This window comes from Pongo pygmaeus, chromosome 12 (genome assembly GCF_028885625.2).
Source record: "Pongo pygmaeus isolate AG05252 chromosome 12, NHGRI_mPonPyg2-v2.0_pri, whole genome shotgun sequence".
NCBI lineage: Eukaryota > Metazoa > Chordata > Mammalia > Primates > Hominidae > Pongo > Pongo pygmaeus.
The window spans coordinates 115,566,585-115,854,942 of NC_072385.2; positions in this window are offsets into that span (position 1 = coordinate 115,566,585).

The window sequence follows — 288,358 nt, forward strand, 5'->3', positions numbered from 1 at the left end:
GGGATGAGCTGCACTGAGGTTCTTCTCTCCATCTGGGTGTCCACAGGGTCCACAATTGTTTAGAAGAGGAGAGGATGAGCACTTAAAGGAGTGCCTGCAGCAGGCACCATCCCATGTGCAGCCTCAATCATTTCTCATGACCGTCTTATGCGAATGATAGTATTATTGCTATCTTATAAATGAAAGACTGAGATGAGAAAAAAATAATACATCCCATGGTTGCAGAACTTAAAAGTATTGAGCAGGGATTTCAATGCAATTTTGTTAGATGTAAGGCCCATTCTCTTTATACCATACCACTCTTACATTCTCTAAAGCTAAAAAATCTCAATTAAAAAATGAATTCCAAAGAAAAGAGATACAAAATTTCCTTCGACCAAGCAATTGTGAGAAAAATAAGTTATGTATTTCCATGTAAAGTATAGTGTAGGTGGAAGTATGCTTTAATATGCAAAGAGTTTTTCCTTAGTAGGTAATTTAGAGAAACAACAAAACATTTAAATTAAAAAAAACACCAAAATTCTGATCAAATTATTTAATTTTAAAACAGATTCTTAGCTTTATAGCATACTCAGGTTTTCTTTAAATAACCAAATCTGTTAGTGTGTTGAAAACACTATTGTTGGCACAACTTTAATTAGTGAATTTTTAATGAACACCCTTTACATATGCATCCTTGTGCATAAAATCACTTTATTAACTTGAAGAGTGCAAACTAATAGGCAATTTTAAATGCCATTTATGATCAATTGTAAAAACAGATAAGAAAATGAAAATTCAGAGTTTAGGGAGGTTTTTCAGTCACACAGTTAATAAGTACTGGGCTTGGATTAGAAGCCAAATTAATCCAATACCAGAGCCCTTTAGCTTTACCATAGTGCGTTTCCCAAACACAACAGCATCATCATTATTTTTATAATATTCTCAATGATAGAACAAGAGTATCACCATCTTAACGAGACTGCACCATCTTAAAGTATCAAGTTTCCATTTCTCAGAACTGTTTGTTGACACTTGGCCAAACTGCAAATGTCAACCCTGACCATAGCTTCAACAGAACATAAGGGCCCTAACTGTAACAGAACAGCCAGCACTTTCCCAACCCCTCCCTAACAGAATCTTGCTTCAAAGCACACTTCTCCACCCGGCCCTTTAAAAAAGGCTCAGGCTGTAAGAAAAGTTTGCTCCTGACCCTGCCGGCCAGAAGCCCTTCTCAGATTTACTGTCAATAAACCTGTCTCAACTGTAGATCTGCCTTCTTGCCTCTTCTTTCCTTAATCTTTCTATTCCAACATGCAACATACTTATTTCCACTGCCCCCTTTTAGTAATGGTGCCAGCAATAAACCCTCTGTCTTCATACTCTGGCTGAAGCCAATCTCCTCAAAGCACCCCCTGTTTCTACCACTCTTCACCAAGGCTCGTCTTTCCTTTACATCCTGCCTCCTCCACAGAACCTTCCTTGAATACATTAAACTACAAGAAATTCTTATCTCTGGACTGCCTTGGTTTTATTTTACCCAAAATTTAATTTGTCATTCAAATTATTGCTTATATTAGTCATTATCCTAATTTTTTCCACTTTGTATTCTTAACGTGGATTGTATATTTAAATGTGTACAGGGCTGGACACTGTATGAAATGTTCTACGTCTTCTACAAGGAAGCATATAACACGGGGGTGCCAAGAGGGACTGTATTTACTCAGGTGCTCAATAAACAAATGTTGAATGAATATCATCTAATTATTGGTGAATATTCTGGGTTATGAAATCATTAAGGGCACAGCAGTCAATGCATACAGCATTCATTTAGTCACTGGTTCATAACAATAATTGAATTCCAGGGATGTGCCAGCCATTAAGCATAGATGCTGCTATGTATAAGTCATAAAAGGTTTGGAGAATTCCAGGCAGTTATACAAGCTAGGCAAAACACAATGTAGGCCTGAACTAAGGCAGGGTGCAGGAGGGTGGAAAAGAAAGCATAAACATGAAGAATTTCCTAGGCCTAATGACTGATCAGATAGTCAGAGTACAGGGCAGAAAACAGCTTAGGAAAACCCCCAAGTTTGTAGTCTGGGTCTCTAGACTAAACTAAACTGATGATGAAGTACAGGTAAAAAGTAGGGCTAATGGGATTGACCATTAGTTTAATTTAGGAAATACTAAGGATAGGACCCAAGGAATATCCAAATAGACTAGATAGTCTTGATAATTGTAGAGCTGAACTTCTTTGGAGTGGCAAGCCTGAAATAAAGGTTTGAAGTCATCAATATATAGTTAGCAGTTAAAATTGTACAGGTGGATGAGATTGTGCAGAACGAGTATGAAGGACCAAAGAAAAGTGAGTCTGGTAACGGACCCAAGAGAACACCAATACTTAAGGAACAGGTAAAGAAAGAATTGTCAGAGAAAGAAACTAAGTAGGAACTTTAAAAACAAATAGTGGCAGAAGCAGGAAAAAGATGTCTTCCTCGACGTTCATCTTTCTTATTCCACTCAACGGATGTTTAAAATTGTTTGCATTCTTCTCAACAGGGACACTACATTTGTACACCTCTAGGCGGTGCCATTTACATAGGATGCAATGTAAACGGCCCCTTCAGGGAGCTGGCAGCTCTATGACAGTATGTATTCCCCAACCCCTTTACCATTCGACTTAATGCTCATGAACAAGCATTTGTCTTAATTTATACACATTAAGAACAAGCTTTCTGCTCCCACTTCCCTCCCACTATCACCTCAATCTCTTCATCCACTTTAAAGAGGTTTCTTTAGGTCCTCTGCACATCATGGAAGCCAACTACTCTATTAATGCTTTCCTGATGATGCATCCCAGTTCTGCATACAGTTTGTACAGAAATGCTATATTTATGGAAACAGTTGAAAAATGAAATGTCAATATACCCCTAATAGTCATTTCTACAAAGGTGCTTTGTCAGTTCATTTGGGACTTGCCACGATTGTGGTGTATTTCTTCTACTGTAATGATAAAATGTTCAAAAGTATCATCAGATAGAGAACTCAGTACGTGCTCTATATGAAAAGATGTTCCCTTAAAGATGCTGTTCTTAATGTGCAGTGTAAAATGCTTGCAGCTTTTATTATGTCTTAGATGGGAAACATGTTTTACTGCATACCAGAGTAGCAGACGTCAACTCACTTTTCAAATTGAGAACAGCTTTTCATTTTGTTCTGTTCAACAATTTCTGGGTCCTAATTCAACCCTTCCCTCCCTCCATCCTACCTCCCACTACCATGAATTTGTACTAGCAAAACAATGTCACAAGCTGCTTCTTCTAACAGCAAGGACAATATGTGCGAGGTGACAGGAGGAAGATTTTGGAGACAGGAATCTACCATGCTCTCTCTCCTTTTATATACTAAGAATAAAAAAGGGGAACTGGAAGGTGAAATATTTATTACCTCAACATTGCTGATTGAACACAATCCACAGGAAACCCAGATGTCCAGAGAAGTAGATCAGAGAGGGAATATCATGGGCCTGTAGAGCCAAATTTTGATTTCTAGCCTCCTGTGTAAGTAAAAAAAAAAAAAAAAAAAAAAAATGACCATCTGTGAGGCTATTAAAACCCAATATGGGAGCATCTCTCACAATCCTCTTCCAAATGCTACTTCCTTGTTTTCTGATGACTACTAAAACAAGTTTATTCCTTATAAACTTTACATATCACTGAAAGTTTCAATTTGATTTATATAAAATTTTGATGTATTAAAATAAATTCGTGACTTTGTACTTCTTAGAGAAAAAAATTCAGATCTCATTTCATTTTGTAATTGAACACAAACTTTGAACCAAATACTATTAATATATCTTAAACACAAAGTTGATGGAGACTAAACAGGGTGTAACACAGACATTCTCTTTATAAATGTTCTCTGCTGGTGAAAGAGACTTTTGGTTTTGTTTTCAAAGAGAAGAGAGCCCACACTCTAAATGTAATCCTCAAAATTAGGAGGCCTGAGTTCTAATCCCAATCCCGAATCTGGATGAGTCTGTAACTTTCTGTACCCCATGCAATTCCCCAAATGCAAAATAGGAAAGATATATTAAGTTTGCTCCAAAAAGCCATTACAAGCAGAGGTGAAGTAATTGGTGTGAATGTACATTGGCTTCCTCAAAGAATGGTGAAGAAATGCAAGACAATGAATTTTTTTTTGCAACAATGGATAATTATTTTCCTTCAGCTTTTTTAGATAGCCAAGTTTAAAGTCAGTGATGCCCATTTAAGAAGCAAAATCACAGAAACATGCAGAAAAATTTGGAATCAATTTATTTAAAGACATGTTCTTTGCAGCTGTTGTTCATTAGGATACTTTTATTGACGTGTCCAGAAATCTTTCCTAGTAGTTTAGGCATGCGGGGGCTTTGAGCCCTATGAAGTATAGCAAATTGCAGATGAATTGGTCCAGAAGTATAGGTTTGCTTTAAAAAAATGCTTTGTAAAATAGAATATTCTCAAGGGAGTGATTGGTTTGGGGGAGGGAAGTATGTACTGACACTTAAAAGATCCTTGACCTTCTGGAATGCACATCTAAACTTCTGCAACAGTAGCCCAAAAGGACTGAAACTCAGTGTTCAAAAACCACTTTTAATAAAGCCAGGTTTCTCCAAGGATCCCAAACCAAATGATCCAGGGATAATTAGTTTATAATAAGGCAATATTTTTTTAAGAGACCTTTTTTTTTTTTTGAGCAGGCTTTGTTTTGGTGTACCACAAATTTTTCGGGTCTCAAGAAGTACAGGAGTTTGCCAGGTGAACTTGGAAAAAGGTGGAGAAGGGAAAAGAGCAATTTATTAGATGGACTAGCATATTCAAAGACACGGAGGCTCTGAACACAGAGCTATTTTGGAAGAACTATAATCATTAATTAATTTATTTATTTGTTCACTTATTCTTTATTCTTCATGCATATATTGAGCTCCTACTACATGCTGGGTACCACACCAGGTAACTGATACAATACATAACTGGCATCAAGCAATTGTTAATACAGTGGAAGAGATGGACATACAAATAATTTGAATATAGTGGGTTAAGATTTAGATGGAGAAAAGAATTAGTCCTTTTCTCAGTGGTGGAGAAAAGAGAAAGGAGAGGGGGAAAGGGGTGGTATCAGCAAGAAAAGACTTCCCAGGAAAATGTAGCACCTGAACTGTGTCCTGAAGTACAAAGAAAATGTAGCTATGTGGAAATTGGGAGGAAAGGGTCTTCCAGGTAGAGGATCAACATAAGGAAATGACCCAAAGCTAGAGAAAATTGGTGGGATGCAGAAATTACAAGTAGTCCTGGTTGGAGGTTGAAGTATGTGGGAAGGGGTGATGGTGGGGGCAATAGATGAGAGAAAAGGTGTGAAGATAAAGTAAATAGAAGAGACAGATGGGAAGGGGTGAAATCCCATACAGGGCCTTGAATGTCATAATCAGTTAAAGAATTTGGGTTTGAAATTGTATTGGAAGGTCTTTGGCAGAGGAGTATGCTGATTGAATTAGCTTTCAGGAAAGCCTCTCCCTAAAGGGTGGGGTAAGAACATCAGTGGGGAAGACCAGGGAAGGTTGGTGCTGAGCCTCTACATATGGGCTACAAAGTTAGCAGAAAGTTAGTGAGGCCCAAGCATCCATAGGACTTGGAGCTTAGCAGTATTTTCCTCTGGCCACTCCCACTGACGCTCCCTGAAGGCTCTGTCCACCATTCCTGGAGCTCATTATGATGATAGCACACAGGTCTGCCTGTTTATTTAAATTGAGCTATTTGAAAGGAGGAACTGTGTTGTAGTTGCTGCTTTGTTTCTGGAGCTTAGAGTCTTCAAGAGTAATTAGCGATAGGAGAAGTGGAAGTCACAGGAGGAAAAGAGGTAGGCTGTGCACATAATAGGTGTTTGGAAACGCCTGCTGAAGTGAATTGATAACTCTCACCAGCATTCTCACTTGATAATGAGGCTTCAGAAAAGCAGGGACCTTGAAAAGAGACAAGATCTGGCTGTTATTTGATCCTGCTGAAGTGAAGGTAACATCTTCCTTTTTGGATTGTGACTGGACAATTAGATGTAATATATGAAAACGACAAGGCAGGTTTTTAGATCCTGAATACACTGTTGATTTTATTTGTAAATAAACAATGAGAAGAGATGATCAATCCCTTTCATCTCCCAGTTTCTGAAATAGGCTCTCCTCGACTGTCTTCCTCTGGTAGCCCTGCTTTCCCATCTACTTCTCCACAGCTAATGACTTGTTTCCTGATTTACTAAAATATGAAAGTTATTACAGCAGAACTCATTTATCTTCCCACAACCCAAACCACCCCATCTCCTATATCAGTGCCCATACTCCCTGTCTTCATCCCGTCACCTGGGATGAAGTGTGCTTGTCTCTGTCTGAGGGCAACACCCTGACTTGTGCACTAGATCTCATCTGCACTGACTACTTGAGAGTCCTGTAATTAATCTTTTTCCTGCACCATCAACTTTTCTTTCTCTACAGCATCATTTCCATCATCCTACAATCACACTATAATATCTCCATCTTCAAAAACAAAAAAAAACTGTCTTTTGTCTTCAAATCCCCATGGGGCTAACACCTCATATCTGCTGTCATTCTTGAAAGATTTTCTTAACTTCTTTCTCCTCATTCCTTCTCACCTCACTTTCTGTCCTTCATCTCTTCTAACTGGGATCCTGTCTTGCCATACCACTGAAGCTGCATTTTTTAATCACCAATGCCCTCTGAGCTGTCAAATCAAACAGCTTCTTTAGTTTTTGCCTTGACCTCTCAGAAGCATTCAGAATAAATAAATTTTTGAAACTCTTTTTTCTGTTCTTACTTTCGTAAAGCTACTCTTTGCTGATTTTGCCCCCACCCCATACCTTGCTCCTTGTCAGTGACCTTTGCTGAATTATTCTCCTCTACCAAATCTTTAAATGAAATAATACCCAATGCTATCTGACTGGTTCTCTTCTCTATTTGAGTTTTGGTGATTATATAGAGCCTATAGTTGTATTTAAATTCTAGGTAATCTCATCCAGTCAATAGTTTGCAAAACTATCCCTTTGCTGATGGCTTCTACACTTACCTCTCCAGCAATGAAATCTCTCAATTGCCTACTTGACTTTTGTACTTAGAGGTGTAATGGATATCTCAAAATTTGCATGTTAAAAAAGAAAGAACTCTTTATTCATTATCTTAAACCCAGTCCTTATTATCTCAGTAAATGACTCCTCCATATCTAGTTGGTATCCTTGACCATTCTTTTATTCATCTGTGCAAACATTCTATGAGCAGGTTCCATATTTGTTCATTATTTTCTCCATCCAAAGATGCCATTCTAATTCATTTCCCTCCATCTCTCTCCTGGACCACTGTAATAACATCCTAAATAGCATCCCCATCTACTTCCACTTCCTCATAATCCATACTCCATACAATTCCAAGAGTGATATTTTTAAAACTTAAATAAACTATGTCTGTCCCAACCATAAAGTTCTTTAGAGACATTCAATAGCACTTAGGATCAATCTCGTACCCTGGTGTAAATATCCTACTTCATCTGGCCCTGGACCAACTTCTTTCCTCCTTTAGGACTACTTGTAACCTTACCTCATACTCTAAGTCTCTTTCATTTCATGAAACACACAAAGCTCAGTGTTCTTCGTGGTTTTTCTGCATGCCTGGACCTTGACAGGGCTACCTCTTAGCCAAATGTCACTCAAAGACAGCCCATTGTGTTGATCACACCATCCTCTAACAGTTCTCTACATGGCAGCCTCATGTTATTTGCCTGTATTTATGTTTATCTGACCACCCAACTCTCACCTAGGTTTTTTGTCCATCTTTTTACAACTATGTACCTTCAACACATAGAACAGTTCTGAGCACATAGTGGGGACTCAGAAATAAGTATTGAATGAGCCAACTGACCTTCTTTTTGTGCGAGAATGTACCTCTGAGATCAGCTCAGCCCCATAACCTCATTTTACAGATGAGGAAACTGAGGCCTAAAGAGGAATAGTTGTTTACTCAGAATCACTTGTTGGCAGTATGAAGGCTCTTTCCAGTTGATGCCATTAGAATCCTCTTTATTTGAAATAATACCAGAGCCCTCCATGTAAAACAGCAATACATACAAACCCTATTCCATTTTCTGTGGAAGTATCTCATGGGACAGGTCAGGTCTACATCCTGGTCTCAGCAATGAACTCTGATAGGAGGCATGTCTCCTAATAGGTAATCTCTAAAATTCCAAAAAGGCCTAAACAATAAAAAGCTAGGCTTCTGGAAGCCCTGGGCAACCATAGGTCTCAAAATGGGTAGATTCCACATTTATGTCAAGAGAGGACAAATGCTGAACTTTGTCAGAGTCATCGAAAACACATGTGTTGTCTTGCTTCATGTCCCAAGGAAGTTGGCTAAGACTTAGCTTTTAGTTTCCATTTCTTCCACCTTAAAAGACCAAACATGTGCACCCTGGCTGCATCCCAGACATTTGAGCAATGTAAGGCTGGAGAGTTAGGGTCAAAAAGAAAAGCTTTGAATGTCAATAGAAGGTGTTTGGCATTTTGAATTTCTTTTCTGTGAAGTCAGCAGTCTGCCATTTAAAATTTAAAGCAGAAGAGATGTGACCAGGTCTATATTTCAAAAGGATTACTCTGCCTATATTTGTGGAGGATGAAATGGAGGGAGATAAGATTGACAATGAGGGGGCCAACTAGAAAGTAGTTCTACTGATCTAAGCAAGAGATAAGAGGGCGTGAAGGGAGAAATGGCATTAGAAATAGAGGTAAGTGGACAGATTTGAGGTATAACCATACTCAGTACATATGATTAATAGGACTTGATAATTTTTCCTTGTTTCCAGATGCAGCCATGAATTAATTTCAGGCCAGTGAAAAGAAAGCAGAAACAACGTGTACAACTTTCAAATCATCTTCTCAAGGATTTCTATCCTGGGTTCTCTAGCCCTTTCTACTATCTACAATTTTGTAGCAGTTAGGGCAATCTTAGAAGCCACATTTACAGAATGGCAATGGCTCCATTTTATTTTAAGGTTTTTACATGAAAAGGAAACATCCTTCTATTTAAATCCCTGTAGTTTTAAATTTTCTAATAACTTTTTCTTGAAACTTTGTGTTCCTTGTCTGTATCCTAACTTATCCTCTCATCCATCCAACCCAGGCATAGGAGAAAGAGCATCTGCAAATCCTGAAGGGACAGTAGTAAGAGGGGTTCCTGCAAGGACCTTAAAGAGCCAATCAACACAGGAACCAGCAATTAAAGGCTCTCCATGAAAACCTTGTTTTATAATTTCTTCAAGGAAAGTTGGAGACGATGTTGTGAATTTTTGAAAGCTTAATAACATTCATATCCTTTGCTACACTTGTATTATTTAAGCCCAAATAATAAACCAGAGGTGTACACAAAGAGTACATAAAAGGGCATTTATTACACACTTGTTTTTATTAGCAAAAAAAACCCTGAAATCAACATATACACCTAACAACGTGCAATGACATGATTAAATAAATGTGATATATTTTTAAAGTGCGATACTCAACACTCATTAGAATCATAATTCAGAAGAATACAAAATACTGTATTAGTCCATTCTCACATTGCTATAAGGAACTACCTGAGACTGCATAATTTATAAAGTAAAGAGGTTTAATTGACTCACAGTTACACAGGCTGTACCGGAAGCACGGCTGGGGGACCTCAGGAAACTTACAATCATGGCAGAAGGTGAAGAGGAAGCAGACACGTCCTACATGGCTGGAGAAGGAGGAAGAGGGTGAAGAGGAAGGTGTTACACACTTTTAAACAACCAGGTCTCATGAGAACTCTCTCATTATCATGAGAACACCCTGCAGGGTAGGGCTCTTAGCCAGAGCCTCTAGGAATCAATGTAATGGTACAATCACCACATTAAATATATAAATCATCATTAACCATGATTCTCAGGGGATGGTTTGCCTTCTGGAAAATTAATTTACTTTCTTCATTCACTCAGTAAATGTGTATGGAATGCCAGCTATATACCAGGCATGTTATAAGTGAGACAGAACAGTGATAAAAATGGCCAAAACCTCTGTCCTCATGGAGCTCACATTCTTGGAGTCTGGAGCAGACAATAGAAAGGTGAACACATAAAATATTCAGAATATAAGAAAATGATAAGTGCTATGGAGAAAAATGGAGGAGGGCAGATCAGGAAGGGAACCAAGAAATGCCATGTTGAGAGGCAGGAGTTAGGAGTATAGGAGGGCTGTGTTATTTAAATAGCACAGTCATAGAAGGCCTCACTGATAAGGTGATAATTACACAGACATCTGGAAGAGGCAATTCTTATTGGAGCCTCAGTTTAAAAACAAAAGTCTTTCAGAAGTCCAGGTGTTATAGAAAACAAGGTATTACTTACACTAATTTGCAATTTCACTAGTTTGCTGGGGACTGTACGCATTCTCTGATAGTTTCCCCATCTTCGCATAAATGTTTGGACTAGATGATGTCTGAGGACACTTCTGGCTCTTAAAGTTTCCGGTTTAAGCACAGGGGTGGAGAGGGGGGATCATTCTGTGTTCCAAATATTAGACTCATACATTCATCCAACAAACATTAAGTGAGAGCCAAATGTATGCTGGGCTTGTAGGCAGTACCGTTAACAAGGTTAGGAAGCTGATTCCACCTTCCAGAAGCTCCCAGTGGAATGAGGCAAACATGTTCATTGTGACTTGGAGGCTGTGCCTGCATTTCTCTGCTCCTGGCTGAGAAGCGAAGACTCTCTGCCCTCCGCTCCTCCAGCCATTCTGCACACTCATCTAGGGAAGCCCAGGACCATCCATCACCCAGAGGCTAGGGCTGGGCACCATAGCCTCCCCAGGGCCCAGCCTCTCCCTTCAAGAGAAATGTTTCCTGGACGGGGGAACTGTCTCCGAGGCTGATGATGATGATGGATGGGCCAAGGAAAGCATTTTTCATCCTCAAGCAGCACACGTGTGCATTTTCATTCTGGGGCCAGGTTCTGGCTGGGATGCCTGCAGTTCTACGTTTTCTTAGCTGTTGTCACCTTCCCTCTTTCCTGACAAATGGACCCATTTCACAGCCTTAGTGACTCATGACTGCTTTAGGAAGTCTAGATTAACCTAGTGTGGCATAGGAGGAAAATGAAGACTATTATTTTTAACTTGACATCTTAAACCTCCATCTTCATCTTACCATGCCCCTGTGAAAAAATCTACAATGATTCTTTCTTGTGCTTGGGATATGATCTAATATTCACTTCCATCTGGCTTAGACAATTCCAGCCTTCTCTCCCACTACTAAACTGTGCAAGCAGAACTCTATCTCCCAAACATGCCATGGATTTTTCTACGTTCACACCATATTTAAATGGTTTATTCCTACCAATCCCTTGCCCAACTATGAGACCTTCTCTGGGAAGCTATCTCTGACCGCCCCAGGCCACTGTGATGTGTCCTTTGAGGGGTCACCCTGCACCAGCTGCACAAAGCCTGGGGTGCAGAGTGCTTTTTTCCACAGATGAAAGTCTTAAATTATCTGTGACTTCTGGGTCAGAGGAACCGTATCCTATCCATCCCCTCCCGGCCAACCGCACCAGGCCGGGTGCCCAGCACATGGAAGTTGTTGTATAAAATCTCATTAGCTGATTGATTCTTTCAGTGGTTCTAATTCCATCAGCAAGCTGGCAGAGGACCAGGTTTCATAGTTTAAGCCTTGATCAGCCTAAGATGAGACTATGTTTTACCAGCCCCAAGAACGTGATATAGGAACACCTGAGTCTGAACTCCTAGTTCAATGCTGATCAATAACTCCCTGAGTCAGGTATTTCTGATGCAGAAAGAGCAACTTTCTAAACCAAAAACATCTCAAATTACTGGCTTTGCCACCAATTCTATTTTGCCTGTATAGATCTGCCTTAAATAATAGATGCGTCTTTTTTTATGTCTGTAACTCTGCAAGCATTGTTTAAAAAACTGTACCTATAAGTATATAATTTTAAAAAGTTAAAGAATTTTCAGCATTTCTTCACAACAGTGGCTTTCTAACTCCAGGGTGAATCTGAATCACCTGGAGACTTGTTAAAGCACTGGTGTGCACCCGCCACTCCAGTTTTGGACTCAGTATTTCTGTGATGGGGCCTGATAATTTGTATTTCTAATGAGTCTCCAGGCAATGAGGATGCTGCTGCTTACACTTTGAAAATCACTGCCCTATCCTAACACTTTTACTTCAAAATTTTTTTCCCAAGCATTTGTCTGCATGTTATTTTCCATAGTTATTATCCTAGTATATGAAATTTGTGCATTTTAATTATTTTTCTGAATTATAAAGAATCTACCTCCGTCACCAAATAAAAGGACCTGTTGGAGTTTGGGGATAAGATGTCCCAAGAGGCACAATAAGAATTACTTAACTCTTCTACAAGGTGGAGCATTATTAAGAAGATTTTTTTTAACTTTTAGGTTCAGGGAGAGGTACATGTACAGGTTTTGTTATACAGGTAAACTTGTGTAATGGAGGTTTGATGTACAGATTATTTTGTCACCCAAACACTAAGCCTAGTATCTAATATTATTTTTTCTTCTCCTTTCTCTCCTCCCACCCTTCATCTTCTGGTAGGCACCAGTGTCTGTTGTTCCCCTCTATGTGTCCATGTGTCCTCATCATTTAGCTCCCACTTATGCGAACATGCAGTATTTGGTTTTCTGTTCCTGCGTTAGTTTGCTAAGAATAATGGCCTCTAGCTCCAACCACGTTTCTGCAAAGGACATGATCTCATTCTTTTTTATGACTGCATCGTATTCCATAGTATACGTGAATCATGCTTGCTTTATCCAATCTGTCACTAATGGGCATTTAGGTTGATCCCATATCTTTGCTATTGTGAATAGTGCCGCAATGAACATATGCGTGCATGCATCTTTATAGTAGAATGTGTTATATTCCTCTGGGTATATACCCAGTAATGAGAATGCTGAGTTGAATGATAGTTCTGTTTTTAGCTCTTTAAGGAATCAAAACACTGCTTTCCAGAATGGTTGAACTAATTTGCAATTCCACCAACAGTGTGTAAGTGTTCTGTTTTCTCCACAACCTCTCCAGCTTCTGTTATTTTTTGACTTTTTAATAATAATCATTCTGACTGATGTGAGATGATATCTCATTGTGGTTTTGATTTGAATTTCTCTAACGATCAGTGATGTTGAGCCTCTATTCATATGATTTTTGGCCACATATGTCTTCTTTTGAGAAGTGTCTGTTCATGTCCTTTGCCCACTTTTTGATGGCATTGTTATTTCCCTTGTAAATTTGTTTAATTTCCTTATAGATACTGGATACTAGACCTTTGTCAGACTCATAGTTTGTGAAATTTTTCTCCCATTCTGTAGGTTTTCTGTTTACTCTTTTGTTAGCTTCTTTTGCTGTGTAGAAACTCTTTAGTTTAATTAGATCTCCATTTGTCAATTTTTGCTTTTGTTGCAATTGCTTTTGGCATCTTCGCCATGAAATCTTTGCTAGGTCCTATGTCCAGAATGATATTGCCTAGTCTTCCAGGGTTTTCATAGCTTTTGGTTTTACGTTTAAGTCTTTAATTCTTCCTGAGTTGATGTTGTATATGGTGTAAGGAAGAGGTCCAGTTTCAATCTTCTGCACATGGCTAGCCAGTTAACCCAGCACCATTTATTCAATGGGGAGTCCTTTCGCCATTGCTTGTTTTTGTCAGTTTCGTCTAAGATCAGATTGGTGTAGTTGTGTGGCTTTATTTTTGGGATCTCTATTCTGTTCCATTGGTTCATGTGTTTGTTTTTGTACCAGTACCATGCTGCTTTGGTTACTGTAGCCCTGTAGTATAGTTTGAAATTGGGTAGCATAATGCCTCCTGCTTTGTTCTTTTTGCTTAGGATTGCCTGGGTTATTTGGGCTCTTTTTTGTTTCATATGAATTTTGAAGTAGCTTTTTTCTAATTCTGTGAAGAATATCATTGGTAGTTTGATGGGAATAGCATTGAATCTATAAGTTGCTTTGGGCAGTATGGCCATTTTAACAATATTGATTTGTCCTATCTATAAGCATGGAATGTTTTTCCATTTGTGTTTGTGTCATCTCTGGTTTCTTTGAGCAGTGGTTTGTAATTCTCATTGTAGAGATCTTTCACCTCCCTAGTTAGCTGTATTCCTAGGTATTTTATTCTTTTTGTGGCAATTGTAAATGGGTTTGTGTTCCTAATTTGGCTCTCAGCTTGGCAGTTGTTGGTATATAGGAATGGTGGTGACTTTCGTATGTTAATTTTGTATCCTGAAACCTTGCTGAAGTTGCTTATCTGCTTAAGGAGCTTTGGGGCTGAGGCTATAGTATTTTCTAGATACAGAATCATGTTATCTGCAAACAGAGGCAGTTTGACTTCCTCTGTTCCTATTTGGATGCATTTTATTTCTTTCCCTATCCTGATTGATCTGGCCAGGATTTCCAATACTATGTGGAATAGGAGTGGTAAGAGATGGCATCTTTGTCTTGTGCTGATTTTCAAGGGGAATGTTTCCAGCTTTTGCCCATTCCGTATGGTTTTGGCTGTGGATTTGTCATAAATAGTTCTTATTATTTTGAGGTTTGTTCCTTCAACACTAGTTTGTTGAGAGTTTTTAACATGAAGAGATTGAATTTTATCGAAATCCTTTTTTGTATCTATTGAGATGATCATGTGGATTTTGTCTTTAGTTCTGTTATGTGATGAATCACGTTTATTGATCTGCATAGTAAGAAGATATTTAGCCCAAAATGATTCAGTCAGGAAATCAAGTTGATCTGGTGTTAAACTTCTCTGGTTTTTTTCCATTGGTGTATCTCCAGCTCCTGGAAAAGTGGCTGTCACCAGAAGGTATTCATTAAATATTTTTTGACTAAATTAATGAATTAAACAAACATTTTCTTCATATACTCTAGGTAACTTAGAGGTCTCTAGGAGGGGTGTTAAGTGCAGGCAATTGGGGCAGATTTCTGCAGCACTTGATGAATACTTTGCTTCAAAACAAGCCACTTCACAAAGAAGAATCATTAACAAGCTGCGGTTGGTTTTCATGTACTGCAAAGGATTTTTGTCTGTGATGGGCAAGCAAGAGGCCCATGTTCAACTCTCTCCTTTTCATAGTTATATAAGCAACCTGTGTCCACAGAGATGCTCTCTGTGGTTTGTGTGTTCACTCATACTCTGTTACACATGGTTTATTATTAAGTTAGAAACACTTGCGTGCATAGATCAGTTCAAAATCAGAAATTAAATGCAACATGGGAAGCACTGGTGGGGACCCAGCTTCTAAACACGTATTACATGAAAATAGTAAGACTTTTCTTTAATGTCAGTTTAATTAAAGCAAATAAATTATGCAATGTTATTGGCTTATTCCACTGCCCTTTTACCAAAACAGAGTTCTCTGCGCACATAGTTTTTTTTTTTAACATTTAATCAATAAACTAGAGTGATCTGAGCATCTGGCTCCCTTAATAAGAGGATTGTGGAAACCCTGGGCAGTAAATTAGATTTAAGAAAATTTCTAAAATGAGAGAAAATTACATTATAAATATGACAGTAACATTCCAAGGCACCAGAACCTTCTTGAGACTGCAGAGTCCCTGAGCTAGGTAGGGATCTATACAGAGCACAGCAAATACTTAGATCACTCTTAAGATGTGGACGGTCAAACCTGTCAGGAATAGTAGCTTCATGCCAAATCTGCAGGAGCCCTTTCCCTTCTTGACCACTGGGCAGCTTCTTTGACAAACACCTTTTAGGGATTCTGAGAACATTTCACCCCCTGCCATCTTTTGGCAAAGAACAGCTGAATGCTAAAGGCATATTTTCTCAAAGTGCTTGTTAATGACTCGACTGTGGAATTACTTGCTGGGCTGCTGCTCTGGAGCGGTCATTACAATATTTCATTCTTCTTGCTTAATTTCAGACTGTGCTTCCTCCATACATAAATACATCAAGCTATATAAAAACCAGAACTTTTATCTGCATACAGGGGTTTAGAGAGTTCGTTTCTCCTGCTCTGTAGGACAAGAAAAATCATTGTTTCCCGCTTTGATTTAGAGATTTGATTTATGCAGGTTTGCCTTTCAAGCTTCTGTTTCAGATGTGCTAACTCTCAGGTTTATGTGGATTTACTGACATGAGTTTAATTCCTGATTTACAACCCGCAGGCTTCAGATGAAGAATGAATTTTGATTTAGGGTAACACATTCTATATGGCTTCTATTTTCCACTCAGATTCAACTATTAGTTGGTTTTAGCACAAACTGAGTTATGGCTTTTCCTAAAAGGCCCTTTTTTGATGAAATTAAGATGGATTGAAAACCGAATCTTTCCCATATAACTACATGAAATAAAGTCCCTTCCTACAAGTCTGACTGACATAAAGTGGGGCCTCTAGAGAGAAGCTCCCCTGCTTCTGCACCATTCTGCTGATTCGTGGCTGAGTATTGAAATCTTCTGGTTCTTCTCTCATGATCATAGGTTTGTTTCTTCATTTATCCATTTTCAAAACCCTTTGCAAAGATCTTTTACAGTTGTGTGTCACAGGATAAGCAGAAAATGTTCTACGCCTTTTAATGTGTTGATGAACATCCAGTGTTCTGAATCACCCCAAACACACAAGACAAGTAAAACGACAACAAAAGAAACCCAGCAACACTTGTAAGTCTTAATGTGCATATAATTTAGTATATTCTTCTATTTGGATCTTTGAGATATGCTCCTTAAAAGTTGGACAGCTCTTGATGTGTAATTAATAAAAGTGGTCTTTTCTCCAATCTCACTTGGGTAACAGTTTCCTGAACTGATCAACCTTCAATCTGCCAAGGATATCCATTTGCCTCAAAGATATTTATAACCATTATAGCAAAAATGTGAAGTGAAAGGAAAAGGTAACTTCTGATTCTATCTCAAAACTACAATTTAATGGCAAACCCCATCTTTAACATGGCCTGGATGACTTAAATATAGAGTTTTTTGTTTGTTTTGTTTTGTTTTTTGTTTTTGTTGTTTTTAAGACAGGGTCTCACTTTGTCATGCAGGTAGTAGTGCAGTGGCCCAATCTTGGCTCATTGCAACCTCCGCCTCTGGGTTCAAGCAATAGTCCTGCCTCAGCCTCCCGAGTAGCTGGGACTACAGGTGCATGCAACCACATCTGGTTAGTTTTGTATTTTTAGTAGAGACAGGGTTTCGCTGTGTTGGCCACGCTGGTCTCAAACGCCTGATCCTCAAGTGATCTGCCCACCTTGGCCTCCCAAAGTGCTGGGATTATAGGTGTGAGCCACCGCATCCAACCAATGTAGGGTTTTACATAAGGAAGACTGATCGGCCTAGAAGAAGAAGAGGTGAGAACCTGCCCTTTGTGGCGTTTATTGGGCAAAAAAGGGAGAAAGGAGAGCAAAGTGATCAAGCACTGGATGTTCTGAAGAAGGAACATAGACACATCAAGAAAGGGCTGGTGTACCAGCAAAGGTATGGGATCAGAGCAAAGGCCAGGGTCAGGCCTTTGAGGCTTGAGCCAAGCAGTGTGGACCCAGACTCCAGCCGAGCAACTACTTTACAATCAGGAAGAGCAGAGGGTCAATATCACACCTCACAGATATCCTGCTCCCATAGCCATCAACACAAAATCACAAAGACAGTCCTCTGCCATAAACTCAGCTACCAGCTTGGAGAAAAACAGAGGAAGAAAGAAAACACCCAAAAGCTGAGAGTTTATTTGGATTATTGACCAGAAAGAGAGTTATTTGAAGAGGCAGCTTTAATTATGCAAATGAACAGAATTGACCAGAGAGGGGCATATACAAAAGATGCAATCAGTTATCAAAGAACAGTAGATATATATTTTATTTGAATTTATTTATTTAATTACAACTCTAAATATGTTTGCGGCTTGTTATGATTATTGAAATGCACTAATCATTGTAGCTATGTATTAAATGACTTATTAAAATTACCTAGGGCTGGTACAGCTTACTGCAGATCCTCAGGAATATTTTAATATATTGATTGGTGTATATATTATTTATGTAATGCACTATTTGATCACTTGGTTTCTTTTAATGGTTATTTTTATGCTAACCTTTTTATTTATTGGATGTGATACTAGCTTTCCAGTTATAAAAATGATATAAAGTTTCCTTTTAAAATTAAGTTTTTTAAAAAAGAGTTGATTTTAAAAAATATTTAACAAATAATAGTGCAAATGGATAGCAGACATAGCAACAATTATAAAGTTGGTATCAAAATGTCTGAAGTTTGAGAGGTAATACTCTAATGAAAATTATGGGATCTTCATCCACAAGGAAACTTGAAATGTGCACAAGCACCTAATAATCCTTTCAATAACTGGAAGCAACAGCACCAGGCTGGGCCCGTTAAGGGAAGGCTGATTGGTTAAGAAAATCATTCAAAGAATGAAGGGTACTCACATTGGAGCTCTTTTTATGTGCTGATGCTTTACATATATGGTTCTAATTTAACCTTCACAGCAGCTCTGTGATTATATTTTAAATGAGTACACCGAAGGCCTGAGAGTTAAGAGATGTATCCAAGTTCATGTAGCTAGTAAATAGCAAAGCTGAAATATGAACCCTACTCCCTAAGAGCCAAGATATGGACTAAATCGAAGAGTTGAAGTTTGTCATTGAGATTCATTAAACAGCTATCCAAAACAAACAAACAACAAAAAGCAAACAAACAAAAACAGCTGTCCCAACAGTAGTTGGGCCTATGTCTGTCTCCTTTCAGATTTCTCAAACAGCAACTGGATGTTGCTGCCCCAAGGGATGAAAAGGAGGAAGACAGTCCCTTAGCCAATAAGTAAAGAAGACGAAGACGGCTCGGAGACCTTGACCTCTGAGACTGTGCTCGGGATGCACCTCAAATCACCAGGGTGTGACCACTCATGGGCAAATAGCATGCGAGGGTTGTCTGCTGTGGTCATCCTGCAGCTAAACTAGAATCCTAGCCTGGAGAGAGTCAGCAGTAGTGTCTCTTAGTTTATAATTCGTTAGAAAATTTCAATCCCCACTTCTTGGGATAGTTCAAGGGTATGGTGACAGGAAATCTGAGTCGGCTACTGGTCGGTTAGGTCGTTGGTTTCACAAGCAAATGCTTCCCCCTAGTGGCTATAGCTGGTCATTGCATGTACCTCCTCTCAGGACTCACTTCTGGAAAACTCTAAGGCGACTGTGCAATGTGGGTCACAAGCAATTCTCCCTCACCTCCTACCACCAGTAACTGCCCCACCCTATTATTCCTCAACATTCCCTCTGTGCTTGCTGGACTGCCTTTGCGCCTCCTGCCCACCCTTCCCAAGGTATACTGGCTGCTTTCCAGACTTCCGGGTCCCCTCACCCAGGACACTGGTTCTTCTCTCCTGTGCCTGGACCAGGCTGACAGCTCTTTCTGAGCATCTGCAGACCCTGAAGCTTTGGGTACAGCGCCCTCTCCTGCTCACTTCAGTTTCACTCATGCAACTGACTCGCCCCAAAACCGGATTGGAAAGTCTTCTCCAGACTTTCTATTGCTTAACGCAACCAGCCTAGAGGACTAGGCCTGTGGGTTAGAGGGATTTTCTTAAATGCTGAACTCTTTTAGGAAGATGACTGAATCAGTCAAGGTTTTTCAGAGAGCTAGAACCAATAAGCTAGAAAGAGACAGAGAGAGAGGAGAAATGATTTATTAAGGGAATTGGCTCACTTTGTAAGGCAGGCTGAGAGGTGTCATGACAGGCCCGACTGCAAGCTGGAGAACCAGGAAAGGCAGTTGCATGGCTCAGTATGGATATGAAGGCCTCAGAACCAAGGAAGCCGATGGTGTAACTCTCAGTCTGAGGCCAAAGGCCTGAAAGCCGGTGGGTGGTGGAGGTGGCAGGGACAGGGAATGCTGGTGTGAGTCCTACAGTCCAAAAGCCAGAGAAACTGGAATTCTGACCTCCAAGAGCAGAAGGAGAAGGGCATCCAAGCTCTGGAAGAGAGAGAGAACAAATTCACCATTACTTTGCCTTTTTTTTTTTTTTTTTTTTTCCATCAGAGCCCTCAGTGGACTGAATGGTGCCCCCACATTAGGTGAGGATGGCTCTCCCTTATTCAGTCCATTGATGCAAATGCCAGTCTCTCCTAGAAACATCCTCAGAGACACACTCAGAAATAAGCTCTACCAGCTAGCTAGGTGTCCCTGAATACAGTCAAGCTGACACCTACAATCAACTATCACAATGACTAAGAAAGTACCTTGATTTCAGTAAGTCATCTTCTCAGACTCCTTTTGCAGCCATACCCTGGGATCCTACAGGAAATAGAAGAGGAGAATTGTGTTTCTCTGAAACTCATCGCCTCTGCAGTATGACCCTGGGCTACACTTCCAGATAAATCTTCCCAAAACTATCAGCACTTACTCCAAGAACTCCAGCCCAAAGGGGCCAATCACTGCTTCCCACTTCACTGACACCCACCACCCTGTCTACTTGAACCCTGTTAATTTCCCAAACTTCTAGTCATTCATCAAAGTTCAACTAAAATGCTTCCTGGTCCACAAAACTGTCATTATTCTCTAAGGCTTCGGCCTGAGATATTTCCCTCCTCCCATCTCCCTGTTTGTTCTGAGACTTTCTTTAGAACAATTGTCACTTTATTACCACCACTGCTGCTATTGTTGCTATGGCTAATTCTACTCTTTACTCTTATTTCTTTTTAAATTTTATTTTAGGTTCAAGGGGTGCACATGCAGGTTACCTGGGTATATTGTATGATGCTGAGATTTGAGGTATGAATTCCTGTCACCCAGGTACTTAGTACCCAATAGGTTTTTGACCTTTGCCCCCTCCTTCCCACTCCCTCCAGTTCCTACTGTTGCTATCTTTATTCCATGAGTACTCAGTGGCTAGCTCCCAGTTATAAGTGAAAACATGTGGTATTTGGTTTACTGTTCCTTCATTCATTCGCTTACTATAGTCGCCTCCAGCTGCATCCATGTGGCTGCAATGGACATTATTTCATTCTTTTTTTATGGCTGCATAGTATTCCATGGTACATATGTATCACGTTTTCTTTTCCAACCTAAGCAAAGTCTACTCTTTGTGGCTTTCCAGTGGTTGGTTGGAGGAAATAGGAAGACTATGAAAGAGTCAACAGTTCTGAGTGGGGACTAACCCTAACATAAAATTCGGGAAAACACTGGGCAGAATATGATTAATATCAGGAAAAAGAACATTGCCATAATAAGAATATATTCGTGCTTATTGTGTGCCAAGTGTTAAGCAAAACATGGCTTATTTAATGGCTTCTTAAATATATTCCCCCAAACCCAATAGAACACGCATAGAACACCCACTTTATAGTTAAGAAAGCTGAGGCTCCTAGAGATAAAGTAGCTATCATCTAATTGTGGCCACAACAATGTGGGATAACAGCCACAGAACTTTACTGGCCTACAATGATCCGCCTTTATTTACTCATGGGACACAAGGCTGGGGCTGGGCTGATCTCAGCTGGGTTTGGGTGTTAGTTTGCTAGGGTTGCCATAACACAACACCACAGGTTGGGTGGCTTAAACAACAGAAGTTGATTTTCTCACAATTCTGGAGTCTGAGGGTTTAAGATTAAGGCCTGGCTGCCGGCTTGCTGTTTCCTCACCTGGTCCTTTTTCTGTGTGTCCAAATGTCCTCTTACAAGGACACCAGGCATATGGGATTAGGGATTCTATTGGCCTCATTTTCACTGAATCATCTTGTTAAAGGCTCTATGTACAAATATAGTCACATTCTGAGGTACCGCATTAGGGCCACAGATGAAGTTGGTGGGGGCGGATGTAATTCAATCATCACAGTTGTTTGTGCGTTTGTGGAGAAGCTGATCCTTCATCCATCTGTGAATCAGCTGGAGGCTCTGCACCTACTTATTCATTAATTCATTCAACACATACTGAGGCCAATTGTGTGGAAGGAGCTCATGAGGTACAGGAGATATAATCGTAAATTACACAAGCTTTCTATACTCTTATAGTCTCATGGGGGATACAGACAATTGCAAAAGGTTATCTTTTTGTTAATAGAGTAATAAACACAAGCAGTTGGTATTAGAGTCTTAGATTTGGCTTCCTGCAGGAAGTGACACATTGGAGCTGGAGCCTCGCTCCCCACATAGAGAATAGAACAGAACACAACACACCTTCCTAGTATAAGGTAATGTGCTTGGGAAAATGTCTCATTCATGCTTACACCAGTATGATGTTTAGCATATGGACTAACACATAATAAGCAGTACTCAAAAAATATTGCCTAAAAAGACCGCAGAATCAGTTTGGGAGGGATCAAGGACCCGGTTTTTAAGTTGTTTTTTTTTTTTTTTTCTCTCTCCTGTTTATCTAGGTATCAAAGAAGAGGTAAGCACAAAAAAGAAGTCAACAAGAAAAATTGGGCCTTTTATCTACCACACTGAGATTAAGTAAATGAAACTGATTTGAAAAATAACTGAAAGTTATCAGATGAAAGTAGACACATAAAAATAAATACTATAACACTATCGACACATATGGGAGACAGGCCTGATTTTTGTCCAAGAATCTGGCATTTTTCAAAAGTGACTCAAAATTAGGAAAACCAGAATCATAAATAAAAAGGCTGATAAACTTGTCTACATATTTTTTAAACTTTTGCATGGTAGCATGCACACATACATACACACACACACCTGTGAGGTTGACATTTAAATAATAATTTTTAAAAAAATAATTGCAGCATATATGAAAAAAGAGTTACGTCCCTCATCAAAGACCTTTCAGAAAATAACACCCAAAAGAAAAGTAGACGACTCAGTCTATACTAAAAAGAATTATGATAAAAAGTAAATGTATGATACATATAATAAAAAAGTTAAGTCTCACTATGAATCCAAGATATGTAATTAAACACAAAAGACATAATTTATCATCTGCTGGGGAAAATTTAAAACATTGGAAATTGCCTCTTCCAATAGGTGTTGGTGGGAGTGTAAGTTGGTACAGCTTTCTAGAGGAGCATTTGATAATATATATCAATATGTGCAATGTTAATCACCTTGACAATTCTAGAATGTTCAGAGATAACTTGCCAAACTGCACAGATGTTGCACAAAAAGATTCATTGAATATTTATTGCAAAAACTGAAACAATAAAATATTTATCTGCAGGAGAACATTTATAGATTAAGTTTTTTAATAGGTATAAAGTGAATCAAATTTTCTATTTATCCTTATACCAGTTTCTAAAATGTGTATCATTTAAGGAATTCGTCAAATTCATCTAAGTTGGCAAATTTGTTTGTGACACAATATATTTGCTCATACTATTGTCTGGTTATCTGAGTAATCTCTTTAGGGTCTGTAGTCATGCTCTTTTATTCCTAATATTGGTAATTTCTATCTTCTCTCTTTTTTCCTGATCAGCCCAGGTTTTGGTTTCATTTTTTCTCTATTAAATTTCTGTACTCGATTGCATTGATTTTCCTATAATCTGTATCATTTATTTCTTTCTGATTATTTTGGGTTTAATTTACTCATCTGTTACTGGCTTCTTAAGGTAGAAGTTTAGATCAATGATTATAGACCTTTCTTTTTTTCTAATGTGAGTATTTAATGGTACAAATTTCCTCTAGACACCATTTTTTCTATCCCACAAATTTTGATATGTGTGTTTTCATTAGTATTCAAAAGTTTCTAGTTTCCCTTATAATTTTCATTTTGACTCATAGATTGTTTAAAAGTATATTGTGTTTTTTAAAATAATATTTGGGGATTTTCTAGATATCTTGTTACTGGTTTCTAATTAGGTTCCATTGAAGTCATAGAAAATACTCCCTTTAACTATTTAAAATTTATAGTTACTCGCATATGATCGTTCTCATAATCGTTTTATATGTTTTCAAAAAGAACTTGTATCTTATTGTTGGTTTATCACCCTCTGAATGTTGATAAAGACTGTTTGATACTGATCTTCAGGTGTTTGAGAATCTCATCAATTTTGTGTCTACTTGTTCTATCAGTTACTGAGAGGTGGCACCTTGAACATTTCCCAGCAGTTCTGTGTGGAGTAATTTACTCAGCTTACAACCTGGTATTCCTTCTTTTCCTAGCCTCATGGAGTGTGACCCTATGTGTTTATAGCTTAATGTTTAGCAAAAACTCAAGGAAGCCCCTTTGCAGATATCTGGACCTCTTTCTCTGCATAGCTTCCTTCTGTCCTGTGTTCTGCCCTGGAAATTAACACCAGCTCAGCCTCCCAGATTTCAAATACCTGTCTCGTCATCTCAGCAAGTCCACCGTGCTCCTGTAATCATTCTCACCTTGTGCTGCTGCCCAGAAAGTGCCTCCGTACAGAAAGGCGGCGCCATCAGGGCTTACTTTGCTGATTTCCCTTGTCTCTGTGGTCCCAGTTTTATTCTGTCAGTTGTCTAATGTGTGAATGTAGTTATTTTATATATTTAAAAGCTCAGTTGTCTGGTTGTTTGCAGTGGAGGGAAAGTCTGGAACCAGGCACTCCCTCATAGCCAAAAGCTGAAGTTCCCAGTTGCCTGATATTAATATAGGATCACCAGTTTTACTTAGGTTAATATTATTTAGTATATTTGTTTTTCTAAATTTTTAATTTAAACCTTTCTCTGTCCTTATATTTCAGGGGTATTTTATTTAAACAGCACATAGTTGAGGTTTTAAAAATACAGGCTGAAAGTCATTTTCTTTTAACGAAAGTAAGATCTATTTACATTTGTGGTAATTAATATTGTTCTTTGACATTTTCAGTTTTGTTTGGAAAGGGTTTTTTTTTCCTTCTTTTGTATTTAATTTGTGCTTTTTCTAATTATACTTTTACTCCCTAAGCTAATTTGGTAGTTATGTTTTTGTAGCTATTTTTAGATAATTTCATATGCATACTTAACAAACTCTTAATTAATTAGCTGACCTTCCTCCTGAGTAAAACCAGTTTACTAGTTTTTTCTTTGACTAGCCTTTGACTAATCTTCTGGTTTAATTAATCTATTATATTTTAAGTTTCATTTATATTTTTTCTAGATGTTCTATTTGGTTATTTTACAAATTTGCTTTAATATTCTCTTGTTTCTTGCTCATATTTTCAAGTCTCCTTTTTATTACAAAAACATATTAAATATACTTATTTTACATCCTGCATTGGATATTCCAATTCAATTTCACAATCCCTTATGTGAGATTCTTCCATTAAAATGTTCTGAAAATACAATTTCATTTTCATCCGGAGGGTAGACAATATTTGTTCATGAGCAAAATTCTAGCTGCATTGCCATAGGCTGTTTAGAGGCTCTGTTTCTAACCACTTTTTATATTCTGCTCTGATGTTTTTCATTATGTAGTATTGCTACAGACCCCATGCAGGCTCTTTTGGAACCTACCATAAATAAACTCTATTACATTTCTGGAATCCCAAAAAGATTTGAATTTTGAACCATATCTAGTTCCAAATATTTTTGTTAAACCAATGTAAACAGGCTTCTGGAATTCTTGTGGATCTAACACTATTATCTGTGGCTGCTGGCTCTTATTCATGGTAAATTATTTTATTTTCACCATGAGTTCACATTCTTTATAACTTAATCTTTGGGAATACTTTAAGGCTGGGGTTGAAGTTGCATTTTTCCAGAGAGAATTTGTGTTTGTTTCTTCCAGTTTCCTGGAACACTGTCAATCAAGGCTAACTTTAATGCAAATTATCTGCTTGTGAGAAATGGTTTATGATTATAAATTCTTAGGTCAAACCTTTTTTCCTGCAATGCTAACACTGAAATATGTGTGTTTTCTTGCCATCTTCTTCGGTGCTGTAGGTTTGTTTTTGTTTACCACAAAAAAATGTGTTTCTTTGGGGTCTCAACTTCATGTGGGCAATTCCTAGTTGACTAACCACACTGAACAGGCTTTGGGTTTATTTCCTATTTTATAAACCACATGCAACCATAAAAATGGAAGTTTAAAGGCAACAGGGCTTGACAGATTCCCTGAAATAAAAGCTAGGATCAGCATTCACTTATCTCACTTCTTTTTGGGTTTCTAAGGAATCGTTACTTTCTTGCAGAATGAGCTAAAGGAAGAGATCTTTGTTTCCAACATATTACATGGATTTTTAAAAGTCATTTTTTTCTTGGGGTGATGCCTTCGAGACACCTAGTGCATAATATTGCAGGAAACAGAATCCACCCCCCACCTCCCACCTGCCCCACATGATTCCTTTTTCTCTTTCCGCTCTATTGGTCCTATGTTTGGCTTTTACCTGCATGATTTTTAGGTGGCTGCTATACCTCTAACAGTCTTTTGGGCATTGCAGGCAGGAAGGCATGGAAACGACAATGGAAAGAAAAATCGTGTGTTATTTTAGTATCTTCTTTTTTTGTCAGGAAAATATTAGCTTTTCTAGAAGACTTCGACTGACAGTTCATTCACCAGAACTGTGCAACGTGACCACCCTTGGTGCAAGAAAACTGAGAAATGAGCCAGACATGCTGCATTATGAAAAATGGGCTCTGTTAATAAGGAAGAATTAGGGCATAGATATTGCAGTAGGAACCTGGAAATGTCTTCTATTCCCTGGAATCATCAGAATAATAATTATAGTTTTTTTTTTGTTTTTTTTTTTTTGTTTTTTTTTTACTGTGGGTTATACACAGTGACGAATGAGCTATGATATAAAACAGCGGTCCCCACCCTTTTCGGCACCAGGGACTGGTTTTGTGGAAGACAGTTTTTCCACAGTTTGGGGGCTGAGTGGTTTCAGGATGAAACTGTTCCACCTCAGATCATCAGGCATGATTAGTTAGATTCTCATAAGGAGCACGTAACCTAGATCCCTAGCATGTGCGGTTTGCAATAGGGTTCGCGCTCCTATGAGAAACTAATGCCTCCACTGATCTGACAGGAGGCGGAGCTCTAGGTGGTCATGTGAACGATGGGGAGTGGCTGTAAATACAGATTATGCTTCCCTCCCTCGCCTGCAGCTTACCTCCTGCTGTGCAGCCTGGTTCCTAACAGGCCACGAACTGGTACTGTTCATGACTTGGGGGTTACAGACTCCTGATGTGAAAAATAGACAGCTGATATAGAGATAGATCAGAATCTCTCAACATTAGCACTACTGACATTTTGGGTCAGGTCATTTTTTTTCTTGACAGGGACTGTCCTGTCAAGACCATAGGGTATTTAGCAGCATCCCCTGTGGTCTCCACCCACTAGATGCCAGCAACACTCCCAGTCCACGACAACCAAATATGTCTGAAGACATCGCCAAATATCTCCATGGAAGAAAAATCACTCCCAACTGAAAACCACTGATATATAGATACAGATGGACATTACATAGATGTAGATATGCATATGTAAATATGTGCACATATAACATGCACAGGTGCGCACGTGCCTGCACACAAACACACACACACACACAAACACAGTAAGATTTACTTGCTGTTCATCCCTAACACTAAGGTCGTAGCCTTTGGGGTTCCAGCTTTATGTAGGTCTCGAGTTTTCACTGAAACTGTCTGAGGAAGGTACTACTATTATTCCCTGTTGACACTGATGAGCAAACTGAAGCTCTCAGAGATTGAGTAACTTGCCTAATACCACACAGCTAGTCATACTGTGGTGAGATGAGGTGGTGGTCTCTAGTCAGCTATGAACAATCTCTAAAACTTATTTTATATCTTCGATTTGGCTGAATCTTACCAACCTTACACCTTCCTGTTCCTCTTCACAATAGTTACCTGTTTGTTCAGACTATTGCTGTTGCAGAGACTTCTGTAATGTTCTTCCTCTAACCCTTTATGTCATTTACATCATATGTCTGACTTTCTCTAATGCATCCTCTTGTGCAAAGACTTCCATTTCTCCAAGCTCAGCTCAAGTAACACCAAATGAAACCTAACACTGGGATGCAGACACCCTTCAACTAGAGATTTCATTAATTTTTAGATTCCACAGTTTCCTAACAAGACTCACTGAATAGATAACTGTGTTACACAGTCCAGATCCCCACTTCAGGGCCAACATACCCTGGTCTCAGCATCTGGAAATATCAGCTGCTAATTTATAATGTGACCCTGACAGAAAATTGCACTTGACTTTAGGGAACTGGTTTGTCCAAGGTTATACACCTCACAGGAGCTCGCCCATGGCCAACAATTGGCCAATGCAGGGACACAAAGGCCCAGTCTCCCTTAATTTGGGACAATTCCAAAAGGCCATCTCAGCTCCAGAGCTCCCCATGAGACTGGCTGAGGCAGCAGTTCTAACTTCGTTGTTGGTCGGCTTCTCTTTCTGCACAATTCTGCCTGTGTAACTTCTTCATAGGTGCATCTTCTGAGAGTAATCACCCATGAACCATCTATATGCTACTCTTTGTTTCATAACGATCTCCAGATAATCCAATCAATCCAGTTGATGTCAGCGGTGGATCTAAGATGTGGACCAAAGAGAAATGGATGGAGCATCTGGTAGTTTGTGATACAGAAAAAACACAACTATCAATAAGCATACTGGTATTACATATTTTAAAATCATGTTGCACTTTCTAGTTGGAAATATATTCTTTTGCAAAATTTCCTATCAAACATCCATAAAGTCCTTGAAAGTTTGCAGAAATTCCTCCTAATTCCATGGAAGAGATATGCATGGCTGTATCACCTATGCCAGTGTCCAGAATAAGAGCCATTCTCCTCCTGACTTCTCATCCTTGGCCTTTGCCTCCCTTTGAGGGTCTCCTGGCTCCACAGTCTTCTTCGGTGAAGAGTTACCCCTATCCAACAGCAGAGGGCAGCAAAGCCTATATTCTGACAACAGAGATTTCTTTACCAGGGATTTTCAGTCTCAGGGCAAATAATTTCAAAGAACTTTGTTACTGAAGACTAAAGTTAATTAAATTATCACTCTGGAGTGAAGATTACACAGAATTAGTAAAAAACAAAATTTGCATATATTAAGTATACTGACTCCTGGAATAAACCCGAAAGCACAAGGGCAAATCAAACCCAAGATATCCAGTAACCTCAGGGCCTCATCTGAAATCTCTGGACCCAGGAGTGAAAGGAATTTGAGGTGAGGCTGTGGCTCCATGAGCTTTCCATCGCCCTCCCATTCAGTCCATTTGTGCTCCTCCCCAACTGATTGGACAAACGCCACTAGGAAGCAAATATGACAAATCACAGTCATGGCTCCAAATGACCTCAGGAAAGAAGGAAAGTGTTCCTATTCATAAACATATGTCTCCCAATTTATTTAGCATTTTTTTAAAAGTATTTGAAAAATATTTTATAACTTTTCCATACATGCTTTGCACAGATTTGCACAGATTTGAATATCTTGTATTTCCTTACTTCACTTGCAAACTGTATTTTGTTGAAACTGCATGTTTTAAAACTATGGCTGGTGTATAAAATACAATTGTCTTTTATTAATATTAGAAAAATAATAATATAAATTATAAATTTAAACAATTTTTATAGGTGTTTTTGGCTTTTCTGTGAAAACAATTATATTACTTGAAATTAATGATAGTTTACTTTCTCCTTTCCAAACCTCATACTCCTGCTTTGTCTTATACTAGTTTATTGGCTAGAATAACCAGTAAATGGTTAAAATAAGAGTGGATAGCTGGTATCCTTGTCTTTCCTCATATCTTTGGGGGAATACTCTTAGTATTTTATCATTGAGCATGATATTTTCTGATGGAATTCTTTAAAATACATCATTTATCCATTCATAAGAGATATTAATAATGATAAAATGTTTAATGTCTTCAAATATTACTTTAAAATTCATTGTGATGATTCCACAGTTTTCTTCCCTCTGTCTGTTAGTATGATGCAGTAGGCACATCATCCATGATCTCATCCCTGGCACCTGTGAGTTTGTTAGCCCACATGGCAAAAGGAACTCTGCAGAAGGGATCAAGTTTAAAGATGTTGAGGTGGGGATATCATCCTGGGTGATAGAGGTGAGCCCTGTCTAATTACATGATCCTTAAAAATGGAAGAGGAGGGGGAAGAGTGGGTCAGAGAGATGCAGTATTGGACCAACCCACCATTCTTGGCTGGGAAGAAGGAGAAAGGAAACCATGAGCCAAGGAATGCCATGGCCTCCCAAAGCTGGAATCAGCACACAGTTTATGGCCAGTAAGAGAACAAAGACCTCGGTGCTCCAACCACAGGGTACTGGATTTTGCCAACAATCCGAATGACCAAGGAAACGAATTGTCCACTGCAGCCTCCAGAAAAGAATTCAGCCTCGTCGGCACCCTCATTTTAGTGCAGTGAGGCCTCCATCTGACTTCTGAGCTTCAGAACTATAATATAAATTTTGAGGATTTATTACATCAGTAATGGAAAACTAATACACATGGCAAATCACATGAAAAGATTTTCTATTTTGAATCAACCTTACATTCTTGGAATAAAGACAGCTTATCATAAAGTATTAATTATCAATTTGTTATACATTGTCCAATTCAGTTTTCCAAGAGTTTGTTTTGGATTTTCCTCTATCATTAGAAGTGGCCTGGCACTTTCTTTCCTTATACTGTTCTTTTCAGACGTTCCTATCAAAGCTATCCTGATCTCATAGCGTTAGGGAGTGCTCTGTGTTACACATCCTAAAATTGTTGCTGTGGGACTGCAATTCTTTCTTCTATCAAAGCTTTGTAGAATTAACCTGCTTATTCATTTGTACCCTGTTTGATCCTTGTGGGAAGACCTTAAGCATTGATTTAATTTTTTAATAGTTATAAAACCCTGCAGTTTTTCTATATATTCATAAGCCAGTTTTTATTATTTTTATTAGTATTCATTTTATTTGGCTGTATATGACAAAACAAAACAACTTTAAAAAACAGGCCCCTGCTCTTCAATGTATGTAGTTTCACTTATGCATGATAAATAAATTCTAGAGCTCTGCTCACAATATTGTGCCTACAATTAACAACATGGCATTGTGCACATAAACATTTGTTAATAGAGTAAATCTCATGTTAAATGTTCTTGTCATGTTCAAAAAAATAAGGCTTAAATAAAATAGAAATTAATTTCTCCTTCACATAAACATAAACTCTCCAGGACTGGTATAGTAGCTTTGTGATGGGTAGAGCCCTAAGTTGTTTCTTCCATGTTTGCCCTAGAGTTTCCAGGATACACTCACAACCAATCTTAGTCCATTACAAGCATCACTATAGCACTTCCTGGGTAGTGCCAGTGCCTGTAAAAGAGTATTCTCAGTGTCTCTCTTTCATCCCCAATACCCTTGCTGTCATTTTTCTCATGTATTCATATGCTATAATGATCCAACACATTGCTAGCTATTAATACTCTAAGGAATTATCTGTTACATTAATTAGGAATAAGGAAAATACAATATTTTATTTTACCTTCACTTATTCCTTCTCTGATTTTTTTATTCTTTGTGTGGACCCAGGTTTCTAACTTCCATAATTTCCCTTCTTTCTGAAGAACTTATTTTAACATTCCTTTCAAGGCAAGTCTATTGCTCACAAATTCTCTCAGTTGCTGTTTGTCTGAGAAAGTCTTTATTTTCCTTTACTTTTGAAGGATAATTTCTATGGATAATAATTGTAGCTTGGTGGGTTATTGTCACACTTTAAATATTTCACTCCAGGCTGGGCGCGGTGGCTCACGCCTGTAATCCCAGCACTTTGGGAGGCCGAGGTGGGCAGATCAGAAGGTCAGGAGATCGAGACCATCCTGGCTAACACAGTGAAACCCTGTCTCTACTAAAAAATACAAAAAAATGAGCCAGGCATGGTGGCGGACGCCTGTAGTCCCAGCTACTCGGGAGGCTGAGGCAGGAGAATGGTGTGAACCCAGGAGGCAAAAGTTGCAGTGAGCCGAGATCGTGCCACCGCACTCCAACCTGGGCAACAGTGCAAGACTCTGTCTCAAAAAAAAAAAATTTCACTCCACATTTTTCGTCCTTGAATGCTTCTTGAATAGAAGTTTTATGCAATTTGTATCCTTGTTTCTTTTAAATAAGGTGTTTTTATTTTATGGCCACTTTCACGATTTTCTTGTCTTTGGTGTTCTCTGATTTGTATATGGTATACCTAGCTATAGATCTTTCAGCATTTATCTTGCTTGGTGGTCTGTGAACTTTCTAGATTAGGGTTTGGGTGTCTGTCATTAATTTTGGAAAATTCTTGGGCATTATTAACTCAAATATTTCTTCTGCTTCTTTTTCTCTTTCTGGTATTTCCATTATATTCATGTGATATCTTTTGTAATTATCCCACAGTTATTGGATATTCTGTTCCATTTTTCATTTCTTTTTTCTCTTTGCATTTCAGTTTGACATATTTTCAAGCTCACTGACTTTCTTCAGCCATGTCTAGCCTACTGATGAGACTATCAAATAAATTCTTAAAAGTTTTCTGTTACAGTGTTTATTTCTAGCATTTCCTTCTGATTCTTTCTTAAAGTGTCAATCTTGCTTCTTAGATTAACCATCTGTTCTTGCATATTGTCTGCTTTTCCATTAAAGCCCTTAGCATATGAGGGGACTTCAAAAGTTTATGGAAAATTTGAATTCAACAATAAAAGTAAAAAATATAAACTTTGTTTTCTAACATAAACTCCATCAAGGTCCAGACACTTTTGTAAGCAATGATACCAGCCATTTAGTCTATCACTAAAAAACTAAGGGCCCTGGGAATTTAACCATGCCAATGTAGTCTATTTACTTTTTTAATTGAAGAGAAATGGGTGCCCTTTATAGGTATTTTAAGATTAGGAAGCAAAAATATGTCAGAAGGAGCCAAATAGAACTATAAGCTGGGTGCCTAAAAATTTCCCATCAAAACCCTTGCACAATTGCCCTTGTTTGATGAGAGGAATGAGCATTGTCATTGTGGAGTAGCACTGTGGACAGTAGCATTGTCATGGTGGAGAAGAACTCTCTGGTAAAGCTTTCCCAAACTTTTTTTTATTTTTATTTTTTTCTTAAAGCTTCGGCTTTCTCAAAACATTCTCATAAGTAGATGTTATCATTATTTGGCCCTCCAGAAAGTAAGCAAGCAAAATGCCTTTAGTATCTCAAAAAATTGTTGCCACGACCTCTGCTCTTGACTGGCCCACTTTTGTTTTGACTGGACCATTTCCACCTCTTGGTAGTTATTGCTTTGATAGTCCTTGGTCTTCAAGATCATACTGGTAAAGCCATGTTTCTTCTCCTATTACAGTTCCTCAAAAAATGCTTCAGGATCTTGATCTCATTTTAAAAAATCCATTGAATGCTCTGCCCTTATCTGCAGCTAATTTGGGTGCAGTGGTTTTGGCAACCATCAAATAGAAACTTTGCACAACTTTAATTTTTCAATCCCAATTGTGTAAGCTGAACCAATTGAGATGTCTATGGTGTCAGCTATTGTTTCTCCTGTTAATTGTCGGTCCTCTTCAATTAGGGTATGAATAAGATTGTTTCCTCTCAAATTGATGTGGATGATCTGCTGTGGGCTTCGTCTTCAACATTGTCTCATCCCTTTTTAAAATGAGTTGTCCATTTGTAAACTGTTTTCTTTGGAGTGTTGTCCCCATAAACTTTTTGTAAAGCACTAGTGACTTCACCATTCTTCCACCAAAGCTTCACCATAGATTTGATGTTTATTCTTGCTTCAATTTTAGTAGAATTCATGTTGCTCTGATAAGGGCTCTTTTCAAACTGATTCTTGTCCTTCTTCGAGTGCCTCAGGCTAGATCCTGTTCTGACATGTTGTAAAAAGCCATTACAAGTTTATTTTGGTACAGACAATTTTTGGAATCCATGCATAGTTTTCTCATAATATGCATTTTTTGTGAGCTTTTTGAAGTCCCCTCATATTAAACATAGTTATCATAATTTCCCTATATAATGATTCCAAAAGCTGTCTCATCTCTAAGTCTGCTGCTTGCTTTCCCTCTTCTTGTGTTTTTCCTTGTCTTTCAGCATGCCTTGCAATTTTTAATTGAAAGTGGGCATGACATATTGGGTAATAGGAAATGAGGTTAATTAGGCTTTCAGTGTAAGGTTTTATGTTAATTTGGCAAGGAAATGCAATGTGTTTATTTGTTGTAGTTTCAGGCTCCAGAGATTTTGGTATCCTCCAGCTTCCTTGTATATTTTAGTTTTTTTCTCCTCTGTTGTTTGGGTTTCCCTAAGAACTTCTTCATAAATATAGTCCATGGCTTGCTGTTCTCTGTCGTAATTCATTTTTATTATACTGGAGTCCTGTTTATGTTATGGTAAGCTGCTGAGAAAGAGAAGCATTGTATATTCTTATGATTAAATCTCAGTTTTTTAGTGGGCCTGAGTTTCCGGGCTGTGAGCTTTAGAAGCATTTCTTGGGCTTTTTTTGCCCTCCCTTGCATGAGACAAGAAGGCTAGAGAGGTCCGAAAATGTCTAATTGCCTTTCCCCAAGGTGTGAAGCAGTATATTGCCCTAGAGGACAGGCTATTGCTACAGAATTCTCTGATAATATTTCAAAATGGTTTCTTTTTTGTTGGATATATTTCAGGATGTATTTCAGAATGTATTTTTACCCACTCCTCCTGCCTGCAACATAGGAGATATTTCTCTGATCCTCACTTTGAGAACCTGGTGGGTGTTCTGGTGGCAAACCAACCACCCAACCACCTGTTAGGTGTTGGGGACCACCTAACACTGGGTTCTTTAGGAGCGTTTAAGTATCAAGCTAGTATACTCTCTACCTTTAGCAATTCACAAAAATTATCGTTTAGGTGGTCCTACCAGTTACTGAGTGCAGTTCCTTCTGCTCTTGGGCTAATCTTGGCTGTGGTTCTTTGTATGTGCCAGTGTCTCCAAATGTCAGGGTAGTAGTTTGCCCCGTGATCTTAATCCTCTGATGGATCACAGAAATGACATGGATTTTTAGTTTGCTTGGCTTTTCTTCTTCTTGTGATGACTAGAGTGATGACTTCCAAACTGTTTACATGCTGAAGTTGAAATCAGAGGTCATACTTTTCCTATTTAATCTGACAATCTCTGTCATTTAATTGGAGTGTTCAGACCATTTATATTTAATGTGCTTATCAATGTGGTTGGGTTTAAATCTATCATATATAAATTTTTAAAATTTAAACCATGTCTTCTTTTCTCCTGTTTCCCCTTTTCTGACTTCTTTTGAATAAATTACTTTTGTAATCAATTGTATCTCTGTCTTGATTTATTAACTATATCTTATTGTTTATTAACTATATCTTATTGTTTATTATTTAGTGGTTGCTCTAGGGATTACAGTATTGATATAAAATTTATCACATGCTACCTTATAATATTTTACCACTTCACTTACCATGTAAGAGCATTACCACAATATAGTTCTATTTTCCCTTTTCTTTATCTTCTGTGCTATTATTGTCATTTAGTTTACTTTTGCATATATTTTAAACCCTGTAATACACTGTTATTATTTTTACTTTAAGCAATTATCTTTGAAATAATTTTAAATGAGAAAAATATTTCTTATATTTATCAGTCTACTCAATATCTCTAGCACTCTTTATTCTTTTATATAAATTAGAGTTCCCTTTGATATCATATTTATTCTTCCTAAAAATTTTCTTATATATTTCTGTAGTGTATATCTGCTAAAGTTGAATTTGCTAACCTTTTCCTTTCCTGAAAACAATTTTTCACCATTATTTTTGAAGAATATTATTCACTAGGTATTGAATTCTATGTTGAAATTTTTTTTTCTTTCAGCAGAAATATGTTATTCTATTGTCTTCTAGATTTTACAGTTTCTGGTGAGAAGACTGTGACTATTTTCAGTTTTGTTCCTCTTTATGTGTCTTTCTTCTAGTAACTTTTAATATTTTCTCCTTATTGCTACCTGTTTTTAGCAGTTTGACTACAGAAGCTCTTTGACTCACAATGGGGTTATGTCCTGATAAGCCCATCAAAAGTTGAAAATATTATAAATTGAAAATTCATTTAATATACAGTCATTCCTCAGTATCTGTAGAGATTTGATTCTGGGATTTCCTGCAAATATCAAAATCCACCAATACCCAAGTCCCTTATATAAAATGGGGCAGCATTTGTCTACAACCTATGTTCATCCTCCTGTATACTTCAACTCATCCCTAAGTGACTTACAATACCTAATACAATATAAAGGCTGTTAAAATAGTTGTTATAAGATATTGTTTTATTTGTATTATTTTTTGTTCCTGTTGTTTTTATTCTTTTTATTTTTTCCCTAGTATTTTGAATCCGTGGTTGGTTCGATCTGTGGATACAAATAATCAGTTTAGCTTGGCCTTCCTAAAACATGCTCAGAAAACATACATCAGCTTACAGTTGAGCAAAATCAGATGGAAAGACAGTACACTGCAGAGCAGGGGTCATTTGCCCTCATGATCACATGGCTGACTGGGAGTTGTTGCTGCCTGCCACTGCCCTACATCATGAGAGGCTGTCATATTGCATATATCTAGCCCGGAAAAGATCAAAATTCAAAAAATACAGTTTTCATTGACTGCATATCACTTTTGCACTATCGTAAAGTTGAAAAATAATCATAAACGGAACCATCAAAAGTCAATGACTAGCTCAATTTTCAAAATGTGTTGTTTATGGCAGAAGGTACATCTGTTCCCAGTTAGTGCATTACTGCATGGCATTATTGTCCCTTTCTAAATACATACTGATGTGTTTTTGCTCAATTATCTTTGACTGCAGCAGTTACCACCCAGCCTGTTATTTTCCCTAAAATAGAATAGGGTGAATACTCTTAACATTCCTCCCTATTTAATCAAGAGGTCATTAGTGGCTCCTGCATTAGACACTGGGTAAAAAGCTGGATATTCACTATTCTTTTATTTCTCTGAGGCCATTCATTTAAGCTGAGGGGAGATTACTGGTGTATGGAAAATGTCGAACCAGGGAATTCTGTTACTGAGTTTCCCTGTAAATAAAAGAACATCTTTACTGTTTTCAGAACATAGCTTATTCTTTCAAGAATGAGAATCCCCTAGGTTTTTGGATTTCATCCCATAGCCATGAATCAGTTGCCGAGTTTGTTGAGAAGTGGGGGCAGCAATGCATCATCACCTCTTCTCTCTGATGAATAGACGTCTAGTTTACCCTGGATGGGCCCATTGCTGGGAAGTTGACTCATGTCTTTATTTCCTCAGTCCTGTTTGGAAGTTGGAGCAGAGAAAACAACAGTAAAGAATGGCCATTTAATCTCTTCTCTCACTGACCATCTCTGCTCATCTACAGAAGTTGAAATGCACTCCATATTATTATTTTTTGTCTTTTTCCCCTGCCCTTTATGTGGTCTATTTAAGCTCTAGGCTTGTTACCTCCAAGCATAGGAACATAGAGATATTAGTAGTAGCCTGCAGAAATATTTTTTCTTCACACTTACTTCAATTTTGAATTTAAGGAGAGTTGTTCATTGTTAGCTTCAGGTCAGTCTCAATTTGATGATAAAAATAAAGTAAGACTTCATCTGACAGATATTTTTCAGAACTTGTAGTATGAGACTAGAGACCTTTCCTAGTTTCAGCATAGCTGAGGTTTTCTTTCAATTTCATGTCTGTGTGCTGGACAGTGGAATCTTTTGTAAATGTATGATTACTTTGTCACATTTGCTGGACAAAAAGTAAAGCCTTCCTAAATTCTTTTAAAAAAGAAATCAAATTCTTCAATTTCCTTATTTTCCTCTCCCATCAATGTAGCAAAGTTGGACACAGGACACTTCTTGTCCCTCTCAAATCTGTAGCTCTGAGTTCCTTTGGGGTAATTTGCCTTTTTCTGTAATTAAGTCAACATGATTACCCACCAGCAGCCTTTTCAAGGTTATCACTGCTGTAACATTGATATTTCCAAAGAGACTGAAATGTGAGAAAAAAAAATGGTCTTTAAGCAGACTCAAGAGAGATTTAATTGAGATTCATTGTGCACATTAAAATGCAAATGTTTGTGAAATTCATTGTAAAAAAAATATACACTTCTATGTAATGCAATATTTAACACAACCAGTAGCAATGCCCTCAGCACAGAGCAATTAAGAGCACATTCCAGAGGAATAGGTTCTTACTTTCCACAAGTATAGAAACTTACTGATTAGATATGGAGGGTGAAATGAACTCAGTTTAGTGTGGTCAATTATAATGCATTCTTAAAAAACAATTTGTTGAGGTATGATTAACATACAAAAAGCTGTACCTATTTAAGTATACAACTTGATGAGTTTGGAGATAAGTATACACCATGAAACCATCTTCACAAGCTATGCTGTAAACATATCTATCACTTCCAAAAGTTTTCTTCTGCCCCCCTTAACAAATACTTTCTTATAATTGGTTCATTATGGTAAATTAAAGCTAAGAGAAAAATTTCCCTGAGTGATCTGAAAATTTATTCCCTTCCTGTTAAACAACACGGATAGGGTAGTAAAATATGATTCTTCTAACTGCAATTCCATGGGGTCCTTGGACCCTATGGTCCTACTTATCACATTGCTGCATTGAATTTATGGTCCTTTAGATACATAGAGAGAGATAGAGATAGAGATAGAGATAGAGATAGAGAGAGATAGCTTTAGCTTTACCACTAATATCCAGAATATGCTGAGTGTTCTTCCATCATCATTTAAAATCTAATCTGTGAAAAAAAGAAAGATAATTTAGAAATGGGTATGCTTATTTCACCTTAGTTTGAAAGTTAAGCAGATCTTGAACAAAGGCAGCAATACCTAGTGTCACTGATCAACCACTCTGGAGTCTTTCAGCTCCTTCTCTTCAGTTGGCCTGCACTCTGGAAATCCATTCTGGGAAAGCAGCTGGCGAAAACAGGTGCCAAATCTGACTCATTTCTGAAGCTATAGATGTCAGGTGTGCATGAGGTTTCTTGTTGGTTTTGATGATTCCAGGGGAACTGGTCATCTGTGAGAACTACTTATCTATATTGTTTGCCTTCTAAATTTTCTGATTCAAATTGAAGTTTAATTTTTTAGGACCTTATATTAGTAAGAATCATTTTATGTATCTCAACTAACAACTCCTTTGGGACAGAAAATATATCTTATGCAGTTTTATATTTCTAGTGCCCAGAAATAAATTCAGACTATTGTGGAGCCTTTTCTGCCTATGTAATTAATCAATTAATTTATCTACGTTTTGGCCTCCTTAAATCTCATTGTAAAGATGGAAAGCTAGCCACTAAGAAGCACAGGCCCATTATTTGTGGAAAAAGCCAAAGTTGGAGAAATATGCTGCTTTAGGAGTAGATTTTTCTAAGTTAGGCATGCTAAACAAACACAGAAACAGTTTGCCATAGAGGCAGATTGAGAAGGCAGACAATATTCTCTATAACAGAATTAATGCAATTCTAAAGTAGAATTGACAGATCACAGATCCTTACTGCTGCAGCAAGTCTCTGAGGTCATTGAGTCCATGAGGATTCATTAATTTATCAATAAGATGTTAACCTGTGCCAGGCATCTTGCAAGAATCAGAGATATTGGGATGAAGCAGAAATTATCCCTACCTTCAATGATCAGGGCAGTGTTATGGAAGGAGCAATGCATGGATCTAACCTATATAATGCTGCACACTGATGGCCAATGATGTGGCCAAAGGATCTGGCCTAAATTCCATCAACAGCAAACTATGAATTCTTAGACTTGTCTTATAATTCCTTTGAAACATATTTACTTATTTGAAGAAGAAAAAATTTTAAAGAGGCTACAGAGATAACTTAAGGTCAAAGACCAGGCATGTGAGTGTGCCTCCTTTTTCCTGAGATCCCACTGAAATAAAAAAAAATAAGTAAAATAAAAGAACAAAAAGGAATAAAACAATGGTGATGAAGAGAAAGCACTGGAGGATAGAAATGTCATTTATATATAGTTATAAGTATTCTAAAGAAAATTGGATATAAAATGAGGTGACAAATAAAATGGAAGGAGAATGTCCAGCAGATAATATACAATGAGAGCCGCCAGGGCAGCAGAAGCCCACCTGTCCAAAGGACCTCAGAAAAGCACTGCGTTCAGAGTCAGCTTATGTGTTGCTTGGGGAAGGACAGAGGCAGGAATTAAAAGTTGAGTAGAAGACAGAACGGGCAATCGAAAGTCAGTATATTGGACAGTTGAACAAAATGTGATGTGGCTTTTCCTGCCCCACCCCTCCACAACCCACACCCCCTCCAGCCCACAGAAAACAGGCAGCAAATATCTAGCAAAAGGTAATACATGAGGTGGATATTTCTAACAAAATCAAATGGAATTCTTTGAATAATCTAATTCTTCTACCATAACTATACAGAACCTAGACTAAAACCTTTTACTTTCTGATGTAGAATGGCCAGATTTCAGCCCTCTCAACCCATGGTTAGCATAATCATTAACATGTTCTACCTTGAGATGCTAGTTGTAACTCCAATCCAGGTGAGAGCCCTAGCCAGGGAACTAACTTCAACGATGCTTAAAGAAAACCATCTCACAGAAGCAAAATAAATATGACATCAGATTTCATGTTGGAAAAAATGCAAATTAGAGGACAGTTGAACAACATCATTAAAATTCTAAAAAGAAAAACCTAGAATCCTTTACCCGATGAAAATACTTTTAAAAATGGAGGCAAAAAAAGCCTTCAAAAACACAAAGGCCGAAAGAACTAATCACCAGCATATATATAATATAATAAATATTAAACTAAGTCTTTCAAGCAGAAGGAAAATAATATCAAATGGAAATTTGGTTCTGCACAAAGGAGTAAAAAGTACCAGAAATAACTACATGAATAAATATAAATACTATTTTTCTTATTACTTAAAAATATTCAAAAGATAATTGACCACTTAAAGCATACAGAATAACAGTAATTTGGAATTTTTACTTGATGGATGTATAAGTAAAACATATGACACTAATAGCATAAAAAAGCAAGAAGGGAGAAATGGAGGCATGATGTCATAGGTTTTATACTAAAAGGTAAGTGGTATACTACCACCGGAAGGCAGCTGTAAATTAAAGATAGCGCATTAGCCCATTCATGGTGCTATAACAAAAACACCAGAGACTGGGTGTCTTAACAATAGTAGAAATTTATTGCTCACAGCTCTAGAGTCTGGGAAATCCTAGATCAAAGTGTTAGCAGATTCGATGTCTGATGAGGGCCTACTTCCTGGTTCATAGCTGGACATCTTTTCACTGCATCCTCACATGGCGGAAGGCATGACCAAGCTCTCCAGGGTCTTTTGTTATAATATAAGGGCACTCATTCCATTCATGAGGGCTCTGTCTTCATGACTTAACCTTCTCCTAAAAGCCACACCCCCGAACACAATTACACTAGGGGTTAAAATTTCAACAAAAGGATTTCAAGTGGGCACCAACATTCAGTTCATAACACACATCTAATAGATCTGCTCATGAATGCTTCACACGTCCTCCTCCTGCTCTGGCCTTTACTTTGGGAGCATGAGTTATTGACTTTCCCCAGAACCACAGACAGGAGAGCAGCAATTCATCTGCCCTGCTGGCAGCTTGCACTGAAGGCAATGGCTGCCTCCACATTCTCTAGGTGACAGGCTATCACACATGGCTTTCATCTGATTCTCCTGCAAGATTTGGGCTGTGGAGAAATAGAATCTTTTATCCAGATATTTTAGTGCATAGAATTGTGTGTGATTAAATCATTTATCCAGAGCTTGTACCTAAAGCAGGCCCTGATGTGAACCTAAACCTGTATTCTAAGCCTCCCCGCATTCATCACATCGGGGTCTGATACTCCCACCACAGGGGGACTACTTTCTTTTTTATCATGCCTGTGAGTTATTTGAAATCAAAAGTGGAATGTTAGCCCTGGCTGGGGCTTTAGAGATCTAGTGTTACCCCTTATTTTTGTACTGCAACATAATATTTGTACATACTGATGGGGTACCTGTGATATGGAAGGGGGGCAGGGAAGTGCTGAGTAGAGAAAGGTGCCGTCCCTGGCTAGGGTTCCACCCCCGGGCCTGTGCCCATGGACCTAGGTTTGGACAGGCACTCCTGTTTTTGTGCCCAAATGTTGCATTTTCTAAGACCACACTGGCCTCCCACACCCCCATCCTGTGCCTATAAAAATCCTGAGGCCCTAGCAGGCACAGAAATGAGCAGCTGGACATCAAGAGGAACAGACCAGTGGAAGAACACATAAGTGGTTGGATGTCGAGAGAAGCAGAGGGGCAGAAGAACACACTGGCAAACACCAGGAGACACTGGCAGACACCAGCAGATGCCGGCAGGCCACCTATGGTGGGACAATGCAAAGTTTGGATGAAGACAGTCGGAGAAGAGCCACTGCTGAGCATCCCAACTCCAGGGGAAGACCACCCCACCTCTGGCTCCCATCCATCGTCTGAGAGCTACTTCCACCACTCAATAAAAGCTTGAACTCATTCACCAAGCCCACGTGTGATCCGATTTTTCCAGTGCACTAAGGCAAGAACCCAGGGATACAGACAGCCCTCTGTCCTTGTGATAACGCAGAGGGTCTAAACTGAGCTGATTAACAAAGCTGCCCACAGACAGCAAAACTAAAAGGGCACATGCCCCGGGAGCTGTAAGCATTCACTTCTAGATGCTGCCATGAGGTCGGAGCCCACATGCCTCACAACCTGCCCATCTGCATGCTCCTCTTAGAGGTTTGAGCAGCGGGGGCACCAAAGAAGTGAGCCACACCCCCATCACACGCCCTGTGAGGGGGATAAGGGAACTTTTCCTGTTTCACATATAATATTTTGTTACATGCATAGAATGTGTAGTGACCAAGTCAGGGTATTTAGGCTATCTATCACTGAGTGCATTTATCATTTCCGTGTGTTCGGAACATTTTAAGTTCCAAACATTTGAGCTATTTTGAAATATAAAATACATTGTTGTTAACTATAGTCACCCAACTCTGCTACCAAAAATTAGGTCTTATTCCTTCTATCTAACTGTATATTTGTAACCATTAACCAGCCTCTCTCATCCTCCAAACACACCCTTCTTCACTTCATTTTACAAATGGAATTAGAGGAATAACAGGGTTAGGGACCTTGCTGAATGCACCTGAAGGTGAATGAATGTCAGCCTAGAACCACTGATCCCTGATCTGTGGGCTGGTGCTATGTCCGCTCTCCCTGACATTTACAGGACCACATGACCGTGAACTCAGGACTATGAACCTCATCCAGGGACTCTCCCAATAGGCCCCGACCCAATAGGAATGACCCCCTTTCATTCAGCTTCTTCTAGTTCAAAGTACTTCTTGAGATTCCTTAGGATTTCTGTGAGCTGAGATGTGTCATGGCTGCAAATTTTAACTGTAGCAGACATAGTTCTCACTATGGTAAAAAGCAAACAGACATTTCCTATTATTGGTCTTTGTAACCTTTCAAGAATCCAGACTGATAAATGTCCCTGGCTGTGGGAGCCGACTGACAGGCAGGAGCCTGGCAGCGCGTTGTCATAGGATGAATGACAGCTGAGGGCCTGTAACCTTTTCCCATCATAATAGGGAGACAGAAATGAAAATGATCTGTGTGGAGCATATCAGATTGTCTGTGATTCAGAGCAGGGAGGTCAGGACTAGGAGTCTATGGACTTGCAGAGGGAGATGAATAAAGATGGGTGCACGCACAGGGCAGCAATTTTAGGCCCACCACATGCTGGGCATCATAAGGGGGATGAGACGGGAAGACGTGCATTTCCATGAAAAGCTGATTGTCCCAGAAAAGTGGCATCAGCATCTCTATAGACTCAGCCATGGCACTGGTTGTTCATACATTTGTCATGTGATTTCCTTTAGGATAGGGACTATCTATCGTTCATGTAAAATTGATCTTGAACTCTGTAAGGAATGTGGATGATGTCATCTGTTATATCATAACTCATTACAAAATGTTAGTTTCAGGCTTTGTGTTAAGTGTGAGGGAGCAACAATGGTTGAGATAGATTCAAATATGTTCTTCACTCTCATAAAATTTACTTAGATAAGCAAGTATGAGTATGTGCATATGTGTGTGTACACTCATACATATATGTTTACATGCACAAATGTGAGCTTAGTAAGTGCATAGCTTTCAACCAAATGATGTGTTGGGAGACCAGCCCAAAGATTTCAGCCAAGCAACATAATACACTGCGATGGAATGACCAAGGGCTTTGAAATGTGAGCCTTGCCACTAACTGTTCACATCATTAGCGGGATTATTTAACTTTTTAGATTTCTCCTGCCCCGTCCAACTTCCACACTTATCTGTCCTATTGCAGGGCTATTGTGAAGGCAATGGGTGGGGTGTACCTTGCAGAGGGACCTTTCAAGCAATAGTCATGGAACAGTGATGATTCTGTGGCTCCTCAAGACGTCCATGAAACTAAGACAACGTAGAGAGTTTGTGCCATAGACACCGGCATGTGGCAAACCCCAAGAGCTTGGGAATGAGAAAATTATGATTACCTCTGGGACTTACACTGCAAAACCAATATACAATAGGCCATGCACAGTCATGCAGGGCCACCTTAAGAAAATAGAATACCTCCCAGTTGTAAAAGCTTCCAAAGGTACCAACATTTTATCGGAAGGTGCTGGTAAGCCTCCAAAGCATAACAAAAGTAAGGTCACCCAGGGACTACCGTTAGGAGAAGGGACTTGAGATGGCTAACATGGTTGTGGCCATCTCCACTCTGCCAGGGAGGAAAACCCCCAACACAGAGGTGGCCACTTCAGAGCTTGATGCTATTGCATTTCCCGATAATTTGCCTGAGTTTCCATGTTATGAGTTCACTTATCTGATCTTTTATCAGTTCTGCCTTCTACCTTCCTCAAATGTATCCACTTCTGCCTTCCCCTTTGCCCCCACCATTCACGTCACCAGTGTTTCTCACCGCATCAGCTTCCTCACTTTTGTCTGTACTTCCAGGCCCACCCTGCCCCCACCTCCCTTCCAATAATTCTATGCACCGCAGCCAGAGACATCGTTCTAAATCATGAATTTCTTGTTACTTTCCTGCTAAATCCCTTCAGATAGGTTTCCTATTATGTTCAGTATGCAATCTGAATACCCTGACATGGTTCTAGGGCTTAATAGGCTGGCTCTGCCACACTCTGCAGTATCTGTTCCAACCTGCTTTCCCCTCCGGATATAATCTCCTTCCACACTGCACAAAGGCCTGCCTCCTTTATGGTGTACTCACCTTCCCTGCTTCTCAGGTGATCTGTTACACTGTCCTCAATTTTTCCTGTGAGTATCGCTTTCCTGGGCTGGGTGCCCCTTCTATGTGCTCTCAGCTCCAGCACCTGCCTTCACGTCTGCCTTTTGCACATCAGATGGGACTGCTTGCTTGCTTTTGTGACTCATTGGCAAGGGGACTGTAATCCTTGTAAATGAAGAAACTGTGGCTTCCCCCTCTATGCTCCAGGTTCCCCATCTGAGAACTAGGAATGAGGATAGCAGTGAGTTCACAGAGCTGTGATGAGAATCAAAAAAGCTAATGATCACAAAACACTTAGTTTCTGACAGAGAATAACTATCTGAGTGCTTCTTTATATATGACATAAGAAATCACGTACATAGAATATAAAGTCATACTTTTGCATATAGTTACTATTACACTTCTTTTCCTGCTACAACTTTAGAATACTGTACAGTGCATGGCAAAAAGAAGTCTCAATAAATATTTGTTAAATAAGAAAATTAGTTTCATACATTCCATGCAACCATCTGATTTTTATTTGATTTCTTATGTCTCTTGATTACTAGGGGCAATTTAACCTTGCCAGGACCAAAAGCAAAACAAAACAAAACAAATAAACAAAACAAAAAGAAAATCATCTTGTACAACTAACAACCATACTTTTCTAAACGTCACTAAATGGTCATTTTTGCTTTCGTATATTAGTATCTTATAAGATCTGTTAGGGAGTCAGTCTCTCCAAGCCAGTCCAACTCTGGGAGTATTGAACTTGAAGGGCTGAGGATGCAATCATGTGTGCTGGCGAAATCACTAAAGGTAACACTGATTTTTAAAGTTTTGGTTTTCTGAACTCTCAAGTCACTCATCTTCCCAAATATCCCATTGTAAACCTTCCTCAAACTTATTCCACAAGTACCTCCACATTCTCTCTCGCTCCCCTGTAAAAAGGGGGAAGGATGGAGAAAAATAAAAAACAGATAACAGCTTCACTTTCTATACTACTCATTAGCTGAGATAGTTTGGAAGATATGGGAGTGCAGCGTTTGCGCAGCGAGAGGTGCAGGCCACGTGGTGGATCTCAGGAAGTCTGGCAGGAAGGTGCATGGCTGTTGGCCAGTGCAAGTGAATCCCAAATCCCAAACGAACTGGCCTTGGGCACTGGGCAATGATAATAGCCAACTTTATTGATCATTTCTCATCCTCTCGTGCAGTGTTAAAAACACTAAGCAGGGAAGTGGGGAGCTAATTTTTTTTATTGTACTTATTTTTCTTCAAATAAATTTTATTGTGTATATTTGAGAATTACAGCATGACGTTATGGGATACATGTAGGTATACAGACACTAAACATAAAAAGTAACTGAGGCATTGAGAGCTTAATCACTATTCCAGAAATCAAAGAGCCAGTAAGAAGCAGAGCTGGGATTCAAAGCCAGGCAGTTTGACTATAGGGCTTGTACTCTTTACCCACAGTCTCTCAGTTTTCCTCTATCAAAAATGGGCCCATTACCCACATGCTATAGGACTTTTGTGATCATTACAGAAGATGAATATGGCAGGCACATAATAAACAGTGGCTACATCGACCACCAACTCTGGGATCTCTAGCAATTTCCTTTGCTTCTGTGGTCTTCAGGTTTCCCAAGTACTTAATGAAAAGGATAGAGAAGTAACTCAGAATTCTGAGGTTACAGCTTACATCTGCCCAAGAGCAATATGTTTCCCTCTTACTGAGATGTCAGTCTACTGCCCTCATCCTTCGAGGCATTTAAGCCTAAAGGCCAAACCTCCCCCACAGCCACCTATATCTCAAATTATAGCTTGTGAACTTAAATAGAGCCACTGCACACACATTATTTTGATGGTGGCTTGCTAAGCTGTCTTTTAAGGTATGAAAAACTCAGAGTATAGAAAGAGGAATGAAAAAAGAATTACAAGATAGAGAGATGGACAACAGTCTCCAGCCACAGATTGATTAATGGTCCAACTTAAACTTGGAATTAGACAACCCACTGCGTGGGCAAGAGAACTCATCTCCGAAGAATGTTCTAGCAAATCTGTCTAATTAAGGAACACCAATGACAAGCCAAGCCACATAGATTTCATGGCCCTGACCCATGCTTGAGACTTCAGAAATGTCCTAACGTCACTGGATACAAACATCACACAATTTCTTGTATGAATTTCTCTGCGGGTAGTATTGAATCTGGGAAAAAAGCATTCCAGAGTAGAACATTGTCCCAACCACCTGGTAACCTGGGTTGGCCCTGTCTCAGAGAAGACAAGGGAGATGGAGTTTGGGGCAAGATGCCATTTATCTGTTGTATTCTCAACCTCACCTCATCACCCACCCACCCACCTAGGAGCGCCCTTGAATGGTTTCAACCCAAGTAAGACTGATTAAACTTTCTTCCCACAGCAAAGACAACCATATCTTCCAGACAGGAATATTCTCACTTTGTAGTTACGAGGTTTTTTCCTAGAAAAGAAGGATTCCTTCTAATTTTTGTGATTTTATGAATTTTTATGCTTCGGAGCTAAGGATCATTTCACTGTGACTTTCAGCAATATAATTTAATGATTTGGGGAATAATTGTTGCAGTTACTGGCAAAGAGTATAAGCCTTTTTTGCCTTATTGATGGATAATAAAGTTCTTCCCAATGTATGTATTTTCTTCTTTTTGGATACTTTGAATAAATCTCAAGGAAAGAATCCAGGTTATAGCAGTAATTTCTCAGGTTTGCACAAAATTTCACCATATCCTATTTTATCTTTTTCCTCAGTAAAACAACACTAACTATGGGATGTGTTAGGTGAATGCAAGATGTACATATCTTAAAGTAATGAAGACAATTAATGTCGACTGCATGTTGGCTGGGTGTGATGGCTCACACCTGTAATCCCAGCACTTTGGGAGGCCGAGGCAGGTGGATCACCTGAGGTCAGGAATTTGGGACCAGCCCGACCAATATGGTGAAATTCCATCTTTACTAAAAATACAAAAACTAGCTGAGCGTGGTGGCATGCACCTGTAGTCTCAGCTACTTGGGAGGCTGAGACAGGATAATTGCTTGAACCTGGGAGACAAAGGTTGCAGTGAGCCGAGATCATGCCACTGCACTCCAGCCTGGGCCACAGGGTGAGACTGTGTCTCCAAAAAAAAAAATATATATATATATATATATATATATATATATATATATATATATATAGACTGCATGTCTACACATGTTGGGGCATCAATGAAGCCTCATCTAATCTTTATAATAATCATGTAGAAGTGGAAAAAACTGCTACCTCCTTTTTGTAGATAGGAGAACGGAGGCTCAGAGAAGTGAGTTAACTTGTCCAAGGCCTCACCCGCACAAGTTTGGGGCAAATTCAGGCTTGGAAGCAAGGTCTGTCACTTGGAAAGACCTTGCCCTTTTCCTTGCCCCAGTGAATGAATGGATACCTTGGTGCTGCATCTCCAAACGCACGTCTTGTGGGAGGCAGAGCAGGAAGATAAGATATGCATTCTGAGGCCTAGGGAAATCATTGAGATTATGCCTCAGTGGAAAAAATAAAGGCTTGCATATGGTGGGTTGGTACTTGGTGAGGGAAATGAAGGTAAATGGACCACTAGGATGAAGGATACAGGGACAGTTGCAGCAGGTTATACAATGATAAATAAATGTGAACATGTCCCTCAAGAACTTGACAGTTATGATCCTAGGGAAAGGCTGGTGACTGAGGTCAGATTCCTCCAGTGTTTTGTGGTTTTGTTTTGTTTTTGTTTAACATCAAGGATTCTATAAGAGTTAGAGAAAGTAGCTTTACTTCTCTTTACCACACATTTCCCTGAAGGTCTCCAATTTAGGCTTGGTTTGGTGGCCCCTGAAAGGAAAGTACTTAGGAAGGTGTTGGGAGGGGCGTGAAGTTCTGGAAACAGGTGAATTTTATCTAATACGATGAGCCCTGTAATTCCATTGTTTTCTAAACTTGCTAAATTGACAAGGAGACTTACCCTCTCCACAGAGGCAGAAATAATTTATAACATCAATTTTACTATCTGGATGGCTCTACATATCTTTATATAATGGCTCATATTGTCTTTGTAGATTTTTTTTTCCTAGGGAACATTTTAATCTAGCTAGAGTAAATAATATCAATCACATTGCTCATATAATCATTATTGGCTTGGGTCTTTTCTTTGATTAATTTCCAAATATTATTTTTACACTGGAGGCAGCATAGAGGAGTAGAAATAACATTGGCCTAAAAATAGATTTAAGGTTAGAAGTCTGATTTCCTCAACAATAGACTCCAAACTTTCCATTTACTACCACACCTTAGGGTCAGCACTCTGCATAAAGTGCTTTACTCTCAGAAAAGGCAGAACAGAGACATGAAATAAAGTGTGGCCCTGGGGCAGCCATCAGTGTTAGAAGTCTCCATCACCACTTCCTAGGTCTGTGACCTTGAGCACATTAGGGAACCTCTCCTTGCCTCTGTTCCTTAATCTGCAAAATGCTAACTGTAATGAAGCATATCTTCCTGGTTTATTGTAAGGATGTAATCAGAGAATTCATCAAAAAGTACTTTGGAGAGTACCTGCACCATGGTAGTGCTGTAAAATGCTAACATTTATCATAATTACATTCTCCTTTCCATTCAAAAATGTTCCTCATGCACACTTAGCAAACTCCTGCAAATATTTCTAGTCTCAGCTAAATGCCACTTCCTCTAAAAACCCTTTCACAACCACCCCCTGCTTCTTCCCCAAAAGAAGTCATGCTTTCCTCTCTCTGATCCCTCCAATGGTAGTTTACTTATCCTTTCAGTCAGGAAATATTAACATAGCTGAGTGTGCGCAAGCACTGCTGCCATAGAGTTGTCAATGAGGAAGGCACAGTCTCCACGGACCTCACAGCCTGGGAAGACATCACAGGCACAAAGGTTCCTTGCTAAGAGATGGGTCATTTCTCAAGCTGTATAAAATCCAGGGGCAGTCTCTGAGACCACATTAGCCATGTTTAGTTTTTCCTGTCTTTTTTTTCTTCATTCTGTTTCCTTTTCCCACTTTTCATTTTACTTTCTAGTTTTCCCTCCTCTCTTTTCTTCTCTTACCATTCTTTATTTTTCTCTTGTTTATTGTGGTTTTTTCCCCTCTCTTTCTCTCTCTCCCTTTCTCTCTTTCAATATGTGCTGTATGTGGGAGTAGAACACTCAGGGAAGGCTTCCTAGAATGGACAGTGTCTAAGCCAAGTCTTTGAGGCAGGGTGGGATTTAGATAATAAGTGGAGGAGTGGGTGGGATAGAAATGGAAAGAAACAGTCAGATGGAACATCAAATGTGAGGCCCCTGAGAAGAAAGAATGAGAGGGAAAGTGTATGCATGCATGGCAAAACGTACCAAGTTTAGTAAGGTTGTCAACACCCTAAAGGTGTAGTGGGATTGGCAGGAGAGGTAGATTGTGAAACCCAGGTCACGGGAATTCAGGCTTTCTACGCTATGGTTGGATTCTCTTCTTGATGGAATGAGTTCTAAATTGGGGTTTTAAGGAATAAGGTGAACATGACAAGATTTGCATGTTAGAAAGATCACTATTTCAGGGTGTAGGATGGGATTCAGGAGGCCAGATGGACATAAGGTGTTAAGGTATGCTACTAAAACAGTCCAAGCAAAAGATATTGATGCTTCAAGGATGCAGGCAGGATGGAACAGTGGATAGACATGTAAGCGCCACTAAATCACTGGGTTCTAATTCTGGTGCAGCCATTCACAGATGCCAAAAGAAAGGGCAACTGCCAATGTTCTACACTTTTAGCCAAATATCTTAGCATTCAAAAAAGGCTTTTGGTCCAGGTGGCCAACTCTTTAAAATAAAGATAAAAAGAATCCAAGATCTGCACAACACTCTATCGTCAGATTTCGTAGGTAAGAAACACAAGGCCTGCATATTTATTCATTTGTTGTTTCAATATTGTACTGAAACCCAACTATTTGGCAGGCACTAGAAAAAAAAAAAAAACAAGGTAATTTAAGGGGATAGAGCCTGATCAGGGTACATGTTTATATAGAATGGATAGAGAAGTTCCCTATAAATATAATAAATTTGATATAGATGGAAGTGAAGGAGACAGCAAGGCTAATGCTTGAGAGAAAAGTGCTCCCGGCTGAAGGAACAGCAAGTGCAAAAGACCTGAGACAGGAGTACTTGTGGTTCTTTAAGCATCAGCAAGGAGGCCAGCATGAGCTGTAGAGAGTAGCAGAATATGACTCAATGAAAGAGACAACAGGTTGTGAAGGGCATTACAGGCCAGTGGCTTGGATTTATTTTCTACATGTGATGGGAAGCCATTATAGCAAAAAAAAAAAAAATCATATAATTTGATGTATGTTAATGAATTGCTTTGCCTGCTGTATGGAAAACAGACCATAGCAGAGCAGAATGGAAAAAGGGAACTCACAGAGATTATTATAGTGGCCAAAGGAGAAATTATGTTAGATTGACACAAACTATATTTATGTGTGGAAATAGTGAGAAGTGGTAGAAATCCAGATCCATGTTGAAGCTGGAACTGACAAAATAGGCTAATAGCATTGACATGGAATAGGGAAAAAAAGATAGAGGATTCAAGGATGATTCTAAGGTTGATCCTGAGCAACTAGGTAAAATTGCTCTAAGTTGGGTAGGGTTCAGCTTACTTTTGGACATGATAAATAATTGACAGTGTTGAGTAGGTAGATGGGTGTGTGAATCGGGGGCTCAACGAAGAGGCTGAGAAAGCAGATGCAAATTTGGGAGTTATCAGCACATATCAAACCCCAGAACCCCATGTGAACAAAGATGAAGAAAAATTCCAAGGACTGAATCCTGGACTATCACAGCAGTTAGAGGTTAGAAAAATACATAAAATCTATCAAAAGTGACTGAGAAGCAGCAGCCAATAGCAAGTGAAGACACGGAAGAGAGGGAAGAAAGTGTGTTAGGAAGGGAGTAGGTTTGGAAAATGTTGGTGTAAAATCAGCCTTTTCCCTTACCTTCCATACATCACATAAAATAAAAAATGGAGAATGAAAAGAAAGCCATAAAGCACATATTTAATGGAACTAGCATATAGTTATAACCACAAAATAGGCAAAATTGTGCCAAAAGCAATCGAGTATTGAACGGGGCTATGGGAGAAAGCAGAAAGGTGAAACCCTTGATAGCATATCTTGGAAAGACCCATCACAGGACAGTTTGCTGGGATGCATAGCCTGGTCCCCAGGTGCAAATCCAGCAATGGGAGTGCTGCTGGTGCTGCTTCATCAAGAAACAGGTGGTATAACTAAATGAGAAATCACACAAGAGGCACAAGGTAAAAGAGGAACTTTACATTTTGAACAGTTCTACAGATGCCTGTCTCTAATGAGTGGAAAGAAATAAAAGCTAAAAGAACTCACAAACAATGGGCCCTAAGAAAATTTTGGTTAACCTGGAGTACTTCTCTGTTTCTTCACCATAAGCAGGTTGTCCAAGTAGCTGATCCAGGAAAGAGTCAACTGTTTAAGATACATATGGAATCACAATAAGTGCCATATAGAAATAAAACAACAAAGAGATGAAAGAAACAGAGAAAGCACATGATATATAGAAAACATCCATCAGAAAAATATAGCCACAGAGATAAAAGTTGTGATCAAACGTTTTATTAGAATGTGGCTGATATCATAAATTGGCTAAATCAATATTCACTCTCATTCCCTTCTAGCCTTTCTAGCTGGCTGAGAAACCACACAGTATAATTTCTCAGACTTGTAGCTCAAGTTTTGCCTATGACAAAGATCCACTGAGGAAAATCACCACCTGAGATTTGGAAAAGAAAGCAACAATGGAATCCACATATGAAGCACTGGTCTTCTGGCAAGCACATGGACGGAGGGCACTGGTTCTGGGGCACCGGAGTGGAGATTCTAGTTCATAGTGTTCAGTGCCCTGGGTGCTGAGTATGGGTGATAGCAGCAAACAGTTTCTGCTAGGACACTGGGGGTGTGTATTTGGGCATTGTCCCAGGCAATGTGTAGTGTTCAAGCCTAGTGCACTAGCTCCTTAGGAGAGCTGGTGAGTTACCAAATACTCTTTAACAACCCCTTTTGCTTTAATCATCTAGTATAAATTATTTTCTGTAGTTAAAGACACTGATCAATATTCACAAATTTTAAAAAAGAAAATTTAATGAAGCTATTTTAAAAATGCACAAAACAAAGTACACATTGGGGAATAGATAATGATACAACAAAAAGAGATAAAACATTAGCTGCACACATCAAGAAGGAGGAGTGAAAAACATAAATGAAGGAAAAATTTAATATAAATTTAAATATATAAGTATATATATATATATATTTATATATATATTTCTTGGTGTTGACTATTGAGTCAGTCTTTCCTTGGACTTGTACATCTTTTAAATCTCTAGACATTGACATGTTTTGAACTGTAATTTTAAAAACCTGTTCTGCTTATTCATTTGAGTTTTCTTCTTAAGAGGCTCTAGTTACGTGTTGTAAAGTCCTAACCTGTATAACCATGTAGGGAAATATATCTAGTTACGCATTGTAAAGTCCTAACATGTATAACCATGTAGGGTCTATGTTGAAGCCTTATTGCCTGTTTTTTATGGCTGTTTTGTTCTTTTATCTTTCTCTCTCTCTTTAGTGATATAGATCAGTTTCTCTTTAAAATATTAGTCATCATTCATCACTAGAAGAAGCAGTACATTTAAACTATTCAAAAAAAAGATGTACAACATAAAAATGTTATATCCAGCCAAACTCTATTCAAGTATAAAAGCAAAATACAAATGTTTTTGTTTTTGTTTTTGTTTTTTGAGACAGAGTTTCACTGTGTCTCCTAGGCTGGAGGGCAGTGGCGCGATCTCGGCTCTCTGCAACCTCCGCCTCCTGGGTTCAAGTGATTCTCCTGCCTCAGCCTCCTGAGTAGCTGGGACTAAAGGCGCGTGCCACCACACACAGCTAATTTTTGTATTTTTAGTAGAGACAGGGTTTCACCATGTTGGCCAGGCTGATCTCAAACTCCTGACCTCAAGTGATTCACCTGCCTCGGCCTCCCAAACTGTTGGTATTACAGGCACAAGCCACTGCGCCCTGCCCCACACAACTGTTTTTAAACATGAAACACATCAGAGAATTATTTCCATTAGTCCTCAAAGAAATTTAACTAATAGATGAATAGGAAAAAATATAAAAATAGAATGTAAGCCAAGAATCAAGCAATCGGAGTCTAAGTATAGCTAATAGTATAAAAGTGAACACTGGTGTGATAATATACTCAAATTGTGGGGTGGAAGAGAGAAGGCAGAAAGTCAGAAACAAGGGATGTTTATTACTATTTAATTCGTTCACTATTATTTAACATTGTCCTAGGGGTTTTACCCAACATGATCAGACAAGATAGATACATTAAAAATATAAAAATTGAAGAGGAGGTGGTAAAATTATTCTCATTTACAGATATCATGATTAGGTATCTGAAAACCCTGAGAGAATCAATTGAAAACTACTACAAACAAAATAATTCAGTAATTGACCAGATACAAAATTAATATAGAGGAATTGGCAACCTTTTATATAAACAGCAAAACAGAAAATATCAGAAAAGATCCCAGTTTTTTCTGTTGGTTGCAAAAATTAAAATATTTAGAAATAGATTCAAGAATAATGTGTAAAACACATCAGGAAAAATACCTAATGTAGACGACGGGTTGATGGGTGCAGCAAACCACCATGGCACATATATACCTATGTAACAAACCTGCACATTCTGTACCTATATCCCAGAACTTAAAGTATAATTTAAAAAAATTATTAAGCAGTTAAAAAAAAATATATATATATATATATATATATATATATATATATATTAGCAAAAGAAAGCTTAGATGCTCCCAAGAAACCTGGCCTACCTAGAGAGCTTCATTCTCACTATGTGCTGCACCATTCCTTTCACCTCATCTGGACTCCACAAACACGTTTTAAAAACCAATTATTCTGAGTCATTTAAGCCTCATAGAGGTCTCTCCTCTCTCACCCCTTCATCTGGAATAATGTCTATTTCCCCTTCAGATCTTGAGACAGACACTCTATCATATTGAAAGCTATGCCTAGCCAATCAAGACTGTTTTAGGTATCCTGACATACAATGTATTTAAATTGCATGTTTAACTATTTGTCTCTCATAATAGACTTTGAGCTCATCAAGGCGAGATCAAGTATGTTCAGCTGTGGCACCCTGGTGCCCAGCACAGAGCTAGTGCTCAATAAAATAATGAAGGATAGAATAATATAGACATGGAGAAAGAACACTGACTGAAAGAGGACATGGAAACGTGAAAATCATTTAATTTTATGAGATTGGGGTTGTAATGAGTTTTTTCTCTCTTTTGTTTCCAATAAATATTAATATATTTGCCCACTACAAGCAAATGAAAAGCATGGGGAAAAACATTAATGCATATATGCACACACAAATCTATTCCAAAACCAGTTTATCTCCCAATGGGACCCAAAACATATGTGATGTAAGTACTTTTACAGGTCATCAGGAGGAAACAGGAAAACATATGCAATAAAGACTAAGAAGAGACAGTAGGGTGAAGAGCAGTCAGTAATGAATAAAGAAAGTGTGGTACATTTATACCATAGAATACTATGCAGCCATAAAAAAGAACATGATCATGTCGTTTGCAGGAAAATGGATGGAGCCGGAGGCTACTAACCTTAGCAAACTAACCCAGGAACAGAAAACCAAATACCACATGTTCTTACTTATAAATAGGAGCTAAATGATGAGAACACATGAACCCATAGAGGGGAACTCCACACACAGGGGACTTTCAGAGGGTGGATGATGGGAGGAGGGAGAGGATCAGGAAAAATAACTAATGGGTACTAAGCTTAATACCTGGGTGAGGAAATAATCTGTACAATTCCCAAGACACAAGTTTACCTATGTAACAAACCCACACTTTTACCCCTGAACTTAAAAGTTAAAAAGAAAAACAGTCAGTAAAAGACAAAGCTAATATTTATAAAATAGAAGTAACTAGCAGAAGACATCTTTTCAGAGCACATTGGAGTGAATAAAAGCCTCCTTTAAAAACAGTTGACAGGGAGCATTTATCTAACACATTAACTTCGGGCTATTACAGATGAAGGATTAAAGTTTTTAAAAATCAGTAATAATGTCCCTCATGCAATCAGGAAACAACTTAATATAGAATGATGCAAAACAAAAACAGCATGAGGAAGATTAGCAGATACCAGATGACACTAGAAATAAACCTTAGTTAGATTATAGCAGTCACACACAGCAAGATTCTTTTATTAAAAATTATTTTTCCATAGGTTATTGGGGTACATATGGTGTTCAGTGACATGAGTAGGTTCTTTAGTGATGATTTGTGAGATTTTGGTGCACCCATCACCCGAGCAGCATAAAGGTCTTGAGCTAAGATGGACTGAAAATTAACATCAGAGTTCTACCATATACCAACAGTTTGTATGGCATATAGTTACATTTTTGTGAACTGTAGTTTCTTTTCCAAAGCAGGACTCTAAAAAACCCTGTGTTGCATCCAAATGTCCCAAGTCAAATAATCCATTTAAATAACCTAATTGGATCCACTTACCTATGAATGGCCCCCATTGACTCTATCAAGACTGGTACCCAGACAGAGTAGAAGAGTGAAGACTCCAGTCCTGCATCACAACCTAGCTAGACTTCCTGTTTGAATGTCCTGTTTGGTGTGCTCAGATTTGGAGCAAAATTTTAATTCATCCACTTACCATCTTTGACAAGTAACTCAACAACTCTGAAATCTCAAATTTTTCATCTGTAAAATCAACATAATAATAGCTACCTCATAGGTGGTTTTGAGATTTAATTATGGTGCTATGTAGAGTGTCTAACATACAGAGAAAACCGGATAAATGATAGCTACTATTCAGACCCAATCATCCAATAATTGCATAGTCTCTGTTAATATATCTTTATTAGACTTTGCATTTCAACATGGTCAGTGCCTGACAAGTGGTATTTATACTGATGACTCTGAGGCTAGCCTGTTTGAATGTACTGCTAGTTCCGTGAGGAAAGGAATTTGTGTTTGTGTTATTCACTGCTGTATCTGCATCATTTAGAATGGTGCCTGGCACGAAGTAGATTTCAAATATCACTGACTGAACAGTGATTCTCTGAATGAAGGCTTATGAGATATCTGTACATTCTCTGTGACACTCTTTCTCTGTCCCAACAAATCTGGCAATTTTATCAATGCTATCTGTCATCCCGTGTTCATTTACATTATATACACCCAGGAGGATGGCAGTCTCCTTAAAAGCTCACGTACTTAAATGTAACAGTGTTCCTATTTCTCCACATCCTCTCCAGCACCTGTTGTTTCCTGACTTTTGAATGATTGCCATTCTAACTGGTGTGAGATGGTATCTCATTGTGGTTTTGATTTGCATTTCTCTGATGCTGTTGGTGGGACTGTAAACTAATTCAACCCTTGTGGAAGTCAGTGTGGCGATTCCTCAGGGATCTAGAACTAGAAATTCCATTCGACCCAGCCATCCCATTACTGGGTATATACCCAAAGGACTATGAATCATGCTGCTATAAAGACACATGCACACGTATGTTTATTGCGGCATTATTCACAATAGCAAAGACTTGGAACCAACCCAAATGTCCAACAATGATAGACTGGATTAAGAAAATGTGGCACATATACACCATGGAATACTATGCAGCCATAAAAAATGATGAGTTCACGTCCTTTGTAGGGACATGGATGAAATTGGAAATCATCATTCTCAGTAAACTATCGCAAGAACAAAAAACCAAACACCGCATATTCTCACTCATAGGTGGGAATTGAACAATGAGAACACATGGACACAGGAAGGGGAACATCACACTCTGGGGACTGTTGTGGGGTGGGGGGAGGGGGGAGGGATAGCACTGGGAGATATACCTAATGCTAGATGACGAGTTGGTGGGTGCAGCGCACCAGCATGGCACATGTATACATATGTAACTTACCTGCACATTGCGCACATGTACCATAAAACCTAAAGTTTAATAATAATAAATAATAATAAAAGAAAAAAAATAAAAAATAAAAAAATTAAAAAAAAAAACATTCCTAATCAGTTTAATTCTGAAAACTTCAAATGATTCCAGAGTTACAAGAGTGATTTATATTTCAATAGCCTAACTTGTTAATTTTTAAATCACCTATCTCTACAACTTTTGCAAATGAAGAAAGATATGCCATGAAAATATTAATCAAAAGAAAGCTGGTATAATTCTATTAATTTCAAAAAACATAGAATCCAGAATAAGAAATATTAGAGATAAAAAAACTCATTACATAACCACAAACGTGTCAATTCTCCAAGAAGACATAATCCTAAATGTGTATACTTCTAACAGCTGAACTTCAAAAACTGATTTTAAGAAGAAGCATAGATCTCTAAAATTAGAGTTCAAACTTGCTCTCTCAATAATTTATAGAACAAGTAGAAATAAAGTAAGGTTATAGACAAACTATCAATCAATTTGACCTAATTGATATTTATAGAACACTCCAATCCAACAATAGTAGAATATACATTATTCTCAAGTGTGCATGGAATCTTCTCCAAGAAAGACTTAATCTGAATCATAAAGCAATTTAACAAGTGTAAAAGAATAGAGACTATATATTTTCTTGAGTCACAATGCAATTAAACTGGAAATAAAAACAGAAACATAGCTGGGAAATTCCAAAATATTTAGAAATTAAATAAGACAATTCTAAATAATTCACAGGTTCAAAAAGAAGTTAACAGGGAAATTTTTAAATATTATAAATGAAATTTAAAAACATATCAAAATTTGTGGCATGCAACTAAAGCAGTTCTTAGAGGGATATTTTTATCATTAAATGTTTATTTTAAAACATTTACATGACTCAAAACTAAAAATTATACAAAAAGGTGCATGCATTGAGATGTCCTTTTTTCAAACCTAACCTCTCCATCCATTTTTTTTCCCATACCACCACTACCATCACCACTTTGCTCATAAAAGTAATGGTTTTTATTGGTTTCTGGCTTATTTTTTCCAGTGTTTCTTTTGCAAAATAATCAAATACATATAACTATACTTACATTTTATCATTCCTTATATAAAATGTAGCATCTTGTATACCCTTTTCTATACAAGAAGATAGTTTTTAATATTCAGTCTTCCTAGGAAAAGATTTATTTAAATAACTTTAAGAAATCTGTGACTGTGGTATATTACTTCATTGAACTCTCTGTGTTTTTTGGGATTAACCATGTTTAATTTAAATATAAGAAAAGTACATAGTTAAGGTTATGGTAAATATTAAAAGAAATAATTGCATATAGAAGCATAATTCTAAACTATGAAATACTATTGAAATATACAACAGTGGCATAAGAATAACTGATTTTTTAAAAGAATGCACATTTAAAATGAAAAAAAGTAATTATCTGTTTTGAACTAGTTTAAGGAATAAAAGAGCATTTATCTACTCATGTAATTGTCTGATAGGTCAATGCTAGAAACTTTCTCCAGGATAACAGGAGCTGCGGACTTAAACCGTCTCCCCATACATCATATTAATAAATTTAGGACCTGTCCCTAGTACAGATAATATGTTGGAGAGAAAAGTTAAGGTCGAGTGTTCATGAAGAATTTGGACGTAGTGAAAAATTTACAACATTTTAAGGTGCTGTTTGTTCTTCTTGATTTCTAACTTGGTAGATCAGTTAATTTAAAATTCAACCTTTGATATATAGACCAATAACACATTCTTGATTTAAGGACAATAACCACTGCAGTTGTGAAAATAAACACCACTACTTAGGCTGCCTGGCAGGGTCTGCATTGTAAAACAAGCCTGAGTTGTGTTTATATTGCATTTGGATTGATGGGGAATGTGGCTTTCATCTTCCAGGGGTCACTTCAGGCTTCCATGGTGGAAATATAATTTAAAAAATTAAAAAATTAAATTAAATTAAAAAGGCCCTGCAGTTATTAGCTAGTACTGCTTTATACTCAGGAATTCAGGAATTGAGTATTATAGGGTAAGGGGTGCTTTAAACACAATCTTAGGATTCTGCAGGCAAATGACAGAGGAAGAGACATGGGCCATGGAATAATCAGATGTGGAGCAGAATCTTAATTCATCCACTTATCACTATGCATCTTTGACAAGTAACTCACAACTCTGAAATCTCAAATTTCTCATCTGTAAAATCAGTATAATGATATCTATCTCATTGAGTGGTTTCGAGGTTTAATTAAGGTGCTATGTAAAGTGTCTAACATACAAAGAAAGCCAGATAAACGATAGCTACTATTCAGACTCAGTCATCCAATAATTGCATAGTCTATGTTAATATATCTTTATTTGACTGTGCATTTCAACATGGCCAGTGCCTGACAAGTGATATTCATATTGATGACTCTGAGGCTAGCCTGTTAAGACCCTAAGGGAGTTTTAATCCACAAATAATAAATGGTGATCAAAAAGGTTTTAGTGCTAATGTATTTAATCAGTTTTTATTAGCATCACATTGATAAATTCAATGGGAACATCTCACAGTCTTATTTTACTGGCCTTCTCTGCAGCTTTTGACACTGTTCAAACTCTTTCTTGAATATTAGGGTTTTAAAATTTTAGTATGAATAACACATTTTCCCCAACCTCCCTAACTGGTCTTTCCAAATATTTTTGTGGACAACACCTGCATTTTATATTAATTCTTAAATATTGGTTTTCCTTAGGCATCTTTCAGAAGACATCCCTTCTCACCTCACTACTCTTTAGACAATGTATTTCATTCTTATGACTTCACTTGTCATTTAAGTCATGGCCACTGAGTAAGGCTGTGCAGTCTGTACACTGCCCAAAAGTGCTAGGACAAGAGAGAGTGAGCGCTGGCAGAGATTCAGTCTGTGTTCTGCTTGCCAGGATGTGTATTCCAGGGCCAGTATTTACCTAGAGGAGGGCTTTTTCTAATTTATACAAAATCATTCCATATGTGAGCAACTGCCCTTTTCTAAATGACACTTACAAATTCATGCATGCACACACACACACACACACACACATATGCACAGTGCAAATCTTTATACTTATATCAAGCTTTACAAATTTAACTGCCAGTGTGAATCTCCATCTGTACGAATCAAACTCCACATGACCTAAACTGAGCCAGTTCCTTCTTCACCCAACTTAACAGTTTCATCCATGTCCCCTATCTCCCTGGATAGAATTAACATCCACCAAATGTCTCAGCCAGAAACTTAAAGCTACATTTCACCACTCCCACTCCCTTACTCTCAATATTGAATAACAGCAAACACTCTGCTGTCTGTACTGCCCAGATTGCCCTTCAGGACTTAAGCGCATATTTCTCCAAGTGGTAAGAATGCTGCCGGCTGAGAGCTTGCAGCCATCTGCCCTCTCCGGGATTTCCCCAACCCTAGAGCACTACCTCATCGAAGAGTACAGCACATCCCCAGTGACTAGTTCTTGGAGAATTTAAAGGCCCAACTCTAGACAACTCTATGGGACCGTCCTAGTTCCAGAGCTCCCAGTGAATGCCTTACAACTTCATTACAGCCCCATTTCTCCCTCTCCATAGTTCTGCTTCCTTCTCTTTCCCCCCAGATATTGATCCCAAGAGCACTTTCAAATGACATTCTGCACACTCATGGTCTACGCCATCAACCATCCTCCAAGTATCAGTGGGATATATTCATTCTCTCCATCCTTGCTATTACTTCCATATTTATGTCATCCTAATCCTTCACCTGGATGATAGCTGCTGCCTTTATCTTCTCATCTGTAATATTCTCTGCTTGTAGTCCACTGTCTACACTGTCAGAGTAATGATTTGATCATACACACACTACTTAAATCCTTAATTCTTTTCTGAAAGAGTGAAGTCTAAACTTCTTAACATAGCTTGGAAGATCCCTTCTGTTCTGGTCTCCACTATTTACCAACCTCATCTTTCATTACTTACTTCATTTTATTCCTATCTCTGACCATGCTGAACCATTTCTGGTATTTACCTACTTGTTTAATGTATCAAAATTTCTTTTGCCTTTCAGACTTTGTCCTTAAACTTGGTGCCTTTTGCTTCCCACATCTCCCTCCATCTCTATTCCTTAAGCCATCTTTTTGCCTCCAGTGCAACCTGAGAACCTAAAGCCCAGCTAAATCTTATTAAAATCCTTTAAGTCTCAGAATTAATACTACTTTTTCTAGAAAATATTTTCTAAATCTTAGGAGACTAGATACATCCTGTTCTCTCTGTGCTTCCATAATATCCTGTACTTAGTCCTAAGAAGAACTATTGATATTGTATTGCGATAGACTTTTATATCTCTTAAATAATTTATATTTTATCTCTCAATTCATTAAACTGGTCAATTATATTTACATTAATAGTGTGTCTAATGATAAAGCTTTCTAGTACTCATAGGATAAATACGAATAAATCATAAGATATATTTCAATGTGCTGTTGAATGTTAATTTTTTTTCAAATTTTTATGTTGGTACTCTTTAAGCAACATTGCCTATTATTTTCTTTCCTTATACATTCTCTGGTTTTAAAATCAAGATCGTATCAGTCATTTTAAATAAGATAGAAGCTATTCCATCTATCCCTATTTTCTACAATTGTACAAGGCAAGGTAAGTATTTTGTGTCCCTCGAATGTTTGATATAATTCTCTTATCTGAATATAGAAATGTTTGTGTATTTTTAATAGTGAGTTCAATTTACCTTAATATACACAGGCTTATTCATATTTTCAATTTTGCTTTGAATTCGTTTTAAGTTACAGTTTTCTGAAAAAATTGTTTCACCTATGATTTGAAATTTTAATAGCACTACATGTTTACCTATGTAACAAATCTGCCTATCCTGCATATATGCCCCCGAACTTAAAATAAAAGTTGGAAATTAAATTAAGAAAATGTGGCACATATACACCATGGAATACTATGCAGTCATGAAAAGAGATGAGTTCATGTCCTTCGTAGGGACATGGATGAAGCTGGAAACCATCATTCTCAGCAAACTATCGCGAGGACAAAAAACCAAACACTGCATGTTCTCACTTATAGGCGGGAATTGAACAATGAGAACACTTGGACACAGGAAGGGGAATATCACACACCGGGTCCTGTCATGGGGTGGGGGGAGCAGGGAGGGTTAGCATTAGGAGATATACCTAATGTAAATGACGAGTTAATGGGTGCAGCACACCAACATGGCGCATGTATACATATGTAACAAACCTGCACGTTGTGCACATGTACCCTAGAACTTAAAGTATAATAATAATATAAAAAATTGGAAATTATAAAAGAAATTTAATGGCATTAAGTTGTTAATAATCTCTAATTTTTCAAAAGTAAATCTTTGTTCTATCCAAGGTTATATTCTCGTTTTTAATTCCAATTTTGTTCATTTGTGCTTTCTGTTTCATAACCAATCTTGCCAGCATTTTGCCTATTATTTGTCTTTTTAAAACATATTTTTTTGTTGTTGTTCCATCATTTTTTGTTTTCTATTAATTTTTGTACCTTTATGTTCTATTTTTTTGTTTTTAGGTTTTCTCTACTTTTATTATTCAAAATTTTAAATTGAATATTTATTACTTTTCAGCCATTCTTTTCTTACATCAGCATTTATAAGTTTTCACCTAAATACTACTTTAGTTGTATCCTACAAGCTATTTAGTATTTTCATTTTCATTGTCTTAAGCATTTTCTAATTGCTATTATGATTTCTTATTTGACCTACATATAATTTCAGAGTCTGTTTTGATGTTTATGTTTGTAATTTTTAATATTAATAATTGTTGGTTGAATATTTAAAATTTAATGTGATTGCATTTGTTACAAGTAAGGAGTCCAGTCCAGACCCCAAGAGAGGATTCTTGGATCTTATGTAAGAAAGAATTCAGGGCAAGTCCCTAGAGTAAAGTGAAAGCAAGTTTATTAAGAAAGTAAAGGAATAAGAGAATGGCTACTCCATAGACCAGCCCTGAGGGCTGCTGGTTGCCCTTTTTTATGGTTATTTCTTGACGACACGGTAAACAAGGGGTGAATTTTTCATGCCTCCCCTTTTTAGACCATAAAGGGTAAGTTCTCGACATTGCCATGGCATTTGTAAACTGTCATGGCGCTGATGGGAGTATAGCAGTGAGGACAACCAGAGGTCACTCTCATCGCCATCTTGGTTTTGGCGGGTTTTAACCAGCTTCTTTACTGCAACCTGTTTTATCAGCCAGGCCTTTGCGACCTGTATCTCACGCTAACCTCCTATCTCATCCTGTGACTTAGAATGACTTCACTGTCTGGGAATGAAGCCCAGCAGGTCTGAGCCTCGTTTTACCCAGCTCGTATTTAAGATGGAGTTGCTCTGGTTCACATGCCTCTGATGCATTCAGAGAATATGGTAATAGATCTTAATTTGTATTAATTTGCTGCATTTTTCTTAGAGAATGAAAATCTGGTCAATTTTTGTTAATCCTCATGTGGACATGGGAAGAATGTATGTTCTACAAATTGTAGAATACAGATTTTGATAACTCTGTTGAATACGGCTTATTAATCTTGTGGTTTAAATTTGGTTTGTATCCTTCCTATTTTTCTGTTTGTTTTATTAGATAGAAGTGTTAAAAATCTCCCACGATGGTAGTTAATTTGTCAAATTTCTTTAGATATAGTGACATGCTTTGCAGGTTTAAAATTTAAATTTTTTGTGAATTGTTCCTTTTAACATTAAGCTGGGATCATCTAGAGTCATGTGTTACTTAACAATGAGGATAGATTCTGAGAAGTGTGTCCTTAGGAGATTTTATTGTGTAAATATCATAGAGTGCATTTACACAAGCCAACGTTGTATAGCCCACTATACACCCAAACTATATGCTATAGCCTATTGCTCCTAGGTTACAAACTTATACAGCATATTACTGTACTGAATACTGTAGGCAATTGTAACATGATGATATTTGTGTGTCTAAATATATCTAACCTAGAAAAGATATAGTACAAATATGGCATAAAAGATAAAACTGCTACATCTGTAGGGCACTTACCATGAATGGAGCGGGCAGGGCTGGTGGTTGGAAGTTGCTCTGGGTAAAGTCAGTGAGTCAGTAGTGAGTAAATGTGAAGACCTAGGACATTACCGTACACTACTGTGGACTTTGTAAATACTGCACACTTACTTAAAGCTACACTAAATTTGTTTAGAAACAATTCTTCATTAATAAATTAACTTTAGCTGATGGTGACATTTTTACTTTATAAATTTTTAATTTTTTTAGCTTTTTGAGCCTTGTAATAACACAGCTTAAAACACACATTGTAAAGCTGCAAAAATACTTTTGTTTATATTCTTATTATATAAGCTTTTTCATACTTTAAATTTTTTATTTTTTTTAAACTTTTTTGTGAAAATTTAGAACATCAACGTATACATTGGCCTAAGCCTTCACAGGGTCAGAATAATCAATTTCAGTGTATTCTACCTCCACATCAGCTCCATTATAATTTTATGAACTACCATTATATATGTGGTTTATCACTGACTGAAATGGCATTATAGGTTTCATGACCATATAGCCCTAATTAAAACTTTTACCATTTCCATCTATTATATGCCATTAATAGTGAAATTGTATGGGTAGGGTTTGGTTGGGTTAGTATTGTCCTAGTATATATTTTTATTAGTTTATTCATTCTTACAACATTCTTTTTACATTCTCTGTTTTTATGTTTTATATGTGTCTCTTTTAAACAACATATAGGTAATTCTTTTATTACTAATTGGCAATCACTGTCTTTTAACCAGTTAAGTATAGTCCGTTTATCTTTATTGTGATAACATATATTCCATCTTATTCTGTACAATTTATTCTGTTTTTCCTTCGCTTCTCCATTTCTTTAATTTTCTTAAATTGTCTTTTAGTACCTCCTAGTTAGGCATACACCTATAAATAAAGCAATACTTTTAAAAATAGCCAATGAACAGAACAAAAAGTCTACTAAGTTATTCCTTTGCTAGCATTATCTAGAAGTACAACAGTAAGGAAAATAACTTTTTAAAGAAAACATAGAAAACTTTTAAATATGTGTGTTTAATTAGATAATCTAGGTTATACTATACTAACAAATGAATTCTTCAATATTATTGACTTAGAACTTGCTCATGCAAGTCCACTGTGCATCAATAAGGACTCTCCTTCATCAAAGATAGTGATAAAGGCTTTTCCATTCCTGTGACATGCTATCTCAATACCTGTATATGGACATTGTTACATAGGTGAAGACTGAGTTGGAGACAACTCAGTTGAAGAACATGCACCAGCTTTTAATTGCCTTGGCTTGGACACACATCACCTCCACTCTCAGCCTACTGGCCATAACTAGTCGTGAGCCACTCACCAAATTATGAAGGAAGTTGAGAATGTAGGGGAGCATATGGAATATTTGCAAGGCCTAAGTGTCTCTGTCATAAATACAGCATGAGTGGCTGAGATCACGGGGGGATGTTTTTGTCATTATAACTTTTGTATATCTTTAGCTTCTAGAATAATGCTTGATAGGTAGAAGGCCCCCAATTTATGCATATAAATAAGTAAGTGATTGATAGAATGAATAAATAATGAATGATTGCTACATCAGTAAGAGCCCAACCTTAGAATGTGGAGATCTGATCTCAAGTTCCATCTCCATCCCCACTGGATCCCTCTGGGCAGATTATTTGACTTTTGCTCTTTTCTTGCCTATCAGATAAGAGAAGTTATGATACTTTTATTTTACTCAAAAGGCTATGATAAAAATTCATTTATTGATTCATACACTCATTCATTCAACAAATATGCCTTAAGTTCCAATTGTTGGCCACACTTTGGAGAAGGAAATAGAGTCTACAACAATGTGCATTGAGGATAACAGCATTTGGTAGATTTGCTGTACGAATTTAATGAGAAAATAAAAAAAATCTTAGCATTGTTTTTTAAGAAGACTAAATAAATGTTCACTGTTTCATTGTTCTCTAAGCTTCCAGAAATTTCTGCCATCTGACAATAGTAGGAGATTATGGGTAAACTACAGAATCAATTTATGCTTCCTCCATATCAGAAAGTCAGATGAATCTCAAGAAATAACTAAACAATTGTGGCCAACAAGCAATGTGATGTTTTTTCATATTCTTAAAATAAATTGAGTGATTCAAAAATTAAACATCATCATTTTCTGGGGTCATCATTGACCACGAAATTTTAGTTTGATCCTTGAAAGGAACCACCATATGTTCCATTTGAAGTCTGAGAAAACTGAATCCGTTCAGCATTGTCATAAATTGAGAATCAGGGGAGGTGCTATGTCAGAAATTGAGAACACTGAGTCAAATTTTCCTCCTAAACAGCTTCCAATGTTTTAGTTAATTAGCCAAGTTCGAATTTAGGATAATTCTTCTTAATTGAAGAACGTGGGTATTCACAAACTCTGCTTCAGTAATTGCAAGAAGAATGAATTGCCATAAAAATGTAAGAAAAGTGTTTCTCTCATTTTGTATGAATCTTATGTCTACCTCAATATATCAGTAAATTCAATATGAAATTTAAACTTGAAACCAAGTTTCTCAGAGAACTTTACTACTTCGAAAAAACTAAATTAAATTTCTACTGTAGAATATTCTCTGATTTCCCACAATAATACCACTTTTCCAAAATCATAATAAAGACACATTCCCATGGCTTTTTAAAATGTCTTTGTGAGTTATATGGAAGGCCTGCACATTTAGCTTATGCTTTGGATAATTCAAAATGAGTCATACAAAAAGAAGTCTTTTTCTCCATGAAGATAAGAGTTTTGCTTGTAAATATTTCCATTACTTTTTTCTCCAGTAATATCTGGAAACACTTGGACAGGATGTTAAAGAGATCTCTCGGCCTCTTTCTATACTTTGTCTTAAAATACAGAAAATGCCAAAGGAATTGTCTTCCTCTTAGAGGAAAACTAAAGTTTTAAACTGTTATTACAAAAAGAATACACTTTGTTATTTTTAAAAATCAAGTGGTACAGGATGGTATAAAACAAACCAAGTAATTTCCTGCCTCTAGTGTCGCTAGAGGCAGCCACTGTCCTCCCACTTTGTATAAAATAACAAAATATAAACATGTTTTCATGCATTTCATGATTTGCTTTTTTCACTTAATAATACATGCTCAACTTTTACAAGTCAGCATTTATAGGTTTATGGCAATCTTTTAATTGGTTTAAATTATTCTGCTTAACAGTAATATTGTAACTTATTTAATTAATTTAGGTGAACATTTGGATAGTTTCCAGATATTGTTATTACTACAGTGAATGCTGACCCCATATTTTGATTTTAACAAATTATGGCTAATTGTGCTGCACAAGTAGGCAAGGAAACACAAAGTCTAATATCTGCTCTTGTTTATTTGTTTATAACCAGTTCTGATATCTCAAGCAATCACTGAATGATCAAAAATTTTTTCATTAACTTTGCACAAACATTTATTACATAATTGTTTGCCTTGATTTTGTGAAAGTTTGTCACATATCTCATGGAAGTTTTCATCTGTACTCTCTTACAAAAAATAAAAATAAAATCAAGACAGTTAATGTACATGGCCAGCCTCGAAGTTCCCAGTTATTGAGATTATCAGAATGAAAATAAATGTGTTCTTTATCTTTTCTCACATTGTTTTGTAAAATGAAGTGGTTAAAGTAATCAGTTTCTGGAGTGTAAAACATTGCATTAAGCCATGGTTCTGCTGTTAACTGGCTATGCGGTTTAAAAAAATTACTTAATATTCTGAAACCTTGTTTTCTTCATTTCAAAATGTGGATGATTATAAAAATTAGTTTTATATGGACATAGGGATAGTGATAGATTACAGAAGATATGCAAGTAAATCTTCTAGCAGAGTTTAGCACCTAGTAAGTGAATACTGAATCTTAGCTATCATCACCATCATCATTGTTGTCATCATCATCATCATGTTTTTTTAATATATAAGATTCTTATTCTGATCACCCTAAAATTTACTCTTCACCATCTACAAGATAAATTAGCCTTCATGCCTCTTACTCTTAGCCTGACCTATCTTGTCTTTAATAACACATTTCCACTGTGTACCTCTAGCTTCATTTTCTACATATCACTGTCATTTCCTGAATACAAACCATTCTCCCTCATATACATACTTCTATTTTACCCAAACTGTCCTCTTTTTCTTATGGCAAATTCATACTCAGCCTTGCAGTTTTCTCTCAATAATGTATTTGTTCTATTACTATGTGGGACAGTAGAGATGTAAAGTGAAGAAGGAGAAGGCAGATATGTAAATTGGTGAGTACAGTAAAGTGTACAAGTGATGCATTGGAAGTCTTCTCTTGGAGCAATGGATTCACCAAAGTTGGAGTGGTCATTGGACTTGGTGAGGTGGGCAAAAAGCCAGAAAAAGTCTTCATGGGAAAGATGCATTTTGGATAGCAATAGTTATTATCATAAACATAATATTTCTTTTGTAAAGATTTCCACAGACATATCTTAGAAAGGATTTTGTGGGTCAAGGATAAGGGATGGAAAATATTCCAAGCAGAGAGATCTAAGTCAGCAAAATTATAAAAGCACAAACATTAGGTGCATGAAACAATCTCAATAGACGATGTGAGCAGTTGATGAGGGGGAAAGCACGGCCCAGATCTCAAGGGACTATGTTTAAGTCATAAATTTTTACTGTGGACAATGAAAAATAAGTGATAAACTTTATGTAAGAAAGTAACTATTCAATGCTTAGGATTCTAATCACTCATCTCTCCCCATCTTCTACCTATTGGGCAAAAATCAGTTGAATAGACACAACTAAATGAAGACCAAAGTAAATTATCAGGTTTACCCACGGAACTATGGTAATGACTAACTAAGGGAAGGCTTTGGGCCTCCTCCCTCTATCCCCACATGTGGGACGTGAAATATGGGATGTGCACTGCTCAGTCCTCCACTGTTAAGAACACTTACCCAGTCATCAACCTGGAACATGGAAAGCCTGCTTCTTGACCCCAGTTGCCACCAGAACGAAACCTACAGGAAAACAGCAGGCTTCTGTTCTGCTTTTGACTTCAGGCCCTGAACTCTGGCCCAGGGGTGCTCACTGCATGGGGGCAGGAAACAGAAGATAGCCCAATGCCCTATTGCAATAACCCATGAATCATCAAGAGGCATGTTTCAGCCTGTTTCCTTTGCATTTGAAGCAAAGCTGTCCTGCCTATAAGCAAGCATGTTTCAGTATGTGTCAGGCATTTACCATGTAACCAGTAAGAATAAGAGGCTTCTACCATTGGGAAGCATCAGTAAGTTGGGAAAGGAGTGATGTATTAGTCCTCAGATCTTCCCTGATGGAACTGTCATCTCTGTGAAGTTCTCCTCTCTATGGACTGAAGAGAGGACAGGGATGGGACAGGTGACTGCTCCCTCCATGAAGTGGCACAGATAGATTTGCTCCCCTTCCTTTCTGATGCCTTCCCTGACTCACCCAGAATGTTTCAAGGTCCCTTTCCTCTCTGCACAAAGGACATCTTGTACATACCACCTTTTAAGAACTTATCATAGGATCCCTTCGTTTTTTTATTTGCATTGTCTGTATTATCTTAGACCAACAGTTCTTAATCCTTGGCAGGGAGGGGAGGAAGGGGTTGAGGATTTCTTTTATATGTAATAAAAGAAGCCAAATTCCTCTTGTTCTCTCTTCCCTTTAGAGCCCATCCCCTAAAAAGCATACAAAAGCACTTTAGAAAGTTCACTGATAACTCTGAAACACCTCCTTACATTCATGTTAACCACATCCAAACTAGGCTGTGAGCTTTAAAAAGAAAATATAGAATTAACTTTTTAAACTCTAATCATCTACTACCATGTTTGACTCAGAGTAAGAGTTAAAGTAATATCCTTCAAACAAATAGTGCACAAGCAAAACAAAGTGCAAGTAATTCACTAGCTTCTATTGCCTGACACATTTCAATTTGAGGAACATTGTTTGAACTTCTGGTACTACCCAATGCTGTTCAAGTCTCACCCCGTGCTCCACTCTATTTCCTCCAAAATAAATCGATAAAAAATGAAATGCAATCAGAGTAAAGATCTCCTACCCTAACCCTTTTATAAAAAGCAAGAATTGAGTTTAGAATGTGCTCTCCAGGGTTTTCAACATAAGCCATATGATAAACAAACCAATAGAAGGAAGAGATTAGTACAAAATTGGGCAACTATTTCAAAGTGTCTACATTTTCTGAGATTTAAAAGAGCAAAATCTTACTAAGTGCTATTGTGACAAAATACTGCCATCGTGACGATACTACGGAGTTAAAATAGATTTCAAAATGTGCATGTCACTTTATTATGCCAATATTATTTTAAAAGATATCAGTCTATGCTATGTAATCACAACATGAGTACATGAAGGGAATTTTAATTACAAACCCAAGGTCTTCAATTAGAAGAGATGAAAGGCAAGGGAGCCTGGGAGTTGGTTTTAGTGCTCAGCGCAGTGCAACTGAGAGGCAGTGAATAGGGAGACTGAGACGCAGTCAGTGTCAGCCAGGGAGCAATACAAGAAGGCTTGTATTTGTCAGTTATTTTCTGTAGCTTCCTTGTGCCAAAAGAGGCAAACCAGTTTTGCTGGACATCCAACATCCCATTGATCCAAACAAATATCCAAGCCCAGTAAGCATCAAAGAGAGAAGAGATACTACTGGCAGCGAGGGTATAAGGAAACAAATAAAAGATATCATAGAACCCAAATAAGGAGGATTTACAGAAGAACCCAGATGTAAGAGAGGTAGCACATGCACCCCATGTTTGACTGCAAAGCTGCTCTGAGAAGTAAGCCCTACCCAGCAAGTCCTTCTACAGAAGCTACAGAAAACTGACAAATACAAGGCTTCTTGTGCATGAGTAGCTTTTGGGAGGTGTGGAATTACATCAAAAATCTTTTTATCCTTCATCTTTATTTCTTGCATATCAGAAAATACTTTAATAATGACCTACTATGTGCTAAGCACTGTGGTGCACAAAACCCAGACTTGTACTCTCATGGAGCTTGCAGTTAAGTCGAGAAGACAGTTATTAACCAGATAGTCCCATGAATGAATCTATTGTTCCAAATTAAGATTAAACAAAACAATTCCTTGAGTGTATAAGTAAAGAAATACGACTTAGACTAGGTGCTCTGAAAAGTTACCCTCTAGAAGTAACACTTAATCTGAGAGCTGAAGGAGGAATAGGAGTAACCAGGAGAAGAGGGAGACAGGTTTTTCAGACAGAGAAAACAGCTTGTGTGAGAGCTATGTGTTGAGAGATGAGGTGAACAGTTCTAGGAGTTAAAGCCCTGGTAGCCAGCCCTGCCACAGCACAAAATGAAGGCAAAATGTGTATTAAAAATTAAATAGAATCACTACAACTCATCAGTATAGCCAATGACACTAATACTCATAATGATGATCATACTGATAATAATAAATAGTACTATCAATTTTGTATACCTACTATATGCTAGACCTTATGTTAGGCAATGGAAATACATGCCATTTATTGCACAAACTTAACTGAAAAACAACATGTAGTTTAAGTATTGCCTTATACCCATCCCATCCTTCAAATAAAATGACAAAAAGAAAAACCCGAGTTATAGTTTCTGCCTTTTATCCCAATAATAAAACATTGGTTAAGAATATGCTTTCTAGGATGTTAACTATGTGTCATTCAATTTATTAAATAGGTCAGTAGTATGGTTGAATCTTTATGAATTTTAAAAACAAAAAAACATTGAAACTCTTGTATTTCTCATGCTGAAGAGTTAATTAGATAAAGAAAACTACTGACAGAAGAAAGTTGAAAAGAATAACTTATCTAAGAGCCATTTTCTTATCATTAAAACAATTTTGCATAAAGGCTATTAAGTTTGTTATTGATTTTAGTACAGTAAAATAATAATGTTTATTCATTAATTACAAAAAATGTAAAATGTTCTGTAGCTATAAAGATCTGCCTTGAGGGTGAATGGCCAAAGCGTCAGTAACTAAATTCCTAGTAGTCTAGGATTTGAACTAACCTGAATTTTCATTTCATTGTACTCTACTTTTAAGAGAAAGATGCTATGGATACACAAAGAAGCTGTGACACTATTTTAGTTTACACTTTTTAAGCAAATTTCAATTACTCTACAAATATTTAGCATATGCAAGGTACTTTACTACATATGGTGGAGGACATAGATAATGAAAGACCTGTTCCCTACATTCAGGAACTTTATGATTGAGAACTACTACTTCTGATTAAGATGGATACACATGGGCTGGATTCACATTCTTGCCTGAACCAATCTGAAAACCAAAATCACATGTGAACCAATGGATTTCTGAACATTGGTCCTAAACTAATGAAGGACACTGATTTTTTGGAAAATAGGGGAAGTAATCCCTACCACTTCCTCAGCACACTGTGTTGGGATAGTTTCCAGGCCACACTGCAGGGAGTGAGGAACAAAGCAGAGTCCATTAGACTCCTTGAGTAGAGAGAATAAAACTAAGATCCAGGGGAGACCAAGTCAACTAGAATTGCAGGACACAGGACCAGACAAATAGAGCTTCACAAAGAGACAAATCCAGAAATCTGCATTTTTCTTGGCTTCATCAAAATGAAAAACTTCTGCTCTTGCAAGGAGGCTGTTAAGAATATTATAGACAAGCCACAAGTTGGGAGAAAACATTTGCAAATAGTTTATCTGATGAAAGACTTCTATTCAAAAAAGAACTTTGAAAATTCACTAATAATAAAGCAAACAACTCAGTTTTAAAAATACGCAAATATTCCTTATAGATTCTGAATATTTCACCATTGTCAGATGCACAGTTTGTGAAGATTTTCCCCCATTCTGTAGGCTGTCTGTTCACTCTGTTGATAGTTCATTTTGCTTCACAGAAGCTCTTGAGTTTAATTAGGTCCCACTTACCAATTTTTGTTTTTGTTGCAATTGCTTTTGGAGATTTAGCCAAAAATTCTTTGCCAAGGTCAATGTCAAGAAGGGTATTGCCTAACTTTTCTTCTAGGATTTTTACAGTTTGAGGTCTTACATTTAAGTCTTTAAGCCATCTTGAGTTAATTTTTGTATGTTGAAAGGAAGGGACTCAGTTTCATTCTTCTGCATATGGCTAGCCAGTTATCCCAGCACTATTTACTGAAGAGAATCCTTTCCCCACTGCTGGCTTTTGTCATTTTTGTCAAAGATCATATGATTGTAGGTGTGTGGCTCTGTTTCTGGGTTCTCTATTCTGTTCCATTAATCTATGTGTCTGTTTTTGTACCAGTACTGTGGCAGCTGTGCACTGTCTCAAGAGGCTGCTGCCATCACACTGGCTGCTGCAGGGAGGGCTTGAGGAGGAGGCACACAGCCCCCTGGGGCCACTGCAATGGGGACAGGCCAGGTCACCTGCTGGTAGGGGAGCAGCCCGGCAGGACAGCAATGTGGTTGGGCAGAGAGGGGCCCTGAGGTGGAGCTGGGCCCCAGGCAGGGCTGCACTTGCACACAGAGCACAGGGCCCAGACCCAGGGCTTGGAGCTGGGGTCATGCTTTGAGGAGCTGTACCCACTTCAGGAAACCAGCCAGCAGTGTGGGCAGGAGCCCTGACCACCCCCCCCAGGCTAGGATGTGCCTGCTCCCACTGACTGGCCTCTCCTAACTTCCAGCACCTGCTCCCATCTCCGAGTGAGGCTGGGGCCAAGCTCAGGTGCTGTCACAGCCTGGCTGGGTGTGTGCAAGCTTGGGCCCTGCTGCCACAGCCCCCTCCAGACTTTGGGCACCAACAAATGCGAGGGTGTGGGAAGCCAAGGAGGGGGATGAGGGCAGCTTGGCCCTGGCCTGAAGGTGTCCCTTGGTATGAGCAGCCTGGGCACTATGAATGATGGCAGAAGGCAGATGGGCTCCTAGGTGGAAGGGGACAGGTCCCCTCTGAGGCCCCAATTCAAGCCAGGGAGGGCCTGAAGGATGGAAGCTGGGCTGCCAGTCCCATGGGCCAGACTGGGGACTTGTGGTGCCTTTTCCGGCCTGCCCATGGCCACCCATGGACAAATTGGCATGCACTTCCTCCCCTCTGAGGCCCACAGAAGTCCTGGGCTCAGCCAGAGCAGAGCAGAGGATGGAGAGATGATGGGATGACCAGCTGTAGAGAGGAGCCAAACACTCTAGGGCCTCTTCTCTGCTGAGAGCTGCAGAGATGATAGAATGACCTGCCTGCAGAGAGGAGCCAACCACTCTAGGGCCTCCTCTCTGCTGAGAGCTGTAGATGATAGGACAACTAGCTGGAGAGAGGAGCTCTCTCTGCTGAGAACTGAACACTTGTTGGGAGGACCTGCCTGCAGAGAGGAACTACCCTCTCTGCTAGGAGCTGAACACTCATTGGGACACCCTGGCTATGGAGAGGAGCTGCCCACTGCTGGTCTTCTCTGAGCTGCTCTATTGCTCAATAAAGCTCCTCTTCATCTGAGTCCTTGTCCTGTGACCAGGAAGAATAAGGTATGCAAACAAGTGAAGGGTGAGCAAGATGAAGAGGAGCTTTATTGCCACACTAGGTTAATCTAGACTAAAAAAGCTACTGTAACACAAACAGGGCTGAAACATGCCGCCTGCTCACCACATTGCAGGCAAAGAGGAGGAGAGAAGAGCTGTGGCCCTAGCAGCTGGGCATGGTGGCTTACGCCTGTAATCTTAGCACTTTGGCACCCTGAGGTGGGAGGGTCACTTGAGGTCAGAAGTTCGAGACCAGACTAGGCAACATAGCAAGACCCTTGTCTTTACAAAACATTTAAAAATTAGCCAGGTGTGGTGGCATGCTACTGTAGTCCCTACTACTTAGGAGGCTGAGGTGGGAGGATTGCTTGAGTACAACAGTTTGAGGTTACAGTGAGCCATGTTTACATCACCGCACTCCAGCCTGGGTGACAGAGAAAGACCTTGTCTCTAATAAATAAATGAGAAATCCCTCATAGCTATAGATCCAGACTCATCATTTACAAACTCTGCTTCTGTCTAACTGCAGGAGTCAATTTTGCTATGCTTCTGTCACTACATAACAAGTATACTTCTTTCTCCAGTTTCCAATAACTTGTTCCTCATTTCTTTCTGAGTCCTCATCAGCAGTGTCCTCCAAATCTAGATTTCTACTAACAGTCTGTTCAAAACGCTTTAATCTTTTTCATATTCCTCAATATGTCTTATTTTTATGTATTTGTTACAGCAGTATTTCACTTTCAGCTACCAGAATCTACATTCATTTTCTATTGCTGTGTAATATATTGCCATAAACTGAATAGCTTAAAACATACATTAATTGTCACACTTTCCATGCATCTGGACTCTGGGCATGACTTAACTAGGTCCCACCACAAAGTTGTAATCAAGACATTCATCAGGATGCATTCTCATCTAGAAGCTTGACTGAGGAAGTATCTGCTTCCCAAATCATTTAAGGGTTTGGCAGAATTCAGTTCCCTGTAACTCTCTGACTAAGGGTCCTGGCTTTTTGCTGACTGGAGGGTAGAGGCCACCCTTAAGTCCTAGAGGCTACCCTTAAGTCCTAGAGGCTGTCTACAGTTCTTTGCCATGTGTGCCTCTCCAACATGACCAATTACTTCATCAAGATTGGAAGGGGAGTCTCTAGCTCTAGCCTGCTACATACAGACTCACACAACATAATGCAATCACAAGAGTGACATCCCATCCCATCCTAATATTTCCTCTGTCATTTTCTACTGGTTAGAAACAAATCACAGGTACATTCAGCACTCAAGAAAGGATTATGGGAAGGCATGAACACCATGAGGTAGAGATTACTGGGAGTCATTTTAGGATCTGTTTGCTACTGATAGAGTTCCTATCTTGGCTCCAACACTTTCCTTCTGTGTGACCTTGAAAAAATTCTTAATTATACTGTGACTCAGTTTCCTCACTAATCAAATGAGAAAAATATATATACATATATATGATAATTAAATGTGTACTCATGTAAACAGTATGGAAAATATTTGGTGCAAACCTTCAATAGATTATAGCTATTATTATTATTGTAACTGACAAATAAGTAATAGAAAATCATCAACAGATTTAGAGTAAGGGGTGATATGATCAAAAATGAGATTTAGGAAGGTAGAAAGACAGCATAGTTGCCATGCATTTGAGATAAGATGTGACAAAGCTTCTGGTTAGGAATAGAGTCCCTGTGTTGGGCATCTCCAGGAAACGCTATTCATACAGAATACAAAGTGAACATTGTTCCTTGTGGTTAAGCAATAGAGACGCCCTGACAGGAGGCTCTATCAATAGCCAAGGTAAGGGTTAAAAAAATGGAAAATCAACGAATGAATGAATCTTTATAAATGTGCTATATCCATACAATTCATCCACAAAAAGGAAAGAAGTACTGCTACAAGCTACTATATGGATGAACCTTGAAAATAGCATGCTAAGTGAAAGAAGCCAAACACACAAATCACAGATTGTATTAGTCCATTTATATGAAATATCTGTAATAAATAAACCCACAGAGACAGAAAGTAGATTAGTTGTTACCTGGGGCTGTGGGAAAGAAGGTAAGGGGAGTGGCTGCTTAATAGGTATGGAGCTTCCTTTTGGGATGACCATGTTTTTAAGTAGATAGAGATGATAACTATACAACATTGTGAATGTACTGAATGCCACTGAATTGTATACTTTTAAGTGGATTAAGTTATATAAATTTTACCCCCTTTTTCAAAAAGAAACCAACAACAATGAAAAAAAGAAGAAGCAATGAAGGCTTGAACTTGGGTATTAGCCATAGGAACAGGTGGAGGAAATGCATAAAATATATAGGGTAGGGGTAGAAACAAGAAAATGTTCAAGAAGTTGTTTTACAGAGGGACAGAAGCAGGCAAGACAGAGATGCTAGAGTTGACTTTGGGGCTTGGAGCTAGCTATGTAACTCAGAACATGGATCAATGTCTCAGCCTTTAACAAGGCCTCAGGTCAGAGTTTTTGGGTTGAAAAAAAGAAATCTTTAAGGCTTCAACCCACCGTTATCTGATATTTAAAATCAATGCCAAGTAGTCATCTAATTTATACCAAGGAATATGATTTTTTTAAAAAGTTGGGCTGAGGCCAAATGCAACATAACAATAAGAAATGTGATGGAAGAAAAATGTAAGGATAACTGTTAATCGTATATCTATTTATAAGGCAGCTACTTGATACAGCAGTTTGTATGCATCATCTCCTGGAAACCTTACAGCAACTTGTAAGTCATGTGAGGTAGACACCTGCTCTTTTTCTGCTCCTATTTTTCACTTGCTATTGAGGATCTGCTAGCCATTTTAATTCCATTTTTAACTCCATGTGATTTAAGTGGGACTAAGTCTTCCCACAACCCACTTTCAGACCTAGAAACCCATATCAGGCAAGAGTACCCAATCCCCACTGATCATGGCCATAGTAACAGATTCATGAATGATCAGAGCATCCAGCCAGAATGAAGTTTTTTATGGGTGTTGTGCTTGCCTGGTGAGTAGAAGGTATGCACTATTCCTCTAGGATGAATAGCTAAAAAGATAAAACTACATAGGCCAATGGCCATCTTTCCTGCTATGTCTGGAAAGTCTACCTAAGAGTAAAATCAACCCACAGGAAAGTTTAGCCGAAAGATAAAAGGTCTCTACAGAACACTTATGACATTTGTTCATCCTCTAGACCCACCACCTGAAGCCAGACTATGCCTTGACTCTTCAGTTATAAAAGCAAACACATCAATTCTCTCTCCCCTATTAATTTTGCTTGAGCTCTATTTTCGTCACTTGCTGATCTGGTCTGAAAAGCTGGAGTTCTGGCCAGGTCTTTGAGGTAGAAACGTAGCAAGAGCAAAAAGACACAGCTTCTCCTCCTGGCCAGAACTCCACTAAACTCGTTCTTTTTAGCTATTCCCACTATTCCTACCACTTCCTATTACAAATGCTATAACTATTACTACTAAAATACTACTGTTATCACTACAACTATTACTACTAAAATTATATAACTATTATTACTAATAACACTTCTACTTCAACTAATCATAGAGTTCTTGATTGAAAGTGGAGAACATTGTGCTATTCACTTACATCTGCAATCCTTACAAAAGCCCTGAGATACTGTCACTAGACTACTTACAGATGAGGAAAACTGGACTCAGTAGGCCAAATTCACAATGGTATTTCAAACCTGTGTTGAATGGCTCAGTGTGCTTCTTGTTGCTGACAACATATTGGTCTTTCTAAGGGAACTGGCCACCCACCTCCCTGCCAAGTGACAGAGATGGACGGAATCACCATGGCTGGTATCACAAGACCTTCATTCCATCATCCAACCATGATTGAATCAAGGATGGATACCTGATTCAAGGATGAAAAGTTAGCAACTATGTAGAAACTTGCAGCCTTGTACAAAAATATAACAGGGCCTTTATCAGAAATTTACAGAAGCAAATAGCTGAAAAGTATTTAGCTATTGGTAGCGTCGGAAGCAGAAAGGATGCCCAGAGGTAAAGTTAAGACTAAGGCAAGCCTCCCTTGCAGGGAGGAATTATAAGGAAGCAAAAAATATGAATAACTAGAGGACACTCACTAGTCAACAGAGAGTAGAGAATGAAATAGGTTCACAGACACCAGAAATGTCATTACAAACAGAAAGCAGGCGGCCCTGAGGGAGCACAGAAGAATAGCTGGCTGCTGAAGTTGCTGTGGTTTCTGATGACTGTTGGTTTTGAATAATTCACATTTGTTTTTACAATTTGAGGTATTTGAAGGAGATCACTGTTTCTTACAACTAAACAAACTTGGTTAGAATTCCCAGCGATGAGATGGAACATTGGGCACAGGAAAAGCAAATCATAGTGACATTAATAAAGATTTCACCTCAATGTTAGCTGGAACTCTGCCCGCCCCCATCCACCAGTAGCTGTCACAGGGAATAGTATTAGTAGCAGAGCCTTCTGTGGGCCTAGTATGCAGGTATGAAGTAGGGGGTCTTAAAGCAGCCAGGAAAGAGAGCCAAGCAAGTGACTTGTGAGCTTCCACAACTGTCCAAATACTGCCTTCAGTTTTTCTATGTAATAAGATGTCCTTGATGTTCATAAAAAATTCTACCAGATCTTAACCTGGGAAATGTATACCAGACTCTCTACAAAGCAGAAAATGGACATTTAAAAAATTCAATAATCAGGGTCTGGAGGATATTATCCCATGAGTCATTCAAAAACACCAAACATCCTGAATGTCCATAGAACTTCAAATTCCACTTTTCAGTGGAGTTTTCATGGATGCACGTTAAGCTTGAGCCTGTGCCGAAAGAACAAACTGAAATCATTCAGAGGGTGATATTGTGGAAGGGCAGGAGCAGACTTATTCCAAACGGACTCTAACTCCAAAAGGCACCAATGCCTTAGGTTATTAACTTCAGCTGAATCATTTATATGCCACGTTTCTTACTCTAAGTTCTGTAAGGGGAAACCTTAGTACTCAACATGTCCTTTACCTCTTTTGCCTTTCCATTTACAGACACTCATCCCAGGAAAGAGTTATTTGGAAATGTCCTTGCTCCCCAGGCATATGCAGGGAAAATATGTAGGGTGGGGAGTATTCAACAGCTGAGTGCTCTGCTGTAACACAAAGGCTGTCTGGGTGAAACAGAGATTGGTTTTCTTGAGATTGGATCATTCCCTAAACAGAATTTCACTATATGAAAAGAGCAATGCATTCTCCTGTGACAGTCTGGACTAGGCAATAATATACTCTGTTGCCATGGTTTCAAAGATACTAGTGAAAGAAAGGAATAAGTATTTTGTGATGGATACAACACCTGCATATCAAACAAATATCTCAAAATTATTTGTGCAACTTGAGCATCAAGTTATAATAAGAGGAAAAATAACAAATCAAAAAGGATTCTCTTCCCATAATTAATTTCTTATAATTTTTTTCAACAAAATGTCATTGTATGGTATGTTTTTATCTATCGCTTTTTTATGTGCATCTCTTTTAAATAGTTCTAAGTACTTAAATATGTACACTCTAAAATAAAGCAATAAGATCCACGAAATTGCATTATCATATTCTCCAAAAGAGTTGAGGTAAAGTTGAATTAAAATGAGTTACAAGCACTGAATATGTTGCTTTTCATGGCAAAGTTATTTTGATATACACCTAAGTTTCAAATACACAGAGGAAAAGCAATCCAGTAATAGATTCCAGAGAACATATCCTGGTCAGAAACAGAACATTGCAAAGTCTCATTCCCAGCGAGGGCTGAGGGTAAGATGGGAGAGCAGTACTTAAACTTCTGCTTAAGGGAAGCTTCATGCACTAGAAAACATCGTCTTCATCAAGAAGTGAAGTAGCAAGGCCCAAATATGTCAGTGACTCAAATCAGAGAGGGGAAAAATCCTTCTTTAGGAGGAAGCAAATTAAAGGCTTTTAATTAGCCAATTTATTTGACGCTGACATAACACACCAAGGCTTAAAGTATTAGGGAATGGAGAAAATATGAGAACAACATCAGTGGAAATATTTGTTTTATGGTTCTCCTCCACTTATGCCTCCCTAATTTCTGCTATCCTATTAAAAGTTCTTTAAGAAGGATGACTAAATGAAGGGGGCAAACCTTCAATATGTTGTTGGCATACCAATAATTATACTAACAACAATAATAACAGTAAATTTATTCACTGAACTGCTGAGCACCAAGGTAAGTGTTTACATTTCAGGGTCATTCATACCTCTGAAATATTCTACAAGGTGGAAATAATTATACCTGCTTTAAAGTTTTCAGTCTCATTGTGACTACACTAAAACTGTAAAGAATACATAAAACTACTCACATCATCCCTGATCTCAAAGAATATAATATATAATAAGGTAAAGATGATACGTGTACATAGGATATCTAAAAAGTACAATCAATAAGAAAATTCTGGACCATAAACATAATAGTAGGACAATAACTATGAATATTTTGTAGATCTTTGTTTGCTCTTTAGTCAGCAAAACTCCAGCTCAGACCTATCCACCAAACAAGTGTCTGCACTCTGTTCAGTAATGCTGACCAACTCATTCTTCCTCTCCACATCTCATTAAAGGTGGCTAATAAATCAGAATACCCTTCTCAGCATCTTGGATCATTTCTTTCAGAAGCATACATGATCTACATTTCATTTCACATCCATCAGATGGACAGGTTTTTTTTTCAATATAGTTGATGACCTCAGATTCACTCTTGAAAGGTCATTATGTTTTCTCTTGCCATTAAATAGATAATCAAAGGAAAGAGAGTTGGTTTTATGTGATGTTCTGTCTCTTATTTGGGTTTAATGTACTTAGCTGATGCTCACAATACCTCATGAGTTTCATTTGAACAACTTTCAAATGTTCCATCTTATATGTTAAGAACCTTGTAGATTTTCTAGCCCCAGGTTTATATTTTATACATTGTGAAACTGATGAGTGCCTAATAAAGTCCTAGGTCGTGAACCTAGGTGTCATAAATTACTGTTCATCCACAATTCATCCAATATTTACTCAGGACCTATTATATGCTGGGTACTTGCTAAGGGCTGAGAATACAGTGGCAGACAACACAGCTTTGACTCTGTGTCCAGGTGCTTACAGCCTAGTATGAAATAGGAACAATTTGAATTGTATTTGAATACTATTTATCTGTACACATTATATATATATTTAAAGCTACTATGTTGATAACAAGAAGGTAATAGTCCTAATATAAGGTCTGTTACTTAAAGCATGTATCAATGTGTCAGATTCTGTGATGTTATGTTTATTATCTTGTCTAATTCTTATAATAGTCATGTAAGACATTTACCACTTCTCCCATTTTATATATGAAGAACTTGAGACTTAGGTGGATCAAGCAACATGCTCATAGTCAAATAGATAATGACTGGACAAATGCATGTCTTATTCCAAAGTCTAAATATTTCCACTGCACTTTGCTTCTGAGATCTCTTTTCTTAATGCTATATTTCTAATCTTCCCATGGATATTGATAAATAAAAGACATAGACTATGCATATGGTCAAAAAATAGTGACACCAGGGCTGGGCGTGGTGGCTCACCCCTGTAATCCCAGCACTTTGGGAGGCTGAGGCACGTGGATCACGAAGTCAAGAGTTCAAGACCAGCCTGGCCAACATGGTGAAACCCCGTCTCTACTAAGAACACAAAAATTAGCCAGGCATGGTGGCACATGCCTGTAATCCCAGCTACTCGGGAGGCTGAGGCAGAAGAATCGCTTGAACCTGGGAGGCAGAGGTTGCAGTGAGCCGAGATCACGCCACTGCACTCCAGCCTGAGCGACGGAGCAACACTGTGTCTTGGGAAAAAAAATAATAATAATGACACCAATGCTTTAGCACTTTAAAAATCACAACAATTAAAAAATGCATTTTGAGATGTTTGGGTCACTTGGCCAAGTTTTGAAAGCACAAGCACTCTAGAGCTGGGGTGAAGCAGTGAACTTGCAGGGTACCTTAGTTCTTCCTAAAAGTGAATGGCAGGATTATGTAATGGAGGGAACCACAGACTTGGTTTTAAATCTCAACTTTTTCCTTCTCTCATTACATAGTTTTGGCCATGCTTCTTGCAAACTCATAGATTCAGTTTTCTCAGATATAAAAATGCAGCTTATGCCCCTTCTCTTAAAAGATTGTGGTGGATATTGAATGAGATCAGAAATGCATCATGCCTAATGTAATGCCAGGTATAGTGGACATTTAATAAGCGTTCATTCCCTAAACTGGGTCAATTTATAAAATCAGAAGGCTATTAAAGATGGCTTGCACCAGAAGAAATGCTGTCACAGATGCTGGGAGACATGTCTTCTGAATGATGACCTTATTCCTTTGAAGAACAATGGGCATAAAAAGGAGAAGTTGGAGTAGAATTTAAATTTTTCGTTGGATGAAATTATTTACATCCTTGCTTCTAACTAAGAAAGAAAAGCCCTGCTCTCCCTTTTAAAGGTAACAAGGCAATATTAAAGGTGACAGGCAGAGGAGATAGGATAGTGTTAACGGTGACAGAGGACCTTTACCAGCACTCTTGACTTCACTATTTACCTATACATCTCATCTCTACCTCATCGCAAAAGTAAGACTGGTCTTCTGATCAGAGTGTGCAAACAGCATGTGCAATGTCCAGTCCAGTTAGGGGCTGGTGAGGGGCCAGAGCAACATCCGTGTCCCAGAATATCTCTGCACAGAATCTACTCTTGAAAGGGAAGGTGAGTCCACTTTAGTAGTACAGAGTGCAGTTATCTCACTCATTGTTCACAGGCAAATCGGCCTCTTCCTCTTTCAGAATCCCCAAATATCTGTACTTTAAGAACTGAGATGGCTACAGAGCTGTCCTCTTACATACATAATGGGCATTTAGACATTCAAACAAGGACATGAAATAGATGAAGGATAAACTGAGGTTCCCTTCAGTCCACACAGCATCTCCTTATTTGGGGGCTCTCATTCTCAGGAGAAATTGACTTTTTCAAGTGTGACACTTTACCAAGGAACTTGTATAAGCCAAACATGTATTATCTCTGAGCCACACACCAACTCTGCAGAGTAAACCTTATTTTAGATGAGGAAATGGAATCTCAAAGAAGTTAAGTAACTACTCAAGTCACAAATAAATAATAAATGGGAGAGCTGAATTTGGAACCCAAGCCTGTTTGAAGCCCATGCCAGGTCAACCTGGATCCCTCATCTGACTGGAAGCAAAGATACTTGATAGATCCTATCCACTGATAGATCTTCAGAGCCCAATATACTCCAAGTGAATTACTGCAGACTAATTTTATCGCTTGAGAGAACGGCAAATGCCAGACAACGGAGGTGGGTTGAGCCAAAGCACGAAGCTGAAACATGATTTTACTGAATGTTAAATATCAAGGCATTTGTATCCTTCTGTGTCCAACCCAGTAGTAACAGAGCCTCCTCATGAGCACATCAAAGCAGGACTCATTTGTACCTTTTATTAAATTCAAAAGCAAAACTAGAAGCTGAAAAATGCATTTCCCATGTTGAAAAATGCATTTTCTTTACAACAGCCTGTTAATAAAACTGCACATTGTCTCCAAAGCCCCTGTGTAGACCTACCCAGTATGATTAAAAGAAATTTGGAGAACACAGGCAACATCTTTAAATATTTAAATGATTAAAATAAAAATTAAAAATGGATTTCCTTTCAATGAAAGGTTTTAAATTGAATCCATAAGCCATGTTTGATTTCTAAAGCTAGCAGGAATGCATGTTAACTATTAAAGATGTTTAACGTGAAAATGCGTATTCAATAAAAAATAGATAACTCATTTTTATATGTGGTTTTCAATTTGTTTTGTTGGAACCAATCTCCTATTGGAAATGCAAGCAAACTCCCTTAAGTTTTCAAAATCAATGAGTAATAGTAAGTTCTATCAATTTTAAAAGAGAAAGGAATCTGTTTCAATGTTATCTCCCTGGGTACAATAACTTTTAAGAATCAGCAAATAAATATTTTTTAGCAGTTACTCTGCATTTAGTTCCTTGCCAGGTGTTGGACATACTGCAGGAAAAAAAAGGATAATATGGATCCCTGCAGGAGCCTGCGCTGTAAATGAGAAGATGCAGGCCAAGATCTGAATCCTGAGTATAGTAAACACTACTTTAGGAGCCCAAAAAACGGTCTATAATGAGAGATGATCTTGTTAAAGAAGATCCTGTGATATAAGAAGGTCTTGGATAAAGAAGCCAGATTGAGAGGTGATGGCTTCAGAAGGGTCATTTTTGTGCCACCTGGTCCTCCTGGGTAGAGACAGTTTATGTGGAAAAGATCTTTAATCCTCTGTAAACCACAAGAGACAGAGCAGAAGCTCTGAGACATGTAAACACTGCTCAAAGAAGTTTGTCGTCCTCACAAAGAGCCTTCAGCAGTATGATGTGCCCACTTTGGTGTAGTAAGGATATGCCACTCCTCAACCTAAGACAATTTTGCACTGTGAGAGAACACAAAAGAAGTATGGTTTAAACCTTAGATGCATAAAATTGTTTCCCTTTGGAAGGATTAGAAGAAAACTTGGAATAATTTATATTTCATGACTCACTCGTATGTAAACATATGTGTGCATGCACACACACACACACACAAACATACACACACAATTTACAGATACACATCCAAAATCTAAAACTTTCTAAATAGTGATTTCCAAAACTGCTCCATGACCTGCGCCAATCTGCAATATAAATATCACTGGGGAAATATATAGTATATTCCTGAATATTCCTGGTCCAAATGCTGTAGAACTGTAGAGTGGTGCTTTGGAGTTTTTGTTTTTTATCGACGGTCCTGAGGTTGCTTGGATTTAGCAAAGTTTAGGAGTCACTGCTCTATCTCTTCTTGAGTAGATAAGCCTCCGCCTTTGTTTAAGCAATTCTATTAATGGAGTGTTCACTATGACACAAGGTATTAGTGCTGACCATTTCAAATACATCAAAGAGTTTTCTATATACACCACCAAATCTTGCAACTTTTACCTAGCGGCTTCATTTTAGGTCTGTGAAATAAGCCTGTCATTTACTTCATGAAAGTATTCATACATTTCTTATAATCAGTCAGATATTTTTATAATCACTTGATTCTTCTCTTCTTAAGCTGAACAGCCTCAGCCATTTTTAAATTTCCTGTGATAAGTAGTTTCCAGGGACTTCATCATCCTAGACACCTGACTGTAGGTAGCTGTGGTTTATTGGTATTTTTCTTCTCACTCACTCTGTACTCTCTCCCAGGGTGATTTCATGCATATGACTTATTTATCACTAACTATGACTCACAAATATTTATGTCTACCATAGCTCTCTCATACCCCAAAGGCCTACTAGAAATCCTTTCAGATGTATTTAATTCATCATGTCTAAAACTGAACTCATCGTTTTTCCCCAAACTCACTCCTCCCCCTCCTCTTCCTCGTCTTCTTCCTGCTCCACCACCTCCCCATGCTTCTGCTTCTTCTCACCTCCTCCTCTTGTTCTTTTTCTGTTTCCTATCCAGAAACTAGAATCACCATCCACCTTGTTGCATATCGGGCCCTGGGAGACCTCTGGGTCATTTCCTTCTCTCTCACCTCTTATGAAATAGGTGATCAAGTCCCATTTATTCTACCAACTAAATATTCTGAGTCATTATCCTTCATCCCCATCATTCCTGCTTAACTTTAGGCCTCAAAGAGAGCAATATCTTAAATGTCCTTCCTAGCCCATCATGGTCACTCTATAATCAATTTCCCACACCGATACCAGAGATATTCCTGAAATGCAATGCAATCATGGCACTCTTCTGTTTACAACTGATTGAGAGATCTCAGTTACCAGACAAAGCCTAAGCTTCCTGGCATGGCAAATAAGGTCCTCATTCTCTGACCTCATCTTTCCTCAGTCTGCACATACTCCAGGCTTTAGAAACAGCTTTTCTAATATTCCTACTTTACTTCTATTTTCTCTCTCCCTTTTATCACACCGTTTCTTCTGTGCCTTCCTCACCTATGGTTTGCTCAAGAAACTTCTACTCTCCCTTCAGAGCTCAACTCAGGTTTCTCCTCTCTCAGGAATCCTCCCTGTGCTTCCCTCCACTCTGAGTCGGGTTCTTCTTCAGGTTCCCATGGAACCCTGGGCTCCATCATGGCTTTTATCTTCACACCTGTCTTGCCCACTAAGTGGTGACCTCCCTAAGTCAAGGACCATTTGACATTCATGTTTGTATTCCCGTTTACAGAGAATGTTCAAAGATGAAAACTAAAGTTTGTCTCTTCAATCCCAGGCCAACATTTTTTGTTCTATTCTTCAGGGTGCCTAGTTCTTCCACCACCACCAGCTTGGGAAAATTTCTAAGATAAATACCCACATCCACTTGAAATACTAACAGCTGACAGTTACAAGACAGAATCTAGAGGAGTTTCCAAAAGCTCAAACAATGTAAACACCAGGAAATTTGTACATAGAGAGGAATATACAATATAAATAGTAACTTTCAAAAGCCTGAATCTCCTGACCTCAGGCCAGAAATGCCACATACTGATTGCTGATAGATAAGGAGGCCAGTTCCCAACATGCATGTCATTCAGGCCCAAGGGTGTAAAAGCTGTTGATTTTGATATATTGCTGACAAAGGGATGGTTAGCTGGTGTCCCTGACCAGGCAGCATGTTGCCCAGTGCCCCAGAATGGCATAGGTTACATCTCACCCGACAGAGGGGTCTCCGCCCACAGGAACACAGGTCTGTGTGCAGAGCAGGGTCATTTTTCCAGTTGGCAGATGGTGCCATAGAAGCATCACAAAAAGCTTGCTCTAGGGCCTTAAATACAGCAAAATTAATTAAAACACGTTTTTAAGATGTTCCGAAACAGTAAGTTATGACAATTCATTTAAAAAAAACCAAACAACTCACCTATATGGAACAACAGATGGTAAATTTAAAAAGCAATTAAATTTGTTTTTTAAACTCACTAAATTTAAAGATTATGGACACGTATTAACTTGTTTCTTCCTTTATTCTATATATTTTTTCAAATTCTGAATAAATAAAATATTGCAAAATAATACTAGCTCTGTAATGGACACCAGCAGACTGCTCACTCAACATTAATATTTCCTCATTTATGACATGAAAAGCCTGAGCTACAGTAACTCTCAGACTGACACTAAGCTTATGTTTATATATTTAAAGCAAACTTGATTATAATAGCAAGGATTTATTTTATTAAGTGTGTCCTTTGTACCAGAAACGTTCTAAGTGTCCAAATGCATTATTTCAATTAATCCCTAAAATAGCTATTATCATAATTTCACGGATGAGTAAACTGAGGCAGAGAGAAAATATATTACATATGTTGTCCCAACTATTTAGTGGCTAGGCGGGGCTTTGACCACATAAACTTTTATTTTATTTTTTGAGACAGAGTCTCCCTCTGTCACCCAGGGTGGAGTGCAGTGGCGTGATCTCGGCTCACTGCAACCTCTGCCTCCTGGGTTCAAGTGATTCTCCTGCCTCAGTCTCCTGAGTAGGTGGGACTACAGGCACGTGCCACGATGCCCGGCTAATTTTTTGCATTTTTAGTAGAAATGGGGTTTCACCGTGTTAGCCAGGATGGTCTCGATCTCCTGACCTCGTGATCCACCCATCTCAGCCTCCCAAAGTGCCGGGATTACAGGTGTGAGCCACTGCGCTCAGCCGACCATAGGATTTTTAACAAGAGAGCCTGCAATCTTAGCCAACACCCTCTCCTACCCCAGCCCCTTGCTTCTGATAACTCTAAAAACAAAAGCTAGCTGGTATGTGGTAGTTCTTATTGATCACTCTGCTAACAACCTGTCCAATAGCAAATTGGCCTATGCAAGAACCACAACACACAAAACACATCAGCCTGAGCTTTCAGGCATAATTTTTTCCATCTTCTTCCACAATTTGTACTCACACTGTGAAACTGACACAGGTAGTTCACCTACTTCATCGGCCTATTGTCTAGATGTTGGTGGGAAATTTATTTTTTTAGTAGTAACATTTCAAAGCCTGACTTCTATCTCCTTTGGGAGGTTATTGATTTCTTAGGAGCATTAGTAATTTATAATCCTGAGCAAACTAGCAGAATTAAGGAAAAAAGTTATTTCGATGTTCTTGGAAGAATTGATGAAATAGTTTAAGACATTGGAATGCAAATTTAAATTTACTCACTTTACCCCTGAGTAGCTCATACCTTTAAGGGAAGCATAAATGTAAGGAAATAAACATTTCCTGATGAGTCAAAACAAATATGTCTTCCTCATCTTTGCAGTTTCTCTGTGTTAAATGAATTAACCAAGGATGTTCTGAATATCAACAGCACTTAACAATAAGAAAGACACAGAAATGTCACACCCACCCTCCAAGGGGCTGACAATGGAGGTGGCATCCTGTGATAGTTTGTACATAAAGGCTACAGCAAACTGTGGTGGAAAGGATACCAGATTAGGAGTCCTGCGATTAGGGGTCTATTTACTATTTCTGTAAAGCTTTTGTAAACATGTAGACAGTGTGTATCTGAGTGGCATTGCCTTACCAGCTCCAGGGACATGTTTGCAGTGGAACTCACTAACCTGGCTGGATTTTATTGAACACATATGTCATGTCATCCTCATTGTCTGCCCCACCCAACAATCAAAACTTCAATACCAAAAATGACATTAGGGAAAGGCAAGCAGAAAACTTCTTGGCTAGTGAGAAGAATATTCAAAGGCAACAATAAGAATTGCATTTCTAAAATGATATAGTCCTTTGGCCACAAATGGATCTTATTCTCCTTTTTGACTGTGAGATTTTAGGACTTGTACACAGTATGTATGTTCATCTGAGATGTTCTGTGAAATGGTAACCATAGCCACATGCTTCATACAGAGAAAGTTATTCAAGCGGCGGGATCCTCCTGTGCAAAATTACCGATGCTCATACCATTGTCTGTGAGAGTCTACTACAGGATATGTAGGAATGAAATCCCTTTAGAGGATATGAGAACTAGTGGGATAATAATGAGGAGAGGCAGAGTCTAACCCTGGCTCAGTCACCAAGTGGACAGCATGAAAAGTCATTGGAATTTGTCTCTTTTATCTAAGAGGGATAACAACCTCTGGCCCACCTGCTCCATGAACTGTAGGCAACTCCTACAGAGAGCCTCTTAATGGTCCTCCATGGCTGTCGACTCCTCCCCTTCTGGTCCACCCTACACTTGCTGCCAGAGGAAGCATTTTGAAATGCACACTTACTGCGACTTGCTCTTGACTTTTTTCTGTTTCATTTGTCTAGCTAATTTCTACTCATTTCTTAGGTTCAAGCTGAGACAACACTTCTTTCCAAAAGCCCCTTCTGGTCTCCCAAGTCTAAGTCTCTCCCGAGTGCTTCCATAGTATCCCATTCAAGGCACACAACCCACAATATTGGGTATGTTCATTTTTACACCATGGAGAAAGTCCAGCTTCCATGGACTCCATGCTTGTAGTGGGCAGAGATGGTGCCTTTCTCTGCTTGTCACCAGAACCTGTCAGACACAAGGTTTATAGCTAACAATGTATGGATGTTCATAAGTCTGGAACTATTCTAAATGCTTTATATATAGTATCTTAAATTAATCTTACAATATTTTAATGTGAGTGCTATTCTTATGTCCAATTTACAAATGAGAAAACTGGAGCAATGAGAGGTTAAAAAACTGTTCCGTTGGTTGCAGAGCTTGCAGGTAGCAGAAAAGGGATTTGAGCCCTAGTGGTTTGGATACAGGTTCTTCCTCCTAACCTCTACTCTTTGTCAAATGCAGAGTAGGGGTTCAAAGGAAGGACCCACGCTCAACAAATATTGGTAAAGGGAGGAATGAAGAAATAAATAAATGAATTAATTAAAAACCTGCAATAGCATCTTATTATATTCAGGATAAATGAACAACTATCATGGCAAATACAATTCTGTGAAATCTTGCCTTGCTCATTCTCCAATCTCAGTTGTCACTCATTAACATGGATCTTGAGCCCCAGACAATTACATACATCTTGCATCTATGAATTTTTCTTTATTTATTATTGTACTTTAAGTTCTAGGGTACATGTGCACAACGTGCAGGTTTGTTACGTATGTATACATGTGCCATGTTGGTGTGCTGCACCCATTAACTCGTTATTTAACATTAGGTATATCTCCTAATGCTATCCCTCCCCTCTCCCGCAACCACACAACAGGCCCTGGTGTGTGATGTTCCCCTTCCTGTGTCCAAGTGTTCTCATTGTTCAATTCCCACCTACGAGTGAGAACATGCAGTGTTTGGTTTTTTGTCCTAGCGATAGTTTGCTGAGAATGATGGTTTCCAGCTTCATCCATGTCCCTACAAAGGACATGAACTCATCATTTTTTGTGGCTGCATAGTATTCCATGGTGTATATGTGCCACATTTTCTTAATCCAGTCTATCATTGTTAGACATTTGGCTTGGTTCCAAGTCTTTGCTATTGTGAATAGTGCCGCAATAAACATGCATGTGCATGTGTCTTTATAGCAGCATGATTTATAATGCTTTGGGTATATACCCAGTAATGGGATGGCTGGGTTAAATGGTATTTCTAGTTCTAGATCCCTGAGGAATCGCCACACTGTCTTCCACAATGATTGAACCAGTTTACGGTCCCACCAACAGTGTAAAAGTGTTCCTATTTCTCCACATCCTCTCCAGCACCTGTTGTTTCCTGACTTTTTAATGATCGCCATTCTAACTGGTGTGAGATGGTATCTCATTGTGGTTTTGATTTGCATTTCTTTGATGGCCAGGGATGATGAGCATTTTTTCATGTGTCTGTTGGCTGCATAAATGGCTTCTTTTGAGAAGTGTCTGTTCATATCCTTTGCCCACTTGTTGATGGGGTTGTTCTTTTCTTGTAAATTTGTTTGAGTTCATTGTAGATTCTGGATATTAACCCTTTGTCAGATGAGTAGATTGCAAAAATGTTCTCCCATTCTGTAGGTTGCCTGTTCACTCTGATGGTAGTTTCTTTTGCTGTGCAGAAGCTCTTTAGTTTAATTAGATCCCATTTGTCAATTTTGGCTTTTGTTGCCATTGCTTTTGCTGTTTTAGTCATGAAGTCCTTGCCCATGCCTATGACCTGAATGGTATTGCCTAGGTTTTCTTCTAGGGTTTTTATGGTTTTAGGTCTAACATTTAAGTCTTTAATCCATCTTGAATTAATTTTTGTGTAAGGTGTAAGGAAGGGATCCAGTTTCAGCTTTCTACATATGGCTAGCAAGTTTTCCCAGCACCATTTATTCAACAGGGAATCCTTTCCCCATTTCTTGTTTTTCTCAGGTTTGTCAAAGATCAGATAGTTGTAGATGTGTGGTATTATTTCTGAGGGCTCTGTTCTGTTCCATTGATCTATATCTCTGTTTTGGTACCAGTACCATGCTGTTTTGGTTACTGTAGCCTTGTAGTATAGTTTGAAGTCAGGTAGCATGATGCCTCCAGCTTTGTTCTTTTGGCTTAGGATTGACTTGGCAATGCAGGTTAATTCTATTACCGGGATGCCCTTGTGACATCCTGACCAACTCTCACTCATTTGATTTTATGTCTTTGAAGGAAGCCTGGGTTAGAATGCCATCTCCTGCACACCCACTGTCATACTGTAACTAACTCTACCCTAACACCTTCTAGAAAGTTTGCAAATGTCTTTCTACTTATCTACCTCTTACAGAAGACTATGAGCTTCTCTGGGAAAGGGACTGTGTCTGACTAGTTTCTCTATCCTAGTTTCTAGCTTGATGTCTGGCACTAAAAGGCTCCAAAGAAATGCTTGTTGTGTGAATGAACTAAATGTTCTTTGTATATTTGCCTGCAAATTACTCAATGTTCCTCTTTAATCATTACATGGTTGTGATGAAGTCCTTAAAGGATGCCTTCTCTAATCCCCCAACTCTCCATCCAATGTGTACTGCCCATTAGGAGAGAGCCAGGAAGCAAGAAATGTCCTTGCTCCTGAGGAAAGGTAGAAAACCAGCACTGTTCTTAGGCCACTCAGGAGACAGATTTCAAGAGTTTCACTGGAGGGGTACTTGGTGAAAGAACAACCGAGCATTTCCTTGAGTATCTATGTCCTTCAGGAGCAAAAGGAAGGTCACTCTGCCCCTGAACAATTACTTCTGGGGCCTTCCTATGGTGATGAAAATAACCCTAACTGAGAACAAAACATTTCTTACAAAGATGAAAAGTAAAGCTTAATATATCGTGTGAAAGGGAACTCAATTGCTTACTAATTCACAGTAAATAGCAAAGTCTCTTGGAAAAAAAATTGTCAACTACAGGCCAATTATAATAGCACAAGAAGGTGCCAATTTACCAACTGAATGTTATTTAATTGCACCATATTCCTCAAGATAGGTGCTATGACCCATTTACAGGTGAGGAAATGAAACTCAGAAAGACTTAGCTTCTTGCCTGAGTCACACTGCAAGTCCAAGCCTATCCACCTCAAAATCCTATGCTCTTTTCACTGCACCATGCTGCAAGATGCTCTGGAAAGGCATCTGTGAGAAGGGAGAAGAAAACATGAGGCCACCAATCCATGAGAAGCCATGGAAGATGAGGAGGAATACTGCTGGCAGTGGAGGAAGAAAACTCAGACACATGAGTTGGGACTTTATCTCCAAGTTGTGCTAACTTTAGAGTTTAACCCTGGAGGTATCCTACACCCAGGCTCTTTTCCCATATGTGGTTACTATGTAAGCCTGAGCCAAGGAAGCATCTCATACCAGGGCACAGGAAAAGATACCTTGCTTCATCACAAAGGCCCAGATTGACAGGCATTGTCAGCAAAAGCAGGAGGCTGATTCTGAGTGTCTATCCTCTTTGCCCAGTGATGTCTTCAGGTTAAATTTGCTTCAAATACTTGTCTTCAGTCTTAAAGGACTCTGAAACAGTCCTGAGAGCAGCATACTACCCAGTTAGGACTAGGTTGCAAGGAATGGCACTTCTATTGCTATGATGACTGGTCTACCAATGTGGACATGAAAGAGTATGGGAAAGGCCAAGGGGTAAACAGGAGACATCTTAGCAGATCTTCAGCTATGTTGGGATCCTGAACCCACACCTGCTACAGGGGCTGGTTATCGCAGGGCCCTCAGATCACATTTCCAAACCACGCAATAAAGGAGAAAAATACATGTCTGAAGCTAAACATTTGCTTCTATCTAGGTTTGTATGCTTACTATTGTGATCTGAGGAACATCACCTAACCTCACTCTGTCTTAGATATTCAATTATAGAAACGATTATTGGGAGGATTGTTGCAAAGAGAAACACACTGTAGGTACACAACATGCTTCAGATGTTTTATATTGTTTCCCAGGCCCAGAAAACCTCCATGGAATAGAAATGCGCAATTACTCTTACATGCTAATGCCTGTAAGACAAGAGATAAGGAAATGAAGTGCATACATGTGTCTGTCTCTCATCTCAGATCTGCCAAATGACCTTGTAATTAATTGCATGCAAGCCTCTTTCACTCAGTGAACTGGGAGTTCTTTAAAGTTATAAGCTGTGCATATCTGTGTCCTAGGGCCTAGCACTAAGTCTGGCATGATGTGGATGCCAAATAAGTGTTGATATATGAAAGTACAAATGAACGAAAGAACCAGTGATGCCATCTGGACCAGAGCAGGTCTGCCTCAGACTCGGGTCCCACAATGAGCACACCAAGCTTTGCCGTTCTGAAGGATAAATTGGGCTAGTACCGATTAGCTCACTAAACAAATATTTCTCCATTGAAGCACATGTTTGCTCTCCCATTTCACTCTGTATTTACTTATTCATAGCCCATAAAAAGCGGTTAGCTGGAAACATTCATGTTTCCTCATTACATTCCCCAAAGTGGGAGGTTGTTTTCCTCTCATGTAGCATTTTTCCAGTGTGTGAAAATCTCTGGCCTCAAAGCACACTTGTGGGAACCTATAATTGAGTCTGAAATCATCCAACAGCAGCAGAAAGCTCTTACAGCCCCGAGAGCCTCAGGGAACCAGGAAGCTTACAGAACCTTGCTGAAAAACACGGGATCTATAGCTAAAGCCAGAAAGCCCCCAGAGACCATTTGGACCAACCCCTCCCACAGGTGAGGAATAAAGAAAAGGGAAGCAGCCTTCCAAACCCTCTTACAAATGGCAAGATTTCAAGCCCTCTGTTTGCAACTGGCTTTTGTTTTTCATTGTTCCCTCCAAACCTGCAACTTTTTCCATTTTCAAATCACATTTTCCACTTACACCCACACTCTTATTACCCCAATTGGAGACAGGGAAGTTTTCTTAGAATCTTTCCTCTTCTCCTTCCTATCCACTTCATCATCCAGTCCTGTCCGTCCTTCTCCTTCATTGTCTCTTGTATCTTCCCTTGCTCTGGAATCTGCTATCTTTCTACTACATCCATGAAGTGATGGGAGGGTCTGGAGATTTGACTTCACAAATATCCCATCCAGTATTCCTTTACATTCCCTCACATATCCTCCCTCCTGTGGACTCTTGAAACATCCCTCAGACACATCTGTCTGCCATTAGTCTTACCTCTTCTGATCTTACCTCACATCACCCCCAAAATCACTCTTAAAACTACTCAGGAAACTCTAATGCTTTCCTACGCCCTACAGCTAAGTCTTAAACTTCTCAACATTGTATCTGTCACTTTTAAACCTAGGCTTAATATAATTTTTTTTTACCTCCCACCACTTCCCTCCATAGGCACACACCAGGATTTTCATGCTTCACACCTTCATGTGCTCTGCCCCTTCCCCAGATGATAAACCAACTTAGCCTTCTAGGCCCAGGTCAAATATCATCTCTTATTTTGTTTCATTTTTAATCTTCATGCAGTTTGCAAATTGAGGAGCTAGTATCTGAACCAAATTATTTAATTTCAAATCGTGTATTCTTTGTACTATTCTACAATTATCTCTGAGCAGTGACTTTGATAAAGTGTGGACCTCAGTAAAGAAATTCACTTCCTTCTAAAGATAGATTTATTGCAAAAAAAAAAAAGTGTTGGTCAGATTAACACATGCCATATTAGGATCAAATTCTTGTGTTTGGAGGGAAGAATTTGTTAGTATTTACTTAAAAGGTGTAAGTAGCAATATGCTGTTTTACGTAGTCAAGAATCAAGGAATTCTAGCCAAGATGGATTTGCCTTTAGATTGTGGCTTTTCAATTCAAATTTGATCATTCACTTTCATAATAGAAGTTGCCAGCCATGGATGCTGTGGGAGGAAAGAATGGATGGCTTAGCCAGATTCTTTACTGGACACATGACTCTCCAACAAAATCACTCCTTATTCTTGTCCTCAAAGAAACGTGAGCCCAGCAGGAGATACAAAGAGTACCCAAACATGGTCACAGATTCATAAGCCTTCTTCCTGTTGTGTCTTCCATTGTCTTCCATTAACATTCAGATCAGAATTCAGTTAATCTACACAGTCTCCGCCGGAGAGTTGGTTTTGTTTGCTATTTGTTTATTATTGAGTTTTCATATCTCCCAGCTAAGGTGCTGCTTCAGGTACATAATTCAGATTAGTCCTTTGGCCAAGTGAACTCTTGGGTGAAATTTCTCCCTTATCACTGAACACAGCATGGCCAGGTTTGTTTGGAAAGGTATGGCTGCTCCTTCAGGGGAATTTCAGCATGTCACAATATGCCAAATATTGTGAAAGAAGAAAGGGAAAAAGAGACTGGAAGAAAATATTAGCACTTATAAACAAAGAAAAGATATTTTAGATATTTAAACACTATAAATCACATATGGTGCCTAAAAGCTATATGGATGTTTATTATTCAGTTCAGAAACTTGTGCATAGTTATATTTACATTCAACTTGAAATTCAGTTTTTATTACCCCAATTCTTGGTCTAAACACGTGCCATGGCTTATACATATTTGTTCTATGAACATATAGTACTGTTGTAGAAATGAATAAACATTCAGATCAGAATTCAGTTAATCTAAGCAGCCTCCTCCAGAGAGTTGGTTTTGTTTGCCATTTGTTTATTATTGAGTTTTCACATCTCTCAGCTAAGGTGCTGCTTCAGGTATGTAATTCAGATTAGTCCCTTGGCCAACATTTCAACCTCTGGTGATTTTGAAATAAAATTGGCGCAGCCCAAATGGCTAGCTTTGGATTGAGTTTTCTTGCTGAATATAGAATCATTGTTTTGTAGAATGTCCCTTATATTTGGCCATTCTTGCACTGCTCTAAAGAAATATTTGAGCCTGGGTAATTTATAAGAAAAGAAGTTTAATTGCCTCACAGTTCTGTAGGCTGTACAGGAAGCATAGTGGCGTCTGCTCCTGGGAGGCCTCAGGAAGCTTCCAATCATGGTGGAAGGTGAAGAAGGTGCAGATGTCTCACATGGCAGAGCAGGAGCAAGACAGAGAGAGTCAGGGCAGGAGTTGCCACAAACTTTTAAATGACCAGATCTCACAAGAACTCACTATTGGGACTACAGCATCAACCCATGAGGGATCTGCCCATGTGATCCAAACACCTCCCGCCAGGCCCCAGCTCCAGTACTGGGGATTACAATTCAACATGAGATATGAGTGGGGACAAATATTCAATCTATATCATGCCCTAATTGATGGTCAGTCTGTACAATACCACCAAATACTAAGGGATGTTTTTCTCTGGGAAGCTTCAAGTAACTGAAAGAAAAGTATATCTTGAGCTGAGTTGCTGAACTCTTCATGATGTTTCTTCTTTATGGTTCCTTCTTAGTGACTAATAATTTCTGTTAGATTTTCATAGAAAAAAAGCAGAATTATTATTACTATTGTTGTTATGAATAGCTGTACTGATCCTTTCTTTTTGGAGACTCAAAAAATTATGATGAGTAGAGCTAATTTCCTTTCCTTTGTGGGAGCAGGACTTAGTGACTTGTACCTAATGAATAGAGTACAGAAAGGGAAAAATAGTGGAAAAATAGTAACTTTACAGTTACTATAGTTACAGTTACTGAGAAATCTGGTAGATACCACCTTAACTAAGAAAAGTTGCCATTTCCAGTGATAACTCATGTTGATATCATGTATCCTTTGAAATGATGTGATGAGAAGTGTACCTTACCACTGTGGTATTCTTTCCAAAAGCTATAAACCCCAGTAAATAAAAAGTGAGCAACAGACAAACACAATTGAGAAGCATTCTACAAAATACTAAACTAGCACCCTTCAAAAGTAATAAGGTCATGAAAAACAAGGCTAAGAAATAGTCAAACTGGGGTAGACTGTGGAGACATAATAACTAAATGCAACATGTTAGTCTTGAATGGATCCTGGAAGAGAAATAGGACATTAGTGGAAATACTAATGACATCAAATAAATACTAATGACATTGAATAAGGTTTATAATTTAGTTAATATTGTTATGCTACCGTTAATTTATTCGATTTTATGAATGCACCTTTGTTTTATAAGATGGTAACATTAAATGAAGCTGAGTAGAGTGTATAGGAACTCTGTCCTATCTTTACAACTCTTCTGTAAATCTAAAATTATTTCAAAATTAAAAGTTTAAATAAGTCACAGTGGGTAATTATAATTATTTTCCCCATTTTACAAATATAAAAAACTGCTTTCTCAAGACAATGAAAAAAACAAGCCACAGATTGGGAGAAAATATTTGCAAAATACTTATCTGATAATGGACTGTTATCCAAAATATACGAACAACTCTTAAAACTTAATAATGAAAACCAAAAAACCTGATTAAAAAATGAAAATAGGTTAAGGATGTGACAGATGCTTTACCAATAAAGATATAGATGGAAAATAGGAATATGAAAACATGTTCCACATCATATAATTATAAATTAAAGCAACAATGAGATACAACAGCACACCAATTAGAATGGCCTATATTTAGAATGCTGACATCAAATGCTGGTGAGAATGTGAAGCAACAGGAACTCTCATTTATTGCTATTGGGAATGCAAAATGATATAGCACTTTGGCAGTTTCTTACAATACTAACCACATTTCAACCATATAATGAAGCAATTGTGCTTCTTGGTATTTATCCAAATGAGTTGAAAACAAATCCATAGAAAAACTGCACACAGGTGTTGACAGCAGTTTTATTCACAATTTTCAAGACTTGGAAGCAACCAATATGTCTTTCAGTAGATGAACAGATAAATAAACTGTAGCACATCCAGACAATGAAACATTATCCAGCCCTAAATAAAATGAGCTATCAAGCCATGAAGACCTGGAGGGACTTAAAATGCATATTATTAAGGAAAGGAAGCCAACTTGAAAAGGCTACATACTGTATGATTCTGATTCTGTAACATTCTGGAGAAGGCAAAACTTGTGACAATAAAAAGATTAGTGGTTGCCAGAGATTAGGGGGTAGAAAGGGATGCATAGAGCACAGAGGACTACTTATGCTGTGAAGTGATTCAGTATGATACTATGATGGTGGATGCATGTCATTATACCTTTGTTGAAACCCATAGGATGTATAACACCAAGAGTGAAGCATAATGTAAACTATGGACTTTGGATGACAATGATGTGTCAATGTAGTTCCATCAACTGTGGGGGATGTTGGTAGTTGGGGAGGCTGTATGTGTGAGAAGGAGGTATATTAATCCGTTTTCATGCTGCTGATAAAGACATACCGGAGACTGGGCAATTTACAAAAGAAAGAGGCTTAATTGGACTCACAGTTCCAAGTGCCTGAGGAAGCTTCACATTCATGGGAGAAAGCAAGATGGAGCAAGTCCCATCTTGTGTGGATGGTGGCAGGCAAAGAGAGAATGAGCTTGTGCAGGAAAACTCCTCTTTTTAAAACCATCAGATCCTGTGAGACTTATTCACTGTTATGAGAACAGCAGAGGAAAGACTTGCCCTCATGATTCAATTACCTCCCACCGGGTCCCTCCCATAACATGTGAAAATTCAAGATGAGATTTGTATGGGGACACAGCCAAACCATATCAGGAGGGTACAGGGGATAGATGAGAACTCTCTGTACTTGCAGCTCATTTTTGCTATGAACCTAAATATGCTCCAAAAATTAAAGTTAAAAAAAAAACCCTGCTTCCTAGATATCGCAAATCTTATATGTGTGCCTGAATGCCATAAGCAATTCAAATGCAGCATACCCTAAACTGAACTCATCATCTAATATGTCTCTACCACTCTTCAATTTCTGATTTGCATTAATGGCCTAATAATCTACCTAGGGCTCAAAATTAATTCTCCACTCCTCTCATTCTGTGCCTTGAATCTATCAGTTACAATATCCTGTTGAATTCAATCTTGTATATCTCTTTCAAATCAAACTTTCTCTTTTCATTTTCCTGGCACTGTACTAAAAACAATTCTTCACTCTAGCCCTGCTATCTTCCAATCTGCCCTCCACCTTGTCTTCAGAGTGGCCTTCCAGAAAGCAGTATGATTAGGTTTCTCCCTGTATCATAACCTCCAGACCCACTCCACTACCCACAGAATAGGGCCAGGGTAGGCCTACAACTGCCACCAACCCTTTGTTCCATCCCTGAGGAGCTTAATAGTGATTCTTGCCAATGCCAGGCCCAGTCCTACCTTCTACCTCTGTACCTGCTGGTCTCTCAGTTCTGAGTTCTTTTCCTTCCTCCCACAGGCACAGCCCTCGCTATCCTTCGAGCCAATACTCAGATCTCTCCTCCTCTGAGAAGCTTTCCCTACTAGCCTCTAACCCCCTGCAGTGTGAGATGATGTCTTCTTTGGATGCACATAGCATTTTGCTGGCACTTGCAAAAACATCATGTTCAAATTATTGTGCTCAGTTATGTGCCTGTCCAATGACATGATGAGATCTTCACCAGCAAAACCCTGTCTTACTCAACTTCATATAACCCAATGCCTGGCATTCATCTAGGCCTAATGCTTCAAGATTTCCACTAAACTTTTTATTACTGAGAAATTGAAAGCCTTCACACAGGGCAGCATCGTATGTGTAGATGGCAAACCAGTGTCCATGTGATTGTGAGTGAATGCACAGTGTAAGATACCCTTATTGACAGACACATGTGTTTTTACTTCAGTTTACCCATGTCAATGCTGGTATGTATCACTCTTCCTTTAACCATCATGATCCATTTATTCATCCATCCATTTGTTCATATTTGTGTTAGAAATGGTGGTCCTTGAATGAGGCATACTTTTTTTTTTTTCCAGAAACTACAGGTAAAGTAAATTTTACTCTTTTTTTAGGTTTCTGCCTGGATGCAATTCGTAAATAAATGATCACATGCTCTTTACTTGTGAAAGCAATGAGAATATTCAAGAGTTGAGCTTCAGCTGGTTCTTCATTAGGTTTGACAACTGCGTCCTAAAATTCTCTTCCATGAAGAATGAATGCAGTGTTTATGGCAGATAACCATCCTAGCCAAGAAAAATTTGAATAATGCAAGTATTGCATAATCATGTTATTTGTATCCCTTGACAGCAGAATTTACAATGCCTTGTTTAATGAGAAATTGAATGGAAGATGTGTTTGAAAAATTAATCCATTTTAATAATATATGGTATTGATATTGGCCATGTCTGTCAGGTTTTATACCTATAAACTAAGAGCCCATGAATATCAATTACAGTAAAAAATAATGAGATATTTATTATTTCCCTAAGGAAATTGCTTTTAAAAATACGCATTCTGACACTCTCAAGATTAATTACACAATTATGCAGTTCCAAAGTGTAATCAGTGAAATTCTAAGCAGCAGTGAGAATGAGTATTTATATTTACTAAAAACTCAAAAGCCTCACTTCTGATGAAACTTTACAAAGTCACTGAAGTTTAGAGACTATAGCATTCTGATAAAAATATTTATCAATCTTTTATCTAGCAAAGTCTGGGGATTGGGGGTAATTTAACAGTAATAAAGAAATAATGATTAGAACATTGCAAAATACACTGAGTCAAAACAAAGGCTGAATATTAAAGAACCAAAAGAAACAAGGTTTTTCACCAAAGGGAGGCTAGAAAAATAGATTTAAGAAGAAAATTCCTTTCTGGAAATGTTTTTACAATGCTTAATAGAAGTGCTACTTTAGAAAGGCTGACATAGAGGTGAATAAACTGGGATAGAAATCATAAGTGAGAAATTAGCTTTGAGGCTCAAGAGTTTCCCACTCAGTCCCTGTATTTCTGAGAGCCCAGGCCAGAAAGTTATACAAAACACAGCCTAAGTAGATTAATAGCATCTTGGGGCCCCACTAACACCCTTGAGATTCCCATAATGTCTCAATGAGAGATCAGCTCTTCTGCAGAGATGAAGCTCATCACATTGCACTGGAGCTAATTTCAAAGTCAAGCAGCTCTGATTATTAGAAAGGTCTTCAGTACATTAAGCAGTATCAAAATTATCTGCTCCTATTAATCACCATTCCTAGCCCCTTTGTCTAAGACTATTCAGCCATTATTTGAAGACAGCTACCATGCTTCCCTTCCCTCCTCTGCTCCCAGGCTTCTACTCTCCAGGCCAAAATGCTTCAATTTCTTATTTCCAACACGTAATTTACTTTTCACTTATTTCCCAAAAATCTAAAATTTTTAGAGAGCAAAGGCCTTGTCCTATTCATCCAGCTATCACCAAGCCAGTTTCTGGCACCCAGTATACTTTCTGTAAATGATATTCAGACAAATAGCTTTGTTTCCTTTCAGTAACCAGGTCCATCTCCTATGATTTTATCCTTCATAAAATTAGGTTCATAGACATTGTTCTTTCTGTACGTCAACTTCAGGCTTATATAAAAGGACAATAAGGCATAAATAATTCACATAAGCTCCTCAAAATTAGGATGAAAGAGGCTCAAGGGTTTGGGGAAGAGAGCAGTCAATACCACCCTAAAGAGAATCAAAACAAACATTAACTTCTTAGAAGGAGTCAGGCTGGAGAAAGAGACCAAAAGAACTTGGTAAGTCCTTGGTAAGAACTTGGGAGCACACTTTTGCATGTTTATATTTCTTTACCATATGTTCTCCCACAAAGCTTATAATGTAGGGTAGCAAGAAAGAACATATGTAGAGGATCACATCTCACTCTGTAGGCTCATCTTAGGTATAAAACCTCTCATAGGGAAGAGAGGAAGTTGGAGCAGTCAATGGAAATGAAGGAGAGGCTTCCCAGGCCTGAGCATAGGGAGGCTGGCTTGGACATGGAAGGAACCCTAATACTTAGAAAAGGAAACACTAGTGTGAAAGTTCCTGACAAAAAGCTATATGGTATAGAAAATATATATTGTATCATATTATAGTTTCATGTTTCATGGACATGTAATTGGGATCATAGGGCTTGTTTTAGATCAGTTTAATATAGCCAATAGTCTTGGCCTTCTAGAAGGATCGATGGAGGCTGGTGGCCAAAAACTCCAGGCCATATTGTTGGCCTCCCTCTTAGCTGACCCTGCTTTTGAACGGGACTGTTCTGTCCCTCAGCCTTCCCTGTCTATCAGCCAATGATAAAGAGACTTTTCTGTGCCGGGAACAATGTCATGGAGGCCTAAAAGATGAAATCCCCTGTGCTTAATATTCCTCCCAAGGTAAGGCCTGGAGCTCCAAAGGGCATTGACCTGTTCTTGGTTTTTCACCCTATACAGGTTACAAGTATCTTCAAAGTAGGCAACGACATTTATTCTACTCTTATGCCATTCTAAAAACCTAGAATACCAATTAGCACTCAGCTTCTGACTCATACTTTTTAGGATTTTGTAGTTGGTTAAAGTAAAATGACAGTAACTGAAGCACACAACACATTATAAACATTGGTCATAATTATATCTACATACTGAATTATCTATACAAGTAAATAAATTATATAGCACTGATACTTTCTCATGAGGAACCTAGAATACTTGCTTGCACATATTAGTGTTACATATTTAATTGTTAAAATCATCAGAATCCATTTTGTGCACATAACACTACTAAGAAATAGGAAGGAGTAAGAAAAATAATAGTCTTGCCTTAATAAATTTATTACATAGATTATCGCAGAAGTGATGCAACCCAGGCTGCTACAAAGCAGATTGTTTTATTTTATACATTCTTGAAATGTATGTTTCTGAATAAGTATATTTAGAAATAAAAATATATATTTCTAAGATTCTGGAAAACTAGTGATATGCAAGATATCACACGTTCAGTCTAGATCAAACATTAACCAGAGTCTATAATCAATGTATGCAAACAAAATATTTTGCATATTTCTAGATGGGCAATAACTTGATTTTTAAAGCTTTTATTCATGACATGGTTATATGCAAGAGCTGGTGGTTAGAAGACAGTGAATGTCTTGATAAATGTACTTGCCATCCATTCTAGATCAAAGTCATGAACATCTGGATAAAGCTTCACTTGGTCTGAAAATGAATCAGCTAATGTTAAAGAATCCAAAATATTTACTTAATCACATCTGTTATTTTATGAGGATGGACAGGAAAGAAATTTAATGGCTGATACTAGCATAATAATTTGGGGATTTTTGAAAATACGAAAAGATGAGCTGTCAGAATAGAGACTACAATGGCTGGAGCCCTCTCTAGGAAGATACTATAAACATAGCTTTCTTAAAGATCCCAACCTCACAAAAATTTTATGTATCTACGTTTCTAGAAGATACAGAATGCCAAATATTCCAATGTAAGGATGGTCCTGAGAAAAAAGATCCTTGGAAGTCTTTAGAGTGGTAATCATATGCCAATGTCCCTGCTGAGAGATGGTATAACCTCATGTTGAACAGCTGCTGTTAGAGTTGTAAGAACATAATTCCCTAATGGCTTATCATCTATCTTGTGTGTTTTTCTGGAAGTAAACCAAGACATCAAACTGAAACTCAGGAGACTGAGAATGTAACTAAACAGTCATAGGTCACTAATGTGAAGTCAAACATGGACACTGGAGATGGGCTGTAATTGATCTCAAGGATCTATGTCACATGAAACAGTTTTTCCTTTCAAGCCCAAGGTACTATGGTGGGAAAGAACCATGACGAGGTCTGGGAATTGAGCATCCTTTATTTTTATCTTGGTTCTGATACTAAGCAGCCTTTTGATATTGGCAAATCAATTCATTTTATTGAGTTTGTCTTCCAAAAATGTGGAGAATCTCCTTACTTGAATCACCATTTTTGTGAAGCTCCAGCTACACTGTGGGTGAAAGTGTTGTGCCCCTGTGAGACAGCATTGTATAACAGGGAAAGATGATATGGTCCTGATTCTAAATAAGGACAACGACTTTCCATATTTATGAATCAGTCAGAGACACCCATACATGAAGGCGGAAAAATAGATGAGAAGCTCAGATGCAATATTCCTGCAGAAAAAAATGCTGCAGCATTGTGAGGTTTCAACATTCAGATTCTAGAGCTGGTATTTTGGTTGCTGTTATTCAACCTACAAAGGATTTATTTCCCTTTACTGAATTCACATGTTAGGCCATATAAGTCAGATCTGCTTCTCTTGAGATGAAGATGCTGGCCCCGACCTGTCTGTTTATATAATGCCTTATGTGTTTTTTCCCCTAACATAACCTCACATGCAATGATTTGCCACAGAACAAAGTGTGCAGTATGCAGAGCAAGGATGGTTGTTTCTAGTCCACACAGAACGATAAAATCCAATTAATTTAAATCAATTAAAGTGAAATATCTTAGTATCTTCTAGGTACCTCGAACTGCTGAGTGTTATTGGACATAAAAGATGCACAACGATGCCTGTTGACCACAGTCTAGCTGAAAAGGCAAGAAGCTAAATGTGCTGTATAGTAAGCAACTTACTCTGTAAGTTAAGCTGCACTCTCTGTGCAACTTTTAACAAGGTATCTTTCCTGACTAAGTGGTACAAACAGAAACAACAGGAAAGATGTCTATTAAAAGTTGCACACGGAATCAATGATGAGTTAGGATAAGGACCAATATCTCCTAACTACCAGGCTAGTGTTCTTTCCACTACTTCACATAGAGTTCATGTTCAGTATACCTTTAACAGATGGCTCTGCAGCTTTTTTTTTTTTTTTTTTTTTTTACATTCAGAAGAGTTGTTCTTTTACAACAGAAAAGACCTGTTGTAGTTCATAAAATTGGATAATCCAAAAGGTGTTTATCAATAGTACTAGAAACATGCAAAATTCAATCTTTTTTTATTTAAATCAGTAATCCATGTATTGCCAGCTACCAACAAGGCTATGTCTGAGGCTTTAAAGGATGAGTAGAATTTTCTACAGGAAAAAAAAAATTAGGGAAAAGCATATTGAGAAAGTGTGGGATACATTTGCAGGTCAGATTTACACTGCTATTAAATGCAAAAGTGAGTGCTTTGGCTGCTGTTCATTCCTAAGTGTGTGCACATGCCTAGACAGGGCGACGTACAGGCTTCATGAAATATGCATAAGCCATCGCCTAATTTCCTTACAACGATTATGCAACTATTTCAAAGGTATTGTTCAGGCGTTCTAACAGCGTTTATTCCTACAAAGCCTGTATTTGTTTCATGAGCTTTTATGCGTAATTATTTTGATGGACTTACCCTAGAGTTAGTTCCCTTTATATTATTTTACTATTGTACTCATTTTTCATTCATTCCACAACAACACTGTCCTCAGTTAACCTTTGTGAATTCAGAAAGTTTAGGTTGAATTATTTTCCCTTTCCTTTAGAAAAGTAGTCTTACAGACAAGACACTCCTTGAGTAACACCAAAGGCATCTCAGCCACCAACCAGCATTCCAGAAATTTCTGCAGGCTGATTACACATTGACAGAAGCAGACAGACTTCCACTTGTCCTGGCTCATAACTTTTTGACCTCAGGAGGTAACCTAAACTGGGTCAGGCTCATTTTTAGAAAATAAAGATTCAATGTTTCAATGTGTAGGCTGGGCATGGTGACTCAAGCCTGTAATCCCAGAACTTTGGGAGGCCAATGTGGGAAGATGGCTTAAGGCCAGGAGTTTGAGATCAGCCTGGGCAACATAAAAAGACCCCATCTTTCCAAAATATTTTGAAAAAATTAGCTGAATGTGATGGTGTGCACCTGTACTCCCGGCTACTTGGGAAGCTGAGGCAGAAGGATCACTTTAGCCCCAGAGTTTCAGACTGCAGTGGGCAATGATCATTCCACTGCACTCCAGCCTGGGTGACAGAGTAAAACCCTGTCTTCAAAAAAAGAAAAAAAAGATTCAATGTACGTATAAATATAATTTTTATTACAAGGCAAAGTGTTTTTAAACAACCAAATATAGCTGGTAATAAGTTACTTTCTCAGTAATGTCTTTCCTCCATTCTCTACAAAAGTGCACATTTCTCCTTTTTCAATTTGGTTAAATTGCATGATTATTTTTGCCTATACAGATACAACCTTTCCTCTTTTTTTTTTTTGTTTATTTTATCTTCTATGAGTAGAAAGGCAATGAGATTTGAAATCATAAGTGGGACTGAATACTAATAATGTGACCATGAAAAAGTTATTTTAAGCCTTCACTTCCTCACTCGTAAACATATAATAGACAGCTTGTAAAAGTATTATCTGTATGTTCACTTGTATATATACACACATATATCATATATGTATGAACAAAATATTTACCACATATTTTGGGGGGAGGATGGAATGAGATAGTACAGTGGGTTGCTTAATATACATTAGTCTTTCTCCTTCTGAACTCTGAAACTTAGACTGATCAATTGGACATATTATATAATATCTCTGCAGATAATCTTTTTGTTGTTGCTGCTATTTAGTACCAAATCGACATCCATGTTACCATGGATGAAAATCACTGTCATTGGTCCTGAAATATTATCATCAAAGTCATGACTTGTAGAATTATGTCCAAAGAGAGAATAAAAAAGGTCAAGATGATTAAGTAAATATATGTAAAGATTTTCTCAGAGACCCAACCCACGACTTTGTAGCTATATTAACCTAAAGTCAATATAACATGATCCCACATTAATAGAAGTATAGCATTACTCAAATTGTTATGAAGATAAAGAACTTACTACTCTCCACAGCAGCCTGGTACACTGTTGAATATCTATTATTATTATTACAAAAATAGTTATTTTCACTGAGTCCTATAACCTTACTGTAAACCTGTGCTATGCCTCTTGGGGGCACATTAGTTCAATTCATGCTTCACAGGGTCATCTAGATATGATAGTTTTGGCAAAATTTATTAATAAGATTATTGATAAGAACATAAGCAAAGCAGATACAAAAAGATTAAAAATAAAATTATGACTAGGAAGCATTTTAAAAGGGCTACATAATTTTACCACTTGTTACAGAGCAAAAGAAAAAGAGAGTGAGAGATGGAGAAGGCAAAATAGGAGAATTTAATAAGATACCTGTAATGTATCAAAACCGATTTCAGATGTCAACTCTTTAGTCCAATCTTCTCAAAATACTTCAGAGTCCATCACTCTCTCCTCTGATTTCATCTGGAATTTTCTAGTTTTTCCTGATATAGGCTTATTGCCTGGTGTACTAATAAGCTGTTTCTGTTTCTTTCATCTCACTGGACTGTGATAGACTCCGGGACAGAGACACGTTCTTTTTTTTCCCTTTTTAGGAACTCACTGTTGATTGAATGAGTAAATTCGACATCCAGGGAGGAAACTATCAGTACAGGGAGAGAGGTGCTTCTGCATAATCACATGTATTCCACATGCTGGATGTGTTGGGGGTGGAGGGCGGGTTACATCTAAAGAGGGAGGATGAATGCATGCCTTCTCTGGCCCTTTTGATTCTGATATGCTCAGGAATAGGATACTATTATAATCACCAAGTGTTTCTATTCGAATTCATCAGTAAATACTATGACAATTTTATTTGAAATGGAAAGGATGTACATTTAAGCAAGAAATTCTATTGCAGAAAGATCAGGACCCAGGAAATATATATTTTTCTCTTCTCTGGATTTAGCTACATTTGCCTATTTAACACTACAATTTCTCTGTGGTAGTCGAATACACTCTTCAGTTTTTCTATTATTCTTTCTAGGTTAACAGTATCAGTATTGAAATAATTTCTCGTTGTTAACAGATATCTTGGTTACATATATTTTCTCCTCTTTGAATATTTGTCTCAAAATCTCTGTGTTTGCCAGAAGTCTCTGCTTAGTTTTTTACTTTTGACACACTGAAGTGTGTGTGTGTATATATATTACATGTGTACATATAAACACACAAATATATCAATTATTATATAATATATATCCATTATATATCAAATATATTATGTGTGCGTATATGCATATATACATTATATTTATATATATTAGTATATATTAGTATACATATATACATGTATATATGTGTATATATACACATATACATTATATTAGGATACTATATAGTATACTATACATTTTATATTGTATATTATACATCTATTATATATTATACTATACATTATATATTATAAGTGTATATGTATACACATATATACATTATATATTAGTATACTATATACACTATAGCATGTATAGTATACTATACTATTATACACACATATATCCATTATATATATATAAAATATATATTATGGGTATATATAGTATTATGGTGACGCATATGCATATATACATACATACATACAACATACCTATCCAAACCTAAAACACCAAATAGAATGAAAACAAAAATGTTTTAATATATTAGTATTTTTCAAATCTTACTATTTTATTCAAGAAAAGATAAATAGAATTGATTAAAGATATAATGAGTCACTCGAGTGGCAATAATAGAAGCAAAGTGCAAATTATAATAATTCCACTTTTAAATGAAAAAGGGCACATCAGAGCAATAAATTATATTGTAGAAGGACCAGGACCTACATATTAATTTTTTTTCTATTCCAAGCATGACACTCCACTCTGCTTACATTTATGAATACACCACCGCTAATTGCAACATTTCTATGTTATGTGTCACACACTTATCTTTATAATCACATTTCAAGAGAAACTGTTCAATATGTTAGTTTGAGAAAATGGTATATACATCAGGGGGTAGTAATTCTGGTGAGGCAGACACGAAAACAAAACAAAATTACATGCATTCTTAATTTTTTTTCATATATGAATGATTAATTTCTTAAATAACACACAGGAATTCTGTCCTTATATGTCATTCCTTTTCTACATATGGTAGAAAGGTTGTAAAAAACACAACATTTTGGAGCAAGAACAGTATGTTTAATATATATAAGGGTACTAAAATGTTTTGTGTAAATCGAATTCTGCTTTCTACGGACTTGCATTGCCATCTCAAGGCTTTGAGATTCTCACCAAAGCCCACTCTTCAGGAGCACAGCCAACTGGCCTTAAACTAGTTGTGAGGGGGCAGGATCAGCTTAAAATTAGTCAGCAAAATATTTATCAAGAGCACAAAAAGACCATGAGGGACCTTCCATGGTCCTCTAGGAGTTAAAAATGTTTGTATTTTGGGAGAGATGTTAGTGTAGGGCCCGGAATTCACAAACAATGGAAGATGAGGATTAGAGCCAACTTATTTCTCACTTTGGTAAGAAAAACAGCTGCTGCTATACAGGAGGATTCTGTTAAAGCAAAGGAAATAAGAACCTAAGAAAATAACAAGATAGTTTGTTAAAAGATCTGGGTACCCCTGGAACTTTTATCAACTGGCTGTGTGACCATAGGCAAGTCACTTCCTCTCTCTGGGCTTCTTGCTGGTCCCCAAGATGACTTCAAATTCCTCATAACAATATATGAGTTCCAAATTATTCCCAGTATATGTCCTGGCCAAATGAATCCTGACCCTGTGTAGGAGAATTCTAGGGCCTGAACAAGTCATTGACTCATTGTTAATGCTTAGTGTCAGTGGTTTGCAGAGATTTGGTAAGAAGCAGAAATAATACGTGTGAAGCCCCAGCCACAGTGCTTGGCACTTTACTGGCAATGATAGATGCTCATACTATCACTTATTACCAGCAACCTCAAAGTCAGCACAATACGTGCCTCAAAGTCAGCAAATAATTATGTGTTATTATTTAAATGCAATGATTAATAAAAGTATCCACCTATGATAGATTTCACTGATAAATTTTCCACCGAAAAAGGGATACTCTGACATAAACAGTTACTTGACTATTGCCTTGCCTTTCAGCCAAAAATAATTTAGCTCAATTTTAAAAATAATTTTACCTCATATTTGTGTAGTACTTCACAAATGCCAAGAATATTATCTCACATGACAACCCAATAAGATAGAATAAGTGTTTAAAGCTCCAGATTATAGACAAGTAAATAATGACTCAGATTGATTTGTTCAAGGTCACATGAGTAACAAAAGGCCAGGATGAGGCTAACATTGAAATCTCCAGACTCTGATATAGCATTTATTTATTCACACTAAGATGTCTAGCTTTTGTTGCCCGATGTCTACTTTTCTTGTTTTTGCCTATATGCATAAAAACAAAGATTAAGTATAATAACCATCTTACCTGATCTGAAAATAAAGTGGCTATGTACACAATAGTTTAATTCACAACAATAAATCACCATGCACACACACACAAACACACACATTTTACTCTAATATCAGAAGATAATAAAAGAAATTAGTTATTTTACCTAGGTTTTTTTTGTTGAAACATAAAGATGATTTCTTATTAGACAGCTTAGTCTAATGTCAAATGACAGGGTGTTTATTAGTGACATTTTATAAGACATTTAACCATTTGCATTAGAAGCTGCTTCAGCCCAAGCAAAACTGGAAATAGAATACATCTTCCATAAAAAGAAAGGTCACAATTGGATATTCACCAGAGTAATTTAAATTTTTTAATACCATGGCGCAGCTAAGGTGACAGCAGAAAGTTGTAGGTGTAAGAAAAAAATAATTCCTTTACCCTGCAGAATTCAGAAGAAAATGAGCAAATAGCTCAGTGGAAAATTGAGGGAGGGTTATCACCCCTCCACACCATGTAAAGTACAGTTATTATTCATGCTGAATTGCATAGTTATCACAATCTAGCACACAGTACTGTTGCTGATAATCAGAGTAGAAAGAGACTAAAGGTAATTAGGAGCTACCATATAAATCATTTTGAAGCACAGATGAATTATCCTCTTTTGTTTCTTAAGTTATTTGTCAGGGTTCAAGGTATTATAAGTTTGTAGAGTTTATTTTTTTGATTTCTATATAATATTTTATTCAGAGAGTAAAAGTTATTTTCCTTAAGAAAATAGTCCTGGATTTTTTCCCATTGCTGTTCATTTGTTTTTGCTTTTGAGTTACACAACATATTGCAAACAGTGACACTGTGATTTATAATAAGATATACGTATGTATATACATATATGTGTGGTCTTCTCCATGTTTCCTGGCACAGAGTCCTAAAGCCCTTGGAATCTCTAAAGTGTGAGTGCCTCTTTTATGCTAGTGAGATGGTTAATGGCTGGTAGCTTCAGGATGGGGCTCATAGTCAGAAAAACCAAGGCATGATTTGGGTGTTGAGACTTCCACCTCCACTCTCCAGCCTCCAGGGAAGAGAAAGGAGCTGAGGTTTAAGTTAATCACCAATGACCAATGATTTACTCCAACATGCCTAAGAAATGAATGTTTCATAGAAACCTAAATAACTAGATTTGGAGAGCTTCCAGATAGCTGAACATGTGGAAGTTCCTGGAGAGTGGTGCACCCAGAGAGGGTATGGAAGCTTTGCATACCCCATCCCATACCTTGCCTTGTGTATCTCTTCATCTGGATGCCCACCTGTATACACTGTAATGTCCTATATAGTAAACTAGTAAACAAACCTAAGTGTTTCCCTGTGAATTCTGTAAGCTTTCCCAGCAAATTAATTGAACCCAAGGAGAGGGCAATGGGAGCCCCAGTTTATAGCTGGTCAGTCAGAAGTATAGGTGACAACCTACTACTTGCATTTGGCATCCAAATTGGGGGAAAGCCTTGTGGAGCTGAGCCTTTAGCCTGTGGGATCTGATACTATGTCCACATAGATAGTGCCAGAATATAATTAAATTATAAGACACTGAGTGGGTGTCCACTGGAGAATTGGAAGAAATCTCTATACACATTTTGTTGACCAGAAGTGGGATGTTGTGTTGAATATTGTTTAACTGTGTGTGAGAATAGGAAAAACATGTTGGTTGTTCTTGTATCTCTTTCACAAGCATGTAGTCAAAAGCATTATGCAGAGATTACAGCAAGATGTTTATGTGCTAACAATCCAAACCTGCAGGCACATGAGTTCCTCAGCAGAGTCACCACACAGACTTGAGTGTACAGAATGGGACCCAACTTAAAGTCCAGTCTGTAATGACCAATGTCTGCTACTAAAAAGAGAAAAGCAAAGCCTTATAAAAGAATCAATTTTTATCTAACCCACACAGAAATTGATCAAAATTGACCAATACTGGTTAAAGATCATTGGCTAGGTTAGAAGTTCAAAGTCACTCTTCTCTACATTTGGGGCTTATTATGATGTCTGCTAAGAAGGTTACTTTGCTCCTTATCTGGAGGAAACACACAGAAAGTAAAGATAACGTGAATCTATAAATGTACACATACACACACTCATAATTACATTCCATGAGACAAGAAGAGTAAATTTTTAGTAACTGATTTGTAGATATATTTTCTCTATGAGCTTATGGTAACAGATAGTGAAAGGAAATAGGAAATTCTTCTTCATATTCTTTTTTAAAAGGAAAAATGACATTAAATCCAGAAAGTCAGAATAAGTGACCCATTTTAAATGTACTCATCTAGATTTCTATAGGAGTAGCTTAGTTATGATTATATATTCTTCCTAAGAGATTTTTTAAAGAATGAGTGTGAGTTAAGTGAGATCTTCAGTGGTGAGATTATTTATACTTAACTGGTGGAAATATAAACTCCAGGAGCCAACCTGAAACACCTTCCAGCATCTCTCCACCTTATTCTTACCTCCCTCTGGTTTCCTATGTGACCATGGACTCTTGCATAAGTCCAAACACACCAGCAGCTCATCTAAAACCTGGGAATTACTGGTCTCCCACCATTGACAAGGCTGCAGCTTCTTAGAATGACTGACTGCTTCACAGTGGTCAGATCCCAACTCCTTGATAGGTATCAGCCCTTCTGGAAATACTATATCATAGTCTGTAGAATTGCACAGTAAATCGAATGCATCGTAAATCCCACACATAGTCTCTGTTTTACTAAAAATTAATAATATATTTGCACTTATTTGTTAATAAGTAACATTTGTTCTTAAAATCTATGCATTTCAAGTCAGGAAAAGTTCAAAAAGACATGGAACCTAAGCTATTGAGTCTCTCTTGCTACACTTATAATTTCATACAAATGATTTAAGAATCCAGATAATATAATCTATAAAAGGAGAAAATGTTGAATACACATTAAGCAACTATTGACAAAAGTATTACTTTAGTATATGTCAATCTGAAAATTAAATATACCAATAAGGTCAGTTTTCTGAAAGGAAATTAGGTTGAGCAAGAGCTACATATAAGAGGGAAAAGGTCCTACTGTGAAATGGCCACAGTGAGGAAGGAATCCTAGGATCACAGACTAACAAGGCAACGGATCACCATGACAAAGTCCAATATATGCAGCAGATGGATCTTTCTCTCTCTCCCTCTCTCTCTCTCTCTTTTTCCCCCCTCCCCTCCTCCACTCTCAGTTATGGAAATGCATAAATATTTCCCTCTCCTAAATCCAAGATGAGATAGAAATAAAGCCACTAAGCCAAAAAGTACATAGTGTGATAAAAGAAATGAGAAATATCAAGTAAAAAAAAGTCCTTCTGCTGGCCCAGGAATTAAAATTCCTAAACACGAGCTGCACAAAGGCTTCCCAGATATCAGCAGCACCACATGGCCATATCTCAAAGCTTAACTCACTACTCTTGTAGAGAAGATTAAATCTTCATTTTGGGAGTCACTGAGAAAGAGAAACATGAAACCCAACATGTTTAATTGTCTAAATGATAGGAACATTATAAACCACAACTGCATTTGGTCTTTCCCTCTCCATCTCCTCAAAGAATTCCTACCTTCACTGAGCTTCTGAATACAGTAGAAGTGATTGCATACAGCCCCTCAATGAACACCATTGACAGCTTCAGCTTCCCGATATGCTAAGACTAGCCTAGCCCACATGGAGGGAAGGTTCTATCCCAGCTTCTGACACTGCTGCCTGATACTCTGAAATACTCTTTTCCCCTTTAACTCGTGGAATTGCTGATTGCAATATTGTTGGTGTGTTACTGATGGAGTCTCTCCTTGACCAAATTTTAGTTGGGCTTCTCTGAATCCTCTTTCCAACTCAGTCCTAACTTTTGGACTTCTGTGTCCTTTTTTTATCACTTAATTTTAGCAAGACTCCTGTTGGTCAGTTCAGTCAGAATCTCTTCTTACCCCTGATGTTTCTTCTTAAGAGTTTTCCATGCACTGACCCCACTCTGCTCCTTGTCTATAAATTCTCATTTTTTCTTGTATTCAGAGTTGAGCCCAATCTCTCTCTCTTATTGCAAAACTCCATTGCTGTAATCCCTATACCTATTGCGATAATCCTGAATAAAGCTTGCTTTAATGTTTTAACAAGTGTCATAAATAATCTTTTTTCTTTAACATCTTCTCTCACTTAAAGCCCTGACCCCTGCCATTCACTATGGGAGAAGACAGCAATGGCTTTTCTGCCCCACTGGTGTTCTCTAGGGCTTTCTGACCCAGGTCCTCATCAGCGCAGTCCCTAGCATTAATCCCAGCAACCCTAGGATCAAGGCCTTGAAAGACAAGGTTTTGGGATCTCCCAAAGGTAATTAGGATGTTTGGCATTGTTTGCATATTAGTCTGGAAACCTCACATACATCGCTTGCTCCAGCACAGATTACACTTTTTAAAAAAGACCCCAAAAGAACATCAGGATATTAAAATACAAAATGCAACACAATCGTATGTGAATTTCTGTGCTCAAGAGAACATAGCGAAAATTAATGTTGTGATCTTTCTGAGCACATATCTTTTGCCAACAATGTTTCTTCAACCACTGTTAACTAAATCCAAGGACCTATTATATCGCAAATGGTAGACCAAAGAGAGTTTTTTTCTAAGCAGATTTGTTGTACCCTTGCAAGGCAATCTCTTGCTCAACAGAATTTTTTATCTATGGAAAAATATTTTACTTTAAGCAAAGCTCCCACAAAGACCCTAACATAACTACTCTCTGATAGCCATTTTAGAGACACATTGAGCAAAAGATTCACAGTAACAGGAAGTTCATGAAATTACTCATTTAGTACAATAAATTGTTCAAAACAATTCTAATATATTGAAGAGTTAAACTTCCTCAGATATTACAATTATAAAGATTACAGAAAAGTATTTTATATATATAGTTATCTAAGATTCTTTCTGCGGGTGGAGGGAGAAGTGGTATCAATTTGCATTGCATGTAGATAAGTTCAAGATTTGAGCATCTTCTAATCTTATTTAATAAACTAGACAATATTGACATAGTCTCATGACAGGATTAGGCAGCATTGCTTAAAATAAAAAGGTATCAATCTTGAAAACTAGAGAAACCCTTCAGAATCATTCTATTTAACTCCAAGAGCAGTGCCAAGTACCACATGGAAGGAGAGCTCTCTTTCATATTATTAATAACTACTCAAGTAGTGGAAGAACACCTGAGCTATGTACAGCACTGGGTGGAAGCAACAGATTCACAAACAGCACAAAGAATCACCCCTGTTATCCAGGAACTCACTCCACAAGGGGGGTTGAAACCTCAGACAGGCAGAGGCCAATCCAGGTGATGTGGGACTGCAGCATATTCTATTTTGAGGATTCTTTTAAAAAATATGAGTAAAAAACTAAATTTAAGAATGAATATTTATTGAGATAAGAAAAACAAATTATGAATTTTAAAAGAACTGACAAATACTATAAATATCATACCATTCAGAAATGTCAACATACTAGTTTTATTAAATAACTGCCTAGTGCCTCTATTATTTTTTTCCTTGCATTTTCTGGCTACATGTGTTTTTATCACCGCTTTGTGCAGTTTGTAAAACAATTTTACATGAAGAGAATAGAATATAATTCTTTCATTTTGTATGATTGAACAAAAATTGTTTAATTAGTTAACTGAATTGTATAAACACAACTTCATATATACATGTACTTGCTGTTTGTAGGATGGCAACGGGTTTGTGCCATACAAACACAGAAATTCTAGTATATTCTGATAAATTTACACAATTCCTATGAAAAAAGCAATTTATCTTCCTTTTTAAATTATTTTTTAAATTATACTTTAAGTTCTGGGGTACATGTGCAGAATGTGCAGGTTTGTTACATAGGTATACACATGCCATGGTGGTTTGCTGCACCCATCAACCCATCACCTACATTAAGTATTTCTCCTAATGCTATCCCTCCCCTAGCCCCCCACCCCACAACAGGCCCCAGTGTGTGATGTTCCCCTCTCTGTGTCCATGGGTTCTCATTGTTCAACTCTCATTTATGAGTGAGAACATACAGTGTTTGGTTTTCTGTCCTTGTGTTAGTTTGCTGAGAATGATGGTTTCCAGCTTCATTCATGTCCCTGCAAAGGGCATGAACGCATCCTTTTTTATGGCTGCATAGTATTCCATGGCGAATATGTGCCACATTTTCTTTATCCAGTCTATCATTGATGGGCACTTGGATTGGTTCCAAGTCTTTGCTATTGTGAACAGTGCCACAATAAACATATGTGTGCATGTGTCTTTATAGTAGCATGATTTATAATCCTTTGGGTATATATCCAGTAATGGGATTGTTGGGTCAAATGGTATTTCTGGTTCTAGATCCTTGAGCAATTGCCACACTGTCTTCCACAATGGTTGAACTAAGTAACACTCCCACAAACAGTGTAAAAGTGGTCCTATTTCTCTACATCCTCTCCAGCATCTGTTGTTTTCTGACTTTTTAATGATTGCCATTCTCATTGACATGAGATGGTATCTCATTGTGGTTTTGATTTGCATTTCTCTAATGACCAGTGATGATGAGCTTTCTTTCATAAGTTTGTTGGCTGCATAAATGTCTCTTTTGAGAAGTGTCTATTCATATCCTTCATCTACTTTTTGATGGGGTTGTTTTTTTCTTGTAAATCTATTTAAGTTTTTTGTAGATTCTGGATATTAGCCCTTTGTCAGATGCACAGATTGCAAAAATATTCTCACATTCTGTAGGTTGCCTGTTCACTCTGATGATAGTTTCTTTTGCTGTGCAGAAGCTCTTTAGTTTAATCAGATCCCAATGGTCTATTTTGGCTTTTGTTTCCATTTCTTTTGGTGTTTTAGTCATGAAGTCTTTGCCCATGCCTGTGTCCTGAATGGTAATGCCTAAGTTTTCCTCTAAGGATTTTATGGTTTTAGGTCTTAAGTCTTTAATCCATGTTGAGTTAATTTTTGTATAAGGTGTAAGGAAGGGATCCAGTTTCAGCTTTCTGCATATGGCCAGCCTGTTTTCCCAACACTATTTATTAAATAGGGAATCCTTTCCCCATTTCTTGTTGTTGTCAGGTTTGTCAAAGATCAGATGGTTGTAGATGTATGGCGTTATTTCTGAGGCCTCTGTTCTGTTCCATTGGTCTATGTATCTATTTTGGTACCAGTACCGTGCTGTATTTGTTACTGTAGCCCGTAGTATAATTTGAGATCAGGTAGTGGGATGCCTCCAGCTTTGTTCTTTTTGCTTAGGATTGTCTTGGCCATGTGGGCTCTTTTTTTGGTTTCATATGAAATTTAAAGTAGTTTTTTCCAATTCTGTGAAGAAAGTCAATGGTAGCTTGATTGGGATAGCATTGAATCTATAAATTACTTTGGGCAGTATGGCTATTTTCACGATACTGATTCTTCCTATCCATGAGCATGGAATGTTTTTCCATTAGTTTGTGTCCTCTCTTATTTCATTGAGCAGTGGTTTGTAGTTCTCCTTGAAGAGGTCCTTCACATCCCTTATCTTCCATTTATAATTGTATATGTTACATTATTGGGAACATTCGTGACAGAAGAGAATTCCCATTTGACTAAGGCATCAAAGTAAACTGATAACTTTACTTGAAATTTCATACATCCGGTTATAGGAAAAATTTTCCACTGACTCACTTCTGGTTTCATCATTTGCAATTTTCTTTATTGTCTACCAACGTCGGGCACCTCCAGACAAGTTCATGTCACAATGCAAGCCTGGCTCTGCCTACTGTGCCAGGAAACTAAGTAACTCAGCATACTGATTAGGGGGAGAGTTTCTAGAAACTGTTGCTACACTGGATGACCACCAATATACTGTAAGCCATGTAAACATGTCCCACTAAATCCAAACTAAACATATCCCCAACTTTTTGTCAGCCAAAACCCGGTGATGTTCAGCCAACACTTCCAATGCCACCCAGGATAGAGGAGATGTCAGAGTGAAAAGGATTCATGGCCTTACCTGATTGCATTCCTACAAACAGCAGGATACATGTATATATGAAGTTGGGTTTATACAATTCAGTTACCAACTAAAAAAAAAAAAATTTGTTCAGTCATACAAAATAAGAGGATTATGTGCTATTCTCCTCATGTAAAATTATTTTACAGACTCTACACAAAGATGTGATAAAAACACATGTAGCCAGAAAATAATAGAGGCACTAGGATTTCTTTTTCTTTTTTTTTTTTTTTTTTTTTTTTTGAGATAGAGTCTCATTCTGCCATCCAGGATGGAGTGCAGTGGCGCAATCTCGGCTCATTGAAACGTCTGCCTCCCAGGTTCAAGCGATTCTCATGCCTCACCCTCCTGAGTAACTGGGGTTACAGGCACCGGCCACCATGCCAGACTAATTTTTGTATTTTTAGCAGAGACGGGGTTTCACCATTGTGGGCCGGGCTGGTCTCGAACGCCTGACCTCAGGTGATCTGCCCACCTTGGCATCCCAAAATGCTGGGATTACAGGTGTCAGCCACCGTGCCCGGCCAACGTTTCTTATATACGTTTTACAAAAATAGAACTACGTTAATTCATTGCTAGCACACCTCCTGGAACCAGGAGAGGGACCTCTGCAGGTGAGGGGACTTGAAGCATAAACTTCATTAATATCAAGATTATCAGACTCTGTAAGCAGGAGAACACCAACAGACTCCTGCATCCAGGAGCTCAGAGGAGGACAGTTCTTTATGGATGGTATTAATGAGAAAGAGTTCCCAAAAGTAATTCTCTTAAGCTGGCCTTTAAGAATAGAAAGTGTTTTATAGTAAGGAATAGAAAGTAAAATACGTTCCAGGCCAGGAACATAGCCATAGCAAAGTTTGGTGTTAGAACTGAATAGAAAGTTTTTTTTTTTTTTTTTGGAGAGGGAGTCTTGCTCAGTTGCCCAGGCTGGAGTGCAGTGGCGTGATCTCGGCTCACTGCAAGCTCCGCCTCCCGAGTTCATGCCATTCTCCTGCCTCAGCCTCCCAAGTAGCTGGGACTACAGGCGCCTGCCACCACGCCTGGCTAACTTTTTCTTGTATTTTTAGTAGAGACGGGGTTTCACCGTGTTAGCCAGGATGGTCTCTATCTCCTTACCTCGATGATCCACCCGCCTCAGCCTCCCAAAGTGCTGGGATAGAACTGAATAGGAAGAATTTTAGGTAGAGTAATAGGAAAGCCAGGAATCAAAATACAATTTTGGAAAAATTAAGATTTGTCACTTGCATGAACAAAATCTAAACTTTCTGTGTGTTGATCATATAATTCATTTCCTGTGTTAGCTATACATCACTTTGTTTCTGTGATTTGCCTGTGCCCATAAAACTACATTCACATTATCTCTGTGCTACATTGCAGTATCTAAACTGGCCACCAGAAGACACTGGTCAGGGCTGTCAAAATGTTGCATGTACAGTGGTCTTGGGCTACCAGTACATCACTCTAGCAGAGATCTTCTCTTGGTTTGTACCATATACTTAATGAGCACATCTTCTTTTTGTTTGTTTGTTTTTTCTTTTTTACCAATCTGAGGTCTGAGAATCTTGAGTGACACAGACATTTGATTTTTTTTCTCTTACTTTATATGCTGAAGATTCCACTTCTGTTGGTTTCTCCATTTATCTGCGGGTAAATGTGTTGTGACATCTTGTCACCAGAAAAAGCCAGCTAATCTTATCTCCCATGCACTTGATCTTTTGAGTAAGGAGTAAGGAGTCCTCTGGATAATTTCTCCCAATGACGGCAAGCTTTTGTAGAGGGCTTGCTACTTGTCCCACTCTGTACATGCTGCTTTACATATTTCATTGACTCACTGTGATTCTGAAAGTAGATATTATCTCTATTTTATGTAAAAAGTTAATTTTGTGCTTTACATAACCTGAGACCTAGGCCAGGCCACAGAGTCTGGGATGGGTTAAAAAAAAAATCTATAACATGAATGTCCTCAGGTGCTCCACTCAGAAGGGGAACATGAGCCAGCCCTACTACTTGAGACCAGAGATTCCATTGAGGTTTCCCCACTCACAGAAGGAGGCTGAGAAAACTGCTGCCAACTACAGGCAAGGATATACCTTTATGCAAGCTACCTGGTGATCAGGAAGTGAACCAAGCCTCTTACACATGACCATCTGTGATACCCTCTATGTCACTAAAATGGCAGCTCAGACTGGACTAGAGGACTAAAGACTCAGTAGAAGCAAATGTAAAATTGCTAGGAAGTGAGACCTGAACACTAAAAAAAGGAGAATATATATATTCCTACCAAAATTAGCTCACAAGTCAAAATTCTAAAACAATGTAAAAAAATTTAAATGCATAAAAGACAGGCAAATATCAACAATCGGAACATTGATTACTCCAGAGATAGTACATTTTGTGGAACAGTCTAAGTAATACTATAAAATAAATAGGTTTAGAATGTCCACTGAAACAGAGTAAGAAGTATGAAAGAATGAAAGACAGAAATAAAACAAGAACATACAGATAAATTAGGGAAATAAAAATATGTATATAAAGAAAACTCAGTAAATGGGATGAACTCTAGACTGAACACAAAGAGTATCAGTGAATTAGAAGTGTGTTAATGAATGCACCCAGGTTAGGCCATGGAGACACAGAGGAAATAAGATTAAAGTGTTTTGTTTCCCTCCACTTATATGACAACTCCCACCTGACTTCTCTACCTTACCACCTTCACAGCTCTCACCCTGTCCCTGATAAACCCATCTCTAATCTTGGAAGACTAAAGAGCTGAAAAGAAAGAAAAAAACAAACTTGGTTTTTCATGCATGCTCCATTAACGAGAAGGTTTTGTAGAAGGGAGTAAGTGCAGACACCAGACTGAGCACAGGGACAGAGAGCAGACCCTGCAGACTCTATCAAGAAGGCAGCATAGAAGAGAGCCCTGAGTGCCTTGGGAATGGGTGGGAGTGAGAGTGTTTGAGGACATTGTGCCCGGAATCTAGCACTTGCACCTTCTTATTTGGGGTTTTAAAATTAATGTGGGCAAAGCTGATGCTAGGGCACGGGAGATAAGAGGTGAGACTGGCACTGAAGAGGAAAGTATTTTCCTAATTTTTAACTCTGCTCTGTATGTCCTTTATTTAATATGCTTTCACAAATGCCCTATTTCTTATCCTGTAGCTGAGCTAATCATTGCTTATTTCTGGGAGATATAATCAGGCATCTCTCTAACAGAGGGGCCTGAAAGGAGAGAAGGGGCCCAAGTGCCAGGACAAAGATGGGCTCTCTAAATCCAGGAAGGATGAGCACAGCTCCCCAAAGCCTTTCTCCCTTTTTTGGTCCAGCTTGCAGGGAGTCTCAGTAACATTATTGGAATATCAGCAGTTACAGCTGGACACTCTACAACCAATTTGTCATTCTGTTTCCCGAAGGAGGCTGATTTCACACAAAGGACCACGGACTGGTAGTCAGAAGACCTGAGTTCTGTTCCCAGCTCCAACACACATTCCAGCAAGACCATGGTCAAATCACTTTCTGTTTCTGAGACTTATTTTCCTGCTCTGTAAAAATGAATCAGTGAACTAAATCATCTGAAGTGATCTCCCCTGACCAGCTCCCTCAGTCCTCACCAACCAAAAACTAATGTCCATGATACAACACTATTGCTATTACATTATTCAATTAATCTTAGTGTGCTTAATTGAAAGACAATAATAACTTTCTCCTAAAACTGGGGCAAAAACTGCATTAGGTAATTAACTAAACTGCTTGCCTAGAACATAGCAGGTGTTCAATAAAATAATAGGTTTTTACTATTTGCACTTATTTGTTAATGAGAAAGAGAACTAAAATCTTGTATTAAAAAGTTGTACTTTGGCTGGGTGCGGTGGCTCATGCCTGTAATCCCAGCACTTTGGGAGGCCAAGGCGGGCGGATCACGAGGTTAGGAGATCAAGACCATCCTGGCTAGCACAGTGAAACCCTGTCTCTACTAAAAATACAAAAAATTGGCTGGGCATGGTAGCGGGTGCCTGTAGTCCCAGCTACTTGGGAGGCTGAGGCAGGAGAATGGTGTGAACCCGGGAGGCAGAGCTTGCAGTGAGCCGAGGTAGCGCCATTGCACTCCAGCCTGGGTGACAGAGCGAGACTCCATCTCAAAAAAAGTTGTACTTTAGCCTTCCAGGAACTCAGAAATTGAAGACATAAGAGCTTGATTACAAAAGAGGAGTCCAAAAGCAGTGACAGCTTTGTTAAGGGGTAGGCCTAGACCAGGCAAGATGCTCAGTGTGGCTTGGATTAATGAAACAAGTCTCAGGCTAGAGGTCAAAGTGTCTTAGAGATACTATAAGTTCTGGAGGGTGGGGTTAAAAGTAACTCCCTATAGGGTCAAGTTTTTAGGCTTCTGATAGGGTTTGGCTGTGTCCCTACCCAAATCTCATCTTGAATTGTAGCTTACCATAATCCCCACATGTCATAGGTGGGACCAGTGGGAGGTAATTGAATCATGGGGGTGAGTCTTTCCTGTGCTGTTCTTGGATAGTGAATAAGTCTCAGGAGATATGATGGTTTTATAAAGGGGAGCTCCCCTGCACATGCTCTCTTGCTTGCTGCCACGTAAGATGTGACTTTGCTCTTCCTTTGCCTTCTGCCATGATTATGAGGCCTCCCTAGCCATGTGGAACTGTAAGTCAATTAAACTTCTTTCCTTTACAAACTACCCAGTCTCAGGTATGTCTTTATTAGCAGTGTGAGAATAGGCTAATACAGCTTCCCAAGAGAGAAGGCTTTTGTATTGTCTGATATCTATCTACCATTGTACCTATATTTCTAGCAGTATGTTTCTGTATAACTTATATATAAATATATTAGTATTTATTATATATAATATATAAAGTATTTATTCACATAAATATATAATTTTCCCATCTGTCTATCTCCAAAAGGCCCAAATTTCTACCTGTCTTCCATGTTTCTAAATCCACTCTCCACAGCACTGACCAGGCTGAGCTCTTTGGCTGTAATTAGCGGGTGTGAGTGAAGTAAATTAGCATTGCTATATTATGAAAAAAATAATTTTACAATTATAGAGCAACACTATTCTCTCAAAACTCTCCCAACTTCCTCATCTCCTGCCAAAACCGAAAACAAGATAAACACATCCAAAACCTCATGCCTCACTTTGATAAAAATAGAAATAGGCTTCACAATGATTATACATAACCAATTATTCTGGGTTTACCATTTTTTATTGTGCTAGAAATGTTCTTTTTATAGTCAAATAAAGATAATTTTTGCAGCATCCTCTATTTCCCCAAAAAACAAGACTGATTGAGTCTGGGTTACAAAACAGAACCTGCGGGCTGTCTCGTTTTATTTGTAAGCTTAACATAAGAAATAAAGGCCATGTGATATGCTCACACATCTCAGGTTAGGATTCTTTGATCTGTGTGTGTTGGATTTTATATACTCATACTACAAATAAAGTATCTTCTAAATAAATATCAAGAAATTCCAGTCTCCTTGAATATTTGTTGGACTGTTCTGTCTGCTCTCTGAATATTCAAGGAATAGGAAAGTGGTTATTTCTCTAGCATCCACTACGGTATTTTCTCAAACCTAAGGCATAAGATTTTCCTTTCACATTTTCATGTTTTTTAAATCAGAAAGTGTCCTTATAGTTAATCTATAAAGTTTATCTATATAAAGTCCTTTCTCTGCCTTCTCCATCCTCTTGCAAATTCATAAGTTCTAAGACTGTCGTATAAAATATGGTACTTTAGAATGTTGAAAACACAACCAAATGATTGCATATGTTTTTGATTTGACTTTATGAAGCAGGTATATGTATCCTCATTCTAAAGAAAGAGAAACCAAGATACATTGTGCTTTAATAACTTACCCGAGATAATTCACCCAAAGGCACACAACCTATGTGGGGACACTCATAATTGGAATTCACTTCTGTCTGCTTCCTATTGTAGTTCAGCCACATTAAAATGTAGAAAAAGGCAGAGAGTAGATGTCTTCCAGAAAGACTGCAGCTGGGACATTTGCCCTCTAAAAATAAGAGACCCTATTTGTTATCCTTGTTTTTTGCTTTCCCCAATATCAAAATTAGCTGGAATAATTATGAAATGTATACAAAGTGATTTTAATTTATTTTTTAATTATTCCATAATAAGAAAGTTATTTTTATTGGCCATTTTATTGTATATTTTTAACTGATTAGTAAGACACATGAGAGACCAATGACTAAACACCTTCCTGAGAATAAATGCTGCCATGTTGCTATAGAATGCTGTGACTATAGTTTAGACTTCCCTGGTAGAAAAGCAGGTGACAACATCACACCATATTCCAGGCACTAAGAAGATGGTATAACAGCTGCTGAGTCTTATGTTTCATTCCTATTTGGGTGCAAACTGTTCCCCCTAAGTAGCTACCCATATCAGTCAACTCTTTTTCCTGAAATCAACAATACCCGTAAACATCTCCCTAAAATGCTAATTTAGTTGCTGCTGATGCTACTACAAAGCACAGTGCATTCACTGACTTCATTAATTGAGTAATCAGGGAAATTGAGTGTCAATAACTCAAGCACAGATTTTGTGTAATAAAATTATTGTTTAATTCTGTAGATCTCAGTTTTTCTGTCCTCATTGCAGAAGGATGTAAGTACATTTACAGTCTGTAATCTAGCATCATAAGCTGTCCCAGAAGAACCCATTTTGATTGAAAAAAATACCTTCTCCCTGCAAACATTAGCCTTTAAAAATAAAAAATAAAATGTTGCTAGATTGGGGGCCAATTATCCTGATAATTATCTAATTGATGTAAATGTATTCACCCTAAGTGTATAATAACAAAATGTCACTTAAATATTTTAAAAGATCTTGTGTAATTTCATTATTTATAGGATAACCAAAGGAGGAAAAGTAATTAAATGTTTATAAGTCCTGGGCATATATTGTCAGGGAATGGGGGTGGAAGTCAGGGCAGAAATTAAGAGCATCAAGTATCTCAGGGCCCCAGGGCACATATCTGTTCATTCCCAGTGACATCCAACATTCAAGGTTGAAAATCCTCTTGGGAGAGAGATTATAATATTAACTCACAATAAGATAAAAATCTTCTCCTGGGATGTGATGTAGAGAACAGAGCACTGAGTACTTGGAATAGGTTAGCACAGGGGAAGAAACACATAGAGAGGGAAAATTGTAAAAGAGGTCAGCCAGAGCCACAATATGAGTGACTGCAAGGAACAAGCAAACCATGTTACGTGCCATCCTTCAGGCAGAGACAAAGGAGAAGTTGCTTCTCTCTCTCTTCTCTGCTGAAGCCAGACCCTGCAGCAGTCCATCAATAGGGTCTCAATTGAGGTCTGAAGAACGGGGTGAATGAAGGGTCACAGAATAGGTTTGTCAACACAGCCAGATCACTGGCTTCAATGTGCTCTTCCATTTGGACATTCTGATGACTAATGCACATATTCAATATTCATCAATCAGTGAACACCCAGCATGCTGAGCTAGTGCTGAGTGTTTTCTGTTCAGTTTCCTAAAACCAGATGCTCAGGCATATGGAGATTAATTAGCATTACTGTCAACAGGCCTGCTTGTCACAGTCACTGTTGGTGGCTTTAGCCTTAGTTTAATAAAAACCATGAAAGACCCATGTTTACACTAGGGATCGAGATTTTTTTCTCTATTAACAGCAATTATCCCACAGAAAATTCAAATTAATTAAGAGTCAGAGATGAGTAAATAGTAACATTATTGGCATTTTCAAAGAAAATGATTTGTGCCTATGCATATAGGATCAGAAATGGGAGAGCTGCTAATCAAAACAACAAAAGGCTGGCATCATATTCCATTTCATTGAAAAAATAAAATAAAATATAGCTAAAGGAGATTAATTTCACTCAGACAATCAAGCTACTAAATGGCTTAAACAGAATTTTGATGCAGATCTGTTTAATCCTTGCAATAACTAAAAATCCAATATTCTATTATTAGAGTCCTATATTGGAAGGAATAAAGGCTAAAAACTTCCCAAATTTGAAGAAAGATATATATCTAAGAATTTAATAAGCTGAGAGAAACTTAAGTAAGATAAGCCTTAAAAAAATCCATGCTAAGACACATTGTAGTTAAATTTCTGAACACTAAAATCAAAGACATTAGCTTGAAAGCAGCCAGACAGAAGTAAAACATTATCTATACAGAAATACAAATCAGAATGACAGTAGATTTTTCACCTGAAACAATGAAGGACAGAAGGAAATGGCACAATGTTTTTCAAGTACTGAAAGAAAAGAACTGCCAACTGTAAATTCTATAACTGGCAAAACTATTTTTCAAGAATGAAGGGAGAATAAATGCTTTCTCATATGAAGAAAAGGTAAAATAATTTGTCACTTAACAGACCTACCCTTACAGAAAGATCAAAGAAAATTCTTTAAACTAAAATGATAAAAAAGAGAAATCTTAGAGTATCAAAATAGTCAAATATGAGAAATGAGAAAAAATAGTAATGGAAATAACCAAAATATTGCTTGATATGGTTTGGCTCTGTGTCCCCACCCAAATCTCATCTCAAATTGTAATCCCTGCGTGTCAGAGGAAGGGCCTGGTAGGAGGTGATTGGATTATGGGGGCAGATATCTCCCTTGCTGTTCTTATGATAATAAGTGAGTTCTCATGAGATTTGATGGTTTTAAAGTGTGGCATTTCCCCCCTTGCTCTCTCTCTCTCCTGCCACCATGTGAGATGTGCCTTGCTTCCCCTTAGCCTTATGTCATGATTGTAAGTTTCCTGAGGCTTCCCCAGACATGTAAAACTGTGAGTCAATTAAACCTCTTTCCTTCATAAATTACTCAGTCTCAGGAAGTTATTTTTAGCAGTGTGAAAATGGACTAATACATTGCTAGTCACAATAGACTATTCTCTTGATGAGTTTTCTCAATCTTATTTGAGGAATTAAACAAAAATCATAATGAATCTGTATTCATCAGCTCAGGCTACCATAAAAAATACCATAGACTAGATGACTTAAACAACCGGAATTTATTTTCTCACAGTTCTGGTGACTGGAAAATTCAAGATTAAGTTTCTGGCAAGGTTCAGTTTTTTGGTGAGGACTCTCTTCCTGGCTTGCCAATGGCCAACTTCTCCCTCTGTCCTCATTTTGCCTTTCAAAGGTCTGTACTTGCAGAGGGAGAGGAAGCACTCATTGGTGTCTTTCTTTGTAAAGACATTAAGCCTATTAGATTGAGGCCCTGCCCTGATGACCTCAATTATAAACTTAATTATAGACACTATCTCCAAATAGAGGTGATCTTTGAGTAGTATCTGGGCTTCCAGAACTCTGGTGCAGTTGAAAATCCATGTATAACTTTTGGCTCCCCAAAAAGTTAACTACTAAGAACCTACTACTGGCCCAAATCCTTACCAGTAACATAAAGAACGATTAATTTGTATTTTGTACGTTATATACATTATATACTATATGTGTTACAGTAAAGTAAGCTAGAGAAAACAAAATGTTACTAAGAAAAATATAAGAAAGTGCAAATATATTTACTATTTATTAAGTGGAAGTGAATTATAAAAGTATTCATTTTTGTCATCTTCACATTGAGTAGGCTGAGAAAGAAGAGGAGTTGGTCTTGCTGTCTTGGGGTACTTTATGGTAATAAATAATAAAATATACTACTATCTATATAGATTTTATACATTCATGACACATCTTTTTCTTAAATTTTTAATAGTTTTAGGCTATGGGATTTATCTGCTTTTTTTTTTCAAATTTTTGAAAATCTCCCAAAAACCTTTAAAAATATTTATTGAAAAAAATCTGCATGTAAATGGACCCAGGTGGTTCAAACTCATGTTCTTCAAGGGTCAACTGTATAGCCATACTGGGTGTTAGGGCTTCAACATACGAATTTGGAGGCAAACACAAGCATTCAGTCCATAACACCATCTGAAACTCAAGACAATGGTATTTCAGTAGTGAGGATGGTAAAGTGACCCAAATGGAAGTGAGACTTTCATGCTACACTCAAAGTGATAAAATGTTGATATCAATTGACTATAAGACATACAGAGAAATATATGTATATCTATATATATAGTAATACCAAGAGCAACCATTAAAAAAATTATACCAAGCAATGTACTAAAAGATATGTTAAATAAATCAAAATAAATTCCTTAAAATATTCAAGTATCTCACAGGAATAAATGATAAATAAAACAGAAACCACCAAAGAAAACAAATAATAAAATAGCTTATTTAAGCCCTAGTAAATTTAAATGTACTTAATCTAAATACACCAATTAAAAAACAATAATTGGTACAGAGGATAAAAAAATAAAAGCTGCAAATATGAAGTGGCCCTTAAAAGGAGAAGGGGTCTTTAGTGGGGAGATTATAAAGGCAGGTTAAAAACAAACACACACGAATCTAATCCAATCTTTGCTCTAACCTCTACCTTCTATTACCTCTCAGGAACCAAGCTGAGTATGCCTGAGTATCTAAAATTGTTATTTCAAATAAGGACTCAGACTAAAACTTGAACAACTTATACTCTGCTGCATCAACTGGTAGTTGCTCTAATAAACAAAGATTGAATGCTCCGGCTGTCCAAATAAGACATTAAAGCACTCCACTCAAAAACAATTGATTGGTTGACTTGATATTTGTGATGGTTAATTTTGTCAACTTGACTGGGTTAAGAGAAACCTGGATACCTAATAAAATCTTATATCTGGGTATGTCTGTGAGAGTGTTTCCAGAAAAGATTAGCAATTGAATCACTAGACTGAGTAAAGAAGATCTGCCATCACCAATGTGGGCAGGCATCATCCAATTCATGAGGGCTGAGACAGAATGCAAATGCAGAGGAAGGGAAAATTGACTCTCCTCTCTTCTGGAGCTTGGTCACCTATCTTCTCCTGCCCTGGGGTGTCAGAATTCCAAGTTCTCCAGCCTTGGGATTCCAGGACTTATACTAGCCATCTCCCTCCAGCCACACCCAACCAATTACATCACTGGCTTTCCCAGTTCTCCAGCTTGTGGACAGCATATCCTGGGACTTCTTGGCCTTCATAATTACCTGAGCCAATTCCCATAAAGCAATCTCTTCTTATATATCTAGATATGAAGGGGCTTCAAAAAGTTTGTGGAAAAATGAGGTTAAAAGGTAAAAATAGTATATGAACTTTATTTCTTAACATAAGCTTCATCAAGGTCAAGATATTTTCATAAACAATGACCAGGCATTTAGTCCATACCTAAAGAACTTAGGGTCCTGGGATTTTAATCATGTAAGTGACGTCTTTTTCACGTTATTAAGTCAAGAAAAATGGGTTCTCTTTACAGATTTCTTAAGATTAGGAAACAAAAGGATGTCAGAAGGAGCCAAATCAGAACTGTAAGGTGGATGTCTAATAATTTCCCATTGAAACTCTTGCAAAACTGACTTTATCTGATGAGAAAAATGAGCAGGAGTATTGCCACTCTGGTGAAGCTTTTCGGTGCATTTTTCTGTTAAAACTTTGGCTAACTTTGTCAAAGCACTATCATAATAAGTCAATGTTCTTGTTCTTTGGCCCTCCATAAAGTCAACAAGCAAAAATGCCTTGTGCATCCCCAAAAAAACTGTTGTCATAGCATTTGCTCACGACTGGTCCATTTTTGCTTTGACTGGACCACTTCCATCCCTTGGTGGTTATTGTTTTGATTATGCTTTATCTTCAAGATTGTACTGGTAAAGCCATGTTTCATTCCTTGTTACAGTTTTTCAAAGAAAAGCTTTAGAATCTTTATCCCAATGGCAGCGGCGGGTTGTTTGGTTCAGCCACTGCCATCACACCCGCCACTGCAGGGAGGGCACATGGAGGAGGCAGAGAGCACCACCCCCATCCCCTAGCCAGCCACCCAGAGGGCCGCCACAATGGGACTGGGCTAGGTCACATACCAGGTAAGGGGGAGCTCCAGGCCACCCCTGAACACCAGGGCCACAGGGGAAGCTCACCACAACGTCGCCCCCTGCCCTGGATGCAAGGACCTGGAGCCCCAGCCCCAGGCTGTGAGGGGGCGTGGCCGGGTGCTGTGCTCCCTTGAGCCCCCAGGAGCCAGGGACAAGCAGGAGCCCTGCCTTTTCCAAGCTGGCAGGGTAGGAGCTCCCCAGGTGAAACTGCAGCCTCCCAAGCCCCCAAGTCAGTGGCCGCAGACCAGATCCCGGCCTCTTGCTACATGGAGCAGGCAGGAGCCCTGCCCACACCCCTGGCAGATGAAGTCGCCCAAACTGGAACTGCAGACCCAGGCATTCCCGCACTCTTGGGGGACCTGGGAAGGCGCCCCTGCCCTTGCAGGCTCAAAGGTGCCTGCTCCTACTGCCTGGCCTCTCCCAACTCCTGGCACTCACTCCAATTTCGGAGTGCAGTTCCGGCCAACCCCAGGTGATATCACAGTTTGGCTGGGTGGGGACACACTTGGGGCAGTGCTGACATGCTGGCCCCTTGCCGCCTCGGCCCCCTCGAAACTTTGGGCACCAACGAGCACTGGAGGGGAAGCTGATGGGGGGCTGAGGGTAGCTGGGTGCTGGCCTGAAGTTGTCCCTTGGTGTCAGCAGCCTGAATGCCATGGATGACTGCAGGAGGCAAACAGGCTCCTGGGCAAAAGGGGGTGGGTCTCCAGAGAAGCCCCACCTTCAGGCCCCTGGAGCAGGTGACCAATGAACCAATCAGCAGGTCTGGGGCAGCTGCCCCTGGACCAATCAGCATGCACTTCTACCCCACCTCTGTGGTCCATAAAACCCCTGGGCTCAGGGGCAGCAGGGCAGAGGAGGGCTGGAGAGACATCCCGAGGACCAGCTGCAGAGAGGAACTATCCTCTCAAGGGCCTCCTCTCTGCTGAGAGCCCAACACTGGATGAGATGACTAGAGAGGAGCTACTCGCTGCGTTTCTCCTCTGAGCTGTTGTAACACTCAACAAAGCTCCTCTTCATCTTGTTCACCTTCCACTTGTCTACATACCTCATTCCTGGACGCAGGACAAGAACTTGGGCAAAGGTGCCACCAGCCACAGAAGTTTCTGGCCAGAAAAGCAACACCCCAAAGATCCCATAACAATCCCACTTGACTGAAGTTTCCATTGAAAGCTCTGCTCTTGTCTGCCACTGATCTGGGTGCATTGTTTTGGCATTCATCAAGTGGAAAGTTTGCTTAAATTTAATTTTTCATCCAGAATTGTATAAGCTGAATCAATTGAGATGTTATAATGCTGACTACTGTTTCTGCTGTTAATCATTAGTCCTCCTCAATTAACATTAACAAGATTAATTCTTTCCTCTGGAATTGATGTGGACAGTATGCATCTTCAACATCTTCTCATCCCTTCTTAAAATGAGTTATCCATTTGGAAACTGCTGATTTTGGTGAGGGGAATGGATGGTTCCCTTTAACTTTTTGTAAAGCATCAATAATTTCACCATTCTTCCAGCCCACTTCACCATAAATCTGATGTTTGTTCTTGCTTCAATTTTAGCAGAAATAATTTTGCTCTAATAGGGACTCTTTTCAAACTGACACTTTAACCTTCTTAGTGCCTTAAACTAGATCCTATTTAGACATAACATGTTAGTATAATTTATTGCAGTCCAAAAAATGTTGACATCCACGCAGTTTTTTTTATATATAACATGCATTTTCCATGAACTCTTTGAAGATGCCTCGTGTGTATGTGTGTGTGTGTGTGTGTGTGTATCTTATTGGTTCTATTTTTTTTAATGGGGAGAAGAACCCTAAGACAACACTCAAACACAACTCATATGACATGTTTCTCAATTGCCCTATAATAATTATTTCAGAGCCTACTGATACAACTTTCAAGATTTTCATTCCTCTCTTGCCTCAAATAAGGTAGTGCATATGTAAGAAGGCACACCATAGTACACCAGGATCAGCAACATCAGCCTTTGAGGCACCTCAGTGTCAGCATGCCCACAAGGGGACAATATGAAAAAGTCACACAGCAGATCATCTCAGTGGAATGATGGCACTGTAGAAACCTACCAAGGTGCAAGTAAATTTGTCATACTTTGAAATTAAAAAGATTACTGTTAGTATCCAAGCAGGCAAAAAAAAAATTCAATAATTATTTAATTACTTTATACCCTGAGAGCATTTAACAGCTTTGAAAACAAAGTTTAAAATATTTCACACAAATGTGAAGTATTCTGAGGGTAATAATGAGAATTTTTCATGTCATTTATGAATACTTTTCCAGAAGAAAAGTGTAACTTCTGACATTCTTAAGAAATGAAGTGGTGAGCTAGGAGCTGAAAGGAGGCATTTGAACCTAAAGGTTGCATAAAGTAGTAATTTAGTATACTAGAGGAAAAAATAAGGGAACTCAGGATTCAATCTTAACTCTGCCTCTAAATCACTGTGAAACACTTGTCAAGTCACTCAATCTCTCCAGACCATGAAGAAAAGTAGCAATAAAGGCATTCTGAAAATCGATGGATGGAAGTGACTTTTGATACATCAGGAGAAAATGCCTACCAGAGCATTTATATTTTTATAGCAAAAACAAAAGAAATATAGGCTTTTTTTTTCTCCACAGATCTCTCAGAGCCAAAAAATATCCCTAATTGATGATGGCAAGGCAGGTTGTAATGTGCAGTAATAGGTATCCAGATGGATACTTTGGCGGTGAGCTGAGAAGTGGTCTAGAAATGGAGCCCCCAGATGTTCCCCACAGGAGGACTCCAGCCACTGTGAGTGTCACAGGAGGTGCATTTCCAGAAGGTTGTATTGTCTGAGAAGACAAAGAGTGGTTCTCACAATCAAAAATGAATTAATGTGACAATATTTAAATACAGAGGTTATTTACTGTTTTCTCCTTTAGACTTAACTAACATTGAGTTTCCTCTCTCTGAGACTGTCAATAGCTTTCTGAATACTAAGGGGAAGACTGGTGTCTAAAATCAGATTTAAAAGGCTTGAGTATCGCTTTTTGACTACTAATTTTTTTACATTCCACAGTTAGACCAGTTATATCATGTTCAGAAGTGGAAAATAAAAGAAAAGGCTAATGATTTCAGCAAGGCTGAATTCTCTTTTTATTTATTTATTTTTTATTTTTATTGAGGTGGGGGTCTCACTATGTTGCCCAGCCTGGTCTCAAACTCCTGAGTTCAAGGGATCTGCCTGCCTTGGCCTGCCAATGTGTTAGGATTATAGGTGTGAACCTCCTTGCCCGGCCAAGGCTGAATTCTCTATGATCTGTCAGTGACAAATTTTATCTTTCACGCTTCTCCTCATCAAATAATTTTCCTTCCTTCTTAAGAAATCAGAGATATTTATTTTGGTACTGACCAAATATTTAAAAGCAAAAATTAATCACTTGGTAATTACATCATTTTTTAGAGGCCATTTTTGGACTTGAGCGTTTTGATTAAGTCTAGGTCCTAAGACTTGGTCAAAGTCACTTAATCTCTCAAGACAATGTTCAGCACAGTCAGGAAAAGATGATTCTGGTTGCACCCGTACTATCCACAGGCTGAGTAACCCGGACTAATCCTTTAGCTTCTTAGTGTAACACATGCTATAGTTTTTGGTTACATGTGAGCTGTTGGAGAAGTCAAGAGTCACAGGTTAAACTGAAACATGAGAAATAAAAACAATCCCAGCAACGAAGTTTCCTCAATGTCTTGTTGATGTGGGATGACTCAGTCTTTACTAGGTATGCCAGCTTGTCCTGGACCTTAGGGACTAAGGTCACTAATAAAAAACACAACTGTTTGTCTATAGGAATTTCTGATTATGGAGTAGGATGAAGAGGATGAACATTACTGAGCAACATGTTTAGAAATTAGCTATTATCCCCCATTTTACAGATAAGAAAAATTATACTGAAAGAATTTAAATGACTTTTTCAAGACTACTCTGCTGGCAAGTGGCAGATGAAGAGTAAATTACAAACTAGAGTGACCACATTATTTTCTGAGTATCATACTGCCTCTTTCTGCTAAGGCCCAATCAGTACCACAAAAATCACTCATCATCCTTGGGAAAAAATTAATAAAAATTCATCTTCAGGCCAAAGGAATACAGAGTTAAATAAATGTAGTGAGAAAAATTGCACTTGTAAAGTAAGGGAACTAATCATTAGTAATTATAATAATAATTTTCATTATTATTTTTTAGGCAGAGTCTTGCTCTATCATTCAGGCTGCAATACAATGGTGCAATCACAGCTTACTGCAGCCTCCACCTCCTGAGCTCAAGCGATCTTCCTGCTTCCCCCTCCAGAGTACCTAGGACTAAAGGCGTGCACCACCACACCCAAATAATTTTTTTTCTCTCTCTTTTTTTTGGTAGACGTGAGGCCTCTTTATGTTTCCCAGGCTGATCTTGAACTCCTGAGCCCAAGCAATTCTCCCACTTCAGCCTACCAAGTTGGATTAGAGGCGTGAGCCACCACTCCTGGCCAGTAATTATTGTTGAGTATCTGTTAATATGAAGAAAGTGACTACAGTATTGAAAACACACAAATTACACTGGGTGCAGTGACTCATGCCTGTAATCCCAACACTTTGGGAGGCCAAGACAGGACGATTACTTGAGTCCAGGAGTTTAAGACCAGCTTGGGCAAAATAGCAGGAACCTATCTCTACAAAAATTTTTAAAAATTAGCCAGGCATGGTTGTGCATGTCTGTGGTCCCAGCTACTTGGGAGCTTGAGGTAGGAGGATAGCTAGAGCCTAGAAGATTGAGATTGCATAAGTTGTGATTGTACCACTGCACTCCAGCCTGGGCAACAAAGTGAGACTCTGACACACACACACACTTGCACATACACACAGAGAGAGAAAAATCACTGCATTTAACAAACATTTATAGTCTGAAGGAAAAATCCAGAACATGCATTCACTTTAACAATTCTTTTAAATGATGAGGAAGGCGGGGGATCTAGACTTGAATAAACTCCATTAATTCAAGTCTCTGTTCAAACGTTACCTCTTCAGAGTCACCGTCTAAATACCCTCATTATGCTGCATTGCATTACCTGCTATTTTTCTCCAGAGTGTGCATCTCTATAGGTATCTATGTGTTTATTTGTCTGTCTGTGATGGTTAATATTGAGTGTCAACTTGATTGGATTGAAGGATGCAAAGCATTGTTCCTGGGTGTGTCTGTGAGGATGTTGGCAAAGGAGATTAACATTTGAGTCAGTGGACTGGGAGAGGCAGGCCCACCCTCAATCTGGGTGGGCAGCTGCCAGCGAGGCTAGAATGAAGCAGGCAGAAGAACGTGGAAGGACTAGACATGCCAAGTTTTCTGGCTTTCATCTTTCTCCCATGCTAGATGCTTCCTGCCCTCAAACATCAGATGCCAAGTTCTTCAGCTTTTGGAATCTTGGACTTAACACCAATGATTTGGCAAGTGCTCTCAGGTCTTTGGCCACAGACTGAAGGCTGCACTCTCAGTTTCCCTGCTTTTGAGGTTTTGGGACTCGGACTGGCTTCCTTGCTCCTCATCTGGCAGATGGCCCATTGTGGGACTTTACCTTGTGATCCTGTGACTCAATATTCCTTAATAAACTCGCCTTTTATATATACATCTATCCTATTAGTTCTGTCCCTCTAGGGAACACTGACTAATACATTCACTAAAATGGAAGCTCCATGAGGGCAGGCTCTTTGCTTTGTCTTGCTCTCCATCGTTGTCTCAGTCCTAGAAAAGAATCTGGCAGTGTAGTTGGCACTTAATGAATATCTGTGGACCGAATAATTGAGTAAATGAAGGAGACTCGCTTTCTCCCTAGGAGTCCTACAGATAGTGGCTGCAACTACCCTGCTGGCCTCCAGGGGTGCTGACCCCGTCCTTTAAACTTTTACCCCAGAAGAAATTCTGGTCAATGTTTAATTCTCTGAAGCACAGCTGAGATCAGCCAGGAACAATTAAATAACCCTCTACTAAATGCTTTGGAATTTTAAAAAGGGAGTTAAATATTCTGGCATGTGACTAGATAACTAGATAACAAATCTAGCTGCCTCTCCAAAACCCACAGGCCCAACGCCATCTTCAGGAGGCTGAGAAAAGATGAGAGAGATCTCAAATTCTGCTTTGTCATACTTGTGCTTTTTTTCTCTTCCTTCTGCTTTTCTCTGTCCTCCTGCCCCACTCTGCACATAGGCCCACAGATGCAGACACACTTCCAGAGAAGAAAAGCCACAATATGCGCCACCAGTTACATGTTCATTAAGGCATGTTAGCTTGGATTTAGGAGAATGCAGCCTAGTGTTATTTTAGGACACTAGGAAATACTTACCTGAGTCCCTGTTCCTGAAATAGTTATAATAAGGGACAATCTCTAGACCTCATGTGAAAGCTGCATCTCAGAGGACAAGTTCCTTGTGAGGAGAGAACATAACAAGCACAAGCACAGCCAGAGGCAGAGGTGACTGGTGATTGAAACCTCCCACAAGTGGCATGGTGATGACTGTGGCAGATTGTAACCTTCCAAAAATATTTTCCACAGTACCTCCAACCCTGTGTGTTTTTCTAGAATATTTCCTTCTCATCTATCAACAGGTAGAGTCTCATACTCCTCTCTTTCAATGAGTGTGTTCGTGCCTTGCTTATAACCAGTCAAATGCACCAGAAATGATACTGAGTGACTAGTGAAGCTGGATCATGAAAGGCAATGTAGCTTCCATCTTGCTAGATAGGATAATCATTTTGAAAGACTTCAGCCTCCATGTAAGAAATCCAATTGACCTGAAACTACCATCCTCTGAAGAAGTCCAACTTAGACCACAGATGGGGAGACTCTGAGATGAACTGAACAGTGAGAGATGCTTGGCCAGCACCAGACAGCTCCAGAAAGCAAAGCGCACCTAGTCTTCCAAATTTGGGGTATTTATTCCACACTCCAACCAAATCACCCATAACTTGGGGACAGAAGTTACAGATAATAATTCTGCTGCCTTAATCCATTTGGCTTCATCTTGGCACTCCTTATAGCTGTGGTTGGCAGGATCAGTGCTGTTAGTCTGGCTTCCAGCAAGAAGCGGGCACCAAAGGAAGCAGGGAATGTTCTCCTGTGAGTGGGGTTCATCCTAGACTATACATGTCTTGTTTCCAGCTGCACAGTCTTCCATCTCAGACAAAGCTTATTAGATATAAAATTGGTGATGACTGAGATGGAAGACAGTGTAGTTCATCCTGCCAGCCACAGCTGTAAGACACACCCTTTATGGTATTCTTCACTGTGAGATCAAGTCATTCCCCAGTTCCCACAATTTCACACAATGTTAACTTTACCCCTGAGAAGATACGCTTGTGTCCTCACCTGCCAGTATATGGATAGTTAAGGTTCCACAGCTGTGTTTTTAATCTTCAGATTGGCCATATTTGGAAGCTGCCACAGAATAGGCTTACTTGAAAAAAATGTAACAATTCAATGTAAATATTTTTTTAATAAGCACAAAAGAAAAAGCCATTGGGACTCAATATCTTAAGATAATCGGGCTGAAATCCAGTTAGAATTTGGAATGTGCATAAATTTTCCTTGGCACTTGCATGTATTTTTCAAAATAAAGTTGGATATTTTTTCACTTTTTCAGACCCACCCAGCTCCATTTTCCTGACTCTTTCCTTATAGCTTCTTCCATCTCAGGTAGACCAACTTTACCATGCATGGCACAGTTAGCACGTGAGAACATAAATACCTCGTGTACACAAATGATTGACTCAATGATGTCTTTTTGCTTTTGCCATTCTTAAAAACAAACATAAATGGAGCTAATGCTTACAGATCTCCTTGCTAGATATAATTTACCTGTATGGTATTTACTTCAATGGGCACCCGCTGGCCACCCCATTCACACGCACGTCAATCCTTCCTTATCTACTTTTTGTCGCCTTGTCCTATGCTACAAGAAAAATATATTGATGGTAATTACCTTCTCTTTGAAAAATGGTTAGTCCTCTGAAAGCATATTTGGTTTTAATACATAAAGGTGAAATAGTCATCTTATTAGTATTCCAACAAGAGTTGACCATACTGAAGAGATGAGAATTTTAATTTGGGAAGATGAGAAGATAGGAATTTGAAAGCATGAAGTGGTTGGAGGTAAAGAGACAAGCCGGGACATGGCATAGCACAGTACAGGGTATAGCACTCTGTGTGCACCAGGAAATGGGTGAGAATTCAAATAGTTGGAATGAGAAGAGGTTAAAAAAATACACATTTTCTACTGAAAAGTAGACCTGAAAAAGAAGGAGGATTCTTCCTTCCTTCCACTTAACATATTTATGCCTCCTACTACACTGTAAGCCTATACGACATGGCTCCAACCTCCAGGACCTAGGTCTTAGGATACCCCAACTATGAGAAAAGTTCAGTAACATATTGTGGGCTACAGAGATCTGTGTACGTCATCCTGGAAACCCACACATCATCTACACCATTTCTAACAGGATATACTTTATGAATTCCAATTGACTGAGAAAAACACAATACTTTAAAATCATTTTGAAATTATTTACACATTTCTCTATTCAGTCCTCAAAAGTTACCAAACCGAAGGCAAAAGGCAAAACAACACAATTCCAGATATCCAAACATGGCCTGTGACAATATATGACATGAAACACAGGCATGACAACATCAAATGTCACAAAGCTCATAAAAGCAAGAGAAGAGGTATCTTATATTCTCAGTCTATTTAGTGACTTTTTAAAATTTTTGTAGAGATAGGAGTCTTACTTTGTTGCTCAAGCTGGTCTTGAACTCCTGGCTTCAAGCAATCCTCCTGCCTTAGCCTCCCAGAGTGCTGGGATTATAGGTGTGAGCCACCACACCTGGCCCCTAATCTTAATCAGAATTTCTACATACCAAATTTGTACTCAAATTTAGGTGACATACAAATTTCTATTTAAAAAATAATTTCTGAATAGGTCACTTAATAAAGAGAAGAGATTGGCCAAAAACGAAACAAACAATAACTTTCACTCTAAATCAGCAATCCTCAGTCTTTAAAAATATTAAAATAAATGGCATAATTTTTAGTAAAACAGTTTTGAGGAAAGTGAATTGCCAACATAAGGAAAATGTTATCTTTGTTTTTCTGCTTTATTTCTAAACTAATTATTCAGTCTGATCCTAAAGAAAAAAAAAACTCACTCCTTGCTGTTAATCCAAATTTAAATTTTCGTAAAAAGTATGTTGGAGGCTAGAATCAATTTGGTGTTATGTTTTTATGTCTTTATAACATGGCATAAATACAAAAGCTGTAAGATCAAGTTTATAAAAACAGCAATGTTGCTGATGTTTGAAATTTAATATGTTACTAAAACAAGGTAATTTGCAATCTCTAAGGCATATAAAAGATACAGTTTTCTGAATGTTTCTTCCTCTATCTGCTCTCACTCAAGTACACATTCCAAGATAGTATTCTCATTTTTCTGATGAGGTAATTAAAAACAGAGCTTATGGGTGGAAGTGGTCTATCACGTTACAGGCCCTGATGTAGTACCCTTCCCACTTTCTTATTAAAATGCCCATCGTAGGCCAGGTGCGGTAGCTCCACCTGTAATTCCACACTTTGGGAGGCTGAGGCAGGCGGATCACTTGAGCCTAGGAGTCCAAGACCAGCCTGGCCATGGCCAATATGGCAAAACCCTGTCTCTACTAAAACATGCAAATATTAGCCAGGCATGGTGGTGCACCGCCTGCAATCCCAGCTAGTTGGGAGGCTGAGGCACAAAAATCGCTTGAACTTGGGAGGCAGAGGTTGCAGTGAGCTGAGATTGCTCCACTGTACTCCAGGCTGGGCAACAGAGTGAGACTCTGTTTGTAGACATTATAGACAAAGTTTGTAGACATTATAGACAAAGTTATAACTTTGAATACTGAGGAGTGTAGGTAAGCAATCACCAAAACCATTAATTATGGCATTAGCACATAATATTTGTTAAAGTCGGTTATGTGTCAGGCACCATGGAGATGATGGGAATACAGTCGGGGAGACATAGTTGCTGCCCTCAGGCAGCTTGCCATCTAGGAAAGGGCAGCAAACCCTGGTGCCTTGGGGGAAGGTCCATTAAATGAAGCTATAAGACAACTGTTTGAGAGAAAGCCATGTTCCGAAACAGCCGAGTTGTGCCAGCCAGGAATTAGCTGTGAATATAATTCCAATCCACTCCATTGGCCTAGCTCTATATAAAACTGGAAATCAGGAAACTATTCCCTTATTATGAAGATTTTTTTTATAAGTAGGGTTTATTCTTTCTCCTCTCAATCCATTACCATCTACATCCACTTATAGATTGCAATTCTGCTATGTAACAAGGTTTGGGGTAGAAGAAATATTATCAGGTGTGGTCATGGCCAATAGAGTGCCACAGGTAAACTCTGGATGTAAGACCAGCTGAGATGATAGGTGAAACCAGAGCTATAAATTGTCACAGATACATTTAGTTATTCTTTTGAGACTGAGTCTCGCTCTGTCACCCAGGCTGGAGTGCAGTGGCGCGATCTCAGCTCACTCACTGCAGCCTCCGCCTCCCAGGTTCACGCCATTCTCCTGCCTCAGCCTCCCAAATAGCTGGGACTACAGGCACCCGCCACCACTCCCGGCTAATTTTTGTATTTTTAATAGAGATGGGGTTTCACCGTGTTAACCAGGATGATCTCAATCTTCTGACCTCATGATCCACCCACCTCAGCCTCCCAAAGTGCTGGGATTACAGGTGTGAGCTACCATGCCCTGCCCAGTTATTCTTAAATATGTTATTGTTCACCAGCTGCATCACAATTACTTGGGAAACCTTTAAGAAATGCAATCCAAGTCTTACCTCCAGAGATTAAAATTCAGTCAAGATGAGATGGGATCTGGGAAATTACTTACTTCTTAGGTTCTTCAAGGGATTCTCAGGAACAGTCTGATTTGGAAAGTGTTGCCCTGGAGATGGACATTCCTTACTCAAGTAAGGAAACGAGGTCATGTCGGCAGTCTATCAGGGCTGCACAAAATGAGGAACAGTAAGAAAGTAAAACTTGGCTAGGGACTTAGTGCGTTAATTCAGACACAAGACTTAAAGCTATTCTGGGATCTATAAGCATGCAAGTGAATGGAGACAGTCAAGGGACATCTATGTCTTTTTTAAATTGGCAGACACCAGGTCTTGAGAGATTTCTCCTCATTGACAGATGAGAAAACAAAGAATTATTGCCAACTTAGAGCACACATGCATGTGCGTGTGGGTACACACACACACATTCTGCCACATAAGGAGAGAAATACCCTGAAAGTGGAGAGGAAAACTCAACCTCAGAAAAACAAAAACTTTTCCATAATAAACAGAATATATCATAAAATATAGGCTTTGACTCAATAGAATATAAGGAAACATGACTTCCATAAAACATAGATAGAAGGTCATAAGGGGTTGAGTTGTGAAACTGAAAGTTGAGTTAAAATGGGACCAAGGAAAATTAGATTAAAAATAACTGAAAGGACATGTACAAAATTGAAATTTTTTTTTGAAAATTGGGCAAAGCAGAATCTACATTCCCTAAAATTGAAAACATGTGGAAGGAAAGTTTTATAGGTCTTCGGTCCAAGATGCAGATCAAAGAGCAAAGATGATGATGATGAAAGAAGAGAGGATAAATAACAAATAGAGTACACTGAGATCAAAGTTTGTAATAGGTTTATTGGAAACTAAAAATATATAAAAGAAACAAAAACATAATAGGAGAAAATATTCCTTTATCTGAAAAAAGACCACTTCCTATTGAAAGGAATCTTCTTTGTAGAGAGCAAAAGAAGGGGAAAGATCCTTACTCTTAGACTTTGCGTGGTAATGAGGGTAAATAGAGATAATAGTGTCAAAATATCATCTTGAAAAAGCTAAAAACAGGATTCATAATATTATAGAATAAACATATGTCAACTAATTAATAAAGGACTTGGCAAGATAATAAATCTGGTTCACAGGAGAATTAAAGAAAATGAATATATATAATCTCTGAAAAATAAATGCTGGATAATAACTGCTGGGTTAGAAATATAACTACTTAATAATTGACAGAACAATAAAGCTTCAACATTTGGGTTTATCTTTTCTAATGCACAAAAGTGTAGGACAAAAATCTACAATGTGAGCTGTAATTTCATGATACTGTAGCCCTAATCAATCATATGTAAGAAGTCAAATAAACGATTATACCCCTAAAGATGAAACGGTCCTTGGGTAGGTCTGTTAAACAATGCTCTAGTATTTTGAAAGGACATGCAGTCACCTTTTTCACTTATTTCCAAGTTTTGGATAAATTTTCTTAACCCTAGTGATTATAAATAATCTCTAAAGGTACTTGTTGATCCCGAAAAGGCTAGCTTTCTTGTGTTTTGGCCTGATTAATTTACCAACAAAAAATGTGGCAACGCATTAGAATCCATGTCATAAATCCAGCATCATAATGTGTTGAGTAACTGCTAAGGACAGAAGATTAACTTCTGACTGGAGGCTTCATAATGATAACAGTAGACTTTTAAAAGCCTCTATTATTCCAACTTCTATTCTGAGGCTAAGACACCAAACCTCCAAAATTTATCTTTATCCTATTTCACCTGCATCACCTACAAATGTAGGTGAATTCCTCTTTTCCTGAGGTCCCCCCAAATCATCTAAAATGTTTGGCCTGCCAGTAAGTGACCTTCCTTTTTACTTGTAAGGCTGGAATGCTATCAGCTATAGAACAGGCACCAGAAGAGAGTCCAGAAAGGACTTCATGAGCCCTGGTTCCACACTTCTTATATATGATTGATTAGGGCCACAGTATTATGAAATTATAGCTCACATTGTAGATTTTTGTCCTATAGAGATGAAGTAGAGTCTTATTTCTTAATGGTGAGTTTGTCATAACTAATCAAATTAGATTTATTTTCAAATATGACTGGCCAGATATAGCCTCTATGGCAAAATAAGGTTTTTATTGAACCTTCAAAAATTACTATATTGCCATTTTACAAGTAAAGAAACCCAGTAAAACTATTTGTTAGTGAATTCTTAGTAATCAGGAAGAATACAATTTTATTTTTTAAAGTTTTTATTTCTGTTGTCTACTCAATGCAGGGTTCAAGATAAATCAAAAAGAAAGATAAAGGGCTTCCACATATTCCCATTAAAATTTGAATGTTAAAAACAATGCTGATGATATTCCAGGAGAAATAACCACAATTTGTTTGCTGTCATAAATTAATTTAGTTCTGTCTAATTAAGTCTTGTTTTGCTGGATCTTTGCAGTCTGCTCTCATAAAGTAATCTGCTTTAGACTATAAAGAGGCCTGAAAACATGACATGTCTCCTGGTGCTTGGGACAACTGTCTAAACAATGTTAGTTTTGAACCTATATCCACATCTATTCTTTGAAGTATAAATAGTTAAGAGTATTTGACATGGTTCTTACCACAAGACTCTAAAACTGTCCATCTTTGGACAACTGAAGATTTCATTTCTATTCTATAGCTTATAAGAGAGCCTCAGACAAGCATGAGGGGAAAGTACAACTACTTGATGATAAGAATAAATAGCACAGTAACCAAAAGGATCAGAATGAGAGTAAAATTATCTTTCAGAGTATATCATACATAACTATTCCATAAGAATTTGTTTAATATTTATCCTGTAGGAAAAGACACATTATGATCCTTGGATGGCTTGACAACTCTCCAGGACCTTTTGATTCTTCCTGACAACAGTACAGTCTCTAACATATTTATATTAATTAACCGTCATCTGAACAAAATTAACCAGCAATTACATATGGAAAGAGAATCTTCACTTTTTCACTTGACGTTCACCCTGCAGCATTTCCATAATGTTAAGCCATCTTAAAAACATGAAGCATATATAACAAACATAATTATAAGATAAAACAACAAGTTTCTGTGTTTTCCACAGGCTCTCTGGGAAACCTGGAAGATGGTTCAGTTGTAAAAGACACCTTTGATTTTTTTTCTGAATTTAGTGTTGGAACTTGGAAAAATAAGATCAACATGGTTATTAGAGGAGAGACTTAACCACTTATTTATTTGGTCACTTATTATTTGGTTGCTTAAAATTTGTCCATCAACTGATGAATAGATGAACCACATGTGGTATATCCATACAATGGAATATTATTTGGCTACAAAAAGGAATAAATACTGATACATGCTCCAATATGGATAAACCCTGAAAACCTACGCTAAGCGAAAGAAGTCAGTTACAAAAGATCACATATTGTATGATTCCATTTACATAAAATGTTGATAATAAGCAAATACATAGAGACAAAAATTAGATTAGTGATTGCCATGGTTTGGAGTCAGGGAGGAATAAGGAGTGACTGCTACTGGGAATGAGGTTTCTTTCTGAGGTGAAGATATGTTCTGAAATTAAGTCATGGTGGTAGTTGCACACCTCTCTCAATATACTAAAAAACACTCCATTATACACTTTAAAAGGCTAAATTTTATAATATATGAATTATATATCAATAAAGCTTTTTAAAAAAAATCACATAATAAATATTAGTTCTACTATTTCTTTCATTTCCCTATACATTATATAGCTAACAATGAGAGAGTTATATATGTCTTGTCAGAAAGGGTCATGGAAGAATCATAAGATCATTTTGTAGGGTTTTAGGTGGATAGTAATGTTTTACAGTCCCATATTAACATGAAAAACTGCCTGTATGTGTGTATGGAAAGTGTGACATGTGGTGTGTGTGGTATGTTTTAGTGTGTTTACTATGAAGTCACAAATTTTTACTTTTTAAAATTTTCATGAACAATATCTGGATGCAAAATTATAAAATTCTGGAATCAATTAAAAAAAGAGGGGGGAAGCAGAGCAGAATGTAAAAGTGGCATTCATTTTCCTGGTTACAAAGTTAGTTATTTTCCAGATTCATTAATAACTTTAGTATCAAAAATGGCTTATCCAATTATATTTTAGAAACGTAAAAAAAAAATCACAATTTTTTTTATTAATAGAGACAGGGTTTTGCCATGTTGCCCAGGCTGATCCTGAATACCTGAGCTCAAGCAACCCACCCACCTCAGCCTCCCAAAGTGCTGGCATTACAGGCGTGAGCCACCATGTCCGGCCTAAATTTTTTGAGTTTGAAATACTATTCTTTCATTCAAATCATTAAAGTGAAAATAACAAAGCAAAAAATTATCAAGAAAAACAAGAATTACAAAGAAAAACTAAAAATCAGAAAGCCAGGGCAAGATGATTGAAACAAGACCAAACATGTCAGCAAGTACAATAATTTAAATAGTTTAAGCTCTATTTTAAAAATCAAATATCTTACATCAAATTAAAAAATACACATTACTTACAAGATACACTTCATAAGAGAAAGCTAAAGTAAAAGAAATAGGCAAAAGCAAATATAAAGACAACAGTAGTGATAATATTAAACAACATTCAATGTATTTAAGATATTAAGCAATAGAGCAGAGAGTTAGTTAATACTAATTAGTACCTCCGTTCACTAGTACCTCCGTTCACAACTAAAACATGAGTCATAAACTTCTATGTGAGAAGTAGCATAGTTTTGAAATAAGTTACCTTCCTAAATTTAAAAGATAAAAATTAACCAAAATACACATATTGAGGAAGATTTTTGCATGCTACTCATAGTCCATCCCATGGCTATCAATAATTTGAAGTACATAATAAGATGTAATCAATAGGTACCTACTGGATGCTGTGCTTTACAAAAAATATGCATCCAAGTGTCCATGAAATATTTATAAAAATTGATTGAACACTAGCTGGAATAAAACAAAGCAATTCAATTATCAATAAACTCTGAAAGACAGATATTGTAAAGAATACATTCTAACAATGTGGTCAAACAAATTTTAAATAAAAAGTCCAAGTGCTGAGGAATACTAAAATATTCCTATAAATTATTATTAGATGAAAGAGGAAAATCAGTATAAAATAATTTAGAAAACAAAAGGAATGCTAATTTTCTAATTTTATAGACTGGAACTTAAGCTATACTCAGAAGCAAACATTAGAAAGAGTGAAAGAGAGAGAAGTGAGAAGAGGAAGGGAGGTGTACTAGTCCGTTTTCACGCAACTGATAAAAACATATCTGAGTGGGCAATTTACAAAAGAAAGAGGTTTAATAAACTTAGAGTTCCACATGGCTGGGAAGGCCTCACAATGATGGCAGAAGGTGAAAGGCAAATCTCACATGGCAGCAGACAAGAGAAGAGAACTTATGCAGGGAAACTCCCCTTTCTGAAACCATCAGATCTCACGAGATTCATTCACTATCATGAGAACAGCACCAGAAAGATCTGTCCCCATAATTCAATCGCCTCCCACTGGGTTCCTCCCATGACATATGGGAATTGTGGGAGTTAGAATTCAAAATAATATTTGGGTGGGGATACAGCCAAACCGTATCATTCCACTTTGGCCCCTCCCAAATTTCATGTCCTCACATTTCAAAACCAATCATTCCTTCCCAAAAGTCCCCTAAAGTCTTAACTCATTTCAGCATTAACTCAGAAGTCCAGTCTAAAGTCCAAAGTCTCATCCAAGACAAGGCAAGTCCCTTCCTCCTATGATCCTGTAAAATCAAAGCAAGTTCATTACTTCCTAGGTACAATGGGGGTACAGGTATTGGGTAAATACAGCCATTCCAAATGGGAGAAATTGGCCAAAACAAAGGGGCTACAGGCCCCATGCAAGTCTGATATCCAGCAGGGCAGTCAAATCTTAAAGCTCCAAAATCATCTCCTGTGACTTCATGTCTCACATCCAGGTCACATCGATGCAAGAGGTGGGTTCCCATGGTCTTGGGCAGCTCCACTCCTGTGGCTTTGCAAGGTACAGCCTCCCTCCTGGCTGCCTTCACTGGCTAGCATTGAGTGCCTGTGGCTTTTCCAGTCTTACAGTGCAAGCTGTTGGTGGATCTACCACTCTGGGGTCTGGAGGACAGTGGCCTCTCTTCTCACACCTCCACTAGGTGGTGTCCCATTTGGGACTCTGTGTGGGGGCTCTGCCCCCACATTTCCCTTCTGCACTGCCCTAACAGAGGTTCTCCATGAGGGCCCCGACCCTGCAGCAAATTTCTGCGTGGGCGTCCAGGCATTTTCATACATCTTCTGAAATCTAGGGGGAGGTTCCCAAGCCCCAGTTCTTAACTTTTGGGCACTCTCAGGCTCAACACCATGTGGAAGCTGCCCAGGCTTGGTGCTTGCACCCTCTGAAGCTCTGGCCTGAGCTCTACATTGGCCCCTTTCAGCCAGGGCTGGAGCAGCTGGAACGTAGAGCATCAAGTCCCCAGGCTGCACACCATACAGGGACCCTGGGCCTGGCCCACAAAACCACTTTTTCCTTTTAGGCCTTTGGGCCTGTGATAAGAGGGGCTGCCGTGAAGACCTCTGACATGCACTGGAGACATTTTCCCCATTGTATTGGGGAATAACATTCAGCTTCTTGTTACTTATGTAAATTTCTGCAGCCAGCTTGAATTTCTCCTCAGGAAATGGAATTTTCTTTTCTATTGCAATGTCAGGCTGCACATTTTCCAAACTCTTATGCTCTGCTTCTCTTATAAAATTGAATGCCTTTAACAGCACCCAAGTCATCTCTTGAATGCTTTGCTGCTTAAAAATTTCTTCTGTTGGATACCCTAAATCATCTCTCTCAATTTCAAAATTCCACAAATCTCTAGGACAGGGGCACAATGCCACCAGTCTCTTTGCTAAAACATAACAAGAGTCACCTTTGCTCCAGTTCCCAACAAGTTCCTCATCTCCATCTGAGACCACTCAGCCTGGATTTCATTGTCCACATCATTATTAGGATTTTGGCCAAAGCCATTCAACAAGTCTCTAGGGAGTTCCAAACTTTCCCACATTTTCCTGTCTTCTTCTGAGCCCTCCAATCTGTTCCAACCTTGGCCTGTTACCCATTTCTAAAGTCACTTCCACATTTTTGGATATCTTTTCAGCAGTGCCCCACTCTACTGGTACCAATTTATTATATTAGTCCATTTTCATGCTGCTAATAAAGACGTACATGGGACTGTCAATTTACAAAATAAAGAAGTTTAATGGACTTACATTTCCCTGTGGCTGGGAAGGCCTCAAAATCATGGTGAAAGGTGAAAGGCAGTCTCACATGGCAGCAGACAAGAGAACAAAGCTGGTGCAGGGAAAGGCCTCTTTTTAAAACCATCAGATCTTGGGAGACTCATTCACTATCATGAGAATGGTGCAGGAATGAATCGCCTCCATAATTCAATCATTTCTCACTGGGTTCCTCTCACAACACGTAGGAATTGTGGGAGTTACAATTCAAGATGAGATATGAGTGGGGACACAGCCATACCATATCAGGAGGGAAAGAGGGAAGGGAAGAAAATGGAAAGAAAGAGGCTAGATGTTAAACTTAAGAAGTCGTAATCAAGACCACTGCCACCACTAAGTTAAATAACTATGTAGGTGAAGTCCTAAGAAAAATAGAAGTGAAAAATAAAAATAAGTTAAAATTAATACATTTAAAATAATATAGTTTATTTTTAAAACTCAAGAGCTTGTGAGAGAGGAGGAAGAAAGAAACCCATCAGGCAGGGAGTTAGGGTGGGTCCTTAGCAAAACTCCAAACCCAGAACTGCCTGAAAATCAAGCTGCAGGTCCTGGATAAAAAAAGAGCCTGTGTCCCTGAATGGTAAATGCCTACTCTGTGAACCCAGGTGAACAAATTCCACTCCTCTTTTGGACACATTTCTCTCTCCTTGGCACACCTTTGTCTCATTGCACACATTTCCTCCTGATACCTTTCACCTATTTTATATATACCTACCTTTCTGTGATTTTGTTTACGTAAAGTGGAACATCATTCTAGCCCCTGATTGTGGCAGGCCAAGCCTTCACTTCAGTCCCTGACTGGTCCTGGGCCAAGGTCCTGGACCAAGCCTTCACCTCTGCCTCCAACTGATTCTTTCTACTATCATATCTCTCTCTGAGTGGTGCTTTCTTCAAATTGGCCTGCAGACCAGTCAGCACACTCCTCCCTCTTTCCAGCCCATTGAAAACCCCCCAAAAGCCCTGCAGTCAGCAACCCTGTGTCAAGTCCCCTCTTCTTGCTGAGAGCTTTTCTGTCGCCTAATACATCCAAATCTGCCTTACTCACTCTCCAATGTCTGCATGGCTTATTCTTCTTGGTTATGGAAAAAGAACCTGGAGCTCACTAGTGGTGGGAGTAAAAGAGCTGTAATACTCCCTCCTACTTGCCAAACAACAGGAGTGAAAAAGCTGCAACATTTTTTACTTTGAGTAAATAACAAAAGCAGAACTACAGCTCTGGCAAATCTATTTCAGGAAAAAAATGTTCATTAAAATAAAATTTGATGAAAGTCACAGAGCAAAATGTGGAAGTGAAATGAGGCACTGTGACATAAGCTGCATATCCAGATGGATTATGGGCTCTTATGGGAAAACACTTTCTAATCTATTTCTTAGCTCTCCACATGATACGGTTTGGCTCTGTGTCCCCACCCAAATCTCATCTCGAATTATAATCCCTATGTGTTGAGGGAGTGACCTGGTAGGAGGTGACTGGATCATGGGGGCAGTTTCCTCCATGTGGTTCTCATGATAGTGAGTTGCCACAAGAGCTGATAGAGTGCTTGCTCACACTCTTTCTCTCTCTCCCCTCCCCGCTCTCTCCTGCTGCCTTGTGAAGGTGCCTGCTTCCCCTTCACCATCTGCCATGATTTTAAGTCTCCTGAGGCCTCCTTAGCCATATGGAAATGTTAGTCAAATAAACCTCTTCATAAATTACTCATTCACAGGTAGTTCTTTATAGCGTGAAAATGAACTAAAACACCACATAACACTGAATAGATTTAAAAATAAAACAAATACAAATCCGTTTTTCGCATGGCCTCCCTTTTGTTAGAACACAAAACAGAAGTGTTTACCAATATCTTTTTTTTTGCTAACAACAAAGATATTTCTTAGCTTTTTTAATACACTTAGCAATTGGGAAAACTTTTGGTTTCCTATAGTTATCAATTCTGTTGAGTCCTTAAGAGTATCATCTGCTAACTGCCTTATTTGGCAAGCTAAGACTCTGCGTTGTTCTTCTCAGGGGATATAGATTATGATTAATAATGGATCAGTTTTTTTGCATAATGCATCATTTATAGTTACTAAAGAAGAGCTTTTCAGAAGAAAGACAATCAGAAGCAAGTTATTCAGCAGGTATGAAACAGAAGTATTTTCAATCCCAGTGGTAATATATTGTAACCTGTCTTGAAACACTAGACCTGGTGGAAAGTCAAATGGTAGGGCCTCCTAATCATACTTTTATTGAGGTGTATTAGGTTAAAATTAAAATCCAGTCTAACCTTTACAAAGAATAGAGCAAGATTGCAAAACATCAGCCTGTACTCTTAGAGGAAAGTGGAAAGATGGATTCCAAACCAGGCCAATCTCGACTGTTGGCTTACCAAGTCATAAGACCTCTGTTAACACCTGTGTCAGGCTGGACCCTGGAATGGTGCCCCAAACATAGGTCCTGATTCAACTTACTCCCCTCAAAAACTAGGCAGCTCAACAGTGTGGGAAAAGCAAGTGTTCCCCACCTTAGAACAGAACATCAGAACTTAGTCAAGCTTGTGAGGGGATTACGATTCTTCATATACATATCTTGAATACTTTAATGAATAAATATCATTTCCGTGGTTAAATTAATGAACAGCATGAAAATAAAACATGTTATAACTCATTCCATTGCTAATAGGGATTTAGATCCTGAGAATTAAAAACAGAAATAAGTGCCCCAAATGATCACCTGTATCAACTGATAACATCTAAGCAACTTGGTCACCATTTCTAAAGTGTATTTTATTTGTTTGGTTTTCGTTTTTAGTTTGTTTATTTGTTTTACCCAAGAATTCCCTTCAGGTGTAGCCAGAGACTAGAAATTGGAAACATTCAGTTCTAAGGAGCCCTGAACTTGGTAGCTTGTGTTGTCCTTAATTCCTAATGAAAAGAGTAAGCATGATTTATAAAGATGACCTCTTTCTGGAAACTGCCATCAATGACAGGAACACTGTTAATATGTCAAACCAGCATTCTGCCATGGAATTCAGGAGTCAATCAGTTCTTTCTGTGTTGTCCAACATGATAACCACTAGCCATACAAATTTAAATTTGAATTAATCTAAATAGCTTTAGTCAAATTTAAAGTCAAAATTCTGTTTCTTAGTCACATCAGCCACACCTTAACTGTTCAATAGCCACACAGCTACCATATTAGACAGTACTGATATAAAATATTTTCATTATAAAAGAATATTCCATTGAAGCTCTATTGTAGATGCAGAAATAAAAGTAGGCCTGGGCTTGCCTGGATGCTCAAGACCTTTGATGTCCCAGGATCTTACTCACTTATCTGACATCTGGCTTTGTCCCTGAACCACTAAGCTGATGGTACAATGAACACACACAAGAACCTGGCAGGGATTAGTAGTTTCTAATTTCTTCACCACTAATGATGATGAACTATTGTTTTCCCTCCTATGGGCACTGTGAGTTTTAAAAATTGGCCCAACTTCATGTGATATGTTTCCCCATTCTATTCAATAATGGATAATCACTGGTTAGAGAGAAAGCATTGTTCCATGCCAGACTCATATCGTTCTTCCTTCATACTCTTTTTGCAGGCTAGAATGCCCTTCCCAGTCTGCCCAGGTTTCAAACATCATTTTAGGACCGATTGCTTCCCAAAGCCTTCCCCAACCAATGGGCACCCCATTGCAATCTCTCTGCCAATGCACTATGGTATTTATACCTAGAAAATGCAGTATACTGTGTTTCTTCAAAAGGTGGTAGGACTCACTAATAGTGAATTGTATACTGCCTCTTCATTCCCACACTACTTTCATATCTCTTTAGATTGATATGTAAACTTTTCCATTAATATGGGAGCATTTATTTGTTTGGGTAAACTGTCAATGTTACTTTCGGGGAAAAGGCACCAAAAATCCACGTACAAGGTTCTTGTTGACCTTCATCTTGGTGTTTGGATGCCCAGATTTCTAAGATTCCCTGAAGTTTTCTGTGACATGGGCTTTTCTCATTGCCATCCAATGAGACTCCTGTAGTAGAGAACGGGGCTCTTACTCAAAGATTTAACAAAAATTTATGACCCCCTACCCCACCCACACATACACAAAATCTATCTTAAGTAAGTAATAAATGAACAAAATGTCTCTAGACTATATGCAATGCATTTCTAGGTCCCTGAACACCTTGCACCTGCTATTACTGCTATCACTACAACAATAACAAAAGCCACAGTGCCAAACATTATCAGCCAGAGTCTAATCCTAGCCACATTCTATAAAGTAGGTACTATTATTACCCATACATAATTTAAATAAGGGAAAGTTGAGGTTCAGAGTGTTTAAGTAACCCATTCATAGTTACCCAGCAAGAAAGTGGCAGGCTGGAATTCAAATAAGCTGTCTGTTTTCAGTCTGCATTGTCACCCATAATGAGGTACTGATATAAACAAACACAGCAGTGCATGGCAGGGAACAATGGGGAAATGTTGGAAAGCAGGAAAGAAACCGCAAAGTCCTTTATATTTTTTTCCATAGCCAAATTGTCAGCCAGGTTATTTTGAAAGTATTAACTTTCAGGTTATTTTTAGACATTGTGCTAAGACCTCCTAGATAAGTTCATAGATCTAATAGACCTTCTGTCCTAGTGTTTCCAGTTTTTGAATGATAAAATCAGGCTGCCTCAGGGAAGCTACAAAGGGTGAAGTTTTTTTTCTTTTCTTCTTATTTATTTATTTATTTATTTATTTTAGACAGAGTCTTGCTCTGTGCCCAGGATGGAGTGCAGTGTCATTATCTTGGCTCACTGCAAGCTCCACCTCACGGGTTCACGTCATTCTCCTGCCTCAGCTTCCCGAAACGGTGAGGTTTTATAGTGGCACTTAAGGGATTTATGGAAAACAGAAGGTGTGTGTGTTCTGTAATTTTTCATTCACAATTCCAGAGTAAAGCTACTTCTTTTTGTTTCTACTTCACTGCCCAAGAGATTAAATGGGTTCTGAAATAAGAGGTTTAGTACCTGATAACACTGCCTGGTTTTCCAGTCATGATAAAAATTATTTTTAGCTCTGATGGTGGGGAATGCTAGAAAGAGTCACTCAGCTGCGCTGGTTTTAGCAATGCTTCAACTCCTTCTAGTTCACCTTCATTGTGTTTATCTGTTTTCTAGCTAGTTAATGTCAGGGAGGCTTCATCTAGATCTTTAGAGCCCACTGATCTTATCCGGGGTGACTGCTTGCACTTGAACTCTTAACCCCAAACAAGTCTTCAAAAGTCAACAGTAAAAACCCTACACAGTCTGGGGTGTGTGTGTTAAACTTGGGTCTCCTGAACACGTGGTAGCATCCCCATATCCCACAGAGGAGCCTGATTCTCTAGGTCTTTTCTTTCTGAAGGCTTGGAAGTACCAGTTTCATAGAATGCAGACAACAGTCCACAGCAAAACTTGGGACCCTAAATTCACATGCAAATTAAGTTTCACTTTTGCAGGAATAACACTACGCTGCATGAATATGTTGTTAAACAGAACCAGATTTGGGAAAATACTTAGTTTGCTTTATCCCTAGTTTAAATGTGACTTGGGGGAAAAAAGGCTCAAAAACATAGCAAGTCTTGATTAAGACCAGAATTCTACGTGTTAGAAGCATAATACTAGAATTCTGTTTTCTTTTACCAACAGAACCATTGAAAAATGGTTAGAAAAAAAATAGTGTTGTCACTTTTTTCCTAGAGGGTGGGTTATTTTGTACTCCATGTTTGTTTTTCCCTACTAAAGCCTCCTGGCATTTCTGTTCTGGTCTTCTACACCATTTGCTTCTGCCAAATCAATTTATGAATTTGGTCTATTTTTTATGCAGATTAAAAAGTTGACAACACAACTATCCAAAATAAATTACTTTATTTCCCTTTGTGATAATGTTGTCCGCCTGGAAGATGCTTAATTAATGATCTGGGTCTCTTCAAAAATGCTCTGACCTTGTGAAGTTTACATACATCTGTTAACACACTCATGTGGGTTCACCGATGGATCAGCCTTTTGACTTTGGCTGCTTGTAATGAAGGACATGGGCAGCATGTGACCCCTTTGGAGAGGTGCAAGAATTTGGAGAGTGTGAGAGTAACCCTAGTTGCTCTATACATGGCAGTAGGATGGAAGGAAGCATGATTTTCCATATCTATAATAGCAGGTGCCTCCTGCCTCAAGGGTTGGCTTAAGCTGTGTTGTGAGATGAGGCATTCCACTAGCTGAAGACCTTTAAAACAAAAAGCAATGCTTAAGCGAAACCCCAAACCAATTAGGAGGGAGGCAAAGGAACCAACATATGCACCCAGGTAACTGTAATGAGAAGCCAACTACTCTGAGAACTATTGCTGTGCAGCATCAGTGGGCCTCAAAATTCCAAATAAATACCAAGGCTCACATGTCCCCATTGGGACAAGAAAAAAAAACAGATGCTTTCAGAATTAGAGCCAGAACCAGAGACAGAACATCCTTCCCAAAGGGACCTCAAAGAGTCCCACGATGACCTCCACTGCTGAGCTGGCTCTACATTGGCCAAGTCACGTCAGACCCTTCACTCTTGGAGGTGGAGTTGGTCCCAATGTGCAAAGTCTCCCTCAGTCACCCTGCCTTGGGATGAGCTCAGAAAGCTGCAGCTGCTGCTTCCAGCCAACTCCCCAGGGGAAATGACAAAGCTTCATATGTCATCTCCTAGCTCTGCTGTGGAAACCCTCTCCCTAATTATGTATTGATCTAGCTTTCCTGATATTTTTTAAAAGAAACATATGTTCCCTATAAATATATGAAAAAAATATTAAATTCAGAATACTTTTAGAAAGAGCCACATCATGAACTCAAACAAAAGAAAATTAATATTTAAAAATTCTGATATGTTTCATTTGATTTTTTAAAATATAAAGCCTACTTGTAATTCTTGCTAAGAGGCTGAACAAGCATGGGCTGCTAGTTCTTTCCTCCAGTATCAACTCCAGAAAAACAACACAGGAAAGGGAAATTTTTATCTGCTAAACCAATATAAAAACCTTAAGAGACCAAAGGCTTTCATGAGCTGGTGTGTGTGCGTGGAGGCAGGAAGAGGGCATGGCAGGGGCAAGCCTGAAAAAGGAGCCTTTTGACACAGCAGGAGGAGTAGAGATTGGAAGGGAGCCATCTGCTGTCTGTCCCCTGAATTGCCTTGATGTGAGAGCCAGTCTCCCAACAACTAATTTACCCATATGACACTAATACTCTAAAGTGAAGCCAGCACAGAGAACCATCGCTCTAGACTCACAGTGGGCCCCCACATCCCAAATGAATGTCAAGCTCACACATCCCCATCAGGACCAGGAAACCAGAGGCTGCATTATTACAATCAGAAGCAAGAAAAGAACGCTCTTTTAAAGAGGGACCTCTTCATTGCCTTGCCTGTTCTCCCTCTACATTCAGTAAAGCTCATCTGTGTAACCAATATTATATAAGTGTGGAATGATGGTAATTTTCTGTTACTAAAAATCTATATTGCAGTGACCATTATTACTATACAAATATCTTTGTCAACTTTTACAAATATTTTGGTAAGAAAAATGCCCGAAAATTTACTTGTTGAATCAAAGAACATAGAGGTTTTTAATTTTAATGTATATCGCCCTGCAGGAAAATTTAATCAATTCTATTCTTACTGTTGGTGTAGAGAATACCTATTTTCTCTTATACCTACTGACTAAAATTTATTATTACCAGCCTTTAAACTTTGCTATTTGGTAAGCAAGACATTATCTTTTAAATATTCATTCCTGTGATAATGATGTTATTGAGCTGTGTGTTTTTAAATATAAAATATATGTTCATGTCTTTTGCCCATTTTCTATTTGGCCATTTTTTTAATTGATCTGTAGGTAGATTTTATACTTTATGCCTATTGTCCCTTTATCTATCACATATTTTTAGAAAATTTTCCCTGTTTGAAATTAGTCTTTCTTTAATATAGTATCCTCTGTCATACCCAGGGTGCTGATCCAACTATTTGAGTGGCCTGTCTCTCCATCCTTCGCTTCTCTCAGGACATGTATGGTTGCCTGGCTCTTGTTCACTCTCCCTGTCATCCTCCTGAAAGTTTTTTGTTGCTGTTCATTCTCCTGCAGGCCAGCCTGTGGATGAATCTCTGCTTAAGTCATGGAACAGATGCAGGCCCAGCTGTTCCACTGAAGATTTTCTGTTAAGAGCTGATTCCAGAAGCTACTGGGCAGCATGTTATGTTGAGCTCATTCTAGGAAATGGTACCAAAGATGTTTAGATGGTGGCATCTAAAACCTGACCACTAGCTGTCAGGCACAGGCTGCATGCATAGATCTTCATGCAGACTCCCATGGGGCTCTAACAGAATAGACTCAATATGATTTTTTTTTATACATTAGCACTATTGCTATTTCTGTAAGCCTGGAATTTTCTCTAGAGCAAGAACCTCAATAAGTCCTAATGTCTCAAAGAAAAATGGTGTTTGACAAGGTATTACCACTTAGCACATTTAAACATTATTAATTGTAATAGTCCATGAATAAGCCTGTAAATCTTAAAGAGAAGTTGACAAATGTGGAAAGTGAAAAAGACTTCATTAAAGCTGATTCTTTTAGCAACTCACATAACCTGGCACAAATCAATTAGATAACTGATATTGAAATAAAGGATTCAAATAATCCAATGACACTTCAGAAGGTATATTAGCCCAGTCTTGCATTGCTATAAAGAGATACCTGAGGTCAGGCGCGGTGGCTCACACTTGTAATCCCAACACTTTGGGAGGCCGAGGTGGGCAGATCACAATGTCAGGAGTCTGAGACCAGCCCGACCAACATGGTGAAACTCCATCTCTACTAAAAATACAAAAAATTAGCCAGGCATGGTGGGGTGCATGCTTGTAATCCCAGTTACTCAGGAGGCTGAGGCAGGAGAATCGCTGGAACCTGGGAGGCAGAGGTTACGGTGAGCCAAGATCGTGCCACTGCACTCCAGCCTGGGCAACAGAGAGAGACTCGGAAAAAAAAAAAAAAGAAAAGAAAGAAAGACTCGAAAGTGGATAATTGGATAATTCATAAGAAAAGAGGATTAATTGGCTCATGGTTCTGTAAGCTTTACAGGAAGCATGGCAGCATCTGCTTCTGGGAAGGCTTTGAGGAGTTTTTACTCAAGGCAGAAGGCAAAGTGGGGGCAGTCATCTTACATGACAGGAGCAGGAGCAAGACAGAGCATGCAAGGGAGGTGTCACACACGTTTAAACAACCAGATCTCATGAGAACCCACTCATTATCGAAAGGACAGTACCAAGAGGATGCTGCTAAACCATTCGTGAAAAATCTATCCCCGTGATCCAATCACCAGGCCCCACCTCCAACACTGGGGATTACAGTTCGACATAAGATTTGGTGCGGAGGCAAATCCAAACCATATCAGAAGATAGAGATCAATGTTTGTCACAAAGAGGCTAAAAATCTAATTATATAACAGTACGACATAGATAACAAATAATGTTTCCACTGTCATAAGCAACTTAAAAGAGATTCCTGTAAGTTTTAAGCATGTATATGTGATATATATGTGAGATATATATATATATATCACACACAAATGTGACCACTGCATGACAATATTATGATAGACTTGGAGGCTTAAAACAACACATATTTATTATTTCAGTTTCTGTAAGTCAAGAATCCAGGTAGGCTTAACTGAGACCTCTGTTTCAGGTTTTCTCTCAGATCAGCTTGGTCAGGGCTGGGTTTCATCTGAAAGTTCAACTCAGAAAGGAACTGCTTCTATGCTCACTCAAGTTGCTGGCTGAATTTGTTCCTTGAGAGTTGTTGGACTGAGGTCTTGAGTTCCTCACTGGCTATTGGCTAAAGAGCCCTCATATTTTCTTATCATACTGAGCTCTCCAACATGGCAGCTCACTTATCAAAGCAATAGAGAGACTGCTACCAAGACCTAAGTTATAAATTTCTTAAAATCTGATCATGAAAGTAGCATCCTATCATCTTTTCCAATTTCAGTTGATGAGAAGCAACTGATGAGAAGTTGCTAGGAGAGCCCATAAGGTCTTGAGTCCTTAAATACAGTCTTGAGATAGGTCATTAGGGACCATGAATGACATCACCCACCATAGCCCTCCCCCAAATAATCATAATTTATTACGTGTTTTATTTTCTTCATTGCTTTTATCACTGCCAAGAATTACGTTATTTATGTGTCCACTTATTTACTATCTGTCTTTCATCACTAACCAGCTAATACCTTAAAGATATGAATCTCAACCTTGGAGGTTACTGCTATATACCCTGTGCCTAGAATAATACTGGATACTTGGTTGGCACTCAAAAAATGTTTATAGAATGTATAAATGAATGAAGAAATGAATACTATTAATGAATGCATAGCTACTTTCAGTAATTGCTTATTATACAATACTGAAATGAAAGCCTATAGTATGTGTCAATGCCATAGGCTTTGCTCTGGCAGAATGTCAAACTCCCTTGCATCTGTTTGCTCCTTTCACTTTGGGCTTAGTATGGCCTACCTACAAAACCTTGATCATCTCTTTCCTTGCATGGATTCATATATTTATATGTCTAGAATTTTACAAGGTCAAAATGAAGTAAAACTTAGTTTTACTAGTTCATAGGGATTTTACAAAGTGATAATGAAGTAAACCTTCACTCTGATGGATGCTTCAGAGCTTTAGCTTTGCTAAAACTCAAAGGAGAACTTTAAATCCATCAGCAGCATGGGAAACAGAAAGAAAATTGGACTAGACACTGGAGTCCTGTGTTATCACCTATGGACAAGTCAATTTTGAATTATGATAGTGGACACTCAGAAATCAGAAGAAAGAAGAGTAAAATTACCAATTAAAGAAACAGATGTAATCCCAGCACTTGGGGAGCCCAAAGTGGGTGGATCACAAGGTCAAGAGATGGAGACCATCCTGGCTAACATCCAGTGAAACCCCATCTCTACTAAAAATACAAAAAAAAAATAAATTAGTCAGGTGTGGTGTGGCATGCGCCTGTAGTCCCAGCTACTCGGGAGGCTGAGGCAGAAGAATCACTTGAACCCAGGAGGCAGAGGTTGCAGTGAGTTAAGATTGCGCCACTGCACTCTGACAGAGCAAGACTCCTTCTAAAAAAAAAAAAAAAAAAAAAAAAAAAACAGAAATACAGGCAAGCTCCTTAAAACAAAAAACAAACAAACAAACAAAAAAAGATGAGTTTTTGTAAAAGAGGCAATAGAGCTTCTTGGGAAAATTGGAGTTTAGGGCCAAATTCTTCTTCTAGTACTCTTGGGCTGATATATCATTGGGAAAACTTGTCAAACTGTAGTCTCCTTTCCTTATCTGTAACAAAAGGATTGTCATATGTAACGGAGAAGTATGAGGGTTAGAGCAAAGAACAGAGACACTGGTTTACATTAATGATATGAGTCCAATTCTTTTTAAAAATATTGAGCAATGCAGTGAAGGGGGCAAGCATCACCTCACACTGAGTTGGAAATAGTTCCTTAATAGCAGACATCAAAAAATAGCATGATACCTGGCTGGGTGTGGTGACTCACGCCTGTAATCCCAGCACTTTGGAAGGCCGAGGCAGGTGGATCACCTGAGGTCAGGAGTTCAAGACCAGCCTGGCCAATGTGGTGAAACCCCGTTCTCTACTAAAAAAATTAGCCAGGTATGGTGGTGCATGCCTGTAATCCCAGCTACTTGGGAGGCTGAGGCAGGAGAATCACTTGAACCCAGGAAGCAGAGATTGCAGTGAGCTGAGATCTCACCATTGTACACCAGCCTGGGCAAGAAGAGTGAAATTCTATCTCAAACAAACAAACAAACAAACAAAGAAGAGCATGATACCAGAGGAAAGAAGAACTCCCTCCCACCAAAATGGGTCTGAAACTAGGTCCTAGCTGAGTATCGCAAAGAAAGATCAGTGAGCTTCATTGGGAGAAGCTAGGAAGCAGAAATGATGGGAAGTGGGCAGAATTTGACCACTGTCACCTAACTGAGTGTAGGGTCTATGCCTGATTCACTTCTCTATTCTTTTCAGTGCCTCACACATAAAAGACCCTAGTCAGTGAATTGTTTAAAGGATTCATTCCACCCAGAACATCCTTCAGACCAAACGACTTCTATATAGTGCATCCTATTCCCACTATAGCTGATCTCTGTATAAATCATTATGGAGATCTATTAACTCATTGAGTTGATATCTCTGAGTCAATTTTTAGCGCTGGATATGTAGTCAATATGAAAGTTGCTTTAAGGGAAAGGCCATTTTTTTCTGGCTATTTCTTTGTCCTCTTCTCAACAGTAAGTTCCATGAGGGCAGGGACTATCTATGTCTTGTTCACTAGCATTTCCCCAGCACAAGGACTAGCATACGGTAAGTACTCCATAAATGTTTGTTAAATTAATGAGTGAACTAATGAATAAGTGAATGGCATGTGTTAAAAATACATTTGACACTTATTATGATTTAGAACATCAAAGGATTTAGCGGACTCACCATAGCTGTGCCATCTTAGGCTAAAGCAGCCACAGAAAGAGTGTTAGATAAAAGGACCATGATTTTTACTCTCTTTGTGCTGCTTTTGTCCTCTAAAAAGGACTTCCCACTTTCCTTTGCCTGGCTAACTCCTATTTGTTTTTTAAGCATACTTTCTGAAGAATAAAACCAATAAAAGTGAAAGTAGTTCATCTCACAGATACCCACATGGCCTTATTAAGTTGCATTTTTAGAAAGGAGAAACTTTAACCAGCTTAATAGTTCTGAATTCTTTAAGTCTTTAGTGTAAAGCCTGTTTGCACTTAATGTCTGAAGTGATTTAGGAATTCTGCTATTATTACTTGAAGTAATGTTACATTAATTAAGGTTACATTAATTTCTTAAATAAATCTTGGCCATTGTTCTTCTAAAGCCAATTAAAAATATTATGTTATTATTTCTTTAAAAAATTATGCTATGAAATATACCACATACACAAAGTACTGTATCCAGTGAAATGTATTTGGACACTCACATTTCTACTTCTTATCCTATTTTATTAAGGTGCCAAAGTTGATTTACTTATTCTTCATTTAATGGACATTTGTATCATTTTGAGAGTTTTGCTATAACAAGCAGTGCTTCTTTCCATGAATATTCCTTTACATTTCTTCTGAGGTTATATGTAACAGCTTCCCCAAAGTGCATGCCTATGTGTAGAATTCCTTGGTTATAGGAAATAAACACACTCTAATAACTAGAATATGCTAAATGATTTTCAAAAGTAGTTTCAATGTCCAACAGTATATGTGAATTCCCACATTTCCACATCTTTGCCAAGACTTGGCATTTGCTATTTCATTTTTGACAAACTGGTAAGGGTAATATTTTATCCTTAAATATTTCTTTGAAAGGGCAAGTTTCAAAGAAAAAAACTACAAAATACCTAAATATTTCATAAAATTATTTAATCTGTAATTATCAAAATTATTTAGAATCCAATAAAATTCTTTTGAATTTTTTTTTCATACATCGCCACATCAACTTTAGGTGAACATCAAGTATTTTCTTAAAGGACCATGGCTTAAGTACTTTGGCCCACTCTGGGAATGGTTTTCCCAAAAGATTATCAAGAAAAGATAAAAAATTCTGTGAATTCCCTCCTCCCATAGAAACAAAACAAATAAAAGAAAGTGTTCAGGGCGTCGTCTCCAACTCCATCAGGAGTCTGACTTCTGTGCTCTGCTTATTCCGTTCTCCTCTTGAGAAACAATGCAGCCAGTGGCAAAGAGTTCCGTATCTGGGCCAGACTTTCTGGATTTGATTCCTGGCTTTACCACTTAACAGCTGTCAGCCCATGGGCAAACGCTTCAGTGCCCTCGTTTGCAAAATGGGGAAGAGAATAAAGCCTATATCAAAAGTTTGTTGTGAATATTAATTAGTTAATAAATGTAAGGCATTTGTAGAGGACTCAGCAATAGTAAACATTTGATACATTTAGCTCTATACAAGCTTACTAATACTATTAGTTGACATTTGCTATTTTGCAGTAAAAACATCTCTACTGTTTTTGCCACCTCCATTAGACTATGAGTCCAGACACTATGTGTTTTGTTTGTTGTTGTTGTTTTTTAACCTATACATGGCACTATATTCAGAGTCTGACACAGAGGAGATGTTCAGTCATGATTTGACTACATAATTATAAGAAACACAGTTAAATGCCTATAATTGCACCTAGTCCTAAGTTCCCCAGATAATTGATATAAAAACATTTGTTTACATCTGGTAGTTTTCCCAAATAACCACCATGGAATTTGGGAAAGTCTAGAATCTTTATACCATCTTAGAGAATTGAAATTTCATTCACTGAAAGTCAATCAGTAATGTAATTTTCCTAAAGTCAAATAAAAGTCAAGAAAATACTTCAGGTTTAAGAAAGAGTATAGAACAGTGTTTCTATTAGGATCACACGAACACTAAAGGAATAAAAAGATCCAACTCAGCACTACAACTGAAAGAAGGGTGGGAGTATCAACAAAAGAGATAAGCTAATGTACTTCTGGAACACAAAAAGCAGGTTAAGCTTATTGATTGACAAAATAGAGTAGCACAAGCCAACGTGCAGAAGGTCGGCAGAGATGATGTCAGTGAAGACTGAGGAGGCACCCTACCCTACAGAACAAAACCCTGCAGAAGAGGTAGACATAAAAATGGAGAGCATGGGAGGAAAAAAAGGCTAAAAAGTGGTTAATTGTCATTCTGAGGAGTTGACTCCCTCTTTACCTACCTTCCTACACCTCTTAAACATACAATTGAAAACTAGCCCAATGTTTACCCCAAGACACAAAGAAAATTCTTTAAAAAAAAACTTTAAATTATTATCTTCATATAATGTCTTAGGCCAGTCTCCAAGGGAAATAGGCTTGAGAGAGATTTGCCTGGTCCCAAATGACGGGAGTGAACAAGTAAGAGAAGCAGGATTGAGCAGAAAAAAAAAGTTAAAAAGTGATACAATTGTAACAGACACTTCAGGTAACCCTAGGAGGTGCTCAGGGGTTGGAATGGTCCTTCAGATATTTCTAGAATTAAAGCAAGAAGCCAGCTCTATACCGAACCCAACCCCACCCCCACCCCCATTGATCAGTTATTGGATTCAGGCTACCCATGGAGGAGGTTTGTATAATTCCCAAGAAAGGACTCACAAGCAACACTGAGCAGCACGGTGTAGAGGAATGAGTGCCTCCCTATTGGAAGAGGAATCTGGGTGGCAGAACAGAGCATCCATCACACACATAAATTTCAAAAGCCACTATAAAATAAGAATGTGATGACATATTGGTATAAGAAAAAAGCAGTGAGAAAGAAGAAAAAAAGTTAATTAAAAATTAATTTAATTTAGTTTAAAAGAAAAATAAAGTGCTTACTGAGTAAAAATCATTCTGCAGAAGCATGTACATGTAAAGGCAAGAAATCTCAAATGAAGAATAAAAAGACCAATATAAGCAAAACTACCAAAGACAAAATAATTTAAATCAGCCGGGCACAGTGGCTCACGCCTGTAATCCCAGCACTTTGGGAGGCAGAGGTGGGTGGATTACTTGAGGTCAGGAGTTCAAGACCAGCCTGGGCAACATGGCAAAACCCCGTCTCTACTAACAATACAAAAATTAGCCGGGCATGGTTGTGCATGCCTGCAATCCCAGCTACTCGAGAGGCTGAGGCATGAGAATCACTTGAACCCAGAAGGTGGAGGTTGCAGTCAGCCAAGATCGTGCCACTGCACTCCAGTCTGGGCGACAGAGCGAGACTGTCTTAAAAAAAAAAAAAAAGGTTAAATCAAGAGCACTAAGATTTGAGAAATAAAGAACAAAGAAAAAGAATGAAAAGAAATTAGCAAATACAAGCAAAATGGCCGGGCGCAGTGGTTCACGCCTATAATCCCAGCACTTTGGGAGGCTGAGGCAGGCAGGTCATAAGGTCGGGAGTTTGAGACCAGCCTGGCCAATATGCTGAAACCCCATCACTACTAAAAATACAAAAATTAGCCGGGCCTGGTGGCGCATGCCTGTAACCCCAGCTACCTGGGAGTCTGAGGCAGAAGAATTGCTTGAACCCCGGAGGTGGAGGTTGCAGTGAGCCAAGATCCCGCCACTGCGCTCCAGCCTGGGCAACAGAGTGAGACGCCATATCAAAAAAAAAAAAAAAAGAACTTGCAGAAATGAAGAAAACAAATTAAAGGGGCCCACCAATTACTACATAAGATTTTAAATGCAAAATTCATACACAGACATGCATGTAAAATTTCAGAACACCAAGAATAAAGAGAAGATCCTAAAATTTTGTGTGTTTGTGGGGTAAAGTGGGTAGGGAAGAGGTACAGACAGGAAAACAAAAAAGCTTGCATAGAAAAAAGAGTCATCATGCTGGCATCTAGTTTATCACCAGCAATGCCTTCACATCGTTAAAGGAACCTAGAATTTTATTGCAGACAATATATGAAAGTAAGCTCAGAATAAAAACGTTTTCAGATATGAAGGGTTTCAGAAAATTTTCCCCTCAAAAATTATTTAATAGGAAGTTGCTTAAATATATGCTCCAGGAAAGTAAGGGGATAAGCCAAGAAAGACAAAGAATGAGATTCAGAATCCAGCCCAAGCCAGCAATAAAGAGAAGGCAGGCCTACAAGGAGTCAGTACAGACTGGAGTGGGACCGCGTCAGAACCAGGACCTCCCATCAAGAGGGGAGTCCTAGGTTAAAGAATTTTACTGAAATGTTGGCAAAATGTAATATTTTTATAAAGTCAGACAATACTAGACCCTTTTAAAAGGCAATTGAAAACAACAGGAAGAAAAAACTAAATGGCCAAAGAAGCAAATTAAGTCATAGTACTCAGGCTCTGCAGTGAATAGTTTTATTTAGTCAATAAAATAAATGCACTTTATTGATTTTAAACTTTTAGAATGACCCTCTGGACAAAGCACAGAAGACTTAACTAGGGTTACAAAGCAGAATGTAACAGTTGAAAATTTAAGAGTAAAGGTGAAGAGAAGTGGGTCAGCGTAAGTGGAAAAAGATGAAATATGGGCTTCTTATATCCTCATCCACCAAGTGGGCAGCCAAGAGATACTATCAAAAAGTGATTAAACAAGAAACAGAATTTTAAAGATATTAAAATAAAAAGTTAACTAATAAAAATACTAAAAATATTGATACAAGCACATGGGAATGAAGGGGGTGTGTGTCTCGGATTATTGCAATAGATAAATCCTCCTTAGAAAGTCAATAGTGAATGTCTAAGGTTAACATATCAATTAATGACTACATATGTATATTGTTTAAAAACATGGCAGAAACTCCAGAAGAACCCAAAACAGAAGTGCTTTAAAGTATTTATTTCTTGGATGCATAGGTGGTAATAGGTCAAAATGTGGCAGTGGATTATTACTTATAAGGTCAAATGTACCTGTTTGACCATGAAAATATATTACTTTCATATAGTTGCAAATAGGTGATTGAGATAATAATAATAATAAATAGAAGAGAGAGAGAGAGAGAGATGATAGACAGGTGGATGGATAGATAGATAATAGATAAGAGTCAGAATAGAAAGCTGGGAGAATAATTAATTTATAGGGTTGTTCTACTTGTTTCCATCAGTTTAAAGTTATTGTGAGTAACTTCCAATTGAAGAAAGACAGGATCCAAACAAATGGAAAAAAAAATCCTACTGTTTTAACGGTTACATTTTTAACCAGAGGACAATGCAATACAACAAATATTTATGGAACACTTCCTGTGAGCTAAAAACAGAGCTAATTTCTATAAGGATATGAATATAAATAAGGCGTAGGCCCTGCCCTCAAATTCACTTATTAGTTTTTTGTAAAGGGAATAACAGGTTTACAGATAAATGAAGTAAAATATAGAATTAAAAGTCTCATAAATAATGACAACAATAACATGGACACTAATGGGAATTCAAAAAAAGAACATTCATTTACAAGTGAAAAGCAATGAGATTCTCAGGGAGGGCTCAGTCTTAGAAATTGAAAGACAGGACATAGAGTCCAGTCCTACTGGAAAACAAAATGTATTAATCAACCTGAGAAATAAAGAGTAGAATGAATTCAAATTTAAGAGACTGTTGAGTTCCAGACAGCTCATACTTTATCCTGTATTTACTGAATGTGTTTTAGTAAATGGAAGGGTGTCAGAAAATGTACCAGTTAAAATAGGGTTGCTTATGCTTCAGTTACAGACAAGTCCCAAACTTTTGTAGTTTACAAAAATAAAGGCTTATTTTATGTGCATGCTAAATGTTCATTATGGTTTGGCAGGGAGGCTTTTGCTTATTGCAGTCACCCAGGTTCTCAGTCTAAGCAGCAGTTATATCTCAAACACCACTGTTTATCAAGGAAATAAGAGCTCTTCGGGGTTTGCACTGTCAAGTAAAATTTCAGCCCAGAAAGCATACATGTTACTCCTGCTCTCATCTCATTGGACAGAAATAATTAGAGGGTCCCATCCAAACATAAGAGGCCAAGAAGAGCAATCCTACCTGGAGTGGAAGAGAGATGGAAATTTTTAGGGAAATATCACCAATGACTACGACAGTGAGTGTGGGAATGAGAAGAATTATGATCAAGGTTGTGCCTTAGTAAGACAATTGTATTAGTCAAGATATATTTTATAGCATAGTTTTGTATTCATTAGGCCAAAGTTTTTTATTCAATTAAATTAGGTGGGTTATTCATGCTAGCTAGCTGACTCAATATGAAACACTGCCCTTTATACAGCAAAGAATGTTATCAGCCTAGGTATCTAGAGTAAACACCCACCAGGACTTAAGAGAGGTAGACTACAAAGCCAGAGAAGTTTTTCTGTTTGTTTTTATTTATTTAGCCCAGTTTCCCAAAACTTTGATGGTCAGCCCTATTGAGGAAATTCATAGATTTTTAAAATTGTTTTTGCCATCAATTAAGTTAACAAGTAACTTTGAGATAAAGAACATGTGTTTAGAGCTAGCTTACAAAGGACAAAGTCAAAATATTGAGAAAAAAAGTACCAACTTTCAGCCAGAGCTGATTTGTCTGTATCAGAGTCAAAAGGACTTTGAAAACTATAGTATGTTTAGCTTGGATTTTGACCAAATTATCTCTGTCATATTGCTCTGTTTTCCCGAAGCAAGGTCCATAGATCACTGCAGAAGTTTTAAACCATTATTTGAATTGAGACAGACTTCCACAAAGTGAGTACTTATCTGTAACTCACTAGTGCTGATGGTCACAGGAAGACATGGCAAAGAAAGATGCAATGGATAATTACATTCAATTAAAAAAAAATTTAGTGAGTCTTATTTCAGAAAAACTCTTTGGATTAAAAAGATAAGTCCTAACTTCTTCCTATAAGTGATTTTTAAAGGACAGGCATTTCTTAGTCATTTTTCACTGTCTGTGTCACAGTTTCTTTATTTTATATTAAGAACAAAATAATGAGCAATGTATTACAAAGAAATGTTAATTTATATATTTGAAATTATGCTTCACTTCTTACATCATTTTCGACATGAATAACTCTCTTTACTTATGACATGAAAGCAGGTTTGGCTAGAATTTCTTGTTAAGACAATTATAAATACTACCCATCACTGAAAACAGTAAATGCCAAGGACACTCAGATTGATGAAGCCATCAGTGTTAATACAGTAGGGATGCTAAAAATGAGACTGTTAAGGCTGTCAGCATCTATTTTTTTTCACCCTAATTGCAACAAATTCACAAAATGGTAAAGAATTTAACAATCAAACTATCATTTCAACATTATGTCATTTAACTACTTTGTAATTCTATGCACTTATTTTATAATGGCAATTCCAAAGCAATTTAGTATATGCTTTTTAATACTTTGGAAAATGTTCTCCGTATTTTTTGAGATAAGATCACGTACCCTTGGAATAGTGGTTTGAATTTTGGATTCAAAAGAAAAACTGGGATATCAAGTAAACAATATATTCAAATAAAACTATTGTGGGATAAGCATTTTTTTCTTCAAAGACTTCAAATAAATTAAGACATAAAATATACACATCTGTGGCCAATTGATGGCTGTTAAGAACAAATGGCATTGAAGACTATAGGTTTCAGTGTCAGTAAAATATCCCATCCATGGTTTAGGAGCTATTAAATTACTTAACATTTCCAAGCTTTAGGTTCTTCATCTGTAAGACAGGGATAATAATATCTGTTTAACAATTAACTAAAATGAATGAAAAGTTTTATATAAAACATGTATTACAGGGCTTAGACATGGTACATAGACAATAATGTATTAATAATTTTTTAACTGAAGTGGTCTTATAAGGAAAAACCCTTTCACCCCCTGTAAAGTATGAGAAAATGTTGATATAAAGTAATCCCAGGTTACATAACCCTCAGAGAAGTTGATGCCACTTGGTAAATATACAAAATGTATAAAATGTTCTGGATAGAAACAACATAGATGAGATATTCTTCCTCTTGTATAAAATACAGGAGTGGACACCAAAGGAAACAGTAAATTTTGAGGCAGAGGGATGTTTGGTGATATTGACCAACTTGTGAGATTAATAAAGGAAGTGATAGTGTGCAGAGGGGCTATACACAGAAATTATTCTCAGGAAAGAGGTATGTGGGAAAAGAAAAATTTTATTTAGAAGATGTACTGTGCCAAAGTTGTTTCTTAAATATTAATGAAACTGATATTTCCAACAAAGCCAGTAATTTTTATGGAACAATTTAATTTGAATAGGTAAAATGTATTTAAAATGGGGAAAGAAGTCAATTTTTAATATTTTTATATTCTACCCAGTTTTACCCTAAAGCTGCATGATTTTCTATCCCTACAGCAAAAATGAACTGCATATAAATTGGACTTCATCAAAATTAAAAGATTTGTCAAAGGCGGCTTTCATTATTTTGAGGAAAGTTGCTTCAATGCCTAGTTTGTTGAGGATTTTTAACATGAAGAGATGTTGGATTTTATCAGAAGTCTTTCGTGTATCTATAGAGATGATTCTGTGCTTTTGTTTTTGCATAGTAAATAACATATATTGATTTGTGTTTGTTGAACCAATCTTGCATCCCTGGGATAAAAACTACCTGATGGTGGTGGATTAGCATTTACATGTGCTTCTGGATTCAGTTTGCTAGTATTTCATTGAAGATCATTGCATCTACGTTCAAAGTTCATCAGGGATATTGGCCTGAAGTTTTCTCTCCAGTTGTGTCTGTGCCAAGTTTTGGTATCAGGATGATGCTGGTCTCATAGAATGAGTTAGGGAGGAGTTCTTCCCTTCAATTATTTGGAATAGTTTCTGTAAGAATGGTACCAGCTATTCTTTACACATCTAATATAATTTGGCAGTAAATCTATCTGTGAATTCACCTTTTTCTTGTTGATAGGCTTTTTATTACTGATTCAATTTTGGGACTCTTTATTGTTTTGTTTAGGGATTCAATTTCTTCCTGATGCAATCTTGGAAAGTTGTATGTTTCCAGGAATTTATCCATTCTTCTAGGTGTTCTACTTTGTGTGCATAGATGTCTTTATAGTATTCTCTAGGAGCTTTTTTTCTATTTCTGTGGGGCCAGTGGTAATGTCCCCTTTGTCATTTCTGATTGTATTTATTTGGATCTTCTCCCTATTTTTCTTCATTAGTCTAGCTAGCTGTCCATCAATCTTGTTCATTTTTTTCAAAAAACCAACTCCTGGATTTGTTAATCTTTTGTATGATTTTGTGTATCAGTTTCTTTTATTTCAGCTCTGATTTTGGTTATTTCTTGTCTTCTGTTAGCTTTAAGGTTGGTTTTTCTCCTGTTCTCTAGTTCCTCTAGGTATGTTGTTAATTTTAGATATTTCTAACTTTTTGATGTGGGTGTTTAGCACTATAAACTTCCCTGTTAACACTCATTTAGCTTTGTCCTAGAGATTCTAGTATATTGTATCTTTGTTCTCATTAGTTTCAAAGAATTTTTCGATTTCAAAATAATGAGAGCCATCTATGACAAACCCACAGCCAACATCATACTGAATGAACAAAAGCTGGAAGCATTCCCCTTGAGAACTGGAACAAAACAAGGATGCCCACTCTCACCACTCCTTTTTTTTGTGGGGGGGTGGAGAAAATCTCACTCTGTCGCCCAGGCTGGAATGCAGTGGCATGATCTCAATCATTGCAGCCTCCATTTCCCACGCTCAAGCAATTCTCCTGTCTCAGCCTCCCAAGTAGCTGGAGTTACAGGCATGTGCCACCATGCCTGGCTAATTTTTGTATTTTCAGTTGAGATGAAGTTTCACCATGTTGTCCAGGCTGGTCTCGAACTCCTGACCTCAAGTGATCATCCACCTTGGCCTCCCAAAATGCTGGAACTATAGGTGTGAGCCACTGCACCCAGCCTCATCACTCCTATTTAACATAGTACTGAAAGTCCTAGCCAGAGCAACATGTAAGAGAAAGAAATAAAAGGCCTCCAAATAGAAAGAAAGGAAATCAAACTACCTCTGTTTGCAGACAGTATGATTCACTATCTAGAAAACCCCATAATCTCTGCCCAAAACTCCTAGATTGGATGAAGAACTTCAGCAAGATTTCAGGATACAAAAATCAATGTACAGAATTCAGTAGCAATTCTATACGCGAACAACATTCAAGCTGAGAGCCAAATAAACAGTGTAATTGCATTCACAGTAGCAAAATAATAATAATAATAATAATAAAATACTTAGGAATACAGGTAAACAGGGAGATGAAAGATCTCTACAATTAGAATTATAAAACACTGCTCAAAGAAATCAGAGATGACACAAACAAATGGAAAAACATTCCATGTTCATGGATAAGAAAAGCTGACGAAAAGAAGTGATGGGAAAAGGACTCCCTATTCAATAAATGGTGCTGGGATAACTGTCTAGCCATATGCAGAAGACTAAAGCTGGATCTGTATCTAACATGATATACAAGATAGATTAGAGTCTAAGATGTAAAACCTAAAACTATAAAAACCCTGGAAGATAACCCTGGAAATATCATTCTTGACATAGGCTTCAGCAAAGATTTTATGATGAAAATGCCAAAAGCAATTACAACAAAAACAAAAATGGACAATTGTGACCTAATTAAACTAAAGAACTCCTGCACAGCAAAAGAAACTATCCACAGAGTAAACAGACAACCTACAGAATGGGAGAAAATGTTCACAAACTATGCATCCAAAGAAGGTATAACATCCAGAATCTATAAGAAACTTAATTTAACAGACAAAAAAAAAACACATTAAAAAATGGGCAAATATGGGCCAGGCACAGTGGCTTACCCTTGTAAGCCCAGCACTTTGGGAGGCTGAGGTGGGCAGATCGCCTGAGGTCAGGAGTTCAAGACCAGCCTGGCCAACATGGTGAAACCTCATCTCTACTAAAAATACAAAATTAGCTTGGTGTGGTGGTGCATGCCTGTAATCCCAGCTACTCAGAAGGCTGAAGCAGGAGAATCACTTGAACCTGGGAGTCAGAGGTTGCAGTAAGCCAAGATCACATTACTACACTCCAGCCTGGGTGACAGAGCAAGACTCCATCTCAAAAAATAAAGGCCGGCCAGGCACAGTAGCTCATGCCTGTAATCGTAGCACTTTGGGAGGCCGAGGCAGGTGGATTGCCTGAGCTCAGGAGTTCAAGATCAGCCTGGGCAACACAGTAAAACCCTGTCTCTACTAAAATGCAAAAGAAATTAGCTGGGCATGGTGGCATGCACCTGTAGTCCCAGCTACTCAGGAGGCTGAGGCAGGAGAATTGCTTGAACCAGAAGGTGGAGGTTGCTTGCAGTGAGCTGAGATTATGCCACTGCACTCCAGACTGGGTGACAGAGCAAGACTCCATCTCTACAAAAAAAAAAGACCGGGGTGGGGGTGCAGGCAAAGGACACAAACAGACACTTTTCAAAAGAAGACATACACATGGCCAAAAAGCATACGAAAAACTGCTCAACATCGCAAATCATTAGAGAATTATTTTAATGCAAATTGAAACCACAATGATATACTATCTCATGCCAATCAGAATGGCTATTATCAAAAAGTCAATGTATTTAATATTAGTCCATTTTCCCAGTGCTATAAAGATACTACTCAAGACTGGGTAATTTATTTTTAAAAATGACGTTTAATTGACTCACAGTTCCACATGGCTGGGGAAGGCTCAGTAAACCTACAATCATGGCAGAAGAGGAAACGGGCATGTCTTACATGACAGCAAGCAAGAGAACATGTGAAGGAAGCAAAGGGGGAAGACCCCTTATAAAACCATCAGATCTCATGAGAACTCATTCACTACTATGAGAACAGCATGGATAAAACTGCCCCCATGATTCAATAACCTCTCACCAGCTCCCTCCCTCAACATGTGGGGATTATGGGGATTACAATTCAAGATAAGATGTGGCTGAGGACACAGAGCCAAACCATATCATTCTACCCCTGCTTTCTCCCAAATCTCATGTCCTCATGTTTCAAAACACAATCATGCCTTCCCAATAGTCCCCCAAAGCCTTAACTCATGCCAACATTAACTCAGAAGTCCAAGTCCAAAGTCTCATCTGAGATAAGGCAAGTCCCTTCCACCTAGGAGCCTGTAAAATCAAAAGCAAGTTACTTCCAAGACACAATGGGAGATAGATAATGGGGACACAGGCATTGGGTAAATACACCCAATTGGCTAAAACAAAGGGGCTACAGGCCCCATCCAAGTTTGAAATCCAGTGGGGCATTTATTACATCTTAAAGCTCCAAAATAATCTCCTTTGACTCCATGTCTCACATCCAGGTCACGCTGACGCAAGAGGTAGTCTCCCACAGTCTTGGGCAGCTCCACTTATGTGGCTTTGCAGGATTCAGCCCACCTCCTGGCTGCTTTCATGGACTGGCATCGAGTGTTTGCAGCTTTTCCAGGTACGTGGTGTAAGCTGTCAGTGGATCTATCATTCTGGGATCTGGAGGAGGGTGGCCCTCTTCTCACAGATCCACTAGGCAGTGCCCCAGTGGGAACTCTGTGTGGGGTCTCTGAGCCCACATTTGCCTTGTGCACTGCCCTAGCAGAGGTTATTCATGAGGGCTCTGCCCCTGCAGCAAAATTCTGCCTGGACATCAGGCATTTCCATACATCCTCTGAAATATAGGTGGAGGTTCCCACACCTCAATTCTTGACTTCTGTGAACCCCGAAGCCCAACCCTACATGGAAGCTGCCAAGGCTTGGGGCTTGCAGTATCTGAAGCAATGGTCTGAGCTGTATGTTGGCCCCTTTTACCCATGGCTGGGATGCAGGGCACCAAGTTCTGAGGCCGCACAGAGCCCAGGCCTTGAAATCATTTTTCCCTCCTAAGCCTCAGGTCTGTGATGGCAGCAGCTGCCATGAAGGTCTCTGTCAGACCCCAGAGACATTTTCCCCATTTTCTTGGTGATTAACATTTGGCTCCTCATTACTTATTCAAATTTCTGCAGCAAGCTTGGAAGTCCCCTCCCCCAGAAAATGGGTTTTTCTTTTCTATCGCATCATTAGGCTGCAAGCTTTCCAGATTTTTATGCTCTACTTCCCCTTTAAACATAAGTTCCAATTTCAAACCATTTCTTTGTGAATGCATAACATTGAATGCTTTCAGAATAATCCAGATCACATCTTGAATGCTTTGTTGCTTAGAAATTTCTTCTGCTAGATACTCTAAATCATCTCTCTCAAGTTCAAAGTTCCACAGATCTCTAGGGCAGGGGCACAATGCCGCCAGTCTCTTCACTAAAGCATAGCAAGAGCGACCTTTGCTCCAGTTCCCAATAAGTTCCTCATCTCCATCTGAGACCACTCAGCCTGGACTTCATTGTCTACATCATTATCAGCATTTTGGTCAAAACCATTGAACAAGTCTCTGGGAAGTTTCAAACTTTCGCACATCTTCCTGTCTTCTTCTGAGCCCTCCAAACTGTTCCAAACTCTGCATGTTACCCAGTTCAAAAGTCACTTCCATATTTTCAGATATCTTTATAGCAGTGCCCCACTCTCCATGGTACCAGTTTCCATTATTAGTTTGTTTTCACACTGCTATAAAGAAATACCCAAGACTGTAATTTATAAAGAAAAGAGGTTTAATTGACTCATGGTTTTCAATGGCTGGGGAGGTCTCAGGAAACTTACAATCCTGTGGAAAGGGAAGCAGGCATATTTTACATGACAGCAGATGGGAGAGTGTGTGACGGAAGCAAAGCAGGAAGAGCCCCTTATAAAACCATCAGATCTTGTGAGAACTCACTCACTATCATGAGAACAGCATGGGGGAAACTACCCCCATAATCCAATGACCTCCCAAGGGGTCCCTCCCTCAACACATGGGGATAATGGGGATTACAATTCAAGTTGAGATTTGCGTGTGAATTCAGCCAAACCATATCAGTCAAAACATAATAAATGCTGGCGATGTTGCAGAAAAAAAGGAACACTTATATACTGCTGGTGGGAATGAAATTAGTTCAGGTACTGTGGAAACCTGTGTAGTAGTTTCTCAAAGAACTTAAAACAGGGTTACTATTTGACAGCAATCCCATTATTGGGTAGATACCCAAAGGATTATAAATCATTCTACCATAAAGACTCATGTACACATATGTTCATTGTGGCACTATTCACAATAGCAAAGGCATGGAATCAACGTTAATGCCCATCCACAGAAAACTGAATAAAGAAAATGTGGTACATATATACCATGGAATACTACGCAGCCATAAAAAAGAATGAGATCATGTCCCTTGCAGCAACATGGATTATGGCTGGAGGCTATAATCCTAAGCAAACTAATGCAGGAATAGAAAACCAAATATTGCATGTTCTCATGTATAAGTGGGAGCTAAACACTGAATACACAAAGACACAAAAAAGAGAACAATAAACACCAGGGCTACTTGAAGGTGGATGATGGGAGGAGGGAAAGGACTGAAAAACTACCTATGAGGTACCATGCTTATTACCTATGTGATAAAATGATCTGTACACCAAACCCCCATGACACACAATTTACTTATGTAAGAAACTTGCACATGTAAATAAAATAACATAAACCTGAACCTAAAACAAAAGTTTTAGAAAAAGATTAATTACACTGTACAACAGAGTAAAAGTTGACACTGCATAAAAATGCATCATTTTACTCCTGAAGCCTCAACCACGCCTGGAATCTTCTCTCTCTCCCAGCTCAATAAACAAAGCATGAACACATTCTCTCAACTGTCAGCAGAATCTTAAATATTGTTCTGAAATTCACAAAACAGAACATAAATGTTTTAACTTAAAAACAGGGATGGGGAAACTTTCTTTTTTATACCATCCTCTTAAACAGGAAGCAGATGCATGTTCTTTTTCTAAAATTCACTGAATATGTAGAAAAAAATTAGCAGATGAGTTTGAAACAGAAGCAAAATTCTGGGAAACTTGTACTATCACAATAGCAAATAAATTACCTGCTGAGTTATGTGCAAAAATATACAAATAAATAAATTATTTTGAAATTCAAAACACATTATCAAAATGAAAATACAAGCCACAGAGTATAAGAAAATATTTGCAAATGATAAATCTGATAAAGGACTTGTTCCAGAATATATAAAAATCTCTCATAACCCAATACTAAAAAGACAAATTACCTAAGTTTAAAATAGGCAAAATATTTGAATTTACATTTCATTAAAGAAGATATACAAATGATTAGCTAATAAGCACATAAAAGATGCTCAATATCATTAGTTATTAGAGAAATGAAAATTAAAACAATGAGATGTCATATTAGTAAATACGTATGATAATAAAATCACAGGCCATAACAAGTGTTGGCAAAGATATGGGTGAATGTGGAGAAACTGGAACAATGTATAATACTCATAGACATGTGAATGGTGCAGCCACTTTAGAAAATGGTTTGTCGGGGCCAGGCGCGGTGGCTCACACCTGTAATCTCAGCACTTTGGGAGGCCGAGGCGGGTGGATCACAAGGTCAGGAGATCAAGACCATCCTGGCTAACATGGTGAAACCCTGTCTCTACTAAAAATACAAAAAATTAGCTGGGCGTGGTGGTGGGCACCTGTAGTCCCAGCTACTTCGGAGGCTGAGGCAGGAGAATGGCATGAACCCGGGAGGCAGAGCTTGCAGTGAGCTGAGATTGTGCCACTGCACTCCAGCCTGAGCAACAGAGCAAGACTCTGTCTCAAAAAAAAAAAAAAAAAAAAGGGAAATGGTTTGTCGGTTTCTTAAAATACTAAACACAGATTTATCATATAATTCAGGAGTTCCACTCTTAGCTATATACCCAAGAGAAATAAAAACAAATGCCCACAAAAAGACACTCTATTCAAATATCCATTGTAGCATTATTTGTAATGACCAAGAAGCAGAAACAATCCAAATATCCATTGACAGTAGAACTCTCTGTGATAATGGAAATGTTTTGCTACTTGCTGTCTCCAGTATGGTAGTGCCTAGGCACATGTGGCTGCTAAGCACTTCAAATGTGGATTAGTGATATTGTAGAACTAGTTTTTTTATTTTATCTCAATTTAAAATTAAATAGTGACATATAGCTAATGGATACCATATTTAACATCACAACTCTAGACTAATCCAAAACACTGATGCTCTTTTCAGACACTTACCCAATCACTAACCTCAAAGCTACTTATGATCATAAATGTTAACAAGATGGTCCTTCTTACATTCGCTCAGCAAACATTTATGAAACTCCTCCTATGTGTAAGATGCACTTGATAATACAAAGATAAATTGGACATGATACCGCTCTTCAAGGAACTTATAGTCTAGTAAGGAAAATAATCGTGCACAAGTAGACAAATTATAAGTAGGAAATAGTACCTCAAAAGAGGACTTAGACATGTGGTAGTAATCCAACGTAGGGAAAATCATTTCCAGCTTACAAACTGAAAAATCCTGAAAAGTTTGGAAGACACAAAGTTGACTAAGGTCTTAAAGATGGGTTACAGGTGGTCTCAATGAGGAAGGAAGGGCATTTGTGGCTAAGGGACTTCCTGAAAGAGAGAAGGGCACAGATAGTGCTGGTTGAAGATCAGTCACTTTAGATTGTTTAAAAAAAAATTCGTCACAAAAATCCTACTCATTCCCCCAAGCTCTTCAAACCCTGACAGTGAAAGTAATTATTTTATAGATTCTCAATGCATCATATTAGGAGATATAGCATGCAGGTTTGTCCCATTAGTGGTGATGGTAACTTTGATCACTTGGCTAAGGAAGTGTCCACCAGGCTTCCCCACTCTAAAGTCACTATTTTCCCTTTATAATTAATAGTAAATTTAAGAGACAGTTTTAGACTATATATTCTGCTCCTTACCAAATGGTCACCTACAGTTTTAGTGTTAATTAATGAATCTTGCCCAAATCAATTATTATGCTTTCAAAATAATGATTTTTAAATCTCCATCATTGTATCCATATTTAATAGTATTTAGGACCACAGAGGCTCATGGTAAGAGAGTTTTTTTCTCTCTCATTCATTTTTACACTCGTTTTTTATTTCAACATAGACTCATGGATCCTTTGCAATAGATTATAGTCCATTGTTATCATCAATTTTGATGCTCAAATTGTCTCAGATTTGGCCAGAAGAGGCATCTTGAAGTTGGCTTTTGATTTTTTCTGACATGTCTTCATTCATTTCTGAACTCTTCATTACCCTCTGGCATGAAATGTTCCTTATTCATATTCTGTTCTCTCTGCCTTGGAATAAGCCATTTTTCCAAGGACTCCTGGTTATGTTTAGTGAGAAAAGGTACTTAAAAACATATTTTTAAAAACTCACGACTTAGACTTGATGTTTTTAACATGTGCCATGTACTACTTTTTAACAGAGAGTTTCTGCTAACAGTACCCTTAATCCCCACTCTTCTGATAAAGGAAAGTGTGCTACTCTGAACTTTGGGAAGACACAACTCCCTCCAAGCCACCAGCTCAAGAGGAGAGGAGAAAAATTATAGACAAATACAGTAGCAGATACTCTCAAAACCACTTCTTGGTAATACAAAGGTGATGTTATAAACAGAGGGCCACTTCATCCCTCCTCTCAGAAAAGAAATGGGAGATCAGAAAAAAATGTGCCAGAAGCAAGTGCTACCATCTTGGTGGCTAAAAACAGAGCCACTATCATCTAATGTGCTGGTCCCTCCATTGTGACAGGGTCAGAAGGAGTGACGTGCCCCTTTGTACAATTAATGCCATGCTCATGGTCAAAATTATATTGAGAACAAATATACAGCATCCTCATTTGTAACAACACTATTGCCTACAAGAGAACATAAATGTTCCTCCAGATAAAATATGTTGCTTTTAGTCATGGCAAGAGGAAACCAGCCTCAAATCTCCAGAGTGGAGAGACTAGATGTGATCTGAAATCCCTGTTACCTTCCCCAGGTGAGGCAACAGAACTAAAGACTTCGCCTGCCAAATCTAGGCAGGAGAAAGCTGCTATTTACACGTCGATTGACGTCAGAGGACTTACATTCACTAGACCTCTGATGGGATGTTTTTCAGTATGGGAATGGGGACAGACTCTGAAGAATGGCTGAGGTACTGCACAAGGAAGATGAAGAAGTTAAAAGGGAGAAAGAGATCTGGAATCCTACTTAAGACATCCACTAAAGACCTGGAAGAGTGAGGCCTTCCCTACTAGAACAAAGTTTAAGTCTTAGTTTCCAGTTTGCTTCAATTGCTCTGGAAAAGCTCAGTGAAACAAGTGCTTCAACCTTCATTGTATTTCAATATGTTTTGGGCCTAAATGAGACTATCTGAGTGGCAACCTGTGTATTCCAAAGGGTCCTCTCCTGTACAGTACTAGGTGAAACCATTGACAGCAGAACCTTCTTCAAGCACGGGGAATCAAAAGAACAAGAACAAATTCTCCAATTTCTCACAGACAGTAAGAAACACTACCAGGACCCTGTTTCACTTGGATTACATATATCTGTTTCTCCCAGAATAGCATCTCTGATGTGTAATTGTGTACACACCTGCAGGTGACTGGCCAGGCTTTTACCCCCATTTTGTCTGCATTCCATCCCTCTTTTCTTCAGCCCTACAAATGGGTCCATTAGACCACAACCTAGCAGAGCTGGGGAGCCTAGTGCATTATTGATACAGATGGAGGTAACACAGACTACTGTTGCAGGGTATTTGACATTCTTCTCTCATTTATGTGCTTAACATTAAACTTTCCCCTAACATCCAACCCCACATGCTGACTTCCTACCTTGACCATTTCTTTTAGATCTTCAGAATCTCCCAAGCTGAAATTATTACTTGCTTCCTAAATCTAGTCCTACTTCTGTTTGCCCAAGTTGTTCAGGCAAAAAAAGAAAAGGATCTTAAGTTTGCCTTAATCAGCCATCAAGTCTAATCAGCCATAAAGTCTCCTTCACATCTCTGGAATTTCTTCCTTTCTCCGTATCCTCCATGGTGTCGCTGGTGGTTCATGCCCTCATCATCTCTCATCTGTTCTGCATATTTGGACCTAGCCCATTTGAATAAACCTGCTCGAGAAATAGATTCTGGAACAAAAAATATACAATAATAATAACAATCCTTCATCAGCCTCTCCACTATGGAATTTATTCATACTTCTTCTTGTTTCTGCCAGTTCTGCTGACATTTTTTGCACTAATCTCTGTGATTTACTCACTGACATGGGTTGGTCCAAATTTTGTCTCCCGATTTACATGTGGAATGCTTCCAGTTTTGACCACCTATCTACAGCATATTTTACAGAATCAACTCAGGAATCACACTTGGACATGACCTGAGAATCTTCCTCTAGCACCATGAGCTTTACTGGGTAACAGGCCCATTGTGGCCACTATTCCATCTCTGTAGGACCTACCAGTAAGCCCCAGTCTTTGCCAAGGAAAGGAGTCAGAAGTTCTCCACCTTTAGTCTCTCTCATCCCCAAAACATTGATGGTAGTATTTATAACTAATATCTGTGCTGTGCTTTGTAGTTTAAATCTAACTTAAATTCCTTGAAAATCCTCCCAAAGTCTCCTACACTGCTATAAGAATCTTTCCAAAACACAAATCTGATCATATCATGTTACTGCTGGCTCCAAGTGGCATGGGAGATGAAAGACAAATGCTAAGCTTGTCATTTACGGGTGTCCACTATCAAATTGTCTTTGAGCTGTATCTCTCCTTAATTCTAATCACATTAAATTATGATGTCTTATTTCCTGAATTCACAAAGATCTCTTGTACCTCTTTCTATGCCTGCCATTCCTTTTTCTTGAATTTTCAGGTTGGAGCAAATGTAATTGTGGTTAATGGCAAAAAAAAAAAAAACCACAATTACATTTGCACCAACCAAACAACATTCCCCTTACCTTTGTCACAGTAATTGCTTCAGTTTAGCTTCAAAGGACACCAATCTCCTAAAACAGTAAACATCTTCCTTCTCTACATTTAGTATCTTCCAGTTTTGATTTGCTCATTAGGCTCCTTGTTCTTCTCAGTAACCTTCTTTAGGAAAGAGACAAAGTCTCTTTCATTCCTGTCTCCAGCATTTGGCATGCACTAGGTGCTCAGTAATAATATTGGTAGGAGGAAGACTGAGGGGAATTCTGTTAACTCAATAAAATAACAAAGAAAAGGAAACTATGAACAGATCAACGCACATGATGTTTTCACTTCAAAGATCAAATTATAATTATATTTTAAGTGTTTCCAATCACTCTTTAAGCAGCACAGGAATGGGTTATTGCCTTACTCTGAGTTTCATAAAATACAAGTGTTCTACCTGAAAATTCCTTTGATTTGTTAAAAAAAATAGTTTTATTTAAAATAAGGAATAAGAAATGATTTCCTAAGAGAAGCATTACCCAATCCACTTGTTTATGTTTAATCCAGAACTTATTTTCCTCTGAAAGGTATGACGACAAGATTGAAGATTTGCTGCAATGAAATACTGGTGCAACACTTTATTTCCTCAGTCATATTGATGTAGACAGGCCACACTGAAATACCCTTGGAAAATCATTTCATGTTATTTGATATAAAAGAAGTCATTGTACCTCTAAATAATTTATCTACATCACTGCAGCTTAGGTTTTAAAGATAATAACTATGCCATAGGTAGCAAGTATATTCATTTCCAGTCATTTTTTCACAAAAGAGGTAAGAAACCATTCTTTTTCAACTTAAGACATCCAGCAAAATCTGCTGATGATTGTCATACCTGTTCAAGACATCATAACCAGGTGATGAGGTCATCAGATTGATGTCCATCAATCTGGGTGCAATTTGAGCTCAGAAGGCCTAAAGATTGATCACGACAAAACATTGCACAAATTGCCTCCCTAATGTTTCATGGGAAGCTGAGAATTGGTAAAGAATCACTTCTACCTAAGCCCATAAATCTAATCTCAAAATATAGATTCAGAATATTCCATCTTAAGCAAGAAAGTATGGGCACTCATTACACAGCCTTGCCCCTCACATGTATACTCGGAGACATCCCAAATCACAGAATGACCGTATGAAAAATTATTTTTCTAATAGTTGCCATTGGAATAACTACTTTGTGCTAGACATAGTGATAAATATTGTTTTCAGTTGTGAGTAATCCTCATAGAAACAACGAGGTAGGCATGATTATACTTGTTTTATAGATAAAGTTACAAGCTCAGGAGAGGTTAAATAATCTGAGAAGATTCACACTATTAGCAAAAGTGGGAAATCAGGAATCAATCCCAGATCTGTTCGATCTCAAAGCCCTAGCTCCAATATCAGCAGCCCTTCAAAATTCCCTTCATCTGGGTCTTCTGGAAGAAATACGCACTGTTGTCCACATGAAGACTCAGGCTTTGGTTTCCACATTCCTAGTTTTGGGTACAAGGGTTTAGAAGAGACTTAGGCCTGACTATCTTGAATCATTGAACTTAAACATGAACCCAACTGCCAGGCTATCACGTTGTCAATTTTATTAGTAAAGAAGAACCTAGAGACTATCATTTCTGGCAATGTGGCAGATTAGTGACCCTGAAAAAAAAAACAAAAACAAACCTTTCCCATTGAAAACAGCTAAAAATGCTGGTAGAGACAGAGATAGAGAGACAGAGACCGAGAGAGAGAGAGAATCAGGGAAATTAGGACTCCACAAACCATAATATGACTGTGGAAATCTAAGAGACAAGACCATGTCAAAGTTATCTTACACCTGGCTGTAATCTTGAACTTTATATTCATTTTATGAATTATACATATATATATATATATATATATATATATATATAAATACACACACACACACACACACACACACACACACACAGAGTCATCCCTTGGTATCCATGGGGAATTAGATTCCAAGACTCTCCCTCTACCTCTGCAAATACCAAACTCCGTGGATGTTCAAATCCCTTATATAAAATGGCTAGGTATTTGCATATAACCTAGGAACATTCTCCCATGTACTTTACATTATCTCTCGATTATCTGTAATATCTAATACAATGTAAATGCTGTGTAGTTGTTATCCTGTGTTATTTAGGGGATGACGATAAGAAAAAAATATCTGCGCATGTTCAGTACTGGCACAACCATTCTTTTTTAAAAAATATTTTCAATCCGTGGTTGGTTTAATCAGCAGACACAGAACCCACAGATATGAAGAGCCAGATGTATATACTAATTTACATATATAAATATATGAATTTTTATATATTCAAAGTGTAAAGAGAATAATAAAAAGACGATCTCAGAGTTGAGTTCAGCGGCAACCTAGCTATCATCATGAAAATAACAATTTGGGCTTATACACAGCAGATTGAATATATGCATTTACCTCTTCTTCTTCCTGAAGCAACGAGAAAATTGCATTAAATGAATAAAAATAAACACTATATGAAGGATTTTTTTTTTTTGAGACTGAGTCTCACTCTGTCACCCACACTGGAGTGCAGTGGTGTGATCTCGGCTCACTGCAACCTCTGCCTCCTGGGTTCAAGCGATTCTTCTGCCTCAGCCTCCCAAGTAGCTGGGACTACAGGTGTGTGCCACCACGCCAGGCTAATTTTTGTATTTTTAGTAGAAATGGGGTTTCACCTTGTTGGCCAGGCTGGTCTCGAACTTCTGACCTCAGGTGATCCACCCACCTCGGCCTCCTAAAGTGCTGGGATTACAGGCGGGAGCCACCTCGCCCGGCCAGATTTTTTATTTGTTTTGTTTTGTTTTGAGATGGAGTCTCACTCTGTAGCCCAGGCTGGAGTGCAATGGCACGGTGTCAGCCTACTGCAACCTCCGTCTCCTGGGTTCAAGCAATTCTCCTGCCTCAGCCTCCCGAGTAGCTGGGATTACAGGCGCCCACCACCACCACGGCCAACTACTTTTTTTGTATATATTTTTAGTAGAGATGGGGTTTTACCATGTTGGCCAGGCTGGTCTTGAACTCCTGACCTCAGGTGATCCGCCTGCCTCGGCCTCCCGAAGTGCTGGGATTACAGGCATGAGCCACCCTCTGCCTCCCACTCCTTTGTTTTTTTTAATTGGAAGAAGGAAGTATACAAGTGAGTGGTAAATAACACAACCGCGAGGCACAAATAGAAACTTAGGTGCCAGTAGAGAGCATAGAACAAGAACCAGTGAGGTGTTCTGGGAGGGCTCAGTATTTGGAGGCAGGAGGTGCCTCTGAAGGGTTACTTGGGAAGCTAAAACCAGAAGGGCTTTTCCTAGTTGTGGGTCCCATCTCCTTGTTTCTTCTTACATCTCATAACCTTTTTATTTTATAGCAGACACTGTGTGTTAAAAAACAGTGGCATCTGAAGAATACTAAAGTTTTGAGGATTTTCATCGATTTGTTTCTTTTAGGTCATTTTTATCTCCTCCCAAAGAATACAAACTCTTTCCTATTTTGGCAGCTGAAGGAATTAGGTAGTCATTTGGATTTTGCCAGAAGTCAATTTGATCTGGAACTGGATTTCAGCATTAAAGATTAAACTTATCTCTTTTCAGCCCAGTCCCACTGCGAGTGCACAGTTGTGTGTGTGTGTGTCTGTATGTGTGTGTGTGTGTGTGTGTGTGTGTGGTGGGGAGGGGAGAGGGTTTGGGGTATTGAATCTCTTTGATATTATTCATGTTTGAATCAGGAGGAGGTGAGCTGAGATTCCACCTTTGGACTTAACATAGGAGGTCCCAGTTCCAGACACAATGAGAATATGCGAGACTTCATGAATTCTTTCTGTATCTCAGCTTCTCTTTCACTGCCCTGCTAAAGTAAAATTTAGAGGAGAGCAGGGAGAGATTTCAGGCCACAAAAATATTATTGTGTTTGAGGTACTCCAGTTTCGATCTATCTTGGGTACATCAACCATCACCCACAGTACAGCTTGCCTCTTCCAGCCAGGCAAAGCCTCTGGCATGCTTCTTGTTCCTCCAGCCTCCAGGCAGCTGCCACAGCCCACTACTCACCTTTGAAGGGCTTCTCTCTGTGAAAGTCAATTCATTTAGGTTTCCTCTTGTCCGCTAATTCTCAGTTGTCTCATAGAAAGCATAATTATTATTTTGTCTTTTCTTTTTTTCTTAGTATTACCACAAGAGTGAAGATCTTTTCTATTTATTTACATATAAACTAAAATCAAAACCTACTTTTTCAGGTTAAATTTTCACCTCACCTTGATAAAATATTTACCTAAGTCAGACTACTTCTAGGTCACATGAACATTAGTTGATTATATAGTAAAGATTTTGTTCTCAATCACAAAGAAAATATTATGGTTAGTCCATAGTTTATTCGATTCCTCTTTTAAAAAATAATGTGATAGTCCAGTATATTTCTCTATTACTGATGTCTGAAAGAAGTCTCATTCAATTGTTTTCCCATGCAAAGAATTGAGTCATGTAACCACTAATTTCCTTAACTACTAAAAGAAACATCTTTCTGTTAGCCTTCCAGAACAGAGGATTTATATATGGCAAGCCAACTTATTAATCTATGTAAACAACGAAAGCAAATTTATTTATGAGTTTTATTTCTTCCATTCAACAATATCTGGCATAATACAAAACACTGTTGAGTAGTAATATAAATGGAAAATCAGTCTAAATTTTGAAAAATTATAAGTCAAGCAACTTTCTAAATAATGAGCAAGTTCAGATTATTCATGGGTATACACAGATTCTCAATAACTATTAATAATATATTGACAAATAGAGATATTATGCTTTTCTTCATTAATAAATATAAAAAATGAGTTGTGGCATGCCATTGACACAAACTGTTCCCTTTTGCAAATATATCTACTATTAGTCCCTTTCTCAAACCTGCTTTTTATTGACTGTGCTAAATAACTCAAATTCAGTTTATTGGGCTCATTGTGTTTCCTACACAGACCTGAGCATTGCATATTATTATTTAAAAGAAATAAATACCCTCAATATACCCTAGTTGATGAAAATGGTGATTTTGCTAGAAAACATTGAGTTTTACCCATAAATTTTGGCTTTGGTATATTTAATCAATATGAACAATCAGTCTATCAATAAAAAGCTTTTTAACTGGGAGATGCTTTGCTCTACCATGAATGCAGGGTACTATTCAAAAGACAAAAAATGTTTCCAGTCTCTTTGACTTCAGATTAATTTAAATTTTGTGTTCTGATAATAATCAAATTGGCTTTTTGTTGTTTCTTGCAGAAAAAGTACTAAGATCACTATAGTTCCCCTCTTCCTCATCACAGCTTTTTTCTATCTCAAAATAGGCCCCTCTTTAGCAAACTGGGTAAAAACTGCAACAACAGGTCACGGGGGCTGCGAACACTGCGTAGGAGTGAGAGGGCAAGATCTGGCATCGTCACAGTTCTCACAGCGGCTGATGCCTTCTCCTATTTCTCTTTCGGGTATCTTTCTCTCCCCCAACCCAATCTTTTGACACTGAACAGTACTATAGGGTTGCTGCAACAGATCATGTTAAAAGGAGCACTGAAAAGAGAGAACAGTTTGAAGAATAGATCGCTGGGCCGGACATGGTGGCTCATGCATGTAATCCCAGCACTTTGGGAGGCCGAGGCGGGTGGATCACCTGAGGCCAGGAGTTTGAGACCAGCCTGACCAATATGGTGAAACCTCCTCTCTACTAAAAATACAAAAATTAGCTGGGCATGGTGGTGGGCGTCTGTAAACCCAGCTACTTGGGAGGCTAAGACAGGAGAATTGCTTGAACCTGGCAGGTGGAGGTTGCGATGAGCCAAGATCGTGCCACTGCACTCCAGCCTGGGCAACAGAGCAAGACTCTGTCTCACGAAACAAAGAAGGAAGGAAGGAAGGAAGGAAAAGAAAAGAAAAGAAAGATCTCTGGATGAGTGGGTGGGGGTGGGGGCGATCCATTTATCCTTTATTTCCTCTAGCACCTTGGATCCATCAGCATAAAGCTACCTTTCCTATCCTTATCTCCTACCACTTCCCTTTATGTACCTGGGGTTCCAGAGAAGCCGAACAGCTTTAATTAGTGATGATCCCTAATTATCCATCCTTCCTGTGTATTTTGACCACAAAGCATTGGTTTCACTACTTTCAGTGAACAATCAAGGTTCAATCAACAGTGCCTTATTCCCTTTGGATCTTTCTATATCACTTTTTTCTGTTTTTTAAGTAATTTTAGTCACATCTTTACTTCCTATGAGCTCTTTCAGAGCAGGAACCATAGGATAGACACATCTATATTCCAGGACACCTACAAGGTGCTCAGAGAGCATCCATACAATGAAAGATTAAGGGAACACAGTACTTTGAAAACAAAAACATATTTAGCGCCCTAGAAAACTAAGGCAGTTAAAAATTTCATTATTTAAAAATAGTTTATTTAATCTCACCAAAGACTTGAAGTCTGAACAGAGAAAAAATAATTTTAACCACATCAACCCTTAATGTCTCCAAAAAAAAAGGAGGAGGAAGAGAAAGAAGGTAGGATATGAGCAGGAGGAGGTAGTGGAGAAATAAAATAAACTGAAAGGAAAGACATTAGTAGTGTAGAGTCACAGCTGATGCAATTCTTTGAGATGTGGAGGTGGGTCTTGTGGTGAAGCAAAAGAATTTAACATTAAATAAATGTATTCAACTAACTGGAAAGATGATCAAAATGCTCTTTGCCTGGCAATAATCTGAGAATGGCATTATAGTGAGTAGCTTAAGGAATGGGATGCCCAGTCACTGATTCTCTAAATGCACTTATTGATTACGACCAAGACTGCTTACTTACTGATGGGAAGGAGCTGTTTGGAAATACTGTAACTCCAGTGTAGTTTTGCAGAGCAGAGCTATGCCTTGGTATCACTGTCCAAGGAAACAGAAACTTCCCATCAGAGTTTGAAAGAACCCATGGACCCTCACATTTTCATTACATTTTAGAGTTTATGGCAGAGAACTTAGTTTTGCTTTCTTTAGAACATCTCTTTGGACTCAACTCTCTCATCCCTTTTCCTGTTAGTGCTTATAACTATCAGATTAGAAACCACACATTGCAAGAAAAATTAACTGTCCTGGAGTTGAATTTTGCAGCACTAATATGTACCCCTAAAACACATCCTTAGTAAAACATTTAACATTTTAATTTCCTTTAAAAGAAGAAGCCAGTGAAATGTTGAGCTTGGTGTTTAGCTATCCTTTTGAGAAAGAAAATCTAATTTAGAGTGTGATTGTACCAAACTACAAAGAGTGATGTAAAAACCTTCCTGTGAGCAAAGGAGATACTGCACTGGCTGAGCACACACTGCACTGCAGGTGTTGAGCTTCACTGGTCATATTTCACCCATTTTCTTCCCTTTTAGTCTTTATTCTCAAAATATGCTTCTGAAGTCAACAGTAATACACTCATTTGTATAAATCCCCATTTGTATAATTTATTGTTTGTATAACAGTAAAATTAAATTCAGAGGTTTGAAGTTATATGCCCAAAATCATAAAATTTGCAAATCATGGACCAGAGATTTGAACTTGTGTCTTTCTGACAGCAAATTCCCTGTTCCTTGTACTACACTGTAGTGACAAGAACACTGTCTTAAGGGGGACAGGTAGAAAGAGGTCTCTAGTAAGGGAGAAAGTGTTTTAGGGTGAGGAATTGGGGGCTCTAAAAATACCCTTTAATTTAACCCAATGCCACCCAGGGTGGCTCCGTGTTGGAACATTCCTCCTCATATTCATGGCCAGCATTCATGAAACAGGGCTGTCACATAAGTGGTACTTAAGTGAACCAAAGGCAGGTAATGCTTCCTCTTGATCCCAGAGAACACTGCACAATACTCTTTTATATAAAAATTGTACATTGTGCTTCCATACGTAGGGTCATATGATGGTTACACATCAAAGCCCTACAATTACACTAATTTGATTCAAATCCCAGTTCCAAAAATCCCTAGATACGTTATCTCAGGAAAGTCATTTAAGACCTTTGAAGCCTCGGTTTTCTCATCTTTAAAAGAGAAGTAATCTCAGAATTGATTATGAGGACTATTATCAGAATTAAATGAAAGGGTTCATGTCCAGCACCAGTGAAATGTTTAGCACATAGTAAGTACTTAAGGAATGTTTGTGTACTGTGTAGAAGGCTGTGTGTACACTGAGGATAACAATATTAATCTGGTCTTCTATTTATCGACTTGGTGTGTATATAAAGAGCAGCCAGTGGCAATTTGTAAAGTGCCTATGTATCTCTGGATATGACATTATTTTTATATAAAAGACTAATAAGATATTTTCTCAAGGGCCTCTTTACTACCTGTCACATGGGATTTGCTGGTAATTAACTCTGTGTATATGGCTAAATGGTTCTTGAATTGTAGGGATTAGAAATCATTAAATAAGACTAAAATCAAAATGGGAATAAAAACAGGCTCAGAAACAAGGCTACATCTAAGTTAAGAGCAAACTGTAAAAATATTAATTTGCAAACAGATCTTTGATGGTTAGGAATCCATCTTACAGGTGTCTAGACACTCTGAACTTTTCTCTTATGACTAAGAAATTTGGAAAGTTTTTAAGGAATTTTTCTCTGAGTTGGCAAAAATTTTAATAGATACCACTGCCACTATGTTAGCTCATAGGACACACTATACTTAGTGTGCTTTTGCCTTTGACAGTGTTTTCAAGCATAAAATGTGATGCATTATATCTAAATATCTTAATCAGCTGAAATGAAATTACTTTAAATTCCCCCAGGAACTTATTTTTTAATGGCTTTGGAACTAAAATTGGCTTTAATTCAATAGCATATATGTTCATCAATTTGCCAAAGAGACTGTAGAGAGAGGTGGAGGGAAAGAGAAGGAACAGAGCAACTTTATGATCTGCTGCCACATGACTTTGAGGTAGAGAATTGGTCTGATGCTAAGACCAATTCTGTTTCCACTAAACCTGATGACTTCCCCAGGCCAGGGTGCTGAAGTTCTTTAAGCTTTAGGATTGCAGAAGGCTTATCATTACAGCCATAAATCATAGCAGTAAGAGAATGAAAAAATGTCCTAGTGGAATTCAATTGGATTAAAGAAACAAATAGACCTGAGGCATGTTTGTACAGCTCTATGAGTTACTCATAACAAAGGACTGTCTAGCCTTAGGATCAGCCTGGACTAATTTGGCAGTGGAATTGAGATGCTGTTGAGTTTGCACTGGTCTAGCCACTCTGTGAGATTAATGAGTAGTCATCATCGGTCACATCTGTTTATGCAATCATTTAAATACAATGCATTTGAGCTAATCAGAATTCTTAATCTCCCCAAGCCTGAAGCGGCCCACATTGGAAAGTATTAATAGGGAAGTTGTCATAATACTGACTGCCCTCTTTGTCAGGACAGCTCAGCCAAGGCTGGTTCTTCACAGTTCTGAACAGAAGTCATATGACAAACTGGACTTCACAGTGCATCCTGCATTAGACATTTGTAACATCCTGCCATAGCCTTGATGCAAAATAGGGCTGCAGAAATACTGAGAACACCCGAATTACCTATTCCAGGTACCAGTCCTGGAAAGAACAGCCAGGATGCTCAGGTGACAGCAGGCATGTGGGGGGAGAGATGGTCACAATCTCCATTATGCCCTTGCTCAGGTAAGCTGAAAATAGCAGCAGGAAGTCTGGACTTTGAGCAGATGCTCCAGAGTTAGATTGTTGTTGCCCATTGTACTAGGAAATCAATACATATGCAATAAAGCTCTGAGTAGTGGCCAAGGGGATGAAATGGGACCCAAGCCAAGAAAAAGGGGATTGACAAAAACTTGGATGGGGCTGGGTGTGGTGATTCACGCTTGTAATCTCAGCACTTTCGGAGGCAGAGGCAGGCGGATCACTTGAGGTCAGGAGTTTGAGACCAGCCTGGACAACACAGCGAAACCCCATCTCTACTAAAAATACAAAAATTAGCCAGGTGTGGTGGCACATGCCTGTAATCCCAGCTACTCAGAAGGCAGAGGCATGAGAATTGCTTTAACCCGGGAGGCAGAGATTGCAGTGAGCCGATATCGTGCCCATAGCCCCACTGCGAGCTGAGTATCTGTTTACAACTACAGAAGTGATCCAAGGCAGACAATTTGCCTATGGACATGGCCCTCAGCCACCTACAGGATGGAGACTCAATGGTTGTCCATGGTTCATCCTTGAAACAGTTAGACATTCCCCAGAGTCCAGTTGAAAGAAAAGAGGTATTATTGATGCCACATGGGAGGTTATATTTGTGACTGAATGACTGGACCAATGACTGTCAGATTTTAAGTCCTTGCCTCTAGGTTGGGGAGTCAGCTGGGGTGGGAAAACCTTGTTCTCATGCATCCTTCTTTTAGGAAGCCCTGAGGCTACAACAGATGGCCTGAAGCCTTCAGAAGGATTAAGCTCAGGCAGAGCCTTACATCTACTGTTTGAAGAATCATAAATTTGTATGACTCTCCCATTTCAGCATCACTTCCAAAGATGATAGTACATATCAGTTTAACTTCCAAAGATGATAGTACATATCAGTTTGAAATAAACTGGCCTCCATATGCTATAGTAGAAAGAACATAAACTTTGTAATCAGGTAGACCCAAGTTGAAGTATTGGCTTTGCTACTTCCTGGATAGGTACTGAAGCTGAATATAATTATTTTCTACAATGTCTGCTGTGTACAGATAAAATGCACTGATGATTAAATGAAGGAAGAATTATTTTCTAATCTGAAAAATATATAATACTTCTACATTACTTGTGAGAATTAAATTAAGTAATATAGTTAGTATGAATAACCAATAAATATTCACTTTCTTTTTTATCATATTGTGTTCTCTATACAAGAATACTATATTTATGATATTTTTATTGGATTCAACAATAGAAAATATTTTGACTTAATCTGAATCATAGGATAATTGATGCAACAGGAATAAGTGGTGAAATGAAAAAAATCCTCAATAAAATATTAGCAAACAGAATCCAACAATGTAGAAAAAGAATTATAAATGATGGCCAAGTAAGATTTGTCTTATGGTATGCAAGATTGATTCAACATTTGAAAAATATATTAATGTAATCTATCACTTCAATGGGCTAAAGAAGAAAAATTACATAACTATAGCAATAGATGCAATAAAAGGCATTTGACAAAATCCAACATCCATTTATGATGAAAATGATTGACTAATAGATGAAAGCTTTCTCAATTCAATAAAGAATATCTACAATAAACCTTCGGCTATCATTATGTTTAATGGTGAGAAACTAGAAGCTTTCCCAATAAGATCAGTAATAAGACAAGAATGTCCCCTCTTACCATTCCTTTCCAACATCATACTGGAAGCCCTAACTAATGCAATAAGACAAGAAAAGGAGACAAAAGGTATACAGGCAGGAAAGGAAGAAGTAAAACTGTTCATAGAAGACATAAAAATCTACGTGGAAAATCTGAAATAATCAACAAAAATAATTTCTGGAATAAGTAATGATAGCCATGTTTCATGATATAAGGTTAATATGCAAAAGTAAATCATTTTCTTATATACCAACAATGAACAAGTAGAATTTAAAATTAAAAACATAATGCCATTTACTTTAGCACCTCCAAAAATGAAATACTTAGGTTTAACCCTAACATAACATATACAAGATCTATTTTTCTCATATATAAGAAAAATTCCAAAACTCTGATGAAAGAAACCAGAGAAGAACTACAAAAATGAAAAGCTATTTCATGTTCGTGGATTGCAAGATTCAATATCATCAAGATGTCATTTCTAAATTTTATCAATAAATTCAATGCATTCTCAATCAAAATCTCAGCAAGTTATTTTGTGGATATTGACAAAGCATCTAAAGTTATATAGAGAACAAAAGACTCAAAATAGCCAACACAATACTGAAGCAGAAAGAGAAAGTGAAAGGATTGATACTCCCAACTTTGAGGCTTACCTTATAGCTACAGTAATCTAGACAGTATGGTATCAATAGAAGAATAAATACTTCAATATAATTGAATAAAGAGTCCAGAAATAAACCCACATGAATATAGTCAATTGATCTTTGGCAAAGGAGCAAAGACAACGTAATGGAGAAAAGATAGTCTTCTTGAGAAATGGTGCTGCAACAACTAGACATCCACATGCTAAAGAGTGAAACCAGACACAGGCCTTACACTATTTATAAAAATTAACCCCAAATGGATTGTAGGCTTAAATGTAAAACAGAAAACTATAAAACTTTTAGAAGGTAACAGTATAAAATCTAGATGACCTGAGTATGGCAATGACATTTTAGCTACAACATTAAGGACACAATCAATGAAAGAAGTAACTGATAAACTGGACTTTATTGAAATTTAAAATTTCTACTTGGCAGAAGACACCGTCAAGAGAATAAGGAGGCAAGCCACAAACTGAAAGCATTTGCAAAAGACATAGCTGATTAGCTATTATCCAAAATATACAAATAATTCTTAAAACTCAACAAAAAGATGAACAACTTAACTTAAAAAAAATGGGGGCAAAAGATCTGAAGAGACACCTCACCGAAGAAGATATACAAATGGAAAGTAAGTCTATGAAAAGATGCTCTATATTATGAAATACAAATCAAACAATGAGATACCATCACATCCCTATTGGAATGGTCAAAATTCAGAAAACTGACACTACCACATACTGGTGAAGATGTAGAGCATTAGAAACTCTCATTCGTTGCTGGTGGGAATGCAAAATGGTACAGCCACTTTGGAAGACAGTTTGGCAGTTTCTGACAAAACCAAACGTAATCTTACCATATAATTCAGCAATTGCACTCTGTAGTTTTTATCCAATGAATTGAGAACTTATGTCCACAAAAAAGCAACCTGCATATGGGTGTTTATAGAATCTTGATTTATAATTGCCAAAAATTGACAGCATCCAAAATGCCCTTCAGTAGATAAATGAATAAATAAACTGTGGCACATCCAGACTCCGGAATATTATTAAGCAATACAAAGAAATGAGGGCCAGGAGAGGTGGCTCATGCCTATAATCAGGTCTTTGGGGGACCAAGGTGGGAGGATTGCTTGAGCCCAGGAGTTCAAGACCAGCCTGGGCAACATACTGATACCTGGTTTCTATCAAACATAAACAAAATTATCCAGGCATGGTGGTGTGCACCTGTAGTCACAGCTACTTGGGAGGCTGAGGTGGGAGGATTGCTTGAGTGTAGGAATTCAAGGCTGCAGTGTGCCAATATTACACCACTGCACTCCAGCCTGGGCAATAGAGTGACAAAATGAGTCTCTGTCAAGGAAGAAGGGAAGAAAAGAAAGAGGAAAGGAAGGAAGGAAGGAAGGGAAGGAAGGAGGGAGGGAGGGAGGGAGGAGGTGTCAAGACATGAGACGATATCGAGAAATCTTACATGCACATTGCTAAGTAAGAGAAGTTAAGCTGAAAAGGCAACATACTGTATAATTCCAACCATATGACATTCTGGAAAAGGCAAAACTATAGAGATAGTAAGATAATCAGTACTTGCAAGGTTGTGGGAGGAGGAAGGCATGAATAGGTAAAGAATAGAGGACTTTCATTGCAGTAAAACTATTCTGCATGATACTATAATGGTAGAAACATATCATTATGCATTTGTCCAAGCTCATAGAACGTACAACTCTAGGAATGAACTCCAATGTAAAGTATAAACTTTGGGTGATAATGATGTATCACAGGTTTATCAGTTGCAAGAAATGTACCACTATGGTGCAGGATGTTGATAGTGGAGGAAGCTGTGCTTGTGTGGGGAAAAGGGGTATATGAGAATTGTCTGTCCTTTCTGCTAAATTTTGTTGAGAACCTACAATTGCTCTAAAATAAAAAGTCTATTAAATATTTTAACTTAATTTTAATTTTAATTTAAAAATAAAATAAATGATGTTATTCACCATTACTGCCCCAGACATTCATCTTAACTGCAAAATATGAAGGCAATGTTGAATCACAGATTTTCTTGGCTTGTTATTTTACATCGCTAACTTGGTTTTGACATTAACAGTTAGCATCCAAAACAATCTTAACCATCAGAAATATGACATAGCCCTACAATTCAGGGACCATGCGGAAAACATTTTCAAGTTGTGTTAATGTAGGTCTCACTACAATGAATCTCTTAAACCAATATCTCACTAAAATCAGAGGAGATTTCTAGAACTCTCAAATAAATAGCAATAAGACTATGCATAATTGCATAGAATAGTCAGTCTAAAATGCAACAAAAATGAACACCATAGTTGACATTGAACCAATATAATGGGTTGTTGGCCAATAAACCTGAAACTCTTCTGTGAGCTGAGATGGACAAGCCACAAGTTGCTTGAACATTGTTTGAAAATGAGATTGTCATGTTTTCTGAGTCTCCAAAAGGAAAATAGACACATATGACAAATACTGGAGAGAAGATTCATCCAATTATTCTCTAATAGTTGATGTATGGCTGCATCCTTGCTCTCTGCCTCATCAGCTGAAGATTCCAGGCATGCAGTCCAGTTGCTAAGAATGTGGTTCTGTAGTCAGACACATTGGGGTTCCAAACCTTCGGAAGTATATTGCTTAGTTTTTCTAAAAGGGGAATAATACATACTTTACTTGATTGTTGTGAAATTTGGTGAGACCATATATATATCTAGCATCATGCCTCAAACAAAGATATATTATGCTGAAAAATATTAGGTTTAGAGACACATATCTGTCTATTTCTACATTCCTCACACATCATTCATTCATTCATGTGTATTTTCATTCATTTATTCAGTCAGCCAGACAGACACAGATTGACCTAATTATACCACAAAGCACTAAACAAATATTCATTGTGTGCCTACCACTGTGCTAGGGACTAAGAGAGATATAGAATGTTGTTTTAGTCCATTTTCACACTGCTGATAAAGACATATCTGAGACTGAGAAGAAAAAGAGGTTTAATTGGACTTACATTTCCACATTGCTGGGGAGGCCTTAGAATCATGGTGGGAGGTAAAAGGCACTTCTTACATGGTGGCAGCAAGAGAAAATGAGGAAGATGCAAATGCAGAACCCTCTGATAAAACCATGAGACTTGTTCACTACCATGAGAACAGTATGGGGGAGATGACACCCATGATTCAAATTACCTCTCACAGGATGCCTCCCACAACATGTGGGAATTATGGGAGTACAACTCAAGATAAGATTTGGGTGAGGACACACATTCCACCCCTGGCCCCTCCAAATCTCATGTCCTCACATTTCAAAACCAATCATGACTTCCCAAAAGTCCCTTAAAATCTTAACTCATTTCAGCATTAACCCAAAAGTCCACAGTCCAAAGCCTCATCTGAGACAAGGCAAGTCCCTTCCGCCTATGAGCCTGTAAAATCAAAAGCAAATTAGTTACTTTATAGATACAATGGTGGTACTGGTATTGGGTAAATACAGTTGTTCCAAATGGGAGAAACTGGCCAAAACAAAGGGGCTACAGGGCCCATGCAAGTCCAAAATCCAGCAGGACAGTCAAATTTTAAAGCTCTGAAATGATCTCCTTTGACTCCAGATCTCACATATAGGCCATACTGATGCAAGAGATAGGTTCCCATGGTCTTGGGCAGCTCCACCTCTGTGGCTTTGCAGGGTACAGCCTCCCTCCTGTCTGCCTTCATGAACTGGTGTTGAGTGTCTGCGGCTTTTCCAGGTGCGCAGTGCAAGCTATAGATGGATCTACCATTCTGGGGTTTGGAGGATGGTGGCCCTCTTCTTACAGCCCCACTAGGCAGTGCCCCAGTAGGGACTCTGTGTGGGGTCTCTGTCCCCACATTTCCCTTCCACACTGCCCTAGCAGAGGGTCTCCATGAGGGCCCCGACCCTGCAGCAAACTTCTGCCTGGGCATCCAGGCATTTCTATACATCTTCTGAAATCTAAGTGGAGATTCCCAAACCCCAATTCTTGACTTCTGTGCACCCGCAGGCTCAACACCATGTGGGAGCAGCCAAGGCTTGGGGCTTGCACCCTCTGAAGCCACAGCGCAAGCTCTATGTTGGCCACTTTCAGCCACAGGTGGAGTGCCTGGGACATAGCACACCAAGTCCCTACACAGCACACAGCACAGGGATCCTGGGCCCTGCCCATGAAACTATTTTTTCCTCCTAGACCTCCAGGTTTGTGATGGAAGAGACTTCCACAAAGGTCTCTGATGTGCCCTGGAGACATTTTCCCCATTGTCTTGTGGATTAGTATTTGGCTCCTCATTACTTATGCAAATATCTTCAGCTGGCTTGAATTTCTCCTCAGAAAATGGGATTTTCTTTTTTATCGCATTGTCAGGTTGAAATTTTCCAAACTATTATGCTCTGCTTCCCTTTTAAAACTGAATGCTTTTAGCAGCACCTAAGTCACATCTTGAATGCTTTGCTGCTTAGAAATTTCTTCTGCCAGATACCCTAAATCATCTCTCTCAATTTCAAAATTCCACAAACGTCTAGGGCAGGGGCAAAATGCTGCCAGTCTCTTTGCTAAAACATAACAAGGGTCACCTTTGCTCCAATTCCCAACAAGTTCCTCATCTCCATCTGAGAACACCTCATCCTGTATCATTATCAGTATTTTTGTCAAAGCCATTCAACAAGTCTCTAGGAAGTTCCATACTTCCCACATTTTCCTGTCTTCTTCTGAGCCCTCCAAACTGTTCCAACCTCTGTCTGTTACCCAGTTCCAAAGTCACTTCCACATTTTTGGGTATCTTTTCAGCAATGCCCCACTCTACTGGTACCAATTTACTGTATTAGTTCATTTTCAGGCTGCTGATAAAGACATACCAGAGACTGGGAAGAAAAAGAGGTTTAATTGGACTTACAGACTCACATAAGGCCTCAGAGTCATGGCAGGAGGTGAAAGGCACTTCTTACCTGGTGACAGCAAGATAAAATGAGGAAGATGCAAAAGTAGAAACCCTTGATAAAACCATCAGGTCTCATGAGACTTGTTCACTACCATGAGAACAGTATAGGGGAAATGGGCCCCCATGATTCAAATTATCTCCCACTGGGTCCCTCCCACAACACATGGGAATTATGGGAGTATAATTCAAGATGAGATTTGGGTGGAGACACACAACCAAACAATATCAAATGTTATTAAGGATTTCTACAAGCTTAATAAAAGACTAGGATATGAGCACAAATAATAATAATACAAAGTACAAGGTATTAAATGGCACAGACTGCACTAACTGAAATGAATTGGATGAAAGACAGAAGTCACTTTAGCAGGGTAATCAGGACAGTCTTCACAGAGGAGATGCTATTTTCACAAAAGCTTGAAAAATGAGTTGAAATTGGACTTTCAGAGATGAAGAGAACAAGGGGTTCTCAGACAATCTGCTGCTCTTCCTCTTGCAAATAACCCCACTGCCACGAAATTCTCAATCCACAGCATTTAAGAGCTGCCCTCCTCTCATCTTACTATGAAAAAACTGACACCCAGAAAGAGGAGTTAGCCCCAGTTTATAAGGTTGGTTAGTGGCAAGTCCAAGCTGAAAATCCAGATAGCCTGACTCCCATCCCAGAAATCATCTGCTTCCTCATTAATACTCACTGAATAGCAAGTACTGCTTAATGTCCTGTTTAGATATTCATTTTCCACATGTCTAGCTTAGCAGAGCTAAATTATAGCAGAACCTGACCACCAATAACTTTATTTGCATTTGGCATAAACACTGATATATGGATGGTGCTGGAGTCTGGTCTAAGCTGAAATATGGTGGTCACTCATGCAAATTATATAATAACTCCCCATCACTGCTCCAATATTTATCCTTGATCTCAGTATTGGATTAATTCCACCCACAGCTATTTTCCCTATAAATGTTCTTATTTGATTCCACAAATATTCAGATGTTGCTCTTATGCTAGCAAAATCAGACACTGGAAAGGTACTCAACTTTATGTTTTTTTTTTAACCTTGGGGCTAAATGAGTGGATGGTTGAATAGATCATTTGCATCACTTATTAACAACAGACAGAGAACCATGGCCCTCAAAGAAACAGAACGATCAACAGCCAAGCATGGGGAAAATAACAGATCTCTGGCATTCTGAAAGGTTTGACAAGAATCCAATAGATGAGCAGGCAACAAGTGAAGTGTCCTGGTCATCTGACAAATTACAAAGAGAGCTGATTTGGAGAGAAAGGCAGGTAAAGGTCCGGATCCAACAGTCTTAGGAATCTGAAGAAGGAAGAGGTAACATGGGAGTTTGCCCTTCAATGCCAGATATGAATAAAAACAAAGAAATTTAATTTCCCAACATTTTTCCTCTGTTGCCTTTCCCATCCTGGTCAAAGCTAAACTAATAATTGCAAGACAACATGCATTAAAAACCAGAGCCTGGTTGTAGTTCTTTGATTCCATTTTGCTGGTCCTTCCATTCAAAGGACCACATTGGGGTAAGATCCAAGATGCATGCTGGGCTTGGTAATGAACCAGAGCAGCTGGCCTCATGGCCTGCTTTAGGCTGAGGCCCAATTACTTAATAACAAGTGTTCTACACAGTTCAGATGGTCAGAATTCTCTGCATTTGGCTTTTACGCCAAATCTCCGCTAATAATAATGTGCTGTTCACTTCTGTTTTCCCTAACTCCCTGAAAGCATGTCTCCCTGGGGAACCCATGAGGAGCAGTGGATGTGATCCAGGCACAATGCAGGTATTCTTGGAATCACAGGTCATTACAACATCAATGTATTCAAAACTCCATTCATTTTGTTTTCAAATGTAAGAGATACCTAGATATCTGATTTTTAATGTTCTGCCATTTTCCAGAAATATAAACTTGAGACATTTCCTAATGTATAAAGATCATAAGAAAAACAAGGTTATGGGGTTGTTTTAAAAGTCAAATGAGTTAGCAGAAGTGAATCCAGTTTATAAATTGTAAATAAATGTGCAAATATGTCATGTTTTATAAAAGATAATGACCTAGCGGCCAAAGAGGAATGTTTTAAGTACATCTGGTCCTTAGTAGCAACTTAGTTCGCTGTGCTAAATTTCAAGACCCACATCTGTGAAATGGGTTAAATAATACCTTCCTAGAAAGATTGTGCTAAGTTTAGATAAAATAATATTTGTAAAGTACATGAAACCCATTGTCATTTCCCTATGGTTCTTTTTATTAATGTATATCTATTCTTTTAATTACTTCTGCTATATTAGCATTGGAGGAGTAAGGATGATCAGCAGTAATGACAGAACTATGCCTCTTTGACAGGGGCTGTCTTTAGAACAGGCTGTCTTCTGAGTTTATTGCACCAAGCTGGGGGCACAGACAGTATCAGACCCATATCTGTGAGGTACAAAAAAAAAGGCACACAGTAGAGCCCAACTTTGCACCAGCATCAACAGAAATCTTTCCCCGCTGTTCTGGGTCTCCCTTGAGGTCTTTGCATGGAAGTAGCCCTCTCCCACAGGCACATTCAGCAAATCATAGGACTTCTGGAAGGCTGAAATCCCCTGTTACAGCTCCAGCATGACTGTGCAGCTGTGCTTGGGCCCTACCATGGACCTAGCATTGTTTAGCTTTAAATGCATCATTGTCCTCAGCCAGGCACTGGCTCTGAAGTGAGAAATGTCCAATATTCATAAAACACAGCCAGGGCCCAGCAAAGCCAAATGCACCCTTTCCAGTAATCATGCCTCAGCAAAAAGAGCTCTATGGCTGAGGATTTGACCTCTTTGCTTAGAAAGGCAGGAACAGATCAGTGACCCCCAACCTGTGAACTGGAGCACTGACATGGATAAGCAGGTAGACCGGTACCCCCTCTCTCTCTCTGGACTTGCACAAGTAATAAAAAAGACAATTACTGCTCAAGAAATGAAATGACAGCTCATCTCAGAACTTTTTCAGCTGATCAGTCGCTCACTCCCATATGTACTAAGTGCTCAGCACAGTGCTACAAGGGTAAAAAGCCTGTGTTCAAGGAGATGACTATCGAGCTCATATTTTGCCTGAAGAATATTCACCAGGCAGTGTTTTATCTTGGCATGCTTTTAATTTTTACCCATGAACTTAACCATCTAAATTCAAATTGCTAGGCAATATTTTACATTACTTCTCTACTTCTTTCCATGGATTCTAAAGAACAAAAACAAATTATGCATAAGTTCTGTATATTGTCTTACAAATCAGGAGATTTCGCCCCTGTTCTTTCACCATCTGGTTATGTAATCTAGAGCAAATTACCTCCTTTCTCTGGGCCTTTTTCCTTATACGAAAATTCAGGGATGTGTATTAGCAATCTTTAAGGACCTATTCGGGACCACGGTACTAGAATTCTTCCAACAGAATCACTCCTATAGACTTAGACCTCTCCCACCTCCTCCCCAACCAAAGGCTAGCTTTCTGATTGGTGGACTAAAATGATATTTCAAAGAATCATTCTGGTTGCTAAGCTGATGAGAATTTTAAGAATCTAGCTAGAAATACTAATAAGACCAATGACATTTCATGCAAAGCCTTTGAATAGTGCTTTATCCCCTTCAATGTATTACAACATTCATTGATCCATTCTATCCACGGTGAACCAGAGTAATACATTTAATTAGTGACATGCAGGAGAAGCCAGTCTGCTGCAAACTGAGGGTTATAAAACCACTGTTAAGTGTATATTAAAATGCTAACTGTGCCAGCTGCTGTAGACAGCCATAATTGGGCTTTACTTTCCTTCTGTGCCTAATGTGGCCCCTGCACATATGAGGCCAGGCAAGGCAGAACAGACAAATCCATAAATACTTGGGCTTTGCTGCAATCCATAAAGGTTTATAGAAAGTCATGAAAAGAAAAGCTGTTGATTTCTAGCGAGTCCTCCCCTCTCTGGGCCTCAGTTTCTTCATCTGTGAATTGAGGCAGGTATAAACCTCTTAGGCCTGTCTCTGTTTACCATCTAAGATCTCTCACCGCATCACACCATCCATAATTTAGGCGAACTTCTTTTCTCTCTTCTTACCTCCCACCCAGATGAATCGAGGAGTAGATGGCAGCCCACATTTTGACTGAGGCCAGGAAGGGGTCAGCAAAGGCATTTTATGAAGTAGAAAGAGCATTAGACTTTGATCAGGAGTGCTGGGTGTCTCGATGCAGCCCTGACCTGGACCGAATAACAAGCATCATTTATTGAATGGTGAATAGTTCCTGTGTGTCTGCACTGCACTACTTGCTTTAACTCTCACAACAGCTTTGAGAGGTAGGTGTTGTTAACCCCATTTTACAAGTGAGAAAACCAAAGCTCAGAAATGCTAAATAACTTGTTCAAGAACTCAGAACTGGTAAGCAGCAGAGCCAGAACTGTAAACACCCCATCCTCTTGTTATTTCTTTCTGCACCTCATTTTCTCCCTCATAGAATGATTTAAATCTATTTTATTAGATAAGTTAATAATTAAATCAGCAAAAAAAAAAATAGAAAAAGATTTTGAGGAAACATAAATCCAAGGTGAAATGTTTATGTCCTATAAGAGGAAAGTAAGTCCCCAAACAGGTGGATAAATTTCCTAAAGTCCCTACATTCACTGTCAGAGCTCTAATAAAAATTCGTCCCTACAAGGCTGGGGTACAGTATGGGACCAGAGCTGCTGGAGAACTCTCTTGGATACCCTCTGGTTCCTGTGGCTGTGGTTTTCCCATTCCCGCCAGGTGGCCAAGGCAGCGAGACACAATGTTCCTCTCGAGTTGTTTGGTCTCAGCACTCTCATGTTTTCTCAGCCTCGTTCATTCTGAACCCAAACTAGAATGAAGCTGGATTTCACTTTTTTACTCTAAGAAACATCCACAGAAATACGTACATTTTGATCTTTCCTGCAGAACAATATAACCTAGAAGAACTCTAAAGTGAAATGTGGAAACAAATCCACACATTTGTTTAAGGAAGTGATGTGCAGCTGCAAACTCTTGAAAAATCTTATACCTGCTGGCTTTTGAAATCACTGTTTGACTTGACTAATGGTGTAATGTAACCAAACTTTCAGCTCCACCCATAACTAATTAGTGTGGTAGTTTATGGTCTGCAATGGTTTTCGCATGTACTCTTTCATTTAATTATTACAAAGCTCTCTCACACTGGAGATATTTTTTTTTCCAGTGACAAATTGAGCATGTACAGAGGTGAGTGATTTGCTCCAAATCCCATCTCTAGTAAATGATTGAGCTGCCCAAGAATACAGGTCTTCTAACTCCATGCATCACCACATCACTCCTTGAGTCCGCAGTTCTTCAACTGCAAAGTTCCATGACAGACTGCTAATTCTCTACCAAACTGGAATTATTGCATGAGACATTCACAAGTCTCCTTGCAAGAGAAAGTGTCCTCCCTTCTCCTCCAAGCTCAAACATTCATTATCAACCTTGCTGACATGAGGGCCATAATCTAGACACTCCGTGGAGGAAAGCTCTAAGGACCCTGCCTCCTCGATGGCTGTAGAATCACCATTTAAATAGCCTTGGTGCTCCTCTTCCTGGATTTTTTTTACTTGGGAAATAAATACATATCTTGTGTAAGTCTCCAATTTATGTATTTCTATCATTCACTGTTAAATACAAACCTAACTGATATACCTGCCTCACAGGATTCTTATCAAGATTAGAAGATAATCCATGTCAATAGATTTCAAATGTAGATAGAATGTATTTCCCTATCAGCTGAGTCCCGCTGTATATCTACATGTGTAGGTATATGTATGTATGTATGCATGTGTGTGTGTGTGTATTTATAAGCTGTTATAAAGTATTTTATACAACCTCACCGTGACTTCTAAAAGTCAAGGACTTTGTATTATTACTCTGTGTCATAGGTGCCAAGCACACTGCCTGCAACCAAGCATCTTCATGAATCGAAAATGTACCCTGAAGGGAGTATATATAAAGTGCAAGAGTTGGTGCAAATGCAAAGACTTAGAACAGCATTGTTATTTTAGGATACTGCAAATTGAACCTAGGAAAATCTAAAATAAACAAAATATCACCTTCTCCATGATTTCTGTAACAAGGAACCGTTATTATGACTGCATGGATAAATGTTATGTATTTCATCTTAGTCATTGAACTGATTCTATTTCAAATGTAAATGTGTAACCTAATACAAACACAAAGTAACTGAGACTAATTACTCTTTCTTCTTAATGCAGAGCAGAGAAGCAGCTCTATGATCCAAAATACTAGAGATACCATCCCAGTAAATATTTACAGTCCATGGATAGCAAAGAAAAGAAGTAGGTAACACCCACTTTAAAGAATGTCTCCGTGTATCTAGATGACTAAGCATTAGCATCTGAATTATAGCAAGCCTTCTGTATTAAAGATATATATATTGGCTGGGCATGGTGGCTCACGTTGTAATCCCAGCACTTTGGGAGGCAAAGGCAGGTGGATGGCTTGAGGTCAGGGGTTCGAGACCAGCCTGGCCAACATGGTGAAACCCCGTCTCTACCAAAAATACAAAAATTAGCTGGGCATCATGGTGCGTGCCTGTAATCCCAGCTGCTCGGGAGGCTGAGGCAGGAGAATCTCTTGAACCCAGGAGACAGAAGTTGCAGTGAGCCAGGATCACGTACTGCACAGCAACCTGGGTGACAGAGCGAGATTAAAAAAAAAAAAAAAAAAAAGAGAGAGATACATATCATATGTCCCTGCACTCAAGAAAATTAGTGTATATATCAGCATGTAAATAACCACATCCAATAAGATTACTATTGTATTGAGCACATAGGCAGAATAAAAAAGTGGCAAATGTATTTACCTGGTAAAGAAAGAGAAACTTCATAGAGAAGCATTTGAATCGAGATTTGATAGTGACTAAAGCTTTCCTTGTGGACAGGGCAGGGGGACATTCCAGGAATACAGAATACTATGGGCAAGGTTGGGATTAGAGAGGGAATAAGACTTTAACTAAAAAATATGAGAAAGCCTTGCACATTTAGGGAAACAAGTTACCAAGTTAGATCATATGATCTTCCTCTCCTGATACATGCGAAGTTTTTTCCCTGGGTTAAGGCAATCCCTACAGATTCATAAAGCTGGGAGTTGATGGGTTTCTTGCTTATGTTAGGTACAGGCTGATAAAGGGAAGTGAGAAAACTGAAATGTTTGTGTCTCACCAAGTTTTTTCCTAAACCTGTGGTGGAGAAATGTAAGTAACCAAGAAGCTCTGGTATGCTCACAGAGAATTAATCTTCTTTACTTCTTCAGACATTTATGATGTATTCTCCTTCCCATTCCAAATGTATACCGGGTGTGTAAAGTCAAGAAAATCTAAATGCCAGGAGTCCAGAACAAATGGGGAAATGGCACCCTCAGAAAATGGTTAACTTTCCAGTAAGTAATTATTTTATTTTAGACTTCTGGTGGATTTTTTTAAATTACTGTATTTCTGTATTGAAAAATTATGGCTACATGTTATAACAAATTTAAAAACAGAAGAAAATAATAGATGAAACCACCAAAGGCTCTCTGAGAAGAATAAGAAATCTAATCACCAGGCCAGAGGATCCCTCATTTTGACATCAATAATTTACCCCAACTATACTTACCCCACATTTTAAACATAGTATAAATCTTTAATCTTCAGGTTTCAATAGTTTAGATTTAATTCATTAGTCTACAGAAATATCCAAAATAAAATGTTGACCAAAAAAACAGTTGTACACACAAGCACTTGAGAAGGATAGAAAGTTAAGGGAAGAAATCTTTTCCCCCCATTTCTTACAGAGTTGATGAGTAAGCACAGAAAATGATAAGATAGAGTTCTGGGAAAATATTAGAGTAGAAGTAAGAGTATCCTTTCCCTTTTCTCTGTGATCATACTTCTGCTATCTCTTTTCCAACATCTATAAACAATTTATGTATATAAAAATAGATAAGCAATATATTGTATATATACATATATATGTAATGTACATACAAATAAGAGAGGAGGACTTCACAAACAGCAAAGTGAGCTTTCTGAGTTGAAAATGTAACTGCCCAATGTGTTCTTCTTGCCCACTGCCTAGATAGAGTTGATTCATCAAGACAGGGGAATTGCAATAAGAATACTGTACACATCAAACAAAGCAGTGCAATGGGTAAACCATTAGGACCTCTGTACAGTCACAGGGCAGTCAACCAACCTCAAAAGTAGAGTGAGGCAAGGGAAGTCTGAGGCCACTGCTCTGCCACTGAGTCACACACTGACCTTGAGTTTCTGATCTCAGCTACCCAACTGGTGTATTTAGGGGAAAGTTTTATTTTTTCTCAGAAACTAGAAGGCTAACACACAAATCAGGCCCTAGGTACTCAGTTATTGATCAGTCCAAGCTGATCAATTGTATCATTGGCTGCTTCAGTGGCACTTTCAATTGCTATCAACTAAGAAGGGAATGTAAAGCCCAAAATTGACTGGACTTCAGTCATCAGAGAAAATCTGGAACTGGCTTCTCGGGTTGCAATGTCCATGGCCATTCCACTAATAGATACTAGGAAGATGAGATAGCAGAGCTGAAATTACATATATTGCCTTAGAAAATCAAAGATCCAGGAGAAAAGAGTAATTCTGTTTTATATCTGTGACAGACATCTCAATATCTCTGTAGGCTGAGGATGCGCCATTTAGCCAGTTATAACAGCCTACTCTCATCGTAACAGAGTAAGGCAGAGGTGTCATCCATAGAATGAAAGACTTTCAGACTTCTGCAAACATCTACCAAGCATATTTGAAGCATAAAGGAAAACAACATGTAATTTCCTTTCAGATTCCTCTGAAGAAAACTTGTATAGGATAAAGAATTTATCTTCGACTTCTTGAAAGGCTGTAATTTACAAAAAAATTATATATTGGTGAGGTAGAATTTAGGACAAGTGGATAAAACAAATGAGACAAATTTTGACTCAATATAAGAAGCTTCTAACCTGCAAGCTGCCTACCAATGGGATGGAGATGTAGTCATTGTGCAATGTTCACGCTGAAGCAGAACGACCTTTCAGGGGTGATTTGCCCCACTCACAGGTCATTCTCAAGTGTGATTCAGTAACGTTTTCTTCCAATCTTTAAGACTATATAATTTCCTTAAATTCCTTTGAGGAGGATCAGGTAATAAACACAAAATATTGCTCATGCCTAAATGATTGCAATTTCCATTTTCATTCTGTCTCCCCTATAAATTTATTTGACATCTTTTACTATGTGAATTTAATAATATTTCATGTAACAAATGAGAGCCCTGATTCCTCATCATTCTATGACCCCAATGATATGCAAAAAATAGAAACCAACAAATGTAGTTTATATTTTAAATGCACTTGGGTTCAGTTTCAAGAGAGTCCTTGAAGTTTACTGTTGGCAGATTTGGTTTTGCAAACACACGTCTCTCAGAGGAAGGTGAACAGTAGATTGTGTTTCTCAAGAGACCCTGCTGATTTTTGTTTCCAGCTGAAAAATGTGAATTATTTTCATTCAACTCTTAGAAATTTTTTGAATTCTTCAATTTCTCACAGATGGTTCCAAACTCATTTCTTTCAGGAGAAACTTGAGAAAAAGACAATCACAGGGGACATCATTTTTTGTGAGGACTAATGAGACATTGTCAATAATGTAGGCTGTAGTCCTGGGAAGAATAGCATGAGAGAAAAATTAAAGATCAACAGCATTCATTACCTTCAAAATTGTCTCTCTTCCAAATAAAAGGAACACAATTATGCAGAATAAAGTTTAATATTTTCAAATGCTGCTCAAATTTTCAAATGTAAAGATACACTTGTTGTATTAGTCCATTCTCACACTGCTAATAAAGACATACCTGAGACTGGTTAATTTATAAAGGAAAGAGGTTTAATTGTCTCACAGTTCAGCATGGCTGGGAGCCCTCAGGAAACTTACAATCATGGTGGAAGGGGAAGCAAACACATCCTTTTTCATATGGCAGCAGCAAGGAGAAGAATGAGTACCCAGTGATGGGGTACTTATAAAACATATAAGGTTTTATAAAACCATCATATCTTGTGAGAACTCACTATCACGAGAACACGAGGGGGAAACTTCCCCCATGATTCATTTATCCCCACCTCATCTCTCCCAAGACACGTGGGGATTATGGAAACTACAATTCAAGATGAGATTTGGATGGGGACACAGCCAACCCACATCACTTGTTTGTAAGTCTGAGTTTATAGGCCAGAGTACAAACTGAAGTACAAATTCTGCCAATGGCAGTAGATTTTCCTTTTCAGGTTCATGTCATGCTCCCTGAATTCTGATAATCACAAAGGCCTGACCCAGGAGGAATTTTATGGTAAAGACCCTGTCTGCTGACAGATGGTGTTGGAGAAATGGCTGCCACCCTTAGGATAGTTTACATCATCCTACTCTCCCTCACATTCAAGGAAAGAGAAAAAAAATGGTGGGTAATGATTTCTATTTTATTCATTTGGTGCAATTTTTAAATGAGAAAACCTATATTCCCCTATGAAATGCATGCTCTTTCCAAAAAACTTTTTCATCAAAGCAATACCCTGATAGACCGAGTCACTCCTGTCTTAGTCGATTCAGGCTGTTAAAACAAAGTATCATAGACTGGGTACCTTATAAACCACAGAAATTTATTCTTCTGAGTTCTGCAGGCTAGAAGTCCAAGATCAGGGTGCCAGCATGGTCAGGTTCTGGTAAGGGCCCTCTGCTGGGTTGCAGACTGTTGACTTCTCATTGTATCCCTACAGGTGGGGAAAAAAAAAAAAATCAAGAGAGCTCTCTGGGGCCTCTTTAATCAGGGCACTAATTGCATTCATGAGGGCTCAACTCTCTCTTATGACCTAATCAACTTCCAAAGGCTCCTCCTAATACCATCAGCTTGGGGGTGAGGATTTCAAGGTATAAACTTCAGGGGATATAAACATGCAGTCATAATGCCTTATTTACAGAAAATGTGTTTGTACCTTTCCATTTTAATATAGGCAGCCTAAATATGTAAAAGAAATGGATTTAGACCTAAAAATACTCATACTTTATGGTTTAGTGATATCCCTCTATATTCATTTATTTAGTTTTCAAAACAATTCTGTAAGTAGCTTTTATGAAATTGCCAGTGGTAACAGAAGACTTGAAGACTTGTCAAAGATTTAATAGCTATTAAATGGCATCACCAGAACCAGTCTCTGACTTCCTAATCCACCCTGTTTCTCTTCTAGCCCTAGGTGGAATCACAGTGTTAAGAATAAGATAAGGAAACTTCCTTGTCCATGTATTAATTTAGCTGATCTGAATGCTCTCCTTTAGGAAGATTTTCAGCATTTCTCTAGACTTGAAGGCTTTTATAAGGGTAAGAAACTCAAAAGTAATAAAGTAGACTCCTTTCACACTAAAAATTATTTCTGACACCATCTAGTGTTCCTGTCATATTTCTCAGTGTGTCCTAAGAAGTGACCAGCATGTAAGTTAATGCTTATATGTTTCATAGGGAAGTTGGTAGCAACCAAGTAAATTGAATCCAAGTGAAAGCCTGTCTATTCATTATTCACAAATTCAAACGGTATCTTTTATGGTTGGCAGCCTATGAAACTCATTCTTGTCTCTTTTTTTTATTTTTATTTTCATTTCCCAAAATAAATCCATAACTTTGGAATTATCAGATACACAATAGCTTAGCTAATGATGAACTGATCTGAAAACTACAACTGTCCTCATCCTAAGTAATTATTTCACTTGAAATGGAAATGGATTTACCTTTAGGGTTGTGCAGACCCTTAGAAAAATGCATGAGACCTCACATTTTCTCTATTTTCCAGCATAGGATGAGCTACAGCCTGCAAACTGCAACAGGGAATCATGTGGGGTGGAATCTGCAGATGACAGTTTCACACTGGTGGACCTGACAGATGACATACTTATTAATATCATTAACACTGAGCAGCTAACTCTTCCAGCCCTTCCTAAAGAATATAAGAGTGCTCAAAATTCTGAAACAAGAGCATTTAGAGATATGACTTTTCTAAGTATACAGGTATTGCATGGCTAATTCAAAACCCTGACCTCACACTCTTGGAAGCTGCAACTGGTTGATTTCCACTTCAAACTGCCCTGGATTCTGAGGTCAATACTGGAGGCAGTTGGAAGGGCATGTAGAGTCCATAAAGTGTAGTAGCATTTGCTATGGAGTATGATGGAAACAACTCATGGGTCCAGCTTTTTTTGACCATCTTCTTTATTCTGCTCCAAATCAATGCATGTAAGGGTTCCTGCTTCCTGTTCCTCTATGACTAACATCCTGAACTCTGATTTCTTCCCAAGCCCTTCCCTGTCTTACCTACCAACTCCCTCTCTACAAGAATTATGTTTTCTGTCCCTGAACAAAATATTTTTATGGCTACATCTCTTATATCAATTACTCTCTGGTACAACCTCTGCAAAATTCTTAATTAGTGACATTTCTACTTTGTTCATCTGTCCCGCCTGTCTTGTTTCTCACTACACTAATCACCTAATTTGTGACAAAACTTCAAACTCATGTCCTTTCATGCCTGAATCTAGAAGAAAAGCAAGCAAGCAAGAAAGAGCCTCTGAGACATGACTTCTTCCTTTTTCAGAGCTTCTCAAATGTCACCATAAGATTCAAGAGAAAATTCTGGGCCAAATTTTAGGTGAGATATTCAGACAACAAACATGGTTTAGTAGCATTGGGCTTCCCATTCAGAGCCTCCAGCATTTTGAGTTTGAACACAGTGGTACTTCGTATTGAACTATGGATATGATTAGGAAATAAGTAACAGTGTGTGGTCCTGTTTTTTTTCTAGGTAAATCACTTATTGCCAGGAAGCATTTCACCTGTTCAATACTTAGATGGAAGAGGAATGCAATATTCCATTTCCATCATTGACATCTGTCCATCAACTATGACAAATTTCATAAATTATCCTCAAGTCTCTAATCTTAGTTTTCTTCCAAATCCAAGAAGCAATATGATTACCACTCTTCTTTTCCTAGGGTTTTAATGTTCCAAATAACTCCATAAACAAGAGGTACTGAAAAAAAGTCTGTGTCACGGGGATATAGATCCCCTTAATGGAAATGCATACTTAACCTTGAATATTTAATCTTCAAACTGTTCAATCAACCATGAATTCTCCGCTATAAAATACATTGGGCTTTGAGCTTATCTGATTTCAGTTTACATTATGAGCTGATGTTATACATACCCTCCAGAGAACTGCCCTTTCCCTCCTGGGTACTGTCAGCCTCCCTGGGTCTCTTTTCTCTCTGAGAGGATGGAATTTTTGGGTGGTGGGGGTGCTTTAGATTTTTTGGCCGACCCAGAGAATATCAAAGAAGAAAGAGTCCTTGGAGATCTTTCAAATATGACTCCTCATTTCTTAGATAAGGAAAAAGTGAAGGATCCAATGCTACTCAGCCAGAACACAGATCACTCGACTCCCAACTCATTATGCCAGCAGTAGGTGCTGAGTTTCTTTTCTTTACCAGGCATTGCCCTAGGTTTTGTGAATATAAAAAACAGTCCTTGACTTCCAGCAGCCTGTGCACCCCACTGCCTCCTCCTTGAAGCTCAGATGCATCATTTAAGGTATTTGCCTTAACTCAAATTGTATTTTCTTAAGAAGCTTCTGGAGGCTTTTAATTTTTTCAGCCTCAGAGGACAATCTCACCAGACTGAAAACTAAATGCCTGTTTACTAAGCCAAGTGGTTGAGACCTTGAGGAAGAGCAAAAGGACAACCCAGCTGAGTGTGCATCTTGATCTTGTCCTCCCAGCAGCCCTGCAGTCAATGGCTATGATTTAGTCTGGAGCATCTGCCAGATCCAGATTAGGGAGACCCTCCTTTACACTTCCATAACACCCCCTGTGCTTACTTGATGTGTGGGTATATGTATCTGTCTCCTCCATTAGACTTGAGCTTCTCCAGGATGTAATTATGCATTCTACCCATAATGCTTAGCATGGGGCCAGGCACTTAGTAGGTTCATGCTAAATAATTTTCAAATCCCTTATTAATATTCATATATTTAAATTAGTTTGGCATGGCATGGCTAGGAAACAAGTGCTAGGAAAAGGGATTTAGAGGCTGTGAATTTGCTCTCTATCCTGTAGTTTCTCTGAAAGTGCTTTTGGCCCTGTCACTTTTCAGACCCTACCTACAAGCAGCACGTGCAGGACAGGCACCTTTTGGCAAGGAAGGCAAGTTGTCCCCTCACCTGGGATCCCTGCCCCTCTGCACCTAGAGCACGCAGCTGCAGCTGTGTTTCTGCACCTGCAGAATCCAAAGCTGTGTGCAAAGTCCCAGAGCAATGCAGGCAAATTTGCCCAGGAAAGGAACGTTAACACATTCTGTCAGAATGTAAAGTTAACTTTACATTCATGGTGGGGAAAAGTAATAGAAAGGTTTTCAAGCATAAAAGGATCTTCTACTTCAACTACAAAAAAAAAAAGAAAAAGAAAAATGCCTGACAAACAGCATCTTCCCTTGGACATCAAATTGCTCTGCTGACAGGATTCTTAATCAAAAAGTCCAAAGAAGAAAGATGAGTGGAATTTACAAAGACTCACCCAGAGAGAATAAATGAAGACATTTGTTGTGCTTCTGTAGGTGAAAAAAAGATGGCAGATTCTCACGACTCTGCTCTGGAGGCTCTGGAACTTATTATTGGATAAATTACTCTGAGCCCCCAGACACACTGACCTGAGCAGCATCAGTGTTCCCCAGGACATGGGCTGTCATCAGTAGGATTTCCGCTGTGCATGCTGATTAGAGGAGATGGTGACCAAGAGGCCCTGAACGGTGGACAGTATTCCCCTCTGCCTGGAAGCCTTTGATACCATGGAGCATCATCATCTAAGTTCTGCATTCTCAATTATAACCAAGTTAAGTTACTTTATGTATTTATTAAATCACTATTTAGAAACTTACTATGAGTCATACTTGGCTTCAAACACCTCTGCCTGCCATGAGAAAATTCTGAGCATGAAGAAAATGTTTATTTACTACAAAACTTTGGCATTTTAGGCTGCAGACGTCTGTTTCCAGGAAGAATAAAGAAAGAAAACGAAGGAGGAGGGAAGGGAAGATTCGGTAACTTCTTGAGCTGGTATGATCACCTAACCCTGTGAGGGAATAGCAGGTATTTGACGTGAGGCTCAAAATAAAAGCAATTGCATTTTGTTTCTGCTTATGTTTCTTCCAGAGTTCTTTGCAAACATCCCAAAATTCTGATGTGAAAGTCACAGCACCCTACTAGGATGAATGCAGCTTTTAACACATAGATTATTTTTTTATTGATGCATAGTGGATTTGCATATTACATAGTAGATTTTTAATCCACAGTGGTTGCTATGCGATGACTTGATTGGGTTTATAAAGCACAATTTTTTCTTCCAAGTCTCATCAAATCAGCTCACTTCCTCTGGCTCCCTGATTATATAGATGTCATTATGCCAAGACTCTCAATAGGGCTGGAAAACCAACACACACAGCCCTGTATATATTAACTGTCACAAGTCCCAACAAAAAGGATGATGTAACCAATAAAAAGTCACAGTGGCTCTGGCCAGCTCCTCATGGTTGGGCCTCAGCAAATTCACAGAAGGAGCAGGCTGCAAGCAAAACACTAGGGATAGGAAGATGAGTGGGACCCACACCTGACTTGGAGAGCTCGTAGCCTAGTGTGAAGAAGGGAAATGTGAACTACATATGCAACAGATAACACCCATAAAACCAGAAAAGAACCATAACACAGGAGGGCATGTTGTGGGAAGTCCAAGTACAGGCTAAGTAATTCTGTGTGTAGTGGTGAGGTGGGGTAGTTGGAAGTGTTCTAGAAAAAAGGCAGCATTTCAGTTAGAATCTGAAATATGTGTTGAAGTTCACGTTAAGGAAAGAAGTGGAAGGGTGTTTCTATGGGTCAGACTCTCAACAGGAAGCAAATGGAAATCTCAGAATGGGATTATTTGAGAGAAGGCGTTGCAAAAAAACAACTTCAAAAAGTGTGAATGGAAGAAACCACAGTAACCCAGGTTAAAATGCAGTAACGCATGGCTGGTAGAAGCTGCACTATCATCAACCCTAGGCCGGAAAGAATGCAGTTATCAAAACCCAAAAAGAGGGAATCATGCAGAATTGGACACCTGGAAGGCAACAGTGACCACCTGGTCAAGGGACAAGGAAGTCTGAGGTGACCTTCTGGGGTGAGAGCTGGAGATGCATACTGCGACCTCACTCTCTTCCTTCTAATCACCTACATGGGTCACTGCATTGGCCAAGCCCATGTGGAAGCCAGAAGCCAAAGAGCAAGGAAACCCACTGACATCATCCATGCAGGCCAGCCTCTCCACATGGAGAGTGTAGTGGACAAGGCTAGATAGTAAGTCTGGAGGGGTCAACAAAGATTTCTGTCCAGGATTGGCCAAAGTCACAGGATGAGCAAAGACCTGACTCAGGAGAGGTTGAGCATGTTAACCCACAGAGCTGTTAGATGGGAGGTGAGACACCCCTCCTTCCCCAGACTGGAGCCAGCTGTGAAAGACTTCACTCCAGCCTTAGGGAAGTGGCATTACCTCATCAGGTGCAAGCCATGAGACTCTGCTCCTTGATGCTCAGTTCCCACTTTGAGCCCCACCACAATTGTGGTGCTTCCTCCTCCTACCCCTCACCCTCTCCTGCCTTGGCCCTCTTCCCCTGCTCCAAGACCTACATCAGAGATCGGTGAAGAGAGCCAGGCAGGCTGTGGATCTTAGTGTCAGTTTCCTGAACCTGCTTTCCACAGTCTGGGTTGAGAGCATCATTGAGAGCTGACCCAGACCTGAAAGTGTCATTGATAACAGTAATAATATCACCAGGCCTTGTTGTGTTTCATCCCTTATCTGCAGCCTCTACCCCAAGCCAGAGCCACTACATCCCAACTTTAGCTCAACCATAACTCAGAATCCATCCGGATATCAAAAGTGTGGATTTATCTGTGAGTTCCTTCTCTGATAGTCAGCTTCCTGGTCCAGTCCCTTCCTAGCTCTAGAGCCTGTCTTGCTCAGGAATCTACCCATTGACACTGCGTATCAGGAGAATAAGACCCAAGAGAGACACTTTCAGGAGAAAGAAAACACAATAATGAAAGTGCACTATAGATTCTATAGTATGTCTGGGCCAGTACTAAGCACTAAACTACTATTTATTTTGCATTTCCGCTTAAGTAGCATTTCCTTGCAGAAGCAAATTGCAGGTCTAACTTAATTATCCAACTCACCAGCCTAAATCAATTGTCTTTTGCATATTCTCTAATAGAGCCAGTTTCCTTTTCTTCAGAGCCCTTATTGCAGACTGGACTACCATGCACTGCTGTACAGTTTATGCATTGCACAACTTCACAGAACATCGTTTTCATAAACTATGATATAAATGGCTCCCCTTGGAGTTGTGCAGTACACAACTTGCACAGCCATAGGCACTGGTCTCTCTCACAATGCAATCACACAGTCATTAGCATGATTTTTTAAATTAATGTCTAGCTTTCTCACTAGTCTGCAAACTCTATGAGAATCCTGGCTCTCAGTACTCATGAGACAGTGTCTAGCACACAGTTGGCACTCTATTAATGGTTAATTAACATTTATCAAAACCTCTGAAACAAAAATTTTACAGATTAAAAGCTAAGGTTCAGACAGTGTAAGTAGCATGCCCAAGTTCAGTGTTGAAATTAGACTTCAAGTTCAAAACTGTATAGTACATGTGTTTTCCATAGTTCCATGCGATCTCCAAAATATAGTGGAATGGTATAGTGTGAAATATGGCTGGGAAAAAAATGGAGATCAGTTAGAATGGCAATTATTAAAAAGTCAGGAAACAACAGAGGATGCTGGAGACGATGTGGAGAAATAGGAACGCTTTTACGCTGTTGGTGGGAATATAAATTAGTTCAACCATTGAGAAAGACAGTGTGGCAATTCCTCAAGGATCTAGAACTAGAAATGCCATTTGACCCAGCAATCCCATTACTGGGTATATACCCAAAGGATTATAAATCATTCTACTATAAAGACACATGCACATGTATGTTTATTGCAGCACTGTTCACAATAGCAAAGACTTGGAACCAACCCAAATGCCCATCAGTGACAGACTGGATAAAGAAAACGTGGCACACATATACCATGAATACTATGCAGCCATAAAAAAGGATGAGTTCATGTCCTTCGGAGGGACATGAATAAAGCTGGAAACTACCATTCTCAGCAAACTAACACAAGAACAGAAAACCAAACACCACATGTTCTCACTCATAAGTGGGCGTTGAACAATGAGAATACATGGACACAGGGAGGGGAACATCACACGCCAGGGCCTGTCAGGGGGTTGGGAGCTAGGCGAGGGATAGCATTAGGAGAAATACCTAATGTAGATGATGGGTTGATGGGTGCAGCAAACCACCGTGTCACGGGTATACCTATGTAACAAACCTGCACATTCTGCACATGTACCCCAGAACTCAAAGTATAATTTAAAAAAAGAAAGAAAAAATGGAGATCAGTTAATATGATATCAAGAGAGACTGATGCCCTACTTGACCTTCAGCTAGCACTGGCTCAGCATGAGCCACTCATGTAGTTTTTACCATCCCCAACAATTACAGCAACCTGTCCAGCCTTCCTGCCCCGTCAATAAAGAGGAAATAGTCAGATACTGAGAGAAATAAGTCAGAGTCTTGTAGTCCAATGATTTCCAACACAACAACAGCCTCTGGCCTGCCTTCCTCATTACCTTCCCACCATGGCCAAAGACGGCACTGCCAGCTTGGACCCCTCTGTCTTCCTTGCACACAGCCTCCCATCCTGGTGTGCCTGCTGCCTCTGTGAGTGCACTGGAGCTGCCCTGCCTCTGGCCTCTCTGCCTTTCTCTGCAGTGAGGAGGACGGAAGGCTTCTCTGTTCCTCAAAATTACAGAACTCCCCAAAAGCTCAGTTAGAGTTTATGGGCTGCCAGTAGATCCTTACAAAGCCCATTTTTCCACATGTCACTGACTCGGGAGACTCAGACTTGTAGGCACTGTGAAGTTGATACACGTGATGTCAAAATATCTTCATTTGTTTCAGGGTTTTTCCATGATGAAGTAAAAAACACAATTGTACACTAAGAATTTATGATGCAGTTTTTATCAGCCTCTGTGATAAACAGTTTGCTTTTCTACGTGGCTGGCTACAGACATTTTGCTCATTAATGCGCACTTGGTCTGGCAGATTTTTATACGATATTTTTAATAAAAGCAAACAGAAACAGGTTCTACTTTAGAAATGTGCACTCAGGCAGGTACAAGTCATTTGCACGAAAGTCAATGAGCTTCTGAATGTTGAGCCCCTGAAATCCCTTTCCTCCCTGACTGCCTTTTGCTACAGCTCTTCTGAAATGAGCCATGAGCCTTGAGGCAGTGAGTCTCCAGGTATGTGGAAATGTATGAGGATACACAGTTGATAAGCCTCCATCAATCCCCATGCAAGTACATTCTTATGGAGCTGAATACAAAATTCATTTTTTAATGAGAAATATGAGCAACTTTTCTGATTCTTACACATTCCTTCATTGAAGGCTCTGTACAAGTATTCATCAGCATAGAATTCCTTAAAAATTTGACTCCAGGTGCACAAAGCAGGCTACTTTCTGCCTGTGTAGGCCAGGCAGTGTCTGTGCATTGAAGAACACTGGCATCATATACTTAGTTCATGCAGCTCTTAAAGGAAACTATTTAATCTCTGGAAATGTTCTAGTCTGATAAAAGTTTATAGAGTTACTCTGGCCCCCCTCTAATTATTACCAAAAAATAACAGAAGGAAAAATCAATGATCCAGAACACAAGAGACTTGAGTTCCAGTCTTGGATTAGTAGTTTACTAATCATTATCACCTTGGGTAAGTTAAAACCTGCATTGGTTTCATTGCGCTTCTCTGAACAATGACAATAATACCACAACATACCTAACTACAGTTGTTTTAAGTATCGAGATAAAACAGGTAGAGAATCTTAGGGATCTAAGAAAGGTTATAATAACCATCAGTGTTGCTCTCTGAAAATTGTGGAGTTACCACCGGATGGAAAATAGACTATGTCCTGCAGTTATGCATTTCTTTAAATATTTGGTTTTAATATGTCCTGACAACTTTCTAATAACCCCTCAAAAATCAGGTAGCACACTGATGAGCACAATGGGTAGGGAGGAAGTGGTGTAAGACAGATATGATGGCCCATTTTGTGGGATGTTATAAGTGTGGTGAAGAATTTGGATTTTTTTTTTTTTTTTGAGATGGAGTCTTACTCTGTTGCCCAGCCTGCAGTGCAATGGTGCAATCTCAGCTCACTGCAACCTCCGCCTCCCAGGTTCAAGCGATTCTCCTGCTTCAGCCTCCTGAGTAGCTGGGATTACAGGCACACACCACTACACCCAGCTAATTTTTGTATTTTTAGTAGAGACGGAGTTTCATCATGTTGGCCAGGCTGGTCTTGAACTCCTGACCTAGGTAATCCACCCACCTCAGCCTCCCAAAGTGCTGGGATTACAGGCACGAGCCACTGCACCCAGCCAAGAATTTGGATCTCATCCCTAGGGCAATGGAAAGCCACCAGAGGTTTCTGGGAAGACTGGGATCTCTGCTCTGGTCTACCTGTTAAAAGACCACTGGAATGACTGCGTAGAACACATGCTGTCTTGGAAGGCTTTTGCAGGAGTGCAAGCAAAGGATTAGAATGGCTTGAAGGAAAGAGGAATTTGGAATGTGCTTTGGACGTGAGTTGACAAAGATTTGTTGGTAGATTAGACTTAACGTGTGAGGGAACAGGAAAAATAAACTCCAGATGGTACTTTAGCAGCTAGGTGAATACAAATGTCATTTATTGCAATGGGGGATGCTAGAGGAAGGAATCAGTTTGGGGTTGAACTAGAAAATCCTGTCTTGGCCATGTTAATTTTGAAAAGCCTAGCAGACTTCCAACCGCCCTGAGCTACTTACTAGTGTCACCCCTGCTGATCATTGAGAATAACTGTGAAAATGAAAAAAAAAATCATGCTTCACTGCTGGGATCTGCATCAACTTAACAAAAATATAAGTTCACTGGAAAGAGTTAGAGCTTAAAATATGCCACAACTTCATTACCCTTTTTCAGTTTGGGTGTCAGAAACCCAATGGCCACTTATTTTATTAAACAGAAAAATGGATTAGCTCTTGAAATGGAAAAAGTCTAAGCAACACATTGCTGGATCCAAGCACTTAAAAGACATCTCAGAAATCTGTCAGTTTAGCTTTCCATATGTTATCTTCACTGTTAGGCAGGATTTCCCAAGAGACAGCTCTCACGCTCTCTCTCTGGGGCAGTGGAAAGATTGCTCAGGGTCAATTCTAATTTTACTTCCTACCAGCTTAGCAGCTCCAGAGAGAAAAGAGAACCTTTTTCCCAATAGTATCAAAATGTCACTTGCCAGTCCTGAGCTCCTTACCATCTCCGGAGCAGACATCAGCTCCTTACAAACCACACGAACTGAGGGGGAATTAGAGGTGATTCGACCAGAAAAAAAAACTACTATTGGATCAGAATAAATAACAGAAGGCCACTAAAAAGCTTATAGAAATAACTGAAGTTTTAACAACAACAAAAAGAAAACATATTGTTTCATAGAACTTTGCTAACACTACATAAAATTTGTGATTTATCTCACAACATATGTGACAGTAATCAAGCTGGAAGATTTATTTAGTTTCTTGCTCAAGAAAAGTGATTGCTGTTGCCACACACTAAAATCAACTCCATCTAAGTAAATAATCTGATATGAAATTATGGCAGAAAAACTACCACCAAACAACGATCTGTCAGTTCTTTGAATGGACACCTTTCTAAATTTTGAAACAAGAAAACAGAAAATGTCAGCTTAAGAATTTATACCTTTTAGTACAACCAAATACAAATCCAGACAGTTGGCTGGGGAACACAGGTGCACTCAGAATTCTTTCCTGTGTCCACTCATTAACCTAACATTTGCTAAGTGACTATCCAGTTCAGGAACTGTGAGCTAGCCCAGGCTGCCAAACAAAGCAGGCAACCTCCCTTCTCCAGGTCAGACCGTATTTTATTTTGATCTCCATGAAGACCTAATCTTAACACATGCAGAGAGTGAGAGGGGTTAAAAGATTTGATTCACCCTTTGTTTCTTATTAATTTCAGAGTCCAAGTATAAACCACAATGCTTTAACCCCCTGCCCAAGGGCACCTGTCTTCACCCATCAAAATAGTCTTGGGGATCCCGGAGCCAGTATACAACCAGTTAACCTGGCAATGGTGTCAGGTGGCAAAAGGATTCTCCCTGGCCTTCAGTGACACTCTGTCGTGACAACTTAAGTCATCCTCTCCAAAGAGGTGAAGGTTCTTACTGTTTTTGTTTCATTCAGGGACACAGCAAAGAATGTATGATGAGACTCAATTACAATGTTCTTGGACTCTACTCCAAATGGTGGTAAAGAAGATTTTCCCTATTCTTTTATAGAAATTGCAAGTTCTCATCCCTCATTGCAACACAGGTATCAGGTAATATCATCTGCTTTCTCTGACAAGAAAAAAACTTTTGCCTGCAGGTGTTAGGGATCTTAGCCCCATATTGGAGATTTTCTCTAGGAAATTTTGTCCAGGAAGATTTCCTGTTCTCACAACATTTTTGAGTGTGTTTAATGTGTCCCCAGTCACTTCACATTTTTGTCAAGAAATTAGCAATCCTGTACAGGAGACAGACATGTAGCATATGGTAAAATATAGTGTGGTAAATTAAACAATAGACTATATATTAGTAACAGACAATGTTTTGCTAGATAAATAGTAAATGTGACCGAGGAAATGTTAGTATTCAATTTTATAAAGAGGAATCTCTCTGCCTAGACTGACTCATCCGGTTCATATCAAAATATCTAGATCCTGATAGACAAACCAGAAAAAATATATGAATAGATAATTCATACTTGAGAAAGACAAATGGTAGACAAACACAGAAAATGTTCAACTTCTAACTACCAGAGAAGTAACAAGTTTGAAAGGTATTACTTGACACTTAAAAATGTAAATATGAGATCCAAGGCTGGTGAGATTGTGTTGTAATGCTTTAAAAACCCTTTTTGTATGATTTTATTTAATATAAAGAGACATATCCAATGTCCTCAAAATTCAGCTACTAAGGATTTAACCTAAGGAAATGTTTTCGATCTATACATAAATATATTCAATAAAGAATTATTTTAATTGTAAAAATGGGAGTAGTTTGTACATAAATGATATTAGACAAATTTTATAGTTATTTTTCTGGTCATTAAGATTACAGAAATAAAGGCTAAATAAAAATTAAGTAAGTAAACTCTTCTGTGATTTTGACCATTCAGACACCTACCAACTGAGGGTAATTATGGGGGAATTCATGGAGCTGCCACTAGAGGGAGTGCTAACCGAGAGTTGGGCCTAAGTACCATGGCATCTGAAGCATGCTGGTGTCTTAGCGGCCCAAACACAGGAGAAAGAGGAAATCAAAAGATAGTAACGGTAAGTACAGAAATTAGAAAGTCATTTCCACAGGGAATCAGAGAACTCGGAAAATAACTTAATAATTAGCAAAGGTATCTCACCCCAAAGAAAGAAATGTTTCCTGGTACCTTTCTCACTCAGCTTCTGAGAGCCCTTCATGAAGGCGATTCTTGCTAGTTGACCTTGATGTGCCATCTGTGATCTCCTTGGTTAGAGATTGTGTTGTTGGTTAGTGGTATTTTCTTCCCTCAATGAACTACTTTTTTTTTCTTACGTCACCATCATTCAACGAAAAACAGTGGAATCCCTGGATAGTTAAATGTGTGCTGAAAAGAACTCTGCTAAATTATGTGGATTTTTCCAATTTGCTCCTAGGAACTTTGTGGCTGCACTGAGTGAACCAGAAGGATTATGTTTGCATAAGACAACTGCCGAGGAGGAAAAGGGGGAAATAATGGCAGGTGGAGATGGACATAGTCCATGCACAGGGGACTGCGATGGGGAAACCTAAGAGTTTAGAGGTTAGATCATTCTCTGAGAGCTAAGAAGAGCGTAAGTGTTGGAGCCATGTAAAATTGCATTTAAATGCCAATGCTCCCTTTAACTAATTGTCAGAGCTCAGGCAAGTCACTTTACCTCTCTCTTTGCCTTCATTTCCTCCCCTGTAAAAATACTTCCCGGCATTCAGAGAGATAGAAAGTAGAAGGATGGTTACCAGAAGCTAAGAAGGGCAGTAGTGGGGCAGGGGGAGGGGAGTGGGGATTAATGGGTACAAAAATATGGTTAAAGGCAGGGTGCGGTGGCTCACGCCTGTAATCCCCGCACTTTGGGAGGCCAAGGCGGGTAGATCACGAGGTCAGGAGATCGTGACCATCCTGACTAACACGGTGAAACCCTGTCTCTACTAAAAATACAAAAAACCGGGCGTGGTGGCGGGCGCCTGTAGTCCCAGCTATTCGGGAGGCTGAGGCAGGAGAATGGCGTGAACCTGGGAGGCGGAGCTTGCAGTGAGCCGAGATAACTGCCACTGCACTCCAGCCTGGGTGACAGAGTGAAATTCTGTCTCAAAAAAAAAAAAAAAAAAAAAATACAAAAAATTAGCCGGGCTTGGTGGCAGGCCCCTGTAGTCCCAGCTACTTGGGAGGCTGAGGTAGGAGAATGGCGTGAACCCGGGAGGTGGAGCTTGCAGTGAGCCGAGATGGTGCCACTGCACTCCAGCCTGGGTGACAGAGCGAGACTCCATCTCAAAAAACAAACAAAAAAATTATGGTTAGAAGGATTAAATGAGATCTAGTATTTGATAGCACAACAGGGTGACTGTAGTCAATAGTAATTTAATTGTACATTTTTAAATAGCTGAAAGAGTATAATTGTTTGTAACCTGAAAGATAAATGCTTGACGTGATGGATATCCCATTTACCCTGGTGTGATTATTGCTCATTGCAAGCTTGTATCAAAATATCTCATATACCCCATAAATATATAAAATATATACACCTAGTATGTACTCACAAAAATGAAAAAAATATACCTCCCAGGGTTTGAGAATAAAAATTAACAGTAATCATTATGAAGCAATTTTTCAGATTCTTACGTAGCCTTATTGATTTACAAATGCTTGCTACAAACACCCAGCTACTGGTTTAACAGTTTATCGTATGTCTCTATTATCTTCAAATTAGAGGCCAGATCTGGATGGGTCCAGTTGGTGGGGCATGGATGACAAGGAGAAAAGAGCATCTGAGAAGGGCATATTGGCAGCCAAGTGAGATGCTGACAATGAAAATATAAGACAGCTGCAGTGCAGGACTATTTAGAGTAAGAAGCAAAAAGGAGGTCATCTCAGAGTCATGACGAATGGGTCAAATTATATTTTCTTTGAGCTGATAATAAGAATGAGAAATGTGTGGTTAGGAATGATTTCTATCACAGATGAGATTTTTAAAAATTGTACTTAGCATGCTAAGTTTCTGCTTTCTGGTGTACCCATTTATGGACATACCTATTTGTTATTGCTCCCACAAGAGGAGTCATCAGAACAGATGTTACTCTAACATTTATGAGCTGAGAGTTGGATATTGTGTTTAACTTTGATAGTTTCATGTATCACCAAATGGAATCTCACTTTTCAGAGTTAACTTCATTCAACACAATTCATTTTAAAAGAACAGAAATTTCCATTGTTTTTACAATTGTTGCTATTTTTTTAATTAACATTTTAATTTAAGTGGGCACATTTCACATATGCAACTCAATTCTCTTTCCAGTAGCCTAAGGGTTCTTAAACTAATGAGAAAAATCAAATCTATTTAATGTGGACAAGATTAAATAGCTGTTGGAATAATATTTTCCAAAGGGCTTTTGGTAAATTTAAAATATTAATTCTGGTTTTATCATATATATATATATTTTTTGAAATATATTTGTTAAATATATAAATTATGTTAAATAATGGCAAGATGTATCTAAAAAAGGTTGTGTAGCATTAAGATTGATATAAAATGAAACACATGAAATGTAATATAAATACATAAAACATAATGCCCTACATCTACTCTCCACCTACTTTGCAAACACTGCACTAGTCACCTTAAGAGGAGGGTTACGCCAAATATTAAGAGGCTATTAAAAAACAAACGTAATCAAGTAAGTTTGAGAAACATTAAGTTAAACAGAGTTAGAGCTCCCGTTTTAAAATTTTTTCCATAAGTTATTGGGGTACAAGTGGCATTTGGCTACATGAGTAAGTTCTTTAGTGGTGATTTATGAGATTTTGGTGCACCCATCACCCAAGAAGTATACACTGCACCATATTTGTAGTCTTTTATCCCTTGCTCCCCCTCACTCTTCCCTCCAAGTCTACAAAATCCATTGTATCATTCTTATGCCTTTGCGTTCTCATAGCTTAGCTCCCACATTATCAGTGAGAACATACAATGTTTGGTTTTCCATTCCTGAGTTACTTCACTTAGAATAATAGTCTCCAATCTTATCCAGGTCATTGCAAATGCTGTTAATTCATTCCTTTTTATGGCTGAGTAGTATTCCATCATATATATATACTACAGTTTCTTTATCCACTCGTTGATTTATGGTCATTTGGGTGGGTTCCACTATTTTGCAATTGTGAATTGTGCTGCTATAAAAATGCATGTACAAGTATCTTTTTCGAATAATGACTTCTTTTCCTCTAGGTAGATATGCAGTAGTGGGATTGCTGGATCAAATGGTAGTTCTACTTTTAGTTCTTTAAGGAATCTCCACACTGTTTTCCATGGTGGCTATACTAGTTTACATTCCAACCAGCAGTGTAGAAGTGTTCCCTGATCACCACATCACACCAACATCTACTGATGTTTTATTTTTTGATTATGGCCATTCTTGCAGGAGTAAGGTGGTATTGCATTGTGGTTTTGATTTGCATTTCCTTAATCATTAGTGATGTTGATCATTTTTTCATGTTTCTTGGCCATTTGTATATCTTCTTTTGAAAACTGTCTATTCATGTCCTTAGCCCACTTTTTGCTGGGATTGTCTTTTTTTACTGATTTGAGATCGTTGTAGATTCTGGATATTAATCCTTTGACAGACGTATAGATTGTGAAGATTTTCTTCCACCCAGCTTTTCAGTGCATTCAGTGAGTTAATGCGAGTTGGAAAGCACTTAGAGAGTCCATAGTGAGTGTGCAACGTTTCCCAAGCTTATTATATCATGGACCATTTCTCCCTGGAGGAGCATATTTTGGGACCAGGGTTTGGCAAATTATATACCAGGAACTCGTACTGCAAAGGATACCACAATGGTGAAATCAGAGTCTCCTTCCACCAGAGGCTCATAGAGTAGATGATGAGACAAAGACCCAAATAACTACAAGAAGAAGAAGAAACTGCAAATATTCTGAGATAGAAACTTCTGAGTTCATCTCCCTGCAATATTTATTAAACATAAATGTAAGAGAACTGAGTTGATATTTTTTCAAGTTTGGATTATAAATTGTCTTTATTAGACTACCATTGAGGCAGGATATGGTGGCTCACACCTGTAATCCCAACGCTTCGGGAGGCGAAGGTGGGATGATCGCTTGAGCCCACTAGTTTGAGACCACCCTGGGCAACATAGAGAGACCCTGTCTCTACAAAAAATTTAAAAGTTAGCCAGGCATGGTGGCATGCACCAGTGGTCTCAGCTACTCAGGAAATCGAGGCAGGAGAATCGCTTGAGCCTAGGAAGTCAAGGCTGCAAGAGCCATGTTTGCACCACTGCACTCCAGCCTGGGTGACAGAGAAAGACCCTGTCTAAGGTAAATAAAGAAATGAATGAACTGCCATTGACTGTCTCTGCCAAGCATTTTACAAATATAATCTCACGAAAATATCTACAAGGAGAAAACCATTTTTTTTACTTTTCCTGAAATTGATGGTGAAAGAATTGTAGTGTCCAGATTAGTCTTATACATCTGGTCCCCACAAGACCTAGGATTTGTTGCTGTGTCTGCCTGACTCCAGAGCTAGAGCTCTATCCACTCCCACCTGTAAAATGCTACTATTTTTCCTATAAATTACACATGCATAATTGAAGAATTACTGAATTATATAAAAGTTCAAAAATACCAAGAAATAATATTGAACCATTCAGGCAAGATCAAATGAAAATTCCTTTGCACTAAAGTTTAATGTTTAACTGTAAAAACAAAATAGAAGAAAACCTTTAAGTTCTATTTTCCAATGAAATACCTAAACAAGGAAAAAGGGAAGGCCATATTAATATAGTGATAGTCTGCTAATAGGAGAAAGAGAAAAGTAAAATGCACATATCAATGAGAGCCTAGTTCTATGTCCAGTCACCTTTCCAAACCTTGATCAAACTATTTTAATGTTTTTCACTTCTATGGTCTATCTGCTCTTTTTGAACACCAGCATCATATCTGAGTTTGAAATATCTATTTCTTTTCAGCTTATTCTCAAATAGAATAATTCATGAGATAACCTCACATATAGATTTCAAGTGTGCACTATGCCCATTTGCCTCTGCTAGGTCAGAATTTCAATAACTTTGTTCATCAAGAGACTGGAAATCTAAATGTTAAATGTCTGCAACCACTCAAAGTCTATGCTTTAGTTTCTATGCTTCCAGTCCTGCTTCAGTTGATTAGGTTCAAAGTGGATGAAGAGGGGAGAAATTAAGGATTTGGGCGTGGAAAGATTAATGGTACTTCAGTAGTCTTTACTGAATTAGAATTATAAATCTCCATTCAAAGCTAGCTTTCTTAATATGTTTGTAGCTACCACAGAGGTATTGTTTAAGATCTGCATTGGGAATGTATAAACTTCTATCCAAAATAATACGACTACGATGAGACCACAAATTCTAATTCAGTGTTTCACACACAAACATACAAAGACACATAATCCTCTTAAAAATATGAGATTTAAAATTTTTGACCACAGCAAAGGATGTTTTATGGTTTTTCAAGCTGCCTAAATGTGAAACAAAACCAATATTAAAATCTTGTAAAAAAAAATCTAAAACCAATCAATCTGCAATCAATAGCTTTTCAGTTCAATACTTTTCTAGAACCAGAGTAGGTTGTTGTTGAAAGGAAGCAGAAAAAAAGGGAATGAATTTAGCTTGAAAATTTGCTAAGATAACAAATTATCATATTCTCCAGAAACTTCACTGAAAATTAGCATTCTAGCCTTGATCCAGGGGAGGAAAAATGTACCACAGCTGCTTTATACACATCTATATCTGTGTTCAGTAAAATATGTTAGGTACTTTAAATCTGCTTATGTAATGTTGGCAAACAGATATTTTCCCCATATTACAAATGTAAATGCTAACATAAAATTGATGCAAACTTTAGCTGAAGCATTATAGATCTTTGTGGTCTCCATTGCTGTGTGAATCCCTCTACATTTAGCTTCTCTGGGAGATATTTACAATCTCAGCTTCAACCAATGGGTGGCATCATGTGGCCTGCAATTGTGCCAAGGAAAATCAGCTAGAAAAATGCATTTTTTCTCCTGCTCAGTTAATTAAGGGGATAAGTAAATACTCAAAACATTGCAAAAACATGCTCCAAGGCTCACCTTCAACTTTACTTTTCCTGGGAAGCTGCCTCCTTCTTTTCACTTAATCTTAGCCAAAAGGCCGAGAAATGATGCTTCCTTCTTTTCTAAAGCTTTACCATTTTTCTAAAATTCTTAGATCTCTTTTTCCCCCAGACTCATTTATTCCTTATAGCCTACTCTCAAACCATTTCATGAGTGTCAGTTGTGCCCTCCCAGCTTCACTGGACATTCAAAGCTTCAACACTGTATTCTTTTTTTTTTTTTTGAGACGGAGTCTTGCTCTGTCGCCCAGGCTGGAGTGCAGTGGCACGATCTCAGGTCACTGCAAGCTCCACCTCCCAGGTTCGCGCCATTCTCCTGCCTCAGCCTCCCAAGTAGCTGGGACTACAGGTGCCCGCCACCACACCCGGCTAAGTTTGTATTTTTAGTAGAGACGGGGTTTCACCGCGTTAGCCAGGATGGTCTCGATCTCCTGACCTCGTGATCCGCCCGCCTCGGCCTCCCAAAGTGCAGGGATTACAGGCGTGAGCCACCGCACCCGGCCAACACTGTATTCTTAACCAGAGTCCTCCGTGCTACCCAGAACAGTCCTGGATGCATACGAGTCTCTGACGGCTGCTTTTTGGTTGATTCTCTACCCCAAGTTCCCTATCAAAAAGGAAGTCTCCCTACTCCTACGATCTCCACACACACATACAAAGGCTATCTAGTCTCCAGAAGAAGGTATTTCCCCATCACTTTTTTAAAATGTAGCACTGAAGTTAGATTTGGGGAGCATTCATGACGTGTCACTTTTATTTGTTGCATAGGTCCCAGGTGTGTTTTATATGCTTATAGTGTGTGCACAGGTGCATACAAACACACACATTTCTTTTAGCATTCATGATGTCTAGACAGCATGTCCACCCTGCCTTTGTAACTAAGCCCTGGTTTTCATCTTAAAGGAAAAGATCTTAGAAAAACACTAAACAAGAATTTTATTTTCCACCTAAAAACCATCCATTGTTTGGAAATCATCTCTCTCATCTCCCCATTCTGCTCGTGAGGCAAGTGCAGCCTCATGGCCTACACTTAGCTTACAGGCTCCATTCCAGACATGAGCTGACTCACCATACCCTTTCTGTTTGTAATTAATTTAAGAGAAATTTATCACACTTGAAATAACTAACAGAGAGGGCCAAAATCATTTGAATGACAGTGTTCTGGTTCTGTAGAAATAACAAATCTGACCCAAACAAAGATCAGGAATTAGGGATCCAGATGCCACATATCATCAGAGCCCTTAGACCTCCAATTTTCATTTCCTGTCCTAATTTGCTGGCTAATCAAAGGAAAGTCCTCCACCCTGGACAGCCAGGAGGGTTCCTGGTATGCAGCTCAGCACTTCAGGCTCCACAAGTGGGTCAAGAGCCAGGTTCTTTTCTTGACTCCATTCCAGGGATCAAATGTTAGGCCCACCAGTGACTACTCAGCAAAGGATAAGAAAAAAGGCGGCAAATCACAGAGAATCTGAAGCCCGACAAATTGGAACCCGTCTCTCCTGCGGCATTCAATACCTTGCTGTAATATTTATACTGAGCTTGCTCTGTGCCAGGCATTGTTTCAAGTGCTTCACACATATTAACTCATCTAGACCTCATAACAACCCTATGAGGAAGGTGACATTATATTTGAAGGAACTGAGACACATAATATTGAAACCACATGGCAAGGGTCCATGGCAGAGGTGAGATTTGAATCCAGGCCCACTGGCTCCAGAGCCTGGCCCTTAACCGTCACACTTAAGTAGCTAAATAAATCCATGTGGTTTGGAGGAGAGAAAACTGGTCAAATAGAGATCCAATCTCTATCTGGATCCAATCCTGTTGCAACCACACTACAAATTCAGAGATCAGATGATAGAATTATATATTTTTAATAGCTTTCTTTGTCCAAGATAAAGACCCTTACTAGGGTATTCTTGAAAAATAATGAGGCCCTGCTCAGTTGTGGAGCCAGAAGTGCTGGCCTGCATAGCACTGGCATTACTGGCTGGCCAGGGTGGAGGGCTTTCTTCTGATCAGCCAGCAAATCAAGACAAGAAATGAATATCAGAAAGCCCAGCCCCTCTCACAGACTTCTTGTTCTCCGCCCACCCTCAGGAGCTTGCGTGGCCCTAGTAGGGATTGGCACCAAGCCAAGCTCAGATTCTCACCCCTCCTCTCCATCCCATGCATGTGCACAGTTGCTGGTCAGGGTGCAGGGTACAAGTGTTGATAGAGCTGGGCTTTTTCTCTTAACATGTGGCATTAGAATCCACCTAGCAGTCCATATGAGAAAGTACTCAGGCATCACTGAAACACCACTTAATTACTCTCTGCCTACAGCCAAAATGTCACCAAATGATGTCAACGCAATCTCCTAACAATCTTTTCAACTATTACCCATTTTTCACCTCCTAGGCCACTGCTCTGGTGCAGGTTCTCACCATCTCTCACCCAAATTCCTGTAACAGCTTCTTTAGCCACCTTCAAGCATCAGTTCAGCCCTCTAGGCCATCCTCCATACAGTATCAGGTGACCTTTCTGAAATGCAAATTTTGTCATGTAACTCCAAGCAAAAAATTCCTGAAGTGGCTCTCACAGACCTACAGGGAAAAAAATAAAAATAAAAATTTATTAGCATAGCATATCATGCTTTTAAGTTACTTAACAATATGCTGACATTTGTAGAGTTTACAAAACATTTCACATCCGTTTTCTCACTGTATTAGTCCATTTTCACACTGTTGATAAAGACATACCCAAGACTGGGAAGTAAAAGAGGTTTAATTGGACTTATATTTCCAGATGGCTGGGGAGGCCTCAGAATCATGGTGGGAAGCAAAATGTACTTCTTACAATTTCAATGTCAAGAGAAAATGAGGAAGAAGCAACAGCGGAAACCCCTGATAAACCCATCAGATCTTGTGAGACTTATTCATTATCACCAGAATAGCACAGGAAATACCAGCCCCCATGATTCAATTACCTCCCACTGGATCCCTCCCACAACACATGGTACTTCTGGGAGATAAAAATTCAGATTTGGGTGGGGGTATAGCCAAACCATATCACTCACTTAATCCTCCCAAGAACATGGCAGCCCCTAGCATGCCCTGTGGCCACTCCCCATAGTGTGCGCTGTTTTGCCAGCTGCAACAAGCTACTTGCCATTCCAGCTGTTGGTCCTGTTCTTTGCATATGCTCTTTTGCATATGCTGTTATAATTTTTAATCTAGAATGCTTTTTATGTTCTCCATCTTATGAAAAAAATGCAAATCATTTTCCCCTTCTGCTGTCTCCCTTTATCCTCTGTTTCTATTAACACCTAGCACTGTCCCACCCATTTAGCACCTTCAAAGTGCTCTCCTACCCTGTACCCAGGGGCTGGAAAACTATGTGCTGAAGACCAAATCTGACCCACTGCCTGTTTTTGTAAATACAGTTTTATTGGAACACAGCCATACTCTTTCACTTCCTGTTGTCTATGGCTACTTTCACACTACATCGAGAGTAGAATAGCTGCAACAGAGGAGGGGTCCTAAAAGCCTAAGATGTTTAATATCTGGGCCTTTACAGAAACCATTTGACAACCCTTGCTCTGCTTCATTCATGAGATCAACCTAATGCCCTGGGAATTCCAGGACCCAAGCCAGTGGGGTTGTACTGGGACCATATGTCCCAGCTCTGGCTCCAGAAGAGCAGCCTGAGAAGCAGATTGTCCCACTGGCAAGTGGTATATTTTTCTCATGAGATTAGGCTGCCAAAATGATCCTGATACATTGATTTTAGGTGACTCAAACACATCAGACAAAAGATGATTTTGGGGTTCTGACTTACCAACAACCCCCTCTGTGTCCTGAGCCATATGTTTAGTTTGTGTACTGCCTGCCATGCAGCTATGTTTATGCTATGGTGCTTCCTATGGTCTACAACACCCAGGAGAAGTGGGTATGGTGGTGAACAACACTTACCCTCCTCCCCAACCACTGCACTCCCTGAACCTGGTTCTGAGAGGAGCTTCCCACTCCCACCACAGGCTCTGCACCACATGCCAGGCAGTCCTCTGTGAGTGGCCATGCTCATTTCTTCTGAGGGCTTTCCAGACTGTGGCTCTCCAATCCTTTGATCAATGTCCCTTCTTGCCTCTATCCAATGTGGTAACTTCGTGCTCTCCCTGTTAGTCCTAGTTGGTCTCTCAAGCCAGGAAGGGTGAGAAGCAGTAATTCCTAAAAGGAATAAGACCGTTCTTCTTTCTTTGTCCTTTCCACTGGTGGCAGTATGTGGAAGACAAGGGTATGGTCCACATTCTGAAAGAGATCAAATTCGATTTTGCTGGCAAGATAGTCGAATAGGAACAGCTCCAGTCTGCAGCTCCCACTGAGATCAATGCAGAAGGTGGGTTATTTCTGCATTTCCAACTGAGGTACCTGGTTCATCTCACTGGGACTGGTTGGACAGTGGGTGCAGCCCACAGAGGGTGAGCTGAAGCAGGGTGGGATGTCACCTCACCCAGGAAGCACAAGGGGTCGGGGAATTTCCCTCCCCTAGCCAGGGGAAGCCGAGAGGGATGTGAGGGGCTGTGCCATGAGGAATGGTGCACTCCTGCCCAGATACTGTGCTTTTCCCATGGTCTTTATAACCTGCAGACCAGGAGATTCCCTCCAGTGCCTACATCACCAGGGCCCTGGGTTTCGAACACAAAACTGAGCAGCCATTTGAGCAGACACCAAGCTGGCTGCAAGAGTTGTTTTTTTTTTTTGTTTTTTTTTTTTTCCATACCCCAGTGGCACCTGGAATGTCAATGAGACAGAACCATTCACTCTCCTGGAAAGAGGGCTGAAGCCAGGGAGCCAAGTGGTCTGGCTTGGCCGTTCCCACCCCCTTGGAGCCCAGCAAGCTAATATCCACTGGCTTGAAATTCTCGCTGCCAGCACAGCAGTCTGAAGTTGACCTGGGACCCTTGAGCTTGGTAGAGAGAGGGGCGTCCACCATTCCTGAGGCTTGAGTAGTTGGTTTTACCCTCACAGTGTAAACAAAGCTGCCAGGAAGTTCAAACTGGGCGGAGCCCACCGCAGCTCAGCAAGGCCACTGTGGCCAGGCTGCCTCTCTAGATTCCTCCTGTCTGGGCAGGGCATCTCTTAAAAAAAGGAAGCAGCCCCAGTCACAGACTTATAGATAAAACCCCCATCTCCCTGGAACAGAGCACCTGGGGGAAGGGGTGGCAGTGGGCGCAGCTTCAGCAGACTTAAACGTCCTGGTCTGACAGCTCTGAAGAGAGCAGCAGATCTTCCAGCACAGCGTTCGAGCTCTGATAAGGGTCAGACTGCCTCCTCAACTGGATCCCTGACCCTTGTATATCCTGTCTGGAAGATACCTCCCAATAGGGGCCGACAGACACCTCATAGAGGAAAGTTCTAGCTGGTATCTGGCAGGTGCCCCTCTGGGATGAAGCTTCCAGAGGAAGGAACAAGCAGCAATCTTTGTTGTTCTGCAGCCTCCACTGGTGACACCCAGGCAAAAAGAGTATGGAGTGGACCTGCAGCAAACTCCAGCAGACCTGCAGCAGAGGGGCTTGACTGTTAGAAGGAAAACTAACCAACAGAAAGGAATAACATCAACATCAACAAAAAGGACATCCACTCAGAGACTCCACCCGAAGGTCACCAACATTAGAGACCAAAGGTAGATAAATCCATGAAGATGGGTAGAAACCAGCGCAAAAAGGCTGAAAACTCCCAAAACCAGAACACCTCTTCTCCTCCAAAGGATCACAACTCCTCACCAGCAAGGAAACAAAACTGGACAGAGAATGAATTTGATGAATTGACAGAAGTAGGCTTCAGAAGGTGGGTAATAACAAATTCCTTCAAGCTAAAGGAACATGTTATAATGCAATGCAAGGAAGCTAAGAACCTTGAAGAAAGGTTAGGTGAACTGCTAAGTAGAATAACCATGTAGAGAAGACCATAAATGACCTGATGGAGCTGAAAAATAGAGCATCAGAACCTTGTGAAGCATACACAAGTATCAGTAGCTGAATTGATCAAGGGGAAGAAAGGATATCAGAGATCAAAGATCAACTTAATGAAATAAAGCAAGAAGACAAGATTAGAGGAAAAAGAAATGAAAAGAAATGAACAATGCCTCCAAGAAATATGGGACTGTGTGAAAGACCAAATCTACATTTGATTGGTGTACCTGAAAGTGACAAGGAGAATGGAACCAAGTTGGGAAACACCCTTCAGGATATTATCCAGGAGAACTTCCTAGCAAGGCAGGCCAACATTCAAATTCAGGAAATACAGAGAACACCACAAAGATACTCCTCGAGAAGAGCAACCCCAAGACACATAATTGTCAGATTCACAAAGGGTGAAATAAAGGAAAAAATATTAAGGGCAGCCAGAGAGAAAGGTCAGATTACCGATAAAGGGAAGCCCATCAGACTAACAGCGGATCTCTCAGCTGAAACCCTACAAGCCAGAAGAGAGTGGGGGCCAATATTCAACATTCTTAAAGAAAAGAATTTTCAACCCAGAATTTCATATCCAGCCAAACTAAGCTTCATAAGTGAAGGAGAAATAAAATCCTTTACAGACAAGCAAATGCTGAGAGATTTTGTTACTACCAGGCCTGCCTTACAAGAGCTCCTGAAGGAAGCAATAAAAGGAACAATTGGTACCAACCACTGCATAAACAAACCAAATTGTAAACACCATCAACATTATGAAGAAACAGCATCAACTAAGCGGCAAAATAACCAGCTAGCATCACAATGACGGGATCAAATTCACACATAACAATATTAACCTTAAATGTAAATGGGCTAAATGCCCCAATAAAAAGATGCAGACTGGCAAATTGGATAAAGAGTCAAGACCCATCGGTGTGCTGTATTCAGGAGACACATCTCACATGCAAAGATACACATAGGCTCAAAATAAAGGGATGGAGGAATATTTACCAAGCAAATGGACAGCAAAAGAAACCAGTGGTTGCAATCCTAGTCTCTGATAAAACAGGCTTTAAATCAACAAAGATCAAAAGATGCAAAGAAGGACATTACATACTGCTAACAGGATCAATTCAACATATATCCTAAATATATATGCACCCAATACAGGAGCACCCAGATTCATAAAGCAAGTTCTTAGAGACCTACAAAGAGACTTAGACTCACACACAATAATAGTGGGAGACTTTAACACCCCACTGTCAGTATTAGACAGATCAACGAGACAGAAAATTAACAAAGATATTCAGGACTTGAACTCAGCTCTGGACCAAGCAGACCTGATAGACATCTACAGAACTCTCCACCACAAATCAACAGAATATACATTCTTCTCAGCACCACATTGCACTTATTCTAAAATTGACCACATAATTGGAAGTAAAACGTTCCTCAACAAATGCAAAAGAATGGAAATCGTAACAAACAGTCTCTCAGACCACAGTGGAATGAAATTAGAACTCAGGATTAAGAAACTCACTCAAAACCGCACAACTACGTGGAAACTGAACAACCTGCTCCTGAATGACTACTGGGTACATAACGAAATGAAGGCAGAAATAAAGATGTTCTTTGAAACCAATGACAACAAAGACACAATGTGCCAGAATCTCTGGGACACATTTAAAGCTGTGTTTAGAGGGAAATTTATAGCACTAAATGCCCACAAGAGAAAGCAGGAAACATCTAAAATTGACACCCTAACATCACAATTAAAAGAACTAGAGAAGCAAGAACAAACAAATTCAAAAGCTAGCAGAAGACAAGAAATAACTAAGATCAGAGCAGAACTGAAGCAGACAGAGACACGAAAAGCCCTTCAAAAAATCAATGAATCCAAGAGCTGGTGTTTTAAAAAGATCAACAAAATTGATAGACCACTAGACAGACTAATAAAGAAGAAAAGAGAGAAGAATCAAATAGACACAAAAAAATGATAAAGAGGATTATCACCACTGATCCCACAGAAATACAAACTACCATCAGAGAATACTGTAAACACCTCTATGCAAATAAACTAAAAAATCTAGAAGAAATGGAGAAATTACTGGACACATACCCTCCCAAGACTAAACCAGGAAGAAGTTGAATCCCTGAATAGACCAATAACAAGTTCTGAAATTGAGGCAGTAATTAATAGCCTACCAACCAAAAATAGTCCAGGACCAGACAGATTCACAGCCGAATTCTACCAGGGGTACAAAGAGGAGCTGGTACCATTCCTTCTGAAACTATTCCAAACAACAGAAAAAGAGGGAATCCTCCCTAACTCATTTTATGGGGCCGGCATCATCCTGATACCAAAGCCTGGCAGAGACACAACAAAAAAAGAGAATTTCAGGCCAATATCTCTGATGAACATCAATGCAAAAATCCTCAATAAAATACTGACAAACCAAATCCAGCAGCACATCAAAAAGCTTATCCACCACAATCAAGTCAGCTTCATCCCTGGGATGCAAGGCTGGTTCAACATATGCAAATCATTAAATGTAATCCATCACATAAACAGAACCAATGAAAAAACCACATGATTATCTCAATAGATGCAGAAAAGGCCTTTGACAAAATTCAATACCCCTTCATGCTAAAAACTCTCAATAAACTAGGTATTGATGGAACATATCTCAAAATAATAAGAGCTATTTATGACAAACCCACAGCCAATATCATACTGAATGGACAAAAGCTGGAAGCATTCCCTTGGAAAACCGGCACAAGACAAGGATGCCCTCTCTCACCACTCCTATTTAACATAGTATTGGAAGTTCTGGCCAGGGCAATCAGGCAAGAGAAGAAATCTCTTCTCTTAAAGCGTACTCAAATAGACAAAGAGGAAGTCAAATTGTCTCTGTTTGCAGATGACATGATTGTATATTTAGAAAACCCCATCATCTCAGCCCAAAATCTCCTTAAGCTAATAAGCAACTTCAGCAAAGCCTCAGGTTACAAAGTCAATGTGCAAAAATCACAAGCATTCCTATACACCAATAACAGACAAACAGACAGCCAAATCATGAGTGAACTCCCATTCACAACTGCTACAAAGAGAATAAAATACCTAGGAATCCAACTCACAAGGGATGTGAAGGACCTCTTCAAGGAGAACTACAAACCACTGCTCAAGGAAATAAGAGAGGATACAATCAACTGGAAGAACATCCCACGTTCATGGATAGGAAGAATCAATATTGTGAAAATGGCCATACTGCCCAAAGTAATTTATAGATTCAATGCTATCCCCATCAAGCTACCATTGACTTTCTTCACAGAATTGGAAAAAAACTACTTTAAATTTCATATGGAACCAAAAACAAGCCCGCATAGCCCAGACAATCCTAAGGAAAAAGAAAAAGCTGGAGGCATCATGCTACCTGACTTCAATCTGCAAGGCTACAGTAACCAAAACAGCATGGTACTGGTACCAAAACAGAGATATAGATCAATGGAACAGAACAGAGGCCTCAGAAATAACACCACACATCTAAAACCATCTGATCTTTGACAAGCCTGACTAAAAGAAGCAGTGGGGAAAGGATTCCCTATTTAATAAATGATGTTGGGAAAACTGGCTAGCCATATGCAGAAAGTTGAAACTGGATCCGTTCCTTACACCTTATACAAAATTAACTCAGGATGGATGAAAGACCTAAATGTAAGACCTAAAACCTTAAAAACCCTAGAAGAAATCCTAGGCAATACCATTCAGGATATAGGCATGGGCAAAGACTTCATGACTAAAACTCCAAAAGCAGTGGCAACAAAAGCCAAAACTCACAAATGAGATCTAATTAAACTAAAGAGTTTCTGCACAGCAAAAGAAACTATCATCAGAGTGAGCAGGCAACCTACAGAATGGGAGAAAATTTTTGCAATCTATCTATCTGACAAAGGGCTAATATCCAGAATCTACAAGGAACTGAAACAAATTTACAAGAAAAAAAACAAACAACCCATCAAAAAGTGGGCCAACGATATGAACAGACACTTCTCAAAAGAAGACATTTATGCAGCCAACAAACATTTGAAAAAAACCTCATCATCACTGGTCATTAGAGAAATACAAATCAAAACCACATTGAGATATACCATCTCATGCCAGTTTGAATGGTGGTCATTAAAAAGTCAGGAAACAACAGATGCTGGAGAGGGTGTGGAGAAATAGGAACGATTTACACTGTTGGTGGGAGTGTAAATTAGTTCATCCATTGTGGAAGACAGTGGGTGATTCCTGAAGGATCTAGAACTAGAAATACCATTTGACCCAGCAATCGCATTATAGTGTATATACCCAAAGGATTATAAATCATTCTACTATAAAGACACATGCACACGTACATTTATCGCAGCACTGTTCACAATAGCAAAGACTTGGAACCCACCCAAATGTCCATCAATGATCAACTGGATAAAGAAAATGTGGCACATATATACTATGGAATACTATGCAGCCATAAAAAAGGATAAGTTCATGTCCTTTGCAGGGACATGGATGAAGCTAGAAACCATCATTCTGAGCAAACTATCACAAGAACAGAAAACCAAACACCACATGTTCTCACTCATAAGTGGGAGTTGAACAACGAGAACACATGGACATGGAACAGGGTGGGGGCATCACACACCGGGGCCTGTCATGGGGTGGGGGTTGGGGGAGGGATAGCATTAGGAGAAATACCTAATGTAGATGATAGGTTGGTGGGTGCAGCAAACCACTACGGCACGTGTATACCTATTGTAACAAACCTGCACATTCTGCACGTGTACCCCAGAACTCAAAGTATAATAAAAAAAAATGATAGAATAAAATAAAAAAAGAAAGAGATCAAATTATAGGAGGGCAGTGATTAAGACATGCTTGTAAAATGTATCATTCTATATTTGTGCTAAAATTCCAATTAGCACATTTAACATGACAGAAAACAAATTATCATTCACATTGTTTGGCATTATCTGAGTGAGACTTGCATTGGTGATCATCATCAAAAGTGCTCAGTACCAACCTTTATGAATCACTGCTAGCCAATCTTCAGAAACAGCACAATGGATGGATGAGGCAGTGTCTGCCATGAGTAACGGTGGGTCCAAGCCCTACATAAACTGTATTAGGAAACTGCAGAGATAGAATGTTCTATATTGTTTCAATATAAGCATATTCTGAAGAGTCATGGCATGGTGACTAACAACAGCATTGTTGCCTTTTTCTCATGGTTGGAAGATACAAAATTAGCCTGGAATGGCACATTTGACAAAGAACTTGAGGAGTCAGTTCCTAGATAAAAGATAAAGAGACGGTACACGGAAATGAAGACGGATCTTTACAAGCACTGATTGGACAATAAAAAATATGTAAGTACCTCTTCCCTACTGATAGTTCAAATTTTTCATCAATAAACTACTGGATCTAGCATGGGACCACTAATTTTTAATACATTTTTTATCAAGTTGTTTATATAGACAGTGGCCTCCCAAAATAATTATTTGCATGTGCTCACTCTGAGGTGATCCTCTGGCCAGGGAAATGTCATACTCTGGTAGATCGGGGTAGGTCAAATGTCCTAAACCCAGGCCAGGAAAGTGCAGTCAACTGCATCCAAATTGCAGAGACTGAGAGTGAGAAAGGAGTCGTTTCTCAAAAGAAAATGAAGCTACTATTCCAGGGCTGGGAAAACAGACCGAGCACAAGCTAAAATCAATAGATGTTCACCCCACCCCATGTAGGGTGAGTTAGTGTCATTTCTGTCCTACATGAGAAACCAAGAATGGACAAGTTGGGCCATTTGTCCAAGGCTCCATAGCAAGTCAGTCAAGAGACAGGATCTAAATTAAATCTAACAAGTTAACTCTGCAACTAGCTGAGATCATCTACATTTGACAATCACTGATCTAATCCAGGGCTTTAGATCTGGCAAGGGCTTGGTGTCAGATGTGGAGTAATTCTAGCTCCTTCATTTGCTCATTGTATGATATTGAACAACCTAACCTCTCTGAATCTGTCCCTTTAGGTATAAAATTTGGAATAATAATAATGCCCTTGCAGCACTGACATTATTATTTAAAAACAATGCACATAAAGAATTAAACCTAGTATACCATTAACAACAGTGGCAGATATAAAGGATAGATATTATTGTGTTTTATTTCTTTTTAACAGACTCGAAAATATCATGTCTTATGTGCCAGTTGCTCTTCAAAGTGTATCATGAATATTAACTCATTTGATGAGGTAGTGCATCCTCATTTCATAAATAAGGAAACTAAGGCCCAGAGATTTTTAGTGACTCACTCAAGGTCACAAGCTAATAAATGGGTGTCAGGCTTCAAATCCAGGCAGTCTTTCACTGTCACTAAACTCCACTGTCTCCAAGGAAAAGGTAGTTATTATTATCACTCAATAAGTGGTAGCATTTTATTGCCATTATTATTATAGATGAGAAAACTGAAATCTAGAGGCATTAAAATAGAAGTGAAGCTAAAAATAAATCCTGGGTCTAATGCTTCCCAGTCCACTGCCCTTTAAATCTGCTGCACCATTTCCTACTGAGAGGAGAATTACATAAAGGAGAAGTAGTAGGATCATGTATCTTCTGACAAATGAGATCTTTTATCCAATATGTCAGGTATTATCAGGGAGGACAAGATTTTTTGTTCCATAATAGACTCTAATTGTGTGTAAAGCAGAAGGAAGAAGCGAGTGAACATTTCCTTGTTTCTGGATGGAAATAAGAAACACTATAGAAGTTCAAAGTTCCCATGGGTTTGAGAGTCACAGTGCCAGTTTATAAAAACAGCATTATCATGATTCCATTTCAAAAGCACAAACGTGACTCCAGAGGATTGTTAGTGTCTGCAGAGGATTAAAGAATGTGCTGTGGAGAAGAGGCTGCAGTTTTGGAAGTTAGTGTCAGCCCTCAGATCTCTAGGGAGAGAGTTGTAGCAGTGCAGCTGCTTCCTTGAGATTGAGATGAAGAAGTCACAAACTCGATGCAAAAATCCCCAGGCCCAGGCCCGCTTTCAGTATTTTCCTAGAGTTTTACTTCTCCCTACTCTGGAGAAACTCCTCCTCCTCTGAGGCTCATTTAGACTATGGTATAAATCAGGAGTAGGTGAACTTTCTCTAAAGGGCCAGATATAAGTATCCCAGGCTTTGAGAGATCTACAATCCTGGTCCCAGCTACTCAACTCTGCCATTGTAGCAACAGCTCCCATGGACAATGTGTGATACAATCAAGAGTGGCTGTGTTCCAGTAATCCTTGTTTACAAACACAGAGAGTGGGCTCGATTTGGCCTGTGGGTTGTAATCCCCTGACCCCTGGCATGAATCCTTTTCCCATGTGGATTCTGCCCACTAACTCCTGAACCTCCCTTCATAGTCACCAGGAGCTTTCTTGCTGGGCTCATGGTCATTAGTCTGAGACTCCACTACATGCCAAGTGCTAGGCTTCCCTCCTTCTGCAGCAATGGCCATCAACACCACCCAGTGTCTTGACCCACTCAGGTTCATTCATTTCCAATTCACCTTAAACACTCACCCTGCAGTACTGACAGTAACCAGTCATTTGGCCTGTGATTCCTAAACTACCCCAGTCTGGTCACAAACCCTGAACCTTCTAATTTCCTTACTTCCCACTTCATCTTTCCAATCTCAGCATACTGTGCTGCTCTGTCCAACACAGTAGTCACTACCACATGGGACTGTAGAGCATTTAAAATCTGACTAATATCAATTGGGATATGCTGTAAGTATAAAATACACACCAGATTTCTAAGGCTTAGTATGAAAAAAAGAAGAGAAAATATCTGATTAACAAATTTTATATCAATTACATGCTTAAACTATATTTTTGATATGTTAGCCAAGTAAGGTATATGATTAAAATTTATATAAACTCTCTTATAATGTGTTGTAGAAAATTTTAAAATAGCTGCACGGTGGCTTGCATTTGTGACTTGCATTAAATTTGTATTGGGCAGCACTGTCCTAGATGTCTCCCTTTTTCTCCAAATCATCAGGCCATGCTCATCTGCTCCACTGTTTCCCTGTTTATCCTAGGACCTATGACATGTCACTGCAAGCACTTCTGCACCAGGACCTCAAAGCTCTCACCCCATTCTTCTTCTTCCATAGTTACCGTACTTACCCCCTGCAAAACAACCAGCCACCATCTGTGCTCTTGCAATGTGGAGCACTAGAGAATTAAAACTACCCAATTCTGCAGAGAATTGAGCCATCTCAGGATCACAGCTTTGACCTGTATTGGACTTGTGGTATGGCCAGTTTTTTCTTTCTCTTACTCCATGTCAGCATCAGCTTTTACTTTGGATAGTCTCTAACACCCTTTCAAATCACATCTCTAGCTGTTTTCTTACAGCAGTACTCCAGTCTAAGACACACTGACTCCCCTCTTCAGTTCACAGCTCCAAATCCTGTATCCTTCCTACAAGGCCCAATTCAAATTTCTCTTAGGCGGTGAAGTCCTCCCTGTTGACTGCAGACCATGAGTTGGCCTGCTCTGAACTGCTACAGCACCAATTCTCTGCAAGATGTATTTGGATCCTCGGGAAGCAAATTATTCCTTTATACCTTTACATGTGTACATCTTCGAGAAAACTCAATTGCTAATCCCCTGAAGGTAAGGGCTTCTGATTTACATATTCATTGGCTGGTCAGAATGCAGAGGACAAAATAGAAGTCCAGAAAGATTGATTTGTCAAAATAGTAGGGCTGGATTCAAAATATGTTTAAGAAATGTAGTTGATACAATATGTAAATCAAAAAGCAAGTAGAAGACAATACAGAGGTGGGGAGTGTCTAGTTCCATTAAAAATATCGAACATGGTCCCAGGGCTGTTGAAGGTGTGGAATTGAAGTTGTCATGCCACTAAAAGCCTGGCTTAGAAGACAATGATGGCCTGGAGCCCTGCCACAGGAACAACTTTTCAAACATCTCAGTCCAAGGAATCTAGGATCTCACTTACAAAAGCACTAGTCCTCTCACTCCTGCTGGTAGGAGAGTAAGTCGTTAAAACCTTTCCAGAAAGTAATAGGTCCATAAACAGCCTTACAAATATTCAGGAATTTTATTTCAGAGAGTCTATCTTTTTTTTTTTTTTTTTTGAGACAGAGTCTCGCTCTGTCACCCAGGCTGGAGTGCAGTGGCACGATCTCGGCTCACTGCAAGCTCCACCTCCTGAGTTCACGCCATTCTCCTGCCTCAGCCTCCCAAGTAGCTGGGACTACAGGCACCCGCCACCACACCCAGCTAATTTTTTGTAATTTTTAGTAGAGACGGGGTTTCACCATGTTAGCCAGGATGATCTCCATCTCCTGACCTTGTGATCCACCCGCCTCGGCCTCCCAAAGTGGAGAGTCTATCTTAAAGAAATACTCAAGTATACAGACAAAGATTTATGTGCAAAATGTTCATCAAAATAGCAGTGAAAACTGAAACAAACTAGAACTTCCATATTAGGGGAATAGCCAGCAAACCATAATATATGCATGTAAAGAATACTGAAGATATGCATAAGGAAAGACTCAAACCTAGTTAGTAGATACTTATATGAGCCTGAAAAAAACACAGGATGCATACTAAGTTGGTTACCTGCGGAAAAGGTGATGTGACGAGAGGAGGCAGTGATGGTGAAAAGAGAAGGAAATGAGTGGTGAGCAAAATTAACAAAGAACCCTGAATTCCCCAAAAAATGTATGTATAATAGCATACTATTGATATATTTTTGATATATATAAAAGTATATGTATATATATATATAGACATTTTTAAAGTAAACGGTCACAAAACAAGAGTAAAGAAAATCATACAAAAAGTAAGTAGGAGTTGTCCTGTATATTGGAATTATTAATAAATTTTTCATTCACAATTTCTGTATTTTCCAAATTTTTGACAATGAGCATGTATCATGTTGACAATAGAGCTAGAAATGAATAAAAGAAAAATAAGTTAAATCAGATATGAACCCAAAACAGGCCCATTCTTTCAGTATACAGAGATGCTAAAATCAGCCATAATTGGAATTATCTCCAAGAAAGCAAAACTTTTAAACTATTTATAACTAGTGATCCCTAGAAATAATATGATCTCCCGAGGTTCTGGCATTTCATAGTACTATACTGAGCAATAGATTTAAATAATGTAGATTTTACAATAAACAAAAACCTTTTTTATTTCCAGTAAATTAAAGGGGAGTTAAGGAATAGAAGAAGTGCCACTCTGAGCAGTGTGCTCAGCTAGAATCCAGTCAGCCCCCACCCTCCCTTGACTCTGACAGCCACCAGTATTCTGGTCTCGTGGACACAGTGAACACAGTGAATGGGTTGGAAATCACAGCCTGGGGCAGTCCAGGCAACCTTCTCCAGCAGATAATGGGACTTACATACAGCTCTGACAGGGACTAGCAAGGCCCCAAGGCTCTCAGCTCTCACTGGAGAACCTGAAGTCAGTTCCAGAAAGGGAAGACTGAGACAGCCTAAATTAGGTTCAAATTGCTCTGATTTCATATCCTTCTTAAAGCATTCAAAACCAACAGTTCCGAAAGTATGGTGCCCAGACATGCAGCCTCAGTATTACCTAGGAACTTGTTAGAAACGCAAGTGCTTGGCCCCACCCTAGACATGCAAAATCAGAAACACTGCAAGTGGACCCATCAATCTGTGTTTTAACAAGCCCAGCAGGGGATTCTGGTGCTTGATAAAGGCTGAGAACCACTAACCTGGTTCGGTGGCTTTGGACAATTTTCTAACCCCTGTAAACCCCAGTTTTCCTCACTGGAAAACGAAAATAATAAAATCTAGCCTCAAAGTCCTGTAAGGATGATGGATGTAAAGCACACTGCACAAAAGAACACTCAATAAATTACATCATCATGTTCTCCCTCAGGACTCTTAAAAATTCTATACCCTCTCTGCAAAATTTCAACTTTTTTCTCTTTAGTACACTTAATTCTTTGCCTGACAGAAACAAGGAATGAGCATCTCTGTTAGACTGAACAAAATAATATATCAGACACAGGTAAGTAGATAGAACATCCTGCTAAGAATATTTCTTTTTATGAAAGAAAGTGGTATGATAAGGTGGAAAGGACCCCGGACCAGATGTGAGGAAATTGTGTTCCAGCTCTATCTCCGTGTGTGTCAAGAAATTTGGAATTAGGTAACCCAGGGTTCAAATCCTACCTCTGCCATCATAGTAGCGTAGCGGGTATGTTTTGAGCACCTCACATGCCCCTGCACATCACACTGCTGGTCAGAATGTATAGGGTGGCACCTGTTTCCTGCCCTTTATCCTATTTGTTAATCTTTGTAAGGAGGAAAAAGATAATGGGCAGGTTTTATCAAGGAGGTATTGTCCCTTACGCTCCTCTCTTTTCAGGTAGTGCTTTTCATCTTAACTCCTTTTTCCCCACTTTCCTGCGTGTGATGTCAATTAACTTTGCAAATGGCAGGCTTGCCCAAAGTTCCTCTGCTCCCCAAATTCAAACATCAGGGAATGTCCCTGCCCCTACACAGCTTCTATCAATCAGAAGGACAGCTGTACCCGATACTCAGATTAACCAGATAAAATCATGGTCAGAGACCTTCAGCCTTCAGGGACAGTTTTCTGTTGTGCAGATACTCTACAACTGGCCCAGAAGCCGCATTGTTGAACATTCATGACTGTGCTTGTGACAAGAAATGGGCATGCTCAGTGGGACTCTGCTGTCACCAAGGCCATCATACCCCTAAACCCCATCTTCACTGATATGAATAGTTGTCCCTGATAACATTCATTCCCTACAGCTGCTGTAACAAATTACCACAAACTGGGTGGTTTAAACAGCACAATGTTCTGGGGATCAAAAGTCTCATATCAGTTTCAGAGGCCTGAAATCGAGGCACCTGCAGGGCACTGCTCCCTCTGGAGGCTCCAAGGGCAAATCATTTCTGTGCCTTTCCCAGCTTGTAGAGCTGCATTTCTTGCATAACTGGCCTATGGCTCCTCCCTCTATCCTCTAAGCCAGCAGTGTAGCATCTGACTTCAGTCTGCATATTGCCTTTTACATCTTGTGATGGTTACTATTGAGTGTCAACTTGATTGGATTGAAGGATGCAAAGTATTGTTCCTGGGTGTGTCTGTGACGGTGTTGCCAAAGGAGATTAACATTTGAGTCAGTGGACTGGGAAAGACAGACCCATCCTCAGTCTGGGTGGGCACCATCTAATCACCTGCCAGTACAGCTATAATAAAAGCAGGTAGAAGAATGTGGAAAGACTAGACTGACTGAGTCTTCTGGCCTTCATCTTTCTCCTGTGCTGGATGCTTCCTGCCCTTGAACATCAGACTTCAAGTTCTTCAGCTTTTAGACTCTTGGAATTTACATCGGTGATTTGCCAGGGGCTCTCGGGCCTTCGGCCACAGACTGAAGGCTGCACTGCTGGCTTCTCTGCTTTTGCGGTTTTGGGACTCATACTGGCTTCCTGGCTCATCAGTTTGCACACGGCTTACTGTGGAACTTCACCTTGTGATCGTGTGAGTCAGTTCTCCTAATAAACTCCCCTTCACATATTCATCTATCCAATTAGTTCTGCCCCTTTAGAGAACCATGACTAATACACACCTGTAGCCAAACTTCTCTCTGCCTCCCTTTTACAAGGACAATGTGATTCTATTTAGGGCCTACCTGGATAATCTAGGATAATCTCCCCATCTCAAGATCCCTAACTTGATCACATCTACAAAGTCCTTTTTGCCAAAAAGGTAGAATTCGTAAGTTGCAGGAACTAGGACTTGGATATTGCTGGAGGCCATTAGTCAGCCAACTACTTTTGGTAACAAATATCTGTTCTGTTAAAATGAGAAATCTCCTCTCCATTAAGTGACAAGTAGTTGTGAATGTTACTTTTACTGCCACTGAGTCCATAAAAGGGAAACTTTACACTCTTGGCTTCCCACGGTAAAAAACATTCCTTAACATCTGGGCAGGCTTGAGTGGCAAGGCAGGTGCAGCCCCTTCCCATCTGTGCTCTCATGCCTGGTTTTCTGCCTTGAAAACAGGGTTAATGAAGCCCTGTCACAGCAAACAAAATTAGACAATGTGTCATAAGGACCTACTCCAGGGCTTGTAGACAATAAACACTGTCTGTCTCATTTTCCTTCCTGGCCTCTGATTTCTGTCTGTTGAAGACAGAGGTTGTTCAAGATGGCCTCTAGGACCCAGCAAACCTGACACCTTGTCACTATAACCCCTCAGAAGATGGGGATGCCTTGCCCCTCTGCCCTCATTCTTTACAAGACACAATACATTGCCAGCCTGGCCCCTTCTATATTCCAATTGCTCCTGTCACAGGGCCTGAGGTGACATCCTTCTTTCCAAGATCATAGGCTGACTTCTGTGCTAGCCTTCTTCTCTCTTTTCCTTTCTTCTCCTTCCTCCTCTGATCTTCTAGCCCCAGAAGTATTTGAAAGAGGAAGAGATCTCTACTTCCATTCTTATGAGGTTTTTAAAAAACAAATTTTAAATGAAAAACCAACCAGCTTGAATAGGTAGATTGGCTGGCTAGAGATATGTTGTGTTTTAGCTTTGTTCTTTTTTCTGCCTTTCTGCTGATGCAACTCAAGCTATTCATAATTTTGGAAACTGATAGCACACACTTCAACAGAGACTACAGTGAGGAACAAATCATTTGTATTAAGTTGCATAAACTCTGTATCTTCCAGAACATCATCCTTATCTGTCCTCACAACGCTCAAGCTTAACTAGATGCTGAGGGTCTTCTGGGTGCAAGGGATGAAATTAGGGCTTATCATATATTTCTTAACATATCAAAAAGATACCTACACTCATAAGTCTATTGCAGCACTATTCACAATAGCAAAGATATAGAATCAACAGATTAACGGATAAAGAAAATCTGGTACATATACACAATGGAATCCTACCCAGCAATAAAAAAGAATAAAATAATATTCTTTTGCAGAAACATAGATGGAACTGGAGGCCTTTTTCTTAAGTGAAGCAACTCCGAACAGAAATACTCATAATCTTCAATCCTGCCACCTAAATAACATGATCCTCGTTTGTAAATGAGGACACAAGACTCAGAGTCATTAAAATACTTGCTCAGGACGCTACAGCTTAGTAAATGCAACATATGAATTGCTGTGGGTGCAAAAGCAGGAGATGGAGAGTCACAAGGCCAAGGCTTCCACTCAGCTTCCCCACTCAGTCAATGTGTGGCCATAGGAAGACCAACCACTCTCCCTTTGGGACCCAGTTTTCTGTTCTGACTTTGCTCAGGGTGATTTCCAGATCTCCTTCATAATCAGGGCTCCACAGTTATAATTCTATTATTATATGATGCAAACACAGAAAAAGAAAGGAAAAAACCACAGATCTACCTCAGGAACCCTCAGAAAATTTTTACTATGCACATCCCAGCCACCTCCCAGGGGATCTAGGGGAAAAAATGATTATACGCTATCTGCCTCCTAGGCTCAGAGGTACTAGGAGTATTTAAGGCAATAGGAAAATTAGAAGAAGGAAGGTTGAGAATCAAAATGTTGAGAATGAAGAACAGAAGAGAGAACAAAAAGGCCAAGAAACACGAAGAAAGGCCTTTACCAGGTCAGGGAGAGCCTACAGCCCTGGCTACTCAGAACCCTCCCTAGAGCTAGCAGTGCTCTCACCTTAAAGCAAAATCAGAGGTGTCTATCTGGGTCTTCTCATGCCCATAAACAGGCATGCACACATATACACACATACACATGCACACAATCATAAAGACATTAATTTTATATAAACAGATTTCATATTAACTGGCAATCTTGTTTCTGAGACATGCTTTACAAATGATAGCAAAATGCACTCGTAAATTCTCCATGGGGGCAGAGCACTCTGTCCCTGGCTGCAGCAGTGGCAAATCAGACTATGTCAAGAGAAGGCCTTGGCCATGGCAGAGTCGCCCAGCTACCCAGGCCACATACACTCGCACCCTCCTCCCTCAGATAAGCAGGGACCTGTGACCTGCCTTCACTGGCTATCATGGAGTGGAAAATGGGAAGTGGGCAACCCATCCACCACATTAGGAGTGAGAATAGCCATGTTGACCAGGGTAGAGCTAAGTTCATGTTAAAGATCCTGTATGAATTTGCTGGGGCTGCCTTAACAGAGTACCACAAACTGAATGACTTAAACAAGAGAGATTCAATGTCTAAAGGTTCTGTAGGCCAGAAGTCCAAAATCAGGGTGTTGGCAGGGCTAATGCCTCCTCTGAAGGTGCTGGGGAAAGATCTGTGCCTCTCTCCAAACTTTTGGTAGTTCCTTGGCTTTGTGGCAGAATTCTAATCTTCACATGACGTTCCCCTGTGTGCATATCTCTGAGTCCAACCTTCCCTCTTTAATAAGAACACCAGTCATATTGGATTAAGGGTCCACCTCCTTAACTAATTATATCTGCAATGAGCCTGGATATGGTTTGGATCTGTGTCCCCGCACAAATCTCATATTGCGTTGTAATCCCCACAGTTGGATGTGAGGACTGGTGGAAGGTGATTGTATCATAGAGATGGATTTCTCATTAAATGGTTTAGCGCCATCCTCTTTATGCTGCTCACAAGATGGTGAATGAGTTCTCATGAGATCTGGTTGTTTAAATGTGTGGCACCTCTCCCTTCACTCTTTCTCTTGCTCCTGCTTCCACCATGTGAGACATCTGTTGCCCCTTTGCTTTCCACCATGACGGAAAGCTTGATGGGGCCTCCTTAGCAGAAGCCACTGTGCTGCCTGTACAACCTGTGGAACCATGAGCCAATTAAATCTCTTCTTTTTAAATTATCCAGTCTCAGAAATTTCTTCACAGCATTGTGAGAACGAACTAATACAAGCCTGTTTCCAAATAAGGTCACATCTTGAAGTACTGGGGGTTAGGACTTCAACATCAACAATTTTAGGAGGATCCACTTCAACCCATAACAAATACCTTCCAAGGAATACGAACCACAACCCAGTTCTCTAACACAGGAAATAGAAGTTGCACTGGGTGATTTCTAAGGGCCATTTCAGCAGGACCATTTTACAATTCTATCTGGAGGCAGAATTCTCTCACAAATTCTGCACATTACAATTATGTGGAGAAGCTTCTGAAAAACACCATCTCTGCCCTAGACCAATTAACCAGGCTTTCTAGGGGTGGGTAGAGTCTGGACATTTTAAGCCCCTAAGTGATTCTAATACATTTTGAGAACTACTTGTCTATAACATTTCCCAAGAACAGGCTGAGATTACATGGTAAGAGTCCAAACTATCATCCCATGCAAAATACACAAACTTAAACTTTTTCCACATAGGAATATATATAACAAAAGTAGTCACAAATGCTCATTATAGATAAGAAGGTAGCTATAATTCTGAGGCCAACCCCTAGAGTTTCAATCAAAATTCCTATTTTAGTGATAATGTGGAGTAGGTATCACTTTTTAAGACTCTCTGGCTGAGTTTAGTCTCCTTTGTCCTCGCCTGTTTCCTGGTAACATAACATTCATCCTATGTTCCTTTGATTGCATTTTAATTGACTGTCCTCCCCATAGGCAGTGTGCTCCCTAAGGGTTAGGTCTGTGTCTTAGTCATCATTCTAACAATTATGCCTGATACATGTATAGGAGATATTTTTGCTTGAATGAACAAGTGAATTAATCAATGTGAAGACTCAGGATGGAAAGTTCAAAGTAAGGAAATGTTAACAATGCCTTATTGCTACAGTCATTTGGAAGAATAGCATATTTTCCATTTTGCCAATAAAGTGTTTATTTAATTTTATGACCTTGGTTGAAAGAATCCTCATTTGACACCAAAGTTAAGAACATAGTGAGTTCTGCTCACTTCTCGTAAGACTATGGTTTCTAACAAAAATACTCTACAAAGCAAATAGTCAAGGCATCAGACACTTTTTCTAGAGACCAGTAGCTTTCTCCTTTGGAAATAAAGTGAGACCTCAGAGATTTATGGGAAATCATGAAGGATGTAAAGCAGAATTGCTTGTCAGGCAATATATTGCCATGATTTGAATATCCATTCCAAAACTCATGTTGAAACTTAATCCTCAAGGTGGCAGTATTGAGAAGTGGGCCTTTAAGGGCTCTGCCCTCATGAAAGAATCAATCCACTTACGAATTAACAGATTAATGGGTTAATGTGTTATTGGGTTATCATGAAAATGGAACTGGTGGCTTTATAAGAAAAAAAAGAAATACCTGAGCTAGCATATTACATGCTTGGACCCCCCACCATGTGATAACCTGCACCACCTCAGGACTCTACAGAGAGTCCCCCACAAGCAAGAAGGTGCTTACCAGATGGCCCTTCAACCTTGGACTTCTCAGCCTCCAGAACAATAAGAAATAAATGCATTTACTTTATAAATTACCCAGGTTCAGGTATTCTGTTATAAGCAACAGAAAACTGATTAAGACATATAAGTATGCAGAAAAGGTCTTACACAAAACAGAATTATACACATTACTACTTCCTGGGAATCCAAATGAATGATTCTATAACGTGACAGAGGCCTTTACACAAATCTTCTTATGGCCTTATAGCTTTCTCTTCTAAAAAGGAGGTCCCAGTAACACAGGACAATAATTATGCTCATTTTGCAGGAAACTGAAATGTAGAGATACTTAAAAATGCAAAGTTTTATCTAAGTAAATGCATATTCACTGAATACCTGCTATATCCTATGCATGGTGTTTTGGAGAGAAAATAGAAGTTAAAATAGGGCCCTTGCCTTAAAGGAAATTTCTTTCTAACATGGGAGAAAAAAGAACACTAAATAGTTATTATATCAGACAGGATATTATTTCTGCAGCAAAATGCTCTCAAAAAAGCATGATAGCAGGTAAAAATGAAGAGACTAGCCAGAAGGTGATGGGAAAGTGACATTGGAACAGATGTCTAAAAAGGATCAAGTTTTGATAGGTAGGTATGTGGAAGAGATCCTAATAAACGAAGAAAAATCAAGGCATGAATAAAGGTAGGAATTACCATCATCAGGGAAGGGTGACCCACTCAGTTTCCCAAAGTGTGAAAATAAACAAGAGAGATAATCATGGGAAGGCATTTTCAGAGAAAATCTCCAAGGGCCCTGAATGCTTAAGAAGTTCGACATTAATTTTGAAGGCAACTGGCAACCATGGAATATTTTGAGAAAGTTCTTATAACTGAAGCAACACTATAAGAAGATTAATCTTTCAATAAAAGTTTAGGATATAATTTAAAAAGGAAAAATGGAAGCAAAAACCAAGTATGATAGATGAACTCAATTATAATGTTGGGCGAAGATGGAAAAGAAAACACAGGCCAGAGCCACATGACAAAGAACTGATTAACAGTTCCTGTCCCTGATGGCATCTGAGCACATGCATTCGTGTCTCTATCTTCCAGAGGGCCCCTGGAATAAAAGCAAGTGAATATTCCTGTAGGAGCAAAGGTATCTGAAGAGAAAACTAATCTGCCAATAAAATGGAGAAAACCAACTACCTTATGAGACAATTACTTCAGATCTCCAGTCATTAGAAAGATACTACCAGCATGAAGAAGGAAGATCAAGATAAACAGAATAACTGATCCCATAAAAGTAAAGATAATTCAGAATATTAAAAAGAAAAGCTGCTTTAACTAGTATTCTCAAAGAAATTCTAGAAGATAGTACAGCATGGTATAAAATTGCAATATAGAATAACAAATAATTCTAGGAATTTCAACATGAAGTCAAGAAAAGATCCAGATAAGGCAGAAAAAAATTAAAAATTTAAGAAAACATTGAGATATATAGAAGATTAATTTAGGAGGTTGTAATTAGACATTTTAGTTAGGGAAGCAGAGATACTACGTATTATGGGATAAGAGATTGGTGTAGGTATTAAATCTTACCCAATTGCAGAAAGAACTTGTAGGGGAAATTAAAGTCTAGAAGAGGATCTTGAAGACAAGAGCAGTCACCTATCATTCAACCTGAGAAGAAGCTAACCATGCTCAGCCATCAAAACAAGGCTTCAAAGGAAAGGATCTTGGAGAGGTGTCTGGGTAACTGGGCCTCCACTTTGCTCCTTGGCTGCACTACTAGGGAGTCTGCTGCCATGTGTCTGGGTGTGGGTTTGGGGCTGCTGTAGGTGGCAGAGTCAACGATCAGGAGAAAGAGCTGGCAACATAGCAGAAGAGAGCAAGAATAAGGTGGAACCCACAGACAGACAGTCTGTCTGTCACCACAGCTAAGCACAACAGCCCTCAGAGGGCAACGCTAGTGCTTTATGTCAGCCTTCCAAGTCTCAAGTAACCCCTCATTTGGCCAAATCTAACCTAGAACCCACAAGGGAAGGGGATTCTAAGAAACTAATTCCAACTTAACCATAGAGATCCAAAATCTGCTCAATAAAAGTTTGAAAAAGAACACAGAAAACAGAATGGAGAAAATTATCACTGGATTGAAAGAAGGGAAAAGAGAGACACACCTCTTCAGATTAAAAGGCACAACAAAGACCAAGTCAGTTGTATTTTTCAAATATCCACACTTAAAACACCTTTGTTAAATTTTGAAATACCAGTGATAATCAGAAGCTCATAAATGCTTCCAGAAAAACAAATTATATAAAAATACATAATTTGTTTGAAGGACTTTCACTAAATGTCTTATCACAAATACCAAGGGCCATAAGACAAAATGGCTTGGAAGCTAGGGTTCTACACTCCAAGTGCAAGGGCCAAGGAGGTCATTTTCACTTGCAAATATCAAGATATCAGTAAGCTTATTTTCAAAATACCCTTTCTAAAGAAGTGGCATGAGTGGATTTTCTAATGTAAGAGTACTAAGTCCAAAAAAAGAGAAAGATATGAGATATTTGAAATGTGTCACCCCTGTGTAGATTAAAAATAGCTCCCTATGACAGTTCGGCAACACAACTAGAAAATGATCAGTTTAAATTAAAACAGGAAATCAGTGAGCTCCACAAATCCATCTTCTCAAAAAGTAGACACTTTCTAAGTAACAGGTGAAATTATTAAAGGCATACATTATTTTAATAAAATGGTGAAGAAAGCATGTTTTTTCTCTTAAGAAAAAAAGGCAATAGGAAATTATGTCAAAAAAGCCATTGTTCAAACATGAAACAAACTGAAACTACTAGATTATAATAAAAGAAAAACTATTTGACCTAGATGTTAGAACCGTTCCGTTCCCCTTTAAATAACAAACAGGCCATAGAGAAGGAAATATAACTCCAGTACATTATGGGGGTCTGCACTGAACAATATTTAGGTAAAAATACCAGTACATTATTTCTGTTTTTATTTAGGTATATTATATAAAGATACAAATATAATCAAGTAAATAAACTATCAAAAGTTGGGGAGGAAAGGAGAAATAAAAATACACATTCACTGAGTATCCTCATCTTTCCTAGCAAGGGAAAAAGATATAGATTGTAAGACCAGGGCCAGGCACATACATATAGGACCACAAATATTTATTAGATAAATGATGCATCCAAGAAATAATGGTATAAGTCAATGTGTTATTTAGGATTAGGGTCAAAATTAAAGATTAAAAATAGAAACAATTAGTGTTTCCCAGTTCTAGTAAGTAGAACTGGAGTGGAGAAAACTATTGTTTTCATTCCAAGCACTTTCATGCTATTATATTTTCATCATGTGCATGAAATAAGACATCATGTGCATAATGAAAATATAAACTTTAAACAAATTAAAGGAGATGATTTTGATTACCATACTATGTTTGTATAAAATAATTATTTGCTTTTTAGAAAACACATTGAAGTATTTAGGCATAAAAATGCATATGTCTGCAATTTACTCTTAAATGCACCAGAAAATATAGTGTGAATATGAAGAAAGAAAAGAGAGAGAAACCATGAACAATAACATTTTAGGAATATGGATTGAAGCCTCATTATCCAGAAATTCTTTGTATTACTTTTGTAACTTTTCTGTAAGCCTGAAATTATATCAAAATAAATAATAAATAAGAACAAAAAATAAATAATTGTTTAAATATGTTAAGAAAGCATAGTGATATTTTAACTTCTTGTTAAGGATATAGTTTAGAAAAATATCTAGCATCTTTGGATGCCCTTCAGTCTTTAAATATAATTCAAAAACATTACAACTTATAGTATAACCTTTAATTAAACATAGAAGAAGGGTTTTGAATAGCTCTAGATATTTTCAAATCCTGATATAGATACATATGATAAATATATGTAATGTATATTATGTACACATTTATATATCATATGTATGCAAAAATACAAAATACTTTATATTCACATTAGGTTAATTCTCAGCAATTACCTTAAGAAAAACAGTATTTTAACAATATTTTGATTATTACATTGTTTCAAATTCTGATGCAGAATGTATAAGAACACACAAAGTAACTAAATGCATCTCTGGGACATGAACAAAAAGCAAATAAATTATTGTAAAAGGGCCTTTTAAGTTGAAATATTTGAAATGTAATAATTACTCTGCAAGTGATTTGAAAGTGGCTGGGTGACTTGTATGGATCAAAGATTACACTTTTCTTCCTGAAAAAAAAAAAATCAATTAAACCAGATGGGGTGGGGGAATCTGTGAAACAGATTATAAAGAAGAAACAGGTCCATTCCAAGATGGCCGAATAGGAACAGCTCCAGTCTACAGCTCCCAGCATAATCAACAGAGAAGATGGGTGATTTCTGCATTTCCAACTGAAGTACCTGGTTCATCTCATTGGGACTCGTTGGACAGTGGGTGCAGCCCACGGAGGGTGAGCCAAAGCAGGGTGGGGCATCGCCTCACCCGGGAAGTGCAAGGGGTTGGGGGATTTCCCTTTCCTAGCCAAGGGAAGCCATGACAGACTGCACCTGGAAAAAACAGGACACTCCTGCCCAAATACTGCGCTTCTCTGACGGGCTTAGCAAACGGCACACCAGGAGAGTATATCCCGCACCTGGCTTGATGGGTCCCATGCCCAAGGAGCCTTGCTCACTCCTAGTGCAGCAGTCTGAGATCGACCTGCAAGGCAGCAGCCTGTCAGGGGGAAAAGCGTCTGCCATTGCTGAGGCTTGAGTAGGTAAACAAAGTGGCCGGGGAAGCTTGAACTGGGTAGAGCCCACTACAGCTCAGCAAGGCCTGCTGCCGCTGTAGGTTCCACCTCTGGGGGCAGGGCATAGCTGAACAAAAGGCAGCAGAAACTTCTGCAGACTTAAATGTCCCTGTCTGACAGCTCTGAACAGAGCAGTGTTCCTCCATGCATGGTGTTGGAGCTCTGAGAACACACAGACTGCCTCCTCAAGTGTGTCCTGGGCCCCTGTGTAGCCTTACTGGGAGACACCTCCCAGTAGGGCCCGACTGACACCTCATACAGCTGGGTATCCCTCTGGGACAAAATTTCCAGAGGAAGGATCAGGCCCCAAGATTTGCTGTTCTGCAATATTTGTTGTTCTGCAGCCTCCGCTGGTGATACCCAGGCAAACAGCATCCGGAATGGACATCCAGCAAACTCCAACAGACTGGCAGCTGAGGGACAGGACTGTTAGAAGGAAAACTAACAAATAGAAAGGAGTAGCATCAATATCAACAAAAAGGACATCCACACACAAACCCCATATGTAAGTCACCAACATCAAACACTAAAGGTAGATAAAACCACAAAGATGGGGAGAAATCAGAGCAGAAAAGCTGAAAATTGTAAAAACCAGAGCACCTCTTCTCCTCCAGAGGATCGCAGCTCCTCAGCAGCAATGGAACAAAGCTGGATGGAGAATGACTTTGACAAGTTGACAGAAGTAGGCTTCAGAAGGTTGGTAATAACAAACTTCTCTGAGCTAAAGGAGGATGTTCGAACCCATCGCAAGGTAGCTAAAAACCTTGAAAAAAGATTAGAAGAATGGCTAACTAGAACCAACATTGTAGAGAAGACCTTAAATGACCTGATAGAGCTGAAAACGATGGCAAGAGAACTACATGACACATGCACAAGCTTCAATAGCCGATTCGATCAAGTGGAAGAAAGGGTATCAGTGATTGAAGATCAAATGAATGAAATAAAGCAAGAAGAGAAGTTTAGAGAAAAAATAGTAAAAAGAAATTAACAAAGTCTCCAAGAAACATGGGACTATGTGAAAACACCAAATCTACATTTGATTGGCATACCTGAAAGTGATGCGGAGAATGGAACCAAGTTGGAAAACACTCTGCAGGATATTATCCAGGAAAACATCCCCAACCCAGCAAGGTAGGCCAACATTCAAATTCAGGAAATACAGAGAACACTACAAAGATACTCCTCGAGAAGAGCAACCCCAAGACACATAATTGTCAGATTCACCAAGGTTGAAATGAAGGAAAAAGATGTTAAAGGCAGCCAGAGAGAAAGGGCGGGTTACCCACAAAGGGAAGCCCATCAGACTAACAGCAGATTTCTCAGCAGAAACCCTACAAGCCAGAAGAGAGTGGAGGCCAATATTCAACATTCTTAAAGAAAAGAATTTTCAACTCAGAATTTCATATCCAGCCAAACAAAACTTCATAAGTGAAGGAGAAATAAAATCCTTTACAGACAAGCAAATGCTGAGAGATTTTGTCACCACCAGGCCTGCCTTACAAGAGCTCCTGAAGGAAGCACTAAACATGGAAAGGAAAAACTGGTACCAGCCACTGCAAAAACATGCCAAATTGTAAAACCATTGATGCTAGGAAGAAACTGCATCAACTAACAAGCAAAATAACCAGCTAACATCATAATGACAGGATCAAATTCACACATAACAATATTAACCTTAAATGTTAATGGGCTAAACACCCCAATTAAAAGACACAGACTGGCAAATTGGATAAAGAGTCAAGACCCATCAGTGTGCTGTGTTCAGGAGACCCATCTCATGTGCAGAGACACACATAGGCTCAAAATAAAGGGATGGAGGAAGATCTACCAAGCAAATAGAAAGCAAAAGAAACCAGTGGTTGCAATCCTAGTCTCTGATAAAACAGACTTTAAACCAACAAAGATCAAAAGAGACAAAGAAGGCTATTACATAATGGTAAAGGGATCAATTCAACAAGAGCTAACTATCCTAAATATATATGCACCCAATACAGGAGCACCCAGATTCATAAAGCAATTTCTTAGAGACCTATAAAGAGACTTAGACTCCCACACAATGATAATGGGAGACTTTAACACCCCACTGTCAACATTAGACAGATCAACGAGACAGAAAGTTAACAAGTATATCCAGGAATTGAACTCAGCTCTGCACCAAGCAGACCTAACAGACATCTACAGAACTCTTTACCCCAAATCAACAGAATATACATTCTTCTCAGAACCACATCACACTTATTCCAAAATTGACCACATAGTTGGAAGTAAAGCACTCCTCAGCAAATGTAAAAAAACAGAAATCACAACAAACTGTCTCTCAGACCACAGTGGAATCAAATTAGAACTCAAGATTAAGAAACTCACTCAAAACCACACAACTACATGGAAACTGAACAACCTGCTTCTGAATGACTACTGGGTACATAACGAAATGAAGGCACAAATAAAGATGTTCTTTGAAACCAATCAGAACAAAGACACAACATAGCAGAAAATCCGGGACACATCTAAAGCAGTGTGTAAAGGGAAATTTATAGCACTAAATGCTCACAAGAGAAAGCAGGAAAGATCTACAATTGACACCCTAACATCACAATGAAAATAACTAGAGAAGCAAAAGCAAACAAATTCAAAAGCTAGTAGAAGGCAAGAAATAACTAAGATCAGAGCAGAACTGAAGCAGACAGAGACATAAAAAGTCCTTCAAAAAATCAATGAATCCAGAAGCTGGCTTTCTGAAAATATCAACAAAATTGATAGACCACTAGCAACACTAATAAAGAAGAAAACAGAGAAGAATCAAATAGATGCAAAAAAAATGATAAAGGGGATATCACCACTGATCCCACAGAAATACAAACTACCATCAGAGAATACTATAAACAACTCTACACAAATAAACTAGAAAATCTAGAAGAAGTGGATAAATTCCTGGACACATACACCCTCCCAAGACTAAACCATGAAGAAGTTGGCTTTCTGGTAGACCAATAGCAGTCTCTGTAATTGAGGCAATAATTAACAGCCTACCAACCAAAAATAGTCCAGGACCAGACAGATGCACAGGTGAATTCTCCCAGAGGTACAAAGAGGAGTTGGTAGTATTCCTTCTGAAACTATTCCAAACAATAGAAAAAGAGGGAATCCTCCCTAACTCATTTTATGAGGCCAGCATCATCCTGATACCAAAGCCTGGCAGAGACACAACAAAAAAAGAGAATTTCAGACCAATATCCCTGATGAACATTGACGCAAAAATCCTCAATAAAATACTGGCAAACTGAATTCAGCAGCACATCAAAAAGCTTATCCACCACGATCAAGTCAGCTTCATCCTGGGATGCAAGCCTGGTTCAACATACACAAATCAATAAATGTAACCCATCACATAAACAGAACCAACGACAAAAACCACATGATTATCTCAATAGATACAGAAAAGGCCTTCAACAAAATTCAAGAGCCCCTCATGCTAAAAACTCTCAATAAACTAGGTACTGATGGGATGTATCTCAAAATAATAAGAGCTATTTATGATAAACCCACAGCCAATATCATACTGAATGGGCAAAAACTGGAAGCATTCCCTTTGAAAACTGGCACAAGACATAGATGCCCTCTCTCATCACTCCTATTCAACATAGTGTTGGAAGTTCTGTCCAGGGCAATCAGGCAAGAGAAAGAAATAAAGGCTATTCAGTTGGGAAAAGAGGAAGTCAAATTGTTCCTGTTTGCAGATGACATGATTGTATATTTAGAAAACCCCATTGTCTCAGCCCAAAATCTCCTTAAGCTGATAAGCAACTTCAGCAAAGTCTCAGGATACAAAATCAATCTGCAAAAATCACAAGCATTCCTATACACCAATAACAGACAAACAGAGAGCCAAATCATGAGTGAACTCCCATTCACAATTGCTACAAACAGAATAAAATATCTAGGAATCCAACTTACAAGGGATGTGAAGGACCTCTTCAAGGAGAACTACAAACCACTGCTCAACAAAGTAAAAGAGGACACAAACAAATGGAAGAACATATCCATTTGCTCATGGATAGGAAGAATCAATATCGTGAAAATGGCCATACTGTCCAAGGTAAATTTACAGATTCAATGCCAACCCCATAAAGCTACCATTGACTTTCTTCACAGAATCATAAAAAAACTACTTTAAAGTTCATATGGAATCAAAAACGAGCCCACATTGCCAAGACAATCCTAAGCAAAAAGAACAAAGCTGGAGACATCACACTACCTGACTTCAAACTATACTACAAGGCTACAGTAACCAAAACAGCATGGTACTGGTACCAAAACAGAGATATAGAACAATAGAACAGAACACAGGCCTCAGAAATAACACCAAACATCTACAACCATCTGATCTTTGACAAACCTGACAAAAACAAGAAATGGGGAAAGGATTCCCTATTTAATAAATGGTGCTGGGAAAACTGGCTAGCCATATGTGGAAAGCTGAAACTGGATCCCTTCCTTACACTTTATACAAAAATTAATTCAAGATGAACTAAAGACTTAAATGGTAGACCTAAAAACATAAAAAACCTAGAAGAAAACCTAGGCATTACCATTCAGGACATAGTCATGAGCAAGGACTTCATGTCTAAAACACCAAAAGCAATGGCAACAAAAGTCAAAATAGACAAATGGAATCTAATTAATCTAAAGAGCTTCTGCACAGCAAAAAAAAAAAAAAAAAAAAAAGAAAGAAAAAGAAAAAACACCATTGGAGTGAACAGATGACCTACAGAATGGGAGAAAATTTTTGCAATCTACCCATCTGACAAAGGGCTAATATCCAGAATCTACAAAGAACTTAAACACATTTACAAGAAAGAAACAAACAACCCCATCAAAAAAGTGGCCAAAGGATATGAACAGACACTTCTCAAAAGAAGACATTTATGCAGCCAACAGACACATGAAAAAATGCTCATCATCAGTGGTCATCAGAGAAATGCAAATCAAAACCACAATAAGATACCATCTCACACCAGTTAGAATGGCGATCATTAAAAAGTCAGGAAACAACAGATGCTGGAGAGGATGTGGAGAAATAGGAACACTTTTACACTGTTGGTGGGACTGTAAACCAGTTCAACCATTGTGGAAGACAGTGTGGCGATTCCTCAGGGATCTAGAATTAGAAATACCATTTGACCCAGCCATCCCACTACTGGGTATATACCCAAAGGATTATAAATCATGCTACTATAAAGACACATGCACACGTATGTTTATTGCAGCACTATTCACAATAGCAAAGACTTGGAACCAACACAAATGTCCATCAATGATAGACTGGATTAAGAAAATGTGGCACATATACACCATGGAATACTATGCAGCCATAAAAAAGGATGAGTTCATGTCCTTTGCAGGGACATGGATGAAGCTGGAAACCATCATTCTCAGCAAACTATCAGAAGGACAGAAAACCAAACACCGTATGTTCTCACTCATAGGCGGTCATTGAACAATGAGAACACTTGGACACAGGAAGGGGAACATCACATACCGGGGCCTGTTGGGGTTGGGGGGCTGGGGAAATGATAGCATTAGGAGAAATACCTAATGTGAATGACCAGTTAATGGGTGCAGCAAACCAACATGGCACATGTATACCTATGTAACAAACCTGAACGTTGTGCACATGTACCCTAAAACTTAAAGTATAATAAAAAATAAATAAATAAAACAATTTATGTTTTTTAAAAAAGAAGAAACAGATACTGTGAAAACTATTGAAGGAAGAAGCAGGAATAATTCAAAAGGCTTATGTAGTTTCATGATGATGCTATCAGTAGACACTAGGAAATCAAGAAGAAGAGCTAGTTTGGAAAAGAGAGATGATAAATTCAGTTTGAGACCTGTTGTGCTTGAGCTATCAGTGGGACATCCATGTGGAGATATAAAATAATCAAGGGAGAGTTGGGACTGGAGACAGAAATTTTAGAACCATTCACAATCAATACCCAATAATTGTAATGATGGAAGTAAAGATTGATGTCGAAGAGGCCAGAAAGAAGAAAGAGAGCTGAGAATCAAAGCTCCAGTAACTGCCTGCCTGAGGGGATAGGAAAAGGAAGAAAGGAGAAGTGGGAGGGAGGAAGAAATTGAGGATGGCAAGGTTTCCCACAGGCCTTAGGAAGAAAAAGAGTTCAGCGTGGGAAGGAGAGATGCTGCCAACCATGGACAACATGGAGCCCAAGGACATAGTGAGGACTATTGCTTTGAGGAGTAAAAAAGCCTGGCCAATTTTCAAGTAAAGATTTCAGAGAGCGGCAGCCAGATTTTAAGCTATAAAGGAATGAGTGAGGATGAGGAAATGAAGGCTGTGGGAGCTGCTAAGAGTGATTAGACAGGAAGGGCCCCTCCCAGAGTCCTCTAGGATGAAGCACCTGTTTGTGTTTGGTGGAGAACTGGGATTTGAAGCTGGGTTTCTAGAACTTCCTTCTCAAGTCCATTCTACTCCTAATCCCCTGAGGTGGGGGTGTCATCGATAGTCGTGGTTAGGACAGAGTCCTGGTGCCTGCTGATGGGCAGGGACACAGGGCCCAGTTCTGGTAGTCTTCCTTACTCTGAGTCCAATCTGCAAACAGCTTGCAGGCCTTTCAAAAGTGACCCAAAGGCACAACTCTGTAAATAAATTGACTGCTGATAAGACATCAAGAATTAATGAAATTCCCAGAAAACAGCTGGGCACAGTGGCTCACACCTGTAATCCTAGCACTTTGGGAGCCCAAAGCGGGAGGATGGATCCAGGACAGGAGTTTGAGACCAGCCTGGCCAACAGAGGGAGACCCTATCTCACAAAAAATAAATTTTAAAAATTAGCCAAGTACAGTGGTATGTGCCTATAGTTTTAGGTACTTGGGAGGTTGAGGCAGGAACATTGCTTGAGCCTAGGAGTTAAGGTTACAGTGAGCTATGATCATGCCACTTTACTCTGGCCTGGGCCACAGACTGAGACCTTGTCTCAGAAACAAACAAAAATTCCCAGAAAACATTTTGAACATTTCTCAATTTATTTCTCTAAATGAAAACTCACTTAATATGGATAAATGTTTTCACCAAACCAGTTTCTTTTGACCTTTTAATTTGAGGTCTAACTCATTTTTGTTCGCTTTCTCTCTAAAAGCTGTTAGACCTATTTCTGAGAATGTTTAGATTTATTGTTAAAATATTTTTCATTAGGTAAAGCAAAAAACTAAAATATATTCAGTGAGGTCTAAAAAAAACTTGTTGACATTACATTAAATGTTATACACTCTTTTTTGTTAGCCATTCCCAAATAACTACAGTTTTCTGATTAGTTTCTGCAGTAAGACATACAAGACTATTTGACAAATGGCTTTGAGTCTTTGGGGCATAAAAATTGGCAAAAACAATGAAATTTTAGAATCATGCCCAATCTGTATAGAATGTAATCTCCTAGTATTGCAAAATATTTCAGCAGTGTCATCATTAAAGTCCTAGCAGAGCAACATTTTTAAGCTATGCCAAACAGACTTAGGCTAAATCAATGTTGCTCTTAAAAAAAAACAAAAAAAAAACAACAAAAAAAACTGTGTAATTTAAATCCTGCCCTTGAGGAGTGACTTGCACAGTTTAGAAAACGTAGAAAGACAGAGAGAGATTACAAAGAATGTAACTACTAATCTCCTGGAGAAAAATTCTTGTCACACACTCTAAGCTTTGCTTTTATCCCCCCCCGCCGCCTTAAGCAAAACTTTGTCCCACATCCTCTTTCCTGGTTTTCTTCTCAGCATCTCACCCAGCAGGAAATACAGACAAAAAAAAAATTGCCTTCCAAATTGCCTCCTTTTCCCTCTCGGTTGTAGTCCTAAGGAAATAATATCAGACCACAGGGATATCGCTTCCAGCCAAGAGATATTTCATTTTTATTCAAATAGTTTAAGCTCCATAAAGCATATGAAGTGATATTTTCAAACTTCAAAGGCAGATGTGTCTTTTCTCGGCATCATTTAATATTCAACAACTTGCTCCTAAATGGTTTTGCTATCTAAATATACTCTTTCTTGTGGAGTTTCTATTCATCTGGGTGGGATTTTAAAAATCTTTCTGCCACTGTATAATCTTAAACTCATTTTTTAAAAGCATAGAATTGTTACTTTTTTGTTGCTGACAAGATAGGAAATTCAAGACACATTATATTCAAGAATCATGTATTTGTCCCAATGCCCAGGAGTGAGATGCTTTTAAGAAACAGCACACTTAGCAAAAGCGCATTCCACAAGTAATGTAGGAAATGGCGTTTGGAGCATGGTTACATGGCTGCTTATGTCTCTTCATTGAGTTCACGCCCAAAATTTGAAACTCTGTCCCTACGTGATTCCTGCCTCTAACTGTGCCTGTTCCACCATCTTTGACCAGGCAAATAATACTCTCCATTTGTTGCCTGGTATGTGCCACTGTGGCTATATTTACAAGGCATTAAAATTATTCTAAGATTCTTTTTAATTCATCCTGTTGTCCCAGGGACAAGCATAGTATCTAGACTCTAGTGAGCACTTAGCAAATTCTTATGGGAAAATAAAGAAAATAAGGAGCTAGAAACTTCACTCTTTTCTAATTCTGGGTTTGGTGGCATATCTGTCTAAGAGTTAAAACAAAAAAGCAATAGTGTGACAGTTGTGGGGACAACAACCCTCAATATTCTCCAATAGCTACAACACACAACACAGGATGCGGTAGGGTGGGCCTACTCAAATCCAGATTCCCTGATGATAAGCTTTATACTCAACACCACAATATGGTGCCACTTCTTGTGGAGAATTTAAGACATAGATAGAGTCATCTAATGGCAGGACAAAGTGCACGTATTCAGACTTCAGAAGCATGGAAAGGTCTGGGCTGTGAAGGTGAGGAGTTGAATTCTGCACAGGACTCTCCAACCAAAAGTGATATCATCTCACACACTGCATTCACCCCACTGGATTTGACATACCAAATCAGATAGATCACATCAAAGAAGGTGCTTCCCTCTTTAAAATTCTTGATGTGATTCTTTCTTATAAGGTTTATTTTGACAACTTCACATTTGAAATCAAGTGTGTCATTTGCTATCCTTACTTAACTCTAAGCAGCTCATTTTTCCTCTAAAGCCTCTTTCCTTGAGTTCTCTCGAACTAGAAACAGCTTTCCTCTCTGGTGTTTTGGTACTTATAGGGTTTTAGCCTCATTCATCTATTATTTTTAATTCACTTCCTTTTTTCTGATGGAGTCATAAGGTTAAATCCATCTTAATTAGCATATATCGAGCAGCTACATGTTCCAGAATCATAATGCACCTGCATCTTCCCAGAGCTCCAGCAGCATTCCCATGGTACAATATTTCTCCTGCCTTTCCCTTTCCCCCATCCTCCCAACTCTTGCTCCTCCTTCAGGCCTCAGCACAGATATTACTGCTTCTTAAAAGCTTCTCCCCATGACTCCACTTCACCACTTACCCCGAGACTAGACTAGGCTCCCATATGTATTTCCTCAAGTCGCTGTATTCACTTCTATCAGAGAACCCGTAACACCATACTGAATTAGGGTGAACCATATGAAAATCTGTTTTCTAAGTCAAAACTTTAGCAAATTTAGGAAGTGATTATGCCTTATTTACTATCTTATCCTCAGACCTAACTCAGTAGCTGACACGGATGCTACTTCAATTAAGAAGATGGCGAATCGAGGAATGTGGGCTTTCTAATGATAACTTTGGGAAAAGTTGCAGTTGATCAAACTGTCCAGAGTTCAGAATAAATGCCTGGATGCTAGTCTTAAAGCAAGTCTCCAGTAATGGGCCACAAGTCTCTGCCATTGTTCCATCTGTCGTCTTTATTGAGGCCTTGGATGAAGACATGGGAACCAGCAGATCACATTTTCACATGACATAAAGCTGGAAAATACTGCGACTATATTTGATGTTGGAGTTAAAATTAATAAAAAATATCTTCACCAACAGGATGAAATCAGACAAGATAAAATTTAAAGAAATAGATAGATGCACTCTCAGTTCCCTGTTATAAAGAAGGAATAAAGTGGCTTCCCAGGGCAGTAGCAGTTTTGAAGATTGAGGTTGATTATGAGAGTTCTAATTGTTGACATAAGTACCAAATAAAAGAAGCGTTGACAAGAGTGGAGAGTCCACTATTGTGAAGGGAAAGGAGGTGCCAGGGTAGGGAGCCTAGGTAGATTTCCAAGCCAGTTCACATCTAACCAGGTAAATGAGACCAGGGAGTGAACCAGTAAATAGATTCTCAAAGGTGATCCTGGTTCAATACTTCAACCTAGAACCATTACTTGTGGTCACAACTCTGCAAAGTGTTTCCTAATAGGGCTGTGGAATTTACGGAATCAGAGCAACAGATAAATGTAGACACTTCCATTTAGGGTTAAAAAATGAATTGCATAAGGATGTGCAAGGAAGGATAACTTAGATTGACAGAGAATTTTCAAAGTTATTTTTATTTTAAACTATGAAATATTTCAAACATTAACTGACCAGAAATACAACCTGAGCCAACAGGATTCTGAGGCTGAAGAAGTCTAAAATCATGAAGCTATTAGGCAGTGAAGGAAGACATGCAATGCTCTGCTCAAGGGAAACCGTGGCTCCCTGAGATCTGCCTGCATCAGACACTTCTGAGAATCTGGCTGTGTTCCAGGGGGGCTTTGACGCAGGGGCAATGATGCATGTTCTAAGGACAATGGTCAGAATAGTGAGGGCATCAGTATCCGCGACATGATGGACACTTGAAGGAGCTTAGGCCATTCGATCTGAAGGAGATGAGGCCCAGGGGAGCTGTGACAGCTGGCTCACAATGATTGAAGGGCTGTCATGGGCACAAGTGGAATTGACTTATTTGTGTGACTCCAGAGGACTGAGCAAGATCAATGAGTAAAGTCACAGAGTGGAAGCAGATCTTAGCTCAGGATAGAGAACTTTCTAACATGAGCACTGTCCAATGAAAGGGTGTGGGCCATTAGAGGAAATAAGTGACTTGCCCCTGGAGGCCTCAATTAGATGTCAGACATCATTTCCTGGGAGGGCCAATCAGCAGATTCGAGATCACCTTAGAGTTCTTTACAACTCTAAAGTTTCTTTGGTTCTATCTATGATGTAGGGCAGAGTGATCTATCTCAGATGAGCTACTCCTTCTTAGGCCCCATTTTTCAAATAAGGAAACTGAGATGTTTGGAAATTAACAAAAAGGTCACAGAGCATGTTAGTTGTGGAGGTGAGACAGAAGAAACTCAGATCTTCTCCAGCCCTGCTAGTTTCACTCCCTATCTTGGTGCTTCTTAAAATGACTCCGATCAATGGCCCCACTTATTTTTTAATGGGCTGAGCCACCTTGAAAATAAGCCTATATATTTTAAATGTGTTTAAACATTAATTTAACCACATTTCCCAGATAAATGATTAACAAATATGTTTCTACTGGGAAATAAATTTAAAAACTCTTCTGTTGCAACATCTTCAGGCTATCTTTGTTCACATTCCTTCAGCCCTCAACCAATATCTATGTGTCATGCCCTGACTTAATCTGAGAAATAAAAATAAATAAATTAGACACTTCCAAGGTGCTCGTAGTCCCAGAGTGTGGGAGATGGACAAAAAAAAAAAAAAGCCCCACTACAATGCAATGAATAAATTCTCAGCAGAGACATAAGCTTAATACAATGCTATGGAAGATAAAAAGGAAATTTCTACCTCTGTGTGAGAAACTTAAAGAAGGCTCCAAGAGGAGGTGACATTTGATCTGCAACTGAGGTATGTAGAAACTAAGACAAAGGAAACAGCAAGTGCACTGATCTCAAGATGTGAAATCATGTATGAGACCTACGGAGCTCACCGGGTCTGAAATACCAAGTGTTTGAACAGGAAGTGGTGGAGAATAAGACCACAACACAGAACCATGCTTGGGAATTTGGAAGTGACCACATAAGCAAATGACTGAGTGTATCCATATTTTAAGAGGATTACTTTGGCAGCTGGATTTAAAAAATAGATACTGTCTTAATTATATTGGAAGAGCTCATATATTAGAGGGAACTAACGTAGTCCAATATCAGTTTCCTTATTGGTTTATTGAGCCTCTTTTTCAACTTATTAATAATATGACATTCATATTGCCCAAAAGCACATTAAAAAGAAAAGCAGAAACATTAGAAATTTCTGATTCTGTTTTTCCTGCTTATTTCAGGGGACAGCAAACTTTTGAGAGTAGAGACAATATAATTATACCACATACATCCAACACAGCTCTGAGCCATATGAGGCCTCAGCAAATGTCTAATAAATTGACACTGGAGAAAATGCATTATTTTGAAAACCAAAGATGGTGAACAGCAGCAGAGTACACCAGTCATATTTTAACATAAAAACAATTTAGAAAAATCATCACTTTTTTGTTCTTTCTAAATTTCTAATTGACAAAATAATATTTATATAAATGTATGGAGTATCATGTTATATTTTAATGTATGCATACATTATAGAATGATAAAATCAGGCTAGTTAACATATCTACCACCTCCCATATTTATCTGTGTTTGTATGTGGCATAAGCATTTTAAATTCACTCCCTTAGGAATTTTGAAATAAACATTATGTTATTATTAACTATAGTTTCCATGCTATGCAATAGACCTCAAAAATATATTCCTCCTAATTGAAACTTTGTATCCCTTGACCAAATTCTCCCCATTCCCACCTCCCCACCAGCCTCTAGTAAACATCATTCTATTCTCTACTGCTATGATTTTAGATTCCACATATAAGTGACATCATGCAGTATTTGTCATTCCTGTGCCTGGCTTATTTCACGTGGCATAATGTCCTCCCTCACTATTTTGTTCTAAGCACCACTTCTAAGACATTCTTCACCAATTGCTCTGCCTGGTTAGATGTAGAGCACTTTCTGCCATCTAAACTTTTTAACCCTTCTTTTGGTAAAGCACACATGAATTTTACTCCCAGCACATGTAGTGTGATTGGAGTTGAACCCACTCCCAGCTCTAGAGGTAGATCCTTTTGGCCAGAGAAAATCAGCATACTGCATTCCCCAATCCTTAGTGATTTATTTAGTGATGGTTAAAACACCCAATCAGAGCCATAAGATGCCATGAAAACTTTGCTGGGATTTCTAGAGAAGATGCTCTCAGCTTTTGCCATGGACTTGAGGCTGGAGGTAGGGAATGCAAGACCTGGAATTCCTGCAGCCATCCCCTGATCTCAGAAAAAGAGCCTCCCTGGGAATGAGACCAACACAACAGGAGTCAGAGCCAATCAGTGGAGAGAAACCACTTCTGAGAACATGGTTTGAGTAAGATCCTCCATTGGTGTTTTCATTTACATTAGCCATAGATTCTGTCTTTTGCTTACACTACTTTGAATTAGGCATTCTGTCACTTACAATCCAGATTTCCTAACACAGAGATGTGACTTCAGGGGGAAAACTGATGACATAAATTCATAATTTACCCATCTGCCTATTAAGCAAGTTGTCTTCATTATTATTTTTTCCAGAAAAAGTTACCCAGATGACATTTTTCCAGTTCCATTATGCAGAAGCTACACAGTAAGTCCATTCTTCAGCCTCCATGCTTCCACAACACCGTGAGACTTCTTTGGCCCTTACCCTATCTCATAAAGTAAACGTTCGTGGGCTTATCTTTATGTCTTAATCGACTGTGGGTTTCTCGTAAGTGAGAGCAGTTTCTTGCTCATCTTTGAATTTCCCACACCCTCTAGCACCAGGCCTGATGTGTAGCAGGTGCTCAAAACATGTTTGATGAAGTAATTTGCATTTATTCTATAAATTCAATATAATCTCTTGCAGATTATACAAAATTTAATTTTGAATTGTCTGGCTGTACTGTTCTTTTTTAAAAAAATCAATAGAAATAAATATAAAATTAGTAAAAACATTTCCTTTTGAATCATTCATAGATTCTGTAGGATTGACCATCCCGAGTGAAATAGAATTAGTCATAATTTTTGAAGAAAAAATTTAATATTTTTTAAAATTGTTTTATAGGCAATGTTGAAGAAAGTCCTTTAGTCTTATTTTCATAGAACTAGGAAATCATATTTTATCAAGAGCTAAATACAAACCTGAACACAGAGAAGCTAATAAGCTATATTTGGGCTTTCTCATAAATAATAATAATTCGTTAATTCTCATTTAAAATATCAAAGCAAAGGACAACTATTGAATTGATTAACATAAGTTACCTCCTTTTCTTTCCTAACCATTTCAGCTTCTTCATGTCAATTAATGTCCTGGATTCCCATTGTCATCATGGGAAATCTAGCACCTACCCACACTGTCTATAAATATTTACTGCCCAAAGAATGTTTATTGAACTAAAGTAAGGAAAGTGAACTGGCTTTCTGGAGTATTTATTATGTGTCGAGCACTTTTTGGAGATGTTTTAATTTGTTACCCCACTTAATCCTTGTGGCAATTATTTTATTCATTTATTCATCTATTTATTCATCCTTCAATAAATATTATTAATGTCCTACTATGTGGCAGGTATTGGATAGGTGCTGAAATGCAGTGATAAACAAAACAAAACTATAGAGTTTACAGAAGGGAAAATAACAGAAAGAAATAGTTAATCCATGGAAAATATTGGGGGTAGAGAAGTGGGAAGTGAAGTGGTAAAACTATTAAGATAAGGCTTCTCTAAGGAACTGGCATTTTAGACTATGCTGGAAGACAAAGCAAAACCAGCTATGGAAGATCGAGGGGGAAGATGACCAGGGCAAAGGGAAGAGCATGGGCAAAGGCACCAAGGCAGCAATGAGCCTGCTGCACCAGAGTGACGGAAATGAGGGCACGAAAGTGACTAGGAGGGAATACTACCTACTTCCATTTACAGGTGAGGTAATTAAATAACACAAAGGCTCACCAAATTACCTCATGTCCCAAGCTAATGTGTTGTGTCAATCTAGGATTTAAATTCAGACTTCCTTGGCTCAACCGTTCATGCTTTTTCCAGGACATGGTCTACAAACCTTAAAAAACAGGTCAGGAGCATAAAAGCTCATAATCCTGCCCTAACTAAGGTTTAGGTCAGAATCATTCATGCCCCAAATTATCATTTTGCCTCTTATATTAACCAACTGCTATGACCCAGGCTTTTTACTTAACTTCAGCACAGCACTAGTCATTTCCAAAACACTTGTATATCATGGCATTTATGCTGACAAAGCAGTCACCTAGTAAGGAAAATAAAGTGAAGTGCAGTAAATAACGTAAGGAGCAAAAACCACCCTATTTTTTCTCCAAGCTGAGCAAAAAGGGGATGCCAAATTATAATAGAAAACCAAAAATATGAAAACATCAATAATAGTCTATCATTTCTACATTGTACTTTGAAGAATATGTAGTTCTTTCTCCAAACAACCTGAATAAGCAGAACAGAAAAAAGTTCACATTTTTTGTTATAAATGAAAAACTTGAAGCACAGCAGGCAGAAAAAAGTCTTTTTGCTCAAGGTCACAAACCAGTAAGTAACAGAATCAGATTGTATTCCAAAATTTCTGGCTCAAAAGTCCGTATCTTTTCCTCCCTACCTGTTAGGTGGCTGCCCTAGAAAAGAGAAAGAATAGCAATGAGCTTATATAATAGTTGGGACATATTTGGGGGGTACATGTGATAGTCTGATACATGCATATAGTTTGTAATGATCAGATAAAATAACTGGGATATTAATCACCTCAAACATGTATATCCTCTTAATGTTGGGAACATTTTAATTCTTCTAGTTATTTTCAACTGTACAGTACATTGTCATTAACTATAGTCACCCTACTGTACTATCGAACACTAGATCTTACTCCTTCTATGTAAATGTATTTTTTTTTTTTACCCATTAACCAACCTCTCATCATTTCCCCTCTACCCTTCCCAGCCTCTGGTAAGCATCAATCAACTATCTCCATGAGATCCCAGTTTTTAACTCCCACATATAATTGTAGGTATTTATCTTCCTGTGCCTGGCTTATCTCTGTACCTGGTCACTTAATATAATGACCTCCAGTTCCATCCATGTTGCTGCAAATGACAAGATTCCATTCTTTTTATGGCTGTATAATATTTTAATTGTGCCTCTGTACCACATTTTCTTTATCCATTCATTTATTGATAGACACAGGTTGTTTCCATATCTTAGCTATTGTGAATATTGCTCCAATAAACACTGGAGTGCAAATATTTCTTCGCTATACCAATTTCCTTCCTTCTGGATATATACCTAGGAATGGGATTGCTGGAACATATGATAGTTCTATTTTGTACTTTTGAGGAACCTCTATAGTGTTTTCCATAGCAGCTATATCAATTCACATTTCCACCAGCAGTGTATGAGCATTCCCCTTTCTCCACATCTTTGCCAAAATGCATTATTATTTGTCTTTTCATTAAAGCCATTTTAAGGTGAGGGGACATTTACCGTTTTGTGGCTTTTTTATTTCTCCGATATTAGAGATGCTGAACATGTTTTCATATACCTACTGGTCATTTGTGTGTCTTCTTTTGAGAAATGTCTATGCAGATCTTTTGCCCATTTTTAATTGGATTATTTGCTTTTATGCTATTGAGTTCCTTATATATTCTGGTTATTAATCCTTTGTCACATGGATTGTTTGCAAATATTTTCTCCTATTCTTTAGATTGTCTCTTCACTGTGTTGCTTGTTACCTCTGCTGTACAGAAGCTTTTTAGCTTGATGTTATTCCATTTACCCATTTTTGCTTTCCTTGCCTAGGTTTTTGAGCTCTTACCCAAAAAGTCTTTGCCCAAACCAATATCCTGAAAAAGTCTTTTAATTTTTTTTTCTAACAGTTTCATAGTTTTAGGTATTAGATTTAAGTCTCCAACCCATTGTAATTTGATTTTTATATGATGAGAGATAGGGGTCTAGTTTTATTCTTCTGCATGTGGTTATCTGGTTTTCCCAACACCATTTATTAAAGAGACTGTCCTTTCCCTAATGCAATGATCTTAAGCACAAAGGAAATCCTTGTGTGGAAATACTAACAGTCATTTTGCAAGCATTATTGATGTGAGTGGACTGGGGAAGTACTAATAACCTTGAAGCCCAAACTCGAGAACTCTTAATGGCTTGTTATGACATCCAAATTTCCCATATGCATAAGTTAGTAAGGCTAATGAGGGCTTATCTATTTGGTCTTTAGCTTCATAGATCTTTTATGTGCCAACTTGAGGAAATAGAAAATAATTTGCATTTGCTCCTTTGATTGTTTTGACAAGCATGAATATTTCAAAACAAGAGAAACGATTATCTTTTGGGTGCTTATGTCGTACCAGAAATTGTGCCAATTATGTTGCACGCATCACCTCATCTACCTTTACAGATCCCTGTAAGGTCAATACTGTGAGTCCACACAGGCCTCATAGTGTTAAGTTTACTTTCCTGGACACACAACCAGTAAAAAGTTGAGCTGGAGGCATTTATCCAGTGTTCTCCTTGGTCCGTATATTTCTGTTTACAGTATGAATCTGCTTACTAAACCCTCTTTCTCAAAACCTATCAAATCCTTTTTCAAGTGCTCATTTAGCTTAGCTCCTGTGTGAATTGGCCAAAATTCTGAGTGAGTGGGGTTCAAATTCCCGGCACTTTCTTTTATAGAATTTTTTCTTAAAATAGTTTTGATCAGCTTCCATAAAGGTGGTTTGAGTGGCTAAAAAGTAATAAAATAATCAGATATGATTGGCTGAAGATTCATTCTTCTTTACCTGAGACAGCATCCTCTTAGACAGAGAGGTCAGCTTCTCATGGGGCTTAGGAATATCAGAAATAAGGAAGAATCACCTCCTTCACCCAGAGTGACATTAAGGGCCAGTAGCCTCCTATGCCTGAAATTGGCATCATTCCTGTGACAAAGAGGAAGTCATCCCTTTCTTTGTCCTTGTTCTTAAGAAGAGTTTCAAAAGGAAAATTATAAAATTTAAATAAACAAGTAAGGGGGGGTTATAACAAAATATTAGGTTAAAGAGATAACTAAAGGTTCTGTTAATTTTAAAATGACACAGCTTCATTCACTTCTAGGCTTCTCCAACATTATCACTTTCATCCAAAATCTCCCTCTATTCCCACCCAGACCCTTCCCACAGATTCCTCCTGACTGGCTGCTTGGCTTTCAAATCTCCATCTTTTAAATTGTAACCAGAGCAATATGTTTAACCACAAAATTAATCATCAATTTCCCTGTTTGAAAGCCCACAGTGGCTTCCAATCTCTCCTTTGGTAAAAACCAAAATTCTTCAAATAGAATTTTTGTCAAGGCCCAGAACCACCTGGAGTTGACTGAATCCTTAGTTAGGAGCCCCCAAATCACCCTGAACTTCTTCATCACAACATATATTACTGATGCAATTAAATACTTGGTTGTACAATTATTTGTCTCCCACAGATTGTCAGGGCTGTGAGGCCAGGGATCCTGATGACCCATAGCACAATGCTTAGTAGCCCCTCAATAAATATCTGATGTATGAACAACCCTACGTGGAAGAAGACTTGGCTGCCAGGTTAGCAATTTTTATCTTTTGAATATAAGAAACCATTGAAGATTTATGAACCTGGAAGTAACATGCATAAAATTTTTCAATGATTTGCCCCAGAACATGATTAAGAGAATTTAGCACCACCTGCCATTTAGTATTCTGAATGCCTCCAGAGAATTTTGGATGTCTCCAAGATGGCAGCCCCCAGAGGTCAATAAAGTCAGCTGAAAAAGCTAATGTTTCTCAGGGATGGTCTTCAAGACCACTCTGATCCATTTTCTGAGGGAGGAGGTGTAAAGTAGAGGACAGAGACCACAGAACTTATACCACAGAGGACTTAGACCACAGGAAATGCAAAATTGATGGCATTTAAGCTGCAGAGACCATTGAGTACCAGTTGAGCCAAGGGCCATATTTCAGAAAGATTCAGCAGCAGTGAAGCTTAATCTATGTAGAGTGTAAAATTTATTCCTATGGATTGCCACAATACATAACTAGCTGGAAGATTTGCATAAACATGTATTTATAGGTTGTCAATATAAATGTAAAGGATGTGTGCATGAGGGGTTGTCTCTCTCATTTATTTTAAGGGGCTCCTTGGGAGCTGAATAACATGGCATTGCTTGTATTCACAGGAGTCGTGTTAGAAAAACAAGAAAACAAACTGAATTCAGTCCAAAATACTGTTTTATTTTCAAGGCCATCTGTGCACAGACATAGCCCAGAGGCAATAAAAAGTTGCATTATTCTTCATTATTGTCCTGGAAGAGTACTCTGGCTTAATAAGGGAGCCCTGATTTTGTAAATGGGAAAAAGCAACCATTCACTGCGATGGAGAATTAACCTGCTTTTGAAAAATAAATGAATTTTGTTCCTCAGTAAACTTTGGTGATTCAATTCTTTTTTTTTTTTTTTTTGCTTGGAACTAATAGTCTAATACCACGGAGCTCTGTATCTGGTTAATGCTTTGGTTTCTGTATCTGAAGTTATGTTTCTATTTTACTAATAGGTTTGGTGCAAAAGTAATTGTGGTTTTTGACATCATTTCTAAAAGTCATATTTGATTAGTTTGTGAAAAACTTGTTTATATATATATTTTTTCCTTTCTTGAGACTAATTTTTCAAGATGAGGAAAAGTGAATGAGGGGAGGAAGCTGTTTGTGTAGCCTTGAGGAGAGCTCAAAAGCTTTTCCTTCCTTTAGGGGTTATATGACCTCACACAAATTTCTGAAATGTTTTACCAAATCACTGTAATTCCTATACCCTTTGCCAGAGGATATCATATGTTAACATGTTCTTTAATTTTGAGACTGGATGTTGAATACTCAATTTCATTTTTCAGATGTAGAGATTTTTGAGTGCTTAAGGTTTGCACTTCTAACATTATAGCACAAAACTGGTTTTGTATCTAACTGGACAATGTCACCAGGAGAAGTGAGGACCCCATGGAACACTTTCTGCTTCAGGCTGTCCATGTCTTCTGAGTTGCTCACACTTGGGTGCCAAGTGTGTCTTGCAGCACTCTGTGCAGCAGAGAAGCCCTAAATAGGAAGCCTACAGAGCAGCCAGAAGGCAATGCACTATATGAGGAATGCCTGCAAGTGACCGGGGAGCCAGGAGCAGCTTGCCCAGTGAGCTCCTCCATCTGTAGCATCCATGGAGGTCACAGAACCTGGCACAAGGACTGCAGGGACAGCACAGATGAGGCTGGGGAGCCCTGGCAAGAAAGCTGCATGCAGAAATGAAAGCCAGTACAAACATGTCTTGGGTTTCGCAATCTTGAGATAATTTCATTAATTAAAACTTCTTAAGGCCATGATTTTATGTGTGAGATAACATAGCAGAGTGGAAGGAGTAGAAAATGTGGAGCCAACTCTGATTCAAATCCTGGCCCTAAACTAAGTTAAACTTGAATAGCCAATGACGTGACTTGGAACAAGTTTCTCTCTGTGCTATGACTTTCCCATTTGCAAAATGGGAATGACAGTATATCCTTCCAGTAGGGAGGTTAAGATTAATTTGTATATCTATATCTATATAGATATAGATACATACACACACACACACACACACACACACACTCTCAGTATGGTGACTGGCACAAATGCACATTCAGGAAATGCTACTGAAATCAGAATTTGATTAAAGTAGAAATTTAGCATCCAAGAGCAGTTTTCTGTGGATGATTTTGAGCAGTGTAATTTCTTAGGTTTGTGGGCTTTATCTTTTAAATTCTCCATGATGTGCCTATATTGCAATGAAAAAGATATATATCGTTTTATAGTTTAATTTAAAATAAAATTTTATTTTCTTTAAAAAAATAAGTAAACAAACTTGATTATGTCAATCCTTTGCTAAACCTTCCAGGAGTTTCCATTGCAGTAGAATAACATACCAATCCTCCTTGCCTGGCTGTTGGGGATCCACTTGATCTAACCTCCCTCTCAGGCCGATGCACCAGCTCGTTTTTCAGTTCCTCAAACCCACCAAGCTTGTTTCCACTCCAAAGCCATTGTACTTGCCATGGTGTCTGCGTGGACTTTTCTCCCCTTTCATTCAAATCTCAGATCATTCAAATCTCAGATCAAATGTCACCTCCTCCAGAAGGCCCTCACTGACCACCTCATTTAAAGTATCCCCCGGCATTGCCTCACCTGTGACTGTTTTTGTGGTGCTCACCTCTATCTAAAATCAGCACTTACTCATGTAGCTCTTTATCTGCTCAGCCCGTTAGAATATGAGCTCCCATTCAAATATGAGCAGAGTTCACTTTCCCTTATCTACAGATCTTAGAACAGTGCCAGACACATAGTAAATAGTGCTAATAAATTTGTTAAATGAATTACTTCATGCACTTCCATTGCCAGCTAAATTCTCCCTGACTCTGGGGATATGAAGGCTGCCCAGGATCTAAGGAATGAGGCTTCATCTAAGATCAGTTCCAGCCAGAAGGCAGCTGTCATTTCAGGAAGCCACGAGATTTAATGCAAGGATGAGCACTTGTATTAAATAACTGGGCTGTGATCTAGACCAGAACAGCATAATTGGAATAACTAATGACTATAAAGCAAGATCTTGAAAGATTAAAATGTTAAAATCTTTACAATGTTTAAAACCAATGTTAATGGCAAGTTCAACCCATAGACATAGTGTAGGTGGTCTAGGTGTCCCCTCTGCCTTTGTATGTCTTTATTCGTTCATCAGGTCAACATGAACCTGGAAATGTGCCAGCCCTGTGTTTAGTTCATTCTCAAAACCCTTACAAAATTGTTCCTCATATATTATTACAAGGGACTTTTGAACACAGTTCCCTAACTCTACATCCTTAGAAATACATATTCTATGAATAAATAGAACTGCAAAGGAATCTTTAGAAAAGAAAAAAAGAAAAAGAAAACATTTCTCATGTAAAGCCAAAACAAAGCCTCTATAATGTCCTCTTGGGCCAACCGCAACAAACTCCTTATCTCTACATCCTCTAAACACACAACTCTGGAATCTGTGTTTCTCCTCCTCCATTCATCTTAGCCTTGCCATGCTTAATGCAGCATCATGGCATCACAGAAAAAAATACTAGCTTTTTCAAACTGACTATGCTTAAAATCTTGGCTCCTATTTTTTTAAATATTTTTGTTAAACAGTTATTTAAACTGTTTTGCTTCTTTCATTTGTAAAATGGACACACTTATAGCCTCACAGAATTATTGTGAGAAATAAATGTGAAAAACTATGTGAAGTTCTTGGCACATAGTTGCTGTTCAAAAAATGGAAGTTACTATTTTTTAACCACCTTATTGAGGTATCATTGACATAGAGAAAGCTGTACATATTCAATGTATACAACTTAATGCATTTAGAAATAAGCACACATGCGTAAAACCATCACCAAAATTCATGCCATAAACATATCCATCACCTCCGAAAGCTTCTCCACCATCTTTATTTATTATTATTAGTAGTAGTAATAAGAACAGTTAATATAAGATCTTTCTTAGCAAATTTTAAGTATGCAATACAGTTTTGTCTATTATAGGCATTATTCTGTGCAGTAGGTCTCTGTGATCTATATTCATCTTGTGTAACTAAATCTTAGTACCCTTTGACTAGTAACTCCAGTTTCCCCCTCCCCCTGACCCCTGACAACCACCATTCTATTCTCTTCTTTTATGAGTTTGACTATTTTTAATTCCACATATAAGTGAGATCATACGGTGTTTGTTCTTCTGTGTTTGGCATATTTCACTTAACACAATGCCTTCCAGGTTCATCCGTGTTGTTGAAAATGACAGAATATTTTTTTCTTTTTATGCCCCAAATAATATTCCATTCTATGCATATACCACATTTTCTTTAACCATTCATCCATCAATAAACATTCAGGTTGCTTCCACATCTTGGGTATTGTGATGCTACAATGAACATAGGAGTACAGATATCTCTTCAAGATCCTAATTCATTTGAGTATATACCCAGAAGTGAGAGAGACTGCTGGTTCACAGGGTAGGTTTAATGTTAGGTTGTTTTGGGGGCTTTTTTTTTGGTATGTTTGTTTTAGTTTTAGTTTTAGTTTTTGTTTTGAGAAACCTCCATACCCATTTTCCATAGTGGTTGCACCAGTTTACATTCCTACCAACAGTGTACAGGGTTTCCTTTTTCTCCATATCCTCACCAACATTTGTCTTTCATCTTTTTGAGAATAAGCATTCTAACAGGTGTGAGGTGATATCTTATTGTGGTTTTCATTTGCATTTCATTGATAATTAGTGATGTTGAGTACATTTTCATATATCTGTTGGCCATTTGTATGTCTTCTTTGGAGAAATGTCTACTAGTTCCTTTATCCATTGTTTAATCCGATTATTTGAATTTTTGCTATTGAGTTATTTGAGTTCCTTATGGTTTGAACATTAACCCCTTATCAGATGTGGTTTACAAATATTTCCTCGCATTTTTAGGTTGTCTTTTCATTTCATTGATTATTTCCTTTGCTTTGCAGAAGCTTTTTAGTTTCATATAATCCCACCCATCTATTTTTGCTTTTGTTGCCTGTTTCATATCCGAGAAATCATTGCCAAGGCCAATGTCAAGAAGCTTTTTCCCTATATGTTCTTCTTCTATTATTATTATTATTATTATTATTATTATTATTACTACTACTACTGCTGCTACTATTATTGCTTCTTCTCTGTCTGTCTTGTCAGTTGGTCTAGCAGTTGAGCCAGAAAGCATTTATTCCTACGTTCTTTTTAACCTTCATAATGCTACAGTACCAGTAGAGGATCTTAAAACATGATCAGGTTTATTTTCCTAAAATTTAACAGCTGAGTTCAGCAAACATCTATTGAATCTTTTCAATATGTCAATAAGTGTGGTAGACAGATGCCTATGTACATACAGATTAAGGAAGAAACCAATCTATGGTGTGATTTCAATGGTAACATAAATGCCATGCAGTCGTCTCCCAGATTTCCCTTTTCTGATGCTTGCTGCTCTGAATTCAACCACTTATGCACTATTTGTTTAGTTTACTCTCAGTCAAAATGTAAACTCCCCTGGGGGGGCTTTTTTTTTTCTTTGAAAACCTCTGTTTGTAATGGAGGGACTAGAGAGCATTTTCCTGAAAGAAAAAGAGAGTGAGGATTCCAACAACTAAAGGAGGAAGGGGATGCCAGGCATCTAAGCCAGTGACTTGAGGCCAAGTTGGTCCTTACCCAGCCTTTTTCAAGGGAAAGGCTACAAAGCAACTGCCAGAGAGTTGTATTGCTGGATGGAATGATTACCTCAATGAGGACCAAGTGTATGGCCCACCTGGAGCCTTCCATAGAAGATAAAGTCTGTCTTGTCCCTATCTATCCCTCTGGGGTCACATGAATTCCACCGAAGCTGCAGCACTAACCCATCCCAGGAGCTGGTAGGATATATGGCTCCTCTCCCCACTGCCGTCTTTGTCCTGAATTGGTGATAGCAGTCTGAATCTATGAGCTTCCCAGTGTCAGCTCTGGTTGGACATTCTCCTGGGAACAAAGCCAGGCAGAGACACAGGGTAAGAGCTGATGATGCCTCCTGCCTGCCATTGTTACATTTGGTAGCCTGCCAGTCTAATTGCCAGAGAGAGGTTCACCAGCTTCCAACTGCCTTCAGTTTCATTTCCAAAGAGCAATGCTGACAAGTGATCGCCTCCGTGTCTCCTGGCAACAGCCAACTTATAAACACACACAATTAACCTCCCCTGTCATCATGGAAGAAATATGTTTAGATGGTTTAGAAATTCAATTTAATTTGGTAAGTCATACACCAGGCCTGGCCTGACTCCCATGAAGGAGTCAGAGATGTATAAATAATGTCTCTTGCCCTCAAAACCCTAGTAATGTATTGGAGAAGAGAGACTCAAACACAGAACCTGACCCTTAGTAGCATCTAAGAGAAGTCTGATTAAAAGATGCATGGAAGCTGACTGTCTCTGGTGTGCAGCAGGGTGAAATATTTATAAAGAGAGATGTTTTCTCAGTTGGAATGGATTCCACATAAAAAAGTGTGAGAAATTGGTACTGACCATATTAAGCGTAAGAGAACAAGCTACTGAAGGAGAAGAGAAAAGGCAGAGAAGGCAGGGCATCACAGCAGAGGACACAGCCTGTGCAGGACAGAGGGAGGAAGGCTAAGACTTACAGATGGTCTGGTGCAGCGGAAGTTTGTGGAGACCACGTGGGAGAGATGAGGTTAGTGTGAAGGAAGCTGGGATCAGATTATGAATTATCAAGAGCTTTGAGATTCTGCTAAGAAACTTCTTCTTGCAAGTAATTAGTGTTTGACAAAGGTCAAACACTCCCCGCTGTGTTTTAGGAAAGGTAATATGATGGCTGGATGGGAAGGACCTGTAACACAGGCCAGATGCCAGGGAAAAAAAGGAAAGAGTTATCTATTTCCAAGACCCTGGCAGACCCCACTCAAAGGCAAACTGCAAGGGGAGAATGGGAACAAACAAAGTCATGAGTTCTGAAAATAACCTCAAACTATGTACATTGATAACCTTTCCCTTGGAAAATGGGTAGCTGGTAGATTGTCTGAGCCTCAGTCTACATCCCAACAAATCCTGGCAAACACAGATAGAACCCTGGGACCAGAGACGGTCTCCAAATTCAAGAGTCATGCATCCGTTGAGTCCCCAGGGGTCTGAGCACAGTGGGCTGAGCCCTGTGCCAGAAGAGTCCTGAGCTTTCTAGAGCAGTCCTCTTGACAGACAGATATACCCAGTTCAGAGCTACCCTGTTAACCAAAATCCCTGTAGGAAACTCCAAGGAGACTTGGAGCAAGGAAACACCACATTCGCTGACTCACTCCCTCATCTACAGCACAAATATTTGTGGAGTTCACTCCAATGATTAAATCCTTTCAACAAAGGGAAAGGACTTTACAGTGCTCTTTATTAGTTATTGGATTTTCCATTTCTCAATGCGAGGGTGGAGAAGAAGATGCAATAAAGGCAAACGTTTGAAATTGATTGTTTGCTTCTCTCCAGGGTAATTTCCTGGTAACTGACAAAATACACAGACTATTAGAAGCATTCATAGACTTATGGTAAAATCTTTTTCTTTGTATTTTAAATTTTTAAAAATCCCTTAAGCCACACTGTTTTGTTTTTAATATGGGGTCTGGAGGATGGTGGCCCTCTTCTCACAGCTCCACTGGGCAGTGCCACAGTAGGGATTCTGTGTGGGGGCTCCAACCCCACATTTCCCTTCTGCACTGCCCAAGCAGAGGTTCTACATGAGACCCCTCCCCTGCAGCAAACTTCTGCCTGGACATGGTTGTGTTTTGAACTGTGAGGACATGAGATTTGTCAGGGGCAGGGATGGAATGATATGGTCTGGCTGTGTCTCTACCCAAATCTCATCTTGAAGTGTAATTCCCATAATCCCAACCTGTCAGGGGAGGGACAAGGTAAAGATAGTTCAATCATGGGGGCAGGTTTTTCCTGTGCTGTGCTCATGATAGAGAATAAGTCTCCTGAGATCTGATGGTTTTATAGGGTGCAGTTCTCCTGCACAAGCTCTCCTGACTGCCACCATGTAAGACATGCCTCTGCTCCTCCTCTGCCTTTCACCATGATTGTGAGGCTTCCCCAGCCATGTGAAACTATGAGTCTATTAAACCTCCTTTTCTTTGTGAATTGCCTAGTCTTGGGTATGTCTTTATAGCAGCATGAGAACAGACTAATACAGGAAGAAAAAAAGAAAGAGAAAACCACAAAACAACCAAAAAATAAATAACAAAATGGCAGATGTAAGTTCTTTCTTATCAATGATAACATTTAATGTAAATTGACTAAACTCTCTAATAAAAAGATAAAAAGTGAAAAAAAATGAGAATAATAACACAAACCTCATACGGAAGCTGTGAGCAGGTTCACTACCATGTGACAGTGGAAAGCACTGCATTGCAGAGCTCTAGGGGGCGCCTTTCACAAAGACTGCAATGTAAATGGTGCCTGCTGCAGCTGAGCAGTGCACAACCTGCACAACCATATGGGGCAGCCCTGGCTCTGAAAGAAGATCAGCGGAATTAAGGCTATGAAACCACTTATTAAACTGTAACAGCTGTTGTAATTATCATAACTATTGTCAGGGATATCCAAAGGAATGCCTGAATCCCAACAGTGATCCACCTCTAGCCAGGAGCATTACCAAGCCATGAGCAGCTTGAAGACCAGACAGCAACAAAATCCTAAACGCTGCAAATGGAAAATCTTACAGTGGAAGAAAGTAGATCAGGGATCCCAGAAAAATGGAGCAAATGCGAACAGTAGCAGATGTATATTGTGTTTACTTCCCTCCAGACATTCTTCAAAGCATGTTACATATGTATTGTCTCATTAAATCATCACTCCCACTCAGTTAGTGGGTACTGTTATCACATCCAATTTACAGATGACAAAATGCTACACAGGACATTGGGCATTAGACCAAGCTACCATGGTTTGTTTGTAAGCAGTGGAACAGAGAGCTGAACCCAGGCAGTCATCTCCAGGGCCTGTGATCTCAACCTGGTCTGAGCAGAGGACAAACCTTACTGCACCATGAGGCTTCCTATGCAGAGTCAGAGCATCAGCCATCCATTAGGGAAACAGACAAGGCCAACAAATCAAGCACAGAAGTTGCCTTGAGCACACTTCCTAGATGCTCTGTAAACTCCATGGACCCAAGGAGGAGAGTATAAAAACACGACAAGGCTTCTGCCTTTCAGGAGCTCACGCTGTATCTAAGACAATACTAAGGCAAAACCAAAAACAAAACAGGAGATAATTAATCAAAAAAGCACATTCAAATCATGTGGTAGGGGTTAAGCACCCCTAATCCAAAAGTCTGAAATCCAGAATGCTCCAAACTCTGAAACTTTTTGAGCACAGACATGATGCTCAAAGAAAATGCTCATTGGAGCATCTCAGATTTTGGATTTTCAGATTAAGGATGCTGAACTGGTATAATGCAAATATTCCAAAATAAAAAAAATCTGAAATCCAAAACACTCTGGTCCCAAGCATTTCGGAAGAGGGAACTCAACCTGTACCATGCAGAAGGATTTCTAGCAAAAGAAAAGTATTTTCTGAAAGGTTTTCTGAAGGGTCTGGAGCCTGATTAGGGTTTTGGAAAGAACAATTTGAAAGGAGGTGGTAGAGGGAGGTGGCTCTCTCCAAATTTCTCTCTCTTGGTGTGGATCAGGGTGTGGGTGAGTCATTGAGGCGAGATACTACTCTGACTTACCAGAGATACTACTTGTAGAAATTAGTTGAAGGGAAAAATAAATAATCTGGATATGATGGCAATAGTTTCCGACCCAAGCTGATACTCATTTTGTCTTTGTTTTATATTGTTCTCTTGATGAAGGATGTGAGGTTTTTACATTATCATAAAACAAATAAAACCATGAATGATGTTTCATAATATATATAGCTCATTTTATGTACTTTTAGGTAATTTTATTATGTAATATTTATGTAGCTTTTATATTATACAATATTTATATCAGGTTTCAACAGTTATAAAGTCTTCCCCTTCTTTGGAACTATATTAGTCCATTTTAACACTGCTGATAAAGACATTACCAAGACTGGGTAATTTATAAAGAAAAAAGGTCTAATGGACTCAGTTCCACATGGCTTGGGAGGCCTCGCAATCAAAGCAGAAGGTGAAAAGCATGTCTTACCTGGTGGCAGGCAAGAGAGAACATCAGAGCCAAGTGAAAGGGGAAACTCTTTATCAAACCATCAGATCTCAAGACTTATTCATTACCATGAAAATAGTATGGGGGAAACCACCCCCATGATTCAATTATCTCCCACCAGCTCCCTCCAACACCATGGGGGAATTATGAGAGCTAAAATTCAAGATGAGATTTGGGTGGGGACAAAACCAAACCACATCATTCTGCCCCTGGTCCCTCCCAAATTTTATGTCCTCATGTTTCAAAACCAATCATGCCTTCCCAACAGTCCCCCAAAGTCTTAACTCATTTCAGCATTAACTCAAAAGTCCACAGTCCAAAGTCTCATCTTAGACAAGGCAAGTACCTTCCACTGATGAGCCTGTAAAATCAAAAGCAAGGTAGTTACTTCCCAGGTACAATACAGGTACAGGCATTGGGCAAATAAATCCACTCCAAATAGGAAAAAATGGCCAGAACAAAGGAGTCATAGTCACCATGCAAGTTTGAGATCCAATAAGGCAGTCATTAAAACTTAAAGTTCCAAAATGATCTCCTTTGACTCTATGTCTCACATCCAGGGCATGCTGATGCAAGAGGTGGTCTCCCATGGCCTTGGGCTTTGCAGGGTGCAGACCCCCTCCTGGCTGCTCTCACAGCTGGCATTGAGTGTCTGCAGGTTTTCCAGGTGCACAGTGCAAGCTGTCGGTGGATCTACCATTCTGGGGTCTGGAGGACAGTGGCCCTCTTCTCACAGCTCCATTAGGCAGTGTCTCAGTAGGGACTCTGTATAGGGCTCCAACCCCACATTTCCCTTCCACACTGCCCTAGCAGAGGTTCTCCATGAGGGTCCTGCCCCTGCATCAAACTTCTGCCTGGACATCCAGGCATTTGTATACATCCTCTGAAATCTAGGCAGAGGTTCCCAAACCTCAATTCTTGATTTCCATGCACCCACAGGCTCAATACCACATGGCAGTTGCCAAGACTTGGGATTTACACCCTCTAAAGCAACAGCCCAAGCTGTACCTTGGCCCCTTTTAGCCATGGCTGGAGTGGCTGGGATGCAGGGTACGAAGTCCCTAAGCTGCACACAGCAGGGGGGCCCTGGGCCTGGCCCATGAAACTAATGCTTGCTCCTAGGCCTCCAGACCTGTAATGGGAGGGGCTGCCAAGAAGGTTACTGACAAGCCCTAGAGACATTTTCCCCATTGCCTTGGTGATTAACGTTTGGCCCCTTATTACTTATGCAAATTTCTGTAGCTGGCTTGAATTTCTTCTCAGAAAATGGTGTTTTCTTTTCTATTGCATGGTCATGCTGCAAATTTTCCAAACTTTTATGCTCTGCTTCTTCTTGAACGATTTGCTGCTTAGAAATTTCCTCCCCCAGATACCCTAAATCATCTCTCTCAAGTTCAAAGTTCCA